Source organism: Scleropages formosus, chromosome 23 (assembly GCF_900964775.1).
Source record: "Scleropages formosus chromosome 23, fSclFor1.1, whole genome shotgun sequence".
NCBI lineage: Eukaryota > Metazoa > Chordata > Actinopteri > Osteoglossiformes > Osteoglossidae > Scleropages > Scleropages formosus.
Genome location: NC_041828.1, coordinates 16,853,934 through 17,061,144, shown reverse-complemented (window position 1 = coordinate 17,061,144; position 207,211 = coordinate 16,853,934). Strand labels below are relative to the sequence as shown.

Sequence of the window (207,211 nt, the reverse complement as noted above, 5' to 3'; positions counted from 1 at the left end):
ACGGTCAGCAGGGGGCGTAGTGGTTACTGCTGCTCCCTCGACGTAGCCCAAAGGTTGCAGGTATGAATCGAGTCCTGCTGTTCTCCCCTTGATCAAGGCAGCTGGACTGAACTGATGCAGTAAGAGCGTCCTGCAGTTCTCTGTACATCATGTGAGAAACAGAAGTTGAGCATAAACATTATGATGAAAACGTACACAGTTTAAGACTAATTTCCCTTGTGGGATCAAGAAAATAAATCTATCTATCTAATTCATGTCATCAAACTCACATATTAGTTGCACGGCTTTGGCTCTGTAAATGATGATAATAATCACAAAAATTATAATACCTGTAAATGCAACTGATACATTTTCAGGAAAAAAAACATTTTGAGCAATTATATGTGAGTTCTTTATACATTTATTTAATCTGATCACTTTATCAGTAGTATTATTATTATTTTAATGCTTTATTAATGCGTGTAATTATAAACAATTATCCTGCTTTAATCCAGACCATGTGGTGAGTGTTTCTCCGTGGGGGACCGCAGTGACGCCGAAGGAGTTTTTCAGCTTCGCACCCCATTACGGGGCACACGAGGGTCTCGCGCGCAACTCCAGATGTGAGCATGCCCAGTGAAGCGGTGGGCCGTGGGCTCGGCAGGAGGCGGCACGGGGGGCACCTTTTAACCCCCATAATCCTGCCCTTTTATGAAAAGCAGGCCTGGAGCCCCACCCTGATACATCCCATAATGCCCATACTGGCCATTTTCACCAGGAAGCAGCCAGGAGGCCTCGGACGCAAGGGGGGGGGCGGTAATAAACGCGTCGAATGAGGGTCGGATCACATGCGGCCGATGGTCGCGGGCAACACGGGGCGGAAGGTGAGCTGGGAGCTCGAGGAAAGACCCCTGTTTTTTCCGGAAGGGCTGCCATGCGCACTCGTTGCACCTCGTCTCGGGCGAGAAAGGATAATAGTCATCGGAAAACATAAGGGACACATGACCGGTCACAAGTGCGTGGCTTCTCCTCCCACACACACTGCAGCTGGACGTCATTCTGACTTCGGGCCGCAATCGCCACAGTGTGAAGTCCATGAGATCCAGGGCCCGTACCCTGTTTTGGCCCATATTCCCTGTATTTATGTGTTTCTGCTTTGTATGTAATTTAATTCTTTTTATTAGCAATCACCCTGGAAATAAGACCAAGCTGAACTATGGTTTTAACAATCTAACTGTAGGTTGTGGGTTCGGGTTTGTAGCCCCTGTTTGCTACTGAGCAAACTTGAAGAGAAAAGCATCTGCCAAATGAATACGTTTACTGTAAAGCGGTATTATTTAATACCTTGTGGTGTCCATTCTGGTGTAGTTCTTTTGGACACCCTTGGAAAGTTCTGGAAAAACACCCGGGGCAGGTACTAGAAATACCATAGTTTTTCAAGAGTGCACACTGTAATAACCACCTCGAGAAGATTGTAATACCTGGGGAAGTTGGAGGAAAAAAGAAGAGGAGAACAACCACCAGCCACATGGATGGACTCAGCGGCAGAGACAACACTGTGGATCCAAGTGGGGCACAGAACATTCTAGAAGGACTCTATTGGGTGCCAACCATGGGCAGGTGGAGGGAGGCCATTTTCACAATGGCTACTGTTTTTTTCTAAACCGTAAACAAAAGCAGAAAGATGCAAAACACTAGTGGAGAAATGTTTTCATACAACACAACCTAAACGATTATTATAACCACAGATAGAATTTTTTAGCACCAACAGTACATCATATCCCATATTTCATATCCATAGCATCTCCAAAAGCATCACTGGGGGTGCAAACTTCAACACAAAGAAACACGATGAAAAAAGATTAAACAAAGTACACATCGCTTCCACATTTTTACATTTTGAAATGGCTTGCAGATGGATTTTTTTACATTTATTTAAAAAATGTTCAAACGTGGGACTGACCGTTTTACCGCGTGTATGTAGTAACGCATTAATGTAATAATGAAGTCAATCAGGAAAGGTATTTTCCCATTAACTGGACTAAAGTTTGCCTTGACGTCCATTTCTTCAAAATTAATATCGCGGTTGGTGTGTTTTTAAATACAAATTTGCAGTTCCGTTCTAAAAGTTTTTACCAGGGATGTAACCAAAGTAAACGTTGAATGTTTTCAGGGCTTCTGTCACAAAAAGCATCTTTATTCTTTATCTTTATCATCTTTATTAAAATTAAATCACTGCACAGCAGAGGTCTTCACTGGGGAGGTTGGGTGGAATAATTTATATGAAACCTCACACTGTCTGTCTATACTGGTGCGCAATAAACTCTCTGTGTGTGTGTGTGTGTGTGTGTGTGTGTGTGTGTGTGGGGCTACTTTGCGATGGACTGGTGTCTCGTCCAGGGAGCACCTCCCTCAGCCTTGCACCCAGTAATTCCAGGATAGGCTCCGGACCCCCGCCACCCTGCTCAGGAGAGGCGGTTAATGAAAATGGATGGATAGACATCAGCGCGTTACAAAAATAAATAATGCCAACATTTCTGGTCGTTGGGGTTGCTGCCATGGTGACCGACTCATTTTTTTTAACCAAACAAAATAAATCAAAAGAGGTGACTTGAGCCCCTTAATACGCAGCAATGGGCCTTGCTCTGTCTTCCGCTGATGGACGTTGGGGTCGAGCGTTTCGGGTTAGCGGAAATTAAAACAGAAGCACAAGTGGAGCCACTTGGATGTTCGACAGACGCCCAGGCGAGTGTGTGAGCCGTGTTTCGGAGAGGGTCCGGCGCTTTGGCTGTTTTTAGAAAATAATTACTGCGCCGGCGGATGTCACGGTCAGAGCGCACCAAGCATCCACCACATGCAGACCCCCGTTTTATGAGTCATAATTTAGTGCTGCGTGCAGAGCATTAACTGTCTGCTCAGATTAACACTTAACACCCCCCCCCCCGCCAACCTGTGCACCAAATGCTAGTGTGTAGCCTGCAGGCTTCCCAACGCCTGTCTGTCTCCCTCCTGTCTTCCCACTGCAGGAAAACAGACTGCTCTTTTTTCCGGAACTTTCCAGGCTTCTCGGTTTGCTGATTCGCAATCGTGCCTGGCGGCGGCAGCAGCCTCCTCCGCTCGTATTTCAGGAAGCCCTGGGGCTCTGCAGGCCACCTCTTAGTGCTCTGAAGAGAGAGATGGCTGTATTTACTAACAATGGGCTTGGTGACCATAAACATTCATTCATTCATTCGACATGTTTTTCCAAAGCAACTTACAGTGCTAAGGTACTAACAATGATTTACCCATTTATACAGCTGGCTAATTTTTACCATATCAGTTTAGGACCTTGATCAAGGGCACTACAGTAGGAAGTGGGATTGGAACCTGGCACCTCTAAGCACAGCACCACATGCCCCTTGTGATCCTGCAAAGTAGCATCACTCAGTATATGGGTCTAGATTTCATTACTCAAAATTGCCTTCAGACTGCAGGGATCAATATTTCACATTTATCACAAATAAAATAATTCACATACACTAATATGTGAGCCTTTAAATATAAAAAATACACAAAAAAAAAAAAAAAAATCTCTTCTCAGGTTTGCATAGAGGAAATACGCCCCCTACTGGAGAAATGTTTTCACACAATATTAGCAGTTATTATAACTATAAACAGAATTTTTTAACACCAATAATTTTTTGCTGATGTTTCGTAAAATCAAATTTTACTCCACATTTTGAATCTATTTTAGTTTTCATATTGCATTACATTTTAATTGGCATTTTACAAATAATTCTTACCTTTACTTTGGTAGCACTCATGTAATGGGAGCCTTTTCTTAGACAGGATTAAATTAAAACCACTGCCAGGTGAGGATTAAGTTGCTAGTTATGAATAAATCTATTATTTAGATTTGCTCACATTAGAACAGGACATAACTGCTTTTATTAAACATTATTTAGCTGACAACTTTGTCCTAGGCAACTCATAATGCCAATGAAATTTACTGTGACTCATCCATAGAGCAGGGTATTTTAGAAAAAACGGGAAGTAAAATAATACAGTTAGCAGCTAAAGAATCAAAGTGACATCTAACAAGCGATTTGAAAACACGTGATAAATTCCTTCGCAAACACCTTTTTATTAAAGTACTTTTGACTTTGTGTAAAAACAGGGTATTATGCTGCAATTTACATCCATTTCAGGCATAACTTATTAGGTATCATTGCTAAAGGTCCACAGTGTGGTGAAGAAGTTTTTTTCTCCAATTTCACAGCCTTTTGACATTATATTTGACCAGATATTTTTGGTCAGGTTCTCCTGGAGTATGAACAGCACCTGGGCGAGCAGAAGTGACTCCAGTGTTGCTGGTGATGCTGATGAAGGCATCCGGCCAAAATGCAGCTGACACCTTGCAGGGTATCTGACTATTTCACTAAACTCTTGTACACTCTCCTGTTTTTGCACCTTTGCCCTTCCCTTCAGTCCACTCCCGGAACGGGACAGCCGTCACAAGGGAATCACATTGTTGACACCGATGACCTGTGTTATAATGATTTACCCATTTACACAGGTGGGTAGTTTTACTGGAGCGATTTAGGGTAAGTACATTGCTCAAGGGTACTACAGATGGAGGTGGGGATTGAACCTGCAACCTTTGGATCCCCAGGCAGCAGCTGTCCACAGCCCTGCTCTTACAGCTGTGAACCCTGTGCTGGACTCATCTTGGCACTCCCACAGGTACCAAGTACCCACCAGCAGGAGGTGATGTTGAGCCACTGTTAACCCGCATTTCCTTCGCTTTACCTGAATACACTGCTATGGCAGCACTGTTACGTAAAATGAGAAATTAAATTTGCAAAATGCTTCAGTCCTTACCTTTCCGTCCCCAGTGCAAGAGTCCGATGCAACAGTGATTTTCCCCGAAAGGGAAGCTGCAGTTTTTCTCTCATTCTGGTTTTCCATCTGCAATGTGACACTAGTGAAGGTCATTCTGCTGGCAAGTGGCCCCTTTCATAAAACACTATCAAGGAATAAACATCCTGTATCATTATTATAAAAATAATTAGTGGGTTTAGTCTTCAATTATAGCAACGCATTCACAGTTTTTTCAACATGTTTTCCAGGTGAACTGGTGACCTTAGAAGACCCTGTGTGTGTGTGTGTGTGTGTGTGTGTGTGTGTGTGCTAATAATTCAAATAACAAAATGCAACAAAAATTTCAAAAGCAAATTTTGGTGCCGGGTTCCAAGTACGGAATATTACTGTACCTCTTAGGATCTGATGCTTTCTAGAATGTTCTGCTGCCTTCTAGAATCTTTGTTGTTGACTTATCCACGTATAGTAGAACGTGGAGAATATCCATGTAATTTTTTGTTGATAAATGGTGTTTAAACCTCTCAATTGTGTTCTTTATATGTGTGAGTGAAAATTCTCATGTATTCTTAAAAATAGTGAAAGCAATATTCTGTGGATAAAACTGACACTCTACATTATATTTACATTTATATTTACATTTATTAATTTAGCAGACGCTTTTCTCCAAAGCGACGTACACCTCTCTGGAAAAGCTAGTGCTATTTTTGTAATCAGTAAAATTAAACTGATCATAATGAATGCATCTTCGGTGGGCTCACCACCTGCCGGAGAGACCGTAAGGGGCCGGTGCATTGTGATTTGGGCGGTGGTCGGGGCCGAGTGCCCGGCCGACCCAAACCTCGGGCACCAACTCTGGTTTCTGGGACTTGGAATGTCACCTCACTGGCGGGGAAGGAGCCTGAGCTGGTGCGGGAAGTTGAGAGATACCGTCTAGATGTAGTCGGGCTCACTTCCACTCACAGCTTGGGTTCTGGAACCACTCTTCTCGATCAAGGGTGGACTCTCCACTATTCTGGCGTTGCCCAGGGTGAGAGGCGGCGGGCGGGTGTGGGCTTATTAATAGCCCCCCAGTTCAGCCGCCATGTGTTGGAGTCTACCCCGGTGAACGAGAGGGTCGTCTCCCTACGCCTTCAGGTCAGGGAACAGTCTCTCACTGTCGTTTGTGCTTATGCGCCTAGCGGCAGTGTAGAGTACCCGGCCTTTTTAGAGTCCTTGGGGGGCGTGCTGGAAAGCGCTCCCACTGGGGACTCTGTCGTTCTACTGGGGGACTTTAACGCCCACGTGGGCAGCGACAGTGATACCTGGAGGGGCGTGATTGGGAGGAACGGCCTCCCTGATCTGAACCCGAGCGGTGAGTTGTTATTGGATTTCTGTGCTAGTCGCGGTTTATCCATAACGAACACCATGTTCATGCATAAGGGTGTCCACCAGTGCACTTGGCACCAGGACACCCTAGGTCGGAGGTCGATGATCGACTTTGTAGTCGTTTCTTCTGACCTTCGGCCATATGTCTTGGACACTCGGGTGAAGAGAGGGGCTGAGCTGTCAACTGATCACCACCTGGTGGTGAGTTGGATTCGATGGCAGGGGAAAAAGCTGGACAGACCTGGCAGGCCCAAACGCATAGTGAGGGTCTGTTGGGAACGTTTGGCGGAGGCCCCTGTCAGAGAGGTCTTCAACTCCCACCTCCGACAGAGCTTCAACCAGGTCCCGAGGGAGGTGGGGGACATTGAGTCCGAATGGACTATGTTCCGCTCCTCCATTGTCGGTGCGGCGGTTCGGAGCTGCGGCCATAAGGTCTCCGGTGCCTGTCGCGGCGGCAATCCCCGAACACGGTGGTGGACACCGGAAGTAAGGGATGCCGTCAAGCTGAAGAAGGAGTTCTATCGGGCCGGGCTGGCTCATGGGACTCCTGAAGCAGCTGACAGGTACCGACGGGCCAAACGGAGCGCGGCTCTGGCAGTCGCCGCGGCAAAAACTCGGGCTTGGGAGGAGTTCGGTGAGGCCATGGAGGAAGACTTTCGGTCGGCCTCAAAGAGATTCTGGTAAACCGTCCGGCGACTCAGAGGGGGGAAGCGGTGTTCCACGAACACTGTTTACAGTGGAAGTGGTGCGCTGCTGACCTCAGCTGAGGATGTTCTCGGGCGGTGGAAGGAGTACTTTGAGGATCTCCTCAATCCCTCCGACACGCCTTCCGTAGAGGAAGCTGAGGCTGGGGACTCGGAGGGGGACTCGTCCATTACCCTGGCTGAAGTTGCTGAGGTAGTCAAAAAACTCCTCGGTGGCAAGGCTCCGGGGGTGGATGAGATCCGCCCCGAGTTTCTCAAGTCTCTGGATGTTGTGGGGCTGTCTTGGCTGACACGCCTCTGCAGCATCGCGTGGAGTTCGGGAACGGTGCCTCTGGACTGGCAGACCGGGGTGGTGGTCCCTCTTTTTAAGAAGGGGGACCGGAGATTGTGTTCCAACTACAGGGGGATCACACTCCTTAGCCTCCCTGGGAAAGTCTATGCCAGGGTACTGGAAAGGAGAATCCGACCGATAGTCGAACCTCGGATCCAGGAGGAGCAATGCGGTTTTCGCCCTGGCCGTGGAACACTGGACCAGCTCTATACCCTCACTAGGGTGCTGGAGGGTTCGTGGGAGTTTGCCCAACCAGTCCATATGTGTTTTGTGGACCTGGAGAAGGCATTCGACCGTGTCCCTCGTGGCATCCTGTGGGGGGTACTTCGGGATTATGGGGTTCGGGGCTCGTTGCTACGGGCTGTTCGTTCCCTGTATGACCGGAGCAGGAGCTTGGTTCGCATTGCCGGCAGTAAGTCAGACCTTTTCCCGGTGCATGTTGGACTCCGCCAGGGCTGCCCTTTGTCACCAATTCTGTTCATTATCTTTATGGACAGAATTTCTAGGCGCAGTCAGGGAACGGAGGGTGTCTGCTTTGGTGGCCGCGAGATCTCGTCTCTGCTTTTTGCGGACGATGTGGTCCTGTTGGCTTCATCAAATCAAGGCTTGCAGCGTGCACTGGGGAGGTTTGCAGCCGAGTGCGAAGCGGCGGGGATGAGAATCAGCACCTCCAAATCCGAGGCCATGGTTCTCAGTCGGAAAAAGGTGGATTGCCCCCTCCGGGTTAGGGGGGAGTTGCTCCCTCAAGTGGAGGAGTTTAAGTATCTTGGGTCTTGTTCACGAGTGAGGGAAAAATGGAGCGGCAGGTTGACAGGCGGATCGGTGCGGTGTCCGCAGTAATGCGGTCATTGTACCGGTCTGTTGTGGTGAAGAGGGAGCTGAGTCGTAAGGCGAAGCTCTCAATTTACCGGTCGATCTACGTTCCTACCCTCACCTATGGTCATGAACTCTGGATCATGACCGAAAGAATGAGATCGCGGATACAAGCGGCAGAAATGAGTTTCCTCCGCAGAGTGGCTGGGCGCACCCTTAGGGATAGGGTGAGGAGCTCAGTCACCCGGGAGGAGCTCGGAGTAGAGCCGCTGCTCCTCCGCATCGAGAGGAGCCGGTTGAGGTGGCTCGGGCATCTGTTCCGGATGCCTCCTGGACGCCTCCCTGGGGAGGTGTTCCGGGCTTGTTCCGCTGGGAGGAGGCCTCGGGGCAGACACAGGACACGGTGGAGAGACTATGTCTCCCGGCTGGCCTGGGAACGCCTTGGGGTTCCCCCAGAGGAACTGGAGGAGGTGTGCGGGGAGAGGGAAGTCTGGAGGACTCTGCTCGGACTGCTGCCCCCGCGACCCGGCCCCGGAGAGCAGAGGAAGATGGTATGGTATAATGAATGCAAAAATGGGCATAACTAAGAACTTTGAAAAGTTTTGTTGCGTTGTGTCATAATAACGCCAAATAAAAACTGTGATTTTCTTAGCAAAAATGTTGAGAATACATTACACGTAAGGTCCAGCTTTCTCGTTCACACGGAGGCCCCCTTTATGTGATTGAGGTTGTTCGTTGAAAGGCTCCTGACTGCTCCTTCAGTGTGGAAAGACATCGCTGAGCAACGTGTGTTATGAGCGAGTACCAGGTGCGGCCAGCCAGCCAAGGAATGACTCTCCGTGGCAGGATGGGCTGATGCTGAAAGGAACGTGTGGAATTCTGAGTTTGCAAGAACTGCTGGAGAAACATTGCTGGAGAGTTTGATTTAAGAAAAGGAGAGCTCTGAAATGATCTCTACACTGTTGAGTTTGTGCTCGCCTTTCTCCTTTATTGCTAAATGCTTTTTAATTGGGCCGAAAAACCATTTCCTTTGCTCCCGTGCAGTTGGATTGAGCCTTTTTCTCTTTGGATTCTGCAAATATTGATACAATGGCCACAATAAAGGAATAATACAGCGCAACCACTATTGCCTGGCCACTCTGTGAAGCTGAAAGACCGTTGTGTGTCATAGTGATGCAGACGAGACACAATAGGACGTATTACAAGAAAACCATGAAGACAGTTGGCCTGACATCTTCTGCAACTCACTGCAACCTCAGAAGTTCCACATTCTGTGCTGGTTCTTCCTAAGGGAGCTTTGCCCTGTCTCTTTAAGTCCTCTTTGCCATCTGATTTATTTGTCTTACAGCATAAGGTAATGGGTTTACAGAGTTGTGATTAAATATTTTCTCAGTAAATCATTTGTTGTCAGATGCTCTCAATACTGTCTGCTGTAATGACTATACAACACCATTTGTCTAAATGTAGCCCATGTCTTCTACTGCCAGCTCCAGAAATGACTGCTCTGCTCCACCACACTGGTTGGTTATTGAAGTATTATGCTTATATTTGAGGAGATTGGCAACAACATATTGACTATCCAACATTATTTATTTATTTCCAGTTTCATCATGCCTGTGTCCCAGCATGAAATTTCCACCAGTTTTTTCCCTTGAAGGAATAAGATTTTAATGTTATCATTTAAAAATTAAATTAAAAAAACAAACAACTCGTCAATTATAGAGTATGGATAGAAAAAAAGGACTTATTTTTAACACATGAAGCCTAGACCCTTCAGAAACAGAGATAGTTCATATTACATATAATGTCAAAACCATGATAAATTAGTTCATTTTCAAGAACTATACAATGTATTGTAAGTTTTCAGGTGTTGTAGGAATACAAACAAACCTTTTTTCTTACCAGTACTTGTGCTGCAGACTCATGTTTGAGAAACATTTGAGAATACTTTCTAGAAAAAAGTTGTCCTTTAATTGCTTGCTGACCCTGTTTCAGATCCGGATCATTAGTTATTTATCCTTCACTTTTCTTCCTCACCAGATAGTCCTTGAACATCTTTGAGGTGTGTTTCAGGTTGTTGTCTTGCTGAAGAATCAAGGTGGAAAAGTATTTGAACCAGCAGTAACCCTAATGGAATGGCATCCCAGTGAAGTACTCTATGATAGCCATACTGGTTGAGATCCCCATGTAAAGATCACCAAATTTTCTCACGAGCAAAGCATCCCCACGCCATTACACTGCCACCACCATGCTGGACAACGGGAACCATACAGACCCAACTCAAGCACTCGCTCTTTCTGTGTCGTAGAAACACTTGGCAGTTGAATGCAAATATTTTAAAGTTTGTCTTACAGTTTCTCAGGCTGCACCTGTTTCACGTGTCATACATATTCAGGCTTTCTTCGATCTCGTGTGAATTTTCCTTTGCCTGAATTTTTCAGTGCCTGCTTTGCCTATTGTCCTATGGCACATCAGTTCGGTTTCTGAAGTGCCACAACCCGTACTGGTCCCGTCTCAAGCAACTTCAACATCAAACAATGTTACTTCAGGCAACGGCGCACAAGTTGGGTCTCAGTCTGTTTTTTCATGCTGTTCTTTAACATCTGAAGATCACTCAATGGTTGTGAGAAGTAAGTGTGAAGGAAAGGCAGTGAGGTTTCTGCAAGCTGTTGTTGATCAAACTACCAAGCTGACAATCTTGGAGAACAGAGAATAAGATATGGATCACTCCTGTGTGTGGAGGGAAATACCAGGTCAGAGGGAGAATGCATGTCAGACTGACAAACTGAACACTCAGAAACACAGACTTCAGAGTGGTCTGACCTTCAAATAAATGCCCACCATCTTAAAAAACCAACTTCTTTTGAATGAAACATTGTAGATAGAAATACGCACACACAGTCTGAAACTGCGTATCCCAAGCAGGAGCCTAACCCGGTAACACAGGGTGCAAGGCTGGAAGGGGAGGGGACACACCCAGGACAGGATACCACTCCATTGCAAGGCACCCCAAGTAGGACTTGAACCCCAGACCCACCAAAGAGCAGGACCCGGCCAAACCCGTTGCACCACCATGCCCCCTAGGTAGAAATAAACTAAAAAAATTAACTTTTTAAAACATTCATTTGGAAAGGTCTGGCTCTTATGAACATTATGCTTTGCACCCCAATGTGCGGCTATTAACAAGTGTCGTTGCATTTAGCCGTGATCTCTGGACATGTTTCTGTCGGTGGTCTGACAGCCAAGCAGCAACAGACTGTGTGCGGGTCTTAATACAATGTGAAGTTGAATGGACACAATCTCTACACAAACACTTACCTGTTTTTTTTGAGGTTTCCAATCCCCTCCAATTTAGCACATCTGTGCAGTTACAGTGTTCCTAGGCTGTCTCATGGACTGGGACTAGAATCAGAAAGGTACTGGACCCAAGGTGAGCCTGAGTCTGGGACAAGGACAGGGGTGGCACTGGAACTGAAACGGTACTGGACTTAAACTGGGACTGGGATGTGGGGGGACTGTGTATCTCTCCAGTTGTCCCACTAAAATCTTGTGCGTGTCCTTATAATTTCTTCCTCTTTTATTCCCCCCCTCTAATTTTACACTTGTTCTAGATTTTTTATATCTCTATGTACACCTTTACGCCCCAGGACAAAGTGAAAAAAGCAACAGCTGGATATGAAATTTCCTGGGATTTTTATCATCAGCAAGAATCATTAGCAGGTAAAATTTAATCCTAATTTTTTAACATGAAGAATACGAAGCAGGTCAGACTGGCTCTGCGAATGCGGTTTCAATATTTCAGTATCATTACAGCGTAACCGTCGTGTTACTTGACATTTACGTTTTAGAGGTTCGGACATGTACAGTGTATATTTATGGACATGATTAATATGGACCTCTCCAGTTTCAGTGAAGAACACTCGGCACTGACCTTTCATCTATTTTCAGTTCAATTTGTGCAGTCAATTATTATTCGTTTGCCTATCATAACTCTTTATCCGGTGGTTTCTCACATTTAACAATGCAAAAAGATGGCTACTTACGTCTGCGGTTGTGCTTTGCTTCAGGGTCTTTAATGACTGTATTTTATCTGACAGTGTAAAACCCTCGACTTTTTCTGACCTCAGGTTTATCTCCAGTCGTGTCTTTTAATAGGGTTTTTTTTATTATTATTATGAGTCTGTGCTAAAGCTTAATATAATTTAAAGCTCCTATGTTTGCATAAGCTGGAGATATAGTGACCCCCCCCCCCCCCCCCCAGTGAATTAAAGAGCCAAGAACTGTTACATAATTAATAACATTTATTTCAAAACACCTAAAACACTATCTTTGCTGCACATATTTTTCATATTCCAGAGTTAAAACATTAAGTTCCTGCAGATATGCTATGAAAAGTAGTTTAATTGGTACTTGGATGAGAATCTCCTCTTATTTGCCCCATGAGGGGCCACTACCGCAGCCTCGGCCTGGGGTTCAAATAACTTTTCTGTCACAGGGTGAATGAAATATTTCTAAATTAAGAGAAGGTGGCTGGAAGTGCTGTAAAAATAGACGGTATGGCAATGGCTGCTCTCTGATCCATGCATTATTAATAATACAAATGTTATTTTGAGGATTATTGACCAATAACAAGCAGAATAATTTTACTGGTTTATTGTGGGGAAGATGACTAGTTGAAGAGCAATAGATCAGAAGAGTGATTTGCAGGAGATGGAACAACTGAGTGATGAAATCCAGAAAAAGAGGCACCTTCCCTTTGTTTGCTCGGCCTTTTTGTGAGGGAAAGTCTCTCGGGGCTGGATGAGACACGGCGGCCGTTAAAGCGCAAGTTGGTGAGGTGTGCCCTCTTACGAGGGGTGGGGGGGGGGGGGGGGGTAAAACACCTCGCCCAAGATGCTGCTCCAAAATATCTCCCAGCACGTCCTGCCGAATTCACTTTCCTCATGGCGCGGTAATAGGAAGCGGCGTGGAAATTATACTTCCTAAACCGACAGCCAAATTCATGTGCACTGATATAGCAAAGCTGAACAACAGGTGGCGTGGCAGTTAAAGCTCCTCCCTTCGGATCTAAAGGTTGCTGGTTTAAGTCCCCCCTACTGCTGTCGCGCAGTAAAAGTGACAGCTGTACAAACAGGGAAATCAGTGTAAGCTGCTTTGGAGGAACATGTCGGATGAATAAATATAACACTAAAGCAGGAATAAATTCAGACAAAATATCCTGGATATTAAAAACAGGAAAAGGAGCAAATGAAGATGGTGTTCGACTTAATTGGAACCATGTCACCAACCACTCAATTTAAATACTGCGCTAGGAGGCCGCCATCAGCAGAACCAGGTGTTGCCTAAAGTGCGTACCGCAGTACCTCCGTTACTCTCTCTCCACCGCTTACGTTTGAATGCCTCCGTTTCAGCTTTGGCCGTCTCTAGCTACTGTCCTGAAACAATCTGCTGACGAACGTCTAAATGTAGACGGTAGAAGGACGTTCCAGCTGGACAGGTCCCCAACTTCTGTCCTTCGCCCCTTCCCATCTGCACGAAGTGCAAATGCTGTACCGTTAACCATGCCAAGAGAACCTTGAGCGGAGGTACTTAGCACTTGTAACTTAACACTTTACACACCACAGCGCCGTGCACTTGTAATATCTGATGCCGATTAAGGCTGATCTAACCGGCAGATATATTTTTGCTGAAGGCTGTCATTGATCAAATCCTACAAAACGGTCTACATATATATATATATTGTGTAGCTCAACATTTTGTTGTCCAGGTGTGATCGTTTGCTACCAGGGTAATTTCATGTATTTTTTTATTGTTCCAGAATCGTGTTAATTGGACGATGCTGCTGGGAATGGCGTTAAATAAAACTAAACTCTACTGAAGAGGTGCCATGGCAGTAGTCTTGAATTTTGTTAAAATGTTGCATCAGTTCGCATTTGGCCAATTCTCATGCATCTATGGAATTGCTCCAAATAAGAAGTGATGAGAAAACAGATCGTAATTCGAAGGCTCTACACAGAATGCAGTGGTACTCGACACTTCTATTAAACTGAACTGTAATATTTTTAAAAAATTGGAAAATTAAAGCATGGAAGATGATGCTGTCATTTCATAATTGAAAAAAAAAGCATTAAATTAGAATGTGATCCCATTAAACAACATCAGGTACAAACAAGTGAAAAAACTAAATGAATACATCAAAATTTTCTCATTATATTCAGCAATTAGTCTTTTAAATTAACACAAAGTACAAATAAAAGTGTGCTTTGTACCTGTAGTTATATAATACCTACCATGTTGCACAAATAATGTTGGCCCATGAGTTGCTTTCTGAAAAGTGTTTCTCAAATATCACCTGAAAGTAAAGCAGTAACATTTATGTATCTGCACAGGATGCAGGGTGTTTGAAATTAAATGAAGCCGAAAAATGACTTGCGCGTTTAACATGAAAGTTCCGAAAGCTTATCACGAAAACGAACACAGCAAAAGGTTTCGTAAAATACAAAAAAGCTTCTCCCCCCCCCCATATTTCAAAGTGCTTATAAATAATTCTTGGAAAACGCACGACCTCTCTTATCGGCACGGCCCGTGCGATTTGAAAGGACAAGGCAATATCGGAAAGGCACAGAGCACCGATCGCCTCGCACAAGAAAAAAGACTTTTACAGAGAAACGTGCACGTGTGTGTGTGGAAACAGGCCAGTGTGTCGCACGGTGTGCGGCGCTGAGCGCGGTGCTGGCGTGACCCTGGTGTTGGGAAGTAGCCGTGCCCTGCACTACGGCGGCCTGATTCACAACACCAGCTGCCCCGCCCCACCAGCCTGGGGGGCTCCTCCCCCATACCTGCTCCCCCTTGGGGGTGTGGGGGGGGGGGGGGGGAGGCGACCTTGCAGATGAACCAGCTCTTATATAAATCAACCCTAAACCCGGAGACGGTGTCTTGGAGTCCTTTCGCTCACGGACTCAGGAGTGGCAGGAGGATCATCAGGCGGCCAAGTCTTTCGTTCTCTACACGGGAACATTTGTCTAAATATTACACTTTTTACAATAAAAGGAGATGCGTGTCTAATGACCGGAGCGCGCGGCGAAATCGTCATCGTGGGGGGTCATTTTGTGACACGCCAGCCTGGTGGAATTTTAGTGCGCCCACCCCCGCTTGCCCTCCTCAAAAGAGCACTTGACACCAGTGACTGACAGGCCGTACCCACAAGTCCCTGCTCCATCTTCCCGTCACCCTGCGACCCGAACCTCTCCCGTGTGAATTCGGTAATTACACGGAGCGCCGATGAGCTTTAAGGTCTTACTTTGCATGCGAAATGACGGCGGGGATTAGAGCGACCAGGGAAAGGAGTTAAACTGCACGGCGAGGAGCCAAACGCCGCCAGAGAATTCACAGATTTGGGTTTTTTTTTTTTTTTTTTTTTTTGATGAGACCTTCACTTCCTCTAATCCGACGGCTCTTCCTCGCTTGCCGCGGTCCCTGTGTCGGCAGAAATAAAAATCGAGATGCGGGGCTGATGGAAAAGCCCTTCAAAGGGGGGCAGGCGCTCTCTAATAACACCACCAGACTTACCGAACGGAACGCATATTCTCCCCAAATCTTTCCGCTAAGAGGATCATTTTGACAGCCAGATATACCTTCTCTTAAAGGGCCAGAGTCCTAAAACTGCAGCCAAACACATTCTGCATGTTCCTGGACCCAGAGCCACCACCTGTCCCTGGAGAGCCTGCGCCACTCGATTAGAAAGATAAACTGCCCCGTCGACGTTCCCGATTGACTGCTCTTCATTTTCGCGACTGCAACACCCAACCCTTCCAGACGCGCGCCTCTATTATTCGTCTTCTCGTCCGATACGTCTCTATCTGGGGAGACTCGACCCCGCCTAATTCCACCCCTGTTCGCCCTGCCGCACGGCACAATAATATCCGTGCTTGGCGTTTCTGCCTAATCCTTGTTTTATCAGCTCGGCTGCCCTCCGTGGGTCAATCTCATTGTGACAAAGCCACACAAGGGAGTTCGGTGCCAGGAACTTCTTTATGGTTTCAATTAAACGGCTCTGAGCGTCCAACCCGGGGTCTGGACGGCTGCCAGCGTCCTTCAGATGGGGAGCGTCGCTGCCCTTCGGTGGGCCGCGGCTGCAGGAGACGCCGGCTCCCGGAAAGTCGGGCAGCCCCCCGACGCACACCCGCTCGCTCGGGGGAACGAAGACAGACAAGCACGGAGTCGCTGAGTCACGGAGACGAGATCCTCGAGGACACGGTCTGCTGTGACTTTGAGAGCACCTCTAATGGCCAGCAGCTCCAGGACATTCAGCAGCACTCATATGGACTGGGGCAGCAGGTGGCGCAGCGGTTAGATGCTCTGCGCTCAGGTCCGAAGGTCGCGGGGTTGAATCCCCTCTCCTGCTGCAGCTCCCCTGAGAAAGGTACTTACCCCAGTACAAATTACCTGGCTGTATGAAAGAAGAAAAGATTACAAGTTGCTCAGTGTGAACCATGCAACGGTGCTTCTGACAAAGACGCCAGATGAATAATCGGAATAAAAATCATACATCTATATACAGCAAAGGCTAAAGCACCTATACAGCCACAACATATTATGGCACATTAGGTTACATTTTTGTCCATTAATTACTTACGCTGGTGGGGATGTTTCTACACAAAACAAATCAGAGACATTTACTAAAGAGCTTAAGGTTAAGAACTTGTTCAAAGCCCAGTCTGCTCGACAGCGATGGTTCTGTGGCCGGGACTGAAACCGCAGCCCGGTCCCTCAGCCGCTCCGCCGATGAACATCGCGGTACAGGACAAGCCTCCGCGGGGGCGGCTTTTGCTGACCCGCGGTACCGGACGCCAGCAGGGTGGCGGATCGGGACAGCGTGCTGACGGATGGGCCCGTCGCTCGGCCGCGTTGCCGACAGCTCTGCTGCGCAGGCACAACGGACGCGTCTTTCAACTCTGCACGCTGGACGCAAAGGATCCCTTGTTCCCCGTATCACTGCGCACCAGGATGAGGAAAAAAACAATGTCGACATATTTTTTGTTTTAAAACTCCAGTTTTTTCCTCCCCAAGAGTGCACCAACAGGACCCCTGACATACCCTCCAGTTGTCAACCGACAACCACAAAACTCACCACTTGGTTATCTAACAAGCCTCCATCACTCGCTCCTATTACGATTTAACAGTTCTAATTAACAAATAAATTCTACAAGTTGATACTATGTCTATTAAAGAACAAAGCATCTAAAACTGCTTAATGTAGAAATTAAATATTAACGGAGTTACTATCCCGAGTATTTCTATTTCATTCTGATATGTGTCACTTGTAAGCAAAGGGTCCTTTTAAATCCTGCACTGGGAAACAGCTTTAGCTACAATCACAGCGCGGTAAGGACAGCGCGATGGTTCGAGGGATCGGCCTCGGTCCGGACCAAACCGATAGCGCCGCTCGCTTCAGTCGTTAAATTTGAATTTAATTAAGAACCATGTTCTGCTATTATTAGAGACATCCTAACCGTAAAAAGACAGTGGCTCTGGGCCATAACATGCAACGGTGTACATCCAGTATAAAAGTGTTTTATCGTAGGTTACATTTCACATGGCATAGTCAGAATATTTCGTTTGCATTTTATCGGTGTAAATTAAATGAAGAAACGCAAATAACCTGTCGCTTAAATAAATAATTTCGCTATTATTTGACCTCACTCGTTCACGATCGCAAATAAATTGAATATCTTCAGAGAAATTTAAGACGGGACAAAAATAGCAACAGTATTTGAGTGAGACAAATCTAAAAAAAAAAAAAAAAATTTATTTGAAAATATAAACTAATTAGTCACCGATTTATTCGTTCGTTGACTAGACCTCTATACTCCAGTGAGCAAAGATTCACCCAGCACTGGAGGATGGCGCAGGTCAGGCGTAGGCTGGGAAATGAAGGATGGGAAACGTTATCGCCGGGGCAGCAGCCGACAGAGAGGGACTGCGGTGGTGACACAAGTGCGATATTTCAGGCTCCTCAGAGGAGCCGGCAGAGGTGCGAGCACAGCCGTTATTGATGCTCCAGGAACCTTGGCCCTGGGGGGGGGGACCTGCCTTAACGCACATTCAGACATTACAGCGTTCCCCACCACCCTGTTCAGTTTGTCTCGGAGGGGCATCTGAGATATTCTGCCACCGTGGCCACATGAAGGTAACCCAGCAAAGGAACCACAGTGTGTTTTTTTTTTTTTCGGGGGGGGGCATTTGTAGTTGAACAGTTCTGAGGAAGAGCGCTGAAGGAACCGACAAGGAGGATTGTTTGCCAATACTAGAGTGAGAAGAGTAAGGTCTTAGCTGTTCTCCCGTCACTTGGCAGGAACCCTCATTTGGAGGCCTTTTGCTGCAATTTCAAGGAAATATCCCCCTGTTCAGGGCATCATTTCGGTTATGCGGCGACGCATTTCCTGAAAGCCACCCGTCCGTGGTCGACACGCTGCCGCCCACACGCTGCCAGAGCTGAGGGACGCAGCCCTTCACGCGGCAGAAGACCCCCGCGGCTATGGGGCCCTCCACCTCTCCTGGCAACGGCGTGTCCCTCGCACCGCCGCTGGCATTCCCAGGATTCCCAGGCAAGGCGTCGGCCCCCTAAGAAAAGAGCGCCGTCGCTGAAGACCTGGCCTCGAGCTTCCTGAAGGCTCTCGAGGTCTACACTGGAAAAGGGACTCAACCTGAGCGGCTTCTGTAAAACTATCCAGATGAACAGGAAGCGCAAGAGGCCGTTGAGAAAAGCTCTTCATCTTCAGATCCACGATCGACTGCAGCAGACCATCACCGGACCAGCGTGCAAGGGTGGAAAAAAGGAACCCGGCCAGGTTCACGCACCGATTCGGTGCTCCCCATATTGACGGACGCCGTCATCGTGACATTAACAGACATGCAAATAAAACTGATACAAAACAATTTTTGTCTCATGCTGTCCATTATATTGCGGTGCGACATCTTCGTTCAGCCCTTTGAAATCTTTCGCGGTAAAACGGCAGGACGTGCGCGGCAAACGCTCGCGTATATTACCTTTGGCAGGCGTCCGACAGCTGCGTAACAAACGGGAAGTTGCTGTATGACTGAGAAGAAATGTCTTTGGTGACCGTCGGGCTAGATGGATGGACGGACTGATAAATGTCAGGATTCTGTGGTCTCGAAGAGAACGAACGAACAGGGTCCACGTAGGAGGCGAACGCATGGCCGCGCCCACTCGGCACGACTCACGGCTGCACCTGGGAGGAGCCTACGAACGGAGCGCCGAGCCCCGGGTGCGGCCACTCGCATCGTGACGGCGCCATGAAGGGCCCCACTGGGTGGCGACAGCAGTGGGACAGTGACGTGTTTGCGGATGCTGGTTTGCCTGAAGTTTGTGTTATCGAGGCTTTCTAATAAAAAAAAAATAAAAATGGACATTTTTAATTAAATGACATTTTTGTGCGAAAACCTTGCAGGCCAGTAGAAAATGTTTGGCCGTTTCGGATGTTGTGACGACTACGAAACCTCCTCCGTTCGCATAGTTGTTCAAGTAAGGATTTTGTGTCGCCATAATTAGGGAAAATGGAAATGGAACTTGCGGTAAATCTACCCGCAGTTGTTCCCCACCCGCCGTACGCTACAGTCCCGATTCCGATTTCGAGAAAAGCAATAAGCCGATCCCATCGCTCGGCGCAACGAGCTGAAAAGGCGGTACAGGTGTTCCTCGAGCGACGACGCACCACCTTGCGCTTACAACCGCTGTCAAATTAACCGTATCGCTTTTTTTTTTTTAAATTTACGTTTTGGTCGGAACATCTGACGTCGACCGCTCCTTCGGCTGCGCGACGACATCGGCTGGCCGTGCCGCCGTAGGGAAGCGCACGCGTGGGGTTTCGCTCGCTTTTTGGGTCTCCAGCAGCCACTGCAGTCTCACAAAACCGCTTGCGATTCGCTCCGAGCTACTTTTTATTTAAAACAGCGAGCAGGTAGACGCGTCGGTCATCTAGCGCGGCTGAGCGGAAAACGTTGACGAGTGAAAATGAAGCAGATGAAAATAAACTAAATAGCGTAACATGAAAATACGGTTACAAAAACCCTACTGGATTTATATAACTGAATATTAGTTTAACAGGAAAAATGTGCAAAATTTTTGAAAAATATAACAAGGCCCTATTATACAACGTATCATCCGCACATGCTGGATGTTTACGGATCCTTACGGTTCATACGACTGGGCTGCTGGAACGGAACGCCATCGGAAACCGAGGACCACGGCCATGAAGACCTTTGCGGAGGTCCGCAGGGGGCGGGAACCCATCCATTTCTTCACTTATTGGAGCAGCACAATTACAAGCACATGAAAAACTACTTTTCTCTCTGAGCATCATGGGGGTGGGGGGGGCAGGGGTTACTAAGCTTTAATTACCCTGCTGCACCTGTGCAGAGAAGTACAATTAAGCCATTTGCAGCGTTTTCCACTTATAGGAATAATCATTTCCTGCCGAAGAGACGTCCCTTTGATCCGCACGTCCCCCGTAGACGCTCAGCCGATTCCGCTCTCGAACCGCCTTCGCCACCTCGGTCTCTCCGCTCCGTAGCTGCAGGGTGTGTGAGATGAATGCTGCATTTCCTATCTTCTCCATCTGCACAAGTCAATAATGCCGCTTTGGACGGGAACGTTTATAGAGCACCGGCAGCACAGCGAGAGCTTTGAGCTGGGGTGGGCGCGTCCTTGTACGCGTGCATGCACGTTCGTGTGTGTGTGTGTGTGTGTGTGTGTGTGTGTGTCTGTGTGCTGTTTTGCATGCCTATGCCAATAAGGATAATACAGAGAGAATAGACAAGCTTCAGTCATTCTGTAATGGTGTGTCTCTCTCTCTCTCTTTCACACACACACACACACACACGCGCACACACACGCGCACACACGCGCACACACGCGCACACACGCGCGCGCAAACAGACTAATACTGCTGCTACTTACAGGCCCAGCAGAGCAGATCACTGATGCTCCACCTTCTATTTATACCGTTTGGAGTGGGAGGAAAGAGGTAGTGTGTGTCGCCGTGCCAACACTGGACCGAGAGGCAGGTCTCCCCGATCGCTCACGGTCGTCCTCTTCGTCCCACATCGCCACATACAAAGAAGCAGCTTTTCGGGGCTGGCAAAAAAAAAAAAAAAAGAAAGAAAAAAAACGCTGAAAAAATACCGAAGAGCCATAATGAGTGCATATAACTGCCCATGTGGCGGCATGCCGGATACTGGCTGTGGGCTGGATTCGAGAGGCGTCAGCCAAGGATGGTAGTCTCTGCTCCAGCGCTGTGTTTCATGGAACAATCTGCAGGAGGAAGCGTAACCGCCAACAGGCCCAGGGCGTCACCTATTCAAGCTGTCACAGATGGAGAAAACATGTGAATTAAAACACAATATTTTATCATGCTGTTGGCACAAATATAAAAGTTTTACCTTGTCAAAGGAGCTATAAAGGAATAACGTTAAAAAAAAAAAATTGTGGCATAAGTCAAACAGGTAGCAACTGTCATAAGGAATATCCTGTTATTTGAACACCATCATGTTCCTTATTCAAAGTTAAAACATAATTGAAACAATAAATAGTGCATTTTATAGAGGGGGGGGTGCACAGTGATGCAGCGGGTTCGGTTGATCCTGCTCTCCGGTGGGTCTGGGGTTCGAGCCCTGCTTGGGGTGCCTTGTAATGGAGTGGCGTCCCGTCCTGGGTGTGTCCCCTCCCCCTCCAGCCTTGCGCCGTGTGTTGCCGGGTTTGGCTCTGGCTCGCCGTGACCCCACTTGGAAAAAGCAGTTTCGGTCAACGTGTGTGCCTGTGTGTCTGTGTGCGCGCGCGCATTTCATTGATATGTATTGTACCGCTTTTTGTTGAATGGGTTAGGTTGGGAGGTTTAAGGGGAAAAAATGTGGGAAATATCTAATGCAACCACCCAGTACTACTTCGCAACGAGGCTAGACCCCCAAAGACACTCCCGCTGAATCCCTCCGGTGATCTGGAGCCTAGTCCGCCGAACGTCTCCAAAGTCACAGCATGTCCGACACACAAAGTCCACTGAAAAGTTTGGATTTTATCACTGGGTGTGTTGACTGGAGAAAAGAAAAGGAAAAAAAAAATCTTAATCTCCATGCCATTGTAGGAGTGACAGGACCGAATCCCCTCCGTCGAAATTAGCCCCATAAGCTCCGCGTCTGAAACGGCGCCAAATTATCTGCCAAAACAAATCTGCTCGTCCCAACATGATTTCAGCTACATCTATCTCGCTCCCGAGCTTTCGATAAAAACCGGTGGGTCGTAGGAAAAGCCGGAGAAAGCGACGGGGCGAACGGTTGGAAAGGTTCGAAACAGGATCCCGAATTTTGCAATAAGGAAGAAGCGTGGCGAGAACTACGGATACATTCCAAAACTTTGCGGGTTCTTTCAAGCAGACCGTCGTCGGGAACGGTCGCTACGGACAGAAAACAACGCGCTTCAATCGACCGTTCGAACGACTCCATTAACAGCAAATCGTATCCCAACCGAAGCTATAATGAACAAATCAGCACAACGGGGCACCTTAATCCGTCTTCTCGATAAAGAACAAATTCCGTAACTTCGACAAACGGGATATTTCGCATATACAGTCGGCCTGGTTTTATAAACGGAAACGCAGAGTTTCGAAGGCTGCGAGCGAGCGCCGGATGGGCAGCGTCGGCGTGGCACCGCGAAGGTCCCCTCCCCAGCAGGCCCCAGCGAGCGAGTCCCCAAACCGCCGCGGGGGAGGCCCTCGGGAAGGCCGCCGCCGGATAATTAAATGCGGATAAAGGGATTTTGCGTGGCGAGCGGAGACACGCGCCCGCGTGCGGGCCGGTGCCGGGCCGCTGAAAGGGGTAATTGGCCGGGCCCTGCCGCGCACAATGGCCACGCGGGCCCTTTCTCTGCCCGCCTTTGTGCCGCTCCGCCGCCAAGCGGGATTACCAGAAGCGTGGGGGGGAGGGGAGTTAAACAGAATTAGCCCCCCGCATCCACGGCGGAATGCGGCAGCATGATGCCAGCCTGAAGGGGGGGGATGGGCGGGGGGGGGGGGGGTAGTTCCCTCCCTTGGGGTCCCAGGGCCCTGGACCCCTGCCGAGATTCCTTCCTGTAGCGCCGACCAGCTTGTCACAGAGGGACTTCTACCCCTGTGAGGTCTCTCGTTTCATTCCCACACACACACACACACACACACACACACACACACACACACACACACACACACACACGCGCTCCCCTACCAGCCGTCTGCACATCTTCCTCCCCAAGAGCTGAACGAACTAAACGTAGTTAGTTCTCCTAAAACTCCTTCCACAAAATTAATGTGAAAAAGCCACCTTTTTTTCAGCTTCGTACAACGACCATGTTTACGCTTCTATTTCATTTTCCATTTGGGGATAAGGATGTAATGGGACCCGTTCGGACACAAATACCTGTTCAAGTCGACTGAATACACGTTTAAGCATCGAGCTCCGTCCGAGTTTTACTCACGGATGCGGCTGCCTCTTTTCCCCCCTCGCCGTCCTCAGTCGTCGCCTCTCCTTCATCCTCCGCAGCGCCACGGAAGCTGCGGACGGGGACGACGGATGGATGCTTTCCTTCAGAGACGCCGAGGGAACCGTGCTGCCGGACGGGCCGAAGTAAGGGCAGGATGACACGCGCGTCCCCGTCTTGAGACGCGGTCCCCATTTGTCCATTTGGGGACCGTTGTGCGTCCTTGCCGGGAATTCGCTTTCGACGACGGACTCGGCAGCGAAACCGCGGCATTAAAAAAAGTCACTCCCGCGTCTGATGGAAAGACCCGGACCGGGGCTGGTAGCGTCCGCCTCCTTTCCGAGGCGATGATGAATATTTCATATTGCGCAATTGTGTGTTTTTTCCCTGACCCCGGAGCTTGGCTGATTGCGCCTGCATAATGCGGCCTAACAAATGCACCAGCGACGCTGTCAATTACATCGAAAGTATGAATATTCAGTGGGGGGAGGGGGGGGGGGGAGGCTTGGGAGAGGGCCCAGAAACACATTTTTTATATATATCATATATAAATGCTCAGACAGGAATAGAGAGGGCACGCACGCACACACGCACACACACACCCCCCCAACAGTTGATCTGTCATTCCTTCAAACCCTCAGCATCTCTAAAAGACCTTCTCTATTTCGCCTTTATTTTTTAAATTCTGTCACTTGACACAACCACGATGGGAGTCTAACGGAAGCCTAATGATTTGGCTCATTAAAAAAAAATTAAAAAAAAAAATAAATAAAATTGCTGGTATTTCTGGAGTCAAGATATTTGTATGTGAAAAAGAAACAGAAAAGGGCCACTAACAGCACTTAAAGGTCAGCACCCTAATTTTATATCCATTTAATGCCAGGAGAGATTCTTGTATAACTGATTTAGTACTGTCCCAGTGAATACATTAATAATAATAATAATAATAATAATAATAATAATAATAATAATAATATTGTACTTCTAGTATATATGAGACATTTGTACAAATTAAGGCAGTCTGCATAAGGAATCGCGGTACACAACGGCTCAGTACAGTACACTACGCTACGGTATCCTGTACATCCGTAACAGTGTGCAGAAAGACCTACATCCTTTCTGCCTTGAAACCGATGGAAGCAGTGGGCCGTTTCGCTATCGCACATATATACGTTTTACGCGATGCTCTCTTTAAAAAGCGGTTGCCATGGTTTCAGACACCCAGCGCCAGGAAACCTCACTCCTGAGTAGTCCAGTTATTCCTGGGGTTTTTCCAGCAGCGAGGACACTTGGAAATGACCACCACTTTCAATACATCTTCCTGCAAATTAGTGTCCTGCTTGGTTTTGTCCAATTTACTGCAGTTTTACAGTATTCATCACTTGTATTTTTATTTTGGCTCTTGGAAATTACCTAAAAGACTTAAAATCCACCATTATTTCCAACCCGTATTTCCACTGAAGCAGAAGGGCAAAGCAGTACGGATCCTTTCTACCATGCGAATCAAAGGACTCGGGTTCGAATCCCCACTTCTACTTTAGTACTTTTGATCAAGGTACTTTCCCTGAACTGCTCCAGTAAAAATCACCCTGCTGTGTGATGGGTAAATACAGTAGATCATTATAAAACCCCAACACTGCAAATCACCGCAGACAAACGCATCAGTAAACGAAACAAGACAAATACAATAATAAGTAATAATAAGCTCCAACCTGATGGTCACTTTTCAAAGAGCAGCTTTTGCATTGGTGTGTTTCCTGGGTTCCCTGTTCCCTTTTACTGCACCGATTACGTGCCCCAAAGTGAAGGACTGTGATTTCAGCGCTGCTGTTGTGTGGAAGGGGAGGAAAAACTCCTTTAAGTATTGTACTTGTGCTCTGATTGTGGACTGGGCTGTGGGGGTGGGGGGGGTCCTGTCGCTCAATTAGTGTCTCCCTTTTATCTGCTGTTAACATACCTGGTCGCCCCGGCACACCGCTAAACCCACAGAGCCGGGAGCGACGCCGGATTAAGCTCGACTAAAATAATCTCCTTTAAGGAATCCTCGACTCCTGTTCCCCCCGCCGCCCCCCCACCCCCCACATCGCTCCGTCTCTTTGGTTACGGGAACACGTTTCTCATGGCACCGATTCCGCAGCCCGCAACGGGTAACACTGCCGCATTTGCATAAAATCGTATCTGACGGAAGGGAAAGGCCAAAAACGGGCCTGGATCTAGGCTATTGCGGGCACTGCCTTGTCTAAAGTATTGCTTTATTTTGGGGGGGGGGGACTACGGCTTTGCCGAACCCACGGCGGAAGCGCCACGCGGGACTACGAGCCCGACACGTGTCGAGAATGTTCCGGAGAAGGATACGGTATGAAGAAAAGAAAACGTTACGCTCTCTTGCGGTCATTCAACGCAAAATGAAATATAAAATTGCATTTTAGGCACTACAATAAATAAAGAAGAAACGTGGCTTAAAATGGCTAAACGCATTCATAGCCAGCTTGCGGACGATGGAGGGTGCAGCACTGTGTGTATTTAGTCACAAACTGCTGCCAAATAAAGGCTACCTGCCCCCCCACCCAGCAGTTCAAAAGCACCGGTGCTCAGTTCGCATTATACAGCAAACCGAGAGTCTACGGTCACACGGTTATCAGCGTGGGGGGTGATGGGTGCCACACATCCACATGGGGGTGAGGGGAATGTTTGAAAAACAGATCATCCCCCACCCCTTTTGTTTTTTTTTTTTTTTAAATTTTCACAGCTTCCTATGCTACCGGATGATCAAAGCCCTTCCACCGGGAACATGAGCATCCATGAATACAGATACCTGATGCCTGATGTCCACCTAGAATCTGCAGGCCCTTTGTTTCAGCTTCCAATACCCTCGAGAAATGAAAAACGTCACGATTTCACAGTCATGACTGCAGCCCGTTGAGAGCAATAATTTGCATTATGTCAGCAAGGTGTGAATTCAGTCCAGTTTTTTTTTTTTTTTTTTTTTAAAAACTACTTTTCTGTTTATTCTACGGTGCGCATACACATCGCCAAGTAAATCTTACCGGCTGCTCGTTTAACCCTTAAATGCAAATTTGGTGAAAAAGTCCCTGGTGACCCTCCTTTTACGGGCCACCAAGCTACCAAATTTTGTCCTCTGTGCCAAGACACAACCGCAACCTCTTTCAAGAGGCACGACGACCTGACAGCGAAGGCTCTCCAACCCGTGTTGCCATGGAGTCCCAGGCTTCGAGATGCAGAAGGAACTCTGACGTGTGACAGTCGCTCGTCTTTCTCCCTCTTTCCCTACCAGCGACGGTTCAGCGCGCCGCACGTGTAAATATGTGAGGAAAATGTACAGATCTGTAAAATTAATGATATTTTAGGCAGCCAGGATGGACTCAGCAGCGACAGAGTGGCTGCTGGATAGACCTTCACCTGTAACTCCTCTCCATCTCCTGCCCGCTCTGAAGGAGTGGGAAATAGTGCCCCCTACAGGGCTACGGAGGACAAGTTGACAGCTAGACCTTCGCAAAGACCCGCCCCCATCTCAGCATCTGACTCCGCCCCCTAGATTTTGATTTCAGCTACCATGGGAACCCAACAAAAGAGTGAGGTTGCAGGCGAACGCATACCGAGGCTGGAATCCGGGATCTTGTGTGGAGGCGGGACTCGAGAGACGACGTCCTTTGTCCACAAGTGTTTGTTGCCTCCAGTGTTTGTTGGGCTCCGAACTCAACGCATTCCAACCTGCACAGCAAAGTTAGCTCTACGGGAATTAGAAAACGTCAGGATTTTGGACCGTAGCGCCATTGCTCAAATTTTAAGTGAACTAAAAATCGTGATCGTCAGCGTCTCAGGTTTGCTTTTCGTTTCCGTTGGGATTTCCATTTTAGTTGCTCAGATTACATTTGTTTGTACTTTATTTCCAGATGATTATTATTATCTAGCGATCAAGCTACACTTTAACAATTTCAACTGCTATTATAATTATTATAAGGGACATAAAATTATTTTATATAATAATTTTATGTCCCTTTATTAGTTCTGAAGATCCCAATTAGGGCATCCGTCAAATACACAAATATAGACGATAAATAAGGAAACTGCAAATAATCTGACAAGCACTCATGATTTCTGACAATATTGGTACACTGCCAGGAAGGCATTTGAAAAGACAAATTTACTTGAGAGGAAACCTCACACAAAAGAGATTTTTCTGCCGCTGACAGACATCGCAGGCTTTACTCAGATTTAAAAATAGGTACGTTAAGTGATGGGCAAAAAAGTGCACAACGAGATAAGAGGACGGTATCAGGCACTTTGCTGTATTTTTAGTGTTTGGAAACAGCCTTTCTTATGAAAGGATTGTAAATGAGAAACGGGCTGCATCTCCGAGAGATCACACTGACAATAAAAACCGTTTTGATCATACGTAGGAGAGAAGCTGAAAGACGTGAAAATTTGGTTCCGAAATAACCTTCAACACGGACTTTCCACCAGTAAGGCAAGTTATCGGCTCATTTTTTCGTTCATTTCACCCGCCGGGCAGCGAAAGCAGCCAGGAGACAACAATGGCTGTAACAGCAAGTCTTAGTTTGGTTGGAGCTACTGCTTTGGTATCTAAAGGTTGCTGGTTCGAACCCCACTCCTGCTGTATCACCCCGATGAAGGTATTAAGCCTAAATTGATAGTGTAAAAATAAGTATAATTGGGTAAAACATTCCAAAGTTACCATCTAACATAAGCTGCCTCTGCCAAAGGAAGTCAGGTAAATAAAAGATAAAGATTTATCTATTATCTATAAATATATAAAAAATATTTAGGGCTATCAAAAAGTAGGCAGGTGATGGAAGGTTAGTCCCGTGGTGCAAGTTCACGTCGGATATGAAGTCAAACTGACACTCTGAACTAGAGAGTGGAACAACGTGAATTCACCTACAACGTTAAGAATAGCAAAATAGGAGCATATTTTCCGACGTTACGTCAAATGTTACCGTTTCGCACGTTAATATGCTTGAGGTGAAGAAGTGAAACCGACACGGACATATCGAAAATGTAAATAACCACGTATTCCAAGTGTAGCTCACATATACATTTTGTATCCATGTAACAAAATTTAAATTTATTTTGCTTTCAATCAGTTAAATTTGGTTTACGAAAATCTAGTCTCCAACTGTTCATTTTTTGTATTTCATGGCAAAATATACTTTTTAAACAATCGAGACAAAGTAGACGTTCAGAACTCAAAACTTAAACCTTAACAAAAACTATGTTGAGCAAACTGAGGGTTTTAAAAAAAAAAAAAAAAAAAAAAAAAAAAAAGGGCAATAATGTATGAATGTTATCAGTGAAGTATTTTGAAAATATTACCTAAAAAGCCATCGAAGTCAATAGCTTCAGAGAAAGTAAAACATGATATATAAAAGAAAACACAATTTAGGAACAGGCCGAAAGAGTGAGACATTTTCCTCATGTGTTTTAACTAGGCAATTATATTTATGCTCCGGTGCATTAATATGCCATTTTTAGTTTTTGAAAAAAATAGCTTATTTGTGAGGAAAAAAATGCTTAAATGAATTTAGCATTTTAACATTAGAATACATGACAGTTCTGTCACAAATTCGTATTAATCGTCTGAAAACAGAAAATAATTTTATATAAGAATATACTTAATAAGAATGTTTAGAAAATAACTATAGAAATCCACTGGTACTCAAACTCTCAAATTAAGATCACGAGTATTGTAGATGAAAATAAATTTATTCCTAAATGAGTCCTTTCAGCTCGACGACACACCGAAACCCCGAGACAACGCTGGGGCGAAAAAAAAAGGCATCAGTGGTCCAGCTGCGTTCGGTGAGAAACGGCGCAGCTCGATTATTCCTTTTTCTAACGAGAAATAAGTCTCCTTGTGCACCTTACAGCGGGGGATGATGGGAAGCCTCGCAAACACACCCCTGAAAAATATTCCTGACGTTTCGCTGCATTAAACAAATCTTGTGGAGGGGGGGAGAAAAAAAAAGAAAAAAAAAAAAAAAAAAATACCCATGCCATACCACACACACACACACACACGCAGTAAACATGGTGGCCTCTGGTTTTTTACCCACAATATTCTGGGGGGCCACCGGCTCTCCATGATCCTCCAACCCCCCCCCCCCCCCATCTACACAAGGCGGATTCTTCACATGCGTTCACAGCGCCTCCCCCGCCGGCCACCGCACCCCACCCCCACCCCCTGCCACTCACGCGTACTAACCCCCGGCTGCATTATTAATAGATGTTAATGGCTCCATTATATTAAATAGGGTCCTGCTCGGCTGCCTTTGCACAGGGACTGGCGAGGAGTCATGAGACCCCCCAGCGGCTCGTCCCGCATTTCCCGGCTCGCACCTCAGCCACCGGCGAAGTTTTAGGGGCCACGCGAGCCTGCGTGCCGAAGACGCCGGCAACGAGGCAGCTGGGGGGGGGGGGGGCGCAAAGGCCACCGTGCGCGATGCTGACGCCGGCTGCCGGCGCCCCCCTTTGTGTGCTCGCTGACAGCCCCCCCTCCCCCATACTCAGGAGGCTCCGGCGGGCCCCCCACTGCCATACTCCCAGCGTCCTCAAGAGCATCACTGGGTGACACCGGCTGGCCGTAGCAAGTGTCCCAGAGGTTGTGTAAAAAAAAAAAAACACGGTTTATCCACAAGTATTAAATATGTCAAAATTCATATCCGTTTCTGTGAAATGGTAGTATTTCAGAAACAGCCCATTAAAGTTTGCTTTTAGGGGAAAAAAAAAAAAAAAAAAAAAAAAAAAAAAAAAAAAAGGAGTGTACAAGTAGCGGAAGGGAAAAAAATTTTTTTTCAAAATAAGTCTGCAAAAGCCCACCATTTCCAGGAGGAGAATTAAGCGGAGCAACATACGTGTTATTAACGTTGCGTATTAATGATGCTGCCTTTCAGGAAGTGCAGTGGAACTGGAGAGCGCGCCGTGTGCGTCGCGTGCGTTCGCTGCCGGAAAGGAAACATCGGATCAACAGACGTGTCCTGGAGTCATCTGTCTCACACACACACACACACACACACACACACACACACATACACATACACATACACACACACAGAGAGAGAGAGAGAGAGAGCAGGCCTCACATGCCGCTCGTGTAAAATCACATTAGAAAGGTTGCAGACACATCTAGATCCCCTCCCGCCCACCACCGCTGACCGCGTCCCGACGGGAGCCTGCGAATGCGCGTTGCTCGGCGCTCGGGCCTCTTCTGTATGACGAGCACATCATCATTCATACGAACGGCGCCATCCACGCCGGGGGTCCGCACGGGGCCCGCCGCGATCACACCCATTGTACCAAGAGCCTTTGTCTTCTGCCGCCCGTCCCTACCGTGCAGGCCGTGCGTCTTCATAGCGCGGAGAGGCGACAGCCTTAGCGCGCGTTCAGACACGGCCGTTGGGGGGGGGGGGGGGAGAAAAAAAATGTCACATTGTGCAATGTTGCACGTTTGGAGACTACTGTCAGTTAGGGACGATGGGGTGGATGCTGAGGAAGCGCGGTAAATTACAGTCGTTACCCGTTTTCCTCGTCCGTTTCTGGACACATTTTCCCCTACAAGTTAATCGATTACTAGCCTGTGTGCCGGAAATCGCCCGTAGAAAAAGGAGCTTATTTAACACTTGTTTTTTTTTTTCTAGTAAAAGGTACAGTAAAATAATCACGACAAATATTTTCAAGTTTAAATGTACATGAATATAAAAAAATTACATATGTTTTCATGTGTGTATATTTGGTGATTTTGGGAATTAGTACTTTCCTATTTCATGAGTGAATATTCAGAGATTGATTTTTTTAATTCATAATATCAGATATTATAATTAAAATTTTCATTGACATGTTACTGTTTGTAGTCTAATTTATGAGCGTCTTGATCAATAAAGGAAAAAATAAGATGCAATAAATTACAGTTGCCATAAAATGATTTTGGGGGTGATAAAAATAATTTGTCATTTACAAATGAAAAACGGTACCCGGTTACCTTCGAATCAAACAAATTACATTAGAAAGTACTTTAAAATAATGGAAATTTTAAGTGTGCGTGCTGAATTCTGGCATGTTGCATTTAGTCAACCAGCGTGTGCGCCCGCTCTCACACACACACACACACACACACACACACACACACACACACACCTCTTCGCTTCTTTGTCACTAACCCTACCGCGGAGAACAAAAGGTTTAACCCTAACCCTACGCTTTACGTCCCCTTCTCTTCACTTTTATTGTCTAAACAATTTTATAAACTCTCACTGGAAAATAAGGAATAAGATTGTGTGAATTTATAAAGAGATTGTGCAGAGTTGGAAAAGAAACATTGTCTATAAACATGTGATGTCTTTCGATACAGTATTTAAAGACTTTACGTTTTGACTACAACATGGGTACAACTACCAAAAAAAAAAAAAAAACACTAAAAACAACTCGTTTTCTTTAAATTGTAATCCAGTGTTACATCTTCCTAAAGACTTCTTTTTTCAGGTGTTAAAAACAAAACATTTTTAAAAATCTCCTCATAATTGCTAATAATTTGAAAAATTAAAAGTGTCCTAATAATAGTTTTCACGACACAAACCCACAAAGAATAAGAATTACGTTTTCAGTCCGATTTTCCCATAGATGAATATTGCCATTATCGACCAATATTTCGACTAAAAAAAAAAAAAAAAATTAAAAAAGAAAAAAATAATCCACCTTATTTTTTTAACGGCTTGCTTTCACGTTGCAACTAATAAGACCGGACTGATATTTTCCAGAAGACGCGTCTAATGTTCATTTAAACGGGCAACCGGAGAAGACGGCGCCTTACCAAGAATCCCCAGCATACAAGGACACATTTGGACAAATCTGGGAGCACCGGATGCTGAGCCACACCCTCCGCATTTTAAGCGCACGGTATCTATATTTTTGACATAAATAACGTGGGCTGCGGATTTCCGGGCTAAACGTTCTGGTTCCGTTCTGACGGGAGCCGAGAAAAGGAAATGAGCCGCAGGCCGACGAGCGACGTGTCGAACTCCCACGGATGAGGCCTGACATCCAATAGGCTGTTCAATAATCACACGTAACCCATATTTCCCGGACCGGCGTGTCGGGGGGGGTCCCGTGACCGTGAGGGCGGTGTGTCCTGCGCCGGATGTAGACAGAGGGGCGTGCGACGCGTCTCTTACGCAACCGAGCCACCCGTCGCCCTTCCCCCCACAGCAGACGGATGGACTGTATCCACCTCCATCGTTCCGTCCCTCTCCAACACGAGCACAACTTCGCTATCGATTTCGCCCAATCCTGGTATAAAAAACGTTTTCTCATCAAACCAAATTCTCATCGCACACATGAACGCACCTCTTCCACGCCCGATATTCTTGCGGTTGGATTTTGCACGTGGTTCAACATGTGGGGCTTTTATCCGTAATCGCAGTTCCGAGCATCACGTCCGGCCACTTCCCGATTCGCGTGTCGGGAAACACGCGCGGACGTGTGGGTTGGCCCGCTTCCTCCGCCCGAACCCGCGCGCGAGGGTCGGGTCCACAAATGCAGAGCTCTTTAACCGAACTTCCTCACGTGCTCATATACAGATCTCTTTTTAGTGGACCAAGGCCTCCTACGGCATCACGCTAGTGTGGGATGCGAACCCATAGCTTTGCGGATCCGTGCTGCCGAGCTGGCGGAGATGCCGCCTATCCTCCGGCTTCCGGGCCCAGTTGAGCACTTTGGCGACGTGCGTGCGGTCGCTGCCCGCGCTGACTGACCGGGGCCGCGTGCGCAAATCCCGGTCGAACCCCTAACCGGTGCCTTAAACACACCGACGAGGGCGGTTCGGTGAGGTGGAGGGACCCGAACCCCTCTCTGCACAGAACTCGCCACTAAAGCCAAGGTTTCACTCCAAGCGCAGGCGGAAGTAGAACAGCGGCGGCGCAGCGGTCGCAGCTGCCACCTTGCGCTCGGGACACGGGTTCGAATTCACCTCCCGCCGTGCGGCTCGGCCCTACGGCTTATTCCGGACAGGGGCCGTTTTTACAGGTGAGAGGGGTGCTGAGGGCGGGGCCTGCTGCGGGCACATGGGGGGGAGGGGGGGGCGTTCTAGAATTTCCACAGTGACGTGTGAAAGCGGGCGCCACCGCAATCGGAAGGCCCACGGGCACCAGGAAGCAGAGGGTGCGGTGCGCCCAGCCATGTGCGTGTGTGCGTGTGTGTGTTTGCGTGTGTGTGTGTGTGTGCGCGCACACAACTCTGACCACATATATGTCTGGGGGGGGGTTTCCATGCAAAGTCCAGTTGAGATGAGCCGCTGCAGACAGTCAACCCCCCGCCCCCCCCAACGCGGAGCCGCTGCACTGACCCGTCTTGGCACTGAGTGGGGGGGGGGGGGGGGGGGGGGCAGGGCGGGGCGGGACGGGGCAGGGCACCCCCCACCTCTACCCCCTCCCAGAGCGAGAGGGCACGTGCACCACCCCAGCCCACTTCATACATGCCATCGCAGGACCTTCCGCTTGGAAACCCTGACAGGGTAAAAATTACCCAGCTTTACGGTCGGCAGGGTAACCAGCGTAAGCATCTGGACAGCGGAGAAAAGCAGCAGCAATTAGAGTAAAAGTAGAGTAAAAGGGGGTCAGGAGGGTCAGTGTTGAAGGGCCAGTCTGACGCAACTGTGTATCAAATGAAATGGGTGCGAACGAACACACACACACACACACACACACACACACACACACACACAGAATGAAGCAATTCTTTGTCTCCAGGGGTTCTTCTTGTGTGACGGTGTCTCCGCAGTGGCCTCTTACACTGTTTTACACCGATGACACACCGACACGCTTTACGTACGTGTGCGCGCCGGCGCGCGCGTGACAGCTCCTTCCTCCCCTGAGTCTAAGTCTCTCTCTCAGACACACACACACACACACACACACACACACACACACACACACACACACACACACACGCACCGTACAGCAGCGACGGGGAAACTCACCTGGTGGCCGCGCTCCTCTCGCCTCGACGACACGGAAAGTGGCCGCTCCTCGCGCGGGTATGGGCTCGCCCTCGGGCGCGCGCGCGCTCTCTCTCCCGCCTCTCCCGCCGCTCCGCCGAAGGACCGGGACCGGCCGCTACGCCCTGGCACAGAGAGTGGAGGGACGCGCACGGGAGGGCTTTTCTACTCCGGCGGCTCGTACCATCGCAGGGGGGCGAGCGCCGCGGCGGGGGGGGGTTCGGTCCGTTTGGTCTGTTCCTCGTGAACCAACCCCCCCCTTATTAACATGCGAGAAGTCCGGGAGGGGGAGGGAGAGGGGGGGGCGTGTGTGTGGGAGACAGGAAGAAAAAAAGGTGTGTCCCCAGCCGAGGCCCAAGATGCATTTAACCCCACTATTGTATTATTATTATTATTATCATTATTATCATTATTATCATAAAATAGGGTAGTGTACCACAGCTACTTATTAATCCCTGTGGGATCAACACGGCATCTTAACACATGACATGATGTAACAAGGGGCACAGCTGTACAAAAAAATAACAGACCATTACAAATTACTGTTAGAATAAGGTGACATCGATAATAATAATAATAATAATAATAATAATAATAATAATAAAAGTTGTCATGATTCACAGTAAAGCTCATGGGAAGCCTCTGTCCTGGGTTCGGAGCCCACCAGCGGAAGACCTGTCCCATGTCCTGCTCTGGGGACCAGGTGGCATTGCCCAGGACCATGTGCCCATGTCCATGTGTGTGTGTGTGTGTGTGTGTGTGTGTGTGTGTGTGCGCATGGTGCTCCGCCCTGGACCCTCAGATAGGGGCCCAGTCAGCAGGAGCATCTCTTCTTCGTGCACCACGTGGTACTGTAGGTCCGTCCCTGGTTCACAGGGGACACACCAGAGACGCACGCGGTCCCAGCACACGCGACACAGTACAGTGCTGTGTGTGATCAGCTCTGACTGCAACCCCGTCACCAAGTCACTGCGCCAGCTATTCCAGTTTGGAGGCCTTTGTGTGGCACGCAGGCGACGGGCAGGACACCACTGTGTTTAAGCGGTGTGCCCTCGGTGACCAGTTAGGGGCGACACACACACACACACACACACACACACACACACACAGAGTCAGCAGCGATGAAGGCATCCAGCTGAAAGCAAAGCAGATTCCCCATTTGTGTGTGCAGAGCTGGTCACCTAATCCACACACAGCACGGACAGAGAGAAAAGGACGTTCCCCTGTTTCTGTCCACTCTCTCTGTGTCTGGGACCCATTGGGCCCGTTGGACACTGGGAGGACACATTAGATTTGTTAGACACTGAGGGACATGTCCCCGGTTGCTGCACCCGTGTCGCTGCGGACTGTTTCTTGAAGCCCAGAGACCATCTCGCCAGAGTTGATGTTGACAGCACACCGTCCTTCCGGTGTCCCCAGTGCCTCCTGCAGACCCATATTAATGAGAAACAGACTGAATGTCGCTTTCCAGTCCCAGAACAAACAAATGCACTTGTGCGCATTTTACAGTTGTCACCAAGAAATGATAAAATATGTTTCAAACACAATAATCATGCACATACAGTAGGAGCACATGGCCACTGCACACAGCACAAGTGGCAGAACAACTCAGCAGGTTGGGACTGTGAGGGTTAGTAGTTAGGGTTAGTGGTTAGGGTTAGGGTTAGTGGTTAGTGGTTAGGGTTAGTGGTTAGTGGTTAGGGTTAGTGGTTAGGGTCAGGGTTAGGGTCAGGGTTAGGGTTAGTGGTTAGGGTTAGTGTTAGGGTTAGTGGTTAGGGTGAGGGTCAGGGATAGTGTTAGGGTTAGTGGTTAGGGTTAGGGGTAGGGTTAGGTTCACGGTTAGTGGTTAGGGTCAGTGTCAGGCATAGTGTTAGGGTTAGGATTAGTGGTTAGGGTCAAGGGTAGGGTTAGTGGTTAGGGTTAGGGTTAGTGTTAGGGTTAGTGGTTAGGGTTAGGGTTAGTGGTTAGTGTCAGGGTTAGGGTTAGTGTTAGTGTTAGGGTTAGTGGTTAGGGTCAGGGGTAGGGTTAGTGGTTAGGGTTAGGGTTAGTGGTTAGGGTTAGGGTTAGTGTTAGTGTTAGGGTTACTGGTTAGTGTTAGTGTTAGTGTTAGGGTTAGTGGTTAGTGTCAGGGTTAGGGTTAGTGGTTAGGGTTAAGGTTAGTGGTTAGGGTCGGGGTAGGGTTAGTGGTTAGGGTTAGGGTTAGTGGTTAGTGTCAGGGTTAGGGTTAGTGGTTAGGGTTAGTGGTTAGTGTCAGGGTTAGGGTTAGTGGTTAGGGTTAAGGTTAGTGGTTAGGGTCGGGGTAGGGTTAGTGGTTAGGGTTAGGGTTAGTGGTTAGTGTCAGGGTTAGGGTTAGTGGTTAGGGTTAGTGTTAGTGTTAGGGTTAGTGGTTAGGGTTAGGGTCAGGGTTAGCGGTTAGGGTTAGGGTTAGTGGTTAGGGCTAAGGTTAGCGGTTAGGGTCAGTGTCAGGGATAGTGTTAGGGTTAGGATTAGGGTTAGTGGTTTATTGTTAGGGTTTGGGTCAGGGTTAACCTTAAGGGTGTCATGTTTTAAATGTACAGTTTAAAAAACTTTCTGATGATCCGCTATTTCACTGAAACATCTGCCAAGGTTGATGTGATGATAAATAATGAAAATTGCCATGATTTACCCATTTGTAGAGCAGGGTAAATCACTAGTGTAGAGCAGGGTATTCTTACCGTGTCAGTTCAGGATAAGTACTTTGATCAGGAGGAGTGGGACTTAAACCAGCAGCCTTCCGCTTGGTTTGCATCTCCTTTACCTTTCCCTGCTGCCCCGAATTTAACGCACACTTTTAACGAGTCTATAACAGCGCAGTTATGGAGCAGGACGTTCACTTGATAGGTGAGGCTCTGCGTCGCGGTCGAGCTGTTGCGTCCGGATCAGGCCGGCAGGGTTACGGGCGCAGCACAAAAGCCAGATAAACTTAACATAAATTATTTAAAAACATTTATCTGCTTCATTTAGCCGCCAGTTCACAGTCCCCGTTTATGACTTCGGTTGTCACTTTTATTTTCGAGAAAAACGGGAGTCTCGTTAAACTCAGGTGGAGACCAGTGCGCTGCCGGTGAGGAACATCTCCAGAGGATAATGAGCTCCACTAACATCATTTTTCACTAGAGGGAAATAAAAGAGACACCTTGTTCACCCGAGAGGGACAAGTGTCCAAAGAGTGCTCTGTGTGTGTGTGTGTGTGTGTGTGTGTGTGATGCCGCGCCCAAAATAAGGGAAAACACAGCCGGTATGGTGCCCCAGTGTAACTTCCCCAGGAAGGGCCCTTCCCTTGGACCTTTCAGCAGCTTCTTCACTTAGACAGAAGCACCGCAGCTGTACAGTTTGAAGATACTTTATTTCTGTATATTGCCCCCCGAGGGCAAGAGAGGGGGTCAGGGTGTTCCTGTTTAGTGATTACCCAAGTAGCCCGGAGGATCAGGGTCTGTTTTACTTTTTTTTTTTTCCAGTATACTATACAAACACACACACACACACACACACACACACTTTCTGAACCGCTTGTCCCATGCGGGGTCACGGGGAGCCGGAGCCTAACGCGGAAACACAGGGCGTAAGGCCGGAGGGGGAGGGGACACACCCAGGACGGGACGCCAGTCTGTCGCAAGGCACCCCAAGCGGGACTCGAACCCCAGACCCACTGGAGAATAGGACCCGGTCCAACCCACTGCACCCCCTCTATACAAACACATTTCCACATATTTCTCTTTAACTTTGTTTCAGCACAATTGCTTGGTTATTGTGTTGTTTTGAATCATTTCACACCGGCGTTTGGTGTTTTAGGATCTGTATGTTGAATTCCAAGTTTCTAAAGAATTCTATATTATATTATATTATATGATATTAAGAGGGGGTGCGGTGGCGCAGTGGGTTGGACCGCAGTCCTGCTCTCCGGTGGGTCTGGGGTTCAAGTCCCGCTTGGGGTGCCTTGTGGCGGACTGGCGTCCCGTCCTGGGTGTGTCCCCTTCCCCCTCCGGCCTTACGCCCTGTGTTGCCGGGTAGGCTCCGGTTCCCCGTGACCCCGTAAGGGACAAGCGGTTCTGAAAGTGTGTGTGTGTGTGTGTATATGATATTATAAAGAGGGGGTGTGTGGTGGTGCAGCAGGTTTGGCCAGGTCCTGCTCTCCAGTGGGTCTGGGGCTCAAGTCCCGCTTGGGGTGCCTTGTGATGGACTGGCGTCCCGTCCTGGGTGTGTCCCCTCCCCCTCTAGCCTTGCACCCTGTTTTGCCAGGTTAGGCTCCGGTTCACCACCGCCTTGCTCGGGACAAGCGGTTTCGGACTGTGTGTGTGTATATGTTATATTATACGACATGTCTGTATATTTTAATCCAACTTTTATTAATTTTGTTTCTTGTTCTTTCTGTTTCTGTCTCAATGTATTGTATACAATGGCAATAAAGTGTCTTTATCTTAAAAGTGTTGGTGTCACACTGAAATGAGACGATGCACATATCTAAATGCTTCGATGGCTTCGTGACACACGAGAGCTGTAATGCGACTAATTAATTTTATCGAATGGACGTATTTGAACAGAAAAACACACTTTAGACGGAGCTGTTAGCGGCGCAATGAAAGAGAACAGATCGAAGTTTCCATACACGCCCCTCAGAGCTTTTTTTAAATCTTTCTGCAACTTTTTTGTTATTCTCCAGGGCTACAACGTGCAGCGTTTCCCCTTGTTTGGCGCGATACCCTGCTGCAGTTCCGCCCTGCCTATAAAACATAGGCAGTCATAACTCTGGGCGGCAGTGTGGACAATTCCCACTATTATGGGATAGAGTTCCTCTAAAAGCCTTGCATTTCGCTCGGAGACGGTGTGAGAGAGCGGCGGGCAGGAAGACGCGCTGCACGCACTCCTCTCGCCACGGGCCCTACGTGGGCTCGCTGCAGGGGCCCCAGACAGCGCGTCGATTGCACGACTGCATCTACGCTCGGCGTCTGCGTCTCCTGGAACCAAGGTGCAAACTGCACGGCGAAGCGAGACGTTTAAAGAAAAGTTTTATTAAAACAAAAAAAAAAAATGGTCATTTTTTTCCCCCGCTTTTTTAGCCCTCCCTCTGACAGATTGGTTGTCTGTGGGCAATTTTCCTCTCTCTCTCAGTTTTTTGTTTCTTTTTTTCTTTACAAAAATTGCAGCACGTTTCTAAAAGAAAGTGTCTGGAAACCTAACTCTTTGCAGACTCAAAATAAGAAATATGTAAGGTACAAAAAGGGGGCGCAGTGGTGCAGCGGGTTTGTCCGGGTCCTGCTCCCCGGTGGGTCTGGGGTTCGAGTCCTGCTTGGGGTGCCTTGCGATGGACTGGCGTCCCGTCCAGGGTGTTTCCCCTCCCCCTGCAGCCTTGCGCCCTGTGTTGGTGGGTGAGGCTCCGGTTCGCTGCGACCCCACTCGCGGCAAGCGGTTTCAGACAGTGTGTGTGTGTGTGTGTGTGTGTAAGGTACACAAAATATATTTTGAAAAATGTTCTGCTGTCGTATCACAAGAAGTGAAAACACAAGTGTAAATTCACCATTAATTGGCTGACATTTTATCCAAAGTGGCTTAAGGCACATCTGAGCGTTTTACTGGAATCATTCACGGTAAACGCCCCCAAGATAATGCAAGATATTTTTCAGTGTAAATTTCCATTCTACTATACAACTCCACATTATTAGCCATTTTCCTGCTTCGATTCCCTAATAAATAATATTACCTTTGAACTGAAATTAGGAGATAAATGTTTTTACAGCGTAAAAAGAAACAATCTGTTTTAGTCTTGGTGTGAATTTGGTACATTACAGAGTAGTGTGATCTGGCCCATAATGATGTGCCTTCTTGAGCAGCAGCTGAGCTGTGGCATATTCGGCTTAGAACAAGTGGTCCAGATTTATCACTGAAGAAGAATGTAAATAAAATGTGCTTCGTTTAAACACCAGTAGTAACATGCAGGAACCCCTTTGCACCAGGTCTAACCAAGAAACCACTTGTCCCAAGCGGGGTCGCGGTGAACCGGAGCCTAACCCGGCAACACAGGGCGCAAGACTGGAGGGGGATGGAACACCCTGGACGGGACAGCAGTCCATTGCAAGGGACCCAAAGCAGGACTCGAACCCCAAACCCACCAGAGAGCAGGCAGAGGCCAAACCCGCTGCACCACCGCACACCATCCCTCGCCTACTGAAATATACAATCGTAAAATTATTTTCGTTGTAATGGTATAATACAGAATGTTCACTAATGCTAATTTTTCCACTGTTTCCAAAAGGTGTGTAGAGTATGGGGGAGGGGCGGGCAGGAGACTACAGGGAAAATGCTACGTGAACTTACTGCTGGTGGGAGGTTTATCTTAATTTATTATGCTATTTGGGAGATACAGCCACAGCAGGGATCCTTTTTTTAAATGCCAACTCGTTCTGGTGCGATACTTTAACTGCCAGGTGTCCTTTGCTGGAAAAGCACAGATAACAGTGCTGGGCACAAGGGGCCGTTTTTCTCTTCGGGATCCTGGACGAGTGTGAGCGGCAGTAATGGATACTGGGGCAGGTGTGTCGAATGTGGCACGCTCTCTTTTTAACTTCCTTAAAACTCATTACCGGTGTTTTTCCGACGCTCGTCTGATACCTTCGTACATCCTTGTTCGTTTTTCCGCGACTGGTTTCACAGCTCGATGTTTTATGACACCGATACGTGTTATATTGCTCTAAGTCATATTCCGCTACTAAAGGTACAACAGCAGAGTCCCAGATTTCAGTCCCAGATTTATTTACTGAAGTGTGATTCTATCATGTTGCTAACTGAGAACAAATACTGGTTTTGATACGAGAAAAAGGTGTATGGTTACTTCCAATACATCTACAGCCACACACTGGCTCAGACCGCTTGTCCCAAGCAGGGTCACGGCAAACCGGAGCCCAACCTGGCAACACAGAGCACAAGGCTGGAGGGGGAAGGGACACACCCAGGACGGGACGCCGGTCCATCACAAGGGACCCCAAGCGGGACTCGAACCCCAGACCCACCAGAGAGCAGGACTCAGAAAAACCCACTGCACCACTGTGCCCCCCATCTACGTCCGTATTGTTGTAATTGCAATTAAAACCACCCAGTACACTGATATTGTCATTCGTACTAATTATTTACATCCATCCATCTGATGTCAACAACCACTTGTTCTGATGAGGGTCGCGATACCAGAAGCACTGGAGAAAAGGTTGATTGGGAATACACTCTGGATGGGGTGCCAGTCCATTGCAGGGTAGTCACACACACACAGTCACCCACCCAATCACACACTTAGGGCAATTAGAAGTCAACAAAGCACCTAAACTACTTGTGTTGGGGAGGAAGCCCACAGAGGCATGGGGAATGCACGCACGCTCCACGCAGACCGTGGGGGATCGAACCCACGTTCTCTCTCACCACCATGTGGCCCTTAGCAAATACATACACACACCTTCTGAACCACTTGTCCCATACAGGGGTTGCGGGGAACCGGAGCCTAACCCGGCAACCCAGGGCGTGAGGGGGAGGGGACACACCCAGGACAGGACGCCAGTCTGTCGCAAGGCACGCCAAGTGGGACTCGAACCCCAGACCCACTGGAGAGCAGGACCTGGTCCAACCCTCTGTGCCCCCCCTCCCCCCCCTTAGTGAATATTTGTTTAGTAAACGATGGTAGTATTAGGGCAACTTTTATGTACAAACTCGCTTAAAAAACAGCAATGTTTTTACTGATATCTGAAGAATTTTTAATAAAAGTTAGGGATGCTTATTTAGAGCTTCATAATTTTCATAAAACATATCCTGTGGTTGCTCTAAGATACTGTGAGCGGAACACATGTCTATGAACCACCGGGGACAGATAGTACCAACGCCTGGAGCTACAGGATGTGGGGAAATGGTAAAGTCTGCTGGCAAATGTAGGTCAATATCTCAAAATAATAATTAGTAACTAGAGCATTCGTGTGACAGGAGTCAACGCATTAAACAAAAAAAAAGGTACAAAGAATTGCATTCGTTCATTTAGTGAATGAACTCGATCCTCATAGATTAAAATGGGTCTTAAGTGTTTTGAAGGGGGCATGGAGGTGCAGCGGGTTGGACCGGGTTTTGCTCTCCGGTAGGTCTGGGGTTCGAGTCCCACTTCGGATGCCTTGTGATGGACCGGCATCCCGTCCTGGGTGTGTCCCCTCCCCCTCCGGCCTTACGCCCTGTGTTGCCGGGTTAGGCTCTGGCTCACCGTGACCCCGTAGGGGACAAGTGATTCAGACAGCGTGTGTGTGTTTTGAGAGATAACATTTAAATTTTTTTCTCTTTTGCGCTGTTGTGTTGTGTCTCCATCCATCAAGTGGGACCCAGGAGACCCATAATAATTGTTTGTAAAGTAACAGTAAAACCAACATTATCACCCAATATTGTGTTACACCTTTTGACCAGCTTCATGCCTGATGATCATCAAAAGGACGATACGTCTTTTCAGAATTTATGGTCCACAGATCTGTTACGTGAAATGATACCACTCGTGTGTGTGTGTGTGTTTGTGAAGTCCCGAACCTGCTATTTAACACCCTTTGCTCTTTATTATAGTGTCAGCGTCACCCCTTCCTTTCTCACGGGCAGACGTAAGCGCGCACACACCGCACACACACAACATGTGAATAAAACCTGTAAAATCCACCGAAACCGGTGATCATGAATTCCAAATGTTCGTATTCCCGCTGCGGATAATGTCGTGAGGCTTTAAGGCGATCGGGTGACGCGAACCATCTTTATGATGTTCACAGACATTTCTTCTAGAGGTTATTTTGGCGAGAGGTGTGTTTTGCTCAGTTCGGCTCAGATTGAGCAGGTGGCGAATGTGAACGATGTCACCTCGGTGCCTCGTTGGCTGGAAGTATAGCGGATACACACCACATCGCCCGAGGTGCTCTCTGCCCTCCCCCCTCAACCAGCGGGCCATCCATGAGTGCACCGGAGGCCTCTCCCAAGACCACGCGTTGAAGACGGCATCAGTCATTTCTCATCCGGGTGCCAGATCCGTACTTTGAATAATAGCCATCGCTACCGGCTTCGGGGCAGGAGATGGAGGCGAGATCCTCCGAGGCCTCCTCTGGTTCTCAGGGCACGAGAGTTTTGCCTTTCCAAGTCTTCTAGAAGCGAGTGCTGAGACGAGGAGACCGCGGCACCCTTCCTATTCGGTCACGTACGTCTGAAGAAGTCAGCGATTCCCCTCGTTTCCTGCGCCAGGTTCTCCTCTGACCCTGGCTGCCGGCCGGTGCGGTCCATGCAGGTGGGCGTTAGAGTGAATCTTTGTGGGATCGCATGAAGGTGCTCGAGGTCACGACGGTGAGAGACCGCATTTCACTGAACGCTCCCGTCAAACAGGTTACATCCACACCGCACTTTGCTCGATTACCTACGAAAACCTCGGGAAAGAAAGCAAGGACACAGAATCCGCCAGACTGCCATCAAACTGTCTTTTTGCTGCAATAAAACCCCTCCCTTAGAGAGTCTGTTTGTGGTGGCAGGACTGGCATCCAAGTTCTGAACAATATCTACCATATCCACCATGAGAGCGTTCTATTCAGATGTCTCTCCTCATGCTTCGCTGCACACCGTCATTCATGGAGCAGCACTACCCAAAAGCAAAAATTAATAATTTACTTATTAACATTCCTGGGGGGGGGGGGCACGGTGGTGCAGCAGGTTGGACCGGGTCCTACTTTCTGGTGGGTCTGGGGTTTGAGTCCCGCTTGAGGTGCCTTGTGATGGACTGGCGTCCCGTCCTGGGTGTGTCCCCTCCCCCTCCAGCCTCGCGCCCTGTGTTGCCGGGTTAGGCTCCGGCTCCCTGTGACCCCTCATGGGATGAGTGGTTTCAGATTGTGTGTGTGTGTGTACTTCCATGACATTCATCCTCTCTTGATCCTCTCTTTTCGGACAAAAGACGTAAATCCAGGGTTAGGCGTTGCTCTCCAACCAATGCTACTTCAACCTTATTTCCAACCATTACCAGCTCTGCCCAACAGGGGGAGCTGCAGGGGGTCATGCTCCTGCCCTCAGCTAACTGCCACATGTGTCTTCTTGGGCGTATGCTGGCACGAGGTTGTGGGGCGAAGCACCGGTGTAACACTTTGTAAGGTACTAGAAGGTTAGAATGATAGCAATAGCACTTTAATGGTCGGTCGGTCATTCATTCATTCATTTATACAGACAAATATGAGGGGTTTCAAACATTACTTGGAAAGGATTCATGCCCTCTTTATTCCTAGGGGGTCAGGGATCGCAAAAACTACGTTTTACCTGAATGGAAGAAATTATTAAATATTGCCAATTTTAAATATCCCAGTTTTTAGCATAATCATCAACTTGTCAAAAAGAGTGTACCTTTAAAGATGTCAATTAAGCTCTTAATTTAGCACAGCAAAAGCATGTCCTTGTAGAAAAAAAATTAAAGGAGTTATGATAAAAAAGATCTGTGTCATTTTGAGAAGCTGTTATGTTAGGGTTGCTGGATTAACTACAGAAAACTGATTTATATCTGCGTTCTATGAAGTATTAAAGAAAGAAACGCTCTATCAGCCTGTCTTCTTGGGCAAATAAATTCGCTCTTATGCATATCTCTTTTGTGATAAATTTGCAGTTTCATAATTCCCAGGACGCGAGAAGTCAGAATTTCAGATTCCAAAATTCTTTCATTTTGAAAAAGAAAAGGTCCAACTGATACGTGTCATATTGCACGTTAAGGTTCCCTATTGTTTTTTATTTATTTCATTGTTTTATTAGGGTTCCATATTGGACGGCGCGGTGGCACAGCGAGTAGCGCTGCTGTCTCACAGCACCTGGGTGGTGTGAGAGGATGCGGCTTTGATTCCTGCTCAGCCTCTGTGGAGTTTGCATGTTCTCCCTGTGCCTGCATGGGTTTCCTTGGGGTGCTCTGGTTTCCTCCCACACTCCAAAGACATGCTGCTCAGGTTCACCCATAGTGTGTGAGTCACAGATGACAGAGAGAGTGTGTGTGTTCTACTGATGCATACATGATGAGGGACCCAGTGTAAGTAGTGTATCTAGCAGTGTAAGTCACTGCGGTGAATTAGGTGTGTGGGCTGATAATACTACGCAGAGTTCATTGGAAGTTGCCTTGGAGAAGAGCTTCTATGGTAAAAACTGTCCCCTTGCCACTGGCAGCTGCAAGTCAGTTCTCCTAATTCAACATAAAAAGAAAAATGAATACTTTGTCTACGTAAATAGCAGTGAGGCATTATACAGAGGGAGATAGAGTCCAGTACTCGTTGTATAATAAAGAGCAAACAACGATTTGTGAAAGCAGAGGGGTCTAGTAAACAGCTCAAGGCTGCGGTAACTTTCACGTGACACATTTTCAAAAACTCTCATACAATGCGAAGGGAAATGATGAGTAAATACAGCAAATAGAGTTCAGGCAAATCATTACCCTATAAAAGCAACATAATAGTAATACAGTATTTTACTGTAGTTGTATGCTCATGCGGGAAATATCGATCCAGTGTAAAAACCAAAAAATATATTTGCCAGTTTAGAGGGACGGAGAATTCGGAAGGTGCATCGAGAGAAAAAAAATGCCTTTAAAATTATGATGTATTTGAATTACTGTTTCTGGATCTACATATACTGTGCACATGGTTACACCGGTAAAGCTAACCTTGCCACGTACGCTTTTTCTGCAAACACACATGAGGCCGGTGTGCGTGATGACAAGAGTTATTAAAATCCTCTCTAAGGCGTTTTGACGAAGCTCACTTTCCCCAGGATCTCCCGAGCAGTTCGCGTGTCTAAAGCGCTGCTCCGCATCGCAAAATCGTCTCGGCGCTTCAGCCCACGGTTTGAATGTGCAACGTGTTCCGTGCCCTTTTGCCGCACAGCCCGTTGGCATCATTGTGCAGGTTCTCTCCTCTGACGTTGACATTTATTCATTTAGCAAACGCTCTCCTGCAAAGCGATGTACGTCTCAGAGTAACCAGAGGTGTGTCTCCTCAACAGACAGAGACATACAACTCCAGACATGTGACTCTCCAAGCACAGTCAATTAGTCCCGCAGCACCATTTAACCTCCATAAACTACACAGCTGCATATGGAATTGGAAGAAAGTAAAACTTTTTTTTAAACAGTAAAATGACACGAGAAGCAACATGTAGAGATGATAGGAACTAGAAAGATAATTGTGATAGACAATGTATGGAGTAGATAGGAGATCCAAAGAGAAGTGGGTCTGAAAGAGTTGTGGTTTGAGACCCTTCTTGAACGTTAAATGGATTCAGCAGCGCTGAGGGACGGAGGGCGATCATACCACATGTTGAAGAACCCAACCTTTGTGTTTTTGATTTTGGGCCCACCAAGTAGAGAGAGGTGGAGGAGCGTAGCAGTCTGGTTGGGGGAGGTTTGAGTGATCAGGTCCTCTAGGTGTCAGGGAGCAGATCCACCGATGGCCTTGTAGGTGTAACCAGAGTGTTGAACTTCATACCAGCAGCTACAGGAAGCCAGTGGAGAGAGGGGAGACACGTGCTCTTTGTCGTGTGTCATCTCGAGAGAGTGGCTGTGCGGAGCTGGCCGGAACATGACCACGGCGACAGTCCCCATCCCCCTCCCAGCAAGAAACACCTCCAATTTGCCAAGAAGAAGTGGCAGAAGACAGGTTGTAGAGAGGGCCTGGAGCTGTCAGTGGCACTGGTTGGACTCCTGCTGCTCTACTCCTTACCAAAGGCCCACTATCTCCATTGCTTCGCACGTCCTTGTTACAGATGTGAAACATCACATCTCCACCGATCTCCTATGTGCTCCATGAACATTACCTGTAAAAAATGTCTTACATGCAGCTACTGGTCTAATGTACACTGGTTCAAAGAGAGAGGTGTAACAAGTTGACTGTACTATAAAATTACTTGTCTGCATCCAAATCTCTCCTTCTATTGATGACCTTTTTGTATCGTTCCCTGAGATGTACGTTGACATAAGTCAGCGGCGCTTAGTGACATTATGACAACAATAAGCAGAGTGGTAATTTTTTAAACAAGTGTGGTAAGGAGAACCAACCACATACCTACATATGTCTATACGTACACAAAGTAGATGGGGACTGGGGTCTCACACACACACACACAGAGAGAGAGAGAGAGAGAGAGAGAGAGAGAGAGAGAGAACGGCCCATAATTTTCCACTTTCCGATCACTGATGAAGTGATGTGTGATGCAAGTGATATATTCATGCGGGCAGCACCAGTGACACAGCGAGTAGTGCTGCTGTCTCACAGCACCTGGGTGGTGTGAGAGGATGTGGGTTTGATTCCTGCTCAGTCTGTGTGGAGTTTGCATGTTCTCCCTGTGTCTGCATGGGTTCCCTCCGGGTGCTCTGGTTTCCTCCCACACTCCAAAGATATGCTGTTCAGGTTCCCTCATAGTGTGTGAATGACAGAGAGTGTGTGTGTGTGTGTGTGTGTTCCACTGATGTATGGATGAGCGACCCAGTGTAATAGTGTATCTAGCAGTGTAAGTCACCACTGTGAACAAGGTGTGTGGGCTGGTAACACTACATAGAGTTCATTGGAAGTCGCTTTGAAGAAAAGTGTCTGCAAAGTGAATAAATGTAAATATTCCCAAATTATTTTAATTATTCCCAGAATATGGGACAAGCGGTTCAGAAAATGTGTGTGTGTGTGTGTGTGTGTGTGTGTGTGTATTCCCAGAATCATCATCAGGGTGTCTATGAATCCCTTGCAAAAAAGGTCTGGACCTTCCGGTGGACAGCTCTCACCAGTCAAGGATGGAGACCTGGTCCCTCTGGTGTTTATATTACATTTATTTATTTAGCTGATGCTTTTCTCTTAAGCAACTTACACCTTTAAGGTACCTACAGTGATTTACCCGTTTTTACATCTGGGTACTTTTTACTGTATCAGTCCAGGGTAAGAACCTTGATCAAGGGTACTACAGCAGGAGGTGGGATTCAAACCTGGGACTATTGACTCAAATCGCCAGGTCACCTACTGCTTGCGGACAGGGTGTGGTAAACAGGGTGAAGGCACCACTCCGGATGAGACCGAAACAGTGTGAAGAACGTACCGGAGGAGAGACACGTGAGAGCGAAGCACACCGTCGCCATCATGTTAAACGTGATCTTCGAATGCAAGATGACGTTCAGGACTCGTGGACATGCAATATGTTTTTGGGCTCCATCACAAAACAATGGGATAAAATAATAGAAGAACAATTATATAATAATCTAACGGGATCATAAAGGCCGAAACTGTATGTAGCGAAGGACATGGGAAGCCGTCTGACGGCAGCAGGAAGCATTTTTCGCCCAAATAAATTGAAAAGAAAGTGAACGTGGAAGAGATGGGAATTAATTTAATCCCTGTTTACGTGTTTTTAATGTGGAAATACTGTCGGGAGGGAGGTGTTTGACTGGTTGTGTTTCTTGGATTTCACGGATGGAACGGAGAGCTTGCAGAGCCGAGGACACCCGGCCTTTTTATGCGCATAATATAGATTTTTTTTTTTTTTTAGCTCTCTTTCTTTGGGTCCAGCTTTAATTACTTTCTAAATTTATCTGGGTTCAACATGCTATTTTAGGCAGAAAGCCCTTGTCACTGATATCAAGAAACCGCATGAATCCAAGCCTCGCGGAACATTAAGCTGCGGAGGAAAAAGCACGAAGATGCAATTAATCCCGGAGGCAGGAACCGAAGCGACAAAAGAGAAGGAATATAAGCAAAATAACAGAGGAGCCCTTTGTGTGTGTGTGTGTGTGTGTGTGTGTGTGTGTGTGTGTGTGTGTGTGTGTTGGGGGGCTGCGGGTGTTTCAACGCAAATAATTATTTCTTTTGCATTGTCTCATCTGCAGATAATACAGAGAAAGCAGATGATGATTGTGCACCAGCGGCAAAACACACTTATTTCTCCTTTCATTGTCTTCGTTTCTCCACTGACCATAATAGGAAATTCATTCTCCTAATTACATTTTTTTTTTTTTCCATCACGGGTTTTGGTGTAAATGCGAACAAACGAAAGGCTCGGGTGTTCACACGTAGTCGGAAACGCAGTTTGGATCCGAGTCCAGTGCGCAGTCGCAGAACAATCAACTGGTATTTAATTCTCTCAGTTTGACTCTATTTATTTGGATGAAGCATCATACTGGGCTGTAAATCTGTACAATGTCCTTTTGCATCTAACCTCTTTCCTTCAGTTTCTCCACCTACAGGGAGTCCCAAAAAAAACACATACACCCTTTAATGTGCAAAAGAATTCTTTAAAAAAAATCATGCGAGCTACATGTGTGGGGTTCGAAATGGTCACCGTCAGCATCTGGGCAATTCCAACCCAGGAGTGGCTGGCAAACGTAAAATGTGCCGCCCACTGTTTTTACACACCCTGTTTGTATATAAAATATGTACAGGAATGGATTTATGCAGATGTATTACATTTACGCGCTGGAAAATAATTCTTCGAATAAAAAAATGTGTTAAAAACACATTGGGTATATTTCTTGTATATTATTATACCGCCTTATTATTAGCATATCTGTCTGAAAAGTCCTTTAATGATGCAACATAGAAACAGTTCAGATAATGATGGGGTGTAGAAAAGAGTAGCACTGCTGTCTCAAGGCGCCTGGGTGGGTTCGATCCCCGCTCAATGTGTGAGGAGTTTGCATGTTCTCCATGTGTCTGCGTGGGTTTCCTCCGGGTGCTCTGGTTTCCTCCCACACTCCAAAGATGTGCTGTTCAGGTTCACCCATAGTGTGTGAGTGACAGAGAGAGTGTGTGTGTGTTCCACTGATGTATGGATGAGTGACCCAGTGTAAGTAGTGTATCTAGCGGTGTAAATCACTGCGGTGAATAGGTGTGGGCTCATAACACAACAGAGATTTCATTGGGAGTCATTTTGGATAAAAGCGTCTGCTACGTGAATAAATTTAAATGTAGAAAAGCGTTCCAAAGTCAAACTGATGACCGACATGCAGATTCTGATGGTCCCCAGCCCCTTAAATACATAATATGCAAGACACAGAAATGTTTATTCGAGGCATCTCTTGAAATATTCTCGTGAAATTGATACGTTGGAGGTGTGCGCCCGTTGTCTCGCTTTAGTGAACGTGTTTTTAATGTGTACGCGACCCTCCGTCTTTTGCACCGCGGTAAACGCGCTGCTCGGGCCGAGCGCTCTAATTACGGCTGAGCTGACGCGCGGCATCCAGGGCCCGGCAGGAACTTTATGTGTTGGTCGGGAGAGCTGTCACACAGAATTATTATGCAATCAGGCACCCACTCATTAGCTGGACTTCCCCGCGAATGAATAATCGCCCAGCACATTACTCCTTGGGCATGTAAAGCAGGCAGGGTTTCAGGAGGATGGAACAGAGAAGAGCATTATAAGGAGTTATGTCCGCCCCCGGAGGCACACGCACCCGCACACAAACGGAGACATGCCGGCACACACACTCGCACCCGCCAGCCACCAGGATCACATGCTTTATTTTCGAGCAGAATGAACTCATTTACAAGGGGAACCAAATCGTTTTCTCCGTATAACGTGCGGTATGTTTATCCCCGGCCGTCAACGGCAGGACGTGTGGAGCGACGCGACGGGAGACTGTTGACAGATTTCGGTGTTCGGCGACCCTGGGCTCTTTAACCCCAGAATGTGCTGAAAGAGGGGTGAACGCTTATTGAATTACCTCGATCGACATGATGTACTTGAAACCGTTCCCGTGCTGAACCACGACTGATGGAGAAGCCACAGAAAGAAACGGAATTATGCTTTTGAAATGAGGTTTTCTTTTAGTTGCTTGAAAATTCTGTCTCCGAATCACACGCTCATCGTCTGAACCGCTCGTCCCATACGGGGTCGCGGGGAGCCGAAGCCTAACCCGGCAACACAGGGCGCAAGGCTGGAGGGGGAGGGGACACACCCAGGACAGGACGCCAGTCCATCGCAGGGCACCCCAAGCGGGACTCAAACCCCGGACCCACCGGAGAGCAGGATCTGGTCAAACCCGCTGCACCACTGCGCCCCCCCGTCTCCAAATCATTTTTTCCATATTTTTTTCTGTCCCCCTCCTTCGTTCGCCCGCAACGCTGTGCCTGCGGTGACTAATGGGGAAGCCGCCTCTGATCATACATTGAATAATAGGGACTAAAACTGGAAAGGTTCTCGGTCTGTCTCAGCAAACTGTTCCTTTCCTCTTGTCTTCATGATGTACAGTAATAAGCAAACATGAGCGCAGAGGGGTCACCATGACAGAAGCAGTGCTATGGCATTCTGGGTATGGACGTGGGAGTGGTAACACCGTACCTAACCCAGCAACACAGGGCGTAAGGCTGGAGGGAGAGGGGACACACCCAGGACAGGACGCCAGTCCATCGCAAGGCACCCCAAGCGGGACTTGAACCCCAGACCCACTGGAGAGCAGGACCCGGTCCAACCCACTGCGCCACTGCGCCCCCCATGGTTGATGGACATAATATGAATAAATAAATTAAAATCTGGGGTTTTTACGGAAACTATTCCACGAACGAGTCGATGGACATCCGTCTTATGAAGTGTCATTCTGCTCTCAAACCCGCAACCTCCAAGTGCAGAGATGGCAGCTCTAACTACTACGTACCCTGCTGAGACATACAAACGCCAGATGGGTCCCTCACCCTGTCACTTTTGCGCTGTTACTGTCAGTCATCAGCCTGTCGGGCAATGACAGGCATCCGAAAAAAGACGAGCCGCCCCTTTGCCAAGGAATCGTGTTTGAGAAGTCAAATCTTCCCACGATCACCCGTGGAGATCCTCTCCGGAGGATGTTCCCAGGTCTCATTGATGCACAACCCCTGGAGAGCCCCGCCCACAGGGCCATTCGGATGGCGGCACATTCCCGTGATTAACGCACCGCTCTCCCCGTTCTGTCACTTTAACAGAGCTCCACTCGTCTCCGTACCCTAAACAAGCATCGGCCTCTTCCTGGGGGGCGTGATGGGAGACCAGCCGGTGGAGCAGCACCGCAGCGACGGCTGGATCCGCAAGCTCCTACCAGCACCAAGTGATGGCTGGCGAAAGGAAGCAGGGTGCTCTTAATTATAGTGCCATTCTTCAAAGTTTATAAATATATTTCTTGGTGCTTCTTTGTATCACTCAGACTATGAATTCCTCACTCGCCTTAACCACATTTTCTAATGAGGGTCACAGCAGTCCAGAACCTATGCTGGAATCACTGGGCACTCGGCCAGAGGCGTAAACCCCCAACTGGATTCCAGTCCATGGCATAGGTACCTACACACTAAGACCAATTTGCAGTCACCATTTAATCTGATTGTGGGGGGAACCAGAGCACCCTCAGCCTTGTGAACAACATACAAGCTCCCCCCGATTTGGACCTACAAGCAAAGTCGCTGGGAGACTACAGCACTACCTGATGCACCATCATGCTGTCCATTATGGATTCCGGAGGACTTTGGAATTTCTCTCGCGGTGGAACAGACAAGAAGTGTACCAAAGGTTCACCGTCCTTTTCCATCGAGAAGCCACGACCGTTCGTGAGATGATTCCAGAAACAGCGTCGCTTCCCTGAACCCGAACCTGCCACAATGAGCAGCTTTGCTGTCCGCCTCCTCCCATTACCCATAATCCTTTTTTCTACTATCTCACTTCCTCTCCTCCTTACTTCTCTTGTCTCATCTCTATCTGGTCTGGGGTTTTGTTTCCCCCGATAATCAACCATATGGGAAGATCTCACTAAATTGTTCTTCATCACATGTTACTAACAGGAGCAAAAATATAGAGTCGTAACCAGAAATACTGGCACCCTTGCACTTTTTGTGAGCAACTCGCAATTTTCCCTAAAAATAATAACCGCTGTTAATATTACAGAACCTTTGTTTTTGATTCAGAACTTCATATGTCCTTTTAAATGAGAAAGAAAGAAATGGTTTTGGCAGAATATTGACACCCCAGCCTCAATATCTGGTAGCACAGCCTTCGGTCAAAGTAACTGCAGTGAAGCACTTCCAGTCATCGATGAGCTTCCTGCACCTCTGCGTTGGCACTTCTACTGCTCCACTTCTCCTACGTTTGAAGGGTACCTTCTCCCAACTCCTCTTCTCAGTTCTCCCCGCATGTTCTCAGTGGGGTTTAGATCTTCGCTCCTTGGTGGCCACCTCGGAAGAGTCCAGCATTCGCTCTTGGTTCAATCCTGGGTGCCAATCCTACTCTCTTTGGGGTCGTTGACGTGTTGGAAGACCAACAACCTTCAACACAGAACCAACAGATGTTGCCAGTAGGAGCCATTTGCAGATGTTTTGGTTGATTCTCTGTGTTTATGGACTCTTTCCAGCAGCACCGACATTTACACGTACATTTACATTTATTCATTTAACTGACGCTTTTCTCCCCAGCAAATTACAACGTTAGACTAACTTGAGCCCAAACCACGTGGCTCAGCAGAGTGAATAACGAGAGCCCCGAACACGGCTTTATCATCACCGAAGTGAGAAGATCCTCCTGTTCCTTTTCTCGCTTAACGTCCAGTGCTCAGTCGTGGCACACAGTTAGCGGTAGTTTGTCTCGGTCTGGTGAATGGGGGATCGCGGCGCTCCCCGCTGTTTCTTGGCACGGTTAATGGCTCCTCCTCAGATGCTCCAAGGAGTCTGAGGACATGGCAACGTCTCCAGAGGACCCTTTTCATCTTAACAGCCAGAGGGGGGTTTCTTCAGCCTTACAGGGTTGCACCTCTTCTTTCTAAAGCTCCTCAGTAGAACAAGGTGGAACACTTCTTTGGGAACCCTTCCCGAGTCTGATTGTCCCACATCGCAACTTGTATCATATTAGTGGCTTTTGTCACAAACTTCAGCCTCTCTGCAAACCTCGGACTTGGTCTGGAGGACCCAAGACGCACATTTTAAAGCGCTGGAGCGTGTTGTGCTGTCATGTTGCAGCATCTGGGCGGCTGGATGCAGGCTTGAGTCTGGCTCAGTCTGTGTGGAGTTTGTATGTTCTCTCCGAGTCCGTGTGGGTTTCCTCTAGGTGCTCTGGTTTCCTCCCACAGTACAAAGAAATGCTGTTTGAGTGGATCGGTGATGCTACATTGCCTTCAGTGTATGAATGGGTGAGTGACTCTGTGTGTGTGTGTCGGCAGGCTATCCTGCAATGGACCGGTGTCCCGTCCATGGCGTACCCCCCTCGGCCTTGTACCCGATGTTTCCAAGATAGGCTCGGGACCCTCGAGATCCTGCGCAGACAAACAGCTACTGAAAGTGAGTGACTGCAGTGGTAATAGAGAGAATCATAACTTTAATATCCCGTCGCTCACATGAACACCGCATGCGTTCCTCCGCTGTGACGACACTGTGCAGTTGTGGGCGGTGATGCCATCGGGGAGACTCTGTCCAAAGCGAGGGGACGGAGACATTACTGACAGAGCCGGCAGGCGGCGTGGGCATTAATTGCATAAGTATATAAAGACGAAGATGAAATATATAAATCGGAAGAGGAAAGTGCAGGGAAACGTCACCGGCACGTTGGCTCCTTCTCCAGACGCCGTTCCCCGGCAGCCGGCGAGGGGGCTACGTGAGCCGCCCACCCCCCATCAGGACCGCGTCTTCCTGAAAATGTGCTTTTAAGCGCCTTAATAGCGCGGGGGAGCTTGGCCCCTGCAGGTTAGCGACAGGAAGCGGGGAGCGGGGAGCGGGACCGAGCCCAGGCGGATCAGACGGCTCCTTTGTAAATCAATCACACATCCGCAACTAATGCAGTTCTGGGCAACTCCTCCGGAAGCATTAGGCCTATTAGTCAAGGGCTGGGAGGAGCAGCCAATACACTTATGGGTGGTGCGTACTTGTGTGTGTGTGTGTGTCTGTCTGTCTGTCTGCTTTTGCATCCGTGTGCATGTGCCCGAGCGTGCGTCTTTAACTGCGTGTGCGATTATGTGTTTTGATCTGTGTGTGTAAGCATCCTCGCTGGGTACGGGTGTGTGTTTTCCCTGGACTAAGCATCTGGACCAAGGAATCCTGTGAGGTCAGCAGCAGCTGTTGGAGCGAGGGATGCTTTAGTGTGTCTCAATCACACGCCAGGTGTGTGTGTGTGTGTGTGTGTGTGTGTGTGTGTGTGTGTGTGTGTGTGTGTCTCCCTGCTGGGGGTGTGGGGACGGGAGGAGGAAGCTGGCGAGGATGCGGCGGCATCATGGTGGAGTGAGTGTCCATCTGGCGATAGCTGCAGCGCAAATGCAGATGGTCACTTCCCTCGGTCACTCATTGGTGCTGAAGACCATCCCCGGTGACTGCTAACAACTGACTGACGGACCCCTGAACTTACTTAATACAAGTTGTTAAGCGCACAAATACGATACGAAATGATGCGTGGAAAAAAGGGGAGGAGTTTCGGTTAAAGGACATCACCCTCAGCATCACCGGTGACCACTGCGGTCCTTCTCAAAAATATCAGCTCACGCTGCTGCTCCAGGTTGTTGGAGTGTACTGCTGTTTTCTCACTTTCTTCACCTTTAACCATTTGTTATAGATTTTGATTTATTAGTTCTCATAAAATTAAAACATTCTTTATAGAGGTGACATTGTGGTAGAGTGAATAGCACTGGGGGGGGCGCGGTGGCGCAGTGGGTTGGACCGGGTCCTGCTCTCCGGTGGGTCTGGGGTTCACATCCTGCTTGGGGTGCCTTGCGATGGACTGGCATCCTGTCCTGGGTGTGTCCCCTCCCCCTCCGGCCTTACGCCCTGAGTTGCCAGGTTAGGCTCTGGTTCCCCACGACCCCCTATGGGACAAGCGGTTCAGAAAGTGTGTGTGTGTGTGTGTGTGTGAATAGCACTGGTTCCTCACAGTACCTGGGTGGGGCGACAGGACATGGGTTCGATCCCTGCTCAGTCTCTGAGGAGCTTGCATGTTCTCCCCACGTTTGAATGCATGTCCTTCAAATGCTCTGGTTTCCTCCCACAGTCAAAAGATATATAGCTGAAGTGGTGACCCCAAACTGTTTTAAGTGTGTGAAGGTGTGTGTGGCTGCCCTGCAATGAAGTGGTGCCCCGACCAGAGTGTACCAGGGACAGGCTCCAGATCTTGCGCAGGTGTAGAAGCAGATGGGCGACTGCCAGGGAGGGTAAGAGAGCAGTGTAAAGAGACACAGACGCGCACATCTCTGATGACGCCTGGTGAGGCTGTGCAGCATAACCGTGCGGGTGCACTAAAGTTCACCCTTTTCAGCCTTTATTCTCCCTAATTTCTGAGACTCCAAAGAACCTTGAACAGTTTGAGAAAAGATCAGTTCCGACAGCGTTCGCGGTCACACCGCGTTTTCCGGGCCGTCGACCCCGAGGGGGCCGTTTGCGCTGCGGAGAAGGTGCGTTAGCGCGAATATGACCCCCGCTGGGGTGCGGGGCGCTACAGGCACAACAGGTACGGCAGCAGCCGAGGCCCGGAGACACCGAGCGGTCCACGCAGCTCCTCCGCGCCTTTCGGGGAACCATCTGTACCGCTGGATCAGCTAATTAACAGATTACATCTTAATTAACTGTGGGCGTAAGCAGGGAGCCTGATTGAGGTTCCGCGTCCTGTATCTCGCAGGTCTGACTGACAAAGGTAAAATCAAGCTTTTAATTAACCGGGTGCCGCTCCTCGAGTTCAAAATAAAAAAAAAACACGCTCGATTCGACAGCTTCCCTCTAGGGAATTGTCCTGCGAAGGAAAGGAAAGCGGAAACACGACCAGATTACTGGGCTTCGATCTCGTTTCGGAGTGTCGGGCCTCAGAGAAGGACGGAGCCCCGGCGGTGCCGATATTCTCACCGTGATGCTGAGCATCGGACCGGTGTTGGGACACCAGGAGTAGGAAATGAACAGCGAGGGGGGGTTGGACACGAGAGACAGGGAGTAAATTCAGTTTGCTTGTTTGTGGGTCTCGTCCCCTTATATTTTTATGTTTAAGTGAATTTTGTGGGAGGGGGTGGTGCAATGAGCTGGACCGGGTCCTGCTCTCCAGTGGGTCTGGGGCTCGAGTCCCGCTTGGGGTGCCTTGCGATGGACTGGCATCCTGTCCTGGGTGTGTCCCCTCCCCCTGTAAAATTACCCTTTATACAGCTGGGTAATTTTACTGGAGCAGTTTAGGGTAAGTACCTTTCTCTAGGGTACTACAGCCAAGGGTGGGAATTAAACCCGCAACCTTCGGGTCTAAAGGCAGAAGCGCTAACCAGTATGCTGGCAGTTGCCCCCCTGAAAGGGATAACAAGAAAGGGAGAGACTTCTGCAGAATGCTGCAAATGATCTCCTGCCTCCTGCCTTGAGGAAGGACTGAACCATCTCACACCAAAAACGGTGTAAATCATAATAAAAGAGATCTGAGCCGAGTAAACATTGAGCGCAATATAACATATGAAGAGTTTTAAATTTATTTAGCTGCTCTTTCTCTCCAAAGCAGCTTATGATGTTAAGATCACACACACATTGTCTGAAACCGCTCGTCTCACACAGGGTCGCGGGGAGCCGGAGCCTAACCCGGCAACACAGGGCGTAAGGCTGGTGGGGGAGAGGACACACCCAGGAGGGGATGCCAATCCATCACAAGGCACTCCAAGCGGGACTTGAACCCGCAACCTACCGGAGAGCAGGACCTGCGCCAACCCACTGCACCACCACACCCCCCAATGTTAAGCTACTTACACCAATTTGCCCATTTTTACAGCTGAGCAGTTTTTCCTACAGTTATTTACAGAAGGTATCTTGTTCAAGGGTATGATGAGAGCGGGCAGGATTTGAACCTCCAGTCAATATGGCACCAGCTGCCCCCGACCTTATTTCAACAGGTTTACACACGAAAATGATTTTCCCTTCACGTTACCATCCACCGTTATATAAAACACAGCGATTAATCCAAAGAAGGTAAATGACAACCTTCCCATACGGTAAGTCTCCCCATGAGCCCCGCCGGAGCATCGCTGAGCGCCAACATGAGGCCGTCAAAAACCTCGCGCGGGCCGTTTGCCGCAGCCGAAAGAGAAAGATGCTGACGGGTGAGAAACACACACGTTACGCGTTAAGCGCAAAAGAGGTGACCGAAGAGCTTCGGCGCGTTCGTACGTCTGCGACACGGACGCGCGGCCGGCCGAGCGAGCGCTCGCACTCAGTTAGTCTTCCTGTTTGGGGGGGGGGGTGAGCGAGGGGGTCGCCGCGCGGACAGGACTGCTGCGTCACACACGCTAGGCAGAAGGCCGGGTAGGCGAGGAGCCCGGACTGGCCGGGATCTCCAGGACCGGCACTAGGAGACGGTACGATGACCTCGCATCACTCCCCGCTGCGGAAGGTGACTCCGGGACAGCGGCGCTTTGCCGCGGTGCTCGGGCAGCTGTACACGCAAATGTCGCATTCGATCGCTGGACCCGGGTTCTACAGCATCTCTCCGGCGCAATCCCGATTCCGTGACGCCTCCGATGTCGGCAAAGCTCTGCAGCAGCGGCAGCAGCAGCAGCATCACACCCAGACCGAGTTCTCTGCCTTGTTCGCTTGTACGCCGTCCTGCTGCGCAGCTCGTGAAACGCACTTTTTTCTTCCCCATCGGTCGAGTACGGAACGTGAAATTATTAATTATTCATCCTTATAAATGGGTGTTTGAGGCCTTTTTTTAGCATTTGCACCTAAGAAAGTGGCTTCACAGCTGCGGTTAAGTGTGCAAGGGATGTGTGTGTGTGTGTGTGGATTTCTGGGGAATGAGGTAGAGAAGGATGATATACTGCCAGAAACACACACAAAGTGTAAAAAGGACATTTCCACTGGAGAGCAGCGAAGAGAACGGGCGGGAAGGCGTTCGGTCGGTGAGTGCCGGGCGGCTGACAGTGGGCGCGGGGTCCGGGACACACGGGTTCGAAGGTCGCCGCCCGCAGTCTGCCGTGGCGCGCCGAGGATGGAGCCGACCAACCCGAATGCCGCACTATTCTTAGACAGCCCATCCCCCCCAGTCCCCAGACTCCGGTTTCCTGGTGTGTATCGGATCCCCGCGGATCAATACTCATCTGGCTGCAGGAAAAAATGCGATACTGCATTCTGAAACCAGCAGTCATGCGCAACGTTTTATTACTTTCATCAGACACATTATAGCCGTTTGTCTCGTGTTTGCTTCTATACATCACATTATCATACATTAAACTATTGGCTCTGAGTGCTGTGACAGATGGAATGTATTTATTCCAGGATAAAGGCTTTTGCTACAACCGATCGCACGCGTGCAGTTTTTACAGTCGTGCCCGTGAACCCAGAAAAACAACCCATCTTTTTGCAAATCTTTCTCATCCATTTGCTCGACGTTCACGCGCTCTCAGCAAGCGCTGCTGCACGAAAAGCATCATCACATTACATGAAAACTCAATAAGCGGTTTAATTTTGGAACGGTATTCATAAGCCTCGAACGCATAAGACGCTGGAGTGCGTTCCTGCCCCCAAGTAGTGAAATGAAGAAGGCACAAAGTTCTTGTGGAGATCAGTGAGCAGAGGCACACCGAGGTGTTTGGACGGCGAAGACGATGCTGTGAGAAGCTGCTGCGATGCTGAGCCAGCCGGCGCTTTTATAAATCACGTCTCATCGCGGAGCCGGCCCGGTATCCTAGCAACCCCGCGGAACTCTCGTCTGCCCAGAGGTCTGAGGAGGTTCCCTCTCGATCCCTGCCACCGCTATTACCCAGAATGCCGGGCGCACGCCGCCCCCGCATCGGCACTCGGCCCCCGTCGCGCTGTCTGGAGGGGCACCTGCGCCGTGTGCGAGGAAGGCCTGCGGCTGCGCGAACGTCTGCATTTCGCCGACTTTATTTGCATTCTCTTTCCCAGAGCCTCTCAGTGGCAGATTCGCAGCTGACACACATTGCACACGTTACAGAATACATTCCTCATAATTACAGCGATAAAGAAGTAAGGAACACCTTTACCTCAACGAGATACTTCAATTAGCCCCCGTGTTTGTCGTACTGTTTTACTCCATTGCGTTTCATAGTGTTGTCTTAAGCTGTTGTCCAAAGAACTCAGGGAATATTATTATAATTTTGTTGTTTTGCACAGCAGGACAATACAATGACAATAAAGTCTTCAATCGGTTCAGTCAATCAATGTCTGTTTTAACTCATTGCCCTGAAATGTTGACTTTTGTTCAATGAAAAAAAGAAAAAAAAAAAGCACCGTTAAATTTAAGGTGGAGGGGGGTTTGATGGGCCGAAGAGGGGCTCTAGTGCGCTGCGGAGATGCACTCGTTCGTGTCCCGTAAGACAGGCCATTAGGGCCTTCGGAAATCTCGGCTGCTAAAGCAGCAGTTTAGAACGCTGACCGTTAACGGAGAGTGCCGGAAGCGGTGTGCGTGCGCAGCACTCTCAGCGGGAACGCCAAAGCCCCTGTCTGTCCTCTTGAGTGCTGGAGCTCCATTAAAAGGCGCGGAGATTGATAGGGGTGTAATGACAGCACACTTTGCTCCTAATGATCAGCAGGAGGCCGCGCTCATTCTGTGCCCTCGGTCTCCCTCTAGTGGCCGGAGGTGGACGCCACGGGTCACTCGCGCCCTCTTGTCTCGCTTTGGTTGAACGGATGCTTCTCCGCTCAGGACGTGTGGCACTTGCTTACGAGACCGTCCCATTAACCTTACTGCAGTATTTCTGAGCCCCGGCGTTTGGTCATAACGTTTAAATACGTGCGCTCCATCAGCTCTACTATACCATCGGCGGTCCGCTGTCCAGCAGTCACTGCATTTGGTTTGCTCAACTTTCTGTTTCATTCCCTTCAGCTTACTATTTATTTTGGCTAGCTGCGGAAAAGTGACTCTGGTGTTGCTACATGAAAACATTATTTCAATACTAGACTTCATCATTATTATTATGTATTGTATCATTTTAACATGAATAATGTGTGAACGCGGTATTAATGCATGTTAAGTGTTCATTTATCATTATGGTTACATTTAATCATTTAGCTGATGCTTTCCTCCAAAGCAACTTTCAAATGAAGATACTTACAATTATCTACCCATTTATACATCTGCGTAACTATTTTTTAGTAGTGCAATTGAGGGTAAGTACCTTGCTCAAGGGTACTACAGCTGGAGGTGGGATTTAAACATGTAACCTTTGGGTCCAAAGGCAGCAGCACTAACCACTACAGTACCAGCTGCTTCATGTACTACAGTATAAGGGAGTTTTTGAGTAACGATGAAGCTGAGTTACAACGGGGTAATCAGGACAGAACCCCATCGTAAGCGGAGGACCACCCATGTGTCAAACAGCTCCCATTCACGGGTGCACACGGTGCAACCTTATACTTATTATCAATAAATCTGCTGTCTATGAAAGCTTTATCTAACCATAATTATGAAAGAAAATGAACCCTTAAGGCTTTGTCATTATAGATTTTGCTCTCAGACAACACATCCAGAAACATGACATACGATGTAACAGCAATATTAAAAATGACAGCGACCAGAACTGAATGGGTCCAGCCTTCATTGCAGTGGATTCTGTCCTTTTTGCCAGCAGATGAGCTGAATTCCAGCCCTATGGACCGTTGTGTAATTAACATTGGGCAACATTTGCACTTTGCTCCCTTTTGAACAAGAAAAGAATATCAACAGGACCCTCACTTATGCATCTTGTTCCAGACCCCTGTGACCTTTCACCCTCAGGCTGCTGGACATTCCTCATCCTCCCCACCAAAAAGATCTTGAGCCCAATACAAGCACGTGTGAGTTCTGTCATCACAGCTGCCGCTCACCCACATATGGAAGAGAGTGCTAAAATGCACAAGCAGGCACTGTGAAAGCGCTGAAAACACAGGTGCAGCAACGCACATATCATGTGCTAAACCTGGTACTTTACGCACAGCAACACACTAGTGGAGAAAATAACACTGCCAGTTCAAGCTTTTGAAACAAATTTCAACAAATAAACATGACACACAAGCTCTCTATAGTGACTCAAGGCTGTTTGGTCTCTGTGTGTGCGGAACGATCCTCTTCCATAAAGTAACTGTGTAAGAACACGTTTCATCTGTAAATGTTAAACAAGATAGATAGTTGACAATATATTGATAAACAAGCAAACAAACAAACAAATAAAAAACAAACATTTAATCATTTAGCTGATGCTTTTCTCCAAAGCAACTTACAATGTTAAAATTGTGACACGCATACAATTACTTACCCATTTATACAGCTGGGTGATTTTACTGAAATAATTTAGGGTAAAGTACCTTGCTCAAGAGTACTATAACCAGAAGGGGGGATCAAACCCTCAGCCTCTGGATCCAAAGGCAGCAAATCTACCTACTCCACTACCAACTGTCCCCAGGAAATAAATAAAGAGCACAGTGAGATTTCGGCAACATCTTCTCACAGCCATTCTGGTATAACAGCACTGCTCTTCCCCCCAAGGAGGACACAGGATGGCAAAATAAGACTCACAAAAGTGTTTCCTCCAGTGGCTGTCGTTCTTTTTTCACTTCTTAATAGAAAAGGACCGTCTAAAGTCCCAAAATAGTCACTGATACCGGAACAGCCAGTTTAAGGTGCGAACAAGAAGCTCTTCAAAGAAGAACTAAAATGCTGGATGTTTAAGAACAGCTCATTGAACCACTGAACTGCTATTGCTTGTTAAGAAGGACCTGAGCAATGTGTGTGTATGAAATCTGAGTTTTAATTACACTTTCTAGTTCACAGCTCATATCCTCACCGCATGCAGCTTAGCTACACCGAGAAAGCGCTGAGTGTCGAGGAGTGAAAAAGGTCAAGGAAAAATTGAAGGTCACTAGTATTTGAGAAGCCCCTCTCCGAGAGGCTGCCCTGAAGCCCTCCAAACCGCTAAGCAACGGGTGCGCACCATGCTAGTCTACTAGTCCACAGCACTGCAGATCTGTAGGACTTTCTCGTTGAAGTCTTCTGCTTGGTCTGCGAAGACATAGTGGCCTGCGCCTCGGATCACCTGGGAGGGAATTCATAAAGGGGTATGGAATACGAAGAGAAAGTGGTCATTAATACATTCATCTTCACACTCTGTTTGTTCAGTACAACATCATTGGGGGGGCATCACTAAAGCAGCAGACACTGGACCACTGCATGGCTCACACACTCACACCCCAGGGGCAATTCAGTCTGACAGCACAGGCGGTGCTCAACTTACAACATATGTAACTTACAGCCACCCCATTAACCTTATTCAATTACTTTTGAGTTCCCACATTTGGTTGTGACGTCTAAGGAAGGGCCCGCCATCGACGTACTTTTCCCTTGTGATTCCCTTCAAGTTACTTTTTATTTACAATAGCTAGCAACTGAAAAAATGAGTGTTCCGGTGGTGCTGAAGAGAAAAAGCAAACGATAACAAATAAAGACATAAAATTGAAAACAAAGTAGCATGAAAACATAACACTGTACTGCATTGTATATTATAATTATTCTTCTGTACTAGTATTAACATGAAAAATGTGTGAAATTTGTGAAAAAAATATAAGAAAGCCCTATTATACAACATAGCACTCGAGCTATATTGTATATCACAATGGCTCATATAACACAGTGTGGACCACCGGTACACTGAGCCTGTGCCACTGGGCTGTAGGGGACACCCATGCTGCACACTCCACACAAAAGGCAGTGAGCACTCAGACAATCCAGAGAGCGAGTGCTGTGAGAGGATAGCGCCACCTTCTGTGCCGCCCACGTTTACAGTATGGTAACTGCCTCATAAATACGCACTCTGCCATCTGTTCAATGCACTCGAGGAAAAGGTGGATGCGGTGGACGGACATCTCACCACGATGTCGACGCGTGATCCGGGCCGGGCCTCTTTGATGGCGTTGCCCGTGTCGCTGTCGACGCTGGAGCGGGAGCCGTACACGATGGAGATGGGCATGTCACGGCGAAGCAGGCCCACGCGCTGCAGCATGGGCCTCTTGGGCCAGCCGTATGGGATGGTCATGTTCCGGAAGGCCGTTTCCCCGCTGGGACAGAGGGACCACAGCAAAGCGGTGCCAAAGAACCAGGTTCCACCAAGTCAGGATTTCCCAGAGTACCACCCTTCTCCCTTATGAAAACCCTTTCTACACGATGACTCAAACTATCGCAACGATGTCAGCAATATCATGTCTGCTAACTGCACTGCCATAAGGTTGTCAAATGATAAAACTTTAAAATAAACAAGAGAAGCTTCAATATCAGTGTTTCTTCACGGGGTAAACAGCAGCTGTCATAACCTCGAGAAAAACTCTTAGCTCTACTGGTGTTCAAAAAGGCCAAGAAACCTTAGATGTGAATGTCTGTTAACAAACAAAATCATGACAAAGACAAACAAACAATGAAAGTAATCTGTGCGGAGACGCTGGACCCGGAGATGCGTACCTGGGGGTTTGGACGTTCAGGTGGTAGATGTATTCAGACACGGTGCTGTCTCTGAACATGGACGAAAACTTCTGCCGGAAGTCGGGTCGGAGGGTCTCAATGAGGATGGGTCCTGCACGTACACAGGACACAGATTACGGTGAGTGTGTCTCTGTGTACACTGCAGTACCCCAGCTACACCACAACTCTGCTCCATAACAGCATTAGAAGCATCATTTGGGCAGAAAACAGTCATTTGATGCAAAGAGAGTCAAGACACGGGTAGCGCGGGTGCCCCACAGCACCTGAGCCACCCATTCACGCATAGGTTCAAATCCAGCTCTGTCTGCATGGAGTGCATATGTTCTCCACCTGTTCATAGGGGACAATGCATGGCATAGCAGTTTGAGCTACTGCCTCTGGAGTGAGGCTGCCAGTTCAATTACTAAGGTACTTACCTTGTTCAAGTATCAAGGTACTTACCCCGAATTGCCCTAGTAAAAATTACCCTGCTGCATAAACGGGTAAAATCACTGTAAGTAGCTTAACACTGCGAGTAACTCTGGAGAAAATTGGATAAATAAACAATTGTAAATATTTGCAGGGGTTTCCTTCCATGATCCAGAGATGCAAACCTAGTGTGTTACTCATTGTGACACCATGGCACCCTAAATTGCCCTTACCTGGAATCATTACTTCTCCTTGGAGTAAGTTTTAGTGTGGACACTTATAGTGGGAATTCTGGGCCCCCAGAAATAATACTGCTCTGTCCACCTGGGCCCTGATTCCCAGAGACAGCCACTATTAGAGGGTCAGCAGTGTGTGTGCAAAACAGGTAAACTCTGAATAAGCAATGGTGCCACATCAGTAGATGTTCAGGATTCCTAAAGGAGTTATGCTGCCGTACCTCTGAGCAATTAAAACCCACACTATTTTAGCATATTATGTAGCTACTTATATGATGTATACTGGTTCATATGGTGGAAGGTGACAAATTAATTGCACTTTAGAATTACATGTCTTCATCTAAGTCTCTCTTTCAGTTGATGTAATGCACTCATTGTATTTTTCTCTGTACGTCGCTTTGGAGAAAAGCATCTGCAGAATAAATAAGTGTAAACGTAAATGTAAATATTACTAATACGGGTCCAAAATTCTTTATCCACAATTCCGAAATCCAAAAAATTCAAAAAACCTTATTTTTGTAAGTTTGGTGCCAAATCTGAAAAAAAGTAACACGTGATGACAATGACGGGGACCTGATGTTCCTTCTTCTCCAGGATCCTCAAGCAGCCACATGTGATGAACATGTATTAAATGTTTAAGTACAGGTACAGTATTTAGTTTCATCAGAACCTGTTTATGTTTAATGTTTTACTAAACAGTTTTTTCTGCTTAGACTACTGCCCCCGCGACCCGGTCCCGGATAAGCGGAGGAAGATGGATGGATGGATGGATAAACAGTTTTTGGGGGGTGCAATGGCGCAGTGGGTTGGCCCTTGTCCTGTTCTCTGGTGGGTCTGGGGTTTGAGTCCTGCTTGGGGTGCCTTGTGATAGACTGGCGTCCTGTTTTGGGTGTGTCCCCTCCAGCCTTACGCCGTGTTAGGCTCCGGCTCCCTGTGACCCCATGTGGGGGTGGGGGTGGTTTTCTTAGAAATAAGAAGTACTACAGTATTTACTGGTTATATTTATGAACACTATTTAATTTAACCAATTTATTACTATATAAATAAGCAGTGAATAAATTGTAACACTATTTATAGTCTTTATTTATCCCACTCAGTGTGAATATTGATATGTTTTTCTACAGAAATATTAAAGTGGTGGATTACAGGGTGCTGCCCCACACCCACTGGGGGTGCTATGTAAGATACTGCATACGCACCATACTTTGTAAAATCTGAAAAATTCTGAATTCCAAAACACATCTGGCCCAGAGGGTTTCAGATAAGGGATTGCAGACCTGTATTAGACTTAAAACATTTATTGTTTATAAAGCAACATTCTTAAAGAAGCAGTTCAGGTTTAGTACCTTCCATAAGGGTTCGACAGCAGGGCTGCTCCCAAACTCAAGCTTTGCAGGAAAGACGGCGTTGAAGGATCAAAAATTGGGGATGTGATAACATGTGTGGTGCACTAGACGAGGAGGGTTTTACCCAGAGGTCCTGACAGGCGCAACCCAGCCAGGGGGTTGAATGGGCTCATGGCGGCCCCCACTGCCTTGATCCACATCGGGACAGGTCGCTCGCCCTGCTTTGTCTCTGGACGCTTTCGGAAGCCCCAGGGTTCCACCAGTATCAGTTGTTTCACCCTAGCAGGGGGAGGGCAGAGGTGGCTCAGATGATGCCTCGCAGACACCCACTTCCTCGGTCACATCATCATCATACACCTTCTCTCCCAGGCCCTCACACACCCACATACTGTGTCCCACACACCCACACCCTCAGTCCTCAAGGCCTGCGAGCCCCTATTGGAAACACTTATCAAAGCACTCACACAGAGCCATTGTTCTTTTGGAACACAAGGTCTTCAAACCCCCCGGGGTGAGGGGGGGGGGGGGCAGCTCATTTTCCAGTAATAAAAATGGATAGTGTTTCTATTTAAAGAAGTAAAAAATTTCCAATGCCTTTAATAACTGAGTACAGCCTGTGATCCTGGGCTGTTCCTTTGGAGAATCACATTCTTATTCAGACCTTTGTCTACACTTGAGAAAAAACAGGCTGCTTACAAAAAATCTGAATTTAACAATATCCAAGAAAGAGGACTGATACGTCTATATATGTACCACTTCTATACACCAGTATACCAAACAACTACGTAAAAAGACAGACACAGCCATTATAGAAGTGACAAATACAGGCGACACTCCTCCCCCTCTGGATGCTTGTTGGTCCCAGACACAGGTGGTTCAAAATCAGGCCCAATCAAACCCATTTTGGCTCCAGTGTGATGGAATGCTCTCCCTTTGTCCCTCAGCACTGCTGAATCCCTCTAAACATTCAAGAAAGGTCTCAAAACACAACTATTTTGGACCCACTTGTATCCTGATCTCCTGTCTGCTTCATAAACTTGTGCTACATGATGTGCTTAAAAATCCATTCTATACACAGCTCTTTGCAGTATATAATGTGCATTGGCAGAAACAGAAGCATTGGATAAGCTAACTGTACTTAGTATACTAACTACACTTACAATTTATTTACTATATGACTGTAAATGTCATAATGCCTCTCTAGTCCATCCTGCCATAGCTCCACCGGTGGGTGACGCCACTGACCTGGAGGGGTACTTCAGCGCATAGGCAGTTGCCACATATGCTCCCAGGTTGTGCCCCAGCAGAACCATGGCCTCCACCCCCACCTGTGCCCTCCATTCCTCGATGGATTTCACAAACTGGCACTCCACCTCCATGGCGTCAGCTCCAAATTGCGGTCGGCTGCTCCGGCCAAAGCCCAGCAGGTCCAGGGCATAGAGAGGTCGCTGCTCTGCCAGAGTGTCCAGGTTCTGAGCCCAGAGCCCTATGCCCCCCCCGAAGCCATGCAACAGAACCATAGGGGTCTGGCTAGCTGTACCCTTGTTGAAGGCGAGTGTCCATATGAAGTTCCCGTTCGAGATGGGCACGTGTTGTTTAGAGAACTCACTGTCTATGGCTGGGGGGAGAGGAAACAACGTGTCACGTGATATTGATAAAACACAGCCTGTCTGAGAGTGTGGAGAAGGAATGAATGTGATCACTTACGCTGTAACATCCTGTCTTCCGCCTCCTTCAGCTGAGCAAAAGACGTGGGGCACCACGATGGAAGCCATCGGGAGAGCCACCATGACCTACAGCAACACACATTTATATGAACATGCATACTTGCTACACCCCAATCAGACTGCTACACTTTTCCACCTTTTGGTGGTCCCACATACAAGAGGTCCAAAATCAAATGCACAAAGGTGTTCGGTTCTGGCTTCAATGTGGTGAATGAGATCCCTCTCTTACTCATAACTGCTGAATCCCTCTCAACATTCAAAAATTCTAGTAATGTTAATGACTCGCAGTGGTCTCTGGTTTGAATCCCAGCTCTCGCTGTAGCACCCTTGACCAAGGTACTTAGCCTGGATTACTTCAGTAAAAATACCCTGCTGTATGAGTGGGTAAATATTACAAGTAACTTGTTTTTGCACAACTTTAACACTGTAAGTCACCTTGGACAAAGGGTGTCAGCTCAGTAAAAATTAATAATAATACTAGTTGTTAACCTGCCCTTGTAAATTTGATAACCTGACTTGCTGCCTTTGGTCATTAGTTTCTCCAAAATGGTAATGGTTTTTCTTCCCAATGGCACGGACCTTTGGAATCATTGATTTTTTGGAGAAACTTCCACCATCCCCCAATGAAGGTCCTGCTGCGGCAAAACGTATCCCTTAGCTGGCCAGCTATGTGACCTCGACTCATCCGCAGCGATCCAGCTGTTCCAGTGTTATCTCTGCAGCTTCGGAAACACTGCCTTATCATTGAGCTGAGCGGTAAGGAGGAGCACTGCAGAGGTGTCCCCTTTCCGCTCCGCTGCTCGCCGCTGACAACCTTGCTCAGGTATGGCATCACGTCATAGGACCACACAGATGGGAACACCACCCAAAGTCCTTCCACGCGTCTCCTCCTGCAGAGCAAAGTTCACCTGGCAGGGCAGAGTGGGGGACACACAGCAGTGTCCGCTGGGACTGTCCTACTCTTCTGCAACAGTTTATTACAGGACAAATTATAGGGAATCTGAAATACATTTGCCCAGCTCTATATCTCCCAGTAGCCATTTCAGATAAGAATACTGCATAAGATATTCTGTTAGTAGGTCATATGATGTTTTCCACATTTCATACGCATTTGTCACGGCTTACCATTTCTACTGCAATGCCGTACACATCTACGCACTCACAAATGCACACTGACTTCAGCAGACATCTCTCAGGGTCAGCCTCTCATTTACACACGTGAATCGCGGGTTCAGAGGACTGCAGTGGAGCGTGCACGCGGACGAGCTTGGGTCTGAACCCTGAACGTAGAGCGCCACCACATCATTAGCCAATGGTTTTATTACTGGGGACTTTCAGTTATACTTCAGTGAAGCCATTCAGACTGATACCTTCCTCACTCATGAACACAACAGCAGGACTCCATCTGGAACTGAACAAAAAACTATTTATTGTTTACACACTGTATTCAAACTAATGTTAATATTATTCTTCTGTAATGATGAAAACTACATTAATGTTCAGCCCCAGTGGCCTAATGGATAAGGCACTGGCCTTCTAAGCCAGGGATTGTGGGTTCGAGTCCCACCTGGGGTGGATGTAAAGCTGGTATGATTGGTACCTTTCTGTGCACATTTAGTTAAAGCACCTCTCCAGTGTTTTGGGCATTGAATTCCACTTGGCCATGTTTGTTTTTCCTACCTCTGTACCAATGCAAATTAAATGTACTTGTTTAAGATACAAATTACTATTTCTTCTGGTTGAGCATTGTTTCCCTACTAGCTCTGTGTCACTGTGTGAATAGAGCATTCTATAAAAATAAACTGAATTAAAATGAACTGGGTGGCACAGCAAGCAGTGTTGCTGTCTCACAGAACCTGTGTGGTGTGAGAGGATAGGGGTTCAATTCCTGCTCAGTCTGTGGGGAGTGTGCATATTTTCCCCTTCTCTGCATGGGTTTGCTCTGGTTTCATCCCAAAGACATGTTGTTCAGGTTCACCCATAGTGTGTGAGTGACAGAAAGAGTGTGTTCTACTGATGTATGGATGAGTGACCCAGTGTAAGTAGTGCATCTAGCAGTGTAAGTCACCGTGGTGAATAAGGTGTGTGGGCTAGTAACACCACATAGAGTTCATTGGAAGTTGCTTTGGACAAAAGTGTCTGTTAAATAAATTTAACACTCTGCAGCTCACCTCTTGAAAGACACAATGTGCAGGAGGTTTTTTTCTTCCATCCTACAGTTTAATAAGTGCTAACTACCCACCTTTGGGGTACTAGTTGCCCCAAGGAATGCTGTGGAGAAATAAACACTCACACCTCTTCCTTGGGGGGTTAACTTTGAGTGTATCATAGTGAGATGCCCCCAAAACAAACCATGACAATTTCAAACATGGAGAACTCTTGCCTCCTTTAAGATGTGGTAATTTACTTAATTCAGTTACTTGTGAATACTTAGTGATAATTCACAACCTACTTTCAGCCAGTGTTGCAGCAGAGAGAATTTGTTCTGTTCCAGATAATACTTAGCAGCAAGCATAAATAATCACAGGGCAGCAATGGAAAATTTGATGAGCCTTCACTAAAAGCATCTGAAAGCAAACACTGTCGATAAGACAAGATGGGGCAAATGGCTGAAAGTAGCAGTGGGACTTTAGGTTTGTTCTCATTTTAACTTGCAAACAGCTTCTGGTGATTTGTGTTTAGTAACACTTTTACCCTTAAATTCAAAACACTTGTTAAAATGTCCATTATTTTAAAGTGAGAAATACATTGAAGCTACTCTTTTCAGCTATTACTGCATTTAATTATCTCAATATTACACATGCTAATCTTATTATAAGTCAAGACAAGGCCAGCTGTCTGTGTCTTGTATTTTTCATCCATCGTAACTACATGAAGAATATATATTGTAGAAAAGGACATGAATCACAAGGTATCACAGCTGTTTTGTTTGGGACCTAATCCATGTATTAGGAACTCAAAGCAGTGGTTTTCAGCCCTAATGAAATCTGTGGGACAAGAGATGAAAAAAAACATCCATGAGCTCACAGATTTTCCTGAAAATCCCCATGAAGGAACTTCTACACGAGGGACCACTTGTGACGCAAATCTGAGATATTTAGTCAAATAGAACTACTGCAAGGAAAGCACCCTTGAAGTTAACAAAATGAAAATACAAAAATAAAAAAAGAAGAAATCAAAATTTAAATATTGTTCCACTATCTCTTACCTGTCAAACAAATCTGCACAAACTCCTACTGATCTAAATAATCAATAACAGTGCCAAATAATCATTAATGAAATTATTTTTATTTCTGTCAATACGTAGTGAAAATATTATTTACAGCTTTAGTCACACCATATAGCAATAATTTACCAATGTATACAGCAGGGTAGTCTCAGTGTACCAGTTCAGTATAATAACCTTTATTAAGGGCACAACAGCAGGAGTTGGACTTGAATGAGAAATGATGCAAACACGCAGAAACACTTTGACATATCTCTCAAAGCAAATCTAAAATAAGAGGTTATGCAGAAGGTAGTGGATGCAGTCAGTGACAATAGGCGATAAACAGTGTCCTGTCACGTCCAGAAGTGGGAAGCGCACTGATTTAGCAGACCGCTCATGCATTACCTCCGATCACCAGTAGGTGGCACTGTGTCGGACTGCCATGTGCGGAAAGCCGAGGGGCAAAGCAGTCCACCAAATAAACCCAACACCTCCCATCCCATCTGCAACACTCTGCTTTTTCTTGAGAACACTTTGTTGTCCTCTTTTGTGTCACACAAACAGGGGAGTCAAAGATCTTGTAAACACACACACTGTCTGAAACTGCTTGTCCCGAGCGGGGTCACGACGAACCGGAGCCTAACCCGGCAACACAGGGCGTAGGGGTTGGAGGAGGAGGGGACACCGGTCCGTCGCAAGGCATCCCAAGCAAGACTCGAACCTCCGACCCGTCACAGAGCAGGACCCGGCCAAACCCGCTGCGCCACCGCGCCCCCAACTTGTACACTGATTTACATAAATGTGCAGAAGCAGCTGTCGAGATCTTCCGCGGAAAAGAACCTATATTATCCATCTGGTGGAAGGAATTATTGAACACTGAGCAAAGGGGGCTTTCTCTTCTTTTTTTTTTTTTTTTTTTTTTTTTTTTAAAAAAAAAAAAAAAAGTGACAGCGCGAGTGACACAGGCGCTGACTCAGCGCACTGCGCAACGGACTGCCACTGACTTACCCTTTCCCGGCTGACACGGGATCTTGAGCCATCTCTGTCGCGCGCTGCAGGTGACGTCAGGCTTCGACTGACAGGGGCTAATATGACAGGGGGCGTGGCTGTACATGGGACCAACGATTGGGCGTGACTACATGCTTTGGGGCGTGGCCAATGACACGCCACCGGCTTCAAGCAAAGTCTGGACACTCTGTTTTGCTCCTACAAGAATAAAGAAAAATAAATCATTATATTCTCTGCTTTAGGATAACGATTATAAGAGAAAGATGCAAGAAAATAACGTTGTATCTGGAATGGAATGGAAATGTAAAAAGTAACACATACCAGGTTCACAAGGTCCAGTGTTTTGGGGGCGAAAAAAGATCAGGAGTAGTACTCAATGATTTACACAAATACTGAGAGGAAAAATTACATTACCTTTTATGTATCATATACTACATGTCTCCAAAACTGGGACACCACACTGGGATACTGTATTTTCACTACTTTCTGGTATCACGTCTGGTCTTATTATACATTTGCTGTATAAATAATAATAATTGGAGAAAAGCATCAGCAAAATATAATAATAAATTATTATTATTCATCCATTTTCATTAACCGCTTGTCCTCATCAGGGTCGAGGGGGCCTGCAGCCTATACCCTGGAATTACGGGACACAAAGCAGAAGGGGGTACACCCTGTATGGGACGCCAGTCCATCGGTTTATCACTATTATTATTTAATTTTTTCTATATCCTAAACAGATTACATCACACACACTTCACACCATTCTGTCTCACGTGTATAATAAAAACTGCTATGCAAGGCTATTGTTTGTAGACTATAGCTCAGCATTTAACACTGTCATCCCAACCAAGCTGATCCAGAAACGACTAGGGCTGGGACTGAGCGCCGCATTGTGCAATTGGATCCTGGATTTCCTCACCAACAGACCCCAGCGTGTGCGGAATGGCAGTAATACCTCCTCCCCACTGACCCTCAACACTGGCACTCCACAGGGAAGCGTCCTGAGCCCGGTGCTATATTCCCTGTTCACACATGACTGTGTGGCCAGTCACAGCTCCAGCACTATCATAAAGTTTGCTGACGATACCACCATTGTGGGTCTGATCACCAGCAACGATGAGGCGGCCTACAGAGAGGAGGTGAGGCTCCTGGCAGAGTGGTGCCAGGACAACAACCTGTCTCTCAATGTCAGTAAAACTAAGGAGCTGGTGATTGACTTCAGGAAACAGGATACGGTTCAGGCACCCATCTACGTAGGAGGGGACATGGTAGAGAGGGTCAACAGCTTCAAATTCCTCGGGGTCACCCTCACTGCCAAACTCACATGGACTGAGCACACAGCATCGACCATCAAAAAGGTCCATCAACGCCTCCACTTCCTCAGGCGTCTGAAGAAAGCCAGGATGTCCACTACAGTCCTCACCACTTTCTACAGGTGTGCTGTGGAGTCCGTCCTCACAGGGCGTATTACATGCTGGGGTGACAGCTGCTTCATACAGGACAGGAAAACCCTACAGAAGGTGGTCAAAACAGCTCAGAAAATCATCGGCAGTCAGCTACCAGCAGTACAGGACACCTACACCACACGCTGCCTCAGAAAGACGATGCGCATCATGAGAGACCATAGTCACCCCGCAGGGGCACTTTTCTCTTCCCTACCATCTGCAAAGCGACTCAGGTGCATTCGAACCCGCACGGCTAGGTACAGGAACAGCTTTTACCCCGCTGCTGTAAGAGTATCCAGCACTCACCAATGTGCCACCTTTAGTAACTAGAGTTGGACTGCTCCACCCAAGCATATTGTTAAATTACACTGCCACTTGAAGCATTCTCATTCTCACTCTCTCGTTCCGAGTTCTCCGGCTGTCAACTGGTATTATTGTTATTACTGTTACCATTATTTATTGCTATTGCTGTTGCATTACTCACTGTCATTGTCATTGTTTTGTTTGTGCAGTATTTCTATTGTCTTTGTCCATAGTCTGTGGAGAAGCATTCAGGAAGATTTTCACGATACATGTGCATGGTACTTCACTTGTCTATGACAATAAACCTGAACTTGAATTTACATATTATTATATTATTACGTTGGGCACTACGTTTCTTGCTGTTTCCGCTACCCGGTCGGACAGAGAGCGCTGTGTCTGCGGCGCACTGCTGCTGCTGGACTCAGCTGCCCGGTCCTAACTGGACAGACACAGACAGGCAGACGCCGGGTTACGGAACTCTGCCCCGTTCAACAAGAGGAACCAGCCCTGCTCCCCGCTTTCGCAGTTTTCCCCGCACTCCACTGGGTGTGTGCGATCCGCCTCTGCTACGCCTGCTTCTCTTGGCTGTGACGTGGAACACAAACCCGACTGCGAACAGCGCGCACTCGCGAGGAGCGCACAGACTGCGGCGGACACGCGCAGAGGCTTGCCCGACACTCGTGTCGGTTGCCGAACTTGTCCGTTGACCCAAAGTGAGCAATGATGCTTCGGTTCGGTGAGTTTCTAGCCGTTCCTCGCGGCAAAACTGGAAACGCGACACATGAACGCGCAGCAAGGCCTGCACTCGCTGTGTTTTCGTGTGTCTTAGTGCCGGAACTTTTTTTTTTTAAAAAAAAACATTGTGAGGTAACTTCAGGGACTGCAGGCGAAAATTATTCTTTTCTCGCATACAAAAATTAAAAAACGTTTCTAGCGCACGAAACTGGGAGTATAGGACTCGAAGGCTCCGCCCAGTCAGCTCGCGCCGTCCGGTTCCGCTCAGTGCCTGCAGAGCTCAGCTGTGGCGCGAGCGTGCGGTGGGTTGCGCCACGAGCCGCCTGTTCCGGTGGTCGTGAGCCGTGCCCGGGACGTTTCCATGTTCTTTTCGTGATTCGGTGTGAGCGGGGAACAGGCCGTCCAGTGACACTGATTCACATGACGTGCATAACGCAATGGTGTGAATGTCAACACAGCGCTTCCCTGCTAGTCCCCCCCTCCGAAATTCGAATGTGGTTTTGCACGGTCATGCATGCAAGTCGTGACTAGGCTCAGTGGACGACACAAGATTCGAGTGGAATCAGGGCCCTCACCGCCCCTAAAAACATTCTCTATATATTAAGATCTGAAAATGACTGTCATCTGCTGTACTACCCACGTAATAATTCTGTAATTGTGAAACTTTTTCCACAGGCGTGACCAAAGCACCTAACTAATGCATTTCACATCATGTGCAGTGTGTAGATTTGGAATGGGTCACACTCTACAAAAAATAAAAAGAAACAGCAAGAGCCATTGTAGATGTTATTAAACCCTTTGACCGAGGGGTTCGTGCTAGCTTAGTGAATTCGGTCAACGCGGGCTATGGCACGAACGTTGGCCTGAGTTTCCAAAGATTACCCAGTCAACAAAGCGACTGGCTTCAGTAGATTTTTTTGAATACTTTAGGTATATTATCGCCACATTTGCTCCATATTGAACTTAACAGGCCTTCCCTTCGCACACTTACAAGTGTATATACAGTACAAGCAACTGCCAGGTTGGCGGTTAAATGGAATGAGGCAGATTGTGGTACATTGAGCTCACTTTCGCTTGGTTTTATTGTTTATTGTTTGTCCTTCTTAATGATTTCACTCAGTTTACTTGAGCCGAGTTCCAAAACTCCTTCTCAATAATCAATGAGCGACTTGTGCCTTTTAGCCTATTTCAAACTGTTAGCCCGTCGTTGAGTTTGAGCGTGAGGTAAATTCCTTTTTAATGGTTTGGATTGAGGTTAGTGACGATTTTGCCCTGCTACTTCGACTTCATCGAATTCAGTTCTTGGAAAGTTAACCCGGTACTTCCAAAGTGGTCAGACTAACTTCGTCATGTTATTTAATAAAATATCCTTAGGTGGTGCAGATATGAAATTCCCATCGATTCCAGACAAAACCCCTTTCACCCCACTGGTGGTGATGGAGCTGGCAGAGGACACCAATGAAGAAGCTGTTACATGGTTAACAAGCAGGATAAAAGACACGCAGCAAAGTGGAGGTAAGAACCCTAAACTCTAGGATCAATGTAAGTTTATTAACGTTATCTGTTCTCAACCACAGACATCTGTAGGCCTGAACGTAGAGTAGATCAAATTAACTCCAGGTCTTAACTACAGGTAGAATGGTTGACCTGACTTTTTTTTTAGGTAGGCTTGGTTTTGCAGACAGATTAAACTTAGTCCTTCACCAAAAATCACTTTTAGCTGGTAATTCCTCTTGATAATGTAACTGAAACCAGGAATAGACTCAGTCTGTATCCCAAAAGCCATGCCCTTGTTTCACTAGATCTGAAAAGAAATTTGGATTTCCGATCATCTGCTTGAAACATCAATGTTCTTGGCCAATTCTGTTACCAAGAAAGACTCGTATCAATCTTGGTTTACGGTTGATCTCACACTGATCTTGTGAATTACATCTGTTCATATATGTCGCTTGATTGGTAGAAAAAATAATTAGTATACTATCAGTGATGGTCAGTCTTGCCTTCCTTACCTTTCTAACGCAACAGGGGCTGAACTCATGATTGATCGACTGACACTGGATGACAACCAGGACCCCAAGAAGGAGAATCAGAACATTTTTATCGTGGGGGCCTCTAGGGAGAGGCTTCTGGTTGGAGCTGAGGATGTGGGCCTGGTGAAGGAGTTCAACGATGGATCCATGAGGGGCTTCACCTACGCCAACAGGGAGAACTTCAAGGGCTTCCAAGGTGAGACTCTCCACCCCCTCATTCTTATTACGTTAAACTCTGTTGCTAGCTCATGCTTTTTAATCTGGCTCATACAAGATCACACCAGCAGGTAGAACTGTGGCTGAGGACACATCCTTGTGATACGGTGGTTTCTGGTTCGAGTTTCAGGATAAGGCCCTTCTCTTGTACTTTTGAGAAAGATACTTCATGTGAATTTACCTAGCAAAAATTTTGAGCCCTTTAAATGGGGATCTATTCAAACTAAGTACAGCAACTGATTTGCTTAAGTCAATTTTAGTCGATTTTACCGTGTGATTGGGTCAATCTGAACTCTGTAGGGTGCTCAGTGTGTTTGAGCTACGAAAATGAACAAAGACAAGACCCAAGTGGCAGTGTGTCAGACTCACTTTGCCCATGATCTAAGTTCATGTAAGGTGTAAATGCTCATAAACTATAACTTCAAGATCATGCCTGAAAACCTTTACACAGCTACTCCTGTAATGTAACGTAAATGTTTATATGTGTCTCAAAAAAAAAATTATTACTAGGAAGGTGATCAGGAATCATGGATATTCTGATAAAGTTTTATGCAGCTACTCGTGTGATGAACATTGGTTCATATGGTGGAAAATAACAAACTAACTGCACTTTAGAATCACGTGTCTGCATCCAAGTCTCTCCTTCTGTTGATGTAATGAACACATTGTATTTTCTATAAGATATACATAGCTTTGGAGAAAAACCTCTGCTAGATGAGTAAATGTAATGTAAATGTGTCTTACCAGGGGATGGTGACAACTTCCTCAGCATGGCAGAGTGCCAGTTTATTGTTAAGCATGAGTTGGATACGCTGCGGGCCCGGGGGGAAACCCACGTCCCTGGGTACCCAAAGATCCGTTTGTACCCAGGAAAGTCCGTAGGTAGGTGGCCTCCTTACTGCGGTGATATTCCCCTCCTATCACAGTAATACGTGTTCCTCGAAATGTGACCTGCTTTTGGTCTCCTGAATCGAGCTCTGGAGTTTATGATGGAAGTTTTTTCTTTTTCAAATCATTTGGAACTAAGCAGTTTTTGGTCACATTTCATTAAATATGTGCGTAAATAATAACCCTGTGAAATGGAAAGGTAATGATAGTCTTCAGCGGTAATCTTACAATCTTTCTGCGCACTGTACCATTTAATTTCTGGACTTTCAACAGTGGTGCCCTGCTTATGCAGTACATGTGTCACTGGTGGTGCTTAACCATAAACATAGCAATTTTTAAAAACATGAAGAGTCGTGAACAAATGTTATAGCTGTTCAACAAGGATTTTAAACAGCTTTAATTGAAACTTAGTTCGCAGGATCCAGTCAAAGGGGATTCTGGTCCAGATCTTTCCACTCCATGACAAAGAAGAGCTCAAGAGGCTTTCTTCCATGTGGTACCAAAATGTACAACTGTCTTTTCAGCCTCTTGGTAAGTGATTGTGAGAGGGATCACAGTCAGTCCATTGCTCCTGATTCAGCTCATTATGTCATATATTACATCAGTTATTTGTGTGTGACATTTACATACATCAATACCCATGGAAGCATATTTCAATTTCCAAATTTCCAACCAACCACACTGGCACTGTTTTCAGCGACAACGAAAAGGTGTGTCATTATGGCTAGCAAGACTATTATTTATTTGACTATAACATTAATTCAATGCACATCAGTTCAGTAAAATTAAAATCTTCTGACATAGCAAGGTTATTCTCAGTGATCATTTCCAATTGTCTGATATGATTTATTTTGTAATCTATTTGTATACTGTGAACTCATCAGTACTAAAATTGCTGGCTGAAGAGACTAAATATCTGTAGATTTCCCACACGTACAGATGTCACATTAATTTGTCTTAATACAGATTGGAGAAAGCAATCCCAGCATGCTACAGCCATCCATTCATCAGAACAAACAACAAATAAGTTTTGCAGCCATAGTCTTGTCTCTGGAATTCCAGCACGGGCTCACTGATCTACTGAAGGTGGCCTGATTAGATTGTAGTTCCTGCCAATTCAGGGCCCATTTCGCCGTTGAGCATTGAATGCTTAATTGGAATCCAAGCACGGGTTCAAGTAATCCCATCAGCAGCAGTCCTGGCCTGGCAATATGGTCTCCTCTTTTGTGGCAAGACTTTGTCCCAGGATGTAATCCAACCTGTGAATGACAGAGTCCTTTGCCCAGTTGGAGGAGACAGAACACCAGGACAGAGCCGTAATTCACAGACTGGCTTAGTTCCCGCTATGCTGTCTAAACTTCATTTTGCCGCTCTGTAGATAAGAAGGTGTGAGGGTGGGTGGGAATTTATGATAATTTGTTGCCTACATGTAAGGGGTTTATGCAAAAAATGTTAAATGCAATGAAATCAGATTTTAAATGTCTTGTGTAATTCATGGTCCTGTGCAGAACCATTATTCTAAATTAAGCTTAGTTTCTAACGAAAAGTCCTGCTGCAAATGGATTTTTCTTTCATAGGGCCGTCGCTCATTAAATATCAGGTCATTTTCTTTGACACCCCCTCCACCCTTGTCTGTGCAGATGACATCCGGCACTATTTTGGAGAGAGTCTGGCCCTATATTTTGGTTTCCTGGAGTATTTTACCTTGGCCATGGTTCCTATGGCTCTTATCGGAATGCCATACTACCTCTTTGACTGGGAGGACTATGACAAGTATGTACTCTTTGCTGTTTTCAATCTGGTCTGGTCCACGGTCTTTCTGGAGACATGGAAGCGCTTCAGTGCCTCCCTGGCCTACAGCTGGGGCACACTCTCTCGCAAGAAGGCCTTTGAGGAGCCGCGACCTGGCTTCCATGGTGTGCTGGGGATCAACCCTGTGACGGGCCGTCAGGAGCCCGTCTATTCGAGCACCAAGAGGCAGCTGCGGATTTACCTGGTGTCAGTGCCCTTTGTGCTGTTGTGCCTCTACCTGTCGCTGTGTGTGATGATGGTGTACTTTAGCGCTGAGGGCTTGGTTCTCGGGCTGCATGACGAGGAGCCCACCTTCTGGACCAGCCTGCTGCTCTACGTGCCCAGCATCATCTACGCAGTAGTCATTGAGATCATGAACCGCATCTACCGCTATGCTGCGGAGTTCCTCACTGACTGGGGTAAGGTTCCAGCGCCAGCCCGCCTTCTCTCTCTCATCCTTGGTTCAAAAATGTACAGTTGGACTGTTTGATTCCTGCCCTTGAGGATCACAGTCTAGCAGGTTCTCCAGCTTTGTTTACACCAATAGGAAAGGAGCAAGGAAGGGTGATGATCTGATTCAGTCAAGACAATTTTCTGCATCTGGTGGTGCAGTCCTCTGGGTGGAAGAAAAGCCTGCTAGATTACAGCCCTCAAGGACCTGAACCAAGTAGCAGTTTTCCTGAATAGTGAATATCTGAGGTGCTCATGAATGGATTCGTTTTACCATTGCTGGCCATGGAAGTGTATACTTTTTTTTTTTTTTAAAGAAGTTTGCTCTTTGCTTTCTGGTAGTAACTGGGCTGTGTATGATGCATGTTGAGCTCCATGCATTTCATTACCACTGAAGAGAAGGACCCAGTGTAGAAATGGCCAGGCTGAACAAAAAGCCAGCTTTAGGATGGTAGACATCTCTGAGTGATCACACCCCTAGACTTGGCACTTCCTGTTGAACGTTTAATGGTGGAGCACCATCAGAACCATTGAGCCTTTGTTTACAAGCTGTTTCTGCTAACCAGAACAGCAGAACATTTGTTGTCTTTCCAAGATCCAGTCATGTGTCTAATGAAGTGTTCTAGGCAGCTGCGAAACAGGTCACTGAAAATGTAGTTCATTTGTTTCTTGTTCGGCTGAAGGAAACCTAATGAGGGGTGCTGATGTGATTCTGTATTTATTCATTTGGCAGATGCTTTTCTCCAAATTGATGTACAACTCAGAGTAAACGAGTGCATTTTACCAACAGATGGAGAGGTACAAATCCAGACATGTGATTCTCCAAGTACAGTCAGTTAGAGCAATATCACCATTTTTGCCAGCATCCATTACATGGCTGCATATAGAGTTGATGGGGATCAGGTGTCTTTTTTTTATTTTTAAAAGCAACTTAGTAATTATGGTTTATGGACCAGATGGGAGTTTTGCCGAGAAGTGGGTCTGAAAGAGATGTTTGGAGACTCTTCTTGAATGCTGAGAGGGATTCAGCAGTTCTGAGGGAAAGAGGGAAGTCAGGATATATTGGTTATTTTAATGATGTTGTTCTTTTCTGTAGAAAACCATCGTTTGGAGTCCTCCTATCAAAATCATCTGACGCTTAAAGTTTTGGTGGTGAGTAAATACTGAGTGTAAAAGTTAAATGTTTCAGAAAGCTAAGCCAGGCAAACCCTTCTGAACCTGCACCAGATTTAGTCAAAGCTTTTAGACCATCATCGTTCACCCTGTATTTCACGTTTTACCACGTTCTGTTTGCACTGTTGAACAGAACTGCCAGTGACACTTATGTCGTGTCAGTGAAGTTGGGGATAAAAGCACAGGACTGTAGCAAAGCTCATACTTGTCCTTTTTTGTTTTCTCCTTCCCTAGTTCAACTTCCTGAATTGCTTTGCATCCCTGTTTTACATTGCATTTATGATGCAGGACATGCAGCTGCTCAGACAGGTAGGTGGAGGAACCTGGTTATGGGATTGCCTGGAGTACTGTGTTACAATGGCTTACTATGTGGTATGGATGTGGCCTATCTGAAAAAGGAGTTTCTTTATGGCAGTAGGTCCTGTAATGTAGAGTACATAGTTTTCACTCAAAGGCATCCGATTAAAATACCACAATTACAACTGAGCCCTTGAGAAAAAAATATTTACTGTAACTTGACTCATCTGTGGTGGAATGAGTGTCTCCTCTCACTCAGAACTGCTGAATCCCTCCGCGCATCCAAGAAGGGTGGATACATCTTAGAATACATCTTTCAGACCCATATATCCCTCCTGATCTCCTGTGTATTCCATAAAGTTTCTTTATATTATGTCTTAAAATATACCTCTGTGTGTGTGTGTGTGTGTGTGTGTGTGTGTGTGTGTGTGTATATATATATATTATATATATAAAAAATAAATTGTAAATGCAGCCTCTCCTGCTGGCAGAAATAGTGCTGTTAGATAAGTACCATCTGTATCTCATTGTTAGTGAAATGTACTTTGTTTTCTCTGAGCTTTGGAGAAAAGTGTGTGTTGAATAAATATAAATTTGATTTGCTTAAGTAAAAATTGTACAACTTTATAAATTGTTAAAAGTTTTTTTTGGATGAAAGCTATGCAATGAACTAATATTATTAATGTATAACAGTCTTAGGTCTTGTAACTCATATCCCATTAATGTTTTTCAGCATGAACTCCTAAGTTGACGGAATTCTATTGTACGTAGATGTTTCCTGAAATACAGAATCCTTCAGTTTTCTTTTAGACAATCAGACTCAAAAAAAGAAGCACTGTTTGAATGATTGACATGTAGCATGGAAGACGTTTGCTTGAAAGTAGTGCTGTGCATCGCTTTGGAGAAAAGTGTGTGCTAAATGAATGAATGTAAATGTAACGTCACTCTACGTGGAAGCGCCACCCATCCCACCTGTAGCAGGTGACAGTAGATCAGTGATCCGCTCAGGTTCATGTTTGTTTGATTCTAGAGTCTCGCCACCTTGCTGATAACGTCTCAGATCCTGAACCAGTTTGTGGAAGCCTTCCTGCCCTTCTGGCTGCAGAAGAGACGCAATAAGCGGGTCCACAGGAGGTCGGGCAAGGTGTCCCCGGACCAGGAGCTGCCCTTCGACCAGCAGGTCATGCTGGAGGCCGACATGAGCACCTACCTGGTGAGCACGAGGGCGGAATACCCTGTTCACCTTCCGTAGTGCAGGCATTGCGTTTTGTTGTTAACACTTTGTGACCAAATCCACATCCAAACCCATAGCCCAGGAGCTATGTGGCACCAGTCCTACCTGCTGTGCCACCATGCTGCTCACAGCTTAAATGATCCATTTACTGTAATTTAAAAAACACGGTGATCACAGGATTTGCTACCTTTGGTTTAAATATGTTTCGTTACATGGTCACCTGCTCCGATCGCTTAATTCTTTCTGAGAGAATAACCTACATCAGTTTTAATTAATTATATGTGATTGAGCTGTTGACTGACTGCATCATAGGATGATTTTGAAAACAATGTTAGCGGACTCTCGATCATTTTTTAAATAAATTGTCCTACAATTTGTGTTGTTTGAGGACTACATTAATTGTGACAGTATCAGTAGACAAATTTCTAGACTTTATCGAATGTATCCCTCGTAATGAGTGTCATTTTAAAAGTTTACATAAAATGTAAAACTCACCCCAGAATTATTTTTATTTTGTATTTCGTATTGTATTGTAAGAGAAAATCATGTATTGAATCCTTTGCTCACATGTCTGGCTGAGGGTGGCTGTAATTGTACACTTTACTCGATAAGCAGGTAAATTGCAGAAAGTGAGTGAAGCGCTCAGCTGGTACAAAGCCCAGTGGACACAGCGGCTGAGAGAGAGCAGGGCTGCAGCAGCCTGGGCGTAACAGCCTTATTCGTTTTCTCTTGCTAAGTGCTTTGCATGCAGGTGACTCATTTGCTATTTTAATGATAACCAGGGGGTATCAAAGTCCATCCCTGTGCAGGGCAAGATATACATACAAATTGTTGAGGTGAGCAATGGCACTGCAATGGTGTGTAAACTTGCCCCACTAGGGCCGTTGGACCTGAAGTGTTCAGTTAATCTATTAATTGCAACCATCAATGTTATTGTCATCATCAGCCTTTTGCAGGTTTAAATTGTTTCATTAGTCCACGTTGAGATCAGATCTGACGTTTACTGGCAAAAGTCCGGGGGTGAGAAAGTGGGCAGTGAAGTAAAATTCAGTTATCCAAAATTCTTCTTTCTTTTCAGTTTATTGACTTTTATGTTCATATTAAATTATATAAATTATGAATGTACATAAATTATATAAAGTAGAAATATGTGTATATATTTTGTGTAACACTGCGATGGACAGGCATCATGTCCAAGGTGTACTGTCCCTGGAGCTTGCGTGCTGTGATTCCGGGACAGGATCTGGACCTCCAAGACCTTGACCAGGAAAAGCAATTAGTGAAAACGAATGAATGATTTTTTTTTTGCATGTATGTGAGGATCCAACTGGGTTCAAAATGTCTTTCTCATCTTTACCATGTTTCGATTGGTTCATTGATTACTTTGGGGAGGGACGGGGGTCATCGGTATAAAATCCACTTCTCGGTGAGGTGTGAGGATGGTTGGATGCCCGTGGTCAGGAATCGGTGTCTCCCACGAGTAGGTTAACAGCTCCTCCTGGATTGCCCCCCTCTAGGGCACATTTGATGACTACCTGGAGCTCTTCCTGCTCTTCGGCTACGTCAGCTTGTTCTCCTGCGTGTACCCCCTGGCTGCCCTGCTCGCAGTGCTCAACAACGTCACAGAGGTCTACTCAGATGCCCTGAAGATGTGTCGGGTGTTCAAGAGGCCCTTCTCTGAGCCCGGAGCTGACATCGGGGTGTGGCAGGTAGGCCCACACAGTCTCCCAGCAGCCTCATTCTCATCCTCGTACCTCGCTCTCTCCAGTGCATTTTTCAACCCTTCTTGCAGTTTTCATGTATCACTGAATTCCCTTCCGGGAGCTGTACCTGCAGCACCATCTGGCAAAGGTTCAGCAGATCATTTTCACATTTCCTCAGATAGGGTCATATTTCTTCCAATTTTCCAGCTCCCTCAGGAAGATTTTTCTAGCTGGCTTTTGTGATGTAGCTGATGCACAAATGCATTATACCAGCTGGAGTTTTAATTGATTAGCTGATTGATAACTACCACGTTTGCTTTCAGCTGAGCTGTTGTTTATCAGGTATTGCACATGAGTTTGCATTCTGTTGCACTATCTTGAAGTCATCCATCCATCCACCCATCTACCCATCCATGCATCCAGCCATGTGAACTCACTGGAAAATGCCACTCCACACAGGCTAAGCCAGCGTCGAACCCACATCCAAACCCACAGCCCAGGAGCTGTGAGGCGCCAGCACTACCCACTGTGCCACCTTGTTGAAGTTCAGCTTAAGGCTACAACATGTCTGACAAATGGCAATAATAACACTACACCTCTGCAGCTGGCCTTCGAGTCCATGAGCGTCATCGCTGTGGTCACCAACTGCGCGCTCATCGGAATGTCCCCGCAGATGAAGTCCTACTTCCCTGATTCTGAGACGCAGCTCATTCTGGTGGTGGCAACTGTGGAGGTAAGGTGTCCATATGGACAAACGGCAGTGATGTCACAGGCTTCCAGAAAGAACTTACTGTCCACATGTTGGAGTACCTTATGGATGCATTTGAATGCTTTAATTAATTATGAATGCTATATACTGCATTACTGAGCTTTGTTAATTTCTTCATAAATACAGTACAAATAACTATTTATATAACAAATACAGTACAGTTATGATCGTTTTCATGCTACACTGTTTTCCCTTTCATTTCTAAATCTACTATATTTTAGATTTTTCACTAATGTCACACATTTGTTTTTAAATAATGCTAATGTATGATAGTAATAGTTTAAGTATAGTACAATAACACACACACACACACTCTGACTGAAATTGCTTGTCCCAAGCGGGGTCCCGGCGAACCGCAGCCTAACCCAGCAACACAGGGTGCAATCCTGGAGGGGGAGGGGACACACCCAGGGCGGGACGCCAGTCTGTTGCAAGGCACCCCAAGCAGGACTCGAACCCCAGACCCGCCAGAGAGTGGGCACAGGCCATACCTGCTGTGCCACCGTGCCCCCCAGTACAGTAATTGTTAAATGAAATACAGGACAGGTAATTATGAACACTGTAGTTAGTATTATACAGTATTAATCTCTGAATAATAAATACTTTCACTTGCTTGCTATTTTAAATAAAAAGAAACTTTGAGGGATTCAAATAAAGCTTTATAAATAATACTCAGTCCTGCTAGTCACCCAGACACTGAGACATTGCTGAAATGGGGATGCTATTTATGTGGCTCATTGGTCCTCCAGTTGCTCCTACAGATGTGAAGCCTTGAGAGAATGTGTCTCCAGTGGAAACTATAGAGGCCGTCATATGGCATCGCGGTTGTGTCAACTGGAGCGGCACTTCACACGAAATGTGTGCTCATCAATACGCTTGTTTTTCATAAGCTCAGCTGGGGCGTCGCTGGAGGACAGCTGTGCACTCAGTACTGTGCAGTCATCTGTGCTGCTAGAAAAGACTGACCCATCCTGCACTATACTTGTAGGATAGGAGTTTGAAGGTGCACCCAGGGTTCCCCCTGCGCCACATCGGGCCAGGGTCCATTCCCAGGGCACTCGGCTCACATTGGCTGCGTGACACGTGTGGCTGCGTCTGGGGTTCGACTTTAACCCCAGTGTGTGAAGGCAGGAATTAAGTAGATGAAAGCCTGTCATAGTACCATAGTATTCAGCCTCGAATGACGGTTTACTAAAAACTGGAGCGCTCATATTCACTGTGAACAGCAATAATTTTGTTTTTGTGTTGGGGCAAGTGAGCTTGGACAGTTTATGTACCAAATTATTCATGTATGGGGGTAATGGGTGGAGTTGCAGTTGGAGCTGCCACCTTCCACTTAATCCAGTTGGTTCAAAGCAACTACTACCTTTGTCCAAGTTACTTATCCCTAACTATTCCAGTAAAAAGGACCCAGCTGTATAAGTGGGTAAATCATTGTAAGTAGCTCAACATTGTATGTGGCTTTGGAGAAAATAAATGTAAATGTATGACCTCATATTGCAGAGAAATGTAGGGCAGTGGACTTCACTCGTAGGTCTGTGAGGCCCGGTGCACCTGATCTTAGTACTTTTCAAAATTAGTCACCTGTCGACAACTATTAAGTAGAGATCGTTGAAAACTTCTGTAATGTTTGGTATTCAGCCCAGAAATGATCAAGGCCAAAGCCAGTTCATCCATCCATCCATCCATCCATCCATCCATCCATCCATCCATCCATCCATCTTCTGTCCCGCTTAATCCTAGAAGGGTCGCGGTGGCAGCAGGGAGAGCAGAAAGGCCCAGCCGCCCCTGTCACCCGCAACTTCCTCCAGCTCAACCTGGGGGATCCCCAGCCGTTCCCGGGCCAACTGTGAGTTATAATCCCTCCAGCGGGTCCTGGGCCGACCTCGGGGCCTCGTCCCAGTTGGCCGTGCCTGGTATACCTCCAAAGGGAGGCATCCAGGGGGCATCCTTATCAGATGCCCGAACAACCTCAACTGGCTCCTCTCAATGTGGAGGAGTAGCAGCGGCTCTACTCTGAGTTCCTCCCGGTTGTCCGAACTCCTCACCCTGTCACGGAGAGTCAGTCCCAGCACCCTGCGGAGAAAACTCATTTCGGCCGCTTGTATCCACGATCTTATTCTTTCGATCACCTCCCAGAGCTGATGACCATAGGTGAGGGTAGGGATGTAGATCGACCGGTAAATGGAGAGCTTCGCTTTATGGCTCAGCTCCCTCTTCCTTGCGACGAAAACTGGGCTGTTCTTTCAGTTTTAATCAAATTCTTGTCGTCATAAATCCCTCAAACACATATCACTGACGTGATGGGCCATAATAAAGATGTAATTCCTCAGGGCCAGGTTGGACTCACCCAGACTAGTGAATGGTTACCATTACACTGTTACTAGTAGCAAGAAGGACTGAGCTTGTCTGATCGCTTGGATTCATGTTACTATTAATAATGTACAAACTTCTTTTCCTCTCGCTCATGTCTGGCAGCAGCATTAGGTCTTGCAGGATAATAACCCCATTTGGTGTTGGAGTGGTGAGCGCCATCAGCTCAGAGAACAGCTAAACATATCCACAGATTGGCTGCAGGAGATCCGCCCCTCTGCAATTACAGCTCTGGAGCCGGATTTCATTCTGCCGCTAAGCCTGGAGGACGGGGTAATTGGAGTGTCGCGTCTGAGAGGAGTAGGTGCCGTTCCCTTTTAAAGGACAGGTGGCACAAATGGGGGCTGTGGTTTCCGAATCTGTCGGGAGCATCACGAAACTGGCAGCGCTCCATTCCCGACGGGTCACGTTATTGTCCAGCGTCGGCTCCGCGCCTTAGGTTTCGTGCGCCGAGTCGAGATACAGAGAGCCGCTCGCTATGAGTTTAACGCCTGGAAGTGTGCTCACGTCACGAAATGGTCTTTTGAATGAACGTTTCCGCTAGTTCTGCGTGTGAATTTGCAGTTGCATCAAAATGATGTGCTGCTGCTAAGAAAACATCAGTGTTTATTGCCAAGAAAGGGACAAAAGGACTCCTTTGTTAAAGGTGGACTACGGTTCCCAGGATGCTCTATAGGGGGCGCTGACGAGTTGCCTGAAATTTTCTTCATCGTACTGGCAAGAGTCTTACTGTCTTTTATCATGGCCACTAATTTATGACAGCAGTTCTGCTGTGTCTCTCGGTCCAGTTCCTTGTTCAAAAGAGACTGTCTTTGTGGAAAGCAGGAATATTCTGTGCTCTATTTCTCTCTCTCTCACACACACACACACACACACACACACACACACACACACACACACACACACACCTCGGGAGCAAGATGTTCCTAACAAGCACCTTGGTTGAAATGCCTTGATTTCATAGTACAGTGACTTAGGTCATTCATATACATCCACTTTGTTTTTGAACCTTCTTTAATGCCCCATCTGCAGAAGCACTTATGCACACCGAATATGACCGCATTTGCAAATACACAGGTTGGATGGATGATCAAAACACCACGTGAAAAAGTTTTAGTACTTCGAAGTACCTAAATTCGGATTTTGCTATTCTAGAGTCACGGTTGAGTCACTCTTCTAGATTAATCTCTTTCTCACTTTATACATGCAAAGGCCTATGTGGCCCAGCATGTTGCTACTGTTCTTGAGTCCACTTCAGGACTGTGTGTCTGTCCTGGGCCCACATCTCCTTCAGACCCATGGGCACTCCCTAAGGGTATGCGCTGGTCCAGCAGGTGTGTGTCAGTTGGTGATGGATCTTCTGCGCAGTGCAGCAAGTGAAGGAGCCACCCTACAGCAGTGTGTGCTGAACAGGCAATTTCTGCCGTAGGCGAGGAGTAGCAGAGAGTTCAAGTCCCGACTACTAAATGTTGGTAAACTGGGGGCAAAACCGAAAGACATGTTGCACTCGAGTAATTACATGCCGCAATTTTTTGTGCATTGATAGAGCTAATTAGCAATAACATTGTCATCATAATGGAGCGACCCGGTGGCGCAGTGGGTTTGGCCGGATCCTGCTCTCTGGCAGGTCTGGGGTTTGAGTCCTGCTTGAGGTGCCTTGCGGCGGACTGGCATCCCGTCCTGGGTGCATCCCCTCTCCCTCCAGCCTTACGCCCTGTGTTGTTGGGTTAGGCTTCTGTTCGCCATGACCCCGCTTGGGACAAGTGTGTGTGTGTGTGTGTGTGTGTGTGTGTGTGTGTGTGTGTGTGTATGATTGTCACCATACAGACTTTCTCATATTGCAGGATACCCCCACACAGCAGTTGTCAGGAGCTTGTTGGTGTGCGCAGATGATGCTCGCTGGGCTCCTTTCTGGTTTTCTAAGCCACAAGGATGCACCCCTTTACTAAGTCTCCCATAGCGAGCATCCCGGGGGGGTTCGGCACTAACACTAACGGGGCAGCAGGTGGCATAGTATTTGGTACTGCTGCTTTGCATTCCAAGGACCCAGGTTTAAATCCTTCCCCTGCTACAGTAGCCTCGCACAAGGCACTTACCCTGAACCAATACCATAAAAAAATGACCCAGCTGTATAAACGGGAGAATAATTGTAAGTAGCTTAACATTGTAAGTCGCTTTGGAGAAAAGCATCCGTTAAATGAATAAATGTAAAATGATTGACTGTCAGGATAGAGAGGGTTTCCTTCCTTCGTCTGCCACCTCTAGATTCAGTAGCCTGGCCTTGGAGCTCACCGTGGTCACCGACAGGTCACCAGGCACTGCCGTGATATGTTGAAGATCAGTCTTTAACATCTCCAGTAATGCTTTTAATGAGCAGGAGCGCTCTTGGGGGAGGGGGCACACATTCCACGTGGCCCCTGTTTGATTAAAACAAATAGAAATTAACTCCTGTCCCATGATGCCGCAGTTACCGACTCGGTTGTAACAGGGGAGTTTTTGCACTTCTTTGCTAATTACACTAATGAATGTCTCACGCCAGTCTCCGTGAGCGATGTAATGCAGCGAGATAAAAAAATTAAATAAATATATGTTTTAAAGAAAATATAAGGACTGTTTCCGCAGGCCTCTTGGGCTTTTGCCTAATTTCCCCCGAGTACCGTGGTACACGACACGGCTGTTGTACCAACGCCCATTGTTGCTGTGATGCTGCAGCAGCAGCGACAGAATGGGCTCAGAGTTCAGGGAAAAGTGCGTCGGTGCGGACAGAGCCGGGAGTGATGGGAACTTTACTAATTAGATTGTTTAATTCAGAACGACTGGAGCAAAACCAGCAGGCATCACAGACACTTTGTTCTCCGCATATTTCGCTGATTTAAAATTAAATAAGGTTATTACAGCTTGATTTAACATCCGCATTTGCGGAAACTTTGGGAACAAGAGCCGCAGATAGGTTCCTGGTATTGTAACTGTACGCTAATTTTCGGTGTTGTACAGAGCCGCTTTAAGGAAGTTCCTCATTCGGTTTCACTGGAAGTAAACTCGGAATATAAATGTTGATATGTTCATTTATGATACGACTTCGGTTTGCGATGCTGAAGCGCTCTTGCATATTTGCGATGCTGTCATTTTGACAGGAGCTCATGATTCTCACGTAATTACATCAGGGAAAGCTTCAGAGAGCCGTATCCAGGCAACAGGGTAGCCACGGAGACTGATAAGTCTTGGGAGCATGAGTAATAGCAGCACATGTACAGCAGATCTATTGACACAGAGCGGCCGCTTTGTAAAATACAGGCAAAATTCATTTTAATCTGTTCTGCGACACGAGAAACAGGTGGGAGTGTAGGATCAGATGTACACTTTTCCCCAGCTTTTGCCTGTGTGGTCACATCAGTTATTCTTTTTATTAAGGCGTTCTCAAGACACAGTGAGACAGTTATTTGCTCTCACTTCTATCATTACGGTTTACTTTATGCTTTACTTGCTCTTTATTATGTTGTTCTCTTTAAGGTATTCATTTTCGTCATTTGTTTTTACTCCTCTATGATCTGCGCGCCTTCCCTTTCCTTTGTCTGTGGTGGAAATTTCTGAAATACCAAGCACTTCTGTTTTGCAGACCTCGGATGGAAGATCAATTCCAACAGGAGTAATAAAATAATTCAAGAACTATGGTGTATGGCAGAGTGGACGTGACGGTACTGAGACATTTTTGAAAAGGTTCAAAAGATGAACTTTGTTTTACGTTAATTGAAGGACAGATTAGTTATAAGAAGTGTTGCTCCTGCTTTTGGGACGAATTTCCACTGCGCTGGTCAAACATTTCTATAACAACAAGCTGCTCATCAGGGGCAGGGATCACAGAGGAGCCTTTTGACCATACTGAGCCTTCCAGGGATCAATCTGATTTCTGCACTTGTTCCCATTATATGTAACAGAATAAATCAGACAGTGACACCCCCTACGGCGAGTGTTGTCTTAACTGACATGAGAGCATCAGCAGTATTTGTAGTATGCTGAAGATGAAGCGTAGTAGGGTCGTGTAGCAAGACAGCGATCCAAAATACAAAAGCAAGTCCACCCAAGAATGGCTGAAAAGAGTTTGCTCAAGTTGTCAAGCGGCCCAGTCAGAGTCCAGACCTAAACCCAACAGAGATGCTGTGGCCGGACCTGAAACGCACATTTTGCGCTCTCAAACCTACCAGTGTTTCAGAATCAAAGCAGTTCTGCAAGACTGAGTGGATTAAAATTGCTCCACAGAGGACTGATCGGAGGCGTTTGGTTGCGGTCATTACAGCTAAAGGTGACGCAACTAGTTAAGTGTAGGGGCAATTCCTTTTTCCACACAGTGCCAACTGGTTTCATTTATTAAATAAATGAAAACAAGTTTAAAAGAGTATGATTTGTTCACTCAAGTGCCCTTCATCTAATTTATATTTAAACCATAACACTGTCAAAATTTACAATAACGGGAAATCGGGAAGGGGAAAATACTTCTTCCGTGGCACTATAAATAGCCATATGTCCGGCAAGTCACGAAGCACACGGAAAGACACAGAGCAGGGCCCGATCAGTGGCAGAGTCCCTCCCAGTACAGCCCCACCCAGCACAAGCCCTTTTCAGTCCCAGGTCAATGGTTGTGTATCTGTAACCAAACTATAGCTGGCTCAACATTGCCGAAATCATGGCATACGAATATGTGTTCCTGCCTCAACCGGATTCTTGCTATAGATCCTTTAACCGCTTTGCAGCACGTTTATTTCCTCGAGCTGCAAGAGACCAGTTCCCCCCACTGCTCCCGGTCCAGTTCTTTGAATGGTGTGTCACCCGCTGGCGACTCACCTTGACCACACACTCTGTCCCTGAACTCACATCCAGGTGCAGAATCTGCTCCAGGGACACTAGATGTGAAACCGAGTGCTGTGTTGAGCACATTTCAGCAGAGGATGCGCCGTTGGCCCTGCAAGCCAGAGTGGTCTGTTTCGTCGTGGTGTAATTAGTTTAAACGCCACTTCTGATGTTGAAATACGTATGAATTGGTCAATTAGCGGCTCTTGTGTCGCCAGCATTCACAGTCGTCAAGGCGATGGAAATCTCATGAGCGTCACACACACATTTACATGTATGCATATCTTAATTTGCCAAATAAACACAAGACTGGCAACATCCGTTTCAGAAATTTATCTCATTGTATCAGCAAGTCTTTTTTGTTAAATTAATATTACATTCTACACAGGGGGGCATGGTGGCGCAATGGGTTTGGCCGGGTCCTGCTCTCTGGCAGGTCTGGGGTTCGAGTCCTGCTTGAGGTGCCTTTTGATGGACTGGCGTCCTGTCCTGGGTGTGTCCCCTCCCCTCCAGCCTTATGCCCTGTTTTGCCTGGTTAGGCTCCGGTTCGCAATTTATGTAATTTTTGTAATGTGTGGATTACTTGCTAAGCTGGTGGAGGCTGTTGCTGAAATCTCTGGTGTTTGGCCATGGAAGAAGGGAAGGGTAATTACAGTTTACCCCAACTTCACCATTCAAGATGGGGATTTTGCAGGAATTCTCTAGTAGCTCATAGGGGTTTGTACTGCTAAGGTTTAGCTCTACAGGACAAAAAAAACGGGGAGTCCAGGGCATCCAGGGTGTCCAGCCCTGAAAAGGACTGCAAAGGGTGGTCAGTAATGGCACTGTTTCGGTGAAGAAACGTGTCTGTTTGTACCTTGTCTTCCCACGAATGGCAAAGTACTAATACAAGTCATACTTTGTAGTATCTTGAGTTGACTAAATGGCCTTTCTTTTGAGAACGAGTAAATACAGCATCAGTGATTGCTCTCGTCTCATGCATGTACCGTGAACATGTAAAAAGAAATAGACGATTGAACCCAATGCATTCTTCAGAATCTGGTTTCTGATTAAGCGATGATGATACAGGATATTATTAATTTCCTCGATGGGCTCAGCAATTCGGAACCGAAGGATTCACTGAAATTAAGTCCCGCTGCGAAAAAGAGCGATAATGAATTCGTAGCCTTGAGTGATCACTGCTGCTGCTTGTACAGGTCATAACGGCCACAGGTTTTCACACACAATGTGCTGACTGGGGGGATTTAAATCTCCTTCTTTCGTTTCGGTCTTACCTTTTCTTTGCTTGTTATTTAGATGGCTGGATGGAAATTGCATAATTGTTTTAAAAAGAAAAACACTTCACTGGCAGAATGTGTGCACTGAGTGTGTGTATGTCAGCTTCTGGCAGCTGGATTCATATAAGCAGGCTGAATGGTGTGTGTGTGTGTGTGTGTGTGTTTGTCTTGTCCCCACGGATTGCCTGTGAGAATGAGGCCAGTTGAATCGAGGTCATTCGCTTATTCATCCGCTAACATTTGTTTGGGTCTGCAGGCTGCCGGGCAGCAGGGCTGAGCGAGGCGAGGAAGTCACCCAGGGGTCGTCCGGGGTTAGCGCTGTTTGGATATGTCAGGCATTAGGGGCACGCATAGTTCCAACAATGTACAACGTGCTGCTGTGCCAGTTCATGATTGGCAAAAAGAAGAATATTTTGGTGGCATTACATCATACTGGGGGGGGGGCGTCTCAATTTTGCCTTTAGGAAGTGTGTTATAAATACAGTACAAGACATTAATTTTTACCAAGTCTGCTGTAATTATATTATCATGCGATTCAGTATGACTTACAGTATTTATGGAAGGTGTAGTGTATTTTAAGAGTTTGCAGTGTGATGGCACCACCCGATATGTAAACAACCGCATCTTTTTCAGCCATTTAATTTTACTTTCCATCAATTGCTTACTTTCATTTTATAAACTGTTGTTTTTGATGTACAGGATACCTATATATATTATATATATAGATACATTACACTAAAGACAATCTTAGACAATAAATTAAAGGACAAAAACCTACAAACATTCCACATTTGACAACAGTTGTCATAATAAAAAGTAAATTTAAGAATACAAGTGGTCCCCGATTTACGATGGTTCGACTTACGATTTTTTCAACTTTATGATGGTGAGCTGACGATAGACATTCAGTAGAAACCGTACTTCGAATTTGAATTTAGATTTTTTCCCGATCAAGCGATATGCGGTGCAATACTCTCTCGCGATGCTGGGCAGCGGCAGCGATCCGCATCTCGCAGTCTGTCATGCAGACTGTGTATTAGGTGTGTTAAATGCATTTTCAACCTACGATATTTTTGGCTTCCAATGGGTTACACGGAATGTAACCCCATCGTAAATCGGGAACCGCCTGTATAGCAAATAATGAATAAATAAAAGAAAAAAAATACAAAGATGACATTTGTCACACATTTTACAATAATCAGACAGACAATGTCTAAAACCACTTGTCCCAAGTGGGGTCGCGGCGAACCGTAGCCTAACCCGGCAACGCAGGGCGCAAGGCTGGAGGGGAAGGGGACACACCCAGGATGGGACACCAGTCCATTGCAAGGCACCCCAAACAGGACTCGAACCCCGGATCCATCGGAGAGCGGGCCCTGGCCAAACCCGCTGCGCCACCACGCCCCTCTACAGTAATCAGAAGAATACAAACAAATAATATTTCTGTAAGTCTGTGAGAACTGGTCAAACATTGCTTGTATAGACAGTGTACTTGGGGCAAAGCCCCACAGCCAAAATCAGAATTGATTTCATAAAATCAACATTTGCGTCTTTCATATGACATCACTTTGTCATTTAGCTGACACTTTTCTCCAAACAACTTATAATGTGAAGCTACTTACAATTATTTTTCCATTATACAGCTGGCTAATTTTACCGGAGCAATTTAGGGTAAGTACCTTGCTCACAGGTACTACATCTGGAGGTGGAATTGAAACCTGCGACCTTTGGGTCCAAAGGCAATGGCTCTAACCACTAGGCTACCAACTGCCTCGCTATCAAAAGAATCAGCAGTGCATCAGTAGATGGAACCAGAGCAAATCTTCGAAGAGTAGCGGATTTAAACAACGAAAGCTTTGTGTGACGTTGTCATGCCGCCACCGTCTGCTTTTAATCCATGATCACCGCTGTAATTTCCTAGCTGCAGGATCCAAGACTCTTTCAGACCGCAAACAGATAGCAGTTGGCTCTGGTCATGCTTTCGCTGTGTCAATATTGCGACATGCTAATGTTGCGTAACATGCAGAACAGTTGGGGAAAAAAAAACGGAATGCCTCACATTGAACTCGACCGAACTTGCCCCACTGTTAAGCGCCGAGGTCAGCGTGCTTGGCCAACACTTTCTATTATTGAGCTATAAAGGAGATTACAGATCACACAGATAGTGTAGTATATTACTTACAATGCAATTTTTTTTGCCAGAATCTTCCTAATGGCTCTGTTGGTGATGGGGGATTGAACCCATAATCCAGTCTCCCTCCCTTGTAAATTAACTTATTATGATGATTTAAAGTGATTATCGTCCAGATAACTGTATGATAACAGTCAGTCACTTCGAATGAAAGCGTTGGCAAAAACGGGATGAGTACCGTAATTAAATAAATAGCGGAAGCTGGAAGAAGCTGAATGCTGTTCCTCTTGTGATTTGCTTGCAGCACGTATTTCTGGCCTTTAAGTTCATCCTGGCCTTCGTGATCCCGGACGTCCCCAGGCACATCCAGATCAAGCTGGCCCGCGTGGAGTTCGAGTCCATGGAGGCCTTGAAGAAAAAGGTAATGTATACAGTGCTTCGTCATTTCAGCAGAAGCGGAGAGTACGGGAACCTAAAGCGCTGTAAGTGTTTACAGTGACTACATCCACGCCTGCACAGGGAAGTTTGGACCCACGTCGCATTGCATTTGTATAGGTGGCATATTGAAGCATCACTGAAGCATCATTGAGAAAAGTGAATTGCTGGTTTTCCAGGCCATGTATGGTGCTAATAAAGGAGGGAGGAACACTAGGGGAGGGTGGACAGGAGCATTTGTCAGTAGAAATCAGTCTCCTCGCTTAACGCCCAGTGTCACATATAGTCATTGTCGGGCAGGATGAGGAGCTATTTGGATCTGCCGCGTCCATCACCAACGCGCTTGAAAACAGCCCAGTAATCAGTTCCGCTCGAAGTTGGTCCACTTGCTACCCTGCCATTGTGTGGGAGCGGTGCTCTTTGGCGGGTCACACCCTCCAGGGTCTGCGTTGCCGGTGCCCACCGGAACCAGGCCTTTGGTCATTAAGTACATTCATTTTTAGGGCCAAGTTTCCATCTGGCCCAGTTCTGTGTCATGAAACGTAAGGGGGAAAAATTGGCCCACGCTTACATAACTGTCATCAGAAATTTGTCAGACCACTGAGCCGTTTCTTGTTACTGGCGGTCACCGGCGGCCAACCGCAGGGCAGATCCGGATACCTCTGACGTCAAAAGGCAGTCGGAAACAGGCCTGCGCCCGTCCCTGACCTGACGAAGGAAAAGGCCTGACAAACATTTCCTCTCATGTGTATTCCAGGAGGATTATTGAGATGGAGTCTGTGACTTTTCTCCAGCTTCCACACAGACAAATAGGGACAAAGGGTCATTTCTTCCCAGGGAGTCTGTAAACACAGAGCCCGTCGATAAGGTGGCAACACGTTTTACAGTCTGCACTCAGCTATAAGACTGTGTGACTCTCGCGAAACACAGGAAGCTGGTACATCAGTTGTACCCCATTTATACTTTTCCGTGGTGTCCTTTTTTTAAAAATGTTCTCCGCATAGCAATTTGGGTATGTTTTTAATCTGTGACTGGTTAGCGAAATTGCACGAAACTGCTCCCATGCAGCGGGTGTGTCACCGAAATAGACAGCGCTGGCATTCGTGTTTTTGGTGCCCCGGGCAAGAATCGGATTAACACCCCTTAGGCTTCTGTCTCTGCATTAATGAACGTCCTTATACATACATATATATGAAAAAAAATATTTCACCTACACACACATAAAGATCATGAAGGGCGAAAAAATGAATGATAGATAAATTATTTTTATAGAATTATTTCTGATAACACATAAGTGAACATTACGCATGCACAGGACACTAAGTTATAGAGTAATGGCTGAAAAGGAAATATTTTAAAGACTGGTTGGTTAAGGGAACTAGTAGCGATACGCTGTTTAGTGCAGGGAGCGACAGTTTGTTCCATAGGAAACGTCTCCTACAAAGATTCACATTTCAAAGACATGGGCAGCAATACCTTATACAGCGTTTCCATCATACTGTATAAGGCAGCACATCTTCAATGTTCTAATAAAACTTTATTACTACCCAAGGGCACTATTAATTTTAAGTTATTTTTTGAGTTTAGCAGCAAAATTTGTTGCCCCCTGACTGCCTGCCTGCCTGGGTTTGCCTAATTATGTAGCCATTATGTTCTCAGGAGATTAAGAATCCGGACACTTATATTTACCTGTAATGAACCACTGAGACCGTTTCTCTTACTGGAGACAGCAGCCCAACCAGTTAAACTGGTCAGTCCATAGTATTATACTATGATATGAAGAACATACCTGTAGGTTTGTAGTCATAGTCCCAAAATTAACCAGTACCGATTTGAACCATTTCAGCACTCGGTGAGTAACTCGTGTTCAAGACCACGTGTTCAAAATCGCCCGGTTTGTTACTTCTCTTAGTAGTTGGGACTAATGAGCTCAACGCTAATACTTGATGGCTGGAATCCAAGACGCCTGGCATCGCTGATTAATGGTGCGTGGCGGTACACTCTTAATTCATAGATCCGAGTGCAACAAGTGTAGGAGGCCCAGCAGGTGCTTTGTGGGGCCGGAGCGGTAAAACGAGGACGTCTGCGGTTCGTGCGTCATTGCCACACGAGGTCCTCGCGGGCGAGAAAGATCTGGCTGTCCCCCGTCATCGTGACTGCACCGCTCTGTATGTCGAACTTTGACAAGATGCGCAACATCAGAAGGAAAGAGAACGTATGGAAAGTGCAGCTGGAGACGGTCTCTTTGGAGACACCGTCTGTCCCGTGGCTAGGAGACACGCGCACACCTAGATGAAAAATGCCGGCAGAGGTAATGCTCTTTGAAATCGGGTGGGGAAAAAATGGCACCGTCAGTGAAAATTGCTCCCTCGGTTATCGATCATTTGAAATATGGCCAACGAGGACTTGCTTTGGAGATATTCAGAGTCCTCAGCTGCCGGGTTCTGGATAATGAGCTTTCTATGAAGAGCGACGGCGGGGGGGAGGGGGGTATAAGAAGCGAAACATCAGCTGATGTTCTTGCCTCCTATTTTTAGACTAATGTACTTGTGAGCAAGGATGAGCCAGATGAGGGTGACCGTTATCACTCCGAAACGCAGGTTGTCAAGACGTCGGATCCCGAAGGATTCTCTGTTTATTTGCGTAGGGGTCTCCGGGGAAAGAGCAATCGCTAAATAATTGTGCGCTCAAACACGAAACCTGAAGGAATTTGAGAAATCGTATCTGACAGCAGCCGTACCCTGTGGCTACAGCCAGATATTTTTTGGAAAACGACTCATTTTGCTTGGCATGCGATGTGTGGGGATCAGAAGTAGCTCATCTTAGATGGACCTGAAGCTCTGCTCCTGCTTGCTTTGAAAGTGCCTGTAGGCCACGTGTGTGAATTGTTCTCCGTTATCTAAGGAGGGGGGGATATGGCGCTGGATGGAGCGTGTTTGAGAACACGGCTACTGCCTCGTCTTTTAACCCGCATTTTTCCAGCCCATGTTACAGCAGCTCTTACACCCAAATTACCGTGCTTTTCATCAGCAGCCGTGAGCAACGTGGGCCATGCCCTTGCCAGCTTTGCGCCTGGCGTTGGAGGAAGTGTGAATGTTCTCAGCTGAAAGCACATTTCCTTGAATGAAGCGCCTGTATAAGAACGTCACACCGCTGGGGGCAGATGGAGCGGAGACGCTTCTGTAAATAAGCGAAAGCGTGTTCTCGAACCCCGGGTACGAAAGGCCTGATTACATTTATTCATTTAGCTGATGCTTTCTCCAAAGTGGCTTACAGTGATTTACCCCTTTATACAGCTGGGTAGCTCTTACTCTGTTGTTCTAATCACTCTGCCAGCTGCTGTCCCTAAGTGCCTGTTCTGAGTTCCTGTTTGCAAGAGAACTTCTGCCAGCGTGGAACATCTCCTGTCCATTCCATGCTGGGTACAAAACAATGGAAAAAAGCTTTTATAGGCAATGCTCCACGGTAAAGTCTGCAGAGCCCTGTTAGCTAATTATACCCCATATATTTTCATACGTCTACTGAGCATAATGCATGAAGCAGACAGTTAGATGGTTTTCACAGAAGTCGTGCGAATGCGTCCCTGTAGTTCATTCATCGCATCTAACAGGTTCTGCTGATTCATGCTCTGTGAAGACAGCGATGGGTCACGTATAGCAGCTGCAGGCTGAACCGGCTCGCTCGAAATCCTTCGACGCAGATAAGGTCCGGGCTGAACCGTGGGAGTAGATAGAGCTTGGCTCTTTGAGGTGCTGCCACCGCGTGAATTTTCCCCGACGTATGATCACCCTCCAGCCAGGAGACGCATAAACATGGGACCCAAAAAGGACCTGAAATGAAAGGTTCACGTTGGGAAACCCACCGGCGTTTCTGAGGAAGAGCGGATGGAAAGTGATGTAACGGATTGATATTATAGGAAGGATTTGGTTGTAGTCGCTGCAGCTAAAGGTGATGAAACCAATTTTCAAGAGTGAGGGGTTATTATTGGTGTTGGATGAGTACAAAAATGTATTTGGTACTCAGGTGCCCTTTATGTAACATGAGATTTTGGTTGAAGACTTTAAAACACTCAGTGACAAAAATTTGCAGTAATTGAGGGAATCGGCCACTAGCGGAGAGCTACGGCTCTTTATCCCATCTGAGCAATTAAGTGCTTCTTCATTTAGCAAATTATTTCCCTGGTTAAACTGACTTGGCCTCCTCTTTTAGTTAGCAGGTGCTGTAGTGGTTCGAGTAGCTGCTTCTGGACTCAGAGATTGTGGGTTCAAATCCCACCTCCTGATGTAGCACGCTTCAGCAAGGTACTTACTCTAAATTTGCAACAACTGGTAGTGTAGTGGTTGGAATTACTGCATTTGCACCCAAAGATCGCAGGTTCAATTCTCACCTCCAGCTGGTATGCCCTTGGGCCATGTACTTACCCTAAATTGCTCTAGTAAAATTGCCCAGCTGTATAAAAGGGTAAATTAATGTTAGTACCTTAACCTTGTAAATCGCATTGGAGAAAAGCATCAGCTAAATGAATGAATATAAATTGCTCCACTAATGGGCCAGTTGTATAGATGGGTAAATGACTGTAATAGCTAAGTGTTGTAACTCTGTTTATTATGTATGTTTTAGTGACTACCGTAAAATCTCTATTAAACGTCCCCACTCATTTTTGAAAATACCCGCTATATTTTTTTGTGTAATCAGAAAATAAAGAAAAAAAAAAAAACTTAAATCCCATTTTCTTCCGTAGTCCGTAACATGAAACAATCCACAAACTCATTAACTATGCGAACAGCTCAAACTTCCGCGAAAAACGTCACGCAATAAACTTTTTAGGGAAAGTTGCTCGGTTTCACTACCATATTACCTGTAATAAACACCCCCATTTTGGAAAATGTAACGTCCCCAGGGGTGTTAAATAGTGATTTCACGGTAAGAGACAACTGTAAAGCCTGTGGTCTTTCTGGTGCGAAAGCCTCCTAGGTAGAGCTAGAGAATGCGGGACCAGAGCATCATCGGCGTTTTGATGTGTCTGCAGCTGGGATGCCACATCTAGGCGGAGGCAAAGTTGACGTACTGTAGGCACATGTACGCGTTTCTGCTGTCAGAGCAAACCTTGGAGTTTGGCTGCAGCTTCTAGGGACACTTTAATCTATTTCAAGGTATTCTTAGTCTGAGTACTTATGAGAAGTCAGTGTTTTTATATTCTTGGGTATTTGGTGCATGCAGTTATTATTGCTATTATTATTATTAGTCTTTCTAATGAACAATACAGCAGCTTAAATGAGATGCAGTGGATGTTGGAGACCAGAAAACCGGGACTGTGAATTAAGCTGCAGGATTCCTCTCACGGCTTGCTGCCATTCTTGGTTTTACTGTCACACTCAATTCGTTGGCGGTAGACGAGGAAAAAAATGTCTCATCATTTCCAAGCGTCAGGCTGGTGGCTCCAGCCATCTGCCACCCCGCATTAACACCGTGCATTTCCTCCCGCGTCCTTTCATTCGTGACCCTTGCAGCCCGTTTTCAGAGATGGAGCTCGGTCCCCGATGCCAAACAGTCAAACGTTTGGCCGGAGGGCCTCCCCAGCGCGCCGCCCCAACTCATCTCATCTGGACTCCCTCTGACACCAGCATCTGCCAGTTTGTCTGGGATCAGATCTTCTCGCGGACGGAATGATGGGCAGCGCTGGACAGAAAGCTGCTACTCGCAATGTTTATGTGCCAGATGCCCATTATGAAGACAGAAGCTCATTTTAATGGTCTGGAGCACTGAGAACAAACACAATCACCACTAGACTTATGTAGCAGCTCATTAAGAATTGAAAACACAACAGAACACATTGTCACAGCTCATTGCTGTTCGCCGCTCCCCAGGTCCTCATTATCCAGGACACCTGATCGGCAGCATTAAATAATGTGCGTTACTAGTGGGGCCTTGTTCGGGAAATGTTTCCTATTCCCCTGCGTGCAGTGGCTTTCGGATGAAACCGCCGCTCCTCGTACCTGGGTGGGTTGGTGCGAATGAATCGCGAGGTCCTGGATATGCAGCAACTCTGCTAATGCCTCTTTTCTGTGATCTCGCTTCAACGACCAAATTCATCTTTGTTCCTGAGCCCCCAAAGTGACACCCAGTTATGTTGAAGTATCATCAAATCCAATCAAAATGGACATGATTACTTCAGTACTTCATATTAGTTATCAATACGCAGCATAACATGGCAGTTATCCTTTAATCACTCCATAATACCGCATGGCTGCCTACCTCCGTTCGTGCAGCTCTTTTTTGGTTATTGTGTCCCGTACTCTTACGTTCAAACAAAACATACATGAATATGATGATCCGTGCTCATGTAATAATCTGTAGTGCGAAAAAAGCAGAACAGTAAAGACAAAAGGAATCCGTGAAAACAATACAAATGAATTGACGCTCTGTGGACACGGTGTGGACAGTCCAAGTGGGGCCACGATCACTGCGATTTCAACCGGTGAAATAGCAAACAAGGGCTAATGGAGGGTGAGAACTTATCGCAGCACGAGCCAAACTGTGACTGAGAAGAAGAGTGCATCGTGGCTCTGGTCTTGCACCACTCAGCTATCAGGAGACAAAAAAAAAAATCCAAACTCGGTACTTGTCAATGCAAAGCAGTTCCTCGTTAGACAACGCAGGGGCATTAAAGGGAAACTCTCACGAAATTCAATTCAAATAACTCCAACTGATAGGTTGGTAGGAATGAAAATGACGCGTAATTGTGCCGATGCAGCGCAAGAGACTTCTCGGTTCTGGCTCCGTTGTGGTGGAAGGACCTCCCCCTCTCACTCAGAACTGCTGAATCTGTGTCCACATTTAAAAAGGTCTGAAAACTCACCTCTTCCAGACTCACTTCGCCCATGATCTCTAAGGTATGTTCACGATCGCGCTCGGATCAGTCCTTTACTGAGCCACTCCTGCAATGTAATGTAAATGTTTATATGCATCTCAAAAAAAAAAAAAAAAAAACAAACTAGGAAGATGATTAGGAATCGGTGATATTCTGCTAAAGTTTTATGCAGCAACTTGTGGGATGAACATCAGTGCATATGGTGAAGGAAACTAACTGTACTTAAGTCACATCTGCAGCCATGTCTTTCTCCTAATGTAATGCACACATTGGAGAAAAGCGTCCGCTAAATGAATAAATGTAAATGTACGAGAGCCTCATGGATCTGCTCCCTGCAGGAGAACATGTGGAAAAGCTGAGCTCGGTTCCTCTTGTAGCGAATGGCACCTGAAGGTAAAGCACACTAGACTGAAGGAGTGTGGCGATTTATCCATAGACGTAGGTACACACCTCTGGGTGCAGTCGCACTGGGAAAGGACAAGACGTGCGTGCGTGCTCCATCTGCTCTACCTCCTCCATGGAGCTGCTGCACCAAGGGCCTCTAACACGTCTGAGCAGGGGCTCCACTCCTCTTCGATACACACATCTTTGCAATGAAACACAAGCTGCGGGGAAATTTGGAAAATTCACGGCAAGGTGCATAGCTCACCCCGTTCATAAATCACGCAACGGCGTGTGATTGTACCCGTGGTATTTCAGCGCCTCGAGGCCTCATCGTTTCTACGAAATCCTTTAGCTTCATAACGGATGGCGGCAGCGTCCCTTGTAGCCCTGGGGGGGTCTGTGTACGTTACCGCTGAACGCACCCAGACACCGAGCAGGAGCGTCACTGAAAAACTGCAGCAGATAAAGATGCGTCAATATGTCACGTCGCGGTGCTTTTCTTGCCTCCCTGGTGAAACACCGGAGCGCACAAAGAGACAGGGGAGATTGCTAAATTGAATACGTACTTGATAAGACACTGCAACTGCTGCCCAGGTGAAATATCCGGAAAAATTCAAGTTTTTTTAAGCGTCCAGCATATGTAGTTTGAAACAGTATCTTAGGGGTTAATAGCAGGTTACTAGATTAAGGCCCAGAAGGGTCTTGTTGTACAAATTGTAAATCACTCTAGATAAAAGTGAAGGAACAAAATGGATTGTTATGATGGCATAATGTATTATTATTATTAAGCATTTTAAGGATAGGTGCAATTCCTGTCAGTGATCTTCCGAACTTTGGTTGCATTTCGTTGGCCTGAGAGCGTATCCATGTTGTCATGGAAACCCTTCTTGAGTGATCCTAATTCTCCCACCGCTACTAGTACCATCTTGCTCTCGACGTTCCACATTCTGCTGACCACAATTTCCAGGTCCTTATAACTTAGCTTTACAATATATTCTAGGAATGATTTCGTCACATCCACACACGCATCATCTGAAACCGCTTGTCCCATACGGGGTCGTGGGGAACCGGGGCCTAACCTGGTAACACAGGGCGTAAGGCTGGAGGGGGAGGGGACGCACCCAGAACGGGAAACCAGACCGTCGCAAGGCACCCCAAGTGGGACTCGAACCCCAGACCCACCGGAGAGCAGGACCCGGTCCAACCCACTGCACCACCACGCCCCCCTCATCACATCCATCATATCTTTAATTTGTAATAATAATAGTAAAATGTTTGTTTTGGCAGAAACTGATGGAGGCTGCAGCGATCCAGAACAAGGAGCAGTGAGAAGAACAGAAAGACGGTGTGGACAACCAGGGCTTCCCCTTGAGGACGGGTGTTCTGCTGTTTTGCACCGTGAGGATACCATCCACACTGGTCTGTGAGGCCTCAACTACATATGGGTTATTCTATGGCTGCGTTACCAGCTGGGAAGCGGTAGAGGAGGAGGAGGAGCAATCTAAGTGCTACTGGACAGTGTCTCCGTTTTCATCATTCGTGTGTTACGTTCTGTCTTCTGGGTGTCATCGTTCTGTCAGTTTTGACAGTTCACTGTATATCCGTGTTCATTACCATATTCTCACCGCATCGCAACTGATCGTTATTTATTCACGTTATTTACGTATCAGAATAACGTATGGGGGAGGGTGGGTGCCTTTTTCTGCACATTAGGTATAAAAATTAATGCTGAAGGTTTGTGGTTCAGCCATGTGTGGGACAAGACGGCTTTTATCCTGCATGCGTCACACGGGCTGCACTTGTGGATCATATCCATTTGCATCACTGACTGTATAGTTGCAGCAACCGTTTGCTCTTTAACCACCACCTGCCCTGCCGTGTACCGCACCGTGCTCTTTACACCCCTTCGGTCAGCCGAAGCCACACCCTGAACCTGTTCCGTGTCATGATGGCTCAGCAGGAGTCCAGACAGGCCAAAGCTATTGAGCACTAATCTAGAATGTTCCAGCAGTGGTCCTGTTTCTGTTAAGAGTGACTGTTATTGGGAGTCTTTTTAATGTTGGTTCAACGAAAGAACTCAGGGAGCAGAGCGCAGCGCTCCGATTCACCCCCTTCTGCTCTGTACACTCCCCAAAGTCAGGTAAACGCAGTGTCCTGCATACAGCTTCTCACACCAATGTACCATCGCATGTCTTTCAGAACATGGCTGCCACCTTATATCAAAATCACGTTCATGATGTAAACATATAAATACCTCAAAAGCACGGGGACGGTCAAAATGAATGCTTCAGCCAAAGCATGGATGCTGAACCCAGAATCACGACTCCAGTGCTACATGTTGCAAACAGAACAGCATCTAGCACGGAAACTCCTTTGCAAAATATATCACACATGTACCGAAAGCTTGAACAGCGTCGTTCCTGGGTAACGGGCCCTCGGTGTCCCGGTGGAACCCAAAAGTCGACGGTGACCGTCTCGTTAGAGACACTTGAAAGGAGACGGTAATTAGAAGCGAGTGAGACGGCGATTTGAGCGTTTCATACTGTCAGGTATGAATTTACATACGGTTTCCAGGAATAACTTCAGCAACACTCCACCCCCACCCAGCGAAGACGTCTGAAGCGAGCAGGAAACTTGCGGCTCGAAAAGGTTAATTAATCTCGCCTGCAAACTGTCAGTGTGTGTTTGTCCAATTTCTGCCATGTAATGGGGGAGATGGTGCCTTTGACTTCCACTAAATGAAATCTTATACTTTATGAATCCTGTGTGAAATTGATTTAGAAAAAGGAGAGGCCAATGGCTCCCGTCTTGTTTCGCTTTGTGATCGATGGTTCTGCTTTCACTTTTGCGGTGTGTGTGTTATTCAAATGAGCACCTTTGGTTTTCAGTACTCTCTCTCTGCAACCAAATTTTTGAACCCTCAGTCCTGGTGAAAATACACTCAAATAGATAAAGGTGTGTAATTCAGTTAACGCTTTCATTAAAGGGAGGGCAAAGCCATTATGGCCCCTGACCCCCCATGTGCCCAGAGCCCCTGGGTTTCTGTTAAGCAGCTTTTTCAAGATTAATTTTTATGACCCAAAGATATAGATTTCCCTTTAGCTAGGGTAAAAAACTAAATCTGGTAATGCTGAGTCTAACCCAGCCAGAATTTTACTCAACCTCCCTGTTAATATATTTTAAAAGAAAAAAAGAAAAAAAAAAAGCTGTCCAGCAGCACACATTAGGGACTCAATCTCCTTATTCACCATGGTAACATGAGCAACAGAGGATCAGTGGGACACAGAGCAGATGCTGGTCCAGGTCCTCCTTCCTTATTTAGGCAGGGAGCAGACAGGGCCGGGAGAAGGGAATTGAGGGGAGGGTCCCACAGCAGCCACGGTGCCACGAGCCCATGGATCCCACTCCAGATGCTGGACCACCATCCCAACCTTCACCGCCAGCTCCACTCTTGTGCTCCTGCTCAGGAAACAGAACTCTAAAGGTCCCTCATGGCAGCGCAAGACAGCTGGAGTCGTTCCCACAGTAGGACGCCGATGAAAAACATTTGAACATTTTTCAAAGTCTCACCCCTTCATCCTGTTCCTTTAGGTATGAAAAAGATATTTATTCAACATAATCCAAGCACGTTTAATGGTTGCTTCAGTGTGTCACATATTGTCACAAGTACGGTATGTACTAAAGGTACATTATATTGTCACACGTAATACTGGTTTGCTCAGCATCTGTTCCCTTCTTACAGTACCAACATGTGTTTGGCATTCATTTCCATTTTCCCCTTCTGCCAAAGACAGGAAATCCAGCAGTCTAGTACGGCTCAAAAGCTCTTTGGCCCAACAATTAGGGCGGCAAAAGCACCCAAATTTAGCAACACGCTGACTAATAAAGCATAAACGGTGTATCATCAGTGGCAGAACCGTAACGTTGATTTTTTTGAAAAACTAAACCCAAATAGAGTACAAGTGAAGCGAAGAATAGTCTTCCAGCCTTAATGCTTTAATTTGTTTGTGATTAATATGTGCAGCGACACTTTCCCCTCGGGACTCATTTTCAACACAAGTCAGCTTTTTATAAAAGCATCCTGTGACTGACGCTGAAGAGACCCTACAAGCTGACACCATGTCGCTGGCAGGCAGTGACACAAAGGTGAAATAATATTGTTATGCAACTCCAAAGAGAGACACACACCAGAAATGAGTGAGGGTGGGGGTAAAAAAATAGACATAATTAAAAACTGTGTTTTTCCCACAACATTTAATTTTGGACATATCCATGTCTACGTGTAGCTTTTGAAAACAGATGTTCAATACAGGATTTGATTCAATAACTTCTGTTTCTCTATTTCTTCAACCCAAGTAACAGTAGTTGGTCCCGTACCCTCTTCTCAGCAATAGTGGTTTTCTAGCTTTTCTTTTGCTGTACCTCAACAGATTATTTATTATTTCAGAGTACAACACATGCACAGATTCACTTGGGTACATCGGGATAAGACTACAGTCAGACCCACGTTACCGATTCAGCTGTTTCTTCTACACTTTTTACTTCGGCAACACTCACATGGACTAGTAAGGCTAGATATGACAGCTATTCACCGAATGGTCAACACTTCTTCAAAATGTACAGCACCATATTTACACTCCTATTTACACATCTTCTGTTGGGGAGGAAACAAAGGAAAATACACACCTGGTTTATAATCTTCTCTCCAAGGCTATACATGTTTTAAAAATAAAGATATATAAAATGTACAGATAGCTGCAACATATATCTTATTGCCAATGCCCTTTGAATATATAATCTCTCCCCCTCGTTTTCCGCCAGACCTGCATTATCTATGGTCTGTCTGTACGGTTCACTAAAGCTAACACCCGACATTGCTGAACCCAGGACTCCAGCGGGCACCCTGAAAGAGGGACCGCTATCCGTTCCCATGGCAACACAGCAGCGTTTAGGACCCAAAGGGGGGCGGATCCAACTGCCTGCCATCCTCGTGACTAAAACAGCAGTCCTCTGAACAACCACAAAAAGTGCACACATATAAGTTTAAAACATGTACACATTACCAGTTCTTAAAAATAAATCTAAGAGACAGGCATTTAAAAATAAAAAAATAAAAAAAAAAAAGTGCAACTAATTTGTGGAGATCAAAAGCCCCAACTTAAAAGAGAATAAATAAGCATAGTTACTTTAAACCCCAAAATCAGTGCAGCAGAGCCTCCATCTAGGTAGTCTTACATCTTTAACTTTATGTTCAACAGTCACATGAACACTATTAAATGTTTTAAAACAAGTAGCCATTTTCTTTATAAACTAGGAGGTCTGACTCCTGAAAGAGAACTTTCCAGGTGATGTGTACAACAACCTATGCCGAGGATCTCCGCACCTTAATCTGGGCGCTCCTGAAACACCTGTTCCATTCCAGCCCTTGTTTATTTGTTTACACTTCTGTAAGCAATGCTTCCCTGCAACAGGTGGTTAGTGAAAAAGCAGCATCATTCAGGTTCAATTTTACCGCACAATGTCCGACCTTGTGCTAAAAACCTTTCTCTGCTAATTCTTCTCATTCTGCACCTGTACACACGAGGACCCCGATTATGGTTGACATTTGGACAGGAACCAATATCCCTTTACCTCTTAGTTTCAGATTGGCTGCTAAATGCAAAGACACCCGCATTACTGTGCATGAGAAAACAAAATAAGGACCGGCATTCGTAAACTAGGAGGGTATTTAAAAAAAGGCAGTAAAATCTTCACACCAACTCAGTATGACTGACAATTTAAAAATAAACTTTAATCTCAAATAGCATTAAAAAGAAAGATTGTCTATGTGCAATATTAAATAACAGTAGTTATATCTAGTTGTGCCACTAGGTTAAAATAGGAGAAAGATTTTAAAATTTAAATACAATTTGTTTTCCTGTTTCTTTTAAATAAGTTGTATATTTAAGACTCAAAGGTGTCAAAACATAGATCAGTCCACCTGCTCAACACAGAACTTGTCCCAGCAGCTCCAAGAACCCTCTACGGTCCCTATTCCAGCTCTGACTAGAGGCCATTGATTGTTTTTCCGAAGAAAGGCATCGCAGAAATAATGAATGTCACCGTCTGAGGTTATATCTACTGTTAAGTGCTTTCTCTTTCTCTCGCTCAGTCTATGTTTCATCATCTCCTGAATGCAATATCAGATTGTTCTGAATGAACAAGTAAATGCAAATGCAACCGAACAAAGAAAAAGTATGGGATTATATGAAAACAGACTGAAATAAGCAGGGAAAGGGCTGAGGGGCGTGCAACTGTTGCGTACAGCCAACCCCTAACCCCCAACCCCATGCGGAGAGGAGCAAAACCACTTAACAACAATAGGGAAACATGGTCAGGTAGTGGTGTGCATGGAAGAAGTTCAGCTACTGGAAGGAGGGTACTGATCAAGTATGAGAATGCTACAGCCGCAGTTGGGGGTGGGGGACGGCCAGCCCCCATCATATGACCTGGCAGCAGCTGGCCTGGCCAGAGGTACAGAGTAAGCCCTCCTTGGGGTTGCGCTGAATGTTCACAGAGATGGTCTTGTCACTGAGAGGTAGCTGCAGGACCTTGTTTTTCAGGTTCATGCTGTGCTCCCTGACCTGGTCCTGCTCGCTGCGAGCGACAGGTGCGGGGGTGGGGTCGGCGACAGGCACCGCGCCACCCAGCAGCGAAACACGGTCCAGGCTCCCAGTGGAGCCTCCGATGCACATTCTCCAGGCGGAGCGCTCTTGCACCTTGATGTTGGAGAAGCCATGGGGGTCCATGATGAATCTAGGCCTGCTCCCACTGCTGCCACCGCTGGCAAGGTGGTGGAACTGCGAGCTAAGACAGAGGCTCATGAGTTTCAGGCTCTCGACAAGGCCTCCGGCCGTACTGGCCGATCCTCGGGTGGATCCTGCGGCGGTATGATTGCTGCCGCCACTGGAGCAGTTGGCAGGACTGCCCTGTCCTTTGTTACCTTCACCACCTCTATCTCCACCACCGTCCCCTCCTCCACAAGGGGGGTTGCCCCTATCTGGACCTGAGTTGCCCCCCTCTCCAGGAGGCTCACCCTGCCCACCCCCATTGCCTCCAGGGTTTCCCGGTGGACCCTCACTGCTGTCCCGCCGGTTCCAGCCATAGGCAAAGCCCGAGTCCTTATCTAGGCGCCGGCGGTGGCTCTCAGAGTCGTCGTCACTTGTCTCCGAGCTCGAGCAGCTTGATCCGCGCCCTTGGCTCTTGCGGCGAGGAAAGCGTTTATGGGCCGTGCCTGGCGACGCCATGCTCATCTTCAGCCGACTCAACTTGGGCGGAAGCCCCTCGTCCATGTCGAAGTCGTCATCCGACTCGCCCTCCTCCTCAAAGATCTGGTTGAGCACTGGCGCGCTCCTGCGAGATGACAGCCGGCTTGGGACTGAGGGCGGTTTGCGCCGCAGCACCACCTGGGCAGGCAGCGGTGATGGCTCCTGCTCCTCTTCCTCTTCTTCGTCCTCCTCCACCCTGAACAGGCAGGTGCGCGGCTTGCCGGCAGCCGCGGTGGCCTTTGGCGGGCTGGAGGTGGGCCCTGCAGAACAGCTCCCAGTGGACAAGGGCAGCATGGGGGGCTCACCAAGTTCCTCACGGCGGCCAAGGTCCAAAAGACCCTTACTCCGGTGGCCGTTCAGCAGGTTCTCTGTGCTTCGAGCTGGCGACTGCGGCCCACCAGGGTGCGAGATGGACGGGCCAGCCAGGCTGTCATTGATGTCCTGATGCATGTCAATTTTCGTGGGCCAGGACTGCCTACAGGGACCAAAGACACAGAAGATTACATGTGGAAATAAAGATGCATCACTGGAATCTACAACTCATCCTATCGCACCATATGTTTTGGTATTATGACAAGTTCTGAGAAAGCATTTTCCATTCATGCATATTTAGTAATATTTGTACCATGCTATTGGTGATAAAAAGTCAACCTGTGCCTTGGGGCTGCTGAGCTCTCAGTGAATAGTCAATGAGCTCACATGTTCACACCGAAAAGGTACAAGGTAGTGAAATGGTTAGAGCTGCTGCCTTTGGACCCAAAGACTGCAGGTTTAAATCCCATTCTCTACTGTAGTACACTCTTGATCGAGGTACTTACCCTGAATTGATACAGTAAAAATTACCCAGGTGTATAGATGGGTAAACCACTGTAAATTACTTTGGAGAACTAAAAGAATAAATGCTGCTGTAATGTAAACAGAGTATTTTCCACCACAAACATGGTAGGTAACTCCTCCCTGCAAACAAGTTCCAGCCCCATTTAGTCGGTATGAAAGGCCTTGAGTGTGCGCTTTCTTTAACATTCTATCCACACACCAATGAGACTTATCAAGATTGAACTGAGGCTCAAGGTACGATGCAAATTGCTGTTGCCGTGGAAACATGAAGACAATGGCTGGGCGTCCATTCTCTGCACTGCACAAAGGGCAGGAATCACAGAGACGGCACAGTCTAAACTAATTTAGCCCATGTGGAAGCTGTACAATGGTAAGTCAACACAAAGCCAGGCTGACGCCTTTGTCGCCTCAAGATGAATCGATTTGGCCTGACTTCACAGTTCTCAGACCACTGTATTTCTGCACAGTAAAAGCCGCAAAAACATGCTGTGGTGCAATTCGTACACAAATGTTTCTAGGTCTCACTGCAGCTCAGTCTCAAGACCTTTCATAATTTGCTTTGATGGATCAATTATGCCAAGGAAGAAGAGGTAGCTCCATTACCCAAGGAAATGACAGGGTCCTGCTCCTGAAGGCACTTCCTGGAAGACCAGTGTTTATTCGATAGCCATTGTGGTCAGTGGAGAACTAGTAAGTAAAGGCAATCCAGCTGTGGTCCTGGATTTACTTGATATTTCCCATAGTGCATAGTTACATTCTTTTACTGAATAGATGTGTGAATGACAGCAAGAAGTTTACTGTAGTATATCTTACACTGTAAGTCACCTTGAATACAGGTGTCAGCTAAATATTAGCTAATGATTCTTTACAGGGATTATTATTTTAACTTTACCATTTTCTTACAGGCGCAGTACTGAGGAATATGAAAGGAGCTGCCATAAGGAAGGGAAAAAAAGATTTCCAACCCCCTGCAGAGTGCGAATATTTATAGCATATAGGCATCGTCACGCTTACCAAACTGTACAGGAAACCCAGATAAAGCTGTTTAAAAATGTACTCTATAAGACTGCAAGTGCATTATAGTCTTGGAATCACAGCTACTTTCTGCCATGAAGGCCCATGAATGTCGGACTTCCAGAATTAGTCTCTTGAACAGTTAATTTAGCATGGAGCATGTATTTAATGCTAGTTGGAGTACTCGGGGTAAAGTGCTGGAGTGGCCTCTATAAAAATATGGTGTACTCAAAATTTGTATTCAACGGTGCTCAGGAGTCTGTATGCTCTCGCTTACACCATCAGAGGCTAGGACGCTGGTACGAGCAGGGCTCTCACATCTGCAACACATCTCCATTAAAGTGCAAAACCACGACCTGAAAATACCCTAAGAAGCCCAGCAAAACAGGACACTGCAGCACCAGCCACACTTCCCTCAACTGCACAGCATCACTCTTTGGCAGTGCAGGTGGTCTGCAGCTTACCATAGGGTTCTGTTCCAACGATTCTGTCATATGTTGACTTTGTTAGTCGAAAACCCCCTTATTGCAACATTATATTAACCAAGAGGTTATATAAACAAACATGTATGAATGTGTACTACAAAAAGTAACTTAAAGGGAATGACAAACAAAAATTGGGTAAAAATTTGCAATTGCAAACACAGAGATCCAAACAATAACATCCTATGATACTGTACAGCAGACAGGGTGTTCGTCCTTAGATGTTATGGCCAAACGTTTGGACTCGAAAATAATTTAAGGTTAATGGGGTGACTATTGAAAGTCCTGGTGTTTGTAAGTCGTGTGTGCGGTAACTTAAGGACAACGTGTACTAAGACCCAGTGAAGAAAACCAACAATACCCTGTAAAAGGAGTACAAAATACAAGTCAAGGTTGTTCAGGGTTTACAGTGGTTTCATTCGTCCCACACAATGCAGCATTTCTCAACTTCAGCCAAACTGCGGACCTGTGGGACCTAGACTGCTAAGTCTGTCTGCAGTCAGGATTTATCCGGCATCCATGGCTGCAAAGTGCTCAAGCCACACTTGTCACCATTTATTAGTTACCGGAATCAATTTAGGTCATCCCAATGACAACCTTGAATTCACCCATGTTGTACTGATGGAGAGAAGCAGTTTAGATGCTGAACAGTACCTGAACTGGGCTTTAATGTTGCTGGGGCTAGAGGAGCGATTCTGGACCTCTTTCTCCTGCTTCTCTCTCAGGATCCTCTCTGCCAGCAGGTAGTATGTGGCTGTTATGTGGTTGTACTTGTTGGTCTCCAGAGCTCTGAAGAAGGCAGACGATGGGATTACAATAGTGACAGCAAAAGGACCTCTCGGCAGACACCAGTCTCAGGCTGATCATCAATATTACAACCTTTCAGCAACATAGGGTCAATGTGTGCACTGAAGGAGAAGCACTCTGATGAGATCCTTTGGTGAAGGTATTCATGTCAATAAAGAAATCATCAGCAAATAAATGGAGAACCTAGCATGAACCCTTCCATCTGTGGAGGTCCAGAGAATACAAACTGACCCATGTTGCCTCAGCTGGGAGAGACAGGAAAGGATCTCAGGCTCTTTGCTTCAGTGGTGAGCCTCAAGAGCACAGCTGGGCAACATTTTTTCCCCTGACCATTTGAACCACAGAAATGCCCACATTATTATTTAAAACAAATAAAGAAAACTAAATACAGTCATTCAAGAACTCTATTGACAATTTTATATATGCACACATACCCACACACACAGAAAAACACCTGAAACATAAGAAACAAACTTCTATTGTGTAAAAAGATGGACAACAAATATCAAATCTGAGGTACAAGTAAATTGAGGTCTAGGCCACTGACATTTGTTCCTCCCTGTGGAGCACTAGTGTTATAATGGGGCAGCAACCAAAAGGATCAACGTTAATAAATAAAGGCACTGACGGTGCCCAGACTGCACTCCTCCTAGGGTGCCCTCAGAATAGCCACTCACTTTAAAAGCTACTTCAAGTGTACGTGTGTATGTGCGTCACCTTCCAGCACCCTCTAGTTTAAGGATGTACAGCACTGGAGGAACAAGACACTTCTCCAGTTAAGCAGAAATTTAACCCATTTCAATTTAAAGTCTATACATTCATATGTACAGAGTCAAGTGTAATGCAACATACAACTACAGGAAAAAACATTATGGAGCTACTCATGTAATGTTCATTGGTTTATATGGTGGTATGTGACAAACTGACAGTACTCAATCACGTGTCTGCATTTACATCCCTCCTTCTGTTAGTGTAATATACATTAGTATTGTTCTCCGAGATGTACATCACTTTGGAGAAAAGCTTCTGCTAAATGTCAATGTAAATACTGTACTGCAAAACACAAAAGAAAATAACTAGTATAACAAAGAGGTGCAAATGTAAGTGGAGCTTAACAGCAGCGGTAACACAGCGTAATTCTGTGTAGTGTAGTCCACATGGGTTCAAAGACAATACAATGCAGAAACGGTGCAATGAAACCGAAGTAGTAGCGCAATTAGAGACAAAACGGCAAATGAGCAGTGATTTGAGGTATTGCACATATAGCAGCGGGAGCAGCACCCGGGTCAAACGTGATTTGTGAGTGAACCCTTAGGAATGGATATATTAACAGGACATATATTAAGAAGCAGCAGGTGGCAAAGTGGTTACAGCAGTTACTTTTGGGCTCACTAAATGGGTTCATACTACACCACTTGCTGTAGTACCCTTGGAGTACCCTTCTACTTCCCCTCATTTGTGCCAAAAAAAAAAAAAATTACTCAGCTGTATAAATGGGTAAATAATGTAGGTAACTTAGCATTGTAAATCACTTCGGAGAAAAGCATCAGCTAATTCAATTAATGTAACAACCAGCAGTTTAAGAACCCAAATCAAAAAAAGGCAGATTTACTAATCTGATTCAACGAAGGCATAAGGCTTTATACTGGGGGAATACTTTACAGATGCATTCAACTTAAATAAGCACACAGAAGCAGAGTGAGGGCAGAAGGTAAGCACTGCTTACTCGATGATGGTTTCACGGTCGGCAATGTCACCGAGCACCATGCGCTGGATGATGCCATTGTGCTCCTCCTCAGACAGGTTCCTGTGCGACACCAACGGGGTGCTGTATTTGGTGGCCGGTGAAGGGTCCACACCCTGCAGCCAGGCATGATGCTCAATTTCATCCAGCGAGGCCCGCCGTTTGGGGTCCCGTTGCAGCATTCGGTCGATGAGACTGGAGGCAGAAGCACATGAGCATCACTCCGCTGACACAGGAACAGAGCAACTAACAGGGTTTTAAAAAGCAAATAAAATTCAGGAGTCATATGCATTTTATAAGTAACGAATGGCAACCCCTAGCCTCAATACAGGTGGTCCACAACTTACGACTTATGCGAGTCACAATCATCTGGACTCATGTCGGCTGTCCCATTTATATCGTTATGCTTGGTTTTAATGTCTAAGGACGACGCTCCTTCTGCTTTAAGGAGCCACATTTCTTACACACTCAGTGTGTTCATCAGTAATTGCATTTTATTTACAAAAACTTTTTACATAATGTTTCATCTTTTATTCAAGTTACTTTCATTTAAAATGGTGAACAAACAAAACTGTTGTATGTTTGGATTATTTTAACAAGAGCAATGTGCGAACTTAGTGGAAAAAAATAAGAATGCTCTACTAAACAACTTAACATTTCTGTATGTTAATTGTGTATATATCCTTATGGTTCACATAATACAGTATAAAGGGATGCACAAGTTATGACAGTGGAAATATGATGAGGTCATCGCAATGGAACCCTGATGCAAATTGTTTTAGACCATTTTATGATCACCAATACACCTGATCTCCGCTATGGACGGTCTCAAGCACTCAAGAATGACTGGAATATGATCACGGCTAACAGGATGTGACACAATGAATAAATGGAATGTGTAGTTTGTTTGTCTTTGCGTTGCCATGTAACAATGACGAGTGCTATTCCATACTTCTGGCCAGGGCCCACAGAAAAGATCAACAGTTCAACAAGAAAGAAATAACTGAACACAGACCGTAGATCACCACCTCTTCTTCTTCTATTTGGTAAAATATTGTACATTCTTAACATTTTGACATTACCACTCGGTTTAAGCCTGCTTTCACACAAGGGTCATGGAAGATGCAGAAAAACATTCATTCTTCTTGCTGTGTCACTGGAATAGTGTCCAGATAGAGTCTATTGTCCTGAAATGTGGTAGAAACAATCCCATTTTGCCAAAGTGGAACCTGAGTTCCACACAGCATCATTTGTCTTGCCACAAAAAATCTATTCCTTTGTCTTCTGGACTCGAAGGAATGGAACTATAGCACGTTTATAGAGGTTCACTTGCTCAAGGCTTGCTCAAGGCTGCAGCATCTCACAAGACTTTTTTCCAGTCAAGCATCCATCCATGTGACCAAGCCCACTTAACTCCCCGACTTCTTGGTCAACTCCTTGTCCACTGGTGCCCAGACAATCCAGAGGACCATGGGCAGGATTCTAGATCTGGTGCTAGTCATCCATCTCCAGCCCATCTAGAAATTTCAGCGATACTTAGTGGCACTTATGGGGTAGACTGTCTGCCCAGTAGAAGCATGCTTTTGCCTTCAGCGTCACTTCTCAAGTGTTGACTTTGTTGGCTTGAGAGGGAGTCACAATGCCTGTGGCCAGAGGGACAAGGTCACAGGGGCGGCTCGCATCAATGTGGCTACAGAACGGAAAGGGAGCCAAAGCTGGCAGGATCGGTACATTACAAGTAAAAAGTGCATTAACATTCATGTACCTTCTTTCATTTGTGTGTTTGGGGGTGTTACGTAAAACGTGTTCATGCGTGACCAGAAAATCCTGAGCGCTCTCTCTGACAGACATCTGCTTTGAACAAGGATGGTGAAGCTGAAAATCCACCCCTGGATAATAACAGCGGCGGCATTCGGCGAAGGAACTGCGTCACACACTCCCAAAATAGACGTTTCCAACAAAAAAGGAAAACATGACTAATCTGAATTTCTTAGGACTTCTTTTAAATAGCAGAACAAAGAGTGAATCATTGGGGAGCATTTTTTTCCCCTTTCACATCTGAACTTGTTTATTTAGGATACATCATCAAGTCATTTCAAAGCGACACATATCTCAGGCCTGGAGTGCGAAGGATACGGATTTAACAGCACATTCCTTCAATGACCGGACAGGAAGCAACATCTGTTTACTATTCAAAGTCTGTCCTGGACCAGCACAACAACGGGATGCAGTGAAACATTTCCAGATTCTTGAGATTTCCCCGGCTTAGTATGCTTAAAAAAATATTTGCTCATCAAGTTATGAATGGCCAAGGTACAAATTTTAAAAGATATAAGCGTTGTTCTTCCAAATATTCACTGTATTTTAAAAAGAACTGGACATATTATACATATAGTGTGTGACTGACAAAGAGAGTGTGTTCCACTGATGTGTGGATGAGTGACCCATTGTAAGTAGTGTATTTACCAGTGTAAGTCACCTTGGTGAATAAAAGGTGTATGGGCTGATAACACTACATGGAGTCTGCTGGAAGCCGCTTTGGAGAAAAGCATCTGCTAAATAAATGTAAAATTATTCACTAACAGATTTTCAAAAACGTGTGCCTGTAGTGAACACAACTTGTATTTACCCACCAAGCCAACGGATGGCAGTAAAGAGCACCCACACTGAATAGGCCTGTGGGACCACCAGCTTCACCTCACTTAATGCTTATACTTTGTGTCTCATGTTTGTCAGTGCTGGTCATTCTTACGTCACCAGTAATAAGAGGTAAACTGTTACCATGGAGACCAAAGTAAAGCTAATATACAAAATACTGAAAGTGACAAGAACACAATGAACATTGCACATACTTCTGGGATGAATACATCAGCAATTAGCATTGAATAAGAATTTATTTTAACTTATTTTAAGCTTTAACATAGCTTAGGGTTAATAATTACTCAGAGAGTAGTTTATTTGTTGTAGCTATATCCAATATTTGTACAGAACTTAAATCTGAAATACACAGACATTTGTACATACAGTCTGACTTTGGGGTAAACTTTCACTCTGTTGTTCCCAAGCTGAGGAGCTACTGGTACAGCGCACTTTCTGTTTTTGTCCCCCACCAGTACACTTTATAAATAAAATGATGTGGCACGAGGTGTGATTTTATGCTGAAACGCTAGAACTGCATTTCTTTTGCATATTATAACTACATAATTTAAATTTGAAAAACCACACAATTGCTCCACGGGAAAGAACAAGAACCACAGCATGAAAAAGCAAAGCATTAGCAAAAGACAAGTCGAGCGAGGTCTCTGGGTTAGGAAGAAGGAACACACGGCCACCTACACCAACCCCACAACATCAACAGAATGGGTTAGCAGTCAGTGCTGGTGCAGTGTCCTGTGTTCCAAAGGTCTTTTGCTGGCTCATCAGTCCTCAGAAGCCAAAAAGAACAGGAGTAACTGGCCTCACCTGTCAAGACACACAACTACCACATTCCAGTCTACAGCCAGGTCTATCTCAGCACATGAAGTGGGGGAGGGGAGTGGTACAAAAGCAATGCAGTCTAACAATGACCAACCATTTTCTCTTCATACATACAGAACAAAAAGATGTTTTTTGTGTTAAAAAGCTATTTTTAGGACTCGCTTATATTTACTAAATGCAGTGAAAGGGGGGGAAAAAAGAGAGCAAATTATTAAAATGTGAAATCAATACTCATAACCTCACATCTCTGGCAATCGCAGTAGCATATCTGACAGCCACCTGATAGCCTCTCGCACCTGTTCTGTGCTGAACCAGAAAGCTGCCGACACCACGCTGCACAGCATTTTCATGCCGCGAACTAGCCTTCGACGGCCAGGATGCCATGCAGAAAAGTCCTGGCAGGGCGCCCGTACTAAACGTGACCTCTGAGCTGTGGAACACAGCTGAACACACAAACAGCATTTCAGCATCTCAACCTTCTACAAAGATTAACGCCACTGCACTCCCTTCCTGCTTCCAACAAGCAACCGTGCGCATTTTCAAGAAGTCCACCACTTAAGTTGTCCTCAATAGTTTACATATTTTTTCCCCATGAGCAGTGACATATTTACAAAGTATAATCAGAAGTAACTCAATTTTATTCACTTCCATGTTGGGTCTTTGACTACCTTCTCGAATGGTTTGAGACTGCCGTTTCAGGCAGCTGCACAAACAGATGTTAAATCTTCAAGATGATGTGAGTGTGGCAATCTTGGGAAGGAACACGAATCGGTCCAAAATCTACGCCAATCGTGAAAATGATGGCAATGATATAACAAAGAGTTAATAATGATGTAACAAGAGAAAAAAGAGACAGTTCGACATCACTTTCACACACTCACTGCCCTAAACAACTGATCCAAATCAGGGTCAAAGAAGTTATCACTGCCAATATTCTATTCTTTCTTCAATTGCTCTGGGTTTTACAGCCATTGTCCAAACCAAGAGATCCTCCACATGTGAGGATATCCTACAGCACCAGCAGAGCACCTACACACATATTCTTTCCCCACAGCAGACCAATGTGGCCTCATCACCTTTCACTCAGAGGTTTCAAGGCTAACCATAATCCCCAAGCAACATATGAGACTGAAAACTTCTGGAAGAGTTGACAGGCCCAAGACAAGAACATGCATGATTAAGTCAAATTAAACAGATAAATGGAGCCTTAAGAAGGCACAGACCACTGGGATCAGCAATCCTCTCACATCCTGTTGTCAAATGTAAACAGGAAGATGGTCTCTTGCACAACAGCTAAAATTAAACCAAAAGGAGGTAAGATTTAGCTTTGATGGTGAGTCATTGAGTGGACATCTCTGGATCTCCACCATATTCAAGGATTTTCAGATAATGTGAAATATCAAAGTAAAGCTCCTGATGAGAGTGCCTCAAAAGTCTCAAAGATTGATAGGATACATTTGTAGATCTTACAGAACCTTCAGTTCATAAGATTTAAACCCTAGTAAACTTTCTCAAAGACGGTAAGATTAATATATATATATATATATATATATATATATAAATAAAGAAGTGCTGATACACAGAGAAATCATTTTGAAAATTAATTTTTCAAAAATATGCTGTGCACAATGCAGGCATGGCTAAGTACACTGTTTTACTGCAATACAGCAAAAGCCATGGCAGTATTAGTATTAAACAGACTGTGCAGTAACCCACCATTTAGAATGAGATTATGCACATAATTATTTTCTACCATCTCAATGACCACAAGATAATGTGGACCTCAGCTGAAACCACGGAGGCATCATGGTAATATAGGTCAAAAGGCTGTATCATTTGAGTAGCTTTTTTTGTTACACAGGAACAGGGTTTATGGCAGATGCGGGACATCTGTTCAAAACTAAACCTTTGATTTTGTCATCACTTGCTGACAGTTTTGGCCACTGCTTGAATTTCAGACAGGAATCATAGTAATGCTCTTCACCCCAGAGACGACAAGACATCCTGCTGTCAGGAGAGTGAAGATGAGATGTGTGGCATAACACCTCTGGTTTGAGAGCGAGTTGCCAGAATGATGCCAAAAAAAAAAAAATTTCCATGCACAGAGATCTCCAATGATTATGATTGCACATGCCTTGCCAAGACAGAAGACAAGTTGAGCCCCCTGCAAAAGCTGGGATGCTTCACACACAAATTGTACTTTATGAAAAAAATAAGGTTTAAAAATAGCATCGAATAAAGTGATTAATTCCCCAGTGAAGTTTATTACTGTTCTACGGGGTGAAACAGTGGAAGCCGAGCACAGTACGGGGAAAGGTAAACAGGCTATGCAAATGAGTCCCATCGCTGCATGCTGCTGCTCTCAGCAGGAAGGGGTAGGTGTGTGAGTGCGTGCATTTCCAAATTAGTGTCTGTGTGCGCCTATCTACACGAGTGTGAGTGGGCGGCTGCGTGTCTATTTTTGGTGTGTGCTGATTTGCATTTGTGGATTTCTGCGTGTGCAGGTATCCGTGTGTGCATCTCTGTGCTTGTATGCGTTTCCAAGCTCTGTGCTCCGTGTGTGTGTGAGAGAGAGAGAGAGTGAGAGAGTGTGTACTCACTCCTTGCAGGCCTGGGAGATATGCAAGGGCACTGTGTATTTGCAGTCCATGATCATGGTAAGGGTCTCGCTGTCGTTGGCCTCCTGAAAGGGAGGCTGGCCACACACCAACATGAAGAGGATCACCCCCAGGCTCCAGATGTCTGCACACAGAAAAACAGAGTGAGAGACAGAAAGCACCTTTCACATTATTTTAAATAAATACCACTTATGCTTCATTTTCATCCCTACATACCACATATTATACTACACATACACTCATTCATCATACAGTATACTAAATATTATTACACATACATATTTTACACAAGAACAGCAGCACTACCACTGTGTAATACATGTTCCTGTCAACAACAAAATACCCTTATTTACGTTTATATACAGTACAACTTCTATAAATGACTCTGACCAGCCTGTGGCAATGGTGATAATGACAAACAGCAAGCCTTGAGCTCCCAGGTTAGGAATGGGTGGGTATACCTAAGAGGGCTGTGCAGCACTAAACTGTTCACTTGTCCAAGTGTGTGCCAATAAAAATGTTTATGAACCCTTTGTTATGGAGATACAATTTGTGGCATGTGGAAAGGTAGTGTAAAGAGTGCACACATATATAGTACAAAGAGCACCTGATTACCATGCTGGGAAACACGCCATCCCAGCACACATACCTAGTTAGTGTTAAACACCTAGTTTACCATACACCATACCTCCCACATCAAAAGTCAGCAGGACCAGCTCTGATTCCCACCTCCCCCCGACACCTCGCCCAACCTAAGAATTCCAGAATAAAGACCATTGAATCCGGAGTTAGTGTCCTCTTGTCCCATGAACCAGACATAAAAATTTGGGTACACCCAGGTAACACAAAACAACCCACAGGTGTCCTACATCCCTGAAAAGTGCTGCAGAAAAGCTGGGAAAACATAGCACCTCATTTCCTGTTCAAACTTGTCAATTGAATGCCTGGTGAAAAATAAAATCGTTCCCAGCAGGTGTAATCACAGTTTCCACTGGTTCTGTATATTTTTAGAAGGATTGCATGGACACAAACTGGGACAAAACGTAGTCACTCCATGGTTATAACTGAGGTGAGAAAGATCCCAATGTGTCAGCACAAAATGAGGGTTTTATTTGAATAAACTGATCAACTTAAGGCTTGTGGTATTTCAGAAAAAAATTTGTTACAAACTGCATCTTAAATTCTGTAAAGTGCTTTAATTAAAAGAGGAGGCGAGCGAGTCTAAAAAGCATGTCATGATGATGATCACCTCATTACACCCAGTTCACCCGTGGCATCAGAGGCAGCAGCTGCTATATGAGGAACCCTGAACTCTTGCCAAGCCAGCGGTGCACGACCAAGCAGGAGGGGTCCATCCTTCAGCTCTGCTGAACTGTCACGACTCAAATGGAGCAGCAAAAATGATGTCGACTCAGCAGGATGGACACCTTCTAGAATAGCTACACGTGTAGAATGAGCATCCTGTAAGCACTCCAACAGTTTTGCACCATCAACCAGTTAAACCAAGAGCAAAACAAGAACACAATGCTCAAAAGTTAAACTGAATTCAATGGGGCATTTCTCATTAATAAATGACCATGTCCAGATTAGTTAGTTAATTTTGCTGACAGCTCCATGCACCAGCGTATCTGTCACGTCACCAAACTTACCAAGATCAGCACTCACTTCTATCTTCCATCTCTAAACTAATAAAGGAATGATATAAAATTGTCATATATGTATTACATGTACAGATAAAGGGAAAATAAATGTATAGATGTTAAGTAATTATGACAAGCATGTGATTATATCTTCACAGAACAAAAATTTATACTTATGACTGAAAACTAAATATTTTAAGACTGAAATTTATTAAGGAAACATATTTACTGTGTTGAGGGACCATGTGTTTCAACAAACATTTCAAAGACACGGGCAGCAAGGCTATTACTATTAAGCAAGGCTCCCCCTCTCCCCAAAAAAAAAAAAAAAAAGATTAGTTTGTTTCGATTTTAGCAATAAAATCGGCTAAAGTTTAGCAAATCTTGTGCCCCAGCTTTTGACACACACATGGTAATTGCCTTGGTTCTCCTTTGAAAAACCAGTACTGAAACTCACTGAAAGCTATCGATACAACAATTTCCTTTCTACTGGTTTCATTTTTTAAATTGTTTATTCTTCTACTTGCAGCGTTATTCCAGAGTCTCGGTCACTGTGATTTTGTATGTATGTGTGCTACTGCAGCCTCCGGCAATTTCCTAAGAGACTAAAGTTCTCATTTGGTCTTTTTGAAACAGCTCTTCTACCAAAACCTTGAAGCACATGTTCACCTAAAGAAATCTGTAAGACAAATCCCACCACCTTTCTTTAATGACATATGGATATCTTAAATTTAATAATTTGTTTTACAAATCCTGACTACAACCATGTGCCCAACATATGAACACCAGAGGTTTATGACTAGTAAGGAGTCACCAGGAGTTAATGACTACTGAACACTGAGACACCCCCGACAGCCCACCCTAGTCAATGAGCCCACACTGGTTAGGTTCCTTGATTCACTCAGCCCCAAAGGAAGCAGCTCTCCATTGACCTGGCCCTGTGTGATTCAGCCATTTTTATTCAAGGGTCAACATTATTTTATTAACTAGTTTTGCATTATTGATCTCCAGGGGGAAATTAACCATAACAGGAAATGACTGGCACATTACTGTTGGCTGCCCAAACCATCTCCCCGTATCCTGTCAGAGCACTTGGGCATACAGCCATGGCCCTGATGAGCAGGAACGCATGCACACACATACAGAGAGCTAAAGAAGCACAGACAAACACACTGGCATATACAACCAGAAAGAAACAGGCTTTCAAACACACAAATAGGCTGCATGCTCCCTCACTCTCTCTCCCTGGTGGATGCTGAGTAAGGAGATGAACCAGATAAATTCAAGTTCAAGGTTTATTGTCATAAGTATAAGTACCGTGTACAAAGTACTATGAAATCCTTGCTTGAATACTTCTCCACTGACTATGGACAACAAATAGACAGTACTACAAAAAAAAAGTGACAATGCAGGTGATGCGCTTGGAGGGATGAGTGCAAATTCTAGTTGCAAAAAGTGACAGTGTAAATATTGTTGATATTACACATTAGTGTGTGTTTAACAGATCCATGGCTAGTTCACACAGTTTCCGTTGGGTGGTCCCATTTCCTGCCTGAGTCTCCAGCATTAAGTTAGACATGACAGAAGCTGCAAGTTGGGAATGCTTCACACACCAAACAGCAGAATTTCCTCCTCGATCGTGTGTGTTCAGGACAGCAAAACTCTGCATACTTACTGAGTAGATACCAAGTTATTATGGCAACATACGGGGAAAAAAAATGGATGATTACTTCAAACAATATTACATTTTCTGTACTTGTGGTTTTCGATTTACAACAGGGTTCTACTGAGACAACCCTGTCAAAAGTGGATTATCCTTTTATATTACACAATCCATTAGGAAATATTAATTAACATGCAAAAATACTACATTGTATTAGACAACTTTGTTACATCTTCACTGATTTCACACATTATGCGGGTTGCAATAGTGATATCGAATAATACACAATACAGGATTTTCATGCTGCAGTTCTTTACACTTTCATTTCTAAGTCTATTTGTGTGATTTTTTGCACCACCAGAATATGTACATTTTCCTTTGCTAATCATTAAAAATAAAAAGTAACTTTAATAGAACCACAAACCAAACATTCAGTAAAATCAATTTTTTTGTAAATAAACCACAATAAACCCCTTATAGAAACACAGAATCAAAAATAAATATGCTTCCCTGCAGGAGTGCAGTCTGTTGATGTTATTGTACATAGTATACAAAAATGAGGCTGATGGGACAGCTGTCGTAAATCCAGGTGCCTGTAAGTTAAATATCATAAACTGAGGACTACCTGTAAATAAGTTCAAACAGATAATCAAATGCAGGTACCACCTAAAGAAACTGCAGCTGAATCCAGGTACTTTCAGGTTCAAGTCCCAGAAATGATTCCACATTTTGTGTCCCTGAAGGAAGGTACAATGATCCAGCATCACCTGAGCAACCACCCAGCTGTGTAAACAGCTGAATGTCAGCTGGGAAAGTCACAACATACAATGCTGTGCAATGCTCCAGGCTGTTGCCAATATTTCATAGCTGCTTCCATTATGATTATTCTTCCCAGAAGCATACAGTAACTGGAGGCGTGCTTTGCCTGTTTTAGTTAGAACTGCAGTGACCCAAATCATAAAAGCTCCCTTTCAATTTAAAGAAAAAAGAAAACCAAATAAGCCGAGAAACGCACTGGAACACAGATGACTGAGACAGAAGGCCAAGGACTCCATCCACATGTTCTAAAAATAATTATATATAAAATCAGCCATCATATAACTATACCTTTCTATACATTTACCTGATGCTTTTCTCCAAAGAAATTTACAATCAATCAAGCTTAAGCCACCCACAAATATTTAACTATAAACAGCTGGGTCATTTTTACTGGAGCAGTTTAGGGTAAGAACCATGCTCAAGGATATTACAGAAGTAGACAGGATTTGAACTTTCAATGTTTGGATCCAAAGGTGCCAGCTCCAATCACTATGCTACCAGCTCTCCCTTATATAAATACATATACATTTCATTACATATTTTTTTGCTTCCATCTCTCTGCCTGTTGGAGAAACGCACTTTTTACTCCAAGTTGTACATTGCTTTGGAGAAAAGTGTCTGCTAAATGTTTAAAAGTATATTGATTTATTTTACTCACTCAACTACTGCACATTAAGAATGGCTGTCATACCAGGAGGAGGAAGTCATATCAAGAGGAAAAAGTATAACAGTTCATTTACGTTACATTTGACTTTGGAGGTAAAGAGGAACCACAGGTGAGGAAGTCTTGTTGGTTTCAGTTCATACATCTTTGCACAGTGAATGGTGCAGAAACTGAAATGGAGATTCTGCTGCATGTAGTACTACAGGGTAACTGGAGCTCAGGCACATTTAGTACAGTAGTCACCAGACCAGCTGTGTGAACGACACATTTAAGGCTCAAGTCCTGGGGGGGGGCCTCTTGCGACTACCCCTTCCAAACACTGTAATCTGAATTCCAGTAAAAAAAAAAAAAAAAAAAAGATACAGTACCTAGCAGTACAAATGGGCAAAAACAAGTTGTTTACAATCAAAGCATTAATAAGTACTACATTAATTAGTCATTAAAGAACTTTTCTTTGCAAGGTTTGGCAGTGAATTCAGACAATCAAGCTCATAACTCAAGCTTCAAATGACACAAAATCGACTAAACGAGCTACAGGGGCATAACTAGGAATAATTGGGCCCACTGAAAGAATATTGCTTGTCACCTCCTTTTTCTGAAAAATATAAGAAATCAGAAACATTGATTTCATGGGGTAGTGCTTCATGGAAATGCAGCAATAGAAATAATTTGCTGAAACCAGAAAGATTCAATTTGCAAAAAAAATTTTGAACAATTATGGTTAAAAACAATGTCAGGATTCAAGGTCCTGTCACTGATCTTTACAACAGCAGCACAATCTGACCATTAATACCCAGTTACATTCCAGTAAACCAGATTATCTCTAAGTAGTGTCACAAAACAATAATCCTCTGACAAAAAGCAAAAAATAGAACAGATCAAGACATTTATCGAGCTATATACACCTCAACGAATTTAAAAAAAAAAAAAAAAAAAAAAAAAAAGCCCAAAGATTCAGACATACATTTACATTTATTCATTTAGCTGATGCTTTTCTCCAAAGTGACTTCTAATGTTTATCTACCTACAATTACTCATCCATTTGTACATCTGGGTTTTTTTTTTTTTTTAATGGAGCAATTAAGGGTAAGTACCTTGCTCAAGGGTACTACAGCTGGAGGTGAGATTCAAACCTGCAACCAATGGGTCCAAAAGCAGCAGCTCTAACCACTACGCTAATGTAAAAGAATGTAAAAGAGAAGGCGGGGGGCAGGAGTGTAGCCGGTGCAATGCAAAAAATTTTAACTATTGTGCAAACAAAGCTCTTACTTAACTTCCACATAATAAAGCAACACAAACTGCTCTTATGGAGTTGCCCTTCTGGAGTCTTTATTCCATATACAGAGTAAGTTCTAAAAATAATATTTGCTGCAGATTCGCTTGCAGGTATTGCAAGCCCCCCTGGCTGAACAGGCTGCCCTTGAGCAACAGTAACACAGCTGTAACAGGCCCAGTTACAGCCCATCTGATGGAGCACATCCAAATCGCCTACTTGCCCACCGTCACTTACACAACCCAACCCATCGATATAGTGGATTTATTAAAACGTATCATGCTGAAGGCATCGGCCCAGGTGGGGGAGGGTAATTATAACTATAATTAAAATGGGTGAGGAGAAGCATTCCATCAGGCAAGTAAACTCATCTTACACTGTGGCACGAACATCTAACTGCCTTCTCAAACAGTTCCCAGGAGGCCTGCATGCCACTGTCCGCACAAGCACGTGAAGAACATGCAGGCATTAGCATGTCAGTTTCTTTTCTCTCAAACCCGCCATGAGGAAGCATAGCCTGGAGGCAGCAGACAAGAACATTCTGTTCCTCCTTATTCTATTATCCAACAATGAGCTGTAGTGGCGAGAACAAAATCGAAAGTATAAGAACTATATCAGTGTATGATTTCACAAAATACTTAATGTCGTGTTTAGCAATGTTTACACACAGACAGAGGGACCCACATTAAAGCTCCTCAAGTGTACAGGTAAACTGTGTGTGAACCACAGAGGGGTGTTCAACCAGTACTGCTCCAGATGTGGGGTGGCATGATGGCTCAGTAGGTAGCACTGGGGCCTCCCCTCTCCTGGGCTGTGGGTTTAGATGTGGGTTCAAATTCAGCTCAGTTTTTAGTTTGCATGTTCTCCCTGTGTTCACATGGGCTTCCTCCAACAGTCCACAGATGTGTGTTTCAGGTGAACTGGTCACTCAGTTCTACTTAGTGCATGTGAGTGAATGAGGATGTGCAATTGCCCTATAGTTACTGTAACTGGTTTCCTGTCCAGAGTGTACCCTACCTCACCACTTATACTTTCAGAATAGAATCCGGACCACCACGACCCTGCGCTCGATAGTTATTGATAACAGATGAATGAACACATTGAGTGCATCAGAGCTAAACAAACATTTGAAATGTCAACTCCGAGCTCAGGGCTGCCTGTGAAATCAAGATGTCGGTGACTTCCCTTAATTCTGCTGTCCTGATGTTACCTTCATTAGCATTAGGTAGCTTTTAAAACATCCACAAAGAACAGCATTGAACAAGCATTTACAGACCACCAGGTTTTCAGAAATATATATTTTTTTTTTTTTTTTACTGCATCACAAGTCATCAGGAAACAAAATCTTTCCAGGTCATATCAGCTCTACCAATCACATTTTTCTTATGACTCGTGTACAACCACAGCCAGGCAACAAGGAAACAAATTAGCTTTCCTTCATGAAGTCACATCATAGTTATTAATTTAGCCGACACTTTTCTCCAAAGCAACTTGAGTACTAAGCTACTTATAATAATTTACCCATTTATACAGCAGGGTAATTTTTACTGAATCAATTAAGGGCACGTACTTTGACTAAGGGTGCTATAGTAGGAGGTGGGATCCATCGAGACCAAAGGTGGTAGCTCTAACCACTATGCCACCTGCTGGACTACATTTACACATTTATCGACATGAAAGAGCATCTCCTGTTAGGTCTCAAAGCCTGAATTACAAAATCAAGGCAGGTAACAGGTGTAAAAAGAGTAATCATAGGAGCATGCAAGAGCAAAAGAGGAATTCCAGACAGCAGGACATGTAAGAGTGTTTTAATGAACCTGGGTTTGGCTCATAGTTTAGCAACCACAGCTTCACTCAAGGAATTCCAGGCGTTCCTTCGCCACACCAACACTGTGCTGTCAGCGGTACGAGGGGTGGCTAGGGAGTGCTTCCATCAGTGTGCTTTTTTTAAAGAAAGTGCAAGGCAACAAACCATGATATCACAAAAATTACACTTAGAGTGAATGAGTACTTCTATAAAAGTTCCTCTATCAATTATCTCCACCCAGAACAACATCTCAAACTCTGGTCTAACTCCCTCTGCACAGAACATACACCTCCACATACACATCCCATTTCACCTGTAGGGTTACAACACACCCTTGCAGTCCCATGGTTACTTACACACACACACTAAATGACTGACTTTACAGCCCCCACCCATCTGTACATACCTTTTTCAATCAAAATACAATGGCTGTGTTACAGGATGCTGTACTATTTTGCAGCCCCCCCCCATCCCTCGGGCCACCATCTGCTCTGTGTACCATACTGAAGTGTTCCAATCTACCCCCCGTAACCAGAGTGCAATAAACACACAGCTCATCGCACCCCTATTGTCCCAACAGTGAACATCAGCTGGCACACAATACACAAATACCATATATCAAATTTCTAGTTCATGAATGAGAGAGACAGTGAGCTACCTGCCCCCTTGAACCTAAACCTTGCCTCCACAACTTTGGAATGCATTAAAAACCAAGGGTGGGTTCTTACATTCAGTGAGCGAACAACGTATAAATACACAGATTACCTGGGAAACAATTCTGTGCTGAGTCAACAGCACATTCCTTACGGTTTGTGACAATATCTTCTGTTCTTTTAAGGTATGTATGTTTAAGGTACGTGTAGCTGTCAGGTTAGGAGCCCTGCATTCCACGGTGCTGTCAAACCGGATGCAGCACTGTTCATGCTCTTCACATGGGAAGATTTCGAAATGTGTACATATATTGGGACCCCATGTGACAAATTTTCAATTTACACATTTTTAAAGACACAGACATTTTCTGCTTTATGTTTTATTAAATGTTTGTTGCAAATGTGGCGTTTTCACATCCAGCTACTAGTCAGCAATAAAGACCACCCACACTGCATAGAAGTGTGAGAGCCTTCATTCAACTCCAGTCTGCAGTGTTTACAGCTTGTGATTAGGACATCAAATGTTGTGCACTTATGAGATGTTTGTCAACAGTAGACATAAACATAAATTTGGAGACTATCAATAAAAAAATTAATAGAAATATTCCTATAGTTTTTTTTATTTATTAAACTATATGGCAGACTGTTAACCAACCAACTCAGTAAATAAATCAGGGTATGTCTCTAATACACATTGATTGTTTAGATAAAGCAATAAAACTAAGTGTGGCCACATGCTCATGAACACTGCACATTTTGTTTCAAGTTAATACAACATTATTTAAAAATCTCCTGCAGCAGACTTGTGTACTGTTCAGTTTTACCTATCTCACACCTTAGGTTGCTGGGAAAGGCTCAGGAACACAGTAACCCTGCTGCATAGAAGGAGCAGTTGATGAAAACTGAATAAATCAAAGTCGGTGGAGTTAGTTATAGCTTCATCTGAGGTTTTTACAGAATCAAACAAATAATAAGAAGGGATATCTGTTTTATTAAACTTACTGCTTGTAAAACAGTGGTTGAAGTTAAGAACAGGCTTCTGGTCCCAGTTGTATATGTAAGATGAATACACTGACAGTGTGACAGAGAGACTGGGGCAAAAGGCCCCACACACACACACACACACACACACACACACACACACACACACACACACACACACCAGCAGCAAAGCAAGCTACCTGTCCTGAGATGACTTGTGCTGACACTAGAATATCGCACTGACTTGTGTACACTGTCATCAGCTGTAGGTCAAGTGCAAAAACAACTAGGTGGAGCTCTGAAATGCACCTCCACCATAACCGCAGCTAGCGTTGGCACATTCCACCAAAGACCTGCCCTCACAAAGAATTTCTCCGATATGCCGAGATCTGCGTCACTTTGCCCTTTGAGGTTTTTAAACTATATTCTACCAGCTTTTTCTGGGGTGAAAAAAAAGAATCTGTTACTGACACTAGAGGAGCTCATGAGTATAGTTGTCTTACTTTACCTTTACATTCATTTGGCAGATGCTTTTCTTCAAAGTAACAAAACTCAGTAAAAGTGCACTTCAACATACAGAAAGAAGACATGCAAATCTCAAGGTACAGTCACTTAATCCAATACCACTGCTTTTGTAGTGTACAATACACAAGTTTCTCCATAAAGAATTGATAGAATTAAATTTAACAAATAATGTAGTGAAAGTTTATAAAAGAGACAGGAGATCAGAACAGATGTGAGTCTGAAAAGTGTTTTGAGACTCCTCCTAAATGCTGAAGGATTCAGGAGTTCTGAGGGACAGAGGCAGCTCATTCCAACTACAAGGCAGAAAAACAACAAAACTTTTTATATCACAAACAAATTAGACCAATCAGTACAGCTCTTTGGAAGAGGAAACAAAGAGTGGACTAATACTGACTGGCATTTCCTGACACTTCCCGTGCCAAATATTACTCCCAGGAACACCATCCCAAACCCTTGTGCCAACTCCACACAGAAAGGTGCGTCTGTACAGAACACATACCTCATTTCACCTGGAGGGTTAAAACACACCCTCGCAGTCAGTCCATGGTTACGTACACAAACACACAAACACACACACACACACCACAGCTCATGTGCTCACCTACAGCTGGCGCATCATACTCATCCCCCAGCAGGATCTCCGGAGCAGAGTAGGCCAGGGAGCCACAGCTGGTGGTCAGCTTCTTCCCAGGCTGGAATTTGTTGCTGAAGCCGAAATCGGTGAGCTTCACCAGGCCCTGCTTCTCAAAAAACACCACGTTCTCAGGCTTCAGGTCACGGTGTACTACATGCAGCCGGTGGCAGTAGGAGATGGCATGCACTATCTGGGCAAAGTATTTTTTGGCCAGCTCTTCACTGAGCCCCTCCTCGTGCTTCATGATGTAGTCAAACATGTCTCCTCCGTCACCCAGCTCAAGGATCAGATAGAGCTTGGTCTGTGTGTCGATGACCTCGTACAGGCGCACGATGTTGGGGTGCTGAACCAGTTTCATGCAGCGCACCTCCTGGAAGAGGTGTCCCGTTGCCACGCTGTCCAGCTTCGTCTTGTCAATGACTTTCACGGCCACTTTCTCCCCAGTGAAGACATGGCGGGCGAGCTTGACCACGGCAAAGTGGCCACGGCCCAGCGTCTTGTCCAGGTCATACAGCCCAGCGATTTTGCCATCGTAGCCACGCTTGACCCCTGCCATATCTGGGAAGGGGAGACGCCCTCTAGCGTGAGAGTGTTTGCAGAGGAGAAGGAGGATTGGATTACTTCAACACTTCAACCAACGCTGACGAGCCCATGGTGCTACCCTTCTATCGGCCCTGCAACACGAAGGGGGCCAACATCAGGGAAACAATCAGATCTTGCTCCATGCCTTGAGACAACACACAGGCTGCATCACAAATTAGTACAGATGAAAAGTGCTTTTCAAAAATATCTGAGATGCTCTGCACAACTATGGGCAGATTTTCTTTATACTTCTTCATTTGGCAGATGCTTTTCTCCAAGTAATGTACAACTCAGTGTAAACAAATGTGCACTAAACCAACAGAGAGAGATACAAAATTGTATACTCAGTACCATACCACTATTCAACCAGCATACATTAGACAAGCAGCTGCATATAGAATTGATAAGGAGATTTTTCTGGATATATTTTGTTGTTTCAATGTTGAGAAAGATTCAGTAGCTCTGAAGTACAGAGAGAATTCCCTTACATAGAGCTACAGCAGAGAACCTTCAGAAACACTTTTCATTTACATTTATCAGTCGCTTTTCTCCAAAGCGACTTCCAGTGAACTCTTTGTAGTGCTATTAGCCCACACACCTTATTCACAAAGGTGACTTACACTGCTAGACACACTACTTACACTGAGTCACTCAACCATACATCAGTGGAACACACTCTTTTTGTCACTCACACACTATGGGTAAACCTGACATTGAACGTGCAGAACACAGAACATGCAGACTCCACACAGATTGAGTGGGGATCAGACCCACATCCTCTCGCACCACCTAAATGCTGAGAGACAGCAGCGCTACTCGCTGTGACACCGTGTCGCCATTTTGGACCTCTTGTGAGTGGGACCAACAAAGAGCCAGAGGTGGAGGAACACAGCAGTCTGTTTGTGGGGTAATGAGTGATCAGGTCTTCTAGGTATCAGGCAGCAGATACATTAATAGTCCTATAGGCCTTAACCAGAGTGTTGAACTTCATAAGGACAGCAAGAGGAAACCAAATGAGAGAGATGAGGAGAGGGATAAATGTGGACACAAACTACAAGTGTTCAACAAAGGATTTTCACCACAAAGAATCCCTATTAAGAGAATAAATCAGTCCAAGTTCTGGATTAATAAAAGGCCAGAAAGCTCATCCCCATACCACACATATATTCGCACAGAATGGAAGTACAACAGCACAGTACAATACAGTTTAGAACCTTCCTTGCTGAACTTCTCACCCCATAAATGACTCCTTATCTCCTGAGATTTTCAAACACAATATAAGACTTTATAAGATAATCTCTCGCAGAGATTCGCATACGAGGGCACCGTCAGGGAGCAAGGTGCGCTCGGGTAGCCTCCAGTTACTGTTAAGGAACACTGTTTCTCTGCCAAGTCCGTTCATGAAAGGCTTGTCACAGCAGCAGCCACACTGCAGTCAAGGCGGTTCATGCTCCTGTCCCATTACAGAAGTGACGAACAATGAAACGGCATTCCTGAACTGAAGAGTCCGACCCCTCTGGGTACAAACAGACACACTGCACAGTAAACCTATCACACCGGCTGCAAAGTGGGCAAAGAATTACACAGCAGCTGACGAACAATAATTCAGTCGCCGTTTTATACTTATGCAAACCCAGGCATTCAGTTGGGGGTGCAAAACGCTACAACTAAATATCAAAAAATAAAATCGTAATCTTGGGGGGGAAAAATGTATTTAAAAACCTTGCTTAATAAACAGTTTCATCAGGAAACTGAAAAAAGATCTAACCTTATATATGAAGTAAACATGGTATGACACCACCACCTTATGTTTTTGAAATTTTGCAACTTTGTAGGTGACGTTTTCTATGAAGCAGACTGTCGGTCTATGCAGTATGTAAATCTATTTGTTCCCTTAAGCAACTTTGGTCTTGCAAATACATTTTCAATCATTAAACTATAAATTTATGTTCGGTAAGTACATAATGTTCACATACATGTTATCAGAAAATAATTTATTCAGGATTAGTATGTATCTATACCTAAAATTATTTTTATATGTGTGTGTTCCATTCTTAATTTAAAAATAGTCTAATTCTAAGAATGGGGTCCTATATTGATTCTGGCCTAGGGCATCACAAACCCAAGCGCCAACCCTGAACGGGTTTATCTGTTAACAAGTGCATGAACCCAAAAGACTTTGCAGCTAACATGTGGCCAACCCCCAGTTCACATCGGCGGCAGCACATGTCCTACAGCCACATTCTCCCACTCACACCGATTGATGCACAGCAGCACAACAGTCGCTATAAGATCCCAACACTGAGTGACAACACCTGCCGTCAGCCAGCAACAGAAGTACGCAGAATTCAACATCTTGACAAGATGGGGCAGACAGCTTCATGCGAACTCTAAACGGCTCTCCACAACCTGGAGATGCCTATATGCTGACTGGTAGTAAAAGGTAACACCGCAAATATGGCATCGCCACACGTGTAATGGTGTAAATCAGGTTCGGACTCGAGAACGCCACAATCAGCATCAGGACTAAAGCAATGAATTTAAAATATTCCTCAGAATCATACTGTCCCTCTTTCGCCATCCTTCCAGGTACATCTGTAACCAAAATTTAAACAGCTATTTCCTGAGGATCTGTGTCCCTGCTGAAACACTGACAAGACATGACTTCAAAAGCACAGCATATATTTATAACCAAAAGGGATGCAGGATGAACAAAAGAACTGGATCATCATCATCATCTCTGCAGGAAGTGCACTACAAAAAGATTAGTTTAACTGTACTGAAATACTGTGCAACCATCCAGTCAACTGACTAACACTACACAAAAATGAGTATGTTTATGTAGATAGGGTATTGCATATGAAGAGAAAACATGTTTAAGGGCTAAACATCAAAAAACAGTCTGCATATTATGTAACTTACTTGCCATCTACATAGGTGGTAATTAACTGCCCTACATTATTTCCTTTTGCCAAGAAAGACTCATTTAAACCTGTGCATGTTTCTGTCAAATTCTCCTGGCTGCGTTTTTTGCCTTTAACCAGTTCATTTTGCTGGAAGCTCAATACCTCATTAATAGCACAACAGCTGCTGAGGGAGAACGTCGAAAACAGAAATAAAACACATTTTCAGACTTCGACAAGCTGTTAGATCCCCAAAAAAAAAAAATTGTAGTGCCTGCTGAAGTTAAACAGGCTGTAAACTTGATGACCATTCATTTTAAGCCTCAGGTGCCAGAGTACTTGTTTTTAAATTTGGGGCAATTTAGCGTACCCTTGTACACTACATTTAAAGCCAACCAATTCTTCTTATGGGTTTCCTTCACTCAACTTACTTAATATACAGCTAACAAATGATTGTGTCCATTTTAAATGACTAACTCAGCCGGCGTCCACACTATTAGCACAGTATGGTAAATATGGTATTGTCATAAAGTCCCAGAAAGCCTAATTTGTTCCCAAAAACTTGTGTACAACTTCACTGAATACAATCGCCAATACTTCCTACCCCACAAACCTTATCAAAATGTAATTCCCTACAGTATTTCCTTTAAATTAACAACCTGTATTTGAACCTCACATTAACACACCAGCCTGGTTTATAAATAAGATAAAAATAAGCCCCTGAAAAACATTCAAGTGTTATGTCCCGATTTGTACGGATGCATTCTGCAAAAACATTACGCACGATGCATTAAAACAGCAGTGAAAACATGCACTTACTTTAAGAGGCCTTATACTTTATGCCTGGTAATAATGCCTCTCGTTGGTATTGAGAAAATTAAGAGATTGCCTTAATGGATCTGAAAGGCTTTAGGAGCTAAGGGCGCAGTTCTTTCAGCTTCTGTATCACCGAGGTGAAATCTTTGTGGATTACAGTACTGTGTGGCACTTTACTGCCTTCCTGGAGGGTGTCAATTAACAGTAAAATCCAAAAGAGGACATGAGCAAAGAATCAAAACCCTTCTTGATTCAAAAAAAAAAAAAAAAAAAAAATCAAAGGTTTAGCATTAAGGAGGTATTCAAGAGTGTAAAAATAATGAAACATTATGTTTTAAAACTGTATAAACACATTCACAGGCTGTCAGACTTTTTTTTTTTTTTTTAAAGAAAGTTTGTCATATGGTGACGAGGGTCAAACAAAGAAAATTCATCTTGGCATTTCTCGTCCTTCCATTCACAGATAATTATGATAATACGAATCGCATATTTGAACATTTCCACAGAGATTTCTGAGGAAAAAAAGGAGAATTTGAAGCTGTCGCCACGGTATGGACACGACACGGTGCGCAAGGCAGCGAGAGAGAGGCGCTGACACTGACAGACTCAGTCTCCACTGACTCTCTCTGACGTACCGTTTCGTGCCCAAATATAACGTTTACAGTGCAGAATCCTCGAAGGAAGCGTTGTGCAAAACACCAACCTCAGCTAAATGATTTACAAGACGAGCACTTTTTCGGGAGCTGCAGCCGAGGTCCAACGCGACGGCGAGAATGATCCCGACACACTCAGGTGTCCTCAGTCAGTCCAGCGCGACATCACGTCCCCGCGTTACTCCGCGCCTCAGCTCAGGCGACGAGAACATTTAACATCACAATTCTGTTGTAGAGCAGCGCGCGGGGCCTCTGAGTCTGAGGTGACAGGTCTCTCGCGCAGCAGTGTCTCGCACACTCCGCAGACCTGCCGTTTCGCTGCATTCACTTAAATGCTCGCCCCCCATGGCATGCACGCGCTCGCTGTGGTGCCGCGCTTTTCGCTGCTCGTTTTACGGCAAAGAGACGCGCGAAAAGCGGCGAGACGCTGTCGAAGTCAGGACCCCCCTGCGCGGTGATGGATGGAGGAGCTCCACACCGGCCGCCCGACCGCGACCGCTAGGTGATCCTACCCAGCCAGGTGGGACGCGTCCGTTGTGAACGCCGGCCGGGTCCCCCAGAACCAGGACCAGAACCGAGACTAGACGGGGACCGTCCACGCGCAGGGCCGGCCCCGTTCTGCGACCCGCTGAGCATCACACCACCAACAACCATCATCCGCAGGCTGTGGGAACCGAGCGCGAACTCGTACAACGTAAACACCTTTTTACTAATGAACATAAACATTATAATAATTAATCAGAAAGCATCCTCCGCCCCTTCCTTACCTTTTCTCCGGAAAGCTGCGACGGCTCGAAAAACATGAGGAGAAAAAAAAAAAAAAGGGGTCCCCTCGAGTCTGAGGGGCGGTGCGGTAAATTCAGACCGGTGTGAAAAGACAGCGCGTGAGCGGCGGCTAAAGGAAGCGAGACGCAGGTGCGACCCGCCGCGGCGCTCTCATCGCTCCGACCGCTCACTACTGCGGCTCGCGCACCAGTCGCTCTCCCCACTCTCGCTCCTGCGCCTGCGCACTGCCACCCGTGCGCGTTCCAAGCCGTACGTCACTGGCACTCAGGCCTCTGCCTACTGCGGTTTCGTCGTCGGGGATAATGCGCCTGCGCACTGAGGCCCGAGCGCCTCCCAATGGCATGTCGCTGGCGCGCGGCCCAGTGGCCGAGAGGCTAACATGACGATGTCTGCGGGGAGCTGTGCAGGAGTGGCGCTGCAAGCGCGCCGCGAGTCTCATGTGTGGGCAAATAGAACATTTTACCCCAGTAACTGACTGGCACCTTAAAAATTATGTATTCTTTCGCCCAAAGCGACTTAGCTATTTACAATAATTTGTACATCTGGGTAATTTTTTACTGGCGCAGTCCAGGTTACGTATATTTCTGACAGGAACAACACAGCAGAAGCAGAACAACATGTGTCCTGTTGCAATGTCACGGCAATAACCATTATGCCACCTGCAGCCCCTAAGCATTTTAAATGTTTCCAGTGCCAGAATATGTGTGACATAATGGCAACTTTTAAAATATGTCTCTGTCAATGGTATCTTGCAAAAACTGGTACAAAAAACCTGTTTCTACAGGTACTTGATTTGTGCAGAACAATTATGTTTTATTTATGTATACATCTCATGATATACAATGAAATATTAATTACCCTGTTAGCAGTGTACACTACAATGATTTTACTTGTCAGGTACTGGTATTCAGAGAAATTGTTTAAGTAAGCCTCCCCCATATAAGTACATGTATCTCCACATTTATGGTAGGCCATGTTTTTAGCATTAACACAGACCACTAATACAGACCATATTTTTAAATGGATGGGGGGAAATCATAACAAAATTCAGTTTATTTTTCAGCAAAATTAATGGAGAATAATCAATTTCTGCTCCATTACAGAGCAAAGACACCACGCACATTTCTTAAGGCAGTGAGTCACAAGTTCTCAGCAATATATCTTGGCAGAATGTGGGGAGTTATCACTTAATCACATTGCCATAAATCCATAAATCTGCGGTTTGTGGTCTAGGGTAGAAATTCATTATGTGGAATGGAGGTCAAATTCCTTTTATCTCTTATATTGAAACACTTCGGAACTGAAGCAGTAAAGGTTCTGCTAAAACGACAATGGAAACCCACTCGCGTAAATGCCATCAGTGCACCTACCACATTATACACACACACACACATTTTCAGAACCGCTTGTCCCTTACGGGGTCACGGTGAACCGGAGCCTACCCGGCAACACAGGGCGTAAGGCCGGAGGGGGAAGGGGACACACCCAGGACGGGACGCCAGTCCGCCGCAAGGCACCCCAAGCGGGACTTGAACCCCAGACCCACCGGAGAGCAGGACTGCGGTCCAACCCACTGCGCCATCGCACCCCCTCTACCACATTATAGTAAAGCACTAATCAACACAATATCACTGAGATAGTACTTAAATTTATTCATTTAGCTGATGATTTTTCTAAAGCAACTTAAAAGTATTTACTCATTTATACAACCAGGTAATTTTACTGAAGTACTTTAGGGTAAGTACCTTACTCAGGGTTACTATAGCCAGAGGTGGGAATAAAACGAGCAACCTTTGGCTCTAAAGGCAAGCACTCAAATCACTATACTACCAGCTGAACCCTAATAAAACCCTACTTCATTTTCAACAGTGGTGTGTGTATTGGGGGAAATACATACATACATACACACATTTTCTGAACCGCTTGTCCCATATAGTGTCACGGGGGAACCGGAGCCTAACCCGGCAACACAGGGCGTAAGGCCGGAGGGGGAGGGGACACACCCAGGACGGGACGCCAGTCCGCCGCAAGGCACCCCAAGCGGGACTCGAAGCCCAGACCCACCGGAGAGTAGGACCCGGTCCAACCCACTGCACCACTGCGCCCCCATGTACATTACTCTACATTTATATATATATATAGTACACACACACACACACACACACACACACACATCTTCAGAACCGCTTGTCCCATACGGGGTTGCGGGGAACCGGAGCCTACCCGGTAACACAGGGCGTAAGGCCGGAGAGGGAGGGGACACACCCAGGACGGGACGCCAGCCCGTCGCAAGGCACCCCAAGCGGGACTCAAACCCCAGACCCACCGGAGAGCAGGACTGTGATCCAACCCATAGTATTTATTATTATATTGTAATATCTTCTACTTTTTACTGTGTTTGTTGTTTCTTGTCTAGTAATTACTGTATTGTCTTGTGCTGTTTTGCACACCATAGTGGTTGCTTAAATAATCCATTCTTAATGTGTAAATGTGGGCATGTTTAGGTCTTACCATGTCTTTAATCTCATAGTTTATCTTTCATATGATGGACATGAACCATCTGCGGGTTGCTTATATTGCAGACAGAAGAGTACACAGAGGAAAATGAGGGACAAGATCACATTATAAGGATAAGGATATGGATATGGATATGGATATGGATAGCATTTTCTAGGAGGCTTGGTGCCCTGCAGTTCTTGCACCAGCTGTGCTGTCAATTAAACTGCCAAGCCCATAATTTAAACAAAAATGGTCATTCTGACCATCCTAATTGTTTGCAGCTGTTACCTAAACAAGCTAAATTCCACTGTTTTCCAGTGAAGCCCAGGGGTCTATTTGGGGGATCACAATTAAAGAGGATGGTTTAATGCTATTATTTATACACAGGAGGCTGGTGTCATTTACCGCGTATCATTTTTAGAATATCATTGCGATGCTGTAGAAATGTCATTACATGGCTACAACATCACAGCAAAATATATTACACTGTTGTGAAAGCAGAAGACAATTTAGCTATAGCTTGTAAGTATTTCTTGTTCAGGAAATTCTAAACATATTGCAAATTTAATAACCGAACAGGCATTCTGTACAAATATAGCAGTTCTACGTTTTGCTTTTCTGCAAGTGCCATTGAATTTGCTAAATAAAACTGCTGTAAGTGCTATCTAATCAAATTCTATTTTCATGACTTTCCAGGTAAGTGGTTTTATTGTTCCAGTAATGAGGTTCCAAAATCAATTACTGCAACATGTTTTAAAATGAATGATTCAACACGCTTGCATATGTCAAAAAAACAACAAATATGATAAACTAGGTTATTTGCAGGGTGTGAGAATATCTCAGTATATTTTTTTCACATATCTTTTCTGCCCATGTAATATTTTTTGACTATTTTTGTTTATTTGAGGTTATAAAAGCTGCCCTACCTTGAGCATACAAAGTTGTTAAAGCTTGGAGATGTGGCAATATTGAACATTTAGTTATGTAATGAGTCATGAGCATTTTAAGGATGGAAAGAAACATAGCCACTTCATTTTGCTTATTCCATAAACTAAAATGGAACAAAACCTTTTGGAGGTTGGTCATATTAGTTGAATCTCCCCTAATTATATGTTTATAATTATTAGGAGTCCATAAAACACAGCACTGGGAACTTTGAATCCAATACGCAGTGTTGTATATTTATATAACAAAATTAGATCCTTTATGAAAGACTCAGGCATAGTTGTATATCAAATTTTTCAGCCTACTGTTGTCATAAATTTCAGTGTTGATAGGCAGTACATTTGGCAATATTTGCCTCTATGATGGCAGTATATTTATTGTGTTCCATTTGTTTAGGTGACACCTTTATCAAAGGTGACAGAATCCTGTGTTGCACAGTAATGAAGAGTTACACAATACTCTAATATAGGATTAAAGAAATTGAATATTATTGTAAATTGTTTAATATGTTTAAAAAAATCTAGTGTTCACATTGGAACCTCTATGTTCAAGACAATATATTCCACACAAATGCAAATATATCACAGAACATTAGAAATACACACCTCCTAACTATTTTTTAATCTTTATTGTGTTTTTAAGCAATACGAAAAGTTTTGTTCGTTTAAACATCCTTACTGCTCTCTAGGTATCTGAATTAAATGAAACAGAAGTGGCTTTATACTGGAGCTATTTTTGAGCTGTGAATCCTTTGCTGAGCCCCACACTCCACATCTCGGAGCGGAAATGGCCTCTTGTCGAAGGAGCCTGGCATGACTCATGTTCATTTCGGTATCACTCGGCACCCCGGCGGACACGATCCATGTCCTACCACCGCAGTGATAAGCGCATGATCCATGAACCATTCTGCTCCATCCTTCTGTGAACACCATTGCAAAGATTTGACAGTAAAGAAGATGAGTGTGGTGTCTCCTTTCAGCAATGTTGCATAATTTGCAAGATTTCTGTAAACCCAGAAGGATTCATTTTTAATTACACAGCTATTGGGGTGTAATTAGGGTCTCACACACACACACACACACACACACACACAGTCTAAAGCCACTTGTCCCGTGCGGGGTGGCGGCAAGCCGGAGCCTAGCCCGGCAGCGCAGGGCTGAAAAGGGAGGGAACACACCCACGACAGGATGCCAGTCTATCACAAGGTACCTCAAGCAGGACTCAAACCCCAGACCCACCAGAGAGCAGGACCCAGCCAAACCCACTGCGCCACCGCACCCCGAAGGGTCTAATAGTGCAGAGTAAAATATGATGGCTAATAATGAAAAAAATAAAAATTCCATTTCTATAAAACCCTGAAGTTTTGTACTTTGCTCTCACTAGCGCATGTTATTTGTTGAGCATATTGTGGGTTAATGTATTTATTTATTTATGTTTGTCAAATCACAGTACATGTGTTTGGTATGCATGACAAAATTGTAATGTGATGAAGAAGTCAAACCTCAGATTTGTCTCCTTGCTCCTTCCTGATCTCACAGCACTGTGATGGAGCAGTTACCATGTCGACTAGAATTGTGTTCCATTAAAGCCCCTGTGGTTAATCTCTATTTTGAGCCTGCAAGTCATGTTCTAAGGCCCATTCCCTCTGTTCATCTGTTCCAGGCTTTCATTTTCAAACTTGGCCTATTGCAAGGAGACAATTATCATGGGAAATAAGTCACATTCTTGAAGTAGTCCAGAAACACAAACACACACACACACACACACACACACACACACACACACACACACACACACACACACACACACACACACATTTCCAGAACCGCTTGAACCCCAGACCCACCGGAGAGTAGGACTGTGGTCCAACCCACTGCGCCACCGCACCCCCCGTCCAGAAACATTGCATAAATATTTGTAGACCCTAAAATAAGACTTAATAATTATGCTCAGTTTTATTTATAAGGGCTTTCACGCATTTAAATGATTTCTTCCAAATAACAAAATGGCAATGAGGAAATTAGTGGGGTGTTGTTATTATTATTATCACATCGTCTGAACCGCTTGTCCCATACGGGGTCGCGGGGAGCCGGAGCCTAACGAGGCAACTCAGGGCGTGAGGGGACACACCCAGGACGGGACACCAGTCCGTCGCAAGGCACCCCAAGCGGGACTTGAACCCCAGACCCACCGGAGAGCAGGACGAGGTCCAACCCACTGCACCACTGCACCACCACACCCCCCTATCATCATCATCATCATCATCATCATCATCATCATCATCATCATCATCATCATTGCTCTGAAGCAACAACATCATCATTGGAAGACTTGCTGAGTTTATTTAATAAAATAGGAGAAATGTGCAACAGCCAGAAGTCACCTTCAAAAGTGATAAAACACTGTTGTGCTCAGGTGAAACCAAACAAACATTTTCGTATAAATGGTTACTGTTCTGTTTGATGGAGAGCAGGCACCATGCCTAAGGCCTAGCATGTGGTGGAAGCATAATGTTGTGGGGATCTTTTTTGCAAGGGCAGTTGGAAAGCTTGGTAAGACTAAGTGAAAAAGCACAGAATAAACCACTAAAAACTACTTTTTCTGTTGTTTTTTTCTAGGACAGATGGGTCCTGCTTGGAAAAAATCAAATCTGATATTGATTTTTCTCTATTCTATTGATTTTTAGTGGTATTCATTTGTCTGTCACCTGTTGTTTTCCAGTGGTTATCTAATGGACCACAGTTTTGGTGTTTCACTGTTATATTGAATTACACCAGAGACATAAAATGTAAGTTTTTTTTTGTCCACAGCAGACTTATGTAATGGCAACCATCAGATCATAAGCCATTAAATTCGAATGGAGAGTATGTCAATTCCCTCTACGCAATGGAAATTTATGCATAATGCTCCAATGGTTTTCTACTACGCTATAAATTATGGATGAGATCCAACTCCTTTAAAGGGTATTTGCATGTACTACAGGTAATAAAGAGTCACTAATTCACCCAAACAGCATTTTTGAAATTTTAATAATGCTATAAGAAACTAGACTTAATAGAGAAAATAGAATCTGTAGGGCAACAGATGAAGTGATGAGCCTGCTGCTGTAATGTACTCACATGGTTATACAACACTATGTTACTGTCAGTAAAATCAATACACTGCTCTTGTTCAAAATCAAGGGTAACTGCATGGAATGGAGCTATTCAGCCAAGCAATAATCAGGTATGTGACCACAGTTTTCTGCTTGCTGTGAAGCCATTTTGAGAAGAGATTTTAAAAATACCATACATCATTCAAGGGATTATTTCAGGGAATTTTACATTCTTTCCAGGATGTACACAAGGAATCCCTAATCAGCAACAAAACCATTTTAAAATTAGGTAGAAGATGTTCAAGTCTGTGTGTCTGTAATATCACAAAATCTGCTGGAAATTTCTGGACCCTCAAATACCTGCTACACCACTGTATTACATTAAATTATTTGTTGTTTATATTGCTTAATCTTTCCAGTCAAGTACCTGCTAATATGTTATTCAAAAGTGTGGGCATCCTCACCTTGTTCTTACGTTGTTTAATCTGTGAGCACACGCAGTGTATTGTGTTGTCATAACTCTTCTTATAACCACTTATGCTTAGAAGTATTCTGGACTGGAAAGGGCAGAAGTGGAGCAGTACATTCCTTATTGATACATAATATTTAGGGTATTTATTCTTTTAGCTGATGCGTTCCTCCAAATAAACTTGCAGTATGAACAATATCAAGGTATTATTTACAGTTTACCCATTTATAAACCTCACAAGGGTAGTACAGCAAGAGGTGGGATTTGAGTTCAAGGTTTATAGCACAACGATGAAGTCCGTGTTTTCCTGACATTGTCTCCAAGAAAGTTTGCTCAACTTTGAAGTTACAACTAAAATGCTGGAGTGCTTGGAAAGGTGAGAATTTTTAAAGAAACAAGCAATAAGACCTACCATATGTAGGTGGGTGCGAACTTCTCCAGGTACAGCCACCCACTTCTCACTTCACTAAGCAACAGCCACTATATATAGAGACTATATATGTCAACTGCATAACTGCAGATGTAGGGGCAACTGTAGACTGTACAGTATGATTTCAATTTCACTGCTTTTTGATAGTTTTGTTTTTTTGATTAGTAAATGTTGCCAAGACTGTTGGCCTTACCTCAAAGACCCTTAATACATAATCTATGACAGAAAATTGTATATGTAGTGCCTATATTCATACCTGTTTTATACTGTCTAAATTTGGAACTCTATTGTTTTCCATGAACTGTGGCACCATCTAATGGAAATTGTAGAAATAAAACATTTAGTCAACAAGCTCCTATTGGGAACAATAACAGTGTTCTTATGGCATACATAGCACATTTTGATCTTTTGGGTGAGTCCTCAGACAATTTTATAAAAATCACAAATGATTTTTAGTATGTACCTGTGTGATACCTATACATCACAGCAATGAATAATTCATGAAGCTAGAACTCACATTTTTTGGATAAATCAACTGCAATACACAAGATCCATACATGCACCATTGTGCTGCATGTGTAGTCACACTAGGTCAATACCAGCCTTTTTTGTACTAAAAATTTAATATTTATTACTACAGAACTAAATTAAATTCACTGCTCTAGCCTTACACTCCCCTAAGGTTCTTAATTAGTTCTTCATTATTTGAAACATAAGTTCTTAAACTCTTTTGAAGCAAAAGCCAAGTGCTTCCATTTGAGCAGTTCCATAAGCTTTTTCTGAGTTTTCCCCCTGCAACTGAATTAGTGCCATCAGGCATAACAGAGATAATGAAATGGAGTTAAGACTGCAAAAGTCATACCTAACATTTGAGTACATTGATGAGCAAAACCAATTTAGTTTTGTGTTTTTTTGAAAAAAAAAAAAAGTCTGTACAGCCAATGGTTTTCGTACATAGCTATAAAAGACCTGTTGAACAGCATCTTTTACATATACAGTATTTATAAAACCCAGTGCTTATAGCATAGCTTTTAAAAACCAGGATGGGCTAACTATTGCTTGAAAAATTAAAAATACCCCTCACCAAAAAAAAAAAATTTTAAACCCAAGCTGACCTTATGTAACAACTGAAATGCTTGAAGCTAAACAGCTGGTATTTTGCAATACTAGAACAAAAACAGAACACTATGTAGACATCAAAAGGTTTTATTTTGGACATTCTATTCCTTTTTCACTGCTTGTTTCTGCAGCTTCTTCAGTTCATGCTTGATGATCTTGTTCCTCTGCAAAACAAGAACAAGTTGCAACTGTGAATCTGACATGATCCTTTACATAAGGCCTCCTCTAAGGACACAGCCAACCTTACAAACTAGTTGCCTGTAGATAATTGTATGCTCAAATTTCATATTTGCCACGTACAGAAGCAACAACAAAAATGACAATTCAAGGGCAAAATAAATGACTGAAGTTCTCTGCTAGAACCAAAAACATGTAGTTTACATAAGAAATAAACATACCATCCTCTTGGCCTTCATCACTTTATAGCGATCAAAGTCTGACATTTTAGCCCTCTGGAAAAAAGATTATTCCCATCAAACATCAAAATTCATCAGCAGACAGCACTAAAGTCAGCTAATAATGCAGATGTTAAAGGTGCTACAGCAAACCGCACCTTCTGTCTAGCTTCGATCTTCTTGGCCCAGTTGCTCTGTGCCCACTTCTCATTAATCGTGGCCTTCTCCCAAGCACGACGGACAAACTTCTGACGGGTGCTGTCAAAAAAAAGTCAGGGCTACATCACCAAAAGTTCACCTCTGGAACAAAGTGCTGGACAGAGTTACAAGAAAAATCACACACAATACAAAGGCTATAAAAAGTGCAGATCAACATAAGTCATGCATTTTTCAAAGCTTAAGACTTCAAACAGAATTATTCCTCACTTAGCTGGGTACTTTCTCTTAAGTGACAATTTTATGAGGTGGCACTGAAAGATTAAAATTAAAATGGTGCAAACAAATTAAATGCGTGCAAATGTCTCTCCCCATAACTGTCACAGTCGTGACAAAACTAAAGGTGAGGCAGCAGTGCTAACATTCAATCTGCATGACAATTTCAGTTTATTATATACTAAATACTACATTTTAAGTCTGGAATAAACTGCATAAGGGGGTGGCTCTCTGTTCACGATCAAAACTCTTCATACGCACCTTCACGGTCAAAACTACAGGTCATGGTGTAGCATTACAAACAACCCCTAAAGCGTCATTGAATTAGGTCATTCTTTGTGAGACGCACCTGTGGGGGATTTTGATGACGAAGTCAGTAAGCTGCATAACCTTGAAGGGCATGGCCTGTCTTTTCACCCCTGTGCAAGGGCCATCCACTAAAGCCTGAGGAAACAAGACCAACACATTAAAGCACACCGGAACACATGCCAGTTGGAGTGCACTCGCCAGTGCTGTTTCCCGTAAGAGAACTGCAGAACATCGAAGAAAAGCACTTAGCTTTGTCGTACCCTGTTTTGGTCAATCACATCAACGATGGCCACCAGCTTGCCTGCGTAGGGCCCGAAAGAGACATAGGCAACCCGGCCGATCTCTACGTAGCGTTTGAACACCTGAAGCAGGAGGGAGAATAGAGGAGAATGAGCAGGGGGAACTGAACATGGACATCCTGAAAATATCATTTAGCAATTCACCTTAAAAATCTGAATTACCTAAAAATATAATACACTGCAAGATTTAGAATGAGCTAATAATGTTAAGTATTGGATTGATCTGATGACCTGTACACTTTGCTTTCACGGATGCAGTGTGCAAACTTACTCTGAGGGACATGCCTGAACACTGGCAGGTAAAGTTCACCAGATAGAAGTCATTGCTCAAGTATTTGGATTTATACGTGAAGCACCAAGTATAAAACACCGCTGTAAACTTCACAAATGCTCCAGTACAGGAGAAGAGGGCCAACTCAGTATGGTGTTGGGGCACATCCCCACCTGGATGTTGCGTGAATAGAGAGAAGCGACCAGGAGGACCCACGTTTCGCTACATACTAGGACGACAGAACAATAATTCCCTGAAGCATTTGAATCCATACATATTAGATTAGTGCGTTCACCTTCATCACCTGTAAGTACCATTTTACTAATAACACTCATGAATGAAGTAGTGGGGGGGGATTCGAGCGTGAACAAGACAGACACACCCGGGCCGGGCTTCGACAAAACTCTCGCTTCGCTTGTGAAGAATTATACAACATAAAATATACTGAAACACTTAATTAGACATAAAAGCAAGCAGGATGGAGCTCATAAACAATATATCATGAAAGCGACGGAGCAGATAAGTTGTGAAGCACGAATCTCACTTAGGCCTAAATTGCGGGCTAGCAGTCACGGTGCGCGGCGAGCATTCGACAAGCTTTTAAATAACAACAAATATGTAACAAACTGCGTCTGAAAGTAGAATTCCACATTCCCAACACGACAAATTTGAACAATGAGGCTCAGCCAAGGTGCCCCAGTGTCAGGGCTGCGTAAGAAACAATGTTTTTAATTCTGCAAGTGGTCTCACGCGCTCACCATGATGGCAGTCGGCGAACCAAAAGAAAGATGGAGGAGGCGGACAACGCGGATACTACTTCCTTTCAGTTAGTGCGCATGCGTGTTTTTACTCATCCAGCATGATGACAGCCCGGCAACCAATGGCAGCACGGACATAAAGTTCACGCATACAGTACTTCTGTCCAGTTAGTGCGCATGCGTAAGTGCGCGAGTTTAAAGGCGCTCGAAGTAACGTCTCTGAGTTTAGACAAAGGAAAACTCTATTATTAAAAAAAACACAGGAAAAAAAATAATTTGCACAAATTGTATTTTCGCTGAGATGTACGTCGCTTTGGAAAAAAGCGTCTGTTAAATGAATAAATGTAATTTATGGTTTCAAAGAGGTTTCACTGAGGCAGAGAGAGGACTTCTAGAGGGAATCTATAAAATTAGCTGTGCAGCTCTTATAACTCTTGTTGATAACTCAGTAGTAGTTAATTCATTAAATGCTTTCTAAATTCATATGAAGGCGCAAACCCACTGTTGCAATTTGTCAGATTGGGATTTATATTGATTGTGTTCTCAGTTTCCTCACCTTCTTCTCCCTAAAACCAGGCTAACCAGCTTTGAATTAAGCATTTCTACACAATCTGCAGTAAATTTGGAACTTCATCTAGAACCAGACATTCTCCAAATTATGTGGTCTACAAATTTTTTTCAGTTACGTACCAGTAACTTCATCAAAAGACCTTCCAAAGTATCTAATTTTCATAAAAGCATATCAGACTTTCAAGTGTAATTTTTCTCCAAGTAGGTATTTTATTTGGAATAACAGTGCTGTACAAGTATGAATCCTTCTTTCTTGATAACCGGTGTAACAATATTTTATTAGATTCTCAGCTATTTAATTTGTTAGGATTCCTTTTAAGTTCCTGTACACATGTAACTTTTTGGTTACTCCCAGAAAATTTGCTATTGCCATGAATGCCATTCCCTGGGAGTTAAGCTTTTGAATGAAGCAGTGAAACTGCAACCAGATCCCTCAAAGTCTGGATCTCTGTGAAAGTGAGTATTTGTTTTTTCTCCCCCCTTGCACTCAAAATAAATTCCAATCTTTTTTAGAGATATTGTATTGCAGGTATATTCATTCCTTATGTGTTCTTTGAGCAGTGTTGTTGAAAGTGTTCAGTGCAAAAAAGTTTGGACCGTGCCAATTATATATTTTGTTGTAAAGAGAAAATAAAAATTGTATAAATGAATTTAGATCCCCCCCTCCAAAAGCTAATTTAAAAAACAGAAACACCATATTTCAATAAACTCTCCTTTTTGCAATACCTGCTCAGAAATTGTGAACAATTCCAAAACAGACATGAAACTAACTGTATGCTGATCTGTCCGTTGCATGCACCGTTTTTATTTATTGTTCACAATATGCGGGAATATTACATTTTTTGCACGAGTTGTGACACATTTTTACAATTATATTATCTTCTGTTGTAATATTTTTATGGCACTTTAAAGAATTGTTACACTATTGAATTATTCATCTTTGCTATACAGGGATACCAGCAACTTTAGCAGATTCCAGTATATCTGACAAAAACATCTAACAATAGTAGTGGTGGTCAGTCATCATCAAAGGACCCTGGAATAAATCCCCACTCACACTGTAATACCTTCCAGCAAGGTACTGACCTTAATTGCCACAATAAAAATTATGAAACTGGATAAATTGCCACATTATTATATGCAGCACAGTATGAAAGTCTTACATTGTAAACTCCCTAGGACAAAGCCATTGGTTATATAATTAACGTTACATGTTGAATATTTTGTCACCGTGTTGTCCACAAAATGAGTAACAGAGACAGTGTTGGTTGGAAGGATGCAAATGGAAGATGTTTTAACATTTCTGGCTAAAAAAATATTTTAAAGGATTGGAATATTGACTGGTGATACACCATTTTATTACTGCAGTATGCAAAGCAAGCTTGGTAAAGAACAGGAAACTATGGTGTGCCATTCACAAGTATTAGAAGAATGAGAAAGAAAACTAAAAACTCATTTAAAAGAACTCCGTAATGTAGAACGTTCACTTGAGACCATCAAATTCTGCCTGTCCAGTGCAGGGCTTGTGTGTTATATATTAAAAGGTGTGTGGTAATTTCAGTTACAAAAAACAATATAAACAAATTAGAAATACAGGCACTTAAGGGTCGACTGTAAACATTCATTTTATACGTATAATTTTTTATATAGAAAAATATAGCTGATCAATTTCAGTGGTAGTTGTAAAGTGGCTGGTTTTATAGTTTGAGTCTAAAGGGGAAAAGCGAAGGACTAACAAGTCGAGCAATTAATGTGGGTTCAGAAACATGCTGCAATACCAAGAAAAAGGGAGCAAAACAATGAATGTTAAGAGGAAAAGTGATGTATGCTGCAGCTCAAACTATTGCCTCTTCCCTAGAAAAGACACCCCATCAGACCCCTTCTTTTTCTGGCAAGGAGTGCAGGGCTGGGCCACTGAAGCGCCTGCGCAGCAGAGTCTGCTGCGATCTTGAGGACTCAGACTCACATGTTTGCTCTATGAGGGAGGGAGGAGGCAGGAGGTGGGCGTATCTGGAACCAGCCCAGGGAGGGTCCAGAGGGGGAAAGAAATACCTAGAACCATGGGCACACGACAACACGTACAGTACACACACCCACAACGTGGGAGGGAAGGAAAAGGAATCAAAAGAGGAAAAAGGAAAAACAGAAAAAGTAGCAATTATAGGGAGAAATGTGGAGGATGAACAAACATGATACGTTGGGGGGGGCAGAAGTGTATGGGATACTTTAAAATACACAGCATGCAATTAATGGAGCGTGTAAGACCAGACCAAACAGCTAAGGGGGGAATTTCATTGCATCCATTCACATCTGAGTTCAGCCAGAGCAGTTTCCCCAAATGTTTTTGTGCCATACTGTGTAGGAAGTAAATGGACAAATTGTTTCCACAAAAGGGAAAAACAGCCTGCCTGCAGTCTAGAAAGATGTCAGTTGGGAAGAAAATATTCCATTTTCAACCTGTTTGTCTTAGAATGTTTTTCATTAATAGATGTATGGTTTGTTAGAAAAACTTTCTGTTCAAATTTAACATACAGTATAACAGAAATAAAACACAGAAAATGTTAGCAAGGAATGTTGCACTAGGAGTAAAGTGAGGTGTAGGTTGGTAGGTATAGGTGATCGGCGTAACAGGAAAGCCCTCAATATTATATCAGCAACTCCGAGGTGCGAAAGTCAGAGAAACTATCTTTCTATATTCTGTTTTTCACTTGGACAAAAGAAAATCTGTGGCATATCATTAGCATAACTGTAAATAAACAGAACAGACAGTGTAGCATGTGGAAAAAAACCTTTATTGTATAAATATGTTCTGTTGAAATGTCTGCCTTTGAAAACTACAAAAACTTTCACATTGTCACCCATGATTTGTGAGAAAAATGCTTCTTGCCCATTTTAATCAAGTCTCTTCATGACATTTTCCCATGTGGTTTTTAAGTTAATCTTGATTTACCATCATCCCCTTACCCCACAATGTTAGCTCTGGAGTCACACAAGAATTTGCTGTGACTACAGTATGACTATCACAGAATTTTGGTCACAAAAAGTATAAGAAATGACAAGTGACACTAACTCTGACCATTCAATGTTATTTTTACACCTTCCACACGAAGGCCATTTTCAGTGATGAGTCATCTTTTTATCCATTATCCAACAGACAAAAACACCAGAAATGATGCTGTATGAATTGTGTTCAATGAAGACAGGAAGATGCCCTGAGGAAACTACTGAAATGGTCATCTAATTCCAAAAAAAAAGGTGAGGGGCAAAACCACTGTTGAGTGTTATACAAGTGCCACCTGTCACATGACAGACTAGAGTCTGTTACCGTGAGTGGAGAGGTACACCAAAAACCCCAGGGTGGGTGGATAGAAGGGCTGGTGGTGGGGGGGACTAGTAATAGGCGAGGTGCTGGAATGTCTTTGGTGAAGTTGGTCTGCGTAGGGGGGGAGACAGGGGAGCTCCCGTCCCGTTCCTGTGTGTGCATGCAACAAGCGGCAAAACAGCAAATTACTCCTTTAGCCTGGCATCAGCTGAGCTTTCTTTCTGTTAAAGGGGATATAACAGAACGGAGTCGACGTCACTGTCAGCCGGTGCACTGAAAACATTTCTTCCAGCAAGGCGCACACACTCATATTCACAGTTGGGTGCTGATTAAGCAGTAGCACAGCACACGGGTAGACGTTACCGTACAAAGCAGGGCATGCCACACATTGCTATCACGCTATCGCTGAAAGCATTACATGTGCATAAGACCCAATGCTGAAAGCACAAGTCATATGTGCACTTTAATGGTTATATCTGGGACTTTCAATAATGAAACATTTTCAATATATTACACACTCAAAGAATTACAGACAACTGTTATGTTTCTTACCACATTACCACCTAACCTTGATCTCCAGATCTAGTTTTCGCCGGTTACTCCCTTCAAGGAGGTTTTCCGCAAATTCGGCTGTAGGATTTGCAGCCACCTTTATGAGTTATGAATCAGCAAAGGGTCTGCAGTTCTGAAATGGAACACAGCTGCACAGATGTGATATTTCCACAATCATGCCTACCTTCCAGCCATCACTCCGTTCAGGGCATTCTGGGAGGCCAAGGCTGAGGACCCCCCTGCAGCACTCAGGGCAACAGGCTGACCAGAGGACCCGATGACTGGACTGCCATCACCCTTCAAGATGCCCGTGCACTTCCAATTGTCCATGTAGTTCGCTGTCAAGAAACAGAGAGAGCGACGTTTGAAGATCCATCCAAATGGTGAAGGACAGTTATCACCAAGACCATTTCACAAGGAAGCTACTGAGACCTAAACAGGATATTGATGCAGATTCAGTGTTCATGGGGAAAAAAAGGCAAAATAAAAAAATAAATAAATAAAATCAGGTACAAGTGGTTGAATTTGAACTTGAATCAAACAAAAAGTTTAGTTAAACCACGGTCACTGCTGGAGACCCAAACAATAAGAGCCGATGGTATCGTACAGCACATTTAACGCTCGTCCTTCAATGTTACGATGAAACATTAGAACTCAAAATTAGTAAAATACTGTGAGGTTAATATGAACGGCTGTCGTTAAGTCTGGGTGGTCATAGATACTGTACGTCATAACTGGAGAACCACCTGTAGTGCAGCGGTTGAACATACCCGCTTACATCCTGAAGGTTATGATAATACAGCATCAGTCAACACTTTGTCACCCCTTCATTAACAGGCTGTCAGCTGAACTACAAAGCCCCCGAGCAACAGGCGCGGCCCGGACCTTTCCAAAGCCTCACGCAGCCGTCGTCACCGGAAGAGGCGAGCAAAGTGCTCGTGATGTTCCAGCTCACTCGCCACACCTGGGAGTTGTGGTGGTCAAACTGCGCCATGATTTGCACCTCAAACTTTGTGGGTCCTGAGGACGTGGCAGTCTCCTTCCTAGGGAACACGGAATTGAGAAGGTGCTTGTGGGCATTTACTCATTCACAACAAGGGATTCCCAATTTGGGGCAAAAGGCAGCACGATGTACACGACACGAAACTGTTAAGCTTGCTGCGGATCCAAGAGCTCACCGCATAGGCATGAGTTTGAAGATGCGGACATCTTTGGTGGCTACTGCGAGCACATGGAAGGAGCGGCCCAGGTTTGGAGCAAAGGCGAGATCGTGCACTGGGTCTGTGACGGTCATCAGCGTCTCTGCTTTTGCGTACTTCCTACCAGAAGAAAGCCAAACCGTGAACACACACAACCAACGAATTGACACCTGGAATCAACAAGGTAAGACCAACTATGCAAGAAGGTTACCAACCTCGTGTTTTCGTTGTACTCGTAGATTTGAACTTTCCCTCCGTATGTCACACAGCTGTCGTCACTGCCCACTGCAATCATGGGAGGATGGGCGCGGGAGCTGAACGCAACACAGTGCACAGTGACCACATTCCAGTCTGAGTGTGAGGATCACAGCGGAACACATGCTTTGTTTGCACAAGTGATACAACATCTGACATAAAAAGGAATCTGAGAAACAAGAGGCTTTGAGAGCAAGTGCTCAAGCGAACAGACACACGATGCAGACACACTCATCACCACCACTGCCGAAATCCAATCCAGTCCACATCACGCCCAAATCTAAGACAGGTGGTCCTTGACTTATTGCAGGTTTCTGCTCAGATAACTGATGTTTTTGTAAATAAAATCCAGTCTCTCACACACAATAATGGAGATAGTAAGAAATATGGCACTTTGCGGCAGTGCAGCCAGTTGATGTGATTGTGCAGCAGATGGAGTGGTCATTGTTAGACGTTAGGAGCAAGCACAAGGACTTGAATATAGTACAAGATTGATTGAACGGCTGTCATAAGTGCACCATGTTGTAACTTGAGAAACACCTGTATATAAAATCACTTGCCGAACAGTTTACATTTACTCATTAAACTGACACTTCTTCAAAGCAACTTACAATGTCAAGGTATCTACAATTATTTACCCGTTTATATGGCTGGGTCATTTTACTGGAGTAATTTAGGCTAAGTATCTTGCTCAAAGGTACAACAGTAGCAGGTGAGATTTGGACTAGCAACGTCTGGATCCACAGGCAGCAGCTGTAACCGCTATGCCATCAGCTGTCACTTCTGATAAATCACATCATCAGAGTATCAAATTCTTTATGGCAAATTCAACGTCCACCTAAACCAGGCATTAAACTAACTGGCCACTGCAAAAGTAGACAAATACAAAATATATAATGAAATTCCAAAGGGCCTTGAGACACATCCACTCCAAAGATCAAGGATAGAATGGCCAAAAAGGGTAAAAGACAACAGTAAACTGGACCAATAATTCAGCGCAGGATTGCGCTCAAATATTAACTTTAATTATCAGTCACTGCAGCCCTACACATACAATACTCATTTAACAACTAAGGGAAACGTACAATAGGAGGTGCTCGTTTCACAGAAAAAGCCCTGGCCGTGTGACACGTTGCTTACATTTCGGCTCCCACATGACCAACATTGTGTCAGTGAGCGAACGGGTCCAAGCACTCACCTGGAGGGGTTCCACGAGATGCAGCTGCAGCTCAGCTTGCTCGAGATCTCGTGCTGCAGGGACCACTGGCTCAGGTTCATCACATCGGGTGCCTCGTAGATCCGCACCACGCCGTCGGCCGAGCACGTGGTCAGCATCAAGCCCATGTGCTTGGGGGCGAACTTCACGTCAGTCACTGATGTCCGGCTATCCACTAGCGTAGTCCTTTTGATCTGGACAGAAGTCAGTTCACATGGCTCAAGAGAGTGAAGCCCACTGCATGCAAAGCAATAGCCCAGCATGGCATTGGCTGTTGTAAGTAGACTGCTGGGGGGGGGGCGGATTGGTCAATCCAATCCAATGTGCCAGCAGATCATAGTTCAGAGGTTTATTTTCTCTAATTTGATGGCAGTCTGGAGTTCTTGCTTTCCTTCCTGCACTTGATAGCTGGCCACTCAATCATCACTTCATCGTAAAATATATCAGTTAACACTTGCATTTCTTATATTAGCGACTTACAATGTTAAGGTTACAGTTATTACAAGCTTACAATTATTTACCCATTTATACAACTGGGTAATTTCTTTTACTGGAGCAATTCAGGCTGAGTACCTTGCTCAAGGGTGGGGATCAAACCTGGAAATGTTTTTGGATCCAAAGGCAGCAGCTCTAACCACTATGTTACCAGCTGTCCCCATTGTTGTTATGCTTACGAATGCACTCTGTCTTCGGGTTAGAACACAATACAAGAATAAATTGTAAGTGAGCAGAGCAGCTTTGAATACGAGACTAAATCCCATCCAGGTTCGAATCTCATCATAATATTATCACTTTATGGCATCACTGCATCAGTTCAACATCACAGCCAACTTGTTTAACTGTGCTGCTGAACGTAATGAAGGGCTATGTTGGGTAGGTTTTTTTTTTTTTTTTAAAACTCTTACCCAGTGGCTCTGGCCTCTCTGCTTGTCGTTGGACTCTCCCACAATCTCCTCCCACACCGCAGCCGTCCGGTCAAAGGAGCACGAGGCCAACACCTGGCCGAACTCCGGGTGGGCCCATGTCACACGCCACACGGAGCCGCTGTGCGTCTGTGCAAAAAAGAGACCTGCGAGTGTGGCTTACTTCTGTCGCCATGGTAACCGCCAGGCTGCAGGGGGCGTTCAAGAGCTCCCCACACTCCACATTTAAAAATGTGCAGTCTGCCACAGTAAAACCACACTTAAGCGGAAATTACCTTCACTTAAACGCAAAGAACATGAGAGGCAGGTGGAGTTCGTACCTTCCAGCTCGCAGTGCAATGCCACTCCCCGCTCTCACTTTTGTCCCACACCTACAGCAAAAACTGTGTGTTAATGCAATTCGTATTTTGTCCAGGTTTTTTTTTTTTTTTCTTTGAAAGAAAAAAAAAAAAAAAAAACATTCACCACACTGCATGCAACTTGGGTCTTAAAAAATCTGATATACATTTAAAAAGCAGGTAATGCACAATACACACATTTAAAGCATGTTTCATATTGTAAAGTTGCGCATGTTTGTGTGTGTGTGTGTGTATACACACACACACACACACTTACCCGCACATGTGTGTATATTTAGTAAAATGTTATAATACTGATTTATACTGCAGACAAGTGTATTTGTCATCATTTGTTCTGCAATATAACTAAAACTAAGACCATACTGTTCAACACCCAAATATCCCATCAGTTGAATATACCTCCTTATTATTCATTTAGCTGAACTTTTTCTCCAACACTTTGCATTTGCACAGTAAGCCATTTACAGTTATTCACCTACACAACAGCTTTTTTTCTTAATTACATTTATTAATTCAGGCTGAGTACTTTGCTCAAGGGTACTGCACCGGGAGCAGGGATTCAAACCCGGGGCCTTTTACCGACTACCTAGAATACTTTATTGAAAAGAACAGAAGGGTATGAAGAAGTTAGGAGCCTGGGACTAGGAACCCCTGGGATATAAGAAATTGGGGAAAAAAAGAGAGCAAACACAGGCTCACAGGGATGGTTTTGTTTTTCATACGGAACACAACCATCCCTGTAAGCCTGCGTTTGCGCTCCAATTTCTTTCCCCAATTTAGAGTCACCAGCTGGCAAACCATTCATGGTTTATTTTGACAAGGCGTACCTTCTGCACTGTACATCCTCTCCTACTGCAATTAATTTTTCTGTAAGAGGCCTGTACATTGGAAAACACAGCTGTTACCACTGAAGACTCTGCTTATAAATAAGATTTATGTCCAAGCTGACTCGCAGCATATATCCAGCAAAGCATCACCTTCAGCAATTCAGGAAAAACACTCATGAAAACTGTTCTGCGCTCATTCCGGCACTGCAAAAATTCATCAAGTAAATACTGATGGGGGGCGCGGGGGCGCAGTGGCGCAGCAGGTTTGGCCAGGGCCTGCTCGCTGGTCTGGGGTTCGAGTCCCACTTAAAGTGTCGGATATGGCATCCCATCCCGGGTGTGTCTCCTCCCCCTCCAGCCCTGTGCCCTGTGTTTCCAGGTTAGGCTCCGGTTCACCGCAACCCCGCTTGGGACAAGCGGTTTCAGCCAGTGTGTGTGTGTGTGTAAATACTGGTTATGACAAATAATATTATTATAGGAAATTGTCCTGCTTGGTTCCCTGGATTGCTGCAAGGACAGCAAATAATTCCACTTGATTTGATTTTATTCTTAGCCAGATTTTACATAAATCATCAATAAAGGTCATAATAAGAAACCTGATTTTGGAATACTCTCAAATGAAATCAAACTACACACTATTATTATACATGATTATTACTACTCACTCAATACACCTGCTGGAGTGGGGCACTGCTGTCTCTGGACCCAAGTTCGAATCCCCCCTCCAGCAGCTCTAGTACCCTTGAGCAAGGTATTTACCCTTAATTACTGCAGTAAAATTACCCAGCTGTAATAGTTGCAGGTAATAAGTCGCTCTGGAGAAAACCATCACCTAACGAGTAATGTTACGTTCAACCTGCGTATGTGTATGTATTTTTTCTTGCGCTTATGTTCGTTAATTAAATTTGTGCTGCTGAACGAATAATAAATGGACACGTGCGCCGAGCCAAGAAGGAGGAGCGCAAGCGCGGGGCGCGCGCAGTATCACGAGGAAGAGGCCGCCACGGCCGTCGCGAGCGCCCACGTTGTCGTCGTCTACCTTGACGCTCTGGTCGCTGGAACACGTCGCCATGCGCCGGCCGTGGAAATCGTAGGAAACATCATGAATGAGATCTTTGTGATCGGCCGCGATGCTCCGCGCCACAAACATTTTCAGCGCGCGTCACGTTCCTGCGCCGAACTTACAAACACGGGCGAACCGCTCGCTACTCGCGCTTTCCCGGCTCACATGCCGCGACCGGGACAGTCGTAAAAGAGCGCGTGCACTTGCCAAAACACTTCCGCCCCGCCTTCTTCTATGGTGTGTGGAAGAGATCCACTGACTCCATTGTAGACATGGAATGCTGCCCCCTGGTGTCCTGGAGTGCACACAACGATCTGGAATTCCCCCTGTCAACACGTCGTTGAGGATGGATGCCGGAGATGAACACGACCAGAAGAGGGCGCTCTGTTCTAACAAGAGACAATGTTACGTAAGCAACTTCCAAAGATTTAACCGTGATTGGTACAGTAGCGTAGTACTCGTACTCTCAGTTCAGGGTGAGTAGCGTACCTTGATCAAAAGTAGCGCGGCAGGTCTTAAGGCTCCAGCGAGGAGGCTTCACAGTAGAAGGGAAAGGGCGCTTCAAAGGACACCACGTGCTGCCCCCCCTAGAAGAGGACCGAGATCTGATGCCTCGCGCTCCGCATGACATGATGATGTAAAACACAGCCTGTATATTCTGCGCATATTAAAATAAAACATCAACGGGTTTAGTTGCTGTGTTGAACTCTTTTGCGCAATATTTATACAAATACACGCACAATAATATAAGTACATTTTTACTTTTCTTTTTTTGTAGAATTTCTGCCCAAGTGACCAGTTGGATTCGGGTGTTTGCAGATCCTGCTGGGCAATTTTATCCCAAAATGTGCAGCAAGAGAGTAAACGCCAATTGAATTGCACCCATGGACATGATTAACTTTATTCTAATGCTAAACCACGTAACTGATGGAGGCACTGAAGAAACTGTCTTAGGAAATACCTAGAAATTCTTAAATTATATTTGTGAAGTGTAATTTTGAAGTTTGTGTTCCATTAAATTTCTGCTTCACAAGCATATTTCCTTATTTTTACCTATTTTTTTCAGCATTTGCCCCTCTGCCGTAGGCTCCGAAAATTTGCTAGGCCCTCGGCACTCTGCCCACAGGCTCTAATGGGAACTCGGGTGCTGCATGTGCCTGTCGTTGAGAAATATGTTTATGCGTTCAAAAAGAAAACTGAAGGAAGTTCTCGTAGAAGCCACAGCTTTGATGGTGTCATCCCGAATACCGTTATTTCCTGCGAAGTTACACTTTAACCAGATTTATCTTTCAGTGTAACCTAAACATGAGCCCCCCCATTTCAGGCCTCAGTGGACAGATTATTACTCTTAGCCCTGTGAACTCCGTTACTATGTTTTCTGCAGGACTCCCCTTAAAAACAGCACACAGCTCAGTGTGTGACAAACCAAAAGGTGGAAAAAACACATCAAGTTTTCAGAAGCCCAGATCCTATACAGTTTTCATAGGTTATTGCAGGGGGCATGGTGACGCAGTGGTGCGGTGGGTTGCCCTGGGTCTTGCTCTCCGGTGGGTCTGGGGTTTGAGTCCTGCTTGGGGTGCTTTGTGATGGACTGGCGTCCCGCCCTGGGTGTGTCCCCTCCCCCTCCAGCCTTGTGCCCTGTGTTGCCAGGTTAGGCTCCGGCTCACTGCGACCCCACATGGGACAAGCGGTTTCAGACAGTGTGTGCGTGTGTGCACAGCTGAAAATAAGGGGTATGGACGTGTCCCACCGCTCAAACCTAATTTATCCCATCCGCTATTCGTGTCTCACTCCACTGCGCAGTATTGCCAATAACCTCTCTGACCTTCAGTGGACAGAGGCAGGAAAGAAAAGATTAAATTAAGAACAATTACTCAAGAAAGAAAGAACTATTGAAGAACAATTACTTATATAAGAAAGAAAGAAGCAAACATACATACATAAAGATAGACATTGGAATAACAACGGGGAAATAATGTAACATTTAAAGAATAGTGCAAGCAAAAGTTTGAAATTATTATAGCTAAATTTACTGTATCTGTCAAAACACAGGCAGCTCAGCACCACAACTACTCATATTTAAAGCCATTTCCTTTAGTTGAAACAACTCGATTTCATATAATTAACATCTGACTGTTTAATTACTTGTTAAGATATTCACATTTTATAACGTTAGCAACTAAAACACGTGGAGCGTCATTCTTCGATGACCTGGCAACCCAGCTCGCGGCGGCGCCGGTGATTTCCAAGATCCGCCTCGAAGAAAGAAACACCAATGAGGTCACAGAGATTATTGAACCGGAAGCAATAATAACACACCCCGCAAGATCCGACGCTGCTTTAAGCAACGAGAGTATTAACTCCAACCTAAGTTGCTTTTGAGGTGCTCTTCAGTAATGAATGGAGTCGAGCTGTACAGTACTTTCCTTGGAAATCTGTGCGAGGTTTATACAAGATGCAAGAAAATTACCTCCTAATTTCTGTGCGACCACAATGCAAAATTATACTAAAATGGATAAATAGGCTTAGTAACAAAGTAATATGGTTGATAAGATATGTTAGATCAGATGAGGCGTTTTATGGGAACTTCGTTACACGAAAACTTACATTTACGTTCATTAATTTTATTACTTTTTGAAATAGTCTGAAAACACACAGGAGTTTGGAACATAAACAGGGAAAACGAGGGGAAGTCAATTGTCTGGGTGTGTAGAATCTCTTGTTCCCGTTTACGGCTCGAGGACTGAGAAGACATTACTGCGCATGAGCAGTAACATCACTTTCGTTGTTGATGTCAGTTTATACCGCCAGGCAGTTGGTTTCGCTCGTTCCGGCGAACGAGTTTCCTGGAGAATGTAGAAGCCTTACATAATTCTTCTTATAGCTATACAGTTTTAACTATTCGTATGCTCTGCCATACAAAAATGGAGTACGAGTTTGAGAACACAGATTCGGAGGGCCGGTGGCAGAATCTATACTTTGTAAGTTACGCCTGGAAACCATGGCATGTATGAGTGTAGCTTGTTCTTTTCTGCTTTGAGATGCGATTTAGTGTTTCGAGTGTTCGCGGGACTGTTAGGGCCATTTCGGCAGCGCGCGCAGCGCACAGACTCTAAGCGCCTGCGTAGTTCAGGCAACTCTGCGCTGTGCGCATGCGCAACGAATTAACAGGAATTGCGGGAACGCGCGTGATGCGCTACGGCTGTCAGGTTTCTCCCCTTATGGCGGGATTTTGACCTGACGTGTACTTTAGTATAAGTATTCTTTAATATCCAGTGTTTTCTAAATTTATTCCGCATCTTTCGGCAGCCAGTTACGTTGTATGAATAATAATATGCTAGTAGAAATGTGTGCCCTCGAGAGAAGGTGGAGCGAGGGTGGTGGTGAAAAACCGCACACAAGTCAAGTGTGGTAAAAATGCCTCAGTCACTCAGTGTACCAGGATAAATATAGTTTCACTGAAACCCAATTCATTTGAATGACCGTAGTTTCCAGCGCATTTTTACACCGGCATCCCTCGAGTCGATGTGCTACAGTTATGCAAAGCAAGTGCAAGTCCTCCTCCTGCTTACATTATTAACTGTCTTTTTTACACCAACCACCATAGGCATAGCTGTTTTATTACAGCGGTCCAGTCTACTCTAAACTGTCCCACTCTCCACAAAATCACTTGCTTTTCAACACGGTTGGGTCTCAAAGTGTTATTTGTTGTGATGTTTGTTTTAATTCATTGCCAATTTATGGTGGTACTTGGGGTACAGACTGGTATACTACATTTTTGTGTAACCAGAGAAAAGTTTTGCTGATAATGTTAAATCTGTTAAAGTATGAATTCCCTAATGTATCTTGTCTTTGCTTTTCCTTTGTTTGTGTATGTATACTGTAATTATTAGTATGAAACAAAATGTACGAAGTAATGTGTACATTCACCCTTATGCATCGTGAAATGCTAAGTCATCTGTTCATAGTGCAATTTCCAGATTTTTTTGTTCATCTGGATAAATTCTGTTGTAGTACTGAATATGGTTTTTAAAAAGTCAGCGTGTTATGAGTTGTGCGTTTCCACTGATGCATGCATTAGGAATTACTGAGGTCGCTGTGCTATATTCTTATTTTTGTTTTTGTGTACTTAGGAAATTCGTAACCAGTCCCACGAGTGTTCCTACAAAGTGGCAAAGTATCCTGAGAATAGGAATCGGAACAGGTACCGGGATGTCAGCCCATGTAAGTTGTTATTTTCTTACTTAGCTAATGTTTCTGTCCAAAGCAATGTTTTTTTACCTATAGATTGTCCAGGCTTTGGAGCAGCAAATAAAACATCAATAATAACAAAAGAGGTAAAGTGCATGGAGAGACCTGTCTTAAGAAATCTATATATTTTTATTTTCTCTCACATTTCAGTTGATCATAGTAGAGTTAAATTGGGAAATACAGAAAATGACTATATTAATGCAAGCCTCGTTGTGATGGAAGAAGCTGAGAGAAGTTACATATTAACTCAGGTAAGTCCTCTTGTTTCCCTCAGTCCTTCTGGCTGTTCTCAGGGAGCGTAATGCTTTCACCAGATTCTTTCCAGTACATATGGATGTCTGGTCTGGTATTAAAGAACCTGACAAAGATCAAGAAGTAGCTCCAAAGTAAAGTATAAAATATAAATAGGTTTGTAAGCTATGAAAGGTCAGAACTGCATAGGGTAGCCTTTATTTTATTATTGCAATAGTTTAGAGAACACAAAAATTCAACAATTTGACAGTGTGTTTACATTTAATTTAGCTGATCCTATTATCTAAAGCATTTTACATTACATTTACATTTTATTAAAGCAACTTACAATGTTAATCAACCTACAATTCTTTACCCATTTATACAGCCAGGTTATTTTTTACAGGAGCAATCTAAGGTTTGTGCCTTGCTCAAGGGTACTGCAACTGGAGTTGGTAGTGGAACCTGCAACCTATGGGTCCAAAGGCAGCATCCCCAACCACTACACTAACATCTGCCCCTAGTTGAATCACAATTTATCACACTAACTTGTTTCAGTGAAATAGTTCACATCGACATCATTAGCAACATACTTTGTAAAACAAATGTACTTTTGCACAAAATACTTGTAGGTGCAGAGTTGTTTTCATTGTGATAATGATCAGTTAAGTGCTTTGTGTGTCATGGTCTAACTGGACTCCTGTGCTTTGAAATAGTAAACTATCAACCGAAAGCCTTGGCACCTTTCCAGTGAAACAGCTATTGCCTTGAGTAAACATTGAAACCTAGGGTTAAGTGCCCTGACAAAGAAAGCACACAAATGGGATTTCCTTTTCCATGTAGGATACAAACTTGGATGCCCAAAGCTGACATGGCCAGGGTACAGGTGGAATCAATTGTCCTGTTTACTCATCTGGTTTTTGTACATTTTTGTTTTCATTAAAGCTGGATAAGTTTATATGGGGGTCGTAAATCACAGCTGCATCTGACTCAATTTGCTTCTTGTCTTGTTGTGACAGTGTTTACTGCAGGTGAAAAAGTACATTTATAGAAGTGGCAGAAGGAAGACAACATGCCTTTCGGTCCAGCAAATTCTTTATATTATTGGCTTTATAAAATATCTGCTTCATGCTATCAACTGCTCTTTTCATTGTTTCAATTAAATAATCCAAGCAACTCGAAAAAACCGGAGTGTAATAAAAACACCACTTCACTAGGCCTTATTTCAGTAGGCTTAAATGGGTAAATGATTTCCATAATGAAAAATTAAGTGTACATATGCCTGCAATGAATGCCAGATTAAAATAAGTACAGTATGTACATGCATATACATACGTGCACAAATACAGACAGACCCAGGACACATAGAGGTTTGTTCTGCCCCTTTTCTAGAGCAGTCCAGAAAAAAGTGCTGGATGTTAATACTGCGATTTTTAGCTGGTAACTGTGGAAATGTATGTCATGGATGTATTTGTCTTCATTTTGAGCAAAATATGAGGACAGACGCAGGACTAAGAATAAAAGTTTCTGTAATAGTGTGGGAAGTCAGTGTTCAACCACAGTAATCTGTAGACATCATTCCCCTAGAAAGACTGTGGCTTGTACTGAAGACTGTGTTACGGTGTGCCCAGAGTAACATTCTGAGTCATTAGTCTAAGCTCTTGTTCCATATGCTATTGTTGATATATTCTCAGTTTCTTTTTTTAAATAGGTATTGTTTTTCCCTTCCTAGGGGATTCACAGTTAGGTTTGACAGAGTGTTTAGTGCATTTTACTGAAGACAGAAATCGGAAAAAGTGGTCTAGGCCATAATGTTTTTTAATGTGAATTTTCTACTTTTCTGTATGCATGTATTTTATCTGTAGGGTCCGCTCAGAAATACCTGTGGACACTTCTGGCTGATGATCTGGCAGCAGCAGACCAAAGCTGTGATAATGTTGAACAGAATAATAGAGAAAGGATCTGTAAGTACACATTTTCATTTTTCATTAATGATAGAAGAGCCATATAATACAACTTTTGTGTTCAGTGCTATTCATTTTGACTGCCAGCTTTTTCCCATTCATTTAACATGCCAGAAATTTGTTGTATTTGTTTGAGACCCCCTGCGCTGTACAGTAGGGATCATATTATTCCCCCAAGGGAATTAAAATTATAGATAGATTGTATTGAGATAGCCTGGACCTCAGCTCTGCGGAAACTCTGACTGACCTACAGAGGACTGAGCGCAGGAGACTCCATCACAGTGTCACTGAGCTTTAACACAGGTACTTTTGTGAAGTATCAGTGAAGAAATGCACACATGTAACAAACACATGAAAGCCCTTTAATTTTTGCTATTTTTAATTACTTTTCCTAAAAATGACTCATTTGGGTTTCATTTAAATATTCTTTGTTACAAGACCTTAATACAGGTTAAAAAAAAAAAAACCTTTCTGCTGTTGGGATTTGTCTTGATTTCAACCTTTTCATCAGGAGTGTTGTGTAAACTTGACTGTATATTAACAGTATTAAGGTTGAGAGTTTTACTGCCAGTTTATCCTCAAATACTTCTGTCCAGTTTTTGTTCTTGAGAAGAATTCAGACTATTTGTGGGAAAACTTAACTGTCCTCTCCATTCCATGCTATTTTTCCATGATTTTATACATGTTTAACGTTTAAATAATTGTAAGGTTTTTGAATGCTTTCTTTTCACACCGCATGCTTATCAGATACTATAAATGCCAAGGTGTAAGTCTTTTTTTCCTCCTTTTTTTTTTTTTTTTAAGTTTCCTTTTGGTGTGTTTTGCATGTTTTCAGTGATTTTACGAGAAATGTGCACTGTTGAAGTTCGTATCAGTTTCAGTTAGTAGTGGGTAAAAGCCATAGGGAGGTATGGTACACTTAAAACCTGGTTGGATAACTCAATTGTAACTGACAAGTACAGTGCGATACTTGCACATTGTTTTGGTTTTGTTTTCATTTGTTTGATGGCTACTTAGGTTTTATGATGACCTTGTCATACAGCAGCCATAACACATTGGTGTTTACTTTGTTAATCTTTTCAAAACAAACATTTGCATAATGAATCATGATGAAACACTGGTTGTACATTATAAAAAGCTCGACAGATTACTTATGCCCTGAATGTTTAAATTCTGCATTTCGTAATATGTGTTGCATACCATTCACGTCAAGGCCGGCGCTGCAAACGGAGCACCAGTTTCTCCAGAACTTCCTTAAGTAACTCTCATTCTCTTCTTGCACACATCAAAACAGGAAAAGTGTGCACAGTACTGGCCAACACAGGAGGAGCATGAAATGACTTTTAAGGACACGCATTTTCTTGTGACACTGATTTCAGAAGAAGTGAAATCATACTACACAATACGAGTGCTGAAGCTGCAAAACATGAATGTAAGTTTGTTTCCATAGGTCATTTGTTATAGCTACAGTTTCATTTTTGTTAAACTGTGACACATCAGTTATTTTTTAGCCATTACCCTTATAGCTTCTGTGGCTAAAACTTTTTTTAATTTGATAGAATATCAGGTCCAGAAAAAGCTGTATGTCTGTACTATTAAAAGATTTCCGAAGTGGGTCATGAACATGTCTACAGATAAGACTACATGTTAATTTGGTTAGCTGCTCTGTCTGGAAAATGATTACACTGTCAATGTCTTACCTATATTTTGTCCCTTTTCTCAGACTGAGGAGAGCCGGGAGATCTATCACTTTCATTATACCACGTGGCCTGACTTTGGTGTCCCAGAATCCCCTGCGTCTTTCCTCAACTTCCTGTTCAAGGTACGAGAGTCTGGCTCCCTGGGGGTTGAGCATGGGCCCACAGTTGTGCACTGCAGCGCTGGGATTGGTCGCTCTGGGACATTTTCACTGGTGGACACCTGCCTTGTCTTGGTAAGAGCCTCCTCTTGCTGCCTGTGATATTTCAGTGACCAATGTCAGTTAAGTACCCCCCTTCCCCACAAAGGGAGGCACTTAATATACAGCAGTTAAAGAACCACTTTGTGACTAAAAATTAATGTGTTCCTGTCTCAGGCAAGTCCATACTACCTCATTTAGGAAAGGTGCATCTTAAAAGGAACTATTTCAAAGAAACATGTGATTATGTAAATGTTTAAAGACAAGCTGCTTTGTTTACCAAATTCTTTAAAACAAATGCTGTATATTTTTAAAATGTTCTGCATGCTGTTCTGTATTCATAAATACTGTTAGGAACTATTCCTGTTCTCATAAATATGTAAAATATATGTGACAAACACGGGGCCAAAGTGACCAAGTCTGCATCTGTGCAGAATCTGGGCCAATTTGTCTAGGGCTGAATTTAGTCCTTTTCTGAAGTAAAATTATAAAATTATAACGACTTAAAATGTCAAAGTGCAAGCCAGGAACGTACATTTTATATCTTTTTCTGTAAATTTCTTTGGAGAGAAACATTCAAATTTTGCATGGATGTAAAAGTTTGATTAAGTTGCACCATAGTTGTAACTGCCATTTTCATTGTGATTCAGCATTTGTTCTTGCTTATGTACATTGACAGAGAAAGTTGATCCTTATTTATTTTTTCCCTGCTATTGATGATTATGTCTTGGGGCCTGGATTCAGATAGAAAAGAGGAAGGACCCTTCATCTGTGGATATTAAGAAAATTCTACTAGACATGAGAAAGTACCGCATGGGACTCATCCAGACCCCTGATCAGCTCCGATTCTCCTACATGGCTGTCATTGAGGGTGCAAAGTACATCATGGGAGACCTGTCTGTGCAGGTACAGTTGAATGGGAGCTTGGGTGGAAGACTACCACAGGCCTACAGTGTACAGGTGGCTTCTATATGGCTACAGCATCAGTGTCTTCTGGAACTTTACTAGAACATATGCATTTCTTAAAATCAAAAAAAGAAAAATAGATTCTTCTGCTGAATTGGCATTTATACAGTGAGTTAACTGTGACACCGTATCTTTCTCTTACTTGTGCTCTTAGCTAAATTTATTTAGCTCACAGTTTTCTCCAAATTTACTTAACCTTAAGCTATTTACAATGATTTATGCATTTTTACACCTGGGTAGTATTTTCTGGAGCATTTTTTTTATGCTAAGTACCTTGACCAAGGACATTTCAGCAGGAGGAGGTATTCAAACCTGAGTCCATGTGCAAGGCAGCAGCTCTAACCACTGTACTGTCTGCTCTGAGTAATTTTATTTTTCTGCTGAAATTAACAAGATTACTAATGACATGTTTTATGTGCTAAGCAGCTAACTCAAGATGTGCAGTGTTGCTGAAAAATAGCACTTCATTTGTAATGGATAAATATTTATGCAGTATTGCCAGTGAATTTGTGTCCTGCAGCATATTTGTACTTAAATTTCATTTGAAATCACTTGGTTTATGCTGTATTTACTGTGAATGAAAGCAGCAACATTTAATGTTTTTCAATTACCATGTTGCATTCCCAGTGATGCTGACTTGCACACGTCTAATGCAAGTTCCTGAATTCTAAACACAGTCCTCAGTTAAGAATGTTTAGAAAATTTCTTTTTTATTAAGGTGAAGAGTAGTCTTACATTTATTTATTTAGCAGATGCTTTTCTCCAAAGCGACTTCCAATGAACTCTATGTAGTGTTATCAGCCCACACACCTTATTCACCGTGGTGACTTACACTGCTAGATGCACTACTTATACCTGGTCACTCATCCATACATTAGTGGAACACACACTCACCCTCTGTCACTCACACACTATGGGTGAACCTGAACAGCATGTCTTTGGACTGTGAGAGGAAACCAGAGGAAACCCACTCAGACATGGGGAGAACATGCAAACTCCACACAGACTGAGCAGGGATCAAACCCATGTCCTTTCATGCCACCCAGGCACTGTGAGACAGCAGTGCTACTTGCTGTGCCACCCAGTTTCATAATACATTGACCAAGCATTTTTCACCAGTTCATTTCCAAAATTTCAACTTCATTAAGTTTTAATTTAATGTCATGTAATAAAAGCACAAGCACATTAGATGCCAGCTTAATTTTTATTAACCCCCCCATGCCTTGCTATAATTTCATAGTTTTTGAGAAAATGTTAATGTCATGGAGTGATACAGGGGGCGCGGTGGCACAGTGGGTTGGGCTGCAGTCCTGCTCTCTGGTGGGTCTGGGGTTCGAGTCCCGCTTGGGGTGCCTTGCGGCGGACTGGCGTCCCGTCCTGGGTGTGTCCCCCTCCCCCTCTGGCCTTCCGCCCTGTGTTGCCAGGTAGGCTCCGGTTCCCCACGACCCTGTATGGGACAAGCGGTTCTGAAAATGTGTGTGTAGAGTTTGCATGTTCTCCCTCTGTTTCTTTGAGTTTCCTTCTAAAGTCCAAAGACTTCTGTTTTAGGTGAATTGGTTACTCTAAATTTGTGTTTGTGTGTGCGCGCTCGCGCATGTGCACGTACGCACACCCTGTGACTGACTGGCACTCTCTCCAAGAAATACTGAACTTCACCTTCTGGAATAGGCTCTGGGCCACTGCAACCCTGACTTGGAACATTAGTTTATTTCATGGTCTTATTTTAAGACCAAGGTAATTTGTGTCGCTTCTGAATTAATTCTGTGCGTGATAAATGTGTAAATATTTAATTTTGAGAGTGGAGGTAGTTGAATAGTGGCTAAACCTTTATGCAGCTATTTGTGTGATGTATGCTGGTTCATTTGGTGGATTATGACAAATTAACTGTACTTTAGAATCATGTCTGTGTCCAAATCTCTCTTTATGTTACTGTAATACACTTGCTATTTTTTCCTCCGAATTGTACGTCACTTTGGAGAAAGGCATCTGCTGAATGAATAAATGTAAAGTTTCCATTTTTTTTTTGTCCTGTGAGCACTTTGTTTTCATAGCCATAGACTCTGAAAACAAATTGTATAAGTCAGAGTAAACAAAATTGTATTTCACCAAGAGATGGAGTTATAGATACAGACACATGATTCTCGTTACAGAGTCGGTTTCTCCAGTACCACTTTTTTTTACCACTGTAAATGAGATGAGAGTAGCTCCACATATAATCAGAAGCAAATCTCACCATCTCTATGTCATATTAGTAAAAAAAAAAAAAAAAATCAACTTGCAATCCTAATAAAGTTTGTAAGTAGGGGACCAGAGCAAGAGTGTGACAAAGCTTCACCTTAACACTAATTATAAAATGCTAAAATACTTTTCAGAGGCTTGTTGATCTATATGCAATTCCTCCTCATCCTCTCCCCTTCTCCTACAGACACAGTGGCGGGAGCTTTCCAAAGAGGACCAGGATCCCATGTCTGATTCGCCACCTCCTGCACAGCCTTCCAAGCGACCCACAGACAGGTTTAACGGCAGCCGAGTATCACACCTGGAGGATGGCACTGAGTCCGAGGCTGAGAGAAGAGCTGACGCAGATGGATCTTTGAAACAACAGGAAATGGATGGGAACGTGGCCAAGTGAGTGCACTGCCCCTTTCAACACAGGGCGGTTATGGAACGTACAGAACGCATTGAACTCCAGTGCACTTAAATCATAGGCATCTTAAAGTACCATAGCAACACTTGGGTCTTTGACATGAGAAAAGTAACAGACCAGGCAGAGTATGAAGTCCTACAGCAGACTAAGTAAATAAGAAACGGTAGTGTATACACCTAAAGCATGAAGATTAGAATGAATGCTTGTGGAGGAATACTGATGGTGCTTTTCCACAGGGGTATAGTTGGGTTTCTTAAGTGTTTAGTTGCTCATCTTTGCGATTGATGGATTTTATCCCTTGTTTTTCACAGTGCACGCAAGCGACACAGAGATGAAAAGGGTGCCAACTCTACACAGAAGGTCCAGCCCATAAAGACAAGGCCAAGTGATACAGAGAAGAAAAGGAAAAGGTGATTCCTGAGCATGTGTTTTTAGCATCACAGAATCTGTAGTATACTGTGGTATATTTTGTCTGGGGATATTACTAATGTTTTTTTCTGGTACCAAAATTAGTCTAGACTGCTCAAGTACCAGTGAAAGTGTGGTTTAATTATGGTGAGAATGTCATTCATTGTCAAATTTGTCAGTTAGCTGTCAGTGAGCAAGTGAAAAATTTATTACTATGGTCTCCTCCCATGAATTAGCCACCCTGTGCTGGATTTTTGAAAATTTATTTGGTAATGACAGCAAAATAGCTTTTCAGAATTTGAGTCAATGTTTTTCATATGTTTTGAAATATTGACCGTTTATTTCTTTTCTTAGTGATTGAAATAGACAAGGTATGGATATGTCTCTCCTTAGGCTGAAAAACCTAATTTCTTGGCTTCTTACAGATGTTGCGTGAAACTCAAAAGATATTTAAAACTGCTAATTTTGTTTGCTATTTTTCCAGACCTTCAGGTAAAACTAGTAGGAATGACCTATTGGTCAGTGTAGTATATAAAGGTGACTTTTTAAAAAACATATTTCCGAACTGTTTCTTGTCCTTGTTGACAAAAAGGTCTTCTGGTCTATGCTGAGTCACATTCTTTTACTATTTTAGGTAGTTTGACATTTTGTGTATGACAGCTGAAGGCTATATCCTTGATCAAAAGCTCTGTGAAAGATTTTTCACTCTTTATGGTGTTAATGAGGCAGGAAAAATCAGGAGGTATTGCCAGTAACTGGCCTAAACTGGTGCCAGAGTCGTCATAATTATGTGACTGTAGCCCATCTGGGAGTATGGCCAGTGTTGTGCTCGCATGGCTCTTCCTGTGATTGTACTACAGAACTCTGGTGGTTTTATAAGAGTACTACTTAAGTTTGACTGATAGCTTTAAAAAGCTGTATTACACATGTTAGTGTTTGTTTTTTAAAATGCTTTCTATTGAGTAGGATGAAGAATTGTTACTGTGCTAATTATTCTAGCAGCTTCTTGGAAACACTTTGCCATTTCATAGACTGCATTTAGAGACTTGTAATTCTATTAGTTACCAAAATGTACAATGACATTGTAACATGGTAAAGTGAGCCCTTTTTGGGTCACCAGGTATATCATACCTCAAGGCAATTACAGGCAGCAGTGTAAACAGCAGAAATTGCTGGTTGTACCCATGTGTGGAGGAGTTTCCCTGTCAGGGCAAGTCTCAAAGAGTCCCGTGACTGACAGAAGGAAGTTAGTTCCCGACCACACTGAGCATATGATGGGCTGATACAAGGCCCACCATAGCCCCCTCGCCACACGGTCCCCAGCTGATGGAGTTCTATTGTCCCCCCCCCCCAGCGTCCGTTGCATTTGCTGCACGTGACAGGCAGAGCACTGCCCTGCGGGTGGGGGGCCCTCTTTAACTGATCGAGAGCCCGCAGCGGCAGCTGGAAGATTTAGAAGGACGCACCCTCACCTTGTTCAAAAGACCCGCGCCCTCCTCAGACTGTCCATCAGCCAGGTTTCACGGGTGACGGACATGCAGCTGCATGTGTCATCTTGAATGGCACATGTGTACACACTCGCGAGCCTGTTTGGTGGTGTTGAAACCACAGTGTGAGCAAAGAGCAGATGCAGCTGGCTTCCTGAGAATGCTGTGTGTTTCTACAGAGAACTGCACCTTCCTTTCTCTCCTTTCTTCCCTCACTTTAACTATGCAGCTTATAACAAGGCTACAGGCTCTGACATGGTGTAAAATGATGCATTATGACTACTGAATACTATTACTAACTTGCTATCTTTTGTGATGACCATCCTAGCTGCTTGTTATTGCTTTAAATGTTAAAAGCTTGAACCTGTCTGATAAATTGGGCCTCAAGGTGACACAGTTCTTGGTGCTTATGGTAGCTATTTTTTTAACTGACTTTTTTTTAATGAACACATCCATTTATTTATTGCTATAATTGTAACCAGTAATCTGTACAGTGTACTCTGTTAGCATGGCGTATGGGCTATATCTATTTTTGTATATTGTGGTTTGGTACATAAGTGTGACATTTTCATTCCAGGGTTTTTTCTTTTTTCTTTAATACTTTTTTAAAAAGTACAGTGTGCACAGTGTTTCTTGGTTTGAGCTACTGTCTTTTTTGGGGATTGCATGCTATAAGTAGGCTTGTTAGTGCATCTTCCCAAGTTGCTAGGGAGTACAGAGCTCAGTGGGATTTTGGGTGGACCACTGGATACTCAATCACAATTTGATACACAAACTTATTCTGGTTTGTGGTTATAGCATGAAGTAAGTCCCGCTCTGTGCTGTGGAGCCGTTGCCTTGTCCTCATTGCAGTAGAGCTGCTGTGAATAGTGTTTTCCATTTTTGTGTGCTACAGAGCAAGAACAACTGACACCTAATGGAGTGGCCAGGCAAGTCACCGTGGTGCCCATCTGAGCAGCAGCGCAGCTCTGGCAGGGATCTCCAGCTCGTCCTTGGCAGCCCCCCCCTTCACCCACCTGCATCCCACCTCCCTCCGCTAACTGTTTACAACGTAAACTTCAACATTCTTTGGACAAAGAACATTTTTAGAACCACCAGCATGGGACTACAGCTCATGAAATGGTTATGATACTGAAATTGTCATATATTTTATTATTTTCTTGTTTTTGGTTGCATTTGTGAAAAAGGCGGATCAGTAGGGCTAAATACATCGCCCATTTTTAACATTATCCATATGTGTATTTTTGAGCATTTTTTGAAAGGGAAATGTTGTGCTCTATTTTTATAAGAAGTTACTTGAACTTTCCTACTGTTTGATCATAAGCAGCAGTTATAAAATGTTGTTTGATAAGAGCTTTAATGTAGGAACCAGTTCCACCATGTACATAGTGTACTTTTTAAGATATGTTCAAGAAAAGAATATTTTTTTGACTGTTCAGAGATGAGCCCCTTTTGTTCCTAGTTTGAAGGTGTGTTCATGATGAGTGCATGTTCTTTTTGGATAAAACAAAACATTACCTAGAAGAATAATCAAAAAATAAAGCTGGTAATATCTAGTTTGTTACCAAAAGTGTTTCATTGATTTTTTTCCTGCTGACAGATTATGGGTTACAAATAAATAACCGCTGTTGTCTGATTTTGTCGGAGACCAAGTTGGGAAGAAGGGAAGTCTCAGACTTGCCAGCCACCCAAACCACACCCAGTGAGTAAAATGAGTAAATTGTCACACGTAGAGGCGTTGTCTTGGAATTTGTTACCCTGTTATTGTTATGGAGATTACTTGTTTAGGTTCCCTGGGAAACTACACTTTGGTGAGGGTCAGTTGTTATTGCTGCACCCCCCCCTTTATCCTAAGGTAAAAAGATGGCTTATAAATATATTTGACCTATTTCTACCTTTTGATTATTTCAATAATGCAGTTTATTGGTGCAATAGCAGGAAACAAACTGGATCACTGGTCCAGTTTAAGCACTGTACTATGTAAGCCCAGTTAGTAATGACTTTTCCAAATGCCATTATTCACTTGTAAAGAAGTTTTTTTTTTTTTAATTTTTTTTAAAGATTTAACACATACACAGCTCCTGTTCCCTGTATTCTCAGCAATTTGGTGAATTGGATGATTACTCTGAATTAAATGCAATTTGAAATTTTGTCTTCCCAAAGCATATGTACACTTACGATTTTTTGTCATTGTGCACTAATTCTAAAAAAGGCAGTGAAATTTACAATGTCAGTAAATGCTGCTTTATTTACATTTATTGAGCAGATACTTTTTTCCAAAGCCACTTCCAATGAACTCTAGTGTTATCAGCCCACACACTTTATCCACCACGGTGACTTACACTGCTAGATACACGACTTACACTGGGGCACTCATCCATACGTCGGGGGAACCTGAACAGCATGTCCTTGGACTGTGGGAGGAAACCCACACAGACACAGGGAGAACATGCAAACTCCACACAGACTGAGCAGGGATCAAACCCATGTCCTCTCATACCACCTCCGTGTTGTGAGGCAGCAGCAGTACTCACTGTGCCACCCAAAAGTACTGTATATCCATGCAATTTTGAGAAGTACAGCAACACATAGACTTTTTAAAGTATTGTGATATGCATGGTGTTTCGTGGAAAACGTTTCTCAAGGGCCGGTTCATTTTTCCTTTACATGATGCATATGTGTGTAGGTGTATTCTGGCATCCCTAGCTACCATCTGTGTGTCCAATTCAGACACCAGAAGGCAATACTGTCCCAACAAGACTAGCCTCAACCGTCTGTTTTTAATATGCATATATTGCTGCGAGAAAAGACCACAAAAATTAGGAGGATAGTGTTCATCTTAACTGATCCCTTAACATTTCTGTAAAAAGAATGTTTCAAACCTGTTATAAATTGTCAACATATTCATGTGTGTTAAATGTAATTGCAATAAATGAGAATGGGGTCAATATTCAGTGAAGTACTTGGTACCCTTGAAAAAAACCATACCATTACCTTTCTACAATTTACAAACTGCTTTATTTCAGACAAACCACCACTCTCAAACAAAAAATAGACTACAGGTACTTTAGCAGTATGGATGATACTGCCATTGTGTAACAATTAGCTACTAACATTAAGGAAAGTGAATGGTGTGGAAAAAATGACCATGGCACAAATTCCAGATCCTAGCTGTTACATGTACTGTGGCAAAAGACTACAATATAAATTAAACAGATGTTTCCAGAGGACTGCAGCTGACCATATAAACCATTAGTTCACTGCCTGGCCAGGAGGGTGGGTCTTCAGTGCTGCACGTCCACATGTAACAAGTGCCATCGGGGTGGGGGACTTGTCAGAAGATGGCAGGGGGTATGCCGCTACCAAACAGCAACCTCCATGACACAGGGATCTTCCACTGAGACGATGCCTCCGTCTAGGTGAAAAAGGGGTAATCCAGTTTGTGTTTTGGTCTGAATGTACCATTTCCTGCTAACCTACTTGCAACAAGAGTTGGTGTACTTTAGAACATTTTCCCCCTCACCGATGATCCAAAATCACTTTAACTTTCTGAAAAAATGTTTGCAACGGTATTTAATTATCCAACACTGTCCCAAAAGGCAGACAATGAAACATTTTTCAAAAGTAGCCTGGATTACATTAAACAGCGATAAATGTCACTGTGCCAGCAGTTTGAAGGACACTCACAGGTTTGTCCACCAGGTGGAGCCAGTCGTTGAGATAATTCAAGAGCGAAAATGCATCTGGTATGTTGTCACCTTCAGAGCAGAAAATCAGAAGCACTGCCATTCGGATGCCCTCTGAACAACTGCCGAAACAAAACGGAGGATATAATAAGCATACATTTTTGGTTGTGTATGTCCTTTATTAACTATGAGGAATGAATCCCAATATTTAAAGTTTTCCTCCATGTGGAGACAATGTGCTGAACTCTCTCTGTCCTTTCCATAAATTTCCACTGACCCCACCCCCAACATCCTGCTGTACCTGTCTGTGTAGAGACCTTTAGTGACTCCTCCTCCCGGAATGTAGAGGCGCTGCTCAGAGCCATCAATCCCAGGAAAAGCGCACACTCTTTCCATCTGCTTCCACTCAAGTTCCTTCAGGTGGACTCCAACTTCCTGCTCCAACGCTGGGCTCAGCAGGTACCGCAGTGGGGTCCTTTGCATAAAGGGAGAGCATCACTCTCACTGCTGGCAACATTTTAACATTCACAAAACATTCGAGAACTCTTGTGCGGTACCCAAGAAGCTGCTGGTCATCCCTCTGATAGGCATGACTGCTGGACAGGATAACCGTCTTGTCAAAACCACAAGTCTTGATCCAGGAGGTAATCAACTTGCGGAACTTTCTCGACTTTGTCTGCAATAGAGAGGAGAATTCTTAACCGCAATCTTTCAGTGTTACCCAAAATGACCTCAACAACGAGGAAGCGCAAGTACACTGTTAAAGTACTTGCAATGCAATAATACACAGGGAAAGATGTTCAACCCTTCGTGCCAAAATCAAGGGGGGCTGCACACAAACCAACCACGCCACAGTACTCCATCCCTCCCAAAACCCCACATACCCCTCACCCCCACCAAACAGTTCCCTCCACATAAAAAAACGAAACATCAGCCCACACCATGGGCAAGCACCATCCTCCTCGCCGGGAGCCACCGCGAGCACTTCGTTGGGGTTGTCAAGTGGGCACCTTCCTTCGTTGATGTTTCATTGAATTGAGCCCACGACACCTCCAGAAGGCTCAACGGCGAGATCTGGCGTCCCAGACCCACCCCCCTCCATGCCCGCAGTGCCATCCCAGTGACTCCACCCACCAAAAGACCTCCCACCCCAGCCATACATCGACCACCAACAAACCAACCAACACACGATGATTTACTCATTTACACAGCTGGATGTTTTACTGTGGTTAAATGCCATGCACAAGGATACTGCAGTGGGACTAGAACCTGTGTTCTTCCAAGTACAAGGTGGTCACCTTGTGCACATTTAGTAATGCCGTGTCTACAGTACCGTCGTGTTTAGTAACCTCATCCTACCTTTACAACTGGAGCCCGTATCTGTAGCACAGCCAGCCTGATGTCCGACAGAGAGTACACTGTATACAAAGAGAACACACACTCACGTTACATTTATTTGTTTACATTCTTTCATTTAGCTGATACTTTTATCCAAAGTGACCTACAATGGTAAGCTAATTACAGTGATATACAGTGACTGGGCATTACAATGGTCATTTTTACTGGAATAATTTAGGAGTAACCACCTTTCTCAAGGGTACTACAACAGGAACTGGGATTCAAACCTGCAACCTCTGAGACCCAGGGCAACTTAATTATTTTCTAATATTTAGCTGACAACTAGTCCAAGGCAGCTTACAACAATAGATACACTGCGCTAAACTCCCTGTCGTCATTCACTTACTGGTACACAGAAGATCAATGTAACACACAGAAAGGGCAATTTAAAGTCACCAATTAATCTGAAACATTAGGACGCAACACCCGAAGGAAACCCACGCGATGACGGGGAGACCATGCAGACTCCACACAGACTGGACCGGGTTCGAACCCACGTTCGAACAGCCCAAGAGACGCGAGGCAGCAGCGCTACCCGCTGCGCCACCGTGCCGCCCAATCAGATCACCTCAGGCTCAGATCGGGGCGCGAGGAGGGGGCGGGGCTCAGCGTGTACCACCTTCTGCATTGGTGCAGAGCTCGGCTGCGCTTTCCGCCGAGGTCGCGTACGGGTTGTTGCCCGTCATGGGGATGAGGCAGTCCGTGTGCACGTAGCCCACGCGAGCCATGCCGAGGCTCGAGATGAGCAGGTCGGTCGCAAGCTGCCCCACATTGCCCACGGACACGGCAGGCTGTGGAAATGGAGCAATAAACAACACTGTAGCAATTCAAAGAAGGTCCGCTGGGACGGACACACACACAGAATACGCGGAGTCGCGAGCCACGCTGACGAAGTATCTTTTTAACTTACCATTATGAGGGTGAAGCCTTTGAAGGAAGGTGGCGTGTTTTCAATCGAAATAAACATGTTTAACAGTGAAATATTTCAGCGCTCTACTAAACGCGGTGCACGGAAAGTACTCAATTTCAACGGTCTCATAAATATGTTCTAAGTTCACTGTTCAGTCAGCCTCGCTGCTTCCCTGCGAGGTCCTTCCTTCGCGACTCGGGACGCTTCTTTTCGGAGGCTGCCCGAAAATATGCCTGCGTGAAAGCGCGGCGTCAGATTAAGTAAAACAAAATGAAATGCGACGCCACGGCGAATATATTAAGTAAAAGCAACGCCGATGCGACGCCCGAAGAATACAGAACGTGTTCAATTGTAGGAATTCACACCGTTTTCGTCAAAAGTGGATTCTCTGAGCAGCGCGTGCCACTAAGTTTTACACCCTCCCCCACTTTTACGAGCACTCGGTTTAGGAGAAGTCGCGTTTACGAGCAAATACCGCCCTCGTTCGATTTACGAGCTGTCCGCCTCCCGGTCAGCGGAGGAATTCGCGGGCAGCGCTAGTAGCGGCAGCAGCACCGGCACCGCTCTTCTTCTGGACTCGGAGGGACATAGGATGCTTACAAAAGGACATTAGATCATCCCACTCGGTGCTACTTGTCATGAGACGCAGCAATATCCAAAAATTAGAATGGAGATCAGAGCCACTGCAGGAGCCTCTCTCTCCTATATCGTTTATGGAGCTCCCACGTGATTGCGCGTGACAGTCTGGCACCTTCAGGCCTAATCTCCCGCATATTACTGTGCATTCTAACATTATGGCCGCAATACAGAAAAAGATGTTGAAAGGTGCCTTAAAGGAGGGTGCGAAGCCCAAAAGGCAGAGGAAAGCCTTGTGCATGAGCCTTAAACTTGAAGTGATTAAGCGCCTTGAACGGGGGGAACGAAACCGAGACATCTGCAAGGCGCTGCGCTTGTCTTCGTCCACGGTGCGCACCATTTATTTGAATAAGGACAAAATCCAGAAAACCGCAGAGTCTGTGGTCGATGGCGCAAAATTAAAAACTGTCTTGAAGGCCAGGCACCCGCTTTATGAGAAGCTGGAAAGCCTCTTGCTGCAGTGGATAGAGGACCAGTTGAGTCGCAGCACGATTTTAAGTTATATCGTCATCCAGCAGAAGGCAATTTCCTTATTTGAGGACTTGAAGAAAAAGATCATTGAGGAAGGTGACGAGAGGGTAATAGACATGGAATTCAAGGCCAGTCATGGTTGGTTTGAGCGATTCAAAAAGAGGGCTTATCTGCATAACCTACGGCTCACGAATGACGCTGCGCCCGAAGACATCGAGGCTGCCAGAGTTTTCCCGGGGGAGCTCCTAAAAATCATCCAAGCAGGCGATTACCATCCAAAACAGATTTTCAATATCGATGAAACATGGTTGTTCTGGAAACGTATGATGTCTGGAACACTCATATCACAGGAGGAGAAGAAAGGGACGGGTCACGTGATCTCAAAGGACCGACTGACGCTGTTGCTTGGTGGAAACCTTCACGGGGACGTCAAACTGAAGCCACTAATCGTCTATCATTCCCAAAACCCAAGGGCTCTGAAAGGCATCAACAGGAATTCGCTTCCCGTTTTTTGGCGGTCAAACAAAAAAGGCTGCATGACCCAGCAAGTGTTCTATGACTATGTACAGAATTATTTTTGTCCTCTTGTTGAGAAATACTGCAGGGAAAACAGTTTTTCCAACAAGGCCCTCTTAATCATTGACAGCGCCCCTGGGCATCCAACAACTGTGATAGGTTATGGTGACAATGTGCAAGTTGTGTTCTTACCAGCAAACTCATCGTCTTTACTACTACAGCCCATGGAACAAGGCGTCATTTCAACATTCAAAGCCTACTACATGCAGCTGGTTATGAAATATCTTGTCGATGGACTTGACAGCAACAGCAATTTGACAATAAAAGAACTGTGGAAGAATTACAACATGAAGATAGCCATCGAAAACATAGCAACCGCATGGGAGAAAATACCGGAGGAAACCATGAATGCTGTTTGGATGAAGCTTCTACCGGAATTTGTGCATGACGTCAAAGGCTTTGAAAGTGTTGAAAAGACCATTAAAGAAGACATTGTGAAACTGGCTTATAGAGCTGGTTTCGAGCAGGTTCACACTGAAGATGTTGAGGAGGTGCTGGACTCCCATACAGAAGAGCTGACTAATGAAGAGCTGATTCAGCGTGACGCGGGAGGTCTCGACGAGGATGACGAGCAGGAGGATGAGCTGCCGAAAGAGATGAGCATACAAGCACTGCGCCAGTATTTTTCTCTTATTGATCGTGCTAATGTTTTCCTGGATGAAAACGATGGCAACCTTGAAAGGGTTCGGCAAGTGAAAACCCGCATCTCTGAAACCATTCAGTGTTACCGAGACCTTTACGAGAGGAAGGTGAGGGATGCAGCGCAGACAAGTATCTTCTCATTTTTCCGTCCAGTTGCTTCTTCTGCTTTGGAGCCTCAACCGTCCACCTCAGGCATCTTGAAATGTTGCAAGAAAGTTGAAGAGGAGGAGGAGAACATCATGGATTCATCTTTAATGGAATATGAAGAGGTTACAGTAGGGGCTTCCTCGCCTCTTCCGTCATTCATTAGGTTACCAGCATCATGCAACATTCAGCTCACACATGCGGAGAAACTAAATTACTGGTTGCCAACGTCATCTTCTTCCTTGCACACGGTTCCCTGTTGTCGCTGGCATCTAGCAAAACCCAGTCAAGACCAGCAGTGACAATGAGCGACATCTTGTTTGGTAAGTGTGACTGTCTTATGCTTTCATTTTATGCTTTTGATTTTTATGAAGCAGTAACGTGGTTTTTGCTCATGCTCATTCGCTTGGTAGGTTATGTTTAGATAACTAGCGCTAAGTATATAAGTTTGTCCGGTTTTATATGATCACATGATAGCTTTGCATACTTGTCTAGAAAAGTGATTTTTTTTGGAGGGGGACAGGTGGACTGGATCATATTGTAAGGCTTCACTTTGCGAAACTTTTCAGCGAGGCATTAAGTTAATGAATGAAAGAAAGAGTGTAACACACCCATCCCTGCATACAAACACTTTTTCTAGGGACATTCACTCATCACTCACCTTGAGCGCTGCGTACCTGTCACCCTGGTATAAAGAGTTCAGATATGGAATAAATGTCCAAATACTGTAGTGTAGCCATACTTTTGGATCAGTCCAGTCCTGCAGATGACACACAGACAGATGCTGGGAAGAGATGTCATATTAGCTGATGTCTACATGACATTGTGTTCTCTGTGCATATTTCATGCCGAGTTACATTTATTGGTTTCCTAGGGGCCCCAAGGAATGGGGAAAAAAAAGCTAAAAGTGCTGTAAGAAAAATCAGTGGAAATAAAAATGCACAGAGATCTGCTCAGAACTAGTGAGCAGTTTCTGATGAGGGCTGTGGCCTTCAGTGTAGAAGGTTCTAAGTTCGAATCCCGCCATTGCGCTCTTACTCTTCTCCGACACTCATCCGCAGTTCTCCAGTAGAAACCCTGCTGTGTAACTAGTTACTAGTCAATAGCTCTGTGACATTCGGCGTAGAGAGTAAATTAACACTGTAAGCAGCCGAGCACAAAAAGAGAGCTCCGCTAAATGAACATATAATTATTATAACTAAGCCGGGCAGCGCCGTAATAAACGTCGGAGCGTGAGCGTGGCGAGAGAATGTATCTTTATCCAATCACAAAAACTGCCGTAGAACCCCGTTTGCTGCTTATTCCACTTTCCGTTTAGTAACTCGTCACACCGTATATAAATCCCTCCGCACACTGACCAATAATGCGGGAGATTCGCGCTGTTCCCTCGTTTCCCGCTTGATGACGTCGAGCGTCCCGCGCTGCTCACGGGCGCCCCCGCAGCGCGGTGGAGGTACTGCACGGCAAATGGGCGCGTCTCTCCGCTTCACGTGACATGGTTGTGTGTCGGTGTGACGGGTGAGCGCTGTACCTGTGGTTTGTTAGGCCGGCGTGGGAAATAGCTCTCCAAGCACAGAAAAAGAAAGATTGGGTTTATTTGTTCTCGCATAACGAGTTTGCGTGCTTGTTGACTGACTGTGCGTCTCCTGGCTATAAATAATTCAGTCCGCGCGGAGCTGAGCCACGACGCGGTGCCACGGGGCCCGTTTCGGCTCATTGTTTCCCCAGAATAAAATGAGAAGTAACACTAATAATTAATCAAGCTTCAGTCTCCGCACATCCGCTGCACAATGGATTTTCAGGCACGGGCAGTGGTGTATAAAGGAGACTATGACGTGTAAGGGAAACAATAGTTGGTTGCAGTAACTGAAAGGTCCTCTAGATGGCGCTACGCGAGTGCATTTCCCCACCCGTGGGGGGGAGGGGATGTGATCCATCCTTCTGTTCTGTTCCACAAAGGCAGGAAAGGGGGATTTAACAGCAGGGCAAACTTTTAGTTGTTTTCTGCAATTAATGCCCAGTTCTGCGTGTTTTTTTTTTTTTTTTTTTTTGCCATGTGTTCCACTGGAGATCCAGCAGAAAGTGCCTGAGCGGGCATTTAAGTTGGGGGCATTTAGGACAGCTGGTAGCACAGTGGTTCGGGCTGCTGCCTTTGGATCCGAAGGTCGCAGGTTTGCGTCTCACCTTCAGCTGGGTACTTACCCTAAAATGCTCCAGGAAAATTACTCAGCTGTAAAAATGGGTAAATAATTGTAAGTTACTTTGGCGAAAAGTGTCGTATAAATGTAAATTTGCAGCACTGTCTCTCTGCATCGGTTCTCGGGCACACAGTGTTGCGTAAGGTTAGCAGTCTAGTTTAACCGTGAGGCTCAGATGTGTTTCATTGATGGCGGAAGACGGGCACAAGAATGGCATAAATGTGAAATGTCAACACCGCGGTGCCAAGCTTAATGAGCCGGTGGGGTGACTTGTCTGTTCTTTTCACCAGAGGACGGTGAACTTTTAGAGGCGAGGCTTGTTCGCTCTCCTCGCCATGACCGCCTTCTTTGGGAATGAGTGAAAATCACCCGCTGGCTCCTGTAATGGGATGTGAGCAGAACATGTGCTGGCGCTCACGGATCCCCCCCCAACGGAGAACTCGCGGCACAGAGAGTGCCATCTGGAGTGCCAGTCCAGGGGGAGGACGGACGAGTGGAAAGGAGCTAAAAACCATTCCGGCAAGATGCCCATCATGACCTCCTTGCCCTTCGGAGCATGTGTTCTTAACAGACTCTCGGGAAGGTTAAACATAATGTATAGCAACGTATTTAATAATGTGTATATATAGCTTTAATAATAATTTATATATAGCTTTAGGGCTCCTGATGTTCACGTTTGAATCTGAATTGCTTGTCATTTCCCTGTAAACTCTTTTTTTTTTTTTTTAAACTTGCTTTATTTGAACTGTTTTATTCACTGTTATATCCATAGAAACAAAAAGATCATTATTAAACGCACATACATTTTTTTTTTTTTTTGGTTCCGACTTGTTTTCCGCAGTTTGAATATAAAAGAGGAGCCCACTTTCAGTAGCGTTGAGGATGATGAGAATTTGCAGAGCTCGTGTGGGTGCGGCAGCTGGCAGCTGTGCGCTAGAGCACGGAGGCACGGTGATTTGGTGACCTTTAACTCCTCTTGTTTTATTCAGTACACACCTTCTGGCACATTCTGAGCTGAAGCAGACTAAGAGGCCGCTTCCTGACCCCCAGCGGCCCTCCTCTACCGCTGGCCCGGGACTGACCGGCCGGGCTCCTGCCCGAGGCCTCGATGGATTCAGCACGACGTGAAATGTGCCGGGTGTCACAGGAGCCACGCGGGAGGTGCCCCCGACACAAAGAGCTCAAGCGCTTTGCCTCCCTGTATTCGTTGTAATTAAAATTTTACTGCTGTTGGTACACATCTATTTCATATCCAAAGGGTTTTTAAGTCAGACTGCTTCATTTTGAAAGGTTACCTTTGATTAAGTGCTGAAAGTGATGAAGGTAACAGAAAGGGTGAGTATTAAAACCCCAGAGTATTAAAATAAAGCTGCAGAAATAAGCCATGACCCCCAATCCCAAAGTCAGCAGCCCTAACTGCTACGCCACCCTGCACCGGACACAGCGGTTGTCTATCGCGGAGAGATGGAGAGGGGTGTCGCAGCTTCTGATGATGTTTTTACGCCACTTAATGCATGTAAAAACGGAGCGATGCACGTTTTATTCGGCCCTTCTTTACTGTGACTGAGCTATAAAATTGGTATTATGAACAAGTCGAGTTGCGAACAGGCTTTTGTTCCGATGGTGTTCGTAAGTTGAGGAGCCGGCACATAATGTGTGTTCTGCACTTCGGTTCCCACTTTGATCGTATCGTGTTACTCGTTGCTTGCCTCTCTCCGTGAAAGCGTGACACGAGGGGGATACACACACACACTCGTGCCGAAGTGTATTCCCCAAGCTGCCCGCTTATTTTCCCTCCGCAAGCTGCAGGTCCCATGGGGCGTGAAGGAAGGTGTTGTTCACCCCCCTGCAGTTGTGAAGGTATGATCATTTAAATACTGTGTCTTGTCCTGGCTGTTGGATTTGAGGTGTTCTGATCTGCTCGCGTGAAATTGAAAGCAAGCAAAAGATGCAAATAAAACTCAGTTTCAATGATGGGGATCAGCAGTTTATTCTCATCGGTCACTTTCCGCCAGGACTGACCGCCAGCACTGCGTTATAGAGTTAAAGAATGTGTTTTTTTCCTGTGTGTTTGTTTTTTTTCCTAAGCACCACTCACGTGGTGTGTGTTGGCTGGATGTGAGCCCAGTTGTCTTCAGCTTGTTTAAAGCTGTTGACAATTTCCTCATTTGGCAGGAAAATGGGTAATTAAAAGCCACTTCAGCTAAAAAGCTGTCTGGGACTACGCTGGCGATGTTCACTGACGACTGCTCTTCCCTTCCCGCTCTTGTTGCTGCTCATTCTAAAGCCATGCCCGTGCGCTCTGCCTGTGCGGAGAGGTGCTTCCTCCAGTTCTCATCTTGACCCAAATTTCTTCTCATCCTGACGTTTCGCATCCTCAACGTAAAACCCATGGTAACTGCAGAGGTCTTCTTATGTTGTGGGAGATGGTACGGCAACCATGAAATTTACATTTATTCATTTAGCTGATGATTTTCTCCAAAGCAAATTACGATGTGAAGGTAACAATTATCACACACACAATGTCTACAACCACTTGTCCCAAGCAGGGGCGCGGCAAACCAGAACCTAATCCGGCAACATAGGGCACAAGGCTGGAGGGGGAGGGGACACACCCAGGATGGCACGCCAGTCCATCACAAGGCACCCCAAGAGGGACTTGAACCCCAGACCCACTGCGCCCCCTATTTACAATTATTACAAGCTTACAATTATGTACCCATTTATACAGCTGGGTAATTGTATTTTTTACTGGAGCGATTTAGGGTAAGTATCTTGCTCAGGAGTCCTTCAGCTTGTGGTTCAAACCTATGACCTTTGGGGTTCAAAGACAGCAGCCCTAGCCACTACACTACCAGCTGTCCTATAAATATAAATGATTACATCCATGATGTTTCTATCCATTATTTCCCAGGTACAGTATCACATACTGACATTTGCACACAGGGTCACTGCATCGTAAGTGAGGAAAACCTGCTTTTTATTATGAATCTATTCATGTAGATGTAAGGGCAGCAGGTGGCATGGCGGGTAGAGTCGTACCCGTGTCAGTCAAGGACTAATGTTTGAGACCCTCCTCTTGCTTTATTAAAAATTACCTGGCAGTTTGAATGTGGTAAGTGACTTTGGAGAAAAGCATTGATTAAATGGGTTAAAGTGATGGTTATGATAAAGGAATAGGACAGTGGATAAGGACATGTGCTGTATTAACCTTCAGCAAGGTTTTTACCTTCAGCTGCACCGGCAAAATATTGAGCTGAAAAAATGGATTAAGCACATTTTGTACAGAAAAGCCTCAGCTAAATGATGACGTTTTAGGTGCATTAACTGTCAGAGGAGTGCATCTATTCCCCATTTTACAGGAAGGTGTTGGATGCAGAAGAGAGTAACTGTACGCCTAATAGAAGTGTGCAAGGGGATTGTTGGAAATGATCTGAAACCGCAAAAATCTGCTTGTGACAGAAGCGGTAGGTGTCCGACACAACGTTTTCGTTCGCGGGTGTGTTGGATGCAGGAAGCTGAGCTGAAACAACAGCGCTTGAAGGATGTTACTCATTTCTCTACACTGGCTTCCTATAACTGCTCGAATCGAATTCGAGACCCTGGTTATTGTCTACAAATGCATCAATAGAACTGCTCTCAGCTATTTCCAGGACTTGAACAACTGCTACACCGCAGCCAGACCCCTTCGCTCATCTACTTCCGCTCTCTTGGTGGTCCCGCGCACGAAAGGCAAAGCTCGGAGATTGTCGGTTCTGGGTCCGTTGTGGTGGAATGACCTTCCTCTGTCACTCGGAACTGCTGAAACTCCATCTACATTCAAGAAGGGTCTGAAAACTCACCTTTTCCAGACTCACTTCGCCCGTGATCTCTCGAGCTCATGTATGGTGTAAATGTTCATGCACCGTAACTTCGTGAGCATCACCAGATAAATCCTTTATTCAGCCACTCCTCCGGCATTGTTTTTGCTTGCTTGTGTATCTTATTATAAAAAAAAAAAGTTTGGTAGGAGGGTATCAGGATTTGTCTATCCTGTGTCTTATGCACCTACTCAATCGATGACCCTCGGTGCAGCAAGTGGCAGGGAACAAACTAGGTTTGCTTGAGTCACATGTCTGCAGCTGTCTCCTTCTCTCAATGTAATGCATAAATTGTACTTTTACTGAGATGTACGTCGCTTTGGACAAAAGCGTCTGCTAAATGAAGAAATGCAAATGTTTTTTTGGTTTACCTTCAGCTCGCAGAGAGGCTGCGTTCGTAAACGCAGCGATCGGCACGAAAAGGAACGCAAAAGTAAATGGGAAAATATTTCATAGCGCCGCGTGCTGAGCATCCCTGAAGCTCCGCAGGAAATGTGGAGCAAAATAAGGCCAAGGAGAAAAGATGAAAAGGGAGAAAATGCAAAGCCCGGCTCGAGGTGACGCCCGTGTGCTGTTCGGCCCGTTACGCGCTCGGCGGTTTTGCTCAGGAATATGAAGAGGAGGCAGCACAAAAGGTTTCGACGTGAACAAAGGGCAGCGCGGACACCCCCTCTCCAGGCCCGCCGTCGGAGAACGAGAGCCGCCACGGCGGGGAACGGCAGCACCGCGGGCAGCGGCTCGGCAGCGGGGGCCCTGCAAACCCAGCATCCGGAAGCCCCGGCAACGTTAAACAGCTGATAATGATCCCGGCTCGTCGTGTAAACGGCACAACCCCAGATCCCGGCAGCGTACGGTGCACCGCAGACCCTATAAATATTAAATGAACCAGGGGAAATCTCCGCCCTCAGGATATACCGCCATACATTCACTAAGACATTAAAGCGTTCGAGTCCCTCGCCCGAATACCAACTAGGACCATGTTTTTTGGCGATTCGCCGCGCCGATTCAGTGTATCTTGCGGATCGCGCCGAGCCCTTATTGCGTGTAGCGAGAAACACGATCGTGGAGCTGCTGAACCGCAGAGCCGCGGACCGGGTCTAGAGATTTCTCCGAGCGCCGGTTTGAAATTAATAGCCAGATAAAGGAGCAGGTTAAGAGACGGGGACGGGCGACGCAGCGAAAGCGTCGTGCCGTTGCTGGCGTACCGTGGCCTGCTTGTTAATAATTAATCGGTGCTGTTCATGCCTTCTTGTCGGTGCAGAGTGGGCTCTTGTAACCTGGCAACGAGCCATGGTTTCCACACGGTGCGGGGACTCGGAAGCCCTCTCCGGGTGGGGGTGGGCGCGCTGGAGCAGCGTCTCCCTCGTTCTTGTCCAAGCCGCCACTCCTGCATGGTGGTATAGTCCGAAACGTACCTCTTTACCCTTCCCCGGTTACCGCGCTCCTCTGGCCTTGTGTTTGCCCTAAGTATGCGCGGTCGTGTTTCACGGAAGCTCGAGAATCGGTTTGCTATTTCCGCTACAAATAACGATCCGGGAGAGATCTTCTCTTATATCTGCTGTTATACACTCGAGAGAGAAGCTTCATTGCTTTGCTGTAAATGTACACCTATGACTGGTATTACTGGCGGTAATTTACTGTAACTCAGTAACTCGTCAACCAAATGAATAAATGTCAACGTAAACTGTTCTTTAGACCGAAGCCTAGTTTATGTCATTTAATGAATGCTTAATAACGTCTTTCTGTCGAGAAGATGGGCACGGGGCTGCATTTTGGTGTTCGTACACCCTGTGAACTGCTACCTTCAAATGTGGAAAAAGGGGGTAAACAATTGTTGAAATCAGATGACATGAGCTGAACACGCTCAAAACCGTGGAGATGATTGTGGACTTCAAGAGGAACCCCCCACCATTCTCAACAGTTCCATGTCAGCCACGGAGTCCTTCAGGTTCCCAGGTCCTACAATCTCCCGGGACCTGAAGCGGGACACCTGTACCTATAGGTCCATCGTGAAAGAAGTCCAACAGCGGAAGTACTTCCTTCGCCAACTGAAGAAGTTCAACCTGCCACAGGCCCTGCTGATCCGGTTCTACTCAGCTGTCATTGAGTCCGTCCCGCGCGCTGCCGTAACTGTCTGGTTTTGCTCGGCTACCAAATCGGACAGAGTTAGGGCTCAAAGGACGATCGGGACGGCCGAGAGGATCACCGGCGCACCCCGCCTACCCTTCGGGTCTTGTACGAGACCAGAACGAGGAAGCGGGCGAGCAAAATCATCACTGATCCCACACACCCCGGGCACAAACTCTTCACACTTGTCCCCTCTGGCAGGCGTTACAGAGCACCGACCGCCAGAACAATACACTAGAACAGTTATTCCCTCGGCCATCACCCTCATGAACAGTTACACTCCCCTATAGGTCTCCCATCAGTACAATATATCCCATCACCTTGTCATTTACTTTTTTGTATTTATTCCTTTTACACTGTAAATATGCTATTTATTTATTTATTCTGCGTCTGTCTTGTCTAGCGTCTGTAATACCGAAAGCACCAAAGCAAATCCCAGCACACTTGGCAAATAAAACCTCATTCTGATTCTCATTCCGATTCTGATGAGCCTTAAACTGTTGTAATGCTAAACTATTTGACCGATAGGCAAGCCGAAGAAAGAAACTTTCTTAGGAAATTCTGAAATTAAGTGTTTGAAATTTAATTTTGAAGCTTTTGTTGCACTACATTTGTGTCTCGCAATGATTTTTTCATTATTTTTACTTTTTTTTTTTTAAATTTTTTGTTTTCCCTCCTTCGTACGCCCTAAGAATTTCATCGGCCCTTGTCACTGCAACTCGGCTCTGGGCAGATCAGGAATAACGATTTAAACTGAGACGGTGTCAAGTGTGTATATTTTTCCCGATTGCTCCAGCTGGGGCATGAAACTACATTACTGCTACTACATGGCTATAATAAAGTAAAGTCACCATCAGGTAGTTGTAATCACCGACACATGTTGATCCCCAGCTTTCCTTTTCTTAAGTCTTGCTAATGACTTTAAATTGCCTCTGAGGATAGAAGTTCCTGTGCCAAATCCCCACATTTTTTTTGTCACCACATTGGTGTTTGCAGTGGGATAAACCAATTTCACGCGGGCACACCGATGTTCTGCGAGGAAACAACCTGCAGCAGGTGAAACTCTCACAGGGGTGCAAACCTTTGCGCTTGAATGGAAGGCTGCCGGTTGCAGTGATCTAGCGGAATTGTTAAGTCGGAGTTCAGTTTGCATTTATTCACTCAACTAACGCTTTTCGCCAAAGCAACTTACGACGACGATGTAGAAATTTATACAACTGGGGAATTTTTACTGGAGCAAATGAGGGTCAGCACTTTGCTCAAGGGTACCACAGCAGTGTGAGACCCAAATCTGCAACCCCCAAGTCCAAAAGCAGTAGTTCTAGTTACTTTGTGACCTTAGTCTAAAACAAGGTTTATTAAGATTTACTAATTACTGTTAGTGTTATATTACATTTATTATCCAGGTTCCCATCTCTCCAAGGGAAAGGATCACTCACTCTTACTTCCAGCTCCCAAGCTGTGGGATGAGCTTCCCCTCAACGTCAGATGTCCTACCAATCTTGTGACCTTCTGCCAAGGTGAAGACTCATCTCTGCACTTAAGGCCTTGAAATTGCCTGAACATTTTTTTTTCTGTCTTACTTATGATCTTTTTCAAACATTCGCACCATGTTCGTGTCTTTGGCCAAATTCTGTTTGTGTTATTATCCATGGCTATCAATAGACATGTACCTTGATATATTTACTGCTCATGTTCTGTCAAAGTCTTGGATATAGCTATGACAAATAAAAAAATACCCTGTAAGACTTTGTATTAATGTTGAGGCACTTTACGATTAAAACTACAGCAAACAATTTTTTGGAAATAGACAGGGGTAATGGGTATGCAGGACGCAGGACAGGACATCGGTCTCCTGCAGTTTCATCGAAGGGCAGAGGACATGGTTGTCTCTCTCACATGCATGGCATAGCATGTGAGGTGATTTTTCACTGTCGCAATGTACTTCACATCTGTTAAACTGAACATTGCTTTTACTTGATGTATTTACACAGAATTTCTGAACCAGGATGGCATTAGTAAGGGATTACGATCTAGACTGTTCTAAATAAAATTTGCCCCTGTATGCTAAAAAAAAAAAATCACAGCTCAGTCTTTGCCCTCACTGATTTGCATTTGAATATCCACTGATTGAACGAAGTAGCGAAGGTCATCCAGCTCTGAAAGGTCGGTCTTTGGGAACATATAAAAACGGTTATTACAATGACACAGAAATGTTGAAACGATACCGCATTTTATAACACAAAGTTAAACCACCAGTGATTTATTTTCATGCACATTCTGGCTCAGTGAACATAATGCTTCTTTCATTTTCTATCACAAAGCTACAACACATTGATTCTCCAACAATATGTTACTGGCATATCGATGTTATGATATTAGGTGGATTTATGGTCAAGGGCAAAGACTGGTAACCCAAAAAATGCCGTGTCACTTTTAGTCTCAGGAGGGTTCTTGTAACAGTACATGGGTACAATGTGCTTAACCTGAGTTCTATCAATTGTACTGTATCACACACAGTCTGAGACCTTTTGTCCTGAGGGGGGTCACAGCAAGCTGGAACCCAACCCAGCAACACAGGGCACAAGGGGACACACCCAGGACAGGATGCCAGTCCATAGCAAGGCACCCCGAGCAGGACTTGAACCCCACACCCACCGGGGAGCAGGCCCTGGCCAAACCCACTGTGCCACCGCACCACTGTACTTTATCACACACACACACACACACACACACACACACACACATTTTCAGAACCGCTTGTCCCTTACGGGGTCACGGGGAACCGGAGCCTACCCGGCAACACTGAATTCTACTGTACCAGTTGTTAGGGGTACAGCTGGATAAATCTGCATAAAGCTCTACAGTCACCCTATAGTTAGGAAAGTAGTAAGAACTAATTCACTTTGATCTGTTATTGTATATGCAAATCCAGATGAATATGCAAAGTAATGCTTCAGAACTGTAAGACTTCTACACATTTCCACCAAATTAAGATTTCATGAGGCTGTATTGGCTTAAATATGTGAAATGGGTTTCTTTTTGTACGCTTATTCTAACTATTCAGTAATTCTTCCCCTTACATTTTTTTCATTTGAGGTGAAGTTTTGCCTTATGATTAATTGAACTCTTACCTGCCTTTCACCGAAAGCAAGGGTTCTCACACACACACACACACACACACACACACACACACACAACACAGCCTGAAACCACTCGTCCCAAGTGGGGTCACGGAGCCTAACCTGGCAACACAGGGCTGGAGGGGGAGGGGACACACCCAGGACGGGACGCCAGTCCATCGCAAGGCACCCCAAGTAGGATTCAAACCCCAGACCCCCCCCAGAGAGTAACGTCTTGGCCAAACCCGCTGTGCCACCATACCCCGGGACTTAATCAGTTCTACTGAATTCTACTGTACCAGTTGTTAGGGGTACAGCTGGATAAATCTGCATAAAGCTCTACAGTTGCCCTATAGTTAGGAAAGTAGTAAGAACTAATTCACTTTGATCTGTTATTGTCTATGCAAATCCTGCTGCACCACTGCACCCCCTCAGCAAGTGTTCAGAAACAGTTATTTGCTACTAAATACATATAAACTGCATATAAATTATCCCAGAATTTACCCTCTACGATCTACTGCATTGACAATATGGTGGGTTTCAGGTAACAGTTCCTGTGAAATCCTACCTTGACCATATTTTCTTGATATCCAACAGCTTTTTCCTCCTCTTTATGTGTGTGGCGGCATGTGAAGATAATCACATTTGGGTTTCTGACGGAAATTGGTTCATTTTGTTTTATACACAAAGGTTTATTTAAAATATGGTGAGGAACATGTAGGCACACTGGGCCTGGCAATGCCAAAGGAAACGTTTTGAAAGTTTTCACTGCGAGCACTGTGGCTCTGCAAAGTCCCTCTGAGAATGTACGTATTAACCCTACCTTGCTCATAAATGGAACATCATATGGAAGTCCTATGATGCAGTTTCAAGATTTAAAGATGAAAGTGTATCCATATGGTGGGGGGTGCAGTGGCACAGTGGGTTGGCCCACAGTCCTGCTCTCCGGTGGGTCTGGGGTTCGAGTCCCGCTGGGGGTGCCTTGCGATGGACTGGCGTTCCATCCTGGGCGTGTCCCCTCCCCCTCCGGCCTTACGCCCTTTGTTACCGGGTAGGCTCCGGTTCCCCGCGACCCCGTATGGGACTAGCAGTTCTGAAAATGTGTGTGTGTGTGTATCCATATGTTAAAAATGGGACGAAAAACTCTGAAAGTCAGATATTTTTAATCTCCCGTTCGTTGACAAGCACTCATTTCTGACCAAAGGGTTCCACACATTTTCATGGATGTTCACCACATACCCTAACCACCGCACGTAACCGCACACGCGGGGCACATTCTGGCAGCATAGGTGGTATACGGCGATCTGCCGGGATCTCCCCCGCAAGATGCCAGAATCACAGTGTGACATGTGCTACTAGAGCATGGGACCCTCTACTGGCAGGCAGAGCAGGGCTGCCAGCCAAGAGCCCTGGCATTCATCCCGGTGGCACTCAGCATGTGGGCATCCCCACAGCACCAGGGGAACGCCTGCCAGCTTTGAGGCATGGCAAATGCTTCCCATTAACATTGCATCTCATATCAGCCTATTAGCTTATCTTCACCCCGAGGGAGTGCCAGTGCGCAGCCGTGTGGTGATGTTACATCAGAAATGTCTGCTTTCTGCTAGCAAAACATACTTATGGAAAATAAATGATCGTTGCTTGACGGCCCTGCAGTTAAGGCCGAGCGAATCTCGCTGCTGCTGAAGTTCACGCTCAGAGTGTTTTGACTCAGCTGAAGCCAAAGGGTGTGACTCTCATATAATCAGATGATTTCGCGAGGGTCCATGAATAATGAGCAAGTGAGCAGCAATGCTGGCAGGGACAGATGGCGACAGGTCGAACACTATACCAATGACCTTTCACTCAGGTTAACTGAAAAGGAAAAAGAAAGCAAGCAGCGCCAGACTCATTGTACTAGTGGCATATGGTTCTATTTATCAGATGATGTATCAAAAATAAAAAAAATGTTCGTCAATAAAATCTGAGGTGAGTTTATACTTTTTTCCCTAATTAAGAAGTCTGAGACTGTATATTTATTGTAGAACGTAGCCTGTCTTGTAAACTGCAAAGAAGGATCCACCAACGAACCCCTAACCCTAACCCTAAACCCAACTGTAACTCCCACCCTAACTCCAACCCTATCCCTAACCCTAACCCTGAGGCGGTCTCCTAAAACACAAAGAAGGATCGACCAAAGGAACCCCAACCTAACCCTAACCCAAACTCTAACCCTCATCCTTTTCTAGACTGGTAACAGAATACAAACCCACAGCGAGGAATCCATCTCTGTCTACTCTCTTATTTCCACTCAGCCTCTCTGTTACCGTCTAAAGAGCTGCTCCTGTCCACTGCTTTGCTGAGCTGTACTTCCTTTCATTTCCCGCTGGCTCTCCATCAGGCTGCGTCTCAGTTGGCTGTAGGGTCGGGGTGTCGGTCTCTCTGCCGGCAGGCCGCTCATCTCTCGCCTGCTGGGCACACTGCTGGCACCGATGGAGCTGGAAAAGAGCCCTGGCACGCAGAGCTCCATTAAAAAAACAATTAACTCCAGTCCACTTGCACGCTGGGGCCTCCGCCTGGCCTTTGTACCGCAGAGCCATCTTCGTATTCTTCGGCGATGGCCCTACGGTGTAGCACTGCTGCTCTAAACGAACGCTGCCGTACTTAGCTCGCTCATCACCTCTGCTCGGAGGCCTTTTTATTTCAGTCTGAAATGAAAGCCCGGCTTTTTGTTCGGTGGCATCCGTGACACTTGTACTTTTAGGTGTCGCAACTTTGGGCCTCACTTTCCAGAGATTACTGTATTATAAGGTAAGTGCCATCAAGATGAAGTCAACTCATGGTGACCACTCGAGTGGTTTCCAAGGCTGTGGGTCTACCATCGCTTTCTTCAGTTGCGGGACGAAACCCACACGAGCACAGGGAACGCATGTGAACTCCCTGCAGGTTGAGCCAGGTTTCAATCGAGATCCAACACCGCAGCCCAGGAGCCGTGAGGCACCGGCACGACCTGCTGTGCCACCGTACTTCATATTTAGACCCTTTTCCTCTTCCAAGTTCACATTTGTGGATTTTGGTGACATGGTTTGGCCCTTTTGGTCCAAAACTTGGCTCCTCTAACACCCACCATATTATGCTCCCCTCGAAGCCATGGGTCACTTTTGTTTTCGGAGACTCTGTAAGCGGCCTTGTCGCCACGGCAACACCGAGCTTTTGTTTTCCGGCACTGAGGGAGGCTACGGTTTGCACGTATCAGGTGTCTGTTTCTCTGGCTCCTCAGTGACGGGGGACTCAGGTGCGGATCCTCCAGCCACACTCCACTCATTGTCATCACGCTCCTGGCACGGAGTTGGGGGGCGTTGGGGGGCTGGAGCTGCACAGGGTTAATCGCAGCCTAATTGCTGTGTACGCAGCAGCGGGCACCTGTCTTGGCTGTTTGCACCGCGTCACACTCACACCTGAGACCCATTTCGGTTTCACGGTGGGCTTGGGTGGGGGTTCCTTCAGCTTCTGGACAGGCTGAACAGAAAACAACGGCCCACATTCAGGTCTTCACACCTGCGCTTGTGTAAAGGCTATTAATTAGTCACAACAGGATTAAAAGAGCAACAAATTCAAGCACCAGTGTGCGTGTGCATATGGTACACCATAATCCACGGACTGTAAATAAAATCTTACATTCCAGATTGTCTCGTTGGCACAAAGTGGAAATCAAAGCTTGTTGATCCATGGATTCACCTCCAGCTGAAAATCACCAAAGGGTTCACACACGTCCTTCTCAAAGGCCGTCATTCTTTAGGGTCAATCCAAAGGTGTTCGTTCTTTAAGCTCAGGGACCGAAGGAAGAAGAATGCAAACAAACTACAATAGGGAGGTGAATTTATTCAACTTGAAAATGTAACTATGTTCTCAGCTACATCTGTGTGCTTTTTTTCCATCCAAGCGTTGTGCCACTCTATCCTTACTCACGGAGCAACATCATAGAACAATATTGTAAATATGACGCACGTCTAAAATGCACGCAATAGTGTGCGCAGTATCTTTATTGTAAGTACATCAGCGAATTTAAAAACAAGAAACACTGTACTTTTCAGCTGTACATGTCAACCAAGGGTTATCTCAAGATATTACTCTATGGCTATGTAAGCTTTGCAGGTTTCCAAATTATGTCATAAATATGGGTTATGTAAGTAGGCAGCTGCAGTTGTCTTAAGGTTTACCTGCATGATAATGAGGAGAAAGGCGAACGGGTCGGGAAGTCATTTCCGGGAGGAAGAGAAAGCCTCCCACGGAGCCTTGCGAGGGCCAAGCCTTCCAATCACCACCGTATGAGGATATGAGGATGTCCATTCGTGAACAGAAACAGAAGTACAGATGAGACTCAGCTGAGAGCTTCCAGCATGTGCTCTGATTCACAGCATATAGCGGAGCAGTTGATTGATGAATGATGCTGATGATGCTGGATGGGCGCTCAGGGTCGGCCGCGATGAGCACCACCTGTCTGGCCGTCAGCGTGGGAGGCAGGTGCTGACGCACTGAAACAGCAGCCAGGCTTTGTGGATGGACCGTACCGCACTGTTGTCAGAGCTACGCGTCCCTTCGGCTCTGGAGACACTTCGTTTCCGCTCCGATAATGAGTTCAGGAGCACGGGGATCAGGTGAGACCAATGGAGCCGCTCAGTGCCACCACCAATGGAAGAACTGGGAGCAGGTTATGAGGCCGCGGTGCTTTTGAGTGGAGAAAACCGTGCTGATGGGTGAGGGGTTGGGACCGTTATAGGGTAGGGGCTGTCCAGCTTTCTTTGACCAAGGGCCACAGTTGCTACTGTGAACCACTTTGAGGGCCACGTGTAAATCGTAGTAAATGACCCTGAATTTCACACACACACACACACACACACACACACACATTTTCAGAACCGCTTGTCCCATACGGGGTCACAGGGAACCAGAGCCTACCCGGTAACACAGGACGTAAGGCCAGAGGGGGAGGGGACACACCCAGGATGGGACGCCAATCCGTCGCAAGGCACCCCAAGCGGGACTCGAAACCCAGACCCACCAGAGAGCAGGACTGCGGTCCAACCCACTGCGCCACCGCACCCCCTACCCTGAATTTCAGATTTCTAAATTGGAAAATTATTACTTCATTGTGTATAATTCAGGTGTGGTGTGTCTATTATTATGTGATTCAATAGATTTCATAGTATTCATGGTAGGTATGGTATATTTTCTTATTTTATTTAGGTGTGGCGTGTGCTGAAGCGTGTGACTAACCATTACTCGAGTAAACTGAATTTAAAGTGTTTACGGTAGGTATGGTATAAAGAAATAATTGTACTTCTCTTGCACACCCCTTTTATGGGGGTAACAAGTGGCGTGGTGGTTCAAAGTCAAAGATCCGGGTTCGAATCCCACCTCCTGCCGTCACACCCGTGCAGAAGCTGCATAAATTGGTAAATCGCTGTAAGTCACTTTGGAGAAAAGCATCAGCTAAATGAAAAAGTAAGTGGCTCTAGCCGTAGCAAAAGGTGGGAGGCTCCTCAGCAAGAAGAGCGAAACAGCTGTGCCGTCACCAGTAAGGGGAAATTAAACGCACGCACGAAAGGCCCCCTTGTTTCCAGGGGTTGCTTGGCGTGCTCTCCATGGGGGCACCATTAGTGCGCCGCTGAGAGATAATGACACCTGCTTTGTTGTGAGCAGAAATGTTTCATCTCTTAGCTGATGAGCCATAACAGATCCAGGTTCCATTTCTGGGAACAAGACAAACCTGATACTGGCTTGTGTGCAGAAGCAGAAAAATGAGTGATGACTTCATAAATTTTTCAAAAACTGGCATTAAACAAAGATAGTCAAAGAGAAGTGCTCCATAGGTAATACAACTTTCCCAAAACCAGCAGGACAGATAAGTTTCGCACTTTTATACGTATGTATGGATGTTTTATTCAACGCTCTATAAATTGCCATGGTTGGAATTTTTAATCCTCGCTTTTCAAAGCCATTTTATTCACGTTGGGATTTTACTGACGTTGTTTAAGCTACGGGCATTCCTGAGAGGTATTAGAGCAGGGCCCCAACTGAACAGACCGCCTTCATATTACAAATGTAAGCCTTTAACCAGGACGCTGCCCTAGATTTTCAAACCCAAGGTGACACAGGTGATCAGCAAGTGAGGATGTTTTAGGCACCAATCTGGCCTCATAGACCAAATATGTGGGTTATGTGTTCAAATCCGATCTCATATTTGTCTGGACAGTTTTGTAATTATTCTTCTGCTTGTATGACTACTGCAACACCATAGATATGGTACACTGGGGGTTCCAGATGAGGATTACTGTATTTGGTATTGTCTCGATGCTCTGTGATGGACTCAACTCCTGTACCGGGGATACTCTCCTCTGCCTCGTCAAAGCCTTGTTCAAATGATCAATCAAATCAGTACCTTGACATGATATCGAACATGTCTGGTCCACTTTCCTACTTTTAACCCGAATGTGATATCAGAAGCATGCTCGAATTTGACCGACAACAAATGATGTGGGACATTTAAATGTTTGCCTTCCACTGCTTACTCGTCATAACCAGCTGGGACCGTTAAGCACATTAAAAACATCTCCAGTTGCACCCAACTGCAGCACAAAGTATGGTGAACACTTCAGATTCTAGAGAACCAGAAGGTGAAACACACACCTTTAAAAATACATCATGTTTCTGACAGCTGTTGTCATTGCACTAGAAATTATTTTGAAAAATTAAAGGTAGTATTAGAATAAAACAGATTCCTTCATAAAGAGACAATTTGACATTTCAGCTCGATGTCATAAACACACTAATTTACCAGGAAAGAAAATCATCATACTTTAATTATGCAAGGGAGCTTAAATTAGAGCGTGAATTAAGAAAAACTTTAAGTTATATGTTGCAGCACATTCTATGTACCTTTGGTGTGTTAAAAAGACATATTTACTGCTGTTCAACATACCATTGGCTGCAGTATAAAGAAAAATGTAACAAAATGTTTCATCAACTGGAAAAAAAAACTATTCATACACTGTTCACTTTGTATTTGTGTGCATTCCTTATTAATATATACAGTATGTCCCACAAATACAGTTACAAGGACACAGAAGAAAACAGATACAATTTTGAAACTTTATTTGAAAACCATAAGATTAAATCAGGTAAATCAAGCTACAAACCATATTTACATAGTAGGGGTAGTTTAATAAGGGTATCTGATAATTACAGTCTATCTAAAATGTGTGTAAACTTTACCATGTACAAGAAAATTGTTAAAAGATGGCGGCAGATCACTTGTAAAAAAAAAAGAAAAAGCTCATAATAATAACGAAATCCCTTGTGATTCGGATAGTTTTAATACAGATACTTTTTAATAACATGCTTTTCAAAATATATTAAAGCATTTCAGTTTGGGGTTTTTTTCTAAACATCAGTTGGTGTTATGCGGCTCAGAAAACCAGGGTTTCAAGACATTTTTCATGTGTTTAGATATTATGTACGTAAAGCTAGAAAACCAACTATCGTGACATGGAACTTCTGTACAAAACAACTTTTCTTAGAAGCCAAAGAGTTTAAATTCTGCGAAAGCCATGACTCACCTTAAAACGCCTACAACGTATAACACGAATATGTGAATGACCACGTTATTTACAGCACTTCTTCTCGAAAAGGTCATTCATCTGTTTGTGTGATTTCTTATTGCATGTCTTTGTATTCCAGTGAAGTGGTTTCCGTCGTTCCCCGCTGTGCCTTTCGGCGGCCCGCTGGTCCCCCCCTCCACCTGCGGAAATGCGCGTTCCCATCAAAGGGCCACAGCCAACGCTCATACAGCGTTCGTCAAAACTGCGGCTTGCAGGTGAGTCCGACTGCAGCGGGCGAACCGACTGTCCGAGCTCTCGCTTTGGGGCAACATCGTCGCCTCCGTGTTCCCGGCATTCTGTGCACCTGTGGAACGGGGTTCGAGAAGAGAGGAGGTGCGCACGTGAAGCGCCAGGTCCAGACCTGCAGGTTCCGAGAGCATCCCGAAGAACGCGGCTCCGATGCGGGCAAACGGCCAAGACGTAGCCGAAGGCCGCGAGACCGTTGCAGACATGAGAGGACACGTTCGGAGCGCGCGGCTTGCCAGGCCGGGCACGCCAGACAGGGCTACGGGTGCCAGCTCCCGATGCAATACTCTTTGGGAGTGCGCACTGAAGCACCGTGCAGGCACGTCGTTTCCACGAAGAACAAGTAGAAAGAAAGACAACAGAACTTAGGACGGGCTTTCCAACCGTCATCGGGCGCTGCGGCGTGGCTTCACCGGCGTGAACCGGCTCAACGTGCCGCTCACCACTTCGCTGCGTTCCAGGGACACAGAGCAGCTTCCTCCTTCTTGCCAGGCATGGATGTGACCTGGAACTGGCGATGGGACACGTGAGAAGGGCAGGCAGAGGACACCGACGCGGACGAGAAGAACGAGCGAGGCCGCGGAACGCCAGCACCGGCGCACACGTGCGTGGGAGAATTCCCAGGACACGGCAAATATTTTCTCAGCGTGTTCACAGCACCAGAGACACATCCGCCCAGCCCGATGTGACAAAAACAAGGAACGACCGCATATATTTAAGAAAAAAAACATACAGAATACCGCCGGTTCTAGATTTATCTTATTATTTATTTAATTAAGGTATAATTTATTCAATTGTCACCTGATTATTCTATCTATTAATACAATGCCTTGTTCAATATTGCATAATCAATTGCTTCTTGTTTTCTATGAACAAATAACAGTGTGGTACAGGATGTGTGACACAAGACAAGAGCATAAACGTGGATACCAGGCTTGTCTTGTGTGTAACAGATTTGGTTCTGCAGCCCGCATTACAGGAAAATTTTACCACAGTTACAGCAGCTGCAGGAAAAAAGACGAGCACTGATATTCTATACTTTAATCCATATTTATTTCGGAAAAAAAAACAGCATAAATTGTTGTCACCTCATCGGGTCTTGTCTCGCGACGGGAACAAACGACGTTTTTCACAGTCAGAGTGGCGCGCGCTGCGTGATTTTCACGTTCGAATCGCAAATGTCACTTTTTGTGCTTAGTAAACTGAAGGAACATCCATCACCAATAATAATAATAATAATAATAATTCGTAGGCCTTTGGCGGGGTTTCAGTCAGATTAACGTACCACTGTGCGCGTGCACACACTCACACACACGCACGAACGCACACACACGCGCGCGCGCGCGAGGCGGTCACCCTGCGCTCACCTGGCCGGTGTTGAGGGCCACGAGCGGCGCGCGCGGCGCCTCGGACGGACACCTCCCGCACGGCGGCCTCAGGAGCGCCGGCTGCATGTCGAGCGCGCGCTGCAGCTCCAGGATGTAGTCGATGACGTGCTGCAGGATCTCCACTCTGCTCACCTTCTTGTCCTGCGGAATGGTGGGCACCAGGCGCCTCAGCGTGTCGTAGCAGCCGTTCATGTCAGCGCGCGCGTTCAGCTGCAGGCTGCGCGCGCCGTCCTCCCCCATAGCGGAGCTCGCGGCGGCCCTGCTGCTGCTGCGCACGGACGGAGACGCCGAGGACAAGTGACCGCAGACCGGAGGACAGGAGGACGAGGAGGAGGAAGAGGAGGAGGAGGAGGAGGGTGAAGAGGAATCCTTACTGGCTCCTCGGCCTGGAGGAGCTAGCGACTTCATCAGTAACTAACTGGAAATGAAATTATAATAATGACGATAATAAGAGCACTTTTCAATTGGAACAATATTTAGCCAGTTGGCAGCAGAAAGTGGATATGTCTAACTTAGCATATTCATAACAACTCAACTGTCTGTTTGTCTGTCTGCCTCAAAATGGCCTATATTCCTCGGCACGCGAACCGTGGAGCGCGGGGACAGCGGCGACTCGCAGCGACGTTTATACAGTGAAGGGGAGGAGCTACTGCGCGAAGGCGTGGTCAGCGGACCGGGGTGTGGGGGCGGGGGCAGTGTACAGGTAGGTGTGTATGTGTGTGTGCGTGCGCTCGCGCCACTTTTTTAAGATTTAATTCGGAAATTATTCAAATTATTTCACAATTAGCACAATAATTTTCACAATTAGGAAACCTAAACTGTCCTTAGTAACTCAGCGTAGAAACTTAACATTGAAAACGTTATTAAGCGTCAACTAAATAATAATAATAATAATCATAATGGCATTTTAGGTTCAGAAAGTGAAAGAAGCTGTAGTTTGTTTTATTCTCCGTGTTTCGTGATAGTGAACAGTCACACTGAAGACCTGATGATCTATGTTAAAATAGACCAGTACGTCCCACAGCAGAGTGTTTTCATCATGTATTACGAGTGTTCCGCTTGACCTCGATGGAAGCCGACTGTCACCAGCACATGGAATCCACCTTGGCCGTTTAAATCGTCGTTTGTGTTAAATGAATCTCTTAGTATCTCCATGAACGAATTAAATTTGGTAGAGCATATATGTCATGTACACGCGACAGAAATATATGTGTCACACAAATGCATCTGCAGCATTTACAATTCGTTTAAATCAGTTTTTAAATACTTTCAAAAATATTTAAATATTACGTATTTTGCTTTTATACTAGTAGTTACAGAAGTTGCAGAAAAGATGCGATTACTGCCTGCGGTTTGAAATGAATTGAATGTGAATAACTGGACTGTACAGGGTAACCACGGATATAATATTCAATCTGTACCCTAAATATTAATCTTATAACACTTCCAGTAAAATACCCAGCTGTATACTTGGCTCAGGTACAGCAACAGTCACTCTGAAATTGTAAAATCGTGAGCTAAGCAACACATGATGATAATAATCATATAAACTAAAGCAAAGATGGAGAGCACACAGGAGCATAGGGAAATACTTTCGTCTTTCGGGACCGACGCGTTTCGGCAGGAAGCCTTCATCAGCTACCCGGATGTTGTGAAAACCATGACATACAGCGTAAACACAGTTCTGAGGTCATAAAGTAGCGGATGACGTCATCATAAGTGGACCGACTACGTAAAATGACAGTTGCAAAATGATGGAAGCGGCACAAAGACGGTTAACTTGTAATTTTAAAAAAGAGTACAGAACAGCACAAGAGCAAATCTGATATGGACCGAAACAGTGACGAGAAATAATAAATACTTACAAAAACAAACATGGCAAAAAATAATAATAGCAATAAGAACTACCAAATTTTGAATTAAATGAAGAATCATTGACAGAACAGGCAAAAGCATAAACAAACTAATTCAAATCATAATTTGCAATTTTAAAAGTTTTTACACTTTGATAGGTTTAATGTCCTGGTTTAACATCTGTTACCACACAGTTTGTATCACACAAGTCACATAATAATAATAATAATAATAATCATAATAATGCAATATACGGAAAAGTTGGCATCAGGTGTAGACAGGTATAAAATGTGCATGACCTGTGTATGGCCTATTTCATTTCATTTTCATTTGAACTCATGGGTACATTTCTGCCCAAACCATACAACCTCAGTGAGGTCCCGAGATGCGACCAGGAAAATGAGAGGCACAGTGCAGTTTCAGCACATCTTGGTACCTCAGTAGACACACAACTGACAGGTGAGCATGCAGTGCTGTCCAAGCACTTACTCGATGTTTTCCAGGATGTTCCACGATGCCTCGCCAGCAAAGCTGCCGACCGCTCTGCGATGTCACTCATTCGCACGGTGTTTGCCCAGCCGGCGTCGCTCGGCACATTGCCAAGGCCCCCTTGGATGGCAACATGTTGGCACGGAGCCACACTGTTTCCTCCTTGGCCCTACGCCATGTTTGGAGCTCCATTACATTCTGGGATTGTTGACCGGGAACACACTCTCCAGAAACGGGCATGGAACATCTCCACCATACACTGAGTCACCTCGTTTCAAACATCTTGTGTGGGTCAGAACAGCTACCACCCCTATATACACTAAGTCCTCAACTAATGAACACAGATGGGATCTTAAGTCCGATTTGTTCCTAACAAACGTTGCTCGTCCATGGGATGATCTGGTCCACATTCGGCAATGAATGGGAGTTTGTTTAGAGAAAGCATTTCAGTTTTCAGGCATTTTAAACTAGATAGGGTCCAGACCCTCATCACCCTGCATTTGACAAGTGTTATTGATAAGGCGTGGATTTATGGAAAAGACAAAGAGTATTCTACATTTGTTTTGGCTTTCTCTGAGGATTTTCCAGAATCTAACCTGTGAATTTATAGAGAGACACCTATTATGTAGCTTTTGCTAATTGTGAGTTACTAGTTAAAGTGCCTTTGGCTTTACAAATAAATTGAGTTATGAATAGATTTTAAAATTCCAGTTGTGTTTGTAAGTTGAAGAGCCAGAGGACTTCCGAGTATATACTGTTAGAGAGTTTCATTGTTTCTTGAAATTCTATAATTGGAATATAGTTACAAATTTATTAAGAATTTGAACATTATTTCTATTGTCCTGAAACATATGCTCATGGCAGATGAAACACAACCATATATAAAAATAGTTTAAATTATGTTTTGATGTTTCTTCAAATCAGATCTTCAGACACATCTTGTAAATAACTATACAGTATATTCTCCTCCAGGACACATTCTTTTGTGAATTTTGCCAGTGCTGAAATTGAAAACACATGAAGGTTTCATAGTAGTTGTTCCTTCAGAAGGGGTAAACATATGGATGTATGGTTCTGAGATTACTTTTCATATGCCAAGCATGGTTAAGAAGTGATGTAAAAGTGCAGTTCCACATAGATTTGTTATACCGTTCTTGGATAGCATGTTTTCATTCTCTGTGGATCACATTCTCTCACTTCAAAAATTTCCTCACTGGACCAGTCTCCTCCACAAAATGCTGGGTTTGGCACAGCTGGACTGTTTGAAGGAAATGGCAGACTTGGAGCTGTTTCATAGCTGCACACGAGGGATAAACAGAAATTCAAGAGTGAAATGCAAAACCCGTGGTAGAAGCCTTCAGATGCATTTCGGGACAGAACTTCGGTGTCCGCTGGCTGCCCCTCCCACCGACAGCATGACCTTGTGGTGCGAGTGATGTTCAAAGTCGGGGGGGGGTCTCAGCCAATTCCCCGTGTACCACAGTGGCTTTGCTCGGTGACAGCAAAGGAACATCAAGACTGAAGAACTTGGTTTTCCACACAATGGATCTCAGAGGGGTAGAACTGCTCACTAGTACACTGTAGTCCTAGTTACCGCGTTCGGTTCAGTTCGGACTTTTACCCCTTGTTGCATTGGCCCTTTCCCCAGAGTACTCTGCCTTTTAATGTGCACGCATATTGTAGTTTCTTTACA

The 207,211-nt window shown here is 45.0% G+C and overlaps 9 protein-coding genes, 2 long non-coding RNA genes and 1 other non-coding gene across 20 annotated transcripts; 4 read left to right on the top strand and 8 right to left on the bottom strand.

Moving 5' to 3' along the window:
* Positions 1-18,937: 18,937 nt before the first annotated feature.
* Positions 18,938-34,675, bottom strand: LOC108919276 (uncharacterized). The gene is made up of 3 exons (XR_001964903.2): positions 34,587-34,675; positions 21,032-21,436; positions 18,938-20,690 (listed from the first exon to the last, which is right to left on the bottom strand). It is a non-coding gene; the product is annotated as an uncharacterized LOC108919276 (long non-coding RNA).
* A 28,218-nt stretch (positions 34,676-62,893) lies between these two features.
* On the bottom strand, positions 62,894-73,112 carry LOC108919222 (1-acylglycerol-3-phosphate O-acyltransferase ABHD5-like). Its single transcript, XM_018727076.2, has 7 exons — positions 72,937-73,112; positions 68,701-68,786; positions 68,239-68,611; positions 67,118-67,272; positions 64,983-65,094; positions 64,399-64,585; positions 62,894-63,567 (listed from the first exon to the last, which is right to left on the bottom strand). The coding sequence occupies exons 1-7, from the start codon at positions 72,966-72,968 to the stop codon at positions 63,478-63,480; spliced, it is 1,035 nt and encodes a 344-aa protein (XP_018582592.1). The 5' UTR covers positions 72,969-73,112; the 3' UTR covers positions 62,894-63,477.
* trnar-ucu (transfer RNA arginine (anticodon UCU)) lies at positions 70,223-70,295 on the top strand. The gene has a single exon. It is a non-coding gene; the product is annotated as a tRNA-Arg (tRNA).
* Positions 73,113-75,037: 1,925 nt separating the features above from the next.
* ano10a (anoctamin 10a) lies at positions 75,038-107,052 on the top strand. Of its 2 annotated transcripts, XM_018727165.2 has the most exons (13): positions 75,038-75,426; positions 76,800-76,940; positions 77,451-77,651; positions 78,419-78,553; positions 78,971-79,090; positions 80,200-80,769; positions 81,897-81,952; positions 82,208-82,282; positions 83,301-83,483; positions 85,022-85,213; positions 85,812-85,940; positions 96,907-97,023; positions 105,580-107,052. In XM_018727165.2, the coding sequence occupies exons 1-13, from the start codon at positions 75,411-75,413 to the stop codon at positions 105,619-105,621; spliced, it is 1,977 nt and encodes a 658-aa protein (XP_018582681.1). In that variant the 5' UTR covers positions 75,038-75,410; the 3' UTR covers positions 105,622-107,052. The 2 variants fall into 2 exon arrangements, with proteins under 2 accessions (XP_018582681.1, XP_018582680.1); XM_018727164.2 differs by lacking the exon at positions 105,580-107,052 and having other exon boundaries at positions 96,907-101,321.
* An 84-nt stretch (positions 107,053-107,136) lies between these two features.
* Positions 107,137-139,215, bottom strand: LOC108919289 (SNF-related serine/threonine-protein kinase-like). Of its 3 annotated transcripts, none has more exons than XM_029248349.1 (6): positions 138,956-139,215; positions 133,202-133,908; positions 122,561-122,702; positions 116,466-116,678; positions 114,587-114,721; positions 107,137-112,074 (listed from the first exon to the last, which is right to left on the bottom strand). In XM_029248349.1, exons 2-6 carry the CDS (start codon positions 133,788-133,790, stop codon positions 110,772-110,774), a joined length of 2,382 nt encoding a protein of 793 aa, XP_029104182.1. In that variant the 5' UTR covers positions 133,791-133,908; positions 138,956-139,215; the 3' UTR covers positions 107,137-110,771. The 3 variants fall into 3 exon arrangements, with proteins under 3 accessions (XP_029104182.1, XP_029104183.1, XP_029104184.1); XM_029248350.1 differs by having other exon boundaries at positions 133,202-133,792; XM_029248351.1 differs by lacking the exon at positions 133,202-133,908.
* Positions 139,216-147,601: 8,386 nt separating this feature from the next.
* Positions 147,602-150,059, bottom strand: rpl14 (ribosomal protein L14). The gene is made up of 6 exons (XM_018727137.1): positions 149,995-150,059; positions 148,927-149,028; positions 148,707-148,801; positions 148,084-148,183; positions 147,929-147,982; positions 147,602-147,694 (listed from the first exon to the last, which is right to left on the bottom strand). The coding sequence occupies exons 1-6, from the start codon at positions 149,995-149,997 to the stop codon at positions 147,632-147,634; spliced, it is 417 nt and encodes a 138-aa protein (XP_018582653.1). The 5' UTR covers positions 149,998-150,059; the 3' UTR covers positions 147,602-147,631.
* A 2,031-nt stretch (positions 150,060-152,090) lies between these two features.
* Positions 152,091-160,567, bottom strand: seh1l (SEH1-like (S. cerevisiae)). 2 transcript variants are annotated; one of them, XM_018727094.2, is made up of 9 exons: positions 160,257-160,567; positions 158,352-158,402; positions 158,014-158,160; positions 157,091-157,302; positions 155,853-155,951; positions 155,617-155,757; positions 155,324-155,481; positions 154,623-154,776; positions 152,091-152,616 (listed from the first exon to the last, which is right to left on the bottom strand). In XM_018727094.2, exons 1-9 carry the CDS (start codon positions 160,365-160,367, stop codon positions 152,436-152,438), a joined length of 1,254 nt encoding a protein of 417 aa, XP_018582610.1. In that variant the 5' UTR covers positions 160,368-160,567; the 3' UTR covers positions 152,091-152,435. The 2 variants fall into 2 exon arrangements, with proteins under 2 accessions (XP_018582610.1, XP_018582611.1); XM_018727095.2 differs by lacking the exon at positions 152,091-152,616 and adding an exon at positions 153,343-154,107 and having other exon boundaries at positions 160,257-160,541.
* Positions 160,568-163,051: 2,484 nt separating this feature from the next.
* ptpn2b (protein tyrosine phosphatase non-receptor type 2b) lies at positions 163,052-175,969 on the top strand. The gene is made up of 10 exons (XM_018727075.1): positions 163,052-163,261; positions 164,414-164,504; positions 164,682-164,782; positions 166,628-166,726; positions 168,021-168,158; positions 168,450-168,659; positions 169,368-169,529; positions 172,015-172,217; positions 172,548-172,646; positions 175,027-175,969. Exons 1-10 carry the CDS (start codon positions 163,187-163,189, stop codon positions 175,046-175,048), a joined length of 1,200 nt encoding a protein of 399 aa, XP_018582591.1. The 5' UTR covers positions 163,052-163,186; the 3' UTR covers positions 175,049-175,969.
* A 1,174-nt stretch (positions 175,970-177,143) lies between these two features.
* Positions 177,144-180,182, bottom strand: psmg2 (proteasome (prosome, macropain) assembly chaperone 2). Its single transcript, XM_018727247.2, has 7 exons — positions 180,126-180,182; positions 179,835-180,006; positions 179,177-179,235; positions 178,375-178,493; positions 178,119-178,292; positions 177,819-177,939; positions 177,144-177,546 (listed from the first exon to the last, which is right to left on the bottom strand). Exons 1-7 carry the CDS (start codon positions 180,180-180,182, stop codon positions 177,466-177,468), a joined length of 783 nt encoding a protein of 260 aa, XP_018582763.1. The 3' UTR covers positions 177,144-177,465.
* Positions 180,183-180,192: 10 nt separating this feature from the next.
* On the top strand, positions 180,193-192,382 carry LOC108919324 (tigger transposable element-derived protein 1-like). Of its 3 annotated transcripts, XR_001964910.2 has the most exons (3): positions 180,193-182,917; positions 185,083-185,375; positions 185,782-186,814. XR_001964910.2 is itself a non-coding variant. In XM_018727246.2 (2 exons), exon 1 carries the CDS (start codon positions 180,920-180,922, stop codon positions 182,894-182,896), a length of 1,977 nt encoding a protein of 658 aa, XP_018582762.1. In that variant the 5' UTR covers positions 180,193-180,919; the 3' UTR covers positions 182,897-182,917; positions 192,186-192,382. The 3 variants fall into 3 exon arrangements, 2 of the variants coding, with proteins under 2 accessions (XP_018582762.1, XP_018582761.1); XM_018727246.2 differs by lacking the exons at positions 185,083-185,375; positions 185,782-186,814 and adding an exon at positions 192,186-192,382; XM_018727245.2 differs by lacking the exon at positions 185,083-185,375.
* LOC108919326 (uncharacterized) lies at positions 182,797-184,441 on the bottom strand. Its single transcript, XR_001964911.1, has 3 exons — positions 183,953-184,441; positions 183,256-183,354; positions 182,797-182,866 (listed from the first exon to the last, which is right to left on the bottom strand). It is a non-coding gene; the product is annotated as an uncharacterized LOC108919326 (long non-coding RNA).
* Positions 192,383-201,122: 8,740 nt separating the features above from the next.
* Positions 201,123-203,779, bottom strand: LOC114909399 (DNA-binding protein inhibitor ID-4-like). 3 transcript variants are annotated; one of them, XM_029248407.1, is made up of 3 exons: positions 203,712-203,779; positions 203,155-203,593; positions 201,123-202,298 (listed from the first exon to the last, which is right to left on the bottom strand). In XM_029248407.1, the coding sequence occupies exons 2-3, from the start codon at positions 203,581-203,583 to the stop codon at positions 202,227-202,229; spliced, it is 501 nt and encodes a 166-aa protein (XP_029104240.1). In that variant the 5' UTR covers positions 203,584-203,593; positions 203,712-203,779; the 3' UTR covers positions 201,123-202,226. The 3 variants fall into 3 exon arrangements, with proteins under 3 accessions (XP_029104240.1, XP_029104239.1, XP_029104241.1); XM_029248406.1 differs by having other exon boundaries at positions 203,155-203,779; XM_029248408.1 differs by having other exon boundaries at positions 201,123-202,292; positions 203,155-203,779.
* Between the last annotated feature and the right edge of the window lie 3,432 nt (positions 203,780-207,211).

Bases quoted from the DNA above. Each gene is read 5' to 3' on its own strand.
- LOC108919324 (XM_018727246.2), top strand. From the start codon at position 180,920: ATGGCCGCAATACAGAAAAAGATGTTGAAAGGTGCCTTAAAGGAGGGT.
- psmg2 (XM_018727247.2), bottom strand. From the start codon at position 180,182: ATGTTTATTTCGATTGAAAACACGCCACCTTCCTTCAAAGGCTTCACC. The intron at 178,494-179,176 runs GTAGGATGAGGT...TCTCTATTGCAG, and splicing joins TACGGGCTCCAGTTGTAAAG to ACAAAGTCGAGAAAGTTCCG. The intron at 178,293-178,374 runs GTACCGCACAAG...CTTTATGCAAAG, and splicing joins GATGACCAGCAGCTTCTTGG to GACCCCACTGCGGTACCTGC.
- rpl14 (XM_018727137.1), bottom strand. The intron at 148,802-148,926 runs GTACGACAAAGC...TTGTTTCCTCAG, and splicing joins ATGTGATTGACCAAAACAGG to GCTTTAGTGGATGGCCCTTG. The intron at 148,184-148,706 runs GTGCGTCTCACA...TTTTTTTGACAG, and splicing joins GTCATCAAAATCCCCCACAG to CACCCGTCAGAAGTTTGTCC.
- ptpn2b (XM_018727075.1), top strand. From the start codon at position 163,187: ATGCTCTGCCATACAAAAATGGAGTACGAGTTTGAGAACACAGATTCG. The intron at 164,505-164,681 runs GTAAGTTGTTAT...CTCACATTTCAG, and splicing joins GTACCGGGATGTCAGCCCAT to TTGATCATAGTAGAGTTAAA. The intron at 168,660-169,367 runs GTAAGAGCCTCC...GCCTGGATTCAG, and splicing joins TGGACACCTGCCTTGTCTTG to ATAGAAAAGAGGAAGGACCC.
- LOC108919222 (XM_018727076.2), bottom strand. From the start codon at position 72,968: ATGGCTCAAGATCCCGTGTCAGCCGGGAAAGG. The intron at 67,273-68,238 runs GTCAGTGGCGTC...TCCCCCTGCTAG, and splicing joins GCGCTGAAGTACCCCTCCAG to GGTGAAACAACTGATACTGG. The intron at 63,568-64,398 runs GTGAGATGTCCG...ATTCCCTCCCAG, and splicing joins GATCACGCGTCGACATCGTG to GTGATCCGAGGCGCAGGCCA.
- ano10a (XM_018727164.2), top strand. The intron at 78,554-78,970 runs GTAGGTGGCCTC...ATTGAAACTTAG, and splicing joins GTACCCAGGAAAGTCCGTAG to TTCGCAGGATCCAGTCAAAG. The intron at 81,953-82,207 runs GTGAGTAAATAC...CTCCTTCCCTAG, and splicing joins TGACGCTTAAAGTTTTGGTG to TTCAACTTCCTGAATTGCTT.
- LOC108919289 (XM_029248349.1), bottom strand. From the start codon at position 133,790: ATGGCAGGGGTCAAGCGTGGCTACGATGGCAAAATCGCTGGGCTGTAT. The intron at 116,679-122,560 runs GTGAGTACACAC...TTCTGCCTCCAG, and splicing joins ATCTCCCAGGCCTGCAAGGA to TCTCATCGACCGAATGCTGC. The intron at 114,722-116,465 runs GTAAGCAGTGCT...TGCCTTCTTCAG, and splicing joins GACCGTGAAACCATCATCGA to AGCTCTGGAGACCAACAAGT.
- seh1l (XM_018727094.2), bottom strand. From the start codon at position 160,367: ATGTTTGTGGCGCGGAGCATCGCGGCCGATCACAAAGATCTCATTCAT. The intron at 154,777-155,323 runs GTCCGGGCCGCG...GTTTCTTGACAG, and splicing joins CTGCGTGAGGCTTTGGAAAG to CGAACTACATGGACAATTGG. The intron at 152,617-154,622 runs GTAGGCATGATT...CCATGGTTCTAG, and splicing joins AACGGAGTGATGGCTGGAAG to GTATTTCTTTCCCCCTCTGG.
- LOC114909399 (XM_029248406.1), bottom strand. From the start codon at position 203,583: ATGAAGTCGCTAGCTCCTCCAGGCCGAGGAGCCAGTAAGGATTCCTCT. The intron at 202,299-203,154 runs GTGAGCGCAGGG...TCCCATCGCCAG, and splicing joins TGGCCCTCAACACCGGCCAG to TTCCAGGTCACATCCATGCC.